Source organism: Cavia porcellus, unplaced genomic scaffold (assembly GCF_034190915.1).
Source record: "Cavia porcellus strain 051 isolate PalLab524CR breed Dunkin Hartley unplaced genomic scaffold, mCavPor4.1 scaffold_20, whole genome shotgun sequence".
Classification (NCBI taxonomy): Eukaryota; Metazoa; Chordata; class Mammalia; order Rodentia; family Caviidae; genus Cavia; species Cavia porcellus.
The window spans coordinates 59620323-59908680 of NW_026947503.1; the positions used below are offsets into that span (position 1 = coordinate 59620323).

Below are 288358 nucleotides of genomic sequence, written 5' to 3' on the forward strand. Positions count from 1 at the left end.
CAGAGCGAGACCCCGTCACAAAACAGACCCTGCCACAAAAACGAAACAAATTTTTATTTTTTATTATTTATGCAGTGCTGAATATTGAACCCATAGCTTTCATACGAAGTCACATCTCCAGCCCTTTTCATTTTTATGTTTTACTTTGAGGCTGGGTCTCATTAAACTTGCCAGGCGGGGCTCTAATTTGTGATCCTCCTGCTTCAGCTTTTTGAATGCTAATGGGCGTGCGCTCCACAATCTCTAAGGGCGTTAAATCCTGGGAGACCCGGGACACGTGCGCTCGGGGTCCCAAACTCTGAATGCGGCTCTGTGCTCCGTAGGAAGGGGCGGAGCGGGGGGGCGGGGCCGGGAAAAGGCGCGCGGAAGACCCGGCCCGCGCTTTTTCTGCAGCCTTCACAGCAGTCCCCGTCCGGAGCTGCGCGCAGCATGCCAGTTGCCGGCTCCGATGCCGGCTCCGACCTTCTGCCGCCGACTGCAGCACAGGACCCGGGCCCGGAGCCCTTGGCGCCGCATGGGGAGCTGCAGTACCTGCGGCAGGTGGAGCACATTCTGCGTAGCGGCTTCCACAAGGAGGACCGCACCGGCACCGGCACGCTGTCTGTGTTCGGTATGCAGGCGCGCTACAGCCTACGAGGTGAGGGCCTCTGCCTGCACCCCGGACCGCCCGCCCAGCAGCGACCCTGCCAGCGCGCGCGGACCCGTGAGCACCCCACGGGATGGGAAACAGGGAGATTCTGGTCCCCGGCTGCTGTTCTGCTTCGCCAAGTTTTTTAAAAGGTGGAGCAAAAATAATATGAGCCAGCGCCGCCGGCCTGGGTAGGAAGTTGGGGTTCCTGAAGGTTTCCCGCCGGCCCGGAGTTGTTGCTCCTCCTCCTTCTCCTCCTCCGCTCTTTTTCCATACAGCAGAATACTGGCCGAGGGGGTCAGGTTAGGGGGAGCAAAGAGCTGGGGTAGGGGCGTAGGGTTTTGTCGCCCTGGGTCGAGCACCTGTTAATTGCTTTGGGTGGGGGGCAGGTCCTGCAAGGCCTTTGAGTCTTGGGTGACCCTGACCATTCTACGATGGAGCCACATCAATGCAAGTGTGGGACAGGGTTTGAGAGGGCACCTACTCTGGTAAAGCAGACTTATAGTGGTTTGGGGGACCCTCCACAGTGCCCCTGTACCAGAGACTCAAAACTTCACCCGGATCCCTTCCTGCCGGACCCTGAAGCAGCATAAAGCTCTGGTCTTCCACAATCCCATATGTTACAGAAAGAGGAGTTCATGAGCAGTAGCTGATAAAAAAAAAAATCTCTCTGAATACCAGCTATGAGTGATCAAAATATACGGTGAACATTTAAAAAAATTTATTACAGTAAAAGGCACATTGTCATGGATTCCCAGAATCCCCCCTCCTTGCTTCAAACACACATACCGTATTCTTGCTGCTTTCTGAAGCAGTTCTGGAGTCCTGGCTCCAGAGTGTGTCTAGGGAAAATGATCAGAAGTATGGTGAATGTGATGCTGCGGCCTGCCATGTGCCACCCAACAGAAAAGCAGGCTCTTAAAATCCACCCCCCAGGTTGTACTCATTCACCAGATCTGCCATTGTAGGAATCTGGCTCTGCCCTCAAGTCAAAAAGACCAGGAAATGTATCAGTTCAGGACACAGAGGCAGCCACCACAGCGCAGTTGAAGACTTCCAGGACTGCTTCAGAAAGTGGCAAGGGCTGTGGGAAGAGTGGTTGAAGTGAGGGGGAGGATTTTCAGGGGGATTCCTGGCAATGTCTCTTAAAAAATTTAAACATTCACTGGATTTTTCTTTTCAGTCATACCTTATATGCAGCCAATAACCTGGACTCCCTTGGTGCTGCATTAAGAGATAAGCTTTTACCAGTTTATTTCTCTGTCATTTGTTGCTCCCACGCCTTTTGTTCCTTAAGTGGTGTAAATGTCTTATTGCCTCCTGGTGCCTGTAAAATGAAGAATTTAAAGGTTCCCCTGGGTGGGGTGTGTCCTGGATTAGGCTGTATCCTGCATGTGAAGTGTTCAAACAGTAGTTTATGATAGACTATACTCATAGGTCCATTGGCTTTGCACACATTTGTCAACAGCTCTCTGTTCCTGTTTGCAGTGTGTACTAAGGAGTGAGGGTTCTCTGGCAGGATCGTGTGGAATTAGTTGTAGGAGCATTTGGGCTTTGTCTGGGGTTACAGTTTGGGGTGTTGTCATCTCCCCGGTGATGGATGCCACATTAGCTGGGCCCCCGAATGGCAGTGTGTCCAGGAGCACTAGGAGGCCCTCCAGTCTCAGAGCCTCCCCCCCACCAGCCCCACATGCCCTCTGAACAGGAGTTTGCTTTTCTCCTTGTTGTTCCTGTGGTCACCTCACAGCACTTTTCCTCCAGAGAAAGCAGAAGTTCTGTCTTCTTACCATTGAACTGTCTGGCAAACTTTTTCAGATCAATTTCCCCTGCTGACGACCAAGCGTGTGTTTTGGAAGGGTATTCTGGAGGAGCTGCTGTGGTTTATTAAGGTAAAGAAGCAACTGCCATCAGAAGTTGATGTTTCTTTCTTAGCATAGGCCAGTGCGAACCTTTAAAACGACAGATCATAGCTAGGAGGCTGAGGCAGGAGAATTGCAAGTTGGAGGCAAGCCACAAACCTGGGCAGTTTAGCGAGACTTTTTCCTCAAAGAATAAAATGTAGCTCAGTGTAAAGGCCCAGGGCCACGCACATACACATCATATACATGCATGAAAGTCAGATCCTCGGTCCTGTCACGCCTCAGCCTAAAGCCCTTAGCAGCTCCAGTTTTACTTGGGAGCCAGGGTTTTCATGGGGTTCCTTTTCTGGCTCTGGCCCTCCTGTTTTTTCTCCGCCTCACCCATCCTGGCTACCTTCTAACCTCTGGGGACACTGGGACATTCCCACCTCTAAAACTTTCTTCCCCAATCCTTCCTTTTACACCCTAACCCTAATCCTAACCGCTTAACATGCTTTTTCTTTTTTTGTTTTTTTGAGACAGTCTTGCTGTATGTAGTTTAGGCTGGAATTGAACTCACTATGTACCCTAGGCTGGACTCAACTCATGGCCTCCTGCCTCAGCCCCATAAATGCTGGGATTATAGGTATGCACCACTATGCTGGCTCAGCTTTTCTGGACCTCCCAGTCATGGACTGACTTCCCCCACGGAAACGTCCAGTGTGTGATGCCAGCCTTGCCCTTCCCCATGAGCAGGGGGAAGGCAGACAGATAAGTAAAATGTCCCACAAGCACCACGTGGGCAGGCTCCTCCTGGCTAAGGTCCCGGTCCAGGGTGGGGCAGGTTCTGCTCAGTGCTGGCCGAGGGTGCCCAAAGAGGCAGACTTTGTCCCGGGCTACGTGAGACAGAAGTTGGATCCCTGCTGTGGAGCTTTTGGAGCACTTTAAAAGCAAACCCAAGACGTCTGATTGTTTTAGGAAGGGCTGGAGTTCGGAGCGCCCATCTTCCCCTGTGTGTGTTCTGGGATGTTCTATGTTCGCCTCTCAACTGGCACGGAGTGCCTGGCCTGGGATCATCACCAGGAGTTTCTGGAGAGGACATTCTTTTTGTTTTATTATTTTGATGGCACTAGAGAATGAGGCCAGGGCTTTTGCTCATGTTGTCAGTGTGGGCATCATTAAGCCAGCAAGAGCTCTGTCTAAGTGGATGGAAATGCGGCTTTTAAAGCAGTATGCAAGGGGCTGGGGAGGACTGCTCCATGTTCAGGGCCAGCCTGGATACTAGTGAGACCTTTGAAAAAAAGAAAGCTAGGTGTGGTAGTGTACATCGGTAATCCCAGCATTTGGGAGGCTGAAGCAGAAGTATCTCCATGAGTTCAAGGGCACCTTGAGTTATACAGCAAGACCTTGTGTCCAATCAAACAAAACAACCCTCAGAACTTCCAGGTGAAGGGGAAATATTTTAAAGATTTGGAGGTGTTTCAAACATTTAGTTGAGGGGAATAGAAGAATGGATGTGAGAGGCGATTCCAAAGAAGAGTTTGGACGATCCTCTAGGGCTCTAGAAGCTTGGGCTGGAATCAGTCAGCTCCAAGACAGGACAGACTCCACAAGGACAGTGTCAGATCCCCGTGCTCCAGCATGTCATTTGGGGGAGAGACTCGAGTCAGCAGAGGCTCTGGGGGACCATGACCCAAATGGCTCAGAATTTACTCAGTTCAGTTGGCTGTGGTGGCACACACATGTAATCCCAGCACTGTCGAAGACTGAGACAGCCCAGGTCAGTTCAAGGTCAGCCTACGCAATTAAGACCCCATCTTAAAATACGGAATAAAAAGAGCTGGGATATAATTTAGTGTAAAGGTCCTGGGTTCAGAAAAACCCAGTATGGTAAAAGGAAAAAACTTTACTCAGTTCCCACTGTACTCCCATTTTTTCCAGGGATCTACAAATGCCAAAGAACTGTCATCCAAGGGCGTGAAAATTTGGGATGCCAATGGGTCTCGAGACTTCCTGGACAGCCTGGGGTTTTCTAGCCGCCAGGAAGGGGACCTGGGCCCCATTTATGGCTTCCAGTGGAGGCATTTTGGGGCTGAGTACAAAGATATGGACTCAGGTGAGGAGACAACCAAACAGCCATGTCCCTGATGCTCCGAGTACCCTCCCTTCCTACCCTGAGTTTGATTCATTTGGGGGTGGTGGCTACGAAGTCCTGGGAGCTGTTGGAGAACTTTGACCCCGGGGAGCTGGGAGCTTCTACCTGCGTTACTAGCAGGTGGCTGTAGGCTTGTTGTCCGTGTTGGAGGAAGTAGGTCTGTGGGAAAAGCCACCCAGGTGGGTCTTGTGGTGGCTTTGCTCTCCTTTTTTAGGGCTGGACCAGCCAGGCATGATGGTGCACACCTGTTGTCCCAGTACTCTGGAGGCTGAGGCAGGACAATCACTAAAAGTTCAAGAGTGAGACCAGCCTGGGCTATGTAATGAGTTTAAGCATCAGCCTGAATACATCGTAGGACAGAACCAAACAAACAAACCAGACTGGACCACTAGCCAGTGGTCACCCTCTCCTTGCTGTGCTGGCACGGAAGAGGGAGGCACATCCCATTGCAGGATGCCCACCTTTCTCCACGCTGTTGGTGGCACCACTGAGTCACAGAGCCCAGCCCTGGCCTTTGGTGCTCATCTCACCCCTCTAAAGAGGACAGTGTCACAACTCAGCTGTACTCACTGTGGGGGCTGGGCCTGTGCTGCCAGCCTGAAGTTGCAACAGTGCGGCCACAGTGTCTTTCTGATGTTGGCAACTTTAAGGACCCCCGCCACAGTAGGAGTGGAAACTAGAACCTCATTACTTATTTTGACACAGTGTCCTGCTGAGATGCCCAGGCTAGACTGGAACTTGTCCTCCTCCCCTCTCAGCCTCCAGAATCAAGCAGATTTTAAGTGCTACAGAGACCAAGAATGGGCAGATTTGTAGAGGCACAAAGCGGGATGGGGGTAGTCAGAGGCTGGAGGGAGGAGGGAATGGGAAATTCAGGTCTAGCCAGGTGTACAGTTTTAGTTTGGGATGATGAAAATTCTGGAAATGACTAGTGTGGTGGTTGCACAAAAGGAATGCAATTAATGTGAGTTGCACACTTAAAAGTGGTTAGTGGAGTACATGGAACATTATGTGTACCTTATCACAATAAAAACTGCAGTGAGTCAGGCATGACGGTACATGCCTGCAATCCCAGCATTCTAGGAGGCTGTTGCAAGAGGATTGGCAATTCAGGCCCAGCCTGGGAAACCTAACAACTTAGCAAGACCCTGTTTCAGAATAAGAAAAGGCTGTGGATGTGGCTCAGTTCTAAAGCCCTGAGTGTGGACCCAGCCTTCTGCATGTAAGTAGCCTGTCAGTTGCCTGCGCTTGCTGTCCTAGGGCCTCTTCCTGAGGATGTGGCTGCTCCCCGGCCCATGGTGCCTTGCATCCCACCTGGAAGTCAGCTATTTCTTGTTGCTTAATAGGAAAATGACGGCCTTACTTTAGAGCCGTCTCAATGCTAGCTGTTGTATTCCAGCAGACGAGTTTGACAATGTTGTTTTTAAATGTCCAGAGACCTAGCTCCATGGAAAAGCACTTGCCTAGCATGCACAAGGCCCTGGATTCCATCCCTTGCACTGGGGGAAATTTTCATTATTTTAGAATAATTACACATTCACAGGAAATTGCAAAAAAAGAGGAAAGACACTTGAGTGGCTTTGGGACTTTGTCACGAGATGCTATGGTTTGTGTAATGTCCCCTCTGTTGATCTTGCAGATTACTCAGGTCAAGGAGTTGACCAGCTGCAGAAAGTGATTGACACCATCAAAACCAACCCTGATGACAGAAGAATTATCATGTGTGCCTGGAACCCGAAAGGTAGGGCGCCTCCCCTCCATACAATCAACACCAGGGAAGCAGCGTGCAGTTGGGCTGCCTGGGCACCACACACTTAGCTTCTTTTTTAAGCCAGGCATAATCTTGCACTGCCATAAGCCCAGCACTCAGGAGGCTGAGGCAGGAGTATGATTGTGAGTTTGAAGCCAGCCTGGGATACATGGTATAAGTTCATGGCCGGCCTGGACTATTTAGCAAGAACCTATCATATCAAAAAGATTTAACATTTTAATTTGGGCAGGTGAAGTTTCAAGTCATCTCTTCCTATTATTGATATTTTTCTTTCTTTTTTTGATGGTATTAGAGATGGAACCCAAGGGGTCTCTGCCACTGAGCTACATCCTCAGCTCTTTTTATTTTTTAGCTACATCTTTGCTAAGTTGTCTAGGCTGGGCTTGAATTTGGGATCCTCCTGTCTCAGGATCCCTCAGTGCTGGGATTACAGGCATGGATCATCATGCTCAGTTTATTCTTAACAATTATTGTAAAAATGAAACCCTACCAAGGGCAGTATCTTAGTTACTTTTCTCATTGCTGATACTCAAAGTTAAAGGGGGAAAAGTTTACTTAGCTCACAGTTTGTGGAGGTTTCAGTCCACAATGGGCTGGCTCCCCAGTGGGGTGGCATGGCAGAACGGCATCACAGAGGAGGGACAGCTCATGACAGGCAGAAGGTTGCAAAGCAATAAGAGATGGCCACAGCACTTTCTGTCCCTTGTACTTACTCAGGCTGCTTAGGGGACGGAGCACTCACACCATCAGTCCTTATGCCCTCAATCCTAGAATCACACACTCTAGATCCAACCACCTCTGAAAAAACCCCACCTAGGACCATGTGAGGCTTTGGGGTGACATCTAGACACAGCCATAATGGGTAGTAAGTACCAGACTGGGAAATATGCATCAGTAATAGAGATTGTAACATATGGGTGTGCCTGGGATGCCAACTTCTGTGAATGTAACAGTTCCTCCTCTTTTTGGTGCCACAAATACTCAGTTTCAGCTTGGATGGAGGAGCATCACTTCGGCTGTCGGGTACATCCCTGGAAATCTTAGGCTGAAGGCTGAGGACCAGTCCCGTCGGCTCTGGGACTATGCTGTGGGGTGGGAGAGGGGCTGGCCTGACATAGGATGTGAGTGCCTGCATCGATGCAGCTGGTGCCTCCCTATGTCATCCCTGCCTCTCGGGTGGCCTCTGGATCCCATCAGCCTTGCTCACAGCTGCGCCTTTGTGCCCCTGCCCCGCTGCCTCCCCAGATCTTCCTCTGATGGCGCTGCCTCCCTGTCACACCCTCTGCCAGTTCTACGTGGTGAACGGGGAATTGTCCTGTCAGCTGTACCAGCGCTCTGGGGACATGGGCCTGGGCGTGCCCTTCAACATTGCCAGCTACGCCCTGCTCACCTACATGATTGCGCACGTCACGGGCCTGCAGGTGGGCTGCGAGGGGAGCGAGGTGGCTGCTGGTTCTTGAAGCCTCACATATTAGTAAACTTGGCTCCGGGGCTGGGGATTTAGCTCAGCGGCATAAGCACCTGCCTTGCAAGCAGGCGGTCGTGAGTTCGATCCCCGGTACCGATAAAAATGAAAAAGACAAAAAAAAAAAAAAAAAAATTACAAAATCTACAACAGTAAACTTGGCTTCAAAACTATACCGGTTAAATCTTCTTTTGTTCTTGGAAATGTCTTGGGATATGTTTATATACTACATGATGTGCTTTAAAGGAACCGAAACTAAAGCTGGGTGTGGTATAATCTGTAATCCCAGCACCTGGGAGGCAGAGGCAGGAGGATCACAGTGAATCTGAGGCCAGCCTGGGCTCCACAGTGAGTTCAAGGCCAGTTTGAACTGCATAGCGAGACCCTGCCTCAAAAAGGAGTTGAAACTAATATCATTGTTCCACCTCCCATGTTGTTTATTTAGCCAGGTGACTTTGTGCATACACTGGGAGACGCACACATTTACCTGAATCACATTGAGCCGCTGAAAACTCAGGTGAGGATTACATCTCTTCTCCTTTTCTGAGCTTGGGACCTTCTGTTGGGGGAAAGGCTGACTTGGGCAACATCTCTTTTGTCACAGTCACTCTGCATATGAGTGCAAGGTGACATCTCAGTTTCCATTTAGGGAAGGGTAATGGGCAGCTGGGCTGGGACAAAGCCACCACCTGCCTCAGCAACCACAGGTACTGAACATGATAGGTGCTGTAAGGTACAAAGCACCAGTACCAGAAAGAAAGGATACCTTCAGGCCAGGAGATTTGGGATTTTCTTTGAATTAGCATTGTAACTTATATTTTAACTTGAAGGAGAAATGAAATGCAAATATTTTCCCTTAATTTTATGCTAATAGAACCTCAGCAGCTTGTCTGTCCAAATCCTTACAACCCATGATGAGTTGACATGGCAGGAAAAATATGAGCAGCTGTGCTACACGAGCCCTGAGGAAAAAAGTTCAGCACCAAAACCCTTTGTGCCCCTTCCAGATTAGAGCTTGGCCTCTTGACTAGACCAGCTGCAGGTTTGCTAACAGTGGCCATCCTTTGTTCTCCTTTCCACCAGGAATAGATGGGCCAGGGATTATGAAATTTAGAAAGTCATACTGTGATGCTACTGTGAATTACAGAAAAGGAAAAAAGACTATGTCCAAGTCTTTAATAAACATGTCAAGAGTTACTATATAAAACTGTCAGGTGTAGTGATCTACATGTGTAACCCTAGCACTCAGGAAGCTGAGGCAGGAGGATTGCTGCAAATTAGTGGCCAGTGTGAACTGTATAGCAAGATCCTGTCTCAAAAAGAAAGAATTCGGGCCTGATGAGATAGCAGGCTCCTGATGCTATGTAGTCACAAACGCTCTTCACGCTTACCTTTGTAGGAAGACAAGGTGGTCACCTACCCTTGGAATAAGCAGGGGCAAGGTACTACTTGGCTCATAAAATACCCTGCTTGTTTTATGCAGGGGACAGAATTAATAAAATGACAGAATAATGGTTGGTTTTGTTTCTAGCTTCAACGAGAACCAAGACCTTTCCCAAAGCTCAAAATCGTTCGAAAAGTTGAGGCAATTGATGACTTCACAGCTGACGACTTCCGGCTGGAAGGGTACAATCCACATCCTGCCATTAAGATGGAAATGGCTGTGTAGAGTACTTTTCACGGTGCTATTGGGTCCTCCTGGGAAGATGGTGCTGTTGGAAGGACATGGCCCTGTTTAGAGCTTGAGCCTGGGTGTTTCTGTTTCTAAAGAAAAAAGGAAGTGGGTAAAAAAACTGTCATTATTGGCTAATTTTGGAAGATGCCATCCCTGGCAGACACAAGGTGCTTTTTTTTTTTTTTTTTTTTTGTATCAAAAGATCTTAATTTTAGTAATAAAAGTGCACGAAAATGCTAAGATCATAAGTAACAACAGTGAAAGTTTGTATATTAGCAAAAATGAGTATATGCACTTCAGTTGTATACAGCAAAGCTAATGTCATTAGTTGTATAAAGATTGTCTTCCCTCAGATCTAATCTGTCACCAGTCAGGATGGATAGTTTGCTTGTGAACATTTGCTGTTTCATTTGTTTTATATATTCCTCTAATAAAGGATTATTTTGCATTTATCTGTGTTTTCTCTGCCTTTTATCTGCTTAGTTCCTGCCTAAACAGTCACCTGAATGCTCCTACGGTCACATGTTGTGTTTTTTTTTGCGGGGGGGGTGCCAAGAATCAAACTCAGGACCTTGTACTTGCTAGGCGTACGCCTTTGCCACTGAGCTACCTCCCTGGCCCATGTGTATTATTTGGCTAGTATGAGAATGTTAGCTAACCTAACACTTTAATCACTAAAGTGCATTATTTCACCGTATTTTTCCAAGACTCATCTCATTCTAGAAGCATTTTATCATTAAATATAATGAGTATTTAGGCAGAGGTTTTGTGGAGTGAATTCTTAACTCTTTGACTAGTTAAGAAAAGGGATGTTAACCACTTCAGGTCTTAGCACTAGCTTGTTTCCCTTTGTTGCAAGTACCAGCAACCTATGGGATCCAGAACTATTTTTATTCGAATTTATGAGAAGTGTTACACAGAAGAAGGAATTGCTCTTAACAGACTACAATATATTGCTGATTGTCCCAGTAATTTAATATCCAGCTACCAGTCCTTGGTAGAAATCTTGTAAGAACATCTTCCTGGACTTTGGTCTGGTGAGTCAGAGTTTGTTGAGGGGTTAAATAGAATTTGTGTCAATTTGTTAAAAGGATCGATGATGAATCTGATTCCTAAAGTTATTAGGACTTTCATCTGATCTTGATTGGTAGAATGAGGTTTCTTTCTTCTGCTTTTAAAATTAGCTGAAAAGTTTTAAAGAAGAGGTGTAGGTAGTACCACTTAGGGAGTGGAGGTAGTATAGCTCAAGGCTAGTTTTCTTGAGCAGCAAGGAGCTTCCTCCAGACTTCGCCATCTGGATACTGGTGTTTCTTTACAGAATCCTCCTTCATTTCCGTTGAGTAGCCTGCATCCTAGAAAAAACAATAAATTGAGCATTTAACCTGGAACAAAGCCATGGCTCGTACATAGTCCTGGTTTATGTAAAAGGGGTATGTGTCCTGGCCCTGAATCAAAGCCAGCAGCTTCCTGATGCTGTTGGTTTCAAGCAGGAGCCTAAAGAGATGTCTTTCTATGGTCTGTTGGCCATTTCAGAACTTGGGCAGTGAAATGGTCAATTCATTAGAAAAAAACAGCTTGAAGCAACCTCCCACCTCCCCCACCCCTCCGTGAGCGGCTGTGAGCGTGGCAGGCTGTGGCAGCTCAAGACGGGAGCCACTGGCATTTACTGGGACCCGTGCCATGCTGGGACCTGGAGTGCTGGGAAACCAAGCAGCCCCTCCCCCACTGCCTGTTTTGTTGAACTTCAATATACATAAAAATATGGACAGCTATTTTGAAGATAAACAAGGGGGGCACGTGTGTCCAAGGCATCGGGGCCCGGTTCACCTGTGGAGGCATGTAGGAGGCCTGCTTGATGTACACAGGATACTTGAAGTGCTCATGTAGGTGATCCACGTATTCACACATCCTGGGGGAAGGGGCTGGAGTGAGGTGACAGTGCCCGAAGTCAGGTCATTCGTGAGCTGCTAACCACTAAAGCACAAGGGGAGCGTGTGCGACCCCAAGTGTTTTCATGAGAAGCTCTTGACCTCTGCCTTGGGTGCTGCTCATCTGGCAGCAGTGTGAACCATGAGGTCCGTCACAACTCAAGGTCCTGTGATTCCCCCAGAGGCATGGGTCAGACTCCAGCAATGTCAGGTCCTCTTGGTGCCTGGCTGGAAGTGAGATGAGACTGAATGGCCACATGAAGTTCCTTCAGGCACACAAGTGATGGGGGCTGCCGGCTGCGAGGGAGTCACATGGTTTCTGTGAGCTTAGGCACTGAGCCACTGGCTGCAGTGTGGCCTGTGAAGGATGGTGCAGAAGACACAGCCACAGGGGAGAGGGCATTTGGGCCTGGAAAGAAGGGCAGGAAATGTGTCCCACGCAGTGGGTGACAAAGCAGCGGGCTGCTGTATGACAGTGCATAGGGTTAGCGTCAGGCAGCTGTTTACCTGTAGGGAGGCCTTGGGGAGCAGCAAACCCTGCTGAGGCACCCGTGCTGGGGGATCCACCAAGGACACCTTGCAGTGCATGGTAAGGGGCCTCTCCCACCCTTAAAACCTGCAGCGCTTTGCACAGGGAGGGGGGGTCACAATTGCTGACTGTGAAGGTAGGAACTTTGGGTAACAACAGAGTGACCCAAGGCTCTTCATTCTAGACTCGGGGAAGAGAAGAATGATCTGGTCCCAACCTTCACTTTCCAGGGTGCACAGGCCTTTAGACTCAGATGAGCTTGACCTGTGGTGGCTCCAGGCTCAGGATTCCTTCTTTCCTATCTGATTTAGAGCATAATGTCACCTGGGCAGAGTAAAAGGCAGCGAGGGTCTCCTTACTACCAGCTGAAGGAAAAACCACTATGGCTAATCCTTTGGGTGCCCTGACGGCACCCATCTCGGGCCCAAATCTGGTATCTGCCTTTTCTGTGCATATCTGGCCCTTGCTGTGCATCTGTACTGAGCTTTCTGTACCAGTTTTCATTCCAGGAGACCAGAAGGCATGATAAACCAGGTGTGGCAGCACACGCCTGTAATCCCAGCTGAAGAAAGAGGATCACTGCAAGTTCAAGGCCAGCCTGGGCTACATAGCAAGTTCAAGGCTGCCTGAACCACAGAGGGAGACTGTCAAAAATCAAAACAAAATAAAAATAAAGAAAACAAACCTAATAAAGCCATATATGTAGAGGACCAAAAGGAAGACTGTCCCAGTGTAAAGTTCCTGGTATGCCGGGAAGATGGAACTACAGTGGTGGCAGACTAGCACCAAGAAGAGGCACTTCAGTAGAGAATGTACGTGTGAGAAACCGTGGCTTTAGGAAGGCACGAGATAAAGGCAGTCAAGGGAGGAGTTCTGAGTGCAAATTCACCCGCAGTGTACTGAGCAGGTGAGTCCAACACCCCAGCTCTGGAAGACACATTGGGCCCCTGTTCTTCCTGCAAACATTGCTGCTGCCACACTGTTCACCATGCAGCTGGCTTTCTTAGTAGGCCGTTGCCAGTGTGCGGTGTTCTGGATGTCTGATCGTGAAAGCAGGATATCTGGAGAGCAGCCGGGCTGATGGATGCTACCGAAACTGTGAGCACTTAAATTCGTACTGACCTGTTTTGAAGGCTTGTGGAGACAGATATGTAGTCAAATATAATCAAGTGCTGCACCAGCTCACAGAGGCCAACTCCACCAGCGTGGGGACACACAGGAACTAGGAGGAAGATGTTGCTCCTGGATACCAAGAGTAGTGGAGGGAGAGGCAGGGAAGCGAGACCTATGCTTTGCGAGTGCTGACAGGTGATTAAAGTCATGACTATTTAGGGACAAAATCCCATTATGAAAACCATTAAAAAAGACTCCTGGATGAAGCTGGGTGTGTGGCTCACGCCTGTAATCCCAGCACTTGGGAGGCTGAGACAGGAGGATTATTTTGAGATTGAGACCAGCCTGGGCTACAAAGTGAGCTCAAGGCCAGCTTGAACTGCATAGAGATCCTGTCTCAAAGGACTCCTGGATGAAAGTTAGGAAAAAAAAAATCAGCATGGCAGGTTACAGACTCAGTTGAGTGGCCAAGACCACAGGAAGTGGGGGACCCCAGTGGGAAGGCAGGCGGAGGAGGCCAGGCCCTTACTTCCAAATTTTTTGGCCATCAGTATCACCGAGAGGTTCTCATTGACACTTCCCAGTCTGCAGCTGTCAATCTGGAGAAACTGCAGGGCGTTCGCCTGGAGGAGTTGCTTAAACACCACTCTGTTGTGACACTGAAAGCAAGAAGACATCATCAGAAGAGTCTGCGCTGGCCTCTGGGATCCTTAGGCCTGGCGGTGCAACGATTCTGCACCATGATTCATCATCAGTGGCCTTGGGAAACCCTGGCCATATTTCTCCTTCGTTCTCAGAGCAGGAGGCTCCCTGACAGTGCCGGGGAGGGTGGGACCTTACACTCGCTTCTTGCAGATGTGACCATGTGAGGCAGGGACGGATCACGCCAGCTCTCTGCATTAAGGAGTAACTGTCATACGCCCCAGCAAGTGGGAGGTGACAGCACCGTGCAGGTGGTGGGTTGACAAAACAGAACCCGGCAGAGTGTATTGTTCTGGGAAAACAATCTGTTCTCTACTCTGCCAGGCTGGGGGGGGGGGGGGCTGCAGCAGGGTTTGGCAGTCACTTGGCCTTCTTTAACAAGCACCCTGCTGACCCAGTTTAGAAGTCAGCTGTCTTTGCTGTTGTGTGCCCTTGCAATTCCTTCACACTGCTGGCTTCTGAGGAGACGTTTTTTTGGGGGAAAAAAAAAATCATCTGAGCTATATACGTGGTAGAAAAAGCCATCAACTTTTTTTTTTTTTTTTGTCTTTTTCCTTTTTTATCGGTACCAGGGATCAAACTCACGACTGCCTGCTTGCAAGGCAGGCGCTTATGCCGCTGAGCTAAATCCCCAGCCCCAAGCCATCAACTTTTGATTCTGACTTCACACTAATGTACTACCGAGTTCTCAGATGGTAAAAGCTCCCTAGCTCAAGATGTAACCGGTGCTACAGCCTCATGTCCAACTGCGTCCCTCAGTGGCTGGTGGGCAGTGGTACCCAGGATGTGTCACTCACCTGTTCTCCTGTGGCCACTCCGATTCCTAAAGGGGCCAGGGCCTAGGAGAGAGGGTGACCTGCTGTGATCTTCCAGGTTCGGATCCACAGCACCTCATGTTTAAAAATGTTTACGGCTGCAGAAGGAAAGTCCCTGCTGCTGAGCCAAGGCAAGCAGGAGGAAGCCCAGGGACAAGGACGGGGGATCAGCGTCCACAGGGAACAAGGTCAGTGCTGTGCTTGCTGGCCCCTGCCGCAGCCTCCTTACGGCTCCTGCCCTGCCCACCTGGTTCCTGCTCAGGACACAGCAGGCCGCTTGGTGGCTCTTTGAGGACTCATTGTCAACCTCTGCTTACCACTTCTTGAAGTTCCCTTCTGTTCCCTTGTGTCTCTGACCCTTTCATCTATTATTCTAGAACCTTCTCATGCCTCTGTCACTTCCAAAACCCTTACCTGTGCCACTCTGTGGGAAACAGATCCACTGAGATGCTGGAACTTTTGCTTGGACTTGGTCCACTTGCCTGGCCCTGGAAAGCCATATCCCTCGCTGCCACCTGGGCTCCACTGGCCGTGACCCCCCAGTTGCCCACCTCGGGCTTCCTTGGTGACTGCCTCGGTTTCCTTCCATTTCCTAGGGACACACTTGGAGCCCTCGCTGCCTGTCAGGTACTGTGAAAACACTTGTGTGTAATTCCTGCTCACAGCCTGGCGGGAAAGGAGCTGTCAGCGTCTGCACTTCACAGACGGAGATGAGGAGTGCAGTGTACGGGCACCTCCCAGTCAGGTCACAGAGCTATTTGTCCCCAGGCTGACGCCAGAGCCGGAGGAGACTTCTGGGTCGCTGGCTTATGCCAACTTCTCAGTGAAGTAACTGCGGGCCAAGGTGTCCCTGACTCAGATCTGGATCCTCCCTGGGGTGGGATGTGTGGGCATGGACAGGGCACGCAGAGCCACCAGGGCCTGGCTTTCCTGACTACAGGAAGTCTCTGTTTCAGCCAAAGGTCTCAAATGTACCTTCTCGCACTAACACTTTATGCTTCCTGAAATTTCTAATTTGAATTTGGTTCTTTGTCTCAAAAGAGAAAAAGGAGACAGAAACTGAGGAGGGAAGGGGAAGAGAGGCTATTTGATTAAGGCAGTATTTCCAGCACTCACTGGGTACCAAGTTTCCTCCTCCAGCCTTAGCCCTGCCTCAGTTTCCTCTGCCCACTCTTCACCATCTACAGCCCCTATCTCAATGCACTGGACAATGGTGTCCTCTCATCTAGGGTCCTGCAGTGGCTACCTCTGTGGGGCAGCACCCTTGGAGCCACGATGGCACCTCCCCCTCCTGTGCTCTGCACGGAACTGTTCCCTCTGCCCCGCAGAGAGCAGCTGACCCCATAGCTGGCCTTGGCTCATTGGTCCCTTCCTTCCTTCACTATGCAGGCAAAACCAAGGTGACTCTCCAGGTGGGCAGAGGTTGGCTCAGTACCCAGAGTCGTCTTCTGCAGGTTCTGTTACCCCAGGAACCTTAAGGAGCAAGGGTGAGCGGGCCCAAGGGAGGAGTCTTGTTGACCTATGACTTCTGTCTCTCACACCCACTGCAATGATTTCTCAGAAGGTTTGGCTTCTGTTTCTCTCTCTTGCTCTGTATGTGTGTGTTTTTGAAGCAGGATTTCACCATGTAGTTCAGAGTGGCTTTGAACTCTATGTAATCCAGGCTAGTCTCACTTAAGGAGAGCCTCCTGCCTCAGCCAACAGCATCCTGCCACCAGGCTCCCCTCTCAGCTTCTGTTTCAGTAAAAGTGGCTGTGGTTGTCCCATGGCTCCTGCCCACATTCCCTCAGCTGTAGAATGGTGTTCTTTATAATCAGCTCAGGCCTCCCCTCCCCAGGCCATGAGGCCACCTTCCACTGTCCCCATCCCCAAGTCCCCGTCCACCACGAGCTTTCTTCTACTGCAGTTGGCACTCAGTGGCCCAGGTCTTGCTCCCACCCATCTCTGTCTTATGTCTCAGTTTTTCCCTTCCAGAGAGGCCTAGCTGGGTGAGGAGGGTGTTCCTGAAGCAAAGGCTTGTGGGGCGTGTCTGACCTACAGTCTATCCTACACTGATCTGCCGGGACAGCTGGAGAAGAACCAGCCTGGAGCCTCTGACCTCGCACCCCAGGGAGGAAAAGGTTCAGAGACACAGAAGGGGCAGCAGAAGACACAGGCTGGCTGGGCCTATGCCAAGGGAGCAACGGGGCAGCAACTCCGTGGGCAGAAGCAAGCAGTCTGAACTTGAGGACGGCCACACTGAGCCATCCTTGAATTTCATAACCAGCTTTCTGCCCTGATTGCAGTACACTCATGGCTTCTTATGGAGCTTGCTCTGGGCCAAGGGTCACAACCCTAGGAGTTACAGTCTGGTACAAATTACAAATTAACTGAGTGACATTGTGACTTTGTACATCAGGACTGTAAGCCAAGGCAATAGGAGCCTCCCTGCCCACGAGAGGTTCCTCACATGTTCTGATGTATCAGCTTCTTCTACAACCCAAAAGGGAGGGAGGCAACTCCAGAGAGTATGAATTTGTCCCAAGGGCTCATGGGAAATAGACAGCTTTACTTTATCTCTGGAAAGCCTGGCTCTGCCAGTGGCTAAGCAAATCCTCTTTAGTGTCATCTGGAGGAATCTGCACTGTTTCATTCTGGGTGAGTAACTACAGCTGCACCTCAACTGACAATGGAGTTATATCCTGATAAACTGCTACCCAGACAGGATCATAAGCAGAGAACGCACTTAACATGTGATCCACCAAACATCATGGCTGAGCCACACAGGACCCTGCAAGACTAAGTCTTGGTTGTTCCCTAAAATATGAACTAGGGCCAGGGATATAGATCAATGGCACAGCACCTGTCTGGCTAGCCTAAAGTCCTGAGTTCAATTTCTGGTACAACAAACAAAACAAAACAATAAAACATGAATTATGCTTTCTACAATTTGCATATCAACAAGGTACGCTCATAAAATAGGAAAATTCTACATTGAACCGTCATAAATCAGAGGCCATCTATATTCAAATATCAGCCACATTTCTATACTTAAAAGCATGGGGACCATGTCTGTTAAACTAGAGTCTGGTAACCTTGCAGCTTTCAGTGACTCACTTCATCTACAGCAGGCAGTGGTGCAGTGGACCTGGGACATCAGGTTTGCAGCCCCCCGCCTGTCCCCTATTGCAATGGCTGCAGCTGCACCAGCAGGAAATGTGAAAGGCAGCAAGTGCAGAAATGCTGGGGTCTGTTGTGACCACTCTGAAAAACTAAACCCGAAAGTCACCAGCCCGGGTGGCACAAGCAGTGGTCTTCCTACCTTGGCGATGGCAGCGTGCCCCAGGATGTCATCAGGAGACGTGGGCTCCTCGATCCACAGCGGCTTGAACTCGGCCAGCTTTGACATCCACGCCACTGCCTCAGGCACATCCCAGCGCTGGTTGGCATCCATCATCTGCAGGGAGAGCCCCTTCCTGGTGAGGGTGAGCCCCAGCTGACTCTGACACCCAGCGCGCAGCCTTAATGGAAGCTGCTCCCCAGAAACCTGTGTCTCATGGCATCAGCTCTGTTTGTTGGGACCTTTTTGGGGGTACCAGGATTTGAACTCAGGGCCTTGCATTTGCCAGGCAGGTACTTGTGCTGCCAAGCTATATCCCTAGCCCAGTTGGGACCATTTTATCACACACTGAGTCTCACGTAGTTAACACTGAGTTTGGCTCACATTAATGAACAGCTATTGTTAATGAAGCCCGTGTTCCCCTGGCCACCGGATGGGTTTTGTCTCATTTAATGCTCACAAGAACTCCATGAGGAAGACGGAGTTAGACCATTTCACAGATAGGAAAGAGACACCCAGAGATGTAACTTGCTCAGGCCAGGGGAGAGCTCAAGTCCAGGTCCATGACCTGGCTCTCTGCCTGCTGCTACCTGGCCCAACAGTCAGGCACTGGGTGAGGGTGTCTCCCCTCCCCTCGATCATCAACCTTGCAACGCCTGATGGGACAGATGAGGAAATGGGAGGTTATGGGAAGTGCTAAATGGTAAGAGTTCCCCAGAACTCTGAGAACCGCAAGATGGGACGCTTGGAACAAAGTTTTACCAGTTATCTGAGAGAGAATGACTTCATGAAACAAAAGCAGCGTTAACTCATGTATCAATTATGGGACTTTGGTCCTACATCAAGACTCCAATCTTGAATTTTCATTTATGAAGGAGCCTCAAAAGCTTTATGAATACATCTGATTGCAACTTTTTGAACCTGGGACCTTGGCACAGAGCTACATCCTCAGTCTTTTTAAAATTTTTTTCTTTTAATTTTAAGACAGAGTCTTGCTTAGTTGCTAAGTTGCCCGGGTTAGACTTGAATTTGTAATCCTCCTGCCTCATCCTCCCAGCATGCTGGGATTATAGGTTTGCACCACCACACACGCTGCTTTTTTTTGGAAAATATTTGACACTTAATAAGAACCATCTCACAAAAATACAGATCAGGATCAGGAACAGCTGATCCTTATGTTTATCTCAGTCGGAGTTTCAATACTTCAGCAGGATCTCCCTGAAAGGCATGGCCTGAAGAAGAGCCCGCAGATTGATGATTGACACGCCAGGGCGCCAATGGGAGACCTGCATGAGAAAACAGGACCCCTCCTCCATCCCAATCGAATTTAACTAGTTCTGCAGAATTAAAAAAACTCAAAAGTATTAGACACTATGTGTTGGTGTTTTGTTTCCTTTTACAGTCACCGACTGCAAGACCACAGAGCCATACTGTATCTGACAAGATTTTTAAGACCCCTGAGGTTCTTCAGATATCTGAAATGAGGTGTGCTCTGGGCCTGGACAAAGACATGCCAGGTCGCCTTTTCTCTGTGGTGTGCGACGGTGTTTACCAAAGTCCTGTCGGGTCCAATCAGGTCTCTGATGAGGCGGCATCTGCGCATGTCGTCCTGGAGGTCAGCACCGACCTTCACTTTGAACCTAGAAGCACATTTGGTCAGCTCATTTAGCTCGGTCCTCAGACTGGGCAGTAATTCACGGGCCACATTTCCTGTGACCTTCCCTCCCAGCTCTTTCCCAGTCAATGTCAGCCGCGTCCCTAGATCATAACCTGCAGGTCTCAGCTCCACTCTGCAGGGACCGTGACTCTCAGTCACTGCGGCCCGCAGGTGAGGAGCCCAGGGAGGTCAGATGTTCAGTACCAGGACCCAGGCCTTTGTGGTCTCATGGAGAGGAATTAGCAGCATGGACGGTAAATAGGCAAAACCGAAGGGGACGGTGGCATGACAGGGATGCCGAGTCCCATGCTGCACTCTCAATGAAAAGAGGCTCATTTATAAGTCATCTCTCTGTTTTACAGCCTGGCACCCGAAGAGCCTGTCTTAAGCGAGCCCCTAGGGAGGAAGGCCATAGGACATGGGTCCCTTGGGTGCAGGGGCCCGAGGCCAGGAGCAGACCTGGTCACATTCCAAGGAAAGCAGAGGGCAGCTGAGGCCCCTGCTGAGGTCTCTTCCCACTACACATGCGTGGAAAGGAGCTGCCCACTCTGGCTTCATGTCTAGCTGTGCTCTGAGCTGTGGCCACCATAGAGGCTCCTGGGGACCTGCCCTCAGCGGAGAGTCCCTGGCCTGAGCGCGGCACGTTGCATGACTATACACTCAGCGTCAATCATGTAGGAAGGGTAACTGACAAACAGGCTGGATATTTACATTAATAATTTATTACAGGGGCTGGGGATTTAGCTCAGCGGCATAAGCACCTGCCTTGCAAGCAGACAGTCGTGAGTTCGATCCCTGATACCGATAAAAACGAAAAAGACCCCCCCAAAATTTTTTTTATTACAGTAAAAAGGCACACTGCTCTGATTCTCAAAATACTCCCACTGGCCTCAACACACATTCCATTGTTCTTTCTATTGTCTGAAACCGTTCAGGAAGTCCTCTTTCATCAGTGTCCTTACTTGGCTGCCTCATTGTCCCAAATCAATTCAAAACATTGCCTTTTCCTGGTCGTTGGGTTTAGCCGGCAGCAGATTCAGGGAATGCGCTGGGTGAGGCCATGTCAAGATGCTTTTTTCGCCCCACCTTTCTGCACTGCATTTTTTTTAAACCTCCGTGCCAGACTCCTTCTGGCTTTTTTTTTTTTTTTTTTTTTTTCCTTCTGGCTTTTTGAGTCCCTGGTTTCCTGCTGCTAAGCAGGCTGGGAGAGTCATGACAGGGTGACTTACCTGGTCCAGCCGTCCTTCAGGGCCGCGGCGCAGAGCTGTGGGGGAAGGGAGGACCTGTCACTGCATTCACAGTTTACATAACACACTGCTCTCTGATTTGGGTTCCACGAACATTATGAACACTGCGTAAACCAAAGAAACAACCACGTGTTGTTGAGATCAGGGGGAGAAACAGCCTGGCCAGCACAGCTTCGCTCTTTCTTGCAGGGTGGCTCCTCACCCTCTCTCTGGAAACCATCCCTTTCACTGTCACAACATTTCCGAAGGGAAGGAGTATGGAGCGTGAGCCTCTCCGTGTCTGTTTTGTTTTGAATCAGGTCTCACTGGCCTTCAACTCACTATGTAGCCCAGGCTGGCCTTGAACTTGCAGTGATCCTTGAAAGGCTTTTGGCCCAGACCGGAACCAGGAAGCCCCTCTCTCCCCGCCCCTAGGAATTTACCTGTGACGCCGGCTTCCCGCCCCTGGGAATTTGCCTATGGCGCCAAACCTAGGACCAATGGGCTACCCGTGCATCCCTGATGCCCTCTTAGGTTCCACCCCAAACCGAGGCTACTTACATACCCCCACGCCACGTGTCCGCTAGGGGGATCGCCGGACTCCAGTGGGGGGTGTGGGGGGTGGGGAGTGCCGGTCATCTCTCTCCGTGTTCTCAGAATAAAGGCCGCTTTTTGCTTTATACTTCTCATCTTTTGGAAATAATCCTATCAATCCTCCTTCCTCAGCTTCCTGAGTATTGGGATTACAGACATGTGGGGCCACGCCTGGCAGTGTCTGTTTTTTGGGGTTTTGTTGTTGTTGTTTTGGTAATGGGACCTTGTGCTTGCCGGGCAGGTGCTATACTACTGAGCCATATCCCCAGCATCCCGTGTCCCTGTTTTTAAACTTAGCATTTTCTGGGGCACCCAGAGAACTGGTGGATATAAGAGTAGCCAGCAGTAGCCAGCGTCTGTGGCTTCATCTCTGTCTCTCTCTACTCTATATAAAACACTATGATGAGAAGGAGTAATAAATGAGCCATGCTGGCTGCCATGTGCTTTCCAGAGAGGCAGAAGGACTGAAGGTTGATTGCCAATGGTTAACAATGTCATCAACCTGTGTACTTACAGACACCCTGTAAAATTCCACAAAGACTCGGTCCAGAGAGCTCTAGGACTGGTGAATGTGTCGGGATACCCAGTGTCCAGAGAAGGGACGGAGGTTCCAATCACCCCTGTGCGGTGCTGCCTGAGTTGTCACCTTGACAGCACCCAGTACCATAAGTCAGGGTTTCCCTGAGCTCTGTGAGCCACTCTGGCCCAGGGTCAGACTCAAGGGAGCCCCGAGGGGAGCTGTGCTCCAGCCAGTGGCTCAGAAACTCAAGTGCCAGCATGGATGCATGAGACCGGCATCTGAAGGGGGGCTGACTTGGGAGGTGAGTCCTCACCCTACGGCCTGATGCTAATTCCCAGCAGACCTCACTCAGAGCTGAATGAATCTGCAGGATGCCCACTGGTGTCCCTGGAGCCTACACATTGTGTCAGAAGTGACCCATGATCCTCATGCTGTGAGCCTGGGCGGAAAATCAGTCTGCTGTCCCCCCTTTAGCCTGTCTGCAAAACCCCGGTACACAGCCCACCTGCTTCAGCAAGTCATCCGGGTATCCGAGCCAGGCACACGACGTGGTGTAGGCAGGATAACCATGTGTCAGTATTTGTTCTTCTGGAAAAGACAGGACTTGATTTTCTTGCAGTGGGGCGGGTGGTGGGCGTGGTGCAGTTTGAGAAAGAGTCTCGCTATGTAGTTCAGGTCAGCCTTAAACTCACGATGTAGCCCAGGCTGGCCTCAAACTCGAGGTGATCCTCCTGCCTCAGCCTCCCGAGTGCTAGGATTATAGATCTATACCGCCATGTCCAGGAACACTCAACATGTTGTGCTTTCCAGGAACTTTGCCATTGGAACAGCCTATAGCTAAGTCGATGCCCGTAGACCCTCCAGTTGTTCCCCTGGGTGCCTCTCACATGCACACACCACTGGCCCAGGCCCCTAGAGGTGTAACAGTGACCAGGATACCCACTGAGGGCCCCACAGTGCAACCCTAGAGCCCAGCTTCCTGGGAGCAGTGGCTGAAATGACCCTGCAGCCCAGATGTCCCCTGGTGGCCAAGACCCACACATCCAGCTGACAGTGTAGCTAGCTGCTTGGTGCAAAGCATCCCAAAGGACAGGTCACATCTAGGGAGCAGGGGCACCTGCAAGTGGACAACTAAGGTGGAAGGAAATTGCTTCCCAACCCACCTCTTTCTTTTTTACCAACTTGGCCTTTCTGCAGTATTTCTGAAAAACAAACAACAAAGACTGTCCTCACTTGTTTATCCAGCAGAGCTGACAGCTGCCGGGTGCACCCTCACCCAGGGTGGTGCCCAAGGTTCCTGGTCCCACCGCCCAGCAAGCCTCACCCAGGGCATCCTCCTCGGTCAGGGCATCTGTGATGTACCGGAAGTCGATGCAGGATAACAGCGTCCTGGGGTCCTGGCAGCAGGACAGGAGGGGCAAGGCCAGATCAATATGCAGGCAGATTGTGGGTCTAAGGGGCTGCTTCTGCTGACCCACGGGGATCGTGCGGGCTTTTGGGACTTGAGTGAAATTGTCTGGACCTGTCGTCTCTTGGCATGGAGTCCTCTGAGGCTCACTGCTGGCCCTGACAAGTGCTAAGTTCCCTTCCCTGTCTTCTGCTCCCTGTCCCCTTCCATATTTTTTACCCAGCTCTCAGGCTGGAGGACTTTGCAACATCAATAGTGGAACAAAACAAACAAACAGTGACACCTGGCTTCCTTCTCCACATCTGTCCTGCCCTTGAGGTGACCTTCAGTGACCCCTCAGAGGCTGGGAGTGGTCCTGGAGCAGCTGAGCACAGAGGACAGGTCACCAGGTCAGCCCAGGCCATCCCCATACCACCCCAGCTGTATCTAGGAGCAGATGCGACAGACCCCTGTCTTCTGTCCCAGAGGATGAACAAGCCCGCCTAACCCAATGTCCTGGAGGCCTCTGCTGCTGTGGTTTCTCCTTGTTTTGGTGCCATATAATAGGGCCTGTGTGTGGACAGCAGATGTCACACAGGGGCAGTGGCCGCTCACAGGGCGCAGGGCTGATGTCTTACGAGTAATATCGCTTTTTTGAGTTTAGGAAGTTCCTTTTCCATTGGGTTTTTGATTCTGTGAGGTTCACAGGGGTTCTGACCATCCTTGGCAGGCAGTGGAGGCTGAGAATTTGCATCTCCGTCTTGTGCAGCAGGGCGGGACCTGAGCTCACCTCCCACCACACCCCCAGCCTTGCTGGGCACCGCTATTATAACTGCCTTTTGCAGGGATTTGCTTTATCATTTGTGATTAACAGACAGTCTTGAATATTACTGATTCTCCAAAGGCAAATATCCCAGGAAATCTATCTCATTAGAAGCAGCTATAAACCAGGCATAGTGTCACACACCAGTAATCCTAGCATTCAGGAGGCTGAGGCAGGAGGATCACTGTGAGTTAAGGCCAGCCTGAGCTGTGCAGTGAGAAGCTGTCTCAACAAACAAAAACAAAAACAAACAGAAAGAAAGCAGTTGTAATGCAAAAGGATCTACTTACCATGTCCACAAGTAGCTTCCACAGAGGCTGGAATTAAAAAAAAAATATTTAAAAATCATATACATAAAGCACTCATTTTTGTTCTGCTAGTAAATTTGTTAGTGGTAAATTCTTGCCGTCAGAACCACCCACTTGTGCCTCCTGACACTTTACCTTTGGGTCCCCCCTTTTCCCTTTCAGCCCTTCCTAATCCACTCCTGCAACTTCCTAAGCAGCGCCAAGATCTCTAGGAGAGAAAGGAGCCCAGCCTCTGCATTCTTCTGCTCGAGGAGTTGCACTGCACTAGTCTTTGGTCTTCAGAGCGCTGCCCATGGTGACAGTCACGCGTCGCTGGGGGGCTCAGAGTCACAGGCGGGCTTCTGGCTGAGTTACCTTTCCCTCCTGCTTTGCCCACAGGTCCCACACCGCATTCAGAATCGCCGCTGTGGCGAGGTGCACCGCGCCTTTCTCCGGACCAATCTGGCAGGGTACAAAGAGCAACAGCACTTCTCAGACCGACAGACACTGAGGTCTCCCAGCCGGGGAAGCACCTCAGGAACTGAAAGGCAGCAAAAGCAACACATCTAAAGGTCAACTTTTTTTTTTAAGTTTCCTAACCTGGGGGGGGCCTGGAGATTTAACTTAGTGGCATAAGCCCTGCCTGCCAAACATGAGGTCCTGAGTTCAATCCCTAGTACCTACCCCCAAAATAAATTTAAAAAAAATAACGTTTATTATTAGAACATTATAATAATGTTTATATAAAATAATTTATATAAAAATAAATGTTTGTTAGAAAAGCCAAAAAACTCAAACTTGTTCCCTGATTCTCCTCTTTCTTTTTTTTTTTTTTTTTTAATTTATTTTTATGTTTTGGTACTGGGGATCAAACTTACGACCATGAGCTTACAAGGTGGGTGCCTATGCTGCTGAGCTAAATCCCTGGCCCCCTGTCTTTATTTCTGGATTATATGAGAGCAAAGTTGCAGACAGCACTTTTTTTATCCATAAATACTTTTGTGTGTAGTTGCTAAAAAAAAAAAATTAAAAAAATAAAAACAAGGACATCCTCCTACATAACTGTAGCACCATGATCCTATTCTCAGAGGACCTAATATTGATGGAACACTATTATCTAAAACATGGTCCATCATCAGTCCTGATAATGAACTTGTGGTTGTTAAGCTTAACTGTGCACATGGCCAGGCTGGAGGCCAGCTAGGGGATTAGGGAAGCAAACTTTCTCTGAGTCGGCTGAGCCATGGAGTGCGCCCTTGGTACTATGTCTGGTCCCAGGACGCTTCCTCTCCTATGCTGTTTCCCTGCTCTGCTTCCCAGCTGCCATGAGTGAAGCGGCTTTGCTCAGTCCTGCCCTTCTGCCATGATGTTCCTCCCTTGGAGCCGACAATGGATGAATCCTGTGAAACCACAAGCCAAGTAACTGCTCTGTCCTCTGGGCTGTGGACGCTGGGCACTGGGGCAGCAGCGGGGAGCTGACTCACACAGTAGTGTGTCCCGGTCCCTCTCCAAACTACAAAACACATGCTGCATTTGGTCATCAGGTCTCTTCAGCGTCTTTCAATCTGAATCCCTTTTCTTTTTTTCTAAGCACATTGACATTTTTAAAGAGTATGGGCCAGATGACTTCTCGAGCATCCTCATTATGGGCTGGCCTGGAGATCCTTCATCATTAGATCAATTAAATACTGTGTAAATGATGATGCTATTTTATTATTAGGGTTACTAAATCGCAATGCTTGGGTAAATTAGTGTCCATTTCTCTATTGTGAAGTTACCATCTTCCTTTTCTAAATAAATGATAACTATCATCCCCAGAGTTTTGCGTTCACTGATGACTCGTGTCTGTTTGCTGCAGTTATGATGGCTGCATGATGGCAACTCCTTGGCATCAGCATTCATCTTGTATTCACTACCTTGTACCTACTGCAGTGCTGAGCTCTCCCTTGTTATGATCTCTGTGGGCTCCTGGGCTCATCCAGTATGCTTTGGTAAACCAGTACTATCACATTTATTCCGATGGTTCACTTGCCCTGGATGTGGCCAGTGGGAGCCTCTTTCAAGGAAAGCTGAGCTTATAGGAGCAAGTCAAAAATAAAACCCAAGGCAATATGGACAGTGCATTCCTTTGTGCCCCTCTCTATGCATGGACGGGACACTGCACAGTGAGGAAAGGGCAAACCAGGCATCAGGAGACGAGACAGAGCTGGGATTCTGGATTTCTCTGGCCGTTAGAACCGGTCCTCTGACCTGCACTTGAGCCGCTCTGCAGCAGGGTTCACATGGCGGCCCACACAGAAAGGCACCATGGTCCGCGCTGCCAAATTCTGCGCTTAGGTTTCTCCCCTCAATGTCCTCCTCCCATGATAGCCATGCTAGTCACATTCTCCTTCCCCAAAAGGTTTCCGTTCAGCTCTTTATTCTCGGGCACTTTCTCCCAGTCCAGGGAAAGGGCAGGGAGGCACAGGAGAGCTGAAAGCTCTCGGCTCCAAACACCTCTGGATTCACTCCTTGCTGAAAGGAACTGATGGCCTCAAGAGGGCAATTAGCTGAGGGGCTCCAGGGCTAGTTTATCTGAGTGAAAGGTTTTACTTTAAAATTACAAACCCATCTCCAAGCTCACACAGGACATCTCAGACCTCAGTAATGCCGTGTGCAAAAGCTCCTTATAAAATAGCACCCTTACCCATCTGAGCTGTCCGTCGCTGGTGAGCTGCCGGTAGAAGCCTCGGAAGTTGCCAACAATGTCCTTGAGGTCCCTGTGAAGCACGTGGTGGGCGAGAGCATTCACAGCACAGACAACTATTAGAGAAGGATACAATTCTTGATGTTTTAATATGTAGTCAACAAACCAAGACTACAGTTCCAGTACTCAGGGGGCTGAGGTAGGAGGATTGCCAGGAGCTTGAGATGAGCATGGGCTACACAGTGAGTTCAAGACCAGCCTAAGCTACATAGTGAGACCATATCTTAGAAACAAAAGAAGAAAAAAAAGACATGAAAGCACACAAATTAATTTTTATGAAACAAAAAGTTTAGTTTCCAAGGTATATGCTTTGTCCAGTTGCCCGAGTCACTCTCTGCGCTTGCCATAGTTAACAGGTCACAAGTAGACCAGCTGCAGGTCAGTATGCAGAGCTACACTTCCCGAATAGAGCGCATACATTTGAACTGGTTATCATGTGAACCACAGATCATGAGTTTAAATAAGATTCCCAAATTATTTTCCTCTTTACTTTGTAAAGTGTTTGGATAATCAGGTTCAAAGTTAAACCTTACCAGTTCAAAGTTTTTAGGAAATAATATTCTGACCTACAGATTTTTAAAAATGGTCATTTCATTATTGACAAGTACAGAAAATGCCTTGAATTTACAATATCACACAGTATTAAAGAGGAAAGGAAGCAAGGTGTGTCATTCTAATCAGGAGGCTGAGGCAGAAGGATCACTGTGAGTTTGAGGTCAGCCTGGGCTACATACTAAGTTCAGGACCAACTTGAAAAGAAAAACATAAAGAAAAAAATACAATGAATTTCCCTTTAGCATACACTTATGAAATGTTAAAGTACATGAAAACAGTCTTCATTAACACTGAGCTTCTTGCCAGGCATGGTGGTGCAAGCCTATAATCCCCATACTTGGAGGCTGAGGCATGAAGATCACAGTGAGTTGAGGCCAGCCTACGTAGTGAGCTCAGAACCAATTTGAATTACACAGTGAGGTCCTGTCTTAAACAACAACAACCACAAAACAAACACAAAACCCCACTGCACTTCTTACTACTGAATTATTATGACCTGACAGCTACTTTTCATATAAGTAGTCGGAAGGCTAACTGGTCAGCACTACTGTCCATTATTATTTTTGGTGCTTTGAAAGACTTCATTGCATTATTTAAAATGAAGAGGGGTGGGATACGATGGAGTTCTGTGGCTGCCCAGTCTCAAACTGTACCAGAAAGACTCTTTTAGTCTTTGCTTATTCCAGAAAACATTAGCATACAGGTAAATGACCAAATAATCAAATTGAATCAACAACTTAGCCCCAGGGCATTTATTTATTACAAAGTATTTTGATAAACATGTTGATAGCTAATAGGGCACAGCTTTGCTGTCCATCAGATGCCAGGAGGAAAATGTTCTGAAGTAGTACCTTGGGCTCTTGGGCAACCTGGGCTTGTGCTTGTGGACAGGAGTAGGATTCGAGGCTGAACCAGCCATTCTGGGTGCTCTCGGGCTTTTGTTGATGGGCTGCATCTCACTGTGTAGTTCAGGCTGACCTTGAACTTGCAGCAATCCTCCTGCCTCAGCCTGCCAAGTGATAGGACTATAAGCGTGCGCCACCATGCCCAGCCTCACTCCCTAGAACTGTGAAGATGGTATCCTCTTCCTTCCATAATGGCTGATGCTCTTGGATTTTAAAAAATCTAAAGATTAAGGCAGTGACACATGGCAGGGATATTACAGGATCTGCACCAAACCCTGGCCCCATGGGTTTAAACTGCTGCTGTGTCTTAGTGACTTTGTTGCTGAGACAAAACCGTCTGTGACATGAATCTTTAAAAGCTACCTTTTTCAGTCTGTTTAAAATGCCTTCCCTTTTCCTATCTTTTCCTTAACACACAAAGTAAAAGAGGGAAAGTTTTATTTAGCTCAGTTTATAGAGGCTTTGGTCCGTAGTCGGCTGGCTCCGAGGCAGGGAGCTTGGCAGAAGGGCATTGCAGAGGAGAAGCAGTCCATGGTGCCCACAGGGTAACAATAGCAACAAGGGGCCTTAATAGCACCTTCTGGTGCCTTTTATCTCACCCAGGCTACTTAGGCAGGGAACAATCACACCCTTAAATCTTAGTGCCCTTGAGCCTAGATTGCACCAGGAATGAATCCCAGCATCACACACGAGATCCAGCCCCACCTAGGACCCCATGAGGCTCTGGGGGACAACTAAACACGAGCCACAGCATGCTGCAGATCACTGACTAAAGCAGCCTATGGTTTGCATTACAGTAGCAAATGCATCTATCAAAAGCTGAGGGTGACTTCATCTTTTCCAGCCTAAAGGATGAAGAAGCCACATTGCTATTATTCATCTGTCATATGCGGATTTTCCTTGCTCAACACAAAGACTCTGCAGGGAGTTAACTAAAATCTGCTGCTTTTGATAGAAATCTGGGTTGTGGTGATCTAACCCCAGGGCAGAGAAATTCAGATCTGCATGTTCCATGGGATAAGTGGGAATTCAACTGGAAAACCTTGGCCCTTAAAAGATGGCTTCTTGCTGACTAAACCACGGGTGTTCTCCTGGGACCTTAATTCTCTAGGACTCCAGCCCTGGAAGGACACTCAGTGACACTGTGTGTGTGTGGTGTGTGCGTGTGTGTATGGTACTAGGGGTTGAACCCAGGGCCTTTACGCTGAGCTATATCGTAAGCCTTTAAAATGTTTTGTCTTTTGAGATGGAATCTTGTTAATTTGCTAATTTGTTAAGGTGTCTAGGCTGGGCTAGAACTTGAAATCCTCGTCTCAGCCTCTTGGAGCTTGGATTACGGTGTGTACAAAACCACCCAGCTGTGACATGAATCTTTAAAAGCTACCTATTTTGGTCTATTTAAAACGTCTTCTCTTTTTATATCTGTACCTTAACAAAACAAACACTAGCTTGGTCTCCACTGGGCACACGACTGTACATTTTCCAAACCCACAGGATGTGCAACACTGAGCCTACATGAACCTGATGCAACAGCCGGGGTACATCAGCTTCGGAGAGGAACCAGTGCTCTGCGGGCATGTGTGGCATGGTGAGCACACGGCTCCACACTGCCCCGAGCACAGTACACAGCTCTGTATCTGTCACTGTGGGAGACTGAGGCAAGAGGACCTGCGTCTAAGCCCAGCTTGGGCAACAGTGATTCGTGAAGACCCTGACTCAGAAACTGTTTAAAAAGGCTGTGTAGCTCAGTGTGAACTCCTGGATTCAGCTGAGAGAGAGAGACAGATAGACAGACAGACAGGGTGGGGACATGGAAAGAAAGAAAAAGTAAGAAGGAAGGGAAGAAAGAATAATTAAGTAAATTCAATAAAGATATCGTCTAAAGGAAAAACAATCAACAAAAAACATCGGTCTACTCTATACATTTGAAAACATCTTCCACTCTCTACTCTCTGCCCTAAAAGACTGGTCAGGTAACTTGAGAAAGACCTGGATAAGTGGTGATATGAACTGTGTGTGTGTGTGTGTGTGTGTGTGTGTGTGTGTACACATGTGTGTGTAAGGTACTAGAGTTGAACCCAGAGCCTTTATGTTGAGCTATATCCTAAGCCTTTAAAATTTTTTGTATTTTGAGGCAGAATCTTGTTAATGTGTTATCTTCTTGTCTCAGCCTCCTGGAGTACTTGGATTCGTTGTGTACACCCACTGACCACTAAACAGTGTCTGGCTTGGAGGATCTGGGGCTTTGCCCATCCTGAGGCACTGACCTTCCAGCCCCCCACCATGCTTTACTAACTTTGTCTCTGTTTCTTATTTTATCCTTTGCTGTACCCCTCATACAAGTAGTTGGGAATCCTGGCCAGGTCCCCAATAAGATAAGAAGGAAGGACCCTCTCTCTGGACAAGTTGGAGGCGCTTTTTAAAGCGCCTTACACTGCACTATGGTCCTGTCTCTGTAATAAGTTTCAGTGCTCCTCTGTCTGTTCTGCTGTCTTCTGTGTCTTTCCCTCCACTAAGTTCTGCAGTGCCCAGCACAGCCTGATACTCAGCCATCCTCCAGGGAGGTCTGCAGACCACTGAGGCAGGAGGTGGCTGATCTGCCTGCCCAGGAGGAGCTAAGACTGCAGCCACGATGGCAGCAGCTGTTGGAAGACTTGCAAGCCTCTTTTGTTGTTCATTCTTTTTCTCTTTCTCTCTCTCTCTCTGTCTCTCTCTCTCTCCCTCCCTCCCCCGCTCTAACACACAACACACACACACACACATCTTTCATCTGCTGGACAATATTAAATCTTTCAGTAGGGCAAGACTTCTACCTACTGCTATCGAGCAGGCTAACAATGCAAATCTCCAGGACAGAGGCGTGACACTGTCACACAGGTAGACACCTGTGTTCCCCTTCCTGATCCCCACTCTCCAGCCTGCCACACTGGCTTCTGGCCCTGCACACCATGAATCTGACACCATGCAGGCTGACTTTGTTCTTCTTCAGTGTGGACAATGGGGTGGTATGTGCACAAACAAGGCGTGTTTAACTGTTTTAGAGATGGTGTGTTTTGGAGTCAGATTCTGCCACTCCTGAGTTGCTGTCTAAGCCTCAGTCTCCCTGTCTGTAAAGAATGGGGGGGGGGGTTTGACGTCACCACTGAGCTCTTGTCCAGCTCTGAGGGATGTTTTACTATGTCTACTGTCTTGGTGTAGGAAAGTGGGACAGGGGGACGATGATGTGTACACGGACCCCAGGGATCTGCTCAGCCTGCTGACTTGAGAACTGAGCAGCCTCACTGCACGCACAGTGAGCCTGGTGTGGTGAGACCACAGCTGCGTCCTCTTGCTCCCCATGGTCACCTGCCTGCATCACGTGCTCCAGGTTCCATGTCAGTCAAGAGTTAAAGCAGTGGCAGACACTCTGGTAGTTACCATCTGACACAAAAAAATGCGTGGATTCCAGCAGGCTATAAATGCACTCACTTTGTAATTTCTCCCCACAAAATAAATAACAAACCATCTGTACTGTTTACTCCCCTCAATCAGTAAATACAAAGAAAGGGCAGATCAGGACTGGCTTCTAAGTGAAAAGGAAGCATCCAGGAACCTCAAGAAAATGCTCAACTCACCCACTTCAGTGCCCTTTCCCAGGGTGAAGGTGAGCCCGCAGCCCCGGAGCCCGTCCTCTGCGTCGGTCTCCAGGACAACGTAGGCTACCGAGTAGTCAGGGTCCGTGTGCTGCGGGAGAGGAGTCCCCCCAAAATGCAAACATGAGAGACGCAAAAATAAATGCGAGAAGAATACACAAGAATAGAAAATGCAACATGGGACACCGAACAGGACTCCCAGCTCAGGGACAGCTGAGGAGCCTAAAGGAAACCAAGAGCTTTGAAAGGGCCAGCAGGTGCAAGGTGCATACATGTATATATACATATATGATGCAAGCAAGTGTGTGCATGCTGGGGTTGACCCCAGGACCTCACACATGCTAAGCACACACTCTGCCACTGAGCTCCACCCCCATCCCCAAATGTAGACATTTTTATTTAATTTTTTGGTGTTTTTGAGATAGGGTCTTGTATAGTTCAGGGTGGCCTGAACTACATGGGGATCCTCCTGCCTCATCCTTCTGAGTGCCTAGATGATAGGAGTGTGCCGCCCTGCTTAGCAATGCAGACGTCTTTATTGCTAGTGTGTAACTAGTATTCAGCTCAATTTTAAAGCCAGGAATTTTTAACTGCAGCTCTCTGGACAGAGTTCCATTCACAAGCAGCTTCAAATTGAGCAAGCCAATGCTTTAGAAAGCTGTTAAATAAAACTGAGCTTCACCATGGCAATTTACAACAGGGCTAACAAGACAACAGTGCTAGTTCAGAGACCCCAAGGGGGAATGAAGATGTAATGCTGTAGACGGCCCTTTTTCTCTAGGTGATTTTAGATTTTTACCATCAAATAGCATTTGTTTTGTTTTGGGGGTTGCTTTGTTTAGCTACTGAGGATTGAACTAAAGGCTTCATGCATGCAAGGGAAGTACTTATCACCGAGCTACACCCTTAGCCTTTAATTTAGAGCGGGTTTCGCTAAGTGGTCCAAGCTGACTTGGCTTCAAACTTTTTTTTTTGGCTTCAAACTTTTGATCCTCCTGCCTCAGCCTCCTGAGCTGGGATTACAGGTTCAGTACTGCCATGCCTGGCTTCAAACAGTATTTTGGTATTTATTATTTAACTGTTAGGAAACTCAGCAAGGCTGAATAATATGGGGGAAACTTTTCATAGAGTGGGAAGAAAAGAGTTGAGACTCAAAGCCAGGAGAGAATAAACTAAGAGAACACAGGGTTCTGCACCAAAGCACGGTCAGTTATAAACACTCGGAGGTTCAGGGGTGAAAGAGCAAAGAGGAAGCAGAACCTGGGGGAAGTGTCTTGCGGAGCACAGAGCATTTGGCTGGGCAGAGGCTGGTGGAGACAGCTCTGCAAGGGAGCAATCAACCCCAGCTCCGTGGGCAGGGCCAGAGGTGGTGGGGCGCAGGCTGGGAGGTGAAGGCGGCCAGACACAACAGGCAGCACGAGGGCAGCGAGCAGCACCCTGGGCAGCCGGGCAGAATGGAGGCGGCGACCACTAAAGAGTTCTGCACAGGCCTAGGAGGATCGTTGTCATTGTTATTAGTGGTATACACACACACACACACACACACACACACACACACACACATATATATATGTATTTTTTTTTTTCAGTCCTAAGGATTGAACCCAGGACCTTTGCTCTTTGCTCCAAACTACATCCTCAGCCCTGTTTTTTGTTTTTTTCTTTTTGAGACCAGCTCTTGCCAGGTAACTAAATTGTCTAGGTTAGGCTCCAAATTATGATTTTCCTGCCTCAACCAGTTATATAATATTTTAGAGGACAAGGCACATTATTCAAAGAATTTCACCTTACACCAGCAGTGGTGGCACACATCTGTAATCCCAGCACTTGGGAGGCTGAGGCAGGAGGATTGATGTGAGTTTGAGGCCAGTCTGGGCTACAAAGTGAGTTCAAGACCAGCCTGAATTATATAATGAGACACTGTCTCAAAACAAAACATAAAGTCAAACAAACCAACCCCAAAGAGAGTTTCGCATTATTTCATTTAACTGTCGCTTCAATATTATAAAGTAGTGCTAGGTTCCCATTTAAGCGAGTTTGAAAGACGGTTAGTAACTTGCCCAAGGTCCTAGCCTGGGAGTAATGCAGGCAGAATGTCAGTCCCTGTGTTCAGCTGGCGTTGGGTGTGAGGCGGGGAAGGAGGGGTGCATGATAGAGGGAAGCCCAAGTTTTGTGTCAAAGCCCGCTGTGGCAGGTAGTGTAGGCTGCTGTGTCGCTGAGCTGCACATCAGAGACCGCGCGTGTGGCCGAGGGGGACACAGCTATGCCTGCCTAAGGAGGTCACTGCTGAGAGACACGGTCACCAGCACTCTTAATGGTGCCTGGTGTAGCCTCAGCCCCTGGGGGAGACGGAAATGAGGTCAGGCAGCGGGCTCAGTCCTCTGGCTGCACCAGGCTTGGTGGTGAGATGAAATCCACGGGGAGCTTTCTACAGTGGGGAGCACAGGAAGGATCCGGGAGGGAAGACTCTCAGGCCAGGTACCAGCTAAGGCTGGTTCTCAACCACAGCTCATCCTCAAGCCTGGTCCCCCATGACAATACTATGGTGCCCTGGGGTTTGTAAGAGGTGGTTAGGCCGTGGAGGGTACTTCCTCCTGAGTGGATTCCTGTCTCTTTGGAGGACTAGGTTAGCTCTCCTGAGATGAGATGAGTTCTTGTAAGAATGGGTAGCTGGAGAGTCAGCCAGACACCTGCTCTGGGTCTCCCTGCCAGGTCCTCCCTGCATCTGGTTCTGTGCCCCCTCATCCTGTGTTTTGCTGCCATCCTGTGACACAACACCAAGCCCTTATCAGAGCCTGAGCAGGGGCCAGGGCCAAGTTCCAGAACTGTGAGCTAAGTAAACCACTTTTCTTTATAAATTACCTGGCACTGGGTATTTTTTAACAGTAACGCATGTCAGACAGGCAGGAATAGTGGCAGTGAAAGCAGTGAGGGGACGGCTAAGGGAAAGGCTGGCTTGTGGCAAGGGCTGCTGCCAACCTAGTTTGGCACAATCACTGCTCCTGGAGTGGAACTGAAGGACAAAGCTAGAGAGACTCTGTGAATTAAAGACCAATTGGCAGTTTCCAGGTTAGAAGGGAAGGAAGCAATGGAAAGATGAAACCTGACCTCCCCTCCCTGGTAAGCGGCAGTGGTGTGGCAGACTGCGGCCCTTCACGGGGAGAACCACCTGTGTCTTCTGAGATCCGTGCCGTGTTGGAACCTATGAAGCTGGGAAACCAAGCAACCAGCTGCCTCTCTGCTAAGCAACAGTGAACCCACTGGTGCATGGTCTAGAGTCAAACATCCCACTTCCCCTACCCCTTTGACCTGTGCTCCCCCCCATTAGCAAATGGGAACCAGAAATCTAAGCAATCCTGGGAGGTTGACCATAGCAAATAAGGGGGATTTTCTTCTACCATTTCTTTGAAGGCAAATATTTTTATTACTGTTTTGCTCTTTTCTGATTAATGGTACTGCTCTATTCAATATTCTGTTTTGATAAGTTCTATAATGTTCTGTATTTCATTTTATTTTGATATACATGATTGAAAGAACAACTATTGCAAAGATAACAAAATATACTGTGATACCTATTACTGTTATCCCGGTAACCTGCTGTGAGGTTCTGTACCAATTTCACTGTACGATCTTAGTTGGCTTTATTCTGTCTTGTAATGTTGTATTTTACTACTTTCAAAATTGAAAGAAAAAAAAAAAAAGAAGAAGTTAATCTCAGAACAAAGGGCATTCTTTTGAGATGCCTGTTTTTAGAAAGTTCAGGCTGACAAAGAGCAAAGAAACCTAGTGAGCATGTTTGCCATCCACACAGCTCAGGAAGTAAAAATATCCCGGTGAATTAGAATTAGCGTCCCTGACCGCAGTCCCATTCCTCTCTACAGGGCTGATGGCCTCCTTTCCAGGACATTTCCACGTGAGTGGATCAGGGGGCGCTGTGAGGGGCCAGTGGTCGGGAGCTGGGCAGTCCCTGTACAGGGCTCCTGTGTCTCAACCAGCGAACGATAGACAGTTGGCCCGGAGGCAGGAAAAAGTCCCTCTAATATTCTCAACAAGCATGAAAGGCCTCCGGCATCGGTAGGAGTCAAAATTCGAGCCATCCTTTATTTTAGTCTTTTAAGTATTCCGGGGTCCAACTCACGACCTCACGCTTGCCAGGAGGGGCTGAGCTATATCCCTGGCCTTTACTGCAGCTCTTAAGGCTGACCTGTGCAGGCGACTTGGCACTCACAAACGCTTGCTAGGCGTGTTCCTAGGTACCAGGATCTCCCCTGAGCACAGTTATTAGGTGTTTGGTTTCCCAGCTCGACTGTGCCACTTCTATTTCCCAGATGGGCCAGAAGCTGGGCCTTCTCCAAGTCACACAGCAGAGAGCAACAGAGACAGGACAAGCCACCTCCACTCTCCAACTCCCAGCTCAGGGCTTCCTGGTCTCCCTCGCTGCTGACTCCGTGTTCTTGGTGGAGAGAGCCGGTGGTATGTTTCGGGGGCCCCTTGGGGAAGCCCAACAGAACCCCTGTTAGTGTTGCACTTTAAGTATGCATTTTGACCTCTGCCAGGAAAACGTGCACGGTAAAAGCGAAACCAAGACATTCTAAAGGTTCGCACCGAGAAGAAAAGCCCATCGTGGGACAGGCGGGGTGGGACAGGCGGGGCCAAGGTCTCCTGCTGATTTCACCCCTGGGACACAGGAAGCTTCTTCCCTCGCGGCTCCCACTTGACAGGAACCACGAGGGCAAAGCTTTCCGCATCCTCGCAGGCCGGCCTGCTGCGGGACAAGCTGGATGACAACCTCACTTACCATGGCGTCGGAGCCGTGGCCCCCGAGCGACGTAGGGAAGCGCACATCGTGCACCAACAGCCGGGAGACCCTGCCGTGCACCATGCTGCCCGCAATCTACCGCCCCCGGGCTGCCTGGACCCGCCAGCGCCACTGGGCGAGGCATCGTCTCAGCGCTGGAAGCAGATTGGCCGCGCCAGTGGGCGGTGGCGGAGGGGTGCGGCATCGCTGCAGCGACAGATACTGATTGGTTGTGCCACAGGGGGCGGAGGGCCGTGAATCTGGATTGGGCCCGAGAGAACTGGCCTACGTTGCCGGCCAGAAGCGCCTGGCCTTCTCGGTCGCGGGTTCGCACGGGTTTGTACTGAGGGTTCACTCGGGTCGCATCGGCCTTGAGTTCAGTCCTGCTCCCGGCTAAACTGGCGATGTGAGGTGACAAGCACGAGGCCGCGCCCTAAAAGCAGGAGTCAGGACAGATCCGGGACGCTGGCTTGCTGCCCGCTATTACCATGCTCCCAGAACAGTGGGCTAGGAAAGTCCACTTAGGGCTTGGCCCAGTGTCTTGGTCGAGTGACCCAGCAGTCTGGGAGGCTGAGGGATGAGGATCTCAAGTTCCAGCAGTGCCTGAGAACCTTAGCGACCCAGACCCTCCATCCAAAAACAAAAGAGCTGAGGCTACAGCACACTGTCAAAGCCCTGAGCTCCATCAGAAACTCAGGAAAACCCAACCAACTCAACCCACAGAAGCAGCTCACCACACAGCCTCGCAGTGCTGGAAACCATATCTGCCCAAGGCATGCAGGTCATGTGAATTCTACTGACCAAAAAACGGGGATTCAGAGGTGCAGTGACTTGCTTGTGGCACTGTCTTGGCTGCAAACTTGGGCTTCTGCAGAAACGAGTCTTACTTTCAGAATTACGGGATCCCCCTGAAAACACGGTGGTGAGAACATGGTGAGAAGATCTCTTCCCCCACACCCAGGCCAAAAGTATGTATTCCTTTTTGCATATCCATGTCGTCACTCCATTTTGGAGGCTCACTGAAAGGCGGTGTGCTGTAGTTTGTACCTCATTTACTTGAGACTGAATCTAAGGCATCTGCATTGAACTACATCCTAGGCCTTTTTGTGACAGGGTCTAAAACTCCAAAACACCAGGCTGGGTTTGAACTTGAAATCCTCTTGCCTCAGCCTCCCAAAGCACTGGGACTGCAGGTGTGCACCACCATGACCAGCAGGGGATGTTTTCAGGGACACTCAACATGAGCATGAATACATGAGTACGGCCCTCAGTTTGATGAAGTCCCTTGCCTGAAGGCAGGGGTGGCCAGCAGGCAGGGCACAGCCTGGGTGATAACAGAGAGAAGAGGGAGGAGTGAGCATCAAGGGCAGCAGATTGTGCTAAAAATCATCTTGGAACAAAGAATTCGAGGAGCACACGGTAGAGAACAAAGCTCCTAACAACCCTCTGAGCCAAGCAAGGATTATGCATTGTTTTACTGAAGAAAGATCCAGGGGGTGAAGTGTATTAGTTGGAAATGTATTAGTAAACTCCAGGGTGACCACTTATAAAAACCGGGCAAGTCTAACTTGTATGCTAAGAAAGGAGAGAAAAGACAGTCCTAAATCCTCAAGTTACAAACACAAAAGGCAGGCAAATGAAAACAAAGAACAAAACAAAGAACAAGAAATCAAGCAGAAAGCAGTAGCAGATGTGGTAGATGCTGCTCTCTCAATAATCCCACTGAATGTCATGGTCTGAATGCACCAACTCAAAGAAATGCCCGAGTTGATCATACAATAAGATCCAGCACTATGCTGCCTATACTCAAGTAAATGATGACGCTATGGTGCCTGTAACAAGCTCCAATGATGGAACTTAATTACGAGGGCGACAGTATGAAGAGATGGGATTAGGCAGCGATTACATCCTCAGGGTTCTGTCCTCATGAATGGGATCAGTAGCCTTCCAAAGGCTACTGATGGAAGCAACAGCACTGACCCAGTTCTCCATGAAGCCACAGGGTTCGAGGAGCCATCTTGGAAAGAGACCAGGGTCCTCTCCAGATTCCCACAGGGCTAGTGCTTGATCTTGAACTTCCTGTCTTCCAGAACTGAGGAAATAAATTTCCGTTCTTTGTAAATTATTGCAGTTCACAACCGTGGCATGGTGCAAAGGATGACAGACTACTTGGAGTCAATGTCCAATTCAAACCCTTAAGGCCCAGAGGGCCGCCTTACCTCAGACCCCTCAGTGTGAGTCTCAGGAAATAGCCCCAAATGGAAAGCTCCAGTGGCTTTTTACTGAGGGCCAGGAAGCAAGGGCAAGGACAAAAGGAGGAGGTCTGTGCAAATTCATGCAGGGAAGCTAGGGGGAGCACAGGAGAAGGTCCCTGTGGACTGTTACATGACTGACCCTAGGGCGGAGAGGGCAGAGCATTCATTCCTTAAGGCAGTGTGCTTTGATCCTACTGGGCCTGTGGCGTTGCAGATCATCTTCTAATCTATAACCGCGTATTCACATTCTGGGAGGTTTTGGGTGTGGCTCTGGAAGTCCCCTACCTCTGCATTTCCATTACATATGGATCTCTGGCCCATGGGGGATGGTGCAGAGGGCTCTCCTTGAAAAGAAGAGCAACTGTCTCCATTTTGGATAAACCTGGCCCCATCTCCACGTACTGCTATGCACAGAACTGTTAGGCTATTTCTTTGTCCCTTCAACTGGCTTTAAGCAATGTAAATGGGGCTGGCTGAAGAGCTGATGGGTAATCTCTGAAGCATAGTCAATGTTACCCCCACCCACTGACTCCCCAAATACGTGACTGAACTGGCAGGAAAGACAGCTGTGCTCCACACTACCTGAGGGACATCAGAACTGAAGCACTGACCCAAATCTCTGGACACTGGCTCAGCTGTGTTATGCAGATTGCTCTCTCTACATTCCTTGCCCTCTGCATATCTCAGAGGTGACCTCAGACCTCCTACTTCGCCCAGCTCACTGCAGTCACAGTGACCCGACCCCAGACACCCTCACTGATCCCGATTCACTCCCCTCATAGAGAATTAATAAAGCTCAGGCTGGGCTCTGGGTGTGGCATTTGTTCCGGTGACCATCATCTTGGCTGGATGTAGGACCTCTTGGCTTCCCACAACTTGTATATATATGTCTTTAGTGTCTTTCTTCTTGCCTTGGGTTGCAACGGAAGTGGTAGATTGGAATTAAATCACTAACATTCCAGTAACTTCTCCACAGGATTACAAATATAAACCTGCCTGGACCTCAACAAGGACGGGAAAGGGTTCTCTACACTGGCCAACACCCTCCACAATAAATTATCCAGTCTATGATGTTATAGCAGCACAAACTGACTGTGACAGACAACGACTCCTAACACAAATCAAAAGAAAGCAGGAATAGCTATATTGCTTTCAAATAGTGCAGACTGCAAAGCAAAAAAAGTTATCAGTAATAAAGAAGGGTAGTACATAACAATAAAGGGGTTGATTTTCCAAGAAACAGATGGGTCAACATGTGTATGTGCCTAACAAAACATCAAAATAAATAAGGCAAAAACAACACAATAGGTAAAAATTAGATGAATTCAATTTGTGACCAGAGACTTCAGCACTCCTCTATGAGAAATGGCCTGACTCTATGGGGAGAACATGAGTAAAGACACACAGAACTCAGTATCACAGTCAATTAACTGGGTACAATCAGTTATTGATAGGTTATTTTGCCCAAAACTAGCAGAATATACATTCGTCTCAAGTTCACATGGAATATACACCAAAACAGACTACATCCTGGGGGCATAAAGCATACCTTAACAAATTTAAAAGAATAGAAAGCATAGTATGTCTCTTCTTCAATTATAATGGAACTAATGAACAATCAATAACATAATGACGACTAGAAAAACTCCCCTCCCTCCAAAAATAGAACTTTTTTTGGTGGTGGTATTGGTGAGCTGTGGGCAAGGCCTTGCACATGTCTGGCAAATCTTCTGCCACTTAACTGCATCCTCAGTTAAGTGGCTAAACACTTCTAAATAACACTCAAGTCAAAAAAGAAATCTCAAGAAAACTTCTAAAATACTTTGAATTAATTGAAAATTTGTAGGATACAGTGAAAGCAGTGCCTAAGAGGGAAGTTTATAGCCTTTGAATGGATGTGAAAAGAAAAGATTTTAACATCAAATATCTAAGCTTCAAGCTTAGGTAATAAGAAAATGAAAGGCAAATTAAATTCAAAGGGAGCAGATGAAAAGAAAACAAAAAGCAAAGAAACTTGAAATCGAAGCCAAGAAATCAAAAGGGAAAATCAATGAAAACAAAAGCTGCTTTTAAAATCTAGTTCTTTGGTGGTGGTAGTGGTGGGAAATCAGTGAAATTGATAACTCTATAACCAGGCTAAGAAAAAAGAACACGCATTACTAAGATTAGCAGTAAAAAAGGGAATTATCACTTCAGCCCTTATGGACATTAACCTAAATAACATGAACACATTCCTTCAAGAACATGAACTGTCGAAACACACAATCTGATTATGCCTGAAACTGAGTCCATAACAACCTTGGCTGAGCATGGCAGCTCATGCCTGTAATCCTAGCACTTGAGAGGCTGAAGCAGGAGGATCACTGCAAGTTTGAGACCAGCCTGGGCCACAAAGTGAGCTCAAGGTCAGCCTAAACTGCATAGCAAGACCCCGTCTCGAAAAGACAAAAAACAAAACAAAACAAAACACCCAAACAAAACAACAAAAAAACCAAACAAAACTATTCTCACTTCAGAATGTACAGGCCCAATGGTTTCACTGGTGAATTTTACCAAATATTTAAGAAAGAAATGGTAATAATTCTCTATACTTGTAAGACAGAAACAGCAAATACTTCTTAACGTATCTTATGCGGCAAGTACAGTATCATCCTACACTAAAAACAAAGACATCACAGGAGACTATAGATTAGTATCTGTCTTGAGCACAGATGCAGAATGCCTCAACAAAATATTAATAAACTGAACCTAACAAAGTACTAAAATAGCTATACATCCCAACACAGTGGGCTTTATTCCAGGTATACAAGGCTGGTTCAACAGTAGAAATTAATCATTGTAATCTGTCACATCAATAGGCTACAGAAAAATCACATAATACCAACACTTTTTTTGGGATAAAACCCAACACCCATTCATGATAAAAACTCAGTCAAGCAGGCATTAGAGGTTGTACTGACCACTTTCCCATCACTGGGACAAAATACCTGACACCTGCAGCATACAGGAGAGGTTTACTGGGCTCAGAATTCAGATGGTTCAGTTCCAGGTCAGCTGGCTCCAAGGAAGAAACAGCATGATGGAAGGGCCTGGTACAGACAGCTGCTCAAACCAGGGCAGCCAGGAAGCAGAGAGCAAAAAGAATGGGAGACAAAAATGCACCTTTCTGGGTCCTGCCCCTAGTGACCCACCTCTTCCATCAGGCCCTCACCTAATGAGAGTATACTCCTTTGGACCCAGTCGGTTCCAACAGCTCCACCTCTGAACACGTGAGACATCTGGGGAACATTTTAGATCTAAACCATAAGAGGGGTGAACTGTCATGGCTTGGTAAGGAGTATTTCCAGCTAGTATTATTTATCACACAGAATTTTTACCTCTAAGATCAGAAGCAAGGCAAAGATGTTTCCTCTCATTACTGCTTTTCAACATTGTGTTGTAAACCCTGGTTAGTGGCTTAAAACAGGAAAAGGAAGTCATAGGCATACACATTGGGAAAAAAGGCTTTGTTCACTGATGGCATGTTCTATGTAGCAAAATCCATGTCAACAAAAATTCCTTAAATAAGTGATAACAAATTTGCTGAATACAAAAAGTGATCACTTTCCTATGTAAACTTATTTTTTCTGCTGTTTTTAAGCCAGGGTCTGACTATGCAGTTCAGGCTCATCTTGAGTTCACAGCAATCCTCCTACCACAGCCTCCTGAGTGTTGGGATTACAGGTGTGCACCAACACTCCTGGCTTACAGTAAAAATATGAACTGCAAGTAATTTGCTCTGGGAGTGTTCCACAAGATGACCAAACATGTTAAATAAATTTTAACATCATAAATGAGCAACATCTTGCAATACAAGTAGTACATGACACCAAGTGTCACAAGCTCACAACTGAGCCAATGGTTCTTCTCTCTGCCTGCCTGCCATGCACCAATGCTCAGTCTCAGGCTGTGGTGTTAGGCAGAAATCAGTGATTTTTTCAGAATGCTGGGAGGCACCACTACTAGCCCAAGTGTAGTCTTTGTCCCTTCAAAACACATAGACAGTCATTTGCTTTTGCATACAAGAGGACACTTAGGAATGCTTTGCTTCATTCTAGATCCTGCTACCTGCAGCTACAGATCCATTCTTCTGCCTTATTGAAAGGTTCAGTCAAAACAGTGTATGACAGAGTTTATTAACATCCAGGCATGGATATACAACAGCCTCCATGCAGAAAAGCAAGGCACTTAAGGAGATGAATACAGTGGAAGTTAGGAAGGAAATCATTGAGAAGTACCAAATATGTGAGTGGCCAAAATTACATGATTTTATAAGAAACCTGCATTCACCAATTACAGTGTTAAAAAGGAAGAAATAAGGTGGTTAGATGCAGTAAAAGTAGTCACAAGAGTATCAAAGCAGCGGCCACAGTTCTAGAATGTACAAAAGTTGCTTCTGGTTTGGGTTATGAGCAGGTGTAACTGAGAATGTTATCTGCAGGAAGGCAAAGGCCTTGTACACTGACCTCAGAAAGTAAACCGCCAAGGACATCAACAGAAAACAAAGGCGGCATCCAGGCAAGCAGGAGACGGTTGGACAACTTAAGAGAAGTGGCGTACAGTGTTGTGAGGCACAGAGAGGCTGTGTACTTGGATGCTGAGGACCTGAGGTGTTTACCAAGCTCCAGAAGCTCATAGCTCCAAGTATCACCTACCAGAGCAAGTTTTTAACTGTGACAAGATGGATTTTCTTGGGCAAAGAGGCCAAAGAGGACTACGTTAGAGAACGCAATGCCCAGCCACAAGCCCACAGAAGACCATCTCACCTTGCTTGGTGTTAATGCAAGCAGCAGTTTCAAAGTCAAGTCCCAGATTTTGTATCATTCTGAGAACCACCGGCTTTCAAGAAATGCCAGGTGCAGAAGAGTGTTTTGTGGAGGTGCAACACCAAGGCAAGGCCTGGGTCACTCATATCTCGTTCACTGAGTGGCTCAGTGAGGTCGCTGGACCTGCGGCTTAGAAATACCTTTCAGAAAAGAACTCGCTGCTTGAAAACTTGCTAGCTATATAAAGTTCCTGCTCGGCCTCCAGGTTTTGAGGATGGAGGAGCCCGAGTTTATTAAAATCATGTGCTTCCCAACACTTCAATTTTTTTTTTTTTTTTGGTCTTTTTCGTTTTTCCTGGTACCAGGGATCGAATTCACAACTGCCTGCTTGCAAGGCAGGCGCTTATGCCGCTGAGCTAAATCCCCAGCCCCAACATCTCTTCAATTTGATCAGCAAGTCGTTCTAAACTTTAAAAGCTTTATACTATAGTTTTATTTCAGTGATGCTTTGAGGTGACCAAAGGAACAAGTTTTATCTTCTAAAAGTTTTGGAAAAATCATTTTCATACCATGAACTGCTACAGGACCATCGATAAAGCCTGCCATGACTTTATCCCAGAGAGAACCCCCAAGGAACCCACAACTCCTGCATGGCAAAAATTATGGCCTGACATGACTTAGAAAGCCTTGCTCATGAACAGGAGTCACCAGGTGCTGATGCAACTGTCCTTGGGGAAGACCATGGGACTGAGGTTGGGTGAGGAAAACACCCAAGGGCTGGTAGAAGAACATGGCCAGGATCTAACTGCTGATGAATTGATGGATCTGCACTGCAAACAATAGTGGGGGAGGTCAGGGAGATCCAGCTGCAGGGGAGGAGAAAAAGGCAGAGGAACCCTTCACTTCATAGTAAACTAGAGAGATACCTAAAATGTCGGACATCGTGCGAAATTCTGTAGAAAAGCATTACATGGATAAGGCTGAAGCGGTGCACAAGAGCAATGAATCTATTTAGCGTCTGCACAATGTCATATTTTCATGAAACCCTCAAAAGGAGGTGAAGGCAAGGGCTGAATGGGCTCCTTAATAAGGCTGCATGAAATGAAAGACTCCACCGAGCTAACAGACAACAGCAATTCCGTTAGTGACAGCAACTGCCTCCTACACAATAACCCTCCTCTGGTCTCCCTCACACCAGTCATGAAAGTTTTCACAGGTAGGTACAGGTAACTTATTTACTTTTATTTATATCTTTGTATTTTGTTATTTTATATTACAGTACCATAAGCATTTGTATATAAGCATTTTGGGGTTGTGGAATGATCATTTGAGTTTCCGCTACTTCACATGGGGAAATTCATTTTGTTATACGAACGTTTTGGATTAGAAGCATGTCTCCAGAATGAATTATGCTCATAAATGAAGGTTTTACCATATTACAAATGAACACATGGAATGTGAAATTAAAAGCAGACTATTATTTACATTAAGACCTCAACAAAGGAAATATGGGATATCTTTACTTCCCTAAAAATCCTCTGTGCTCCTGGCAGCCACTGATCTCTTTTCCCTTTCCCAGGAGATTATACAGTTGGACATACAATATGAATTTTCAAGCTGAGTTCTTGTACAACTTAAAGCTCCCTCCATGTTTGTCACAGCCTAGTATCTCACTACTATTTATCTGCTTACTGACTGCTCCCAAGGCCTCGTGCAGGTGAACTGCACGCTGCCACTGAGCCACACTCCCAGCCTGCCCGCCCCTCACTGCTCTACACTATGAAGTCTAAGTGAAGGCACGCAAAGATGGGATGGCAAGACTGACCCGGAAGATCCCAATGCTCACCAAATTACTTTACAGGCGAAACGCAATCCCAACCAAGAAAAATACAAAGATAAAGGCTATGCATCACTAAGAATTTTCCAACATACCAAGATAAAAAAAAAAAAAAAAAAAAAAAAAAAAAAAAAGCTAAAGGGCACTAGCCAATTACAGTGCATTAGCAAAAAGAAAAAAAAAGAGAAAAAAGAAATTGTATTATGTTGATGGCAGAAATGACAACTGGACAAACATGCATCATAATAAAAGAAACTCAATGGGCACAGGAGAATGCACTCATACTGCTCCCGAAGCAGAAGCAGAAGATTCCAAGCATGAGGCTGTCCTGGGCACCAGTGAGTGTTAAGGTAAAGGGAAACAAAACAAAACAAAGATAAAGAACTCAAACCAGTGGGGTGGGACTGGATTAAACAATGCGTGGTGCTGGGAAATTTTACTAGATGGACCTTAAAAGTTATACTTCAAGGGCTGGGGATTTAGCTCAGCAGCATAAGCACCTGCCTTGCAAAATGCACAGTTGTGAGTTCAATCCCCGGTACCATAAAAAAAAAGTTATACTTCAAATACAAGTGCTTTCTAGACATGAAAAGGAATACTATAAAAATACTCAATAAATGTTTACTAAAGGAAACGTTTGTTGCCTAAACGTTATTTGCTTCTAACAGTTTTAGATGCTAAGACTGTAAAAGGTAATTAACACAACTACAATATTGAAAATCACAAATACTTTTGATTGGCCATTTAAAATTTAACAGTAGTTTGATTCTCTTAAACCTGTAGTACAACACACAGAGACATGGTTCACACATGATGCATTTTTAGGAAACTGACTTCCTTATATTCCAAAGAAGCCACCTACTTTATGTCATTCATGTGGGTCCATTGGGGACAGCTGACCTCGAGTCACTTTCTTTTCTTTATGTGATGCGTTGACTGCATCTGCTAGTATAATTTTTTTTAAATGAAGTACTTGTAAAATAATGTGTCACCTAGCTGACACAGAAAACTAATCACAATTTGTTCAGAGAACAAATTTATCAATAATAAATTTAATAAAGAATCCAACTCTGCTCAAGAGTTACATGTAATTAAATTTTCCAATGGAAGGATAAATTTAGAATATATCAATTTTTTAAAAAAGTAATGAGAAATAAATGAATAGCAACTGAAAAGATAAACAGATACATTCAAATGAGAAATTTTATTTCAATTATCCACAAAACAATATAGTACTTTATAAAAATAGTAAGTTTTAGGCTATCATTGTTCATTAAAAAAGTGTTTGTGCTAGAAGGCTGTCTTTACCAACTTCCATTTTTGGTAAGGGTTAAGTTCCACATTAAGAACTGAAGATGAAATGCTTCAAATATACAAAATGCTTTATTTTTCTTGGCTATTTAAAAATACATAACAATTAAAAATGAATACACATTAAGTTAGTGCTTTATTCTTACTATACAATTGTGTTTAGAAGGAACTGCTCCATTCAGTTAAAATCTAATGAACACCATCAATTTTCCTGGCTTTTTTTCTGATTAGAATTAGTAAATGAACGTAATTTTGCTACCCCCTTGAAGATGCTTAGAAAAATTACAAAATCATAGTGCACATAAAGCCCTTTAAAAACTCTTGTCACAGGTTGTCTGTGTTAGGATAAATCATGACGGCACTCTTCTTCAGAAAGCCCTCTTGGTCAAGGGCCAGTCAAGGGCCTCAATACTAAACAGGTTATGTAAACAGAGGAAACAACCGTAATTTCTAGTACCAGTATTTTTGCCAACTTGCATGAAGTTCACTTGTCACATTTTAAAATGGCCTGAATTTGAAAATATACACCATGGCACAGAATTTTTAATTTCATGATTAACTCAGATGAGTTAAAAATTATATGCTGAAAATACAGGAACCTTACATAATGCTTTAAAGTGTGATTACACAACTGTTCCTAAAAACACAAACACTAGACTTTTATTTATCAAATTCAATTTTTCTTTGCCAGACTCTTAAATCAGTAAAGCTGTTATTCAAATTTACACTCCGGAATTTCTTTCTGCATTAGCTGAAAAAATTAGCTTTATACTGTATGTTTCACTTTATACTTCGAATGGTCAAAAACTGCTGTGTGTTTGAACTACTATTATTATTCTGAGTAAGTTTTCCTCCCCAAATCAACTATACTCCTAAAGGGAAAAATAACAACCATTAAGTATATTTTAAAAGGGAATGACAATTCAAACATGGGTTTGAAAATAGGAGTTCTAAAAAGATTTGCGTAATAGCTGATTATCACTGGAATTAGTGTGAAGCCTTAACTTCACTATTTTGAGGATATAACACTCATTTAGTGTGTATGTTAAGGGAAGTTAGTTTTACAGACATATATTGTAATTTTTAAAGTTTCAGAAAACAACTAAGTGAGAAGCTTTGAGTGCCAGCAAAGCCATTTATCCCTCCATGACATCAACATTAAACATTATATTCCATCCCTCTACTTGTAAAATTTTCACACTTTCTTTTAAATATGTTTTTCCACTCTCTTAGTCTATATTCAAAACAAGCAAAGTGCATTCCAGTCCCTGATCTAGTGATATTTTCTGTCTGTGGCACCCGTTACCATAAGAACACAACAGCAACACCTCACAGTACCAAGTCTATTTTTAAAAGACGGACTGCTTAAATGCTGGGTCTTACTTTTCATGCCATCTAAAGATTAAAAGTCTTTCCCCTTGGATTGGACAGTACAGTTTCAATTATATACTGCCTTTTAAGAAAATCAATATGATCTTATAAAAGATTAACTCACTTTTCAAGTTACCTTCATTATTCTAAACTGAACTACTCAGAAAATGACAGTAGTGAAAAATTTCTTTTTCTACTTTCCAGTTCCAAGAATATGAGTATAAACATAGTGCATTATACTTTCAAACACCACTGGTGTGGTCTAATAGTCAAGTTTTAAATCCTGCTTAAAATCCTTTTTGTTTTTATTTCGCTTTTGAAAAGCCTGGCCCATTTCCACACAAAAGGAAGTGTATGTTAAGATTGCAGATTGACTGTTTCACACGGGAAAAAAAACCTTCTGAGAGTAACTAATGCAAGATTTAAAAAAAAAAAAAAACTGGAATGGGATTATTTGGTCCTATGAGTTCCTTTAAATTTTATTAATGGTGTAACTTTTTAACTCCGAAGTTTTGTCTACATTAATAAATATTTCTCTTAAAATTATGAGAAAATTTTTATTACAGAAATCTGAGTTTGGGAAAGAAAGGAAATGATTTAAAACAGTAGCCTTGCTGCTCTTCTCTACTAGTATCTTAGCTCTCCTTTCTTTGGACCCTGAAATAAATTGGAAAATTCATCATTGGTATTTTAACACTTGGAGAAAAAAAAGTGGTTTTGTGCAACCATACCTGGAATTCCAGTTTACCATTAAAAACATGCAGAGTGAAGAAGACTTCCTTCTTTTGATTCCTGTACACGAGGAACTCTACACAAGTTCTTTAACTTTTGGCAGATCTGTGCATAGAAAATAGGCTATCTGGATTATAAGTTTTCTCCTGGCTGGTACTGTGGCTCTGTAGCAGTGAAGTAGTCTTCCAAGAAGGACTGAATATATTCAAACGTTGGTCTTTCATCAGGGTCCTTCTTCCAGCAAAGGTTCATCAATTCATGGAGTGATTCTGGGCAGCCCTGAGGGCAGGGCATCCTGTATCCCCGCTCCACCTGTTCCAGCACCTCGCGGTTTACCATACCTGACACACAAGAGTCAAACATCAAACAACACTCACAAGAACAGAACAAAGCCCCCAATCTCTAAGTGACTAGAGGCATGTAGTTTACTTAGTGAAAATCCCTCTGAACAAAAAGACAAATTTTAATTATCAGAGCACACAAGAGAAACTTAGAAAATCTTACTCTATTTAACATGTCAAATTTTCATTCTACCTTAGCTTTTTAACACAAGTATCTTCAGAAGCCAACCCATGTCATTAAGAATTCAAGCTGCCATTCTGAGGCACTGGTACTCTCTGATGTTACCACGCAGCAACAACCACACTTGGGCTAACAAGGAACCATGGGCAAGGCGGTTTCTGCAGGAACTTGCCAGCAGGATTCAGGGGAAGAACTGTAGTCCTGGCTTTGCCACAAACACTGACTGTGTAATGTTATACTGAGTCACTTCCTTAGAACAGATTCCTTACCTCTTATCACTAGTTGGCTTCTTCACGCCACAATCTACACAGCTCCCTTCTTTCACTGCTTGTAACTTCCACCACTGTCAGCTCACCTGTGTTGTCCCAGGCCAGCAAAAAGACCTCTTTCCCCAAATTCCTCTCCTCACTGCTCTTTCTCCCCACTTCCCACCTCACCTTTCCTGCCTGTTCACAAGTCAGGATGGCCCTCCCACCTCCTGCCATCAGACATGAGAAGTCTCATACACCATGATTCCCTTAAAGTAATGTAATGGCACTAAGTACTTACTTCTAATATTTCTCAGGAAAAAATGATTCATCAAAACATTTAAAGAAAATATATTAAAGGTAACAGAAATTTGGGGCCTAACACTGAAAAGGAAGTTTTCTCTTTTTCTGTTTTTTTGGTACTGGGGATTGAACTCATGACCTTGCACTTGCCAGGCAGGCGTTTATGCCACTGAGCTAAATGGAAAGGAAGTTTTCTGAGAGTTTCATCCAAGTTGGTAGCATCATCTTTGTATTTACAAAAATACAACCAGGGGATTTAGCTCAGTGGCAAAAGTGCCTGCCTGGCAGTGCGAAGTCCTGAGTTTAATCCCTGGTATAAAAAACAACAGCAACAAAAACCAAATTGTTAGTGGTAACCAGAAAAGGAGCCAGGTACTCATTTAAACTTACTAAAATTAGAGAATTTTTTCTTCTTCACTCTTATGTTTTTGTTCTTTTATTTTATGCCTCTTTATTATTTTAACAGATTGTTAGAATTATTCAATCTAGGTTAAATCTGAATAAACCACCAATAAACCATGTTTTTCTGGTGCATGGAATTGAACCCAGGGCCTACATACACCCAGCCCTAGTTATCAATAGACTTTCATTCAAAACTTGAGTCTTTTGAATTTTCTGATCATCACAACTACTGAATGATTTTATGCCAACAACTAGGAAAGTTAATATACGGCCAAAATGGCCCCCTGGCAGGGATACTCTCAGTCTTCAGGAAGGGAACCATTTCTTGTCAGGAGCTTCTGAATGAGACACTACTCCCTGAGCACAGCAGGAAGGTGGCTCTCTCCTGCACTGCTCAGGAGACAGGAAAATTCTAATTCAAAGATTATCAATTCTTAAAATTAATGGGAAATATTTAGCACCCTGTCAATAAATTTAAATAGCTCATACCTGACCGCATTTGCCCAGGGACGTTACTGTCCTAAACTGAGACTAGCAAAGAGATGCCGTGGCTTTGCAATGGACAGCGCCTGCTGCGGGCCAGTGGGCAACATGAGCCCCACTGTCAGACAGCAGTGCTTCTGGAGTCCCTCTTCTCAGGCAAATACTTGACTTCCAGTTTATAGGTCATTCACATTGTCATTCTCATCTGAGCATTTAGATTATCCCAAACTTTTGTATTTGTAGCTATGTAGTTAGTTGCATATTCATTCTGGACCTTTACACTGATCATAAAACTGGTTATCTTATCATTACGGAATGTTCCTTTTTGTTTCTAATAGTACTTCTTGCCTTAAAGTCTACTTTTAATAGGCTGTTTTGGTTAGGACTTGCATAGTGTATCTTTTCTCAACCTTAAATTTTAGTCATTTTGTAAACCCTGTCCTTTTTGTGTCACAGTGTCACAAAATCTGTGTAATTAAAATCCAGTCTTGTCTTTAAATTTGAATATTTACTGAACGTATTACATGCAATCTGGGATGTAAGTGGGTTTAACTCTACCATCCTATTATTATACTTGGTTATCATTTGTCCCACAGTTTTTTCTCTTGCTTTTCATCTGAGTAGGCAAGTATTTTTCATTATTTACTTTTCCTCTGGGTGGGTGTGGGTGTGGGTGTGGGTGTGAAATCTAAGGGCTCACGTATGCTAGGCCATCGCTCTCCTGAGCCACCACTCAGTTGCTCTCCTAGTTTTCTACTTACCACGTCAGGGGTTGCACTGAGATACAGTCCAGTGTTCTTCTTTGGCTTATTACATTTTTCAAATGATTACTTTTATGCTTTCCAAACAATGGAAAAAACTTACAACAGCTTACCTCTTACTCCACCCTCCCCTGTCCTTGTGTTACTGTCACAGAATTTACTTTTATAAGCATCACAAACTCAGCAAGACATTCTTATTGTTGTTTTAAATAAGCAGTTTTCTTCCCATTACTTTAAAGACTTAATTTCATGCTTTTCTGGCTCCCATATGCTGGGGAAATGTTAGCTAAATGTTATTCTCAATGGACGACCATGAAATGCTTACTTGAAGTTTATAGACTATTTATTCTGCTTGAAGTTCACAAACTTTACTAAATCTGTGCAATGTCCCCCACCCTATCAGATTGAGGTTTTTGCCTGTTTTTCTTTATTTTTTGGTACCGGGAATCTAACTCACGACCTCACGATTGCCAGGCAGGCTGCCTATTGGTTTTTCAAACACAGCTGTTTCACTTCCTTTCTTCTCTCCTTCTGGGACTGCAGTTACAAAGTACAAACTAGACCTTTTCACCATGGCCCAGTTACCGCAGACATTCTGTTCCATTCTGTTGTGGCTGCTGTTGTCTTGGTGCTGGGGATTGATCTCAGCTCCGCCACTGAGTTACATCCCTACCCCCTTATCACTCTGAGATAAGAGTCTCTGTTGCCCAGGCCGCCTCAAACCTTGATCCTCTGGCCCTCAGGCTCCTGAGGAGTGGGATTACAAGCGTGTGCCTCACACCCTGTTTACACACATTTTATCTACATAATGATTTGGGTATTTTCTATTAAAGTGCCCTTGGGTGCACTAGTCATGTCTTCCAGGGCCATCTGGTTTGTTCATATTTCATGCTCACAGCGCTAACATTTCCATTTTTTTTATAAATTCAAGATCTGTTGGAATTCTTCAATATTTTTTATCATGTTGCCAGTCTTTCTTTCCCGTTTTTAAAATAACAAACCCCAACATTGTAAAGGTATAATTCTTCCCTTAAAGTACACAATTTGGTGGTTTTAATATATTCAGCTACATAACATCACAGGCCAACTGTGAGACACTGTCATCACCCTCCAAACCTGCATTTGTCATTGGTCACCTCATTTCCATCAGATCCTTACTGCACACAATCTGGATTTGCCTTTTTTCCAAATCATATAAACAGAATCCTACAATGTGTGCCGCCTGTGCGGCTTCCTTCAGTTGAAACAGTGTTTTCCAGACTTTTTTCCCACTGTAAATATTGCTAATTTGAAGGCTTTTGCTAACTTCAAGATCAGGGTCTGGATCTTCACTTCTCCCCCCACCCTCAACTGCTGAGGCATTTTATCTGTATGTTTTACATCCCTAGAAAAAGAATCCTAGGATTTTCTCTCCTGTGTGTTTTCGTGGTGCTTCTTCGTGGTCCATGATGTCAGCCGAGGTGGTCAATACAATGAAACCAAACTGACGGGATGGGAGCAGATTATCCTGCCATGCTTCCAGGTCTTCAACTTGCACATCAAACCTGGGCCGATCACACTACGCTTGTTTAACCTGCCTGTGAGGTTCAAAATTTTTCTGGCCCTGTGATCATCAAAGATTTCAAATGCACCAGTGTAAGCATGCTTCCTCATCATGGTTAGAAAGCATGGCCTAATAAGTGCTGGCATTGTCTCTCTTCAGCACTGTTGATGCTCTTGAACGCATCAGCCAGGTTGTAAACACACACCATTACAGCACTACAAAAGATGGTGGAAAGAGCTTGACCTCAAATACCTAATCATCAGTCATTTCTTCTTTTTCTCATATGTTTAGTAACTTTCTTTTCTCCTGAACATTTTGAATCATACATTGTGGATTATCCGAATTGCTATCTTTTTCTAAAGGATGTTAGTTTTTATTTACCAATAAATTTACTGCCAATTTACTACCTGGACCTTGAAGGCCCGGCTTTGGGTTCTGTTCAGCTCTGCCCATCCTTCTAGAGCGAGCGCATGCACCGACATTTGTCCACCTGAGCTGGACAGCGACTCCCCACAGCGGCAGAACCCCCGAGTCCTGCTGGGCTCTCCAGAAGCCTAGAAGCTTCTCAAGCCTGTCCCTGTGTATGGATGTGCAACTTCAGGAGTGGATCACAGACCTATGGGGAATTTAGCTTTTTACCGTGACTTCTTCCTCTCGGCACCCCGTCCTCCATACCCTGGGCACCTGGTCCGTCTCTTTTGCTCAGTAAGCCTGATACTTCCTATTGGGGTTTCTTCCCTGTGCCCTTTCAAAAAATGCCTTTAGGAGAAAGATGACATAATGCAGGACTCATTTTATGTGCTTGCCTGTTTAAGGACTGGGTCTTGGCTGCTATGCAACATTTGTGTCAACATATTTTGTCTAACTTCCGTAATTATTTGTAGTGAGGCAGCAAGTTGGGAGTACTAGTCACTCCATCGTGGCCCCATCCAAAAGTTCTCTCTGGTTGTAAATTCGAAGTGAAACTACATCATATCCAGCTATGTGCGTAGGTATCATGTAGGCACAGCTAGATTTATCTACCACTATCATTTTGCCAAACAATAGTGGTGAAAGGAGAGAAAAGCAGAGGACAAATGTAAACACAGAGGTGTTATGTACTACTTCACCATGAGGTTTCTCTTCACCATGAAGAGAGTGGGGGGCAGGCAAAGGTAGTAGAGTCAAAGGATTAAGATCTAGGGAGAGTGAAGAAACTGCTAGGGTTTGGGTAGAATGAGCTGAAGACAGGAGGTAGTGGTAACAGTGTGGATGTATGAAACAGCAACTACGACGCGTGTAGTTACTGGCAAGGGGACGGTTTTGAGGCACAAGTGATGGCAAGTTCACAGATGAGAAGAGTTCAAGCAACAAGAGACCCAAGACTCACTGGCGGTGTGGTGAGATGACAGTGAGTTCAAACAGGAGTGGGGTCTAGCTGGAAAGGGGAGGGGGAGTCACAACTAAGTGACAGCTTGGGCAGTGAGAATCACTATGTAAACAGGCTGGAGGGACGTGCATAGTGACTTGTGCTGGTGTTAGATTTACAGCTCGAGGTGTCAGGAGGAGGGGTAAGCTAGAAAATGTGCACATACCTAAGATTAGCACAGCAGCTTTTCAACAAGACTGGGTTTCATGTGCTTTCAGTCTCCTCAACGAGGTATCAGACTAAAATAATGCTCAGTTATGGCTCAATCTCAAGTAAGCTACCTTGCCCTAGAAGTAAGTAGGCAAGCTATCTACCTATTTTTTTAAAGAAGGAAACATATTGTTCTCAAATAGTCCATGGAAGAAAACGGGGCAAATATGTATTTACGAAAATGCACCAGCCACACTTGTAGAAAGGGACAATTACTGTACCCCCTGGGGATGGGAAGATAGATATGCTTCTATTGGAGAGTAGAGAACAAATAAAAGGGCTGTTTAGAGAAAGTCCTGGGGTGGAAGCAGAGAGCAATATGTGCATGCCTCCTGTGCTCGCCCCACCTTGAGGACTGGGCTCTTATTCAAGAGTAAGCAGCGGACCTGGAGACAGAAGAAATAAAGGCCCCACCACACAGTGCTGCTCCCAATACAACCACTCAGTCATTGACAGGACACCTGAGAGCTCACGAGAAGGCGGCTTACCTGGATAGGGCACTCTCCCCTTTGTTACAAGTTCTGTCTGTAGAATTCCAAAGGACCATACATCAGACTTTATTGTAAATCGACCATAAAGTGCTGCCTCAGGAGCTGTCCATTTGATTGGAAATTTTGCACCTAAGACAATATTGGCAATTTTAAATTACTGTTTTTTAAAAACTGATTTGTGTAAATTATGAGCAGGGCTAACTTTCTGTCAATATTCCTATTGTATGTGTCATTGGTGTCCAATTCTTCAAATATACATAGCACATGAGAAAAATTTTTAATTTTTAAAAGTTATACTAAAATAAATCACATTAGAGCCAGGTGTTATGGTGCACACCTATAATCTCAGCCCTTGGGAGGCTGACACAGGAGGATCTCTGGGAGTTCAAAACAGACCTGGGCTACACGATCAGTTCAAGTCCAACCTGAACTGCACAGCAAGACCCTGTCTCAAAAACAAAATAAAACGAAAATGAAAAAGAAAGTTGGTACGGGGAATAGAAAAATCTTTCAAGAAAACATAAGTAGGAGTTTTGGTATGGAAGCACATGTTTGTAATCACAATTTCTTAGAAGTTTGACGTAGGAGGATCACAAATTCAAGCCCAGCCTGGGCTGAGGCCCCATCTCAAATCTGTTTTTAAAAAAAGGCTGGGGATGTAGCTCAGCATTAGAGCCCTATGTAGCATGTATAAAGCCAGTACCACAAAATAAAATTTTAAGGAAAGAAAGAAAGGATGGAAGGAAAGAAGGAAGGGAGGAATAGACACTTTTAACCCAAAAAGACTATTTATAAAATATAGATTATAAAATCCATCACTTTTAAGTAGTCAGGCACTCAGTAGCTGTAGCTGTGAATGATGATGACATACTTTGTTGAGGTCTAATGATTAACTGATTTTCAATCATATTCCTTTTTTTGTATTACGGTGTATCTCTTTGGAAATTTTTATTGTTAGCAATTTTAAAAGCCCATGTTAATTTATTTGAATAATAAGTGTAAGCGTGCTAAGCACAGGCATTATGCTATCATTACAGGCACATAAAAACATGACTTCCAAAAGTTCATATGCTTATGCTAGTAAGGCTGAAAGTGTCGCGTATATTTGAAGCTGCCTACATGTGCATGCAAGTGTAATGTGCTACCAACTGGAATCCATTAGGTACTCCAACAAACAGAGGATCAATCTTCACTAGCACAATCATAAAACATTTCATTGAAAGAGTAACAGCTACACTAAGCTTTAAGCAAATGGTTAAGATTTTATAAGTAAGGATTATAGAAGATATTTCAATTAGAGGTAACTGCATGAAGGTACAGAGGTTAAAAAGAAGGTGTGGTTACATCAGAGTTTCTCAACTTGCCAATACTGACCACTTAGGACTGATAATTCTTTGTGGTGAGGGTCTAGCCGGCTGTTGTAGGACATTTAGCAGTATCCCTGGCCTCAACTCAGGAGGTGCCAGCAGTAGCTCGGGCTTTGTGATAATCAAAAATGTCTCTAGATACTGCCAGATGTCTGTTAGGGGTAAGGAAAGATACTGTCCTTATTGAGAGCCTCTAAGGCAACAGTTCACGAACTAATCATGTATAAAAAGGTTATTACTTGTTATAATTTGTCATTCAAAGAATACCTAGTCAAGTTCTTTTTTTTTTTTTTTGTGCTGGGGATCAAACTCACGACCTCAGGCTTGCCAGGCAGGTGATTACTGAGTTAAATCCCCAGTTCCCCTAGTCAAATTCTTCTTCACAGGAAGTAATTAAGAAAGTCACACAGTCATAGTATATATTCTGTAAGTTTTATATAATAAAATCAGTGTTTCCATGACTCTTGTGAGGGGACCTAGAACCATTCTTATTTTATAAAAACCTGTATTTTCAGAAATGTTAAATAAGAAAAAAACAGAACATTAGATTATAAGCATTTATATAAAAAGTAATTTTACCTTGTCTTGCAGTGTATTCATTGTCTTCAATTAATCTTGCTAAACCAAAATCTGCTATTTTGCACACAAGGTTTTCTCCTACAAGAATATTAGCAGCCCGAAGATCTCGGTGGATATAGTTCATTCTTTCAATATATGCCATACCATCGGCAATCTTGGGAAGGAAAACAAGTATTATGAAAGAAGCAGGGAGAAGCCATTATACCTTTCAAAAGAAGACAGCAACAAGCATAGTCTAGAAGGAAACACTAACAAAGAAGCAGGCTACACTCGACCACAAATCTGACATACCTCCAGCATCATACACAAAAAACTCTTGACACACACTCCGAGGGCCAACCTTTTCAGCCAACCCGCATATCTAGCTACTGCTAGCAATGTAACCTAATGTCTTATTGTCTTCTTGCTTCAGTTAGAGTAAGAGGTAAGTCACATAGTTATTTCGAACCTCTGGACACAAGCCTGTCAAGGTCCAAATCAGGAACAATCTAAGATGAGCTGGTGCTAAGAGTACTGACCACAAATGGAAGATGGTGTACTACAGCTTGGAGGGATTGGACTGAGTCCTACAGTTCCAGCATTGGCTCTGCTACTGGTGCTATGTGAATTCTAGGTATATCTGATCTTCAGACAGTATATTATCTGTAATATTAGGAGTTCACACTGGATTATTTCCAAAATTCTTTCCTGTTCTAAAATTTCATTATTTTGCTATGTAAAATATTCTACTAATAGTATTCTGCATTTTAAATGTGTACTTAAATTCAAACTGACTGATACATGTATATGCAAGTACCTGAGCAGCCATGTCGACCAGCTGTGGAAGCTTCAAATACTTTCCATCTCCTTCTTTGAGGAAATCTAGTAAGCTTCCTGTAAGGTCACAAGACATTCATAAAGTAAGCAATCTTGCATTAAGACTGAAACAAATACTCCAGTGTCAAAACAAATCACCCTACCATGATACAAAATTTCTCAGTTTTTCATTTTTAAATTTTTTGCAGTTCTGAAATTTCTGAAAAATTATGTTAAATATTCTACAAGAGTTCCTTAAACTGAAAATCTAGAAAGTTCTCTAGACAACATTCAAAGAAGAAAAATGTAGTCTTTCCCTTTCCTAAGAGAAATGGAGTTATCCAGATTGGAGTCATTCTTTCCTTGCTTTGATCACGATTCTAATTTTGATACACAAAGTACTTACATGTTTTTAAGTCTACTTGAATCAAGAACTTACTCAGAATACCGTGGGGTGGCTACGATTAACTATAAACACCTAAGTGAGCTGCAGTGGCAGTGCTGGCCTGACCAATGGCTCTCAATTTTAGAAGGTACCATGAACTGTGAACACAGTAAAGCGAGAGCCTCAGAAGGACAAGTCTGGTTGTTTTTTTCTCTGTAACTGTTTAAAAACATACCATGGACTTGAATGTATCAAGAGAAAACAAATCAATCCAAATTAAGGGACATTTTATAAAACAAATTGGACTGCTTTTTTAAAAAACAACCCTGTATGAGACTCCCCTTCCTGCACCCCAGCAAAAAAAAAGGCTAAAGAACAGTTCCAGATTAGATGAAGCTAAAGAAAAGTGACAACACAATGTAACACAAGACCAGAGACTAGATACTGCACCAGGCCAATGTAGCTGGTGGTCTGGTCAAGAGACAGGGAAACCGAATTCCAGGTGAGGAAAACAATGATCATGGGTGGGCTGGGGTGCAGCTCTGAGGTAGAGCACATGTTAAGTATGAATGAGGCCTTGGGTCTGACCTCCAGACTCACAAAAATATTCATATGTGCATACAAATATATACACATAACACCAATTAATCAGTCACAGAAACCAGAAGCAACAAGAAAATCTATCTGGTGAGCGCAGCTGGATTGATGCTGGATTACATGAAGCAATGACTTTGCATGGCTATTCTGTAACGAATTAGTAAGTAACTGAATACCAAAATGGGGGAATTCCTGAGTTTTAAAGTAGAAAAGTTTCTATTTTGTATTCTAACTCTCCAACTGAAAATAATTCTAATCCAATGATTGATAACAAAGAATCTGACCATGCCTCCCAATTAAACAATCCTTTCTTTTTTGATGTGGTACTAGGGATTGAACCTAAAAAGTACTCAGCTATGGCTTCTAATGCTTTTTATTTTTATTTATTTTTGAGACCTTGAACTTACTATGTAGCCCTGGCTGGCTTTGAATCTATGGCAATCCTCCTGTCTCACCTTCCTGACGGGTGGGATTATATGACACCCAGCATAATGTTCTTTATTGTCAGACAAGCTTTTAATAAATTGCCCTAGCAGGCCTCAACCTTGCAGTCTTCCTGCCTGCCTCCACTATATTTCTCCGGCTATCAGTATCTTGACTTAAACTCCTCCCTGTCCCTGATCATTCAATGCACTCTCTAAAACGACACTCTTGGCATGACTGCAGCAGAAACTCCCTCCAATGACTGCCACACACTCTGATGCTTAGAGTTCTTTTAGTTCTCAACCAACAGGCTGCATCACTTAGTTCTAGTTCTTTTGGAGGGAAAAATTTTTCCTACAGCAAATATGTTGCTGGTTACTACTAGCCACCACTAGACGAAACTACGCCACTGGCCAAGGTAGACTAGCAGAGACGGTGATGTGTGTGACCTGTGACTTCAGTCTGATTCAAACCAATTAAAATGGTAAATTAAAAAACATTCAATTCAGAATGGGTTACACTGGGTACATATTCTGACTCATCAGCTCCTCTTCTGAAGCACCATTAGCCTAGGATGGGGGCACAGAATTGGTCTTCCCTTCCTTTATCCTGGCCTTCTACTCTTTACTGAAGATCCCACTCAGCAATCTGGGTTTGGGAGAATGGCAGTGGAAAACAAGTTTTGAAGAGTCCTGAGCACAGTGACTAGATTTATAGCAAAATGCGATTAAGACTAATTCCCTTTACTTCTTTACTTTAGTCCTGAGGACATACATGTCTTTCTGGTTTTATCATTTCGATTCAATTTGTACATTTGCTATTTTATTTTTCAATATCCCTGGCTATTCTATTTCCTTTGGTCAAATCTACTTCCCAAATCAACTGAGCCTACCTACTTTACCTCGGAAGCTTCACAAACTCAGCAGCTGCAGCAGGAGCCCATCACTACCCATCAGTGTCAATTTCCTCCTTTCAAATGCTGACTAAATCTTTATTAGCGCCATGCAGTAAAAATCCACATTCATAAAAACTGAAAGGAAGATCTTGCTTCTTAAAACAGCTAACCAACTTGAGTACCTCAAGAGACGCTAACACACATATACCTTTGGACATGAACTCAGTGACGATGTAAATGGGCTCTTCAGAAACAACAGCGTAGAGTGGAACAAGTTTATCATGTCTCAGCTTTTTCATTATCTGTGCTTCTTGAAGAAAAGCTTCTGGCATCATTGTCCCTGGCTTTAGTGTTTTGATTGCTACTTTTGTGGTTCCATTCCAGGTTCCTACAGAGACAAACAATTTCTATCTGTATTGTGAAATTTTTCAGACTAAACTTCAATGAACAGCAGTTAATATTTTATTATAAATTGTGGCACTTTAATCTTAGGACAAAAAACCCATCCTCTTTCTCCAAAAAGGTCAGGCTTCTTGGAGAAAGAGGATGGGTTTTTTGTCCTAAGATTAAAGTGCCACAATTTATAATAAAATATTAACTGCTGTTCATTGAAGTTTAGTCTGAGCAAAAAGGTCAGGCTTCTGGGGCTGGGGATTTAGCTCAGCGGCATAAGCACCTGCCTTGCAAGCAGGCGGTCGTGAGTTTGATCCCTGGTACCGAGAAAAATGAAAAAGACAAAAAAAAAAAAAAAAAAAAAAAAAAAAAAAAAAGGTCAGGCTTCTTACCCATCCATACTTCACCGAAGCATCCTTGTCCTAATTTAACCTCTAGTCGCAGAGATTCCCGAGGGATTTCCCAAGCATCTTTTGCCAGACCTTGAGTCTGGGGTTTCACAGTTGGACACACAGTTGTTAACTTGTGGCACAAACCATCAGCATGTTCTAAATAAATGAATAAACTGTACTGTAAAATAAACTCCTTACAAAAATTAAAGTACATATATAACACATTGTTTTTAAAAGCTTCTTAAATTATAGAAAACCAAAAACACAATGTCCTACCAATTTAACTGTAAAAATATAAATATAGCCAAGTGTGGTGGTGCACACCTATAATTCCAGCACAGGGGAGGCTGAGACAGGAGGATGGCCTTGAATTCGAGGCCAGCGTGGACTAACTACATAGTGGGTTCAAGGTCGCTTGAAGTACATACTGAGACCCTGTCTCAAAGAAAAAACAAAACAGTACACACAATAAGAGCCAGGTGTGATGGCACAAACATATAATTCTAGTGCTCTGGGAGTCTAAGGCAGGAAGATCATAAATTCAAGCCCAGTATGGGCAATGTACTGAGACACAGTCTCAAAAATAAAAAAAGAGAGGGGCCAGGGATTTAGGTCAGTGGCCTAAGTGCCTGCCTGGCAAGAGCAAGGTCATAAGTTCAATCCTCGGTACCAAAATAAATAAATAAATAAAGAGGGCTGGGGAAGCATCTCAGCATGAAGGCCCTGGGTTCAATCTCTAGTACCACAGACACACACACACAAAAAGCACAACATTTTGTTTAAGACATTTTTATGTTATGTATTGAATGCTTATGTTCTGGCATTAATTCAGCATTTTACAAATATCTCAAACAAGTTAAGTAATAGGATTTGGGTTCTGGTCAGCTGGTGTACAAAATTCTCTTTTGTATACTGGGATTATTTAATTTTAAGGAAATGCTCTAATTGTTATTCCTAATATTAACCACTAATTTGCAAGACACTGAAAATTAAGGCAGACTTTCATTTAGGGGACTGAATTTTAAATAAGAGAGACACAAAGGGAGGGAGCCCCAGATTCATAATGGCCTGACTTGTGCATTCTTGGGGGCAAGTGCCCTCCCATTCCCATCAAGCCACCACACAAACTCACAACCTAACAAAGGGCAACGACAAAGATGCCCGCTTGGAACATGTGGCCTCAGTGTCAAGATTGCTGGCTGACTTGGTACACTGTTACAGCTAACTGTCAATGAAGAAGAAAGCACCATGAAAATCTGTCCTCCTCTAATACTGATTATTTAAAGATTTTTTACAAATGTATTTATACATTAAATTGGTAAAGAGAAATTTTGAGATATAAGACTCCAATACTGAATACTTTTCAAAAGTCCTTTAGAGATAAGAATGTCCATAGTTGCTATAGGTTAATTTTCAAGGATAACAAAATGTACTGTCAGACCAAATTCCATCTGGTTTATTATTCTGTTCTGCTTTTTTGTTTTGGAGACAGGGTCTCATTTAGTCCAGGCTGACCTTGAGCTTTGATTGATCTTCCTGCCTTAGCCTCCCCAGTGCTGGGATTACAGAAGTAATCCTCAATGCTGGGATTACACTTGGCTTTTTGATTTTTGTTAGATTTTCCCATTGGGTTTATATTTTAGGGACTCCTATGAGATCCAGTACCTATTTTTTGAGGAAGATTAGTTAAGAGGTCATCTCACAAAGCTTTTTATTAGTAAGTGCTTAGAATTTACTAAGTGTTCATAAATAAAAATTTGCTCTTATGTTTTTTAATTCACTTTCACATTCTGTATTTATATGGCATGAAATGGAACTTCAATGTAAATACTATGCGAGTAAACTCTTAAGGATTCTAATGGCTGAATTTAGCACACTGCCCCATAACTCAATTCAGATACTAGTAAGTCTGATCCTGATTATAAAACTAGACACCAGGTGTGGTGTGACACACCTATAATCCCAGAATTTGGGAGGCTAAAACAAAGAGTTTGAGGTCAGCCTAAACTGCACAGTGAGATCCTACACCAAAAAACAAAACTGAGACAATATTTGGCACATGCTAAAGTTACAAATTTTGTCCTCACAAAACAGAGAGAGAATTTTCTGGAAATATTTACCCACCTGTGTAGTGTTTTACCAGTTTCTGCAGTGTATCGAATTGTGCTCTGGTTGTGATGTAGTATCCACCATTGTCAAGTTTCCTAATTTTGTAGTGTTTCACATTGTCGCCCCTTACTTCATCCCAATCACGGATAGAGAGGGAGTAAGCACCTGGGGGAAAGGGACACTTTTACTCTACCTTTCTCAAAATACTGCCCCAGGAAATTTTATACTTGTGTCCACATATTAACATCATACCTTTAGTAGTTTCACTTTCTCTTACTAAGAATATGCCTTGTTGATTCCCAGGATTCAGAAGTAATCGTTCAGCATCTTTTCTCCCCATTTTGCCAAAATACCATCTGGAAAAAAATCGATGATGTTTTGAACTAAGAAGCCATGAATCAGAAGACTTACACAGAAGTATCAATAAAAATGGAGTGGGGTAGGGTGGATAATAAAGATTAGCTACAGAAGGGCTGGGGATTGAGCTCAGTGGCATAAGTGCCTGCCTGGCAAGCATGAGGTCCTGAGTTCAATCCCTGGTAGTGCAAAAAAGAATAGCTACAGAGTATGACTTAAAATTTAGTAAGATATAGATTCTTGTTTGTTAAAAAGGAGCATTACAAATTTCATGTTTAGAATGTGCTCTGACAGCATTTCCATGTCCTGACTGTTCAGCAGGTCTCTTGTGCTACTCTGAGTCACAGGCACAGTCAATGGAGAAGGAAAGATAGCAAATAATGGATGCTTTCTGTCAAGGACAGAAGGAAATAGTAAAACTACAGTAACAAGAAAAGAGGCTGTTCTTTGGTAACAGTGTGATCCCGTGTTATCCTCATGTTCAGTAAGATACAAGTGTATCAAACCCATATTATTAGAAACTCTAATTTGCAGGGCTTTGACTTAATAAAGCCTAGTGAATAAAAATGAATCTCTTCTGGGAAAGAGTTCATAGAATACTAGGGAAGACCATAAAAGAACAAAACAAACAACAACGAATGTCCTGGTAGAAGTTATTCAGACAAATTACATATTCTTAATAAAGGAGAACAAATACTGCACTGTTAGAGTAGCTAAATTAATTGGATGTAAAATGAATGTCACTAGCAGTGATCTTTTAATTCTTTAAAAGCTGCAAAAACAGCCCCTAGAACCCCATAACCTCTGCAACCAGGCTTCTTAGCTGGCAGCATTCTGTTTTGGCATTTTCTTTCTCCACTTCCTGTTTGTGTGTTGTGTGCAAACACGCACGTTTCTTCTGCAACTGAAAGCTGCCGACACTGGGTCACGTCCTTGAAGAACTCAGCGTGTGTTCCCAGAAGACAAGGGCACATCCCTCCAGAAACAGGTCACAAGGGCCAACCTGAGATCTAAGTGAGGTAACTTTCTGAAGTGAGCATTTACAAAATATGAAAAGGGTTAATGAAGTTTGTAAGAATGCGTGGAAAGATGGAGGAGAAAGACTAGGCATAACAGCGTGATTAATGCAGACTCAGGATACTGCTTTAAGCAGATACTATTACATTAATTATTAATTCTCAAGTAAAGTCTATTAATGATACATTAACTGTATTAAGACTGGTAATTGTGTGCATATAAATTTGTGGCTAAGCAGAATGTGCATTAAGACATTTCTAAAGTCAAAAAATTAATAAAACATGGACTGTCAGCATACTCTTCTGCCTGAATGGAATCTGCAGGCGCCACGTAATTGCTGGGGATGTAACCGTTCTTTCCTGTGGCGATCGACCGCGCTTCCCACCAGTCTCCTTCCCTGCAACACAGAGCAACAGTCACTAAGACACCGCAGCATGTCATACGGTCTGCTTGTTTGAAGCAAATGAGAGATACTACTTCCATTTTTATTTATATATACATTTGATTAGAATTAAACTCAACAGTAACATTTCAAAACAAAATTTTACATGAAGCAAAAACACAATTGCACACTTCAAACAAACAACACCAACCCTCAAATGCCACACACTTGAATTTTAGTTGTAACATAATTTTTACATAATTCTTTCAACCTAGGACAATCAACTATAGTGAATAATCTGAGAGATAAATCTTTCAAATTATTCAGTTTTGACTGAGTTTTTAACAGCCTGATAGAATTTACATAGCGTAAAATTCCACTCAAGGTGTACAAAGAGCAGCTCTCAGGACACTCACAGCCGCACAGCAGCTTTCAGGCTGTTCTCACCCCTACAGGACCTCTCTGCTCCGCAGCAGTCACCCTAGCCTGTCTCCCCCATCAGCAACTCCACTGTGCTGTCCACAGTGCATTTCACATGAAGGGAACCATTTACCTGGCCTTCTGTGACTGGTTTCTTTCACTTAGCATTATTTTTTCAAGGTTCATCTAAATTGTAGCGTATATCAGTAGTTCATTCTTTTTTTGTTGCTAAATGCCTCTTTTTAACAGTACATGAAGCTGTAATTTTTTTAGTTGTGTTTAGGGAAAAAAAAACATAGTAACACTCCTATAGGCAAGCAATAACAAAATTTGAATTTTTAGAAATGGCGTATTTATAAAAATGATAATCAAAAACATCTTAGTAAGACCAAAATTCAATTACAACTCAAAATACAAGAAAAACATGTGGTTTGTAATATGTATATCCTGACTTTCCCAAAGGTAAAGTAAAAATAACAAATACTTTTAGTGTCTAACACAGACAGACGTATACATATATTATCTCAATTGAAATTTCATAATCTGCTCTCTAAAAAGTGAAATGGGAAATTCATAAACTGAGATACTGGGCTGTGCATTCCTAGTACGTCCTAATAGTACTTTCAGAGATACAAATAGAAGACACTGTATTTGGTCTTACACTAAGCATCCACTAACTCATCCAAACTGAAAGCCTAGGAAGAGACAAAGCCGGGTGTGGTGGCGCACACCTGTAATCCCAGCATTCTGGAGGTGGAGGCAGGAGGATCTTTGTGAGGTCAAGACCAGCCTGGGATATGAAGTGAGCTCAAGGTCAGCCTGAACTGTATAATGAGACCCTGTTTCAAAAAGACTAAATAAATAAATAAATAAAATTACCTAGTTAAGTGACAGAATTTACAATACAGTATGCAGAAAAGAGGTAGAAAGACATCCTTAAATCAAGGAATTCATAGTGTACAGCCAGGTTTTGCAAGCTGCAGGCATCCAGTCTGGACTTAGTAACCTCTGCAGCATGGTTAATAAGATGCTTAACCCAGTTTCTACCCACTAGATACAATAGCAGCATCCTGACTGACAACCAAAAGTACCTCTGTATACAACTCTGACAAACATCTCCTGGATGGTTCTGTCCCAGACTGAGAAGCACTGGACCAAAAAATAACAAAGCAAAGCATAGTGGTACACTCATGTAATCCTAGCTCTCTGGGAGGCCGAGGCAGGAAGATTCAAAGTTCAAACTGAGCCCCAGAAATTTAGCAGGACCCTGTCTCAACGCAAAAAAATAAAAAAGGTCTTAGGATGTAGCTCAGTGTGACAGTCATGGGTTCAATCCAAAGTACCACAATAAACAAACAAAATGACAAGCCAAATGACAAATTACAACCTTTATTTCTTCAATCAATCAATCAATCAATCAATCAAGCCAAGCAATAAATTACAAATTAAATTTCGGTGACAGTTATGACTGACCTGTGAAAACCTAGAGAAACACTGTAGCAGGGCACGGGACTAAGCCAGGCAAGGGAGGGATATAAGGAAATAATCACCAAGGAAGTGCACTGCACAGCATTCTGAGGACAGCAGGGATGCAAGACAAAATAAGGAAAAGACGGCTGGGAAGTGCTCGGGGGTTGAGCACTTGCCTAGCATTCATGAGGCCCTGGGTTTGATCCCTAGCACAAAAAAAAAAAAAAAAAAAAAGAAAGGGAGATAGGACAACAGAAAAAAAGAAAATAATGGATATGAAGGTGCAGAGAGGGCGAAAAACTCCAGTGGACTGAGAAAACTGCAAGAGTGTATGGCTGGGTGGCACAGTAAGAAGCACGCGGCAAATTCTCAATCTTTATGATTATTACTGTTGTCCTTCTTTTACCTTATGGCAACTAGTAGTTACTGAAAGGCTCCAGAGCAGAGAGACTCAACCCTATTCTACATCTAGGGGTGCTAATAGTAACAGAAGGAACAAGACAGAGGCAAACAGGCCTGGAAGCAAGGCGCCTGAAAGTTGTAAGTGGCTGTGAGGCTTGCTAATGAAATTATGGGATGTTTCTTCCACGACGTATTTTCTATGGTGGGCCAATAAGGGTCACATAAGGCAACTAAATGTGGTCAGTATGGGAATGCAATGGATTCTTAACCAACTTTCTCTCTCTCTTTTTAGATGAAAGGAAATGTTTATTTATGGTCTTGGGGATTGAAGCCAGGGTATCTGGCACTTAGCTATACTCCCAGGTCCTTTTTCTTCTAATTTTGAGTTATGGTTTCCAAGTTGCCAGCTTGGGCTAAACTTACAATCCTGCCTCGGCCTCCGTGAATGCTGACACTACAGATGTGCACCAGTATGCCCAGCTGGTAAAAGAATCTTTAAATCACTTGGCACTCACACAAGAATACCGAATTCTCTTCATTGGATTTTGCATGTACCCTCTCTAAGAACTCTTCATTCTTCAGTCTCCACTCTTCACGGTCAAACCATGGCAGCACAATTTGTACAAGTGGGAAGTTCTGCCTGCAGCAGTGGTCTTGCACTAGGTATCTCAGGAAGTGAAAGACACCACCCAACCCGGGGATAGAGACTCAAGCCCCACCACTCTCCTCTTCACGACAGCAGTTAGCTCAGTGGTTTCAAAGTAAAGAAAAAGTTTCTGTCTTCCTCTCATAAAATACCACACTTACGTATTGTTAATGATTTGAAATCTCTCGCCCTTCTTAAATGAAAGGTCTTCTGTAGTTCTAGCTTCATAATCATATAAGGCCACAAATATAGTAACACCACCTAGCACAAGAAAAAAAAGACTAAGGTTAAGTTATACAGATAAAATATAAAAGACAAAGTACTATTGCAAGCAAAAGAGCTAGAGCTTCCTAGTCTTCAGCATGTCTTTATAAGCTGGAACTTAGGGCAGCTGGAGTTTGTCTCTTGTGTAGATCAACAGTACACAATGACTATACCACTTGTGAAGAGCCGGCCCATGTACCTAACAGACCATTTCTTTCTCTTCCCCTTCCCTTCCTCTATCTCTTTCCATTTGAGAAAGATCTTTTATCTCCCTACTTCCTATTATCTGTCTTACATTTATAATGTGGGCTTCTCTTATAAGAGAAACCATGCAATATGTAAGTTTATGTGGCTGATTTATTTCACTTAACATTGTGGTCTTGAGGTACATCCATTGTCTTACAAATGACTCATGCCCATTCTTTATGGAAGAGTAGTACTTCACTGAGGTAAATACCACCTTGTCTTTTTCCTTCTACCTGCTGATAGACAGGCTGCTTAGAAGATTTAGCTATTATGGGTTGTGCTGTTATAAACATGGGTGTGCATATATTGCTGTGGTATGGCATCTCTAATTCTTAAGGAATGATACCTAGAAGGGGAATAGCTAAATCAAACGGAATTTCTATCTTTAATTTTTTCAGGAATCTCTATACTCCATAGTGGCTGCCTAGCAACATAATCCTACCAACAATGTAGAAAGGATGTCTTTTCCCAAGGCTTACCAGCATTTCTTTTTCTTTTTTTTTTTTTTTTTTTTTTTGAGACAAGGTTTCATTGTACATTTCAAGCTGGCCCTTGAACTCACTTTGTTGAGTGAACTCGAACTCACAGGAATCCTCCTGCCTCAGCCTCGGAGGGCTGGTATTACAGGTATGCGCCACCAGGCTGGGCTTCTGCATTTGTTTCTTGACAAATCACTGTTTCTGGGATGAGACAGATTTTCAAGTGTTCTTATTTACGTTTCTCTAGTAGCCAGTGTTGCAGAAATTTTTTTGTTTGTTATTTTCCGGAGACAGAGTCTCACTATTCATTGCAGTCCAGCCTTGAACTTCCTGCTTCGCCTGGGCTGGCTTCAAACTTGAGGCAATTCTCCTAACTCAGCCTCCCGGTGCTCAGACTACAGGCAAATGTTAACACGCCCCGTTTGAATATTTCTTCATGTATTTATTGGCCATTTGTACTTCTCTGAGTGTCCATTTGATTTACTTGCCCCCCCCCTTTTGGAAACAACTTAAAAACTGTTATCCATTTAAAAAAAAAAAAAAAAAAGAGGTAGACTAGAAAAAAAAATCCAGCTCAAAAGAAAACACTTTAGTCATGACAATAACTGAATAGTGCTGCTATGAACACACATGTTCAAGTTTTGTTTACGAGTTTAACAATGGTTAACACACTGTGTATTGTTATCTTCAAAGAAGTTGCTCAGATTACAAGACACGGGCATGAAAAATGATTAAACAATGACAGCACAAACTGTTCTTTTTGATGAACTAATAGAAATTAGTAGGATAATTATCATACACATATATGTATATAAATGTGTATGTATATATATATAAGTTATATATATATATAAATAATCCTTTCTCTTTCTATTTTTCTCTTTTCCCTTATCCCAGTTATTCTTTCTTTTTGAGTAGTTTCTTCCTCTTTCACTTTAACAATATGTTTCAGACTTTTTGGTCCAGATCTTATTTACTCTTTCAGTTTTTTACACTAAGGAGACAATATGATGTTTATACACGCAAGTCTGATTTATTTCACTTATGAGTACGGTCTCAAGTTGCATCATTTCCCTATAAAAGTCTCCAGTGCATCCTTCCTTATATTTGAGTTGCACTCCTTTTATAAAAATACATCCTTTTTATATTCATTCCATGGTTGATAGGCATTTGGGTTGTTTCCAAGATTTAGCTATTAAAAATTGTGCTAATATAAACATGGGTGTAAACACAAAACTGTGGTACAACATTTTGAATTCTTGGAAAATATCCAGAAGGGGAATAACTGGGTTGAATGGGACTACCAATCCTAATTCTGAGGAATCTCCACACTGATTTACATAGTGATGGTACACTTGCCCATTTTCTTGAGTCTTTTATTCTGAGGTATCTTTTTATTTTTCATCTTCTGAGTTCTTTATATAGTCTATTATCCTTTAAGAGGTGTCAAATGTTTTCCCCATTCTGTGGTTTGTATCTTCACTCCTGATTTTCTTGCCATACAAAACCTTTTAAATTTGATGATTCCCTTTGTTGATTCCATATTTTCTGCATTATCAAGATTCTGTCAGAAAGTCTTAGCTTACAACTATGCCTTCAAGAGCTGTACCTATTTATCTTCCAGCAGATTAAGCATTTGTTTTAGCATTTAGATCTCTAATTGTTATTTTAGTAGTCCGGCCTTCTGCCTGTGGACGGCCAGTTTCCCAGTGCCTTTTACTAAAGAGGCTGTCTCACCTCCAGTGCATGTTTTTTGGGCCTTGGTCAAAGATCAAATAGCTGAATGTGCTCAGGTTGCTTCTGCTTCCTTTATTCTGTTCCACTGATCCATGTTGTCTGTTTCTGTGCCAGTACCATACTCTTTTTTTATAGCTGTGTAATAGAACTTCAAATCCAAGACTGATGGCTCTTGCTTTGCTCTTGTTACCCAAGACTGCTTTTGCTATTCTAGGTCATTAAGATCTCTAAGTCCTTTCAACAAACCACTGTACTGTAAAAATTCTAAAATTCTATAGACTCAGAGAAATAATTTAATTTTGACTTTTGAAGCAACATCTCTGCCTTAAAAAGTTAAATTTCAAATTAATTCTTTGGAGGAGGACTAATAAACACGATACTGACACTGATCTTAACTTTTTACACTTGAAGAATGTACATTTCTGTCTACTATCATTACAGCTATCTAGGATTTTAGTAAATTTATTTTGTATATTTAGAAATAAAAGACCGTATCTGTCTTCATATAAAAGAGTCTGGCTGGTATGAATTAATAATATTTTCCAAAAATAACTCATAGTTAGCAATATCTACAGAAGCTTAAGGGATGAACACACTGAACAACCAAACTATTCTGTGCAAATGAAAGATATAACAGATGTATACAATGCATAAAATTTTAGTGTTTAAAATTATTCGAAGAAAGTATTTTGGTTAAAAAACTCACAATATATTATTTTTTAAAGAAACACTATTTGTCATACACAACACATTTTTAAAACAAGGATACATTATGCAATTGCTAAATCACACCAGAACATACTTAGTGCCTTACTTTTTTGCGGCAAGAAAACAAACTCTTAAGGATTTGATACACTGTTATTAACTACAGTCACCAGGATTTTTTTTCTTTGCTTTCTCGTTTTAGGCATCCCTTTTTTTTACTTTTATTAATTATTATATAAATAAAGACTAAACAAAACAGAAAATAGGTAGAAATAATACATACGTCAGAGAAAAAAACAGTAAGAAATCACTAGTTGATGTTTACATTATTGTCGTTTTACAAATAGTTTTTCAAGATACAAAAGTGGAACATATAAAGTGGGAATTCAAACAGCGAGACTGCAAACAGTTCTGTTCAACTGTCCAACAAAAACTTAGTAACATGGTTGTCAATCCTATACATTTAAACATACGCGCAATTACCCATATCTTCATTTATGTTTAGATTAAACAAACTAAAGCAGGTTAAAATCACTCTAAACAAAGAATACTGCTGGATTTCACATCGTGACACTCCGGGATCAGCACTGGGTAATATAGTCTTTTTTTTTTTTAATTTAATTTAAAGAAAGACTAAGTCATGAGTTCAATCCCCAGTACCGATAAAAAGGAAAAAGACAAAAAAAAAAAAAAAAAAAAGAAAGACTAAACAAAACAGAAAGTGGGTAGAAATAATACATAATTTCAAAGAAAAAAGTAAACAGTAAGAAATCACTAGTTGATGATTACAGATTGTCTTCTTACAAATAGTTATTCAAGTTATTTGTCTTCTTACAAATAGTTATTCAAGATACTAAAGTGGGGCATATAAAATGGGGATTCAAACAGAGATTGCGACCATGTCTATTCAACTATCCAACAAAAACTTGGAAATATGGTTATCTATCCTATACATTTAAACATACATGCAGTTATCCATATCTTCAATTATGTTGAGATTGAACAAACCCAAGCAGTCTAATATCACTCTGAACAAAGAATAATACTATTGCTGGGTTTCACATTATGACACTCCAGGACCAGCACTGGATATTTTAGTGTCTCTATTTCTTCAAAGTATCTGTTCATTTCATCATGTGTCATAAGATCAGTTCTCACAAACTGTTTATAGATTCTACACATGCATGAGTCTTAACATATATTTCCATACTTTCTATATTAGAGGGAGAAACAAAACAAAGCAAGACAAAACAAAACATACTCCTATAAACACATGAAACGAAAAAAAAAAACATATAAGACCATTGTACAAAGAGTTCTACCATGGTTCCTGTGTTGTCTCTTATTATCTTCAATAGAATTGGCTATATCATCAGACACAGTATAATTAAATATATCAGTACATAATAGCATTAATAAAAACACAACTTTGTATACAGTATAGAACTTCAAAATCAGGCAGTTAGCACAAACCAGAGTGTGTATCGTAGAGCTTGTCATTTTCAGTGTAGTTGCCTGTACTCTCAGACTTGATACGAACAATCATATCACTTTTGAATAAAATCTGTCGATTGCAGACCAAACTGCAATCAAACAAACCAGATTTAACTAAGATCAGGCATGATAAAACAGTATAAGTCATACAGGGCTCCAGATTAAGATAATAAGAAATTAAAGATGATTACTGTGCTATATCCTGATGTTTTGGGGATAGCTGTCTGTGCGCTCAAATCTAATGCAAGTAGACAAACTGGGACAGAATAAAATCTATTGGGAAAAAAATAGAATAAAATCTGCAGAGTGGTGGGAGTAATGTGGGTTTTAAATCCTGATACACTATTAACAATATCTTCTGCCATCTTTTTTAAGACTTTCCCTCCCCTTTCACTTCCCCAGGGTACACTGTGCATTTTGGGGTCTGACCAAGACCTTTGGTTTTAAATGGGGAGGGGGGGGTGCAACCTGCTATTTATCTAAGTGGTTCCGAATCTTCTGTTTCCTGGACTTGATCTCTAATTGTATTCCTTTACCTATTAAAGCCTGTCTTTCCAACCTATCCACAAATACTGGTGTAGTTGCCCCTATTACTCTCTGGTTCTCTGTCACATAGAGCATTGCTTTCTCATATTTGATTTTCAGCCCATGTACTATTTTTCATGTTAATTATATTTCCTATAAATAGCATCTTAGTGGACCCTACCTCTTGATCTACTCCATGTGTGGTTTTTTTAAATTTAGTGTATCAAAGTCATCTATATTAGATTATAACCAACCTTCTCTGCCTCATTTCTATTATGCTCTTTTTTTGCCATCAGTTGTCTGCTTATCTTCTTCATTCTGTTTTCTGCTCCATTCATTGAGGCCTCTCTGCCACTGTTCCTGGAATCCTAGTACTTTTCTCTCCCTCTAGAATGCCCTGTAGTATTCTCTGTAGACTTGGGTTGGTGGTTGTGAATTTCCCAAGTTCCTCTTTGTCTTGGAAGCATCTTGTTTCTCCATTAATTTCTAGAGACAGTTTAGCAGGATATGTCAATCTGGGATGGAGGTTATTTTCTTGCAGGGCTTGGAATATTTCGCTCTAGGCTCTTCTTGACTTGATGGTTTGTGTCGAGAAGTCTGCCGTTATTCTGATGGCCTTCGTTTATAGGTTATCTGTTTCTTGTCTCTAACAGCTTTTAATATTCTGTTCTTATACTGAATTTCTGGGATCTTGATTATTATATGCCTGGGTGTAGCTCTGTTTTGGTTGTAGGTGGCTGGAGTTCTGTATGCCTCATATATCAGAATATCATTTCCTTTCCCTATGTTTGGGAAGTTTTCCTTAATTATTTCTGTGAATAGCTTTTGTAGTTCCTTTGTTTGTACCCCTGCTTCTTCATTCACATTCTTTATTCTCAAGTTATAGATCCTCTTGTCTTCTAGCCTTTCTATTGTTACTGCTTGTTTCCTTGTCATTTTAAAAAAGTTTTCCCTTTCCTAATCCCACACTGCAAAACTGTCCTCCAGTTTGGATAATCTATCCTTAGTTTCTTTCAAGCTGATTTGCCATGTTTCCTAGTTTTTAATTTCGTGGTAATCTCTTTAAATCTGCTTCTTGTATTCTATTTTTTTTTTTTTATGTTCTTCATCAAATGGTTCTCTCCTTTGAGTTCCTCCCTTCTTCTGTCTGCTTGAGGGGTACTTAGCATCTCTTTTATTAATCTTCTTGATAGTATTATTTCCAAAAGATGAAAAGTATTTCCAAAAGATAAGAAGTATAAAACAAAAAGCAGCCTTTATTCTGAGAACACGGAAAGAGATGACCAGCACCCTCTACTGCTGGAGTCCTGCGATCTCTCCGTGGAACACGTGGAGCAAGGCACATAAGTAGCCTGGTTTGGGGTGGAACCTAAAGGGGGCATTAGTGATGTACAGGTAGCCCATTGGTCCTAGTTTGGCACCATAGGTAAATTCCCAGGGGCGGGAAGATGGTGTCACAGGTAAATTCCTAAGGGCGGGGGAGATAGGGAGCTTCCTGGTTCTGGTTGAGGCTTTCCTGGCTACAGAGTCCTGTCTGGGCCAAAACCCTTTCAATTCTTATATCTTGCTTTACTAGGCTAAATATTCCCTTTTGAACTCGTCTATGAGGTCCTGAAGATATCTCTTTATGTCCACTGGTGCTGTGTCCGATATTGCGTGTTTGCTGTTCTCATTTTCCTTTGTATTTACCTCTCCTAGGTCAATGATCTCAGGGTTGGGACCTGGGGACTTTTTGTTGTTGCTTCCTCTTCCCATCTTTTTTGCTTCTTCCAGGAAGCCCCAGTTTCTTTCTTTCTTGGTTATAATTCTTCTGAAGCACATTGGCTACATAACCCTTCCCATTGCAGTGTTGCACTGTGTTAGTGAGTTGCAGACAGGGACAGTATATGCTGGCCCCTCCCTGCCGGGTCAGTCAAGCTGCTGTGGCCTGCACTGTATTACTTTGCACCACCTCCCCTCTGGGTCAGTCAAACTTCTGAGGCTTCACTGGGTTACTGTGTGCCACCGCCATAGTAACTTGATTTAGGTAACTTATAGGGTCTCAGCCAGGTCACATGACCCAGGCCTAGCTCACTCCACAATCCCGTTTGGGAAGGGAACAACTGACTGAAGTCACTGCTGTCCCTTGTTCTTGCCAGTCCTGCCTGGTCCCAGAATGTTGTCTGCTGGAGCCTCCCCTATTTATGGAATAGCTCCACTCCCATCACTCACCACAGGTCGATATAAGCAGTCTGCCAACTCAGCTCTCCATTTGGCTCGCTGACCCCCAATCTCAATGTAACTGCACCTTCAGTGAGTCTAAGTGGCAGGACCTCGGATGGTTGGTAAGTCGCCCGCTGCGGCGGGAACACTGAACCTTTAGCTGTTCCAATAGTAGCACCAGGACTGTATGTTTGGTTGGTTCTTCTCACCTTAATTTCTTCTTGGGACGAGACAATTCATCTCCCTCTGTTTGGGGCTCCCCACTCTGTATTATGTTGAATTCTAAGTTGATTATCTCAGGGAGCCTCTGTAGCCAGTTGTTATCTATCCGCCATCTTTGCTCCTTGGCCCAGTCACCAGGTTTTATAATAGGTCTTTTGACCTTAATTCTTCCCAATTCTATAAACTCTGACCAATCCTTCTACTTTTTGTGTACACATTGATAGGGCTCAAACCTAGAGTCTTGCGTATGCTAGACAAGTATTCATGGCTGAGTATGTTGCCAGCTCTGATGAACAATTCTTTTTTTTTTTTTTTTTTTTTTGCGGTACTGGGGATTGAACTCACAACCTTGCATTTGCTAGGCAGGCACTTATGCCACTGAGCTAAATCCCCACCCCCCCCCCTTTTTTTGACGAACAATTCTTAATTTGAGTATGTACCTGGTATATTCAACATAGTTCCACTGACTTGCTAGATCAATTACTAGTTTACTTACATTCATCAGTATTTTTAAGGAACAACAGGAAAGTCAGGCAGTAAAACCATAGGCTGTTAAGTACAAACACAAACATAGAAAGCAGTGTGAAGCCTGCTGTCTCCAAAGTAACAGGAAGCCAAAGGGACAATCACATATATTAGCTCACTCATTTGACTTCTCTTCTGAACTTTAGTCATCTACCAACTATCTTGCCTCTTTGACATCTTCGTGAATATCTAATTTACATTTAGAATTTATTATGTACAAAATGAGGTTCTTCATCTCTTCCTTCTAACCTATACTGACCTGGTCATCTCTGAGCAATGGCAGCGCTCTCTAGTCGGGTACTCAAGTCAAATCTATGAGTACTACCAGTTTTATGTGGATTTCTCTACTTTCCGTTTTCAGTGCTGCCCTCCTAATCCCACTCCATATCATGTTTCACTGGGACTGCTGGGAATATTCAGAATTCTAGTTTTCTAACCTGATTCTATGTTGCTTTGCTACCATCTATTCTCCATATACCTGCTTGAGGGGGTGCTGTCTTTTTTTTTTTTTTTTTTTTTTTGGTACCAGGAATTGAACTCTGGACCTTGCACTTGACAGGCAAGTGTTTCTGCTACAGAGCTATATCCTGGGCCTTGTTTTTCTTTTAAAGTTTGGTTTGGTGGGGGTTCTTTTTGTTGTTGTTTTTACTGGTACCGGGGATCGAACTCACAACTGTGCCCTTGCAAGGCAGGCACTAATGCCACCGAGCTAAATCCCCAGCCCCTTGTTGTTTCATTCTTATTTTATTTGAGACAGGGTCTCGCTATGTAGTTCAGGCCAGTCTGGAACTTATATGTACTCCCAGCTGGTCTTTAACTCACCACAATTCTCCTGCCTCAGCCTCTCAAGTGCTGGATTATAGGCATCAGCCACCACACTTGATTTTTTGTTTTTTTTTAAGTGCCAACTCCACTTGCAATGCTGGCACAACTGTCTTTCCAAGATGAGAGGCTGAGGCGGGAGGACTGGAAATTTGAGGAAAATTGGGCAACTAAGTAAGACCCTATCTCAAAATAAGTTCTGTTATTCCCTCTCCCTTGAAAATGTTTCCCCTTGGGCAACATACAGGTCATTCTCATCAATCAAGTATCAGTTTAAATGATTTCTTCTTGAGCTGGCTTTCCCTGTTCAACTACAGGGCCTTCCTCTCCGGTCTTACTTGTTTGTTCTTTCACAGCGTCTGAGAACCACTGATAGCCCTGCTGAGCTGTCCACTGATGGGTTATGTCCAGTCCTCTATGCAATGTAAACTCCATCCAGGTAGAAACCTTGTTTGTCATGAGTACCTCTTTAGAGCTGGGCACACTGACATTCCATTTTTGCTGAGTCAGCAAATGAACATTGGAGAATGAACTATTTCATGTAAGTCAACTACTTTAAAGTGTGTCTTTTAAGTATCAGCATTTATTTTAAACACTTTGAATACTTTTCCAAACATACAGTCCTAAAAATAATCGAACTTTTGTTAATGACTGAAAATAGTATTGTGGCCATTGATAGCTAATATATTTAGAGTCAGGAGAACAAAAATGGAACTAGGCTGACTCATGTCCATAACTCCCCAAATGTTGCTTAACAGATCAGCATATGCCGGGTAGTCCTCTGGCCACTGTTACAGGCCCATAGATGAGAAGACCAAGAAGACAAATTTAGAGCCCAAAAGAGAGTTCTCTTTTGCCCTTCCTGGCTGGTTATAAGGACATAAGTCACTCTGTTAGAGGCCAGCAGCTGTGAATGCCGGAAGATAAAGTGGACACTCCACAGGCTGCAGGAGGGAGATGAAACAAACATGAGTCCTTACTGACATCACGGAACTCTCTCATCAGGGACCCTGCAATTCATTCTTCTTAAGGCCAGCTGTGTTTTATAACTTCAAGGGAAAAGCATCCTGATGGGGAACCTCAGACAAAAAAAGCTCATTTTCAATCTTCTTAAAGCTTTTTAATCTACTTTTTAAAAAAGTATTCTGTCTCCATGAAAGACTGTCAACTATCACATCCTGTTATTCTTTGAAAAGATAATAATCATGTAACATGAGAAGTTCTGGAAAAGAACAAATCTGAGCTTTCCTGCTTACTGTAACTCTGAAAAAAGAATCATTTAAATTCCTATGGCTCAGAATCTTTTGTTAAAATCAGTAGTATAAAAAAGTCACTAGTATTTGTCAGGCATCGTGGTGTGTGCTTATAATCCCAGCACTCAGGAGGCTGAGGCAGGAGGACTGCATCATCATTACTACACTGCCATATATTAAGTAACTACTGTATTACTTTAACATTGTATAGTACTTTACAATACTGAGAAACTCTTAAATTCCTTCAAGGAGAGATGTATGTTTTTAATCTTTATAGTCCCAGTGCTGCTACACAATAATGATCAACAATTACTTGAATAACAAATTGATGAACTAATTAGTGGTATACTACCACCATCAGATTATAATCAAATTGGTAATTGGCTCTGAGTGGTCTGAGGAATACCAAAAAAGACCAGTACCTAACATTGGTCTAGCCTAAAAAAAAAAATGAGTCTTGGAGCAATCAACACCGCCACATTCTGGCTTGGTGTTGAGTACCAAAAAGCCCAATGATTACTGGTACAAAATTTTCACATAAAAATACAGAGTACAAATTAAACAAAGTTCAAAACAATCAAGTACTGAAGCGTGACTGTCTATATCAAGACTTTAATTCTTTCATGTGTTTTCTGAAAAGCCCTTCAGTAAGATATTAATCTCAACAGCAGCAGATGTGCTGCCCAAGTCTCATTCTCTAACAGCATCACCGTCCATCTGGCTCTCACCTGTTAAACTAGCAGGGTATGAACTTGGCACCACTGAGAATGAAGACGATGCTCCCCCAAAAGGAGTCACCCCTGAGGATCCCCCGAAGGGTGTGATGGAGAGACTGCTGAAGTTCGCAGAGGAGCCCTTCACTGAAGACGATGGCGTCACTGCAGGGTGTTCTGCCCCATACTGGCTGACACCAGCACTGATCGGTTCTGGGGTGTTCTCAGTTCTGTATTTAATGGCTGGACTTTTGTCTTCCTTACTTTTAATGCAGCCCATTATCAAATCTAGAGACAATAAAGCAGATATTTGGAGAATTAGTTAACATCCTACTTAAAAATATGACTGGGAAGGGACAACAGCCCCTAAAAAAAGTAGCAAAACAAAACCAGACAGCTGGAAACAGTATCTCTTCCCCTAATTTTTCTCATTATGATTCCGCCACACCATATTCTAATCACAACAGTCTTCAACTAACTCAAGTAGTCCAACTGTAATATGCCACAGCTGGGAAAAGCAAGGCTTTTAAAGTCAGTAAGGTCTAAAGGTGAATATTGGCTTCCGACTTAACAGCAGATTTTAGGTATGTTGCTTCACTTCACTACACACTATTACTGTACTTGAAAAAGGAGTTACCTGCTTCATATGGTTTAGGATTAACTTCCATACAGATTCTAGACAGTCTGGCACATAATGCTGTGTTTTTTCTACGTATACGAGCATTATAATGCAATAGAAATGTAATCCAAGTAACAAGTGTAAGCCACACATATTAAGCTTTGTAGTAGTCAATTAGAAAATACAAAGGAACAGGTAAACTGACTTTAATTACTTCAGCATGTAATCAACATAAGCATTTTCAACAAGATTTTTATATATATTTTTTTGTACTAAGTCATGGAAATCCAGTGTGTCTTTCACACATGTGGAACATTTTAACTTGGACCAGCCCAACACTTCAATAGCTGATGTAGTTGGTGGCTACCATTCAAGTCAACAGATACCTAATTCTTTTTCTTTCTACATCAATAGGCAAAGCAATCACCAACAGAGTGAAAAGACAACCTACAGAGTGGGAAAAAAATCTTACCCTGTTGTTTTTCAGACAGAGGATTAGTTATCTACAACATACAAAACATTGAAAAACAATCAGACTCCCCCAAATTTAAGGACACAATCCAAAAATGGACATGCAAAATGAACAGAAACTTCTCAAAAGTACATATGGCAAATAAACACATGAAAAAATGTTCAACATCACTGATCATTCGGGAGAGGCCAATTAAAATAACGCTGAGATTCCATCTCACACCAGAAAGATTATCAAGAAATCAACCAATAAAAAACTCTGGAGGGGCTGTGGAGAAAAAGGAAACTTTCTTACTGTTGGTGGGAGTATAGACTGGTGCAACACTATGGAATTCAATGTACAGACTCCACCAAATTTAAAAAAAAAAAAAAGGACTATAAGTTCCATTTGATCCATCTCTTCCCCTTCTTGATATCTTCCCAAAAGAATTAAAAGCATCATATCACAGTGATGTATGCACACCCATGTTTATAGAAGCACAGCTTGTAATAGCTAAATCTTGAAACCAACTCAAATGCCCATCCACTGACCAACTGATAAAGATACTTTTTTTTCAATGGAGTACCACTCACTCATAGAGAAGGATAAACTTGAGACAGGTATAGATAGCTAAATGAATGGACCTTGAGACCATACTCTTAAGTGAAATAAATCAGACAAACATGCAAAAATACTGTAGTCTCACTGGTGCGAGAAACTGGAAGTGTAAGTAAGAACCAAAATGAGATATTGTGAAATAGGAAATAATATTCAAAAGGAAAGAACTGGTGGAGGCAGAAGGAGAAAAAAAGCATAAATTGGAAACAAAGCTATGCAAATAAGGAGAAGAGAAGCTGAAGAGGGAAGAGAAATGGAAAAAAGAGGAACTGATATATATCAAGTACAGGTACAAATTCCTTATGATGAATGTGATCATTATGTATATCTAAACTGTAACAATTCAATTGTTTTAAAAAAAGGACATTGATAAGTCAGTTTATGAAATACAAAATAAAAAAGACATATCCTTAATGCATACCAAACTTTACCCTAACCTATCTTTCCAACTTCTTCAACATTATATCCTACTATTTTCTCACAAGCATTTTAAGCTTGCGTGCGCGCGTGCACACACACACACACACACACACACACAACCATTTTCCGAGTAGGTACATATTCCCTAAGCATTCCTGTTTTTGTAGGGTTTTCATCTTCCTAAAATTGCCCCTGTCCAAAATATTCTCCATATGTCTACCTGTTAAAATCCTATCCATTTAATGATGGTCATTATACATGTTATTTATAACTCTGGCTGTCTCTATAATTAGTAAAATTATCTCTTTTTAAAAAAACCTGGTACACACAAATATAAACACTGGATGGGTGGTGGCACATGCCTATAATCCCAACTACTGCGATGGCTACACAATTCGAAGGCTAGTGTGGGCAACAGAGTGAAACTTTATGTACTTCAGGGTGTGAGCAAGCTTGAGACCCTGGATTCAATTCCAGCATAGGGGACGGGAAGGAAAGTAGTATTAATTGGGTACCATGTAATGTTTTGACACATGTATTCACACTGTGTAATACGCAGATCACATTATGTCTGCAAATATTTTTTTTTCTGAGACAGGGTCTTGCCATGCAGTTCAGACTGGTCTTGAGCTTGGAATGATCTTCCTACCTCAGCCTCCTGAGTGCTGGGATTATAGGTATGAGGCACCATGCCCAGCCATAAATGTTTATGATGAGGTAAAAAAAAACCTTTTTTCTTTAAAATCACCAATGTAGTTTTGGGGAGACTTCTGTATGCACCTCTGACTTTTAAAAGTTTTTTCCAATACTGACTTATGACTTAGCTTTTTTTTTTTGTTTCTGTCATGAATTAATAGGGAATAGGTTTAGCATCACTGATCACTCAAGAGATGAAAATTAAAACAATGCTGAGATTCTACCTTACTCCAGAAAGAATGGCTATTATCAAGAAATCAACCAATAAGGGCTGGGGATTTAGCTCAGCGGCATAAGCGCCTGCCTTAAAAGCAGGCAGTCGAGAGTTCCATCACAGGTACTGATAAAAAGGAAAAAGACAAAAAAAAAAAAAAAAAAAAAAGAAATCAACCAATAAAAAATTCTTTTATTTATTGGTGCTTTACACAATTTATTAACTGCAATGGACTTCCATTTTACTTTGATACATCTTTTCCCCATGGTGATTTACAGAGCTTTAAGCTAACATAGGTACTCCATGAGTATATGGCCATTTGGGTACACAACTACACAATACCACAGCAGTATCTTTTAGCAAGAAAAACACTGAAGAGTAAAGACCCAACACAGTTAACTAGGTAGGATAAAATCTGCTTGAAGTATTTGTTTCTGAGGTAAAGGCACCACATCTGTTCAATTAAGAAAACCACCTTTACAACACAGGACGATTTTTTATTTTTAAGAAGGCCCTAGAACACTTAGCTGTCAATGAGATACGGAATGGCAGGACTCCCTCCCCAGATTAGGCCATGAATTCATAGGCAATGGGTTCCACAACTCAGGCCCCTTCCCACTGATGCTCACAAAGTGCGCTTCTCTGGGCGAGGCTGGCTGGTGCCTCAGTTGAACCCAGGTACTTCTTCTCTTGGTTTCCTTCTTTTTCTGATCATTTGGAAAAATCTTTTTTTTTTCTTTTTCGTTTTTATCAGTACCAGGGATCAAACTCACGACCGCACACTTGCAATGGAAAAGTCTTTTAAAACATACACAGAAGTAGAAATCTTAAAAGAAAAGACTAACAGATATGGGAAATAGGGAAAGTATCTTTGTATCTGACTTGTGTTCTTTTTTTGCTTTCAATATACACGTAAATGTACAGATATGAAAGTTTGTTGGCATCCTTAATGTAGAAAACTTTTATACAAGCAAATAAAATCTCCTTCAGGAAAATAGGAAACCAAAAGGTCATTCACAAAGAAATATGAAAGCCAATTACCATGTGAAAATAAAGTACACCAAACTTCTTAGTCTTTCAGTAAACGCAAATTAAAACAAGATACTTTTATTTGTTTATCAGATTGGAAAATTCTGACTCAATGCTCAAGGTTTAGGAGTGAATTTTAACCATTAATAAATATCCATAAAACATTAAAACTTCAAAAACTATAAAAATACCAGTACAAGGAATTAGCAAACTATGCAGCCTAAATATTAAGAACATATTAACAATTACATAAACTAGTTTTAGGAAAAAAAACCGTTATACAAGTGAGCAAAATTATGAGGAAAAAGTCAACAACTGTTTTAACTGATTTTCAATTGCACAGTGGGTGGGGAAGTATCACATCAATTCAAGACAAAACACTGTAATTAACATACCCTGTTTTCTTAGTCCCTCCTCTTCATTCTCTTCTCACTCTGAAACCATCCTGTATCCCCAGCTCCAAGTTCTCTCCATTGGAAGGCACTCCTTCCCCTGCCTTATCAAGTCTTCCACTACTACTCCTAACCTGTCCTCCAGTTCTTTCTCTTAATCCAAAATTTTTGAGCCAACCCCTCACACCCACCACTTACCCCTTCCAATAGCCCAGGACAGATCCTCCTTTTCAATCCTTTCTCTCAAAAGACCAATAACACACAAAAACAATCATTGCCACCCATCCTGTTCAGAAACATTATTAAAAAATATAGGATGTGACTTACAATTTTAAGTGAACTTCAGGTACAAATAGGAGTTAAGCAGATTTTTATGGGTTGCCTTAGAAACATCTTTTTATAGAAAATATATAGGAAAGTCTCTTCCAAGTTCCAAACTACTAACAGATACGTATTTATTAACAATGTATGTTACTGGATCCTGTAAAAACTGAGTATGGCAAGAAATGGTTTCTTTTCTTTAAAAAGATCACAAGTTATTATAGTAACCCACTTTGATTTCCTATTAACTTGATTTGAAACCCTGCATTGCTCTCACCATCTTGTTTTGACTGATTTTCCTCTATTCTGTTATGCTTGATAGTACCAAGTTCGAAAGTCTAGGCAACAACTATGAAGACAGTAAGATTCATTATGACGCTCATTCTGGTTGACTATTATCTTCTTTTGAAGTCCTCTAATGTCTCCAATGTTTTGATTTTATTGGTCTTATTCTTTACTGTTTTGTTCAATTTTATTGTAACTGATGATATAGGCAATTCTTTTTAAGATAACAAGAGGCATTATGGTAACCATTGTTGATCACCTTGTATTTTGTTTTTACATTATGTATTCTGTCCATCCTTTTGATTTGACTAACTGTCCTGTTATGTCACATTTGGTTTTCTTCAAAAAAAAAAAAAAAGTAATAAGAACTGTGGGAGTAATAAAACCCAAAATGTGTAATAGTCATTGTACAAAAGAAAGGAAAAGAAAGTGCTAGTGTATAAGATAGATAACTGTATTACTGAATTTTGTTGGATCATTGAACAAAACTGCTTGCAGTTTCACTGTTTGAAAGTCCCCTCTATATGCTTTAATTTTGTAACTTGAATAACTATTTCTAAGATGACAATATGTAATTAACTAAAAATAAATAAATAAATAAATAAATGAAATAAAAAGATCACAAATAAGTAAGTATAAGAAACTTCCCCCACCTCTCATGTTTGGTATGGAAGCCAGGGCCATGATACATGTTAGGCAAGTATTCTGAGGATCACTCTGGCCTTAAGTGTAAGAAACAAACACAACATTGAAAAATGTGAAATCTGCCAAAGAGGGAAAAAATGCCAGAGTGGAGGCAAGTACAAAATGCCTTAGGAATACACCAGAAGTTATCAGTTCAATCTTGAGTTCTTTGGAATGAAAGTTTTGCAAAAGAAGTGGTGTGCGACCTGGCCCTTTAAGAGCTGGACATTTCCAAGAAGACAAAACAGGATTCCAGGATGCACAAGGAGTGTGTAGATGGCTCAAATGTACGGGGGAAAAAAGCATGGTGTGCTCAGGGAACAGAAAACTCTTCTGTGGCCGGACTACACAGAGGTATCTGTAAGCATGACAGGATGGGCAGCTACAAGTAGAGAGAACTGATATAAGGATTACCTGGTACATGACAACTTTATCTATAGAGGATTAAGAAGGATAAATGGAGTCCACATACCTGTTCAAGACCAGGTTGGGCAGCATAGCAAGCCTGTTTCAAACTAAGTAAAACATAACAAACAAAATATTACCAAGAATTTTTTGAAAAGGTCATTAGCAAGAGAAGATACGAATATGACTATTATCAGTAAGGCACTTTAGAAAGAAGAAGCAATAATGGACCAATGTGTTCATTCCAGATGTTCACTTTAGATGTGGGTAAAACAAGTCACTAAGTCTAATAAAGAATTCATAACATGCCTAAAGCTCAAAAAAAAAAGGTAGGAACTAGGGAAAGATTAAACAAAAATATATTCAGGTTAACTAAATCTTTTAGAGATCATAAAACTCAACCAAGGTACAGATCTGAAGGGAAGTGAAGACCGGATACAATGCTGGATGACACCAACACACAAGAAATGCACAGGAAAAGCAATTAGCAACAATTAAAGCTGGGAATACTTCCATCCTAGAAAGGGCAGTTATCAACTAAAGAGAAACTTCCAACTGCATCCTATGGCATGTATTTTCTTAAGAGAAAACAGTAATAATAAAAAATGTTAACATGTTAAATATGAGTAATAGATACAATTATTTTCACTTAAAGGTTTGCTGTTGCTTGCTTCTTTGTTTTTGAGACACGGACTCACTATGTAGTGCAGGCTGGCCTTGAACTTACAGTGATCATCCTGCCTCAGTTTCCAGAGTGCTAGGATTACAGGCATGCACCACCATGCCTGGCAATTTAAAGTAATTTCTAATTAAACAAACCTTCAATAATAAATAGGATAGTACACAGAAATAAAGGGACAGATTTTCAGGAAGAAAATGGCTAATAATGTGAAAGACCAAAATAAAGTGACATTTAAATGAATTTTAAAAGGCCAGCTGATTAGTAATTAGGAGCCTACTGGTACCTTGTTTATTTAGCAGTGCTGGGAACCTAATCATCCCCAGCTTTATTTTCCTTTTTCTTTTGAAATAAAGCCTTTCTAAATTGCTCAATCTGGGGTGATCCCCTTGCTTGTCTTCCAGAGTGCTGGGATTACAGGCATGCGTCATTATGCCTGGATCCACTGGTGACTTTAGCAAAAACACTTCTTTCTTCATTTTTCCCCCAGAATTCAAGGCCTCATGCATGTCAGGTAAGTTTCCCATCAGCCCAGCAAGAACATTTCTTAACAACATGAAGATAAAGGATACACTGCAGTAATATAAATAAATTAATGATTAGGCCATGAAAACAGAGGATTCTGGGGATGTAAGATTGGTAACACACACTATCAATATACCTTACCTAATTTGTCTAGTTTATTATCTACCTCCATCATAGCCTTAGTGTATAATCTAATGCAACAGACAGCGCCACTTTGCCCTTCATTGATAAAAGAACCCTCATTTGACTTACTCATCTTTTATCTGCCAAATCCTTTGTTAGGCTTGGCACCTGTTTAAAACTAGGTATCAATGCATCACTTAAGTACTCAGGACCTCTTATTTTCTTGACAATTTGCTGATTGAGCCATGAGCATAGGCTTCTAGGAAGTTTTCCTCACTTTCAGAAATAGAAATATAATAAATGTTTCAGTTTTTCCGTATCTACGACACTAAATCTGGTGTAGCCATGCAGAGACCACCGACTACCTACCAGAGGGAAGAGCAGAAAGGTAAGGAAACATGGGGCCTAGATGATGTTCAAGTACTAAACAACCCTAAAATATTTGAGCTCCAGAAACTTCATTCTATGACATAACAAATATCTACTGTATACGCCAGTTTTGGTTTGATTCTCTGTTACCTGCAGTTGAAAGAATCTTTGTAATGTATTGCTTGTGAGCCATGCATGGTGGTACACAACTATGATCCCAGGTACTTAGTGAAGGGGGCCCAAATCACTTGATAGTCCTTAATGTATTAAATCTCTTTACAACTAATCAGGGTTTAATAGCATAACACAAAACGATTCTAAACTTTCCTCAGAGTGTTTACATAAACATAAAATATCCTTAAAAGTTACATTTATACCTCTATCTACATTTTTAAATGAACTACTGTAAAACTATACAACCAACAATAAAATCACAATATAGATTATTTTGATCATCCCCCAAAATTCCTGATGTACCTTTTCCAGGCAATCCTCTTTCCCAGTCTTAGGCAACCAATGATCTGTTTTTTTTCTAACTTAAGATTTATTGTGATGGGGGCTGGGGATTTAGCTCAGCAGGCAGTCATGAGTTCGATCCCTGGTGCCGATAAAAAGGAAAAAGACAAAAAAAAAAAAAAAGATTTATTGTGACTTAAAAATTACAAGAATAGAATCATATCACTGTAGTTTCCTGTATCTTTTTTCCCATTAAACACCATCTAAAGTAATTCCAAATTGTTGCATATTTCAGTAGCTACGTAATTTGTATTGGCGTGAAGAATTTTATCATATGGCTATAACAATATTCTCTTTTTGATGGGATTTTGAGATGTTCCTGTTTGGGCTATTATAAATAAAGCTGCTATAAACAATCCAACAAGTCTTTAGGTGGATGGACATGTATCATTCTTTCCATTCCCTGAATGGTTACCTAGCACTGGAACTGCTAGGTGTTCACCAGAGGAACAGATTTAATAAAAGATACACACACACACACACACACACAGATATATCCATATAAAGATATAGGGATATATATACATATATCCACATAAAGATATAGGGATTTACAAGGTTACAATGGCCACCTGCAGAATCAGGTGTGCAAAAGGGCTGATTGCATGTTGGAGATTTAAAGGATCCAGTCAAAAGTAAAAGGTCTGGGGCTCACCGCAGAGTCCTGTGGGAGGAAGCCTAGAGATGGATGTCAAAAGGTGATGGCAAAGACCAAAGCCCCTCTGAAGCAACAACAGAAGAAGACTTCCTGTTTCTTTCCCTTTTTATTCCTCCCAGGCTACAAGCCTATTGGTGTCACTCCTACTCAGCATGAGTCTTTCCTCTTTAGTAAGTCTATCATCTAGACATGCCCTGAACGCTGCTAAACCAATCAACTGGGCTCTTTTTAATCAAATTGACAGCCCTGTTAACTATCACACTTGGTGTTTAAAGTTAAGCATACTTTTATTGCAAAAAGCTGTTAGTTTTCCACATTGGCTATACCATTTTGTAGCTCCACCAATAATGAATGTGAATTTCAACTGCTTCACATCCTCAAAAAATCCATCAGATGTATGCATGGTTATAGATAGAATCCAAATATTCTTTACATTTCACTCTAGGAAGCTTTGGCAATTGATATAAAAAAAAAGCAGACAACATAAAATGTATCAGGCTGAGCTGGTGCTTTATTTACAAGTATATCTTTACTACAGGAATGCTGTAAAAATCATAAAAATGGCAAAATAACACTGATAGAAATAAAGGCCAGGAGTTGACTAAATGCCAAAGTCTTTACCACTAATTTGTCAAAATCTATAAAAAACAACTAACAGCAAACCCATCTTCTGAGGTATATTATTTTTATATTTAGAGTAGGTTTAGAGGCAGCCTACATAAAAATGCCTGTTACTAGGATACCACAAGGACTATCTTATATCTGTAATGCTTCTAAACCTCTCTCATTTAACAAATTAGAATATTTCCAGATGTGGTACACACATCTGTAACTCAGGAGGTTGAGGCAGGAGGATCACTGGGAGTTTGAGGCCAGCCTAAACTGCATAGTGAGATCCTGTCTCTAAAACAAAAACAAAAGGAAACAAAACAAAACAAAAAGGAGTGTAATTTATGTAAGTAAAGTTCACCCTTATTAATAAGCCTTCATGTTCTGACAAGTGCATACAGCCACAGCAAACTGCCACATCATGGCAATGAAGAGCAGTTCCACAACCCCTAGCATTCCTCCATGCCCTCTGTAGCTGACCGCTCCTCCCAGGCCCAGGAAACCCCCAATCTGTCTTCTGTTCTTTCAGCTGTGCCTTTCCCAATACCACTCCAATGGGATCACACAGTATGCTGTGCAACTTTTTAATTTTCCTTTACCTTCCCTGAGGTATATGCCTCTGTATCAATGTTCATGTCTTTTTACCACTGAGTACATATACAATTTGTTTACTCACTCTCCAGTGGAGGAACATCTGAGTTGTATTTGAGAGCCACAAATACAGCTGTCACAACTATACACCTATAGGTTTTCTATGAATGCATGCTTTGATTTCGGTTAAGTAAATACCCAGGGGTAAAAACTGCTGGATTATATGGAGCCAGACTTCATGAGAAACTACAAGCCTTCTTGAAAGAAGCTTTAACTTCATTCTCACTATCAAAATGAAAACTCCAATTGCCTCATGTTCTTAACTCTTGCTATTATCAGTTTTTTAAAAGTCATCCTTACAGGCACAATGAGACCTCTTTGTAGTTTTAATTTACAATTCCTAATGAGTAAGTGCCTGACACTGAATATGTTTTCATGTGCTTATTTGTTTCTTAGTTATTCATTTATATTTTAGTGAAGTCTGTTCAAGTCAATTCTTTAGTAGGGAACTCTTCTTCTATGTTCTGGAAACAATATTTACTATTATCAATCAGGCATAGTGGTTCACATCTGTAATCACAGTGCTCCGGAGGCTGTTACATAGTGAGTTCAAGGCCATCCTAAACTACACAGTGAGACTCCGTGACCACTCCACCACTCAAAAAGAGTACAACTATTATATAATAATGTATTTTTATATATTCTGTAATCATGTTCTTTGTCTCATACATATATCATTAAGAATTTAAAATTTGATGATTGGTCTGGTCTGAGAATTCTTCACCAGAAGACTTCATGTTTTTATCTAGAAATATGAACTCTTACCTCAGGCCTACTGGCTCACTTAAAGCGAAATTTCCTAAATGCTGTAAAGCCAATATCTGGTTCTCTTAACTAGAATTTGTTGAAAAATTAACCATAACTCACTGAATTTGGTACCTTTGTCAAAAATTACCCTTATATGTTTGGGTCTATTTCTGTATTTGTTTCATGTCTATGTTACTGCCTTTATTATTATAACTCTACCGTAAGTCTTTTTTAGTTACTTTTCTCATTGCTGAAACAAAATATCTGATTCCCAAAGTTAAAGCAGGAAGGTTTATTGAGCTCCTGGTGTGCAGAGGTTTCAGTCCACAATGAGCTGGATCCAAGGTAGGGTGGCTTGGCAAGAGGTATCCCATAGCACCTACAAAGTAGCAAAAGCAACAAGGGAAGGAGAGGCAAGCCTCCTTCTGCTGCTTAAATCATATGCAGGCTACCCACCCTAGGGTGGGTGTAGCACTCATACCCTTCATCCTTGCCAGACCCATGCCAAACCAATCTGTTGTAGTCAGGGGTTGTGCAGAGAACAATCAGAATCAGGACATGGAGTTTATAATATTATTTTTATAATGGTCACCGAGAGTTAACACAAGAAAATGTAGGAAATCTATCTGCAACACCAAAGACATAGAATATTTAGGCAAGGCCTAAATCCCACAGCAATGTCCCACATGAGTCCAGAGGAAAACCCAGAGCTCATGACAATGCCTCCCAGGAGTCTAACTGGAGATCCAGAGCCCACAAGAAGGACTCACACCAGTCTCTTTTACAGATCTGTGCCGGGAAGGCCCAAAGGTCAGCGGTGGAAGCCAGAAAGTCCATCGGGGTGAAGGAGCTGTGCTAGTGGGATGAGGGTTCTACACTGGAGCCAGGAAGTCACACTCACAACAAAGACCAGGGCTGTCCTGAAAAGCACCATAGCCATCCTCAGCAACACGGAGGCCCGAGCTCCTCAGACAACAAGCACAATCAGGCACATGCCAGGAAGCCAGTGTGATGAGTTCATCCTGGAGACCAAACAGCACATGTCTTCCCCTCCGAAGCCAGGAAGCAATGCTCGATGTGAGGACCAAAGCTTCTCCAGGAGAACCAACAGCTCAAACAGCAACTCATAGGAGAACCCACAATGCCTCAACGTAACAATGCCTTAATGCCTTCTCCTTCTCCACCTCTTTATTTATGCTGGCAACTTTCCTCAGGTGGAGAATCTATGCTCAGTGCCATGCTGATGTAACCCAGGTGGCATTAAGTTGACCGCCAGTTCTTAATCCACAACACAATCTGTGGACTGATTTACTAATCACACACCCTGTAGCCTAGCACCACTCTCTCTAGATATAGCCTACCTCTGTCGTGTCACTGCAAAAGCAGCCAAATGCAATACACAAACATATTAAGTAGGTCAGGGTTGAAATAAAATAATCTCCAAAAATAGATGGTGGACCAGATTTGGCTGACAAAGGTCACAGTCTGAAAACCATGCTCTGGCATCTTTGTATTTCCACACAAATTTTAGAATTAGTCTCTCCCAAAACGCCTGCTGGGACTTTGACTGGGACTACACTAAATCTATAGATCAATTTAGGGAGAACTGATATCTTAAGAATGTGAACCTCTTGATCCATGAATATATTATTACATTTATTAGAGTCTTACAAATTTCTCAGCAATTTTTTGTAATTTTCAGTGTATAGGTATTGTCAAATTTTTGTTAAGGTATTGCCCAATTTTTATTTTGGTTATCACCAGGCATCTCATGGGCTTTTATACAATTATAAATCGTATTACTTTAGTTCTATTTCTAATTGTTCAACCCATATTCAGACACATATACTGTGTAGTAACATCTGTATGCTAACTTTATTATAGTGACTCTGCTAAACTTATTGGTTTTACTAGCTAAAAAGGTCCCACAGAATTTTCTACATTTAAGACCATGTGTACAAATAAATAAACAGCTTCACCTTTCCCAATGTATGCACTTCTCCCCCACTGCTTTAATACACTGGGAAGCACCTCCAGTACAATGCTGCATAGCAAGCAGCTTTGCCTGGCTCCTGACCTGAAAAGGAAAGCTCCAGTCTATCACCTGCAGCAGGTCCCTCCCCTGTCTTGGAGGATTTTGCTAGTAACCATCCTCCTCAAGCTGAGAAAATTCCCTTCTAATTCTTTGTTTGCTGAGAAATTTAATCACAAATAAGGGTGCTGAACTTCATTATAAGTTTTCCTTCCTGTTCTAGATGATCATATAAATCTTATTTAACTAATATGATGAAATTATAGTAATTGATTTTTCAGTATTAAATCAAACCTAGAACCGCTGCATTCCCTGTTTGATTATAGTATCCAATGGGTTTTATAGGTTTCTGAGAGCTATTATTTGCCTGTCAAATATTTTTATGCCTGGGATCAAGAGACACGCTGTTCTTTAGTAATTTCTGTGTTTTGGGGAATCGAGGCAATGTTAGACTCATGCTGGGAAGAGTTCTTTCTTTTTTTTTTAAATTAAAAGAATCTGGGGGGCTGGGGATTTAGCTCAGCGGCATAAGCGCCTGCCTTCCAAGAGTGTAGTCGTGAGTTCAATCCTCAGTACCAATTTAAAAACAAAACAAAACAATCTGGGGCTCAGGATTTAGCTCAGCGGCACAAGCGACTGCCTTGCAAGTGTGCGGTCGTGAGTTTGATTCCTGGTCAAAGAATTTTGGCCTAGACAAGACACTGTAGCCGGTAAAGCCAAGGAGCTCCCATCTCCCCCGCCCCTAGGAATTTACCTATGGTGCCAAACAAAGACCAATGGGCTACCTGTGCATCCCTAATGCCCTCTTAGATTCCACCCCAAACCGAGGCTACTTATGTGCTTCACTCCACGTGTTCCATGGAGAGATCACCAACCCCAGGGTGGAGATGCTGCACCCCACGGGATTCAGGCCTGTCTCTCCCCGCATTCTCAAAACAATGGTCATTTATATTTCATACTTCTTATCTTTTCAGCCGCCCCTGGTCCCCCACAATTCTATCACCTGGTACCGATAAAAAAGAAAAAGACAAAAATAAATAAATAAATAAAAGAATCTTAGGTTGTTACTACTTCCTCCTTAAATGTCCAAAAGAATTCACCAGTGAAGCTATTTGGGCCCAGAAGTTTCAATTACATATCCAATCTCTTTAATACACAGATTTATTCATATTCTTAATTTTTTCTTGTATCACTTTGGAAAAATAACTTTCAAGGACTTGCCTAATTCATCCAAGCTATTAAATTAGTATCAACATGTTTTCTATACAATTCTATACAATAACCTACTTTAGGCTCACCTTTTCTTTCCCTAGCAAGACCCTTGGCCTGTTGGGGATTTCCAATTATGTCATATCCTCTAGGATCAACAGGGGCTTCCTCTCTCGGTATAAAAAGCTCAAAAACAACCCTGCCACAGGACCCCTGCAGTCTGTCAACTCACATTAGCCAAGCACCCTCTGGCTTTCACTCTATAAATTCAGCAAAACACCATAGAGAGCACTGTTCTTATTTTTAGCATTATTATTGTATCCTTCTGCTAGAACTTTGCCCTGCAAGTTCCAGCTGCTTCAGCCTCCCTCAATTCTCCCTGGTAATTATCTCTTCTCTTCTTGTTTAAGATCACTCTTCTCTGGAGTGTTTAAGTGACCAAAGAGTCACCAGGTTTGCTTGCTTTCTTTCAGGGACCATAGTCCTGCTCTCCTGTTGTCCAATGTGTACAAATTTGTTTCAATTTATTTTGTCCAGATTTTGGGGGGCGGGGGGGAGGCATGGCCACTTAAAATGTTCTTAGAAATCAAAACCTAGAAAAATACTTTATTCCTTAATTCCTAAAACAAATTTTGACTTTATGTATCAAAGATTTATTCCAATACTATAATGATCATCTTCAAATAAATTTAACATTTTAGCTGGGTGTGGTAGAGCACATTGTAATCCCCAGCACTTTTAGAAGCAGGATGATTACAAGTTTGAGCCCAGTAGGGACAACTTAGCAAAACTGTTTGGAAATGAAATATAAGGGCTGAAGATATAGCTTAGTGCAAAAGCCCTGGGTTAAATCTCTAAAACAAACAGGAAAAACATTAAGATTTTAAGTATTTCATTATAACCTAGTAAAGTGCTCTGTAGCATTTTTCTTTTATATAATTTCAAGAAAGAAAACATTTTTAAAAGCATGTCTTTATGTATCTGCTTAGCAAATGTAAATTTTATACTCAGTTAGACTTTTTGGGGTGGAAAAAGTAGCTTATATAAATGTGGCAGTAGATAAGAGGAAACAATACCATAAAAAATCTGTAGCTATAGGGCAGCAGTCTGATCATACAGATTAATCTCCGAAGTGGTTCAAGTCTGACTGCAAGTCTTGACATAGACAATCACTGCTCTAGTGTCAGACGCTCCTTGCTTCCCTACTATAATGTGGACTCATCTCTATCCTGTATTTTCAAGGGGTTTGGGGGTATGTGTATATGTGCAAATGTACAGGCAACGCGTGTTGGTAAGACCTGGTCACAGGGCCTCCGCACTGCTAGTTAAATACTCTACTACTGGGTTATATCTCCAAGCCTTGCATTTCTGATGGTTTTAGCCAACTACTTCACTCTACTGACACAGTCATTCTCTACTGACACCTTGTAACTTTTACTTAAAATTCTTATACATTTGTGGGATACTCTAGATTCTCCAATATTCTAGTCACTGCCTGCTTTGCTCATTTCTGACCCTGCACTTGAAGAATGAGCAAGATTAAAAGCTGAATACTATTAAATTGCTTAACCTATGACAAGTTATGGCCTGGCTAACAGCTCACCCTATAGTCTCCTTAAGAGGCTGTGGATGATGACTACTCTGTTCAGTGTAATCTCTCCTTTGTATGTCTCCTAAACTAACTGTGACTGGTGAGTAGTAACACCTCAAATTCCAAACCAGCTTCCACATTAGATTCCTTTTGTTTAACAGAGATGAAGTCAGAGATCTGGAAGATTAATGTCTAATGCTGACCCAACTCCACAAAGTCATTTGCCTTTACCAGCAAGAAGAGCTGGGCCAGCTCCGGGAGGGGCTCTGCCTTGCTGTCTCATCACACCTGAACTGCTGTATTCTCAGATCACAGGCAAGCAAGGGCGGGTTGGAATAACAGCACCTTGATGATGGGCAAAGTCTCAGGGGAACAGAAATAAAATGGCCCTTCCTGTTTCTTACAGGCTGCCTTGTCACCCTCCAGAAGAAGGTAAATCACGATACTCAAAAGGATGAGTCTTGGTAGGGCATGGCAGTACATGCCTAAAATCCCAGCACTCAGGAGACTGAGGCAGAAGGATCACTGCGAGTTTGAGGCCAGCTTGGCTATATAAAAAGATCCTGTCTCAAAATTAAAAAAAAAAAAAAAAAATCAAAGGGCTGGGGATTTGGCTCAGTGATATAAGAACCTGCCTGGCAAGCGCGAGGTCGTGAGTTCAATCCCCCCAAAAAAACCAATCTTTGGGCTGGGCGTTTACTCAGCAGCATAAGCACAAGGTCGTGAGTTCGATCCCTGCTACGAAAAAAATCAATCAATCAGTTACTCACTGTCCTGTTTCAAAATCCTGTAGGTTAGTAAAGATAGCAATAAGAAATGCTACCTAGGATTTAAAATCTTCAGGCTTTTGAGTCTCTGGCCTTTTAAAGCTATAAAATACAACTTTCCACTTCTTCCTACTTATCCTTCTTTTCTGAGGGGGGTGGTAACTTGGGATGAACCCGGGTCCTTCACACTGAGCTACATACCCATCTCATTTTTATTTTGAGATAGGATCTCACTAACAAAGATCCACTTGGACATTAACTATGAAAACCAGGAGGCGAACACTGCTTAGCAGAGAGCAAAACACGCAAAAGTACATATACAAAAGAACAGAGCAGGGTCCTATTTGGTACTGAGGTTCTAGATATTAAACCCAACGCCTCTGCACTGAGCTATATTCACAGCCCTTTTTATGTTTTGAGACAGGGTCTTTCTAAATTGCCTAATCTGGGCTCAACCTTGTGTTTTTCACGTCTCCAGTTGTGCTGGGATTACAGGTGTGTGCCAACCACACCTGAGTTTTTAAAACCCTAAGCAGTCAGAGCTGAAGTACAATTTAAGAGTAAGAAGGGATTCAGACATGGTCACACACAACTAATACCAGTACCCTGGGAGGTGGAGGCAAGAGGATCACAAGTTCAAGCCCAGTGTAGGCAATGTGGTGAGATCCTAACTCAACGTAAAAATGAGATGAGGATGTAGTGAAGTGCGAAGGACCTGAGTTCACTCTAAGTTACACCCCCCAAAAAGAGTGAGGGGGGAAAGATGAGTCCAGAATAGACAGCAACAGTAAAGAATCTATCCAATAAGGACCTTTTATTTATTTTCTAAAACAAACTGCAATGACTATTCGCTTAATTTTTGTCAAATGAATAAATCACTGAATTTAACTTGATTTATTTCTATTTGGTTGTATAGAAATAAATACCTAATATTTATACACCCTCAGAGTCAGTACAGCAAAAGATCCAGAAATGTTTTCAGGTAAATATTTCCTAACATATCAACTGATTAAAATGTTTCTACTTTATATTAGGTTATCATATATTAAAATTTTGTATAGTATATGAGAACCTGCTTTATGATAGTATGTTTAGTAAAGCTGGAACAAATTTAAAATAAATTTGTAATGCATCTGGCTCAATCATTAGTAAATACTATATTACTGTATTATACAATAAAATATTTTAAAACCAATATTGTATACCCACAGAACTTCATGTTACCAGAGGCTTTAAATACTATCTAATTGGACCCCATAGGAAATGTAGTGTGTTACCAGGAGGAGCAGGGGTGACTCCCACCTTATGCTTGGTTAAAGAGGGGTGGCTGAATGGGAGCAAAACCAAGAGCTGGGTCCTCTGCCCTGTAACCTACATTCTTTCTGCCACCCACACAACCTCTGGGGAAGCATCTATGACATTTCTATTCATTGATAAGTTATTAAATAGTGGCCCTTTAAAAAATGCAGCAAACATGTTAACATTGTTGGCAGCCAGTTTCACTGTTTAACAGACATGATCTTTTTTTTTTTTAAATCAGGTATCAAACTCATGACCTCCTGCTTGCCAGGCAGGTGCTTTCCTGCTAAGCTATATTTCTGGCTCCTACCAAAGACAAATCTACTAACTTTGAAAACTGCCTCCCATCTTCACCATCACCACAGCTGCATTATTAGCAAGAGTAATTAAAAAGCTTGAAACAATTTAACACATTCTTAAATTTTAAATAGAATTCAGGCATACATCATTTAACAAGCTAACCAGTTATGACATTATGTACTGTATCCACTTGGGGGGGGGCTAATTTGGTACTTTGCCCATATGGCTTCAATTTACAATGGTTTTAAATCTCAAAAAATCATAAAGAAATTATAGATTTAATTTCATAAGATAAAAAATGAACAATCTTCCCAGATCAAAGAGCTCCACAGGCCATAAGCACACACCATAATTTTTCTTTCACTTTAAAATCCTTTCCTTTTAACATCAAGCACAAAGTGTAGGCAGGACCACAAAGAACAGAAAACACAAGCGGACAGGAGGAAGCAGCAGATTCCTAAAGGGCGTGCACTTCAGTCTTGTAAAAGCAAACAAAGAGCTTAATTTTCCAAGAGTCATCAGAGACCAGAAAATGTGAGCAATGGAAAACTGAGCTTGCAGGGCTAATGGCAGCAATTTTCGACCATCTTTTCTTTTTTGAACTTTAGTTATACAAACAATTGACCTTAAAGAAAAAGTAAACCAACTCATTCTAAACCTTGGAGCCTCACGAGGGTATACTTAGCGAAGTCTGTCAAAGAATCTGCTCCGAGAAGGGCATTACATAAAGAATACACAAAGAGGCCATGTTGGAACTTAGGACTCTGGGAAGCCAAGCCAGCACCTCCCCTCCCTGGAAAGCCGCGGTAGTGTGGCCCACTGCAGCACTTCCAGGGGGAGATCCAGCAGGGTCTCCTGAGATCCACACCATGTTGGAACTGAGGATGCTGTGAAAACAAATGACCGCTTTGGTTTTCTGAGATAGGGTCTCATTGCTTAGCAATAGTGAACCTACTGCTACATGGCCTAGAGTCAAATATCCCACTTCCCCTATCCTCCCCGCCCCCCATTAGCAAATGGGAACCAGAAATCTGAGCATCTTCTGGGAGGTGGACCATAGCAAGTAAGGGGGACTTTCTTCTACCATTTCTTTGAAGGCAAATATTTTTATTACTGTTTTGCTTTTTTCTGATTAATAGTACCTCTCTATTCAATATTCTGTTTTGGTAAGTTCTATAGTGTTCTATATTTCACCTCATTTTGATATACGGGATTGAAAGAACAACTATTATAAAGATAACAAAATATACTGTGATACCTATTACTGTTATCCCAGTAACCTGCTGTGAAGTTCTGTACCAATTTCACTGTACGATCTTAGTTGGCTTTATTCTGACTTGTTCTGTTGTATACTTTCAAAATAAAAAAAAAAATACACAAAGAATTGTGAGGAATCTTGAACCCCTACCCTGTGGCTTGTAGTAACGAGAAAAAAAAAAAAAAAAAAAACACCTTAAGGGCTGAGGATGTAGCTCAGAGACAGAGCCCTTGCACAGTACCAACGAGCTGCTAGGCTGTCCCCTCACTACAAAGCAAACCAACTCACAAATAACTGTAAAGCCTTATGATTTAAAAATTCTAATTAAGTTCAACTGAAATATATTTGAATGTAAAAGCTAGTTACACTTTAAACATTTAAACAGCCGGTTGGAAGGAAGATACTCTCGAAGTATTTATTATTATTAAGCATCATTTACTCCTCATTCAGCTAGCCTTTTAAGTTATATTTATCTTAATTTTTAATCAACTCAGATTTTCATGCTTTATCTCCTATCTTTCGTCAAGATTTCCTATGAGTAAACTTTGGTGAACAATGACTTTACAATGTACAACTTACTTTTAGGATCCTCTTAATCAAATACTCCAATGCTGCATGGACTCTTATTGGTGTGGAATTATTTATATAACAACATTTATCTTTCTTCTGCTTTTTTATCTAAGAAAACTAAAAGCAAAAGAAACTGAATGTAGCTTATGAAACTAACCTGAAGTTTAATTTTTCTGCAATTCCTTTGATACTTTACTTCCATTCTTCCATTGTAGCAATACCTTGAGTTTCAATGTGTTCCACTCAACAGAATAAAAAAACACAAATGTTTGATATAAAAATCACATGCACACAACTATAAACATGAAACGAAGGCAGCAAACCTGGGAAGAAAACTTTTGGTGATGAAGCAACAAATGAGGAACAGCCTGGTGTGTCTCAGAAACCAAAGTTGGTCACACGGTGAGCCGGCTGTGGCTGAAAGCCAAGCAGGTGACACAGGAAGTCAATCACTCACAGCCTTAGGACCTGGATCTTTCTGATCTTTTAGTGCAGGTCTTGGACTTTGTTAAACCATCACAAACCCAAGGTAACACAGCGAGTAATAGGGTAATAAGGAAGTTATTAAAAATGAGTTGACTGGTGCCAGAACTTAATTGTAACTTTCTTTTCCAGTTATTAAGCTTTATTTTATATAGAGTAAAAGTAATTTTAGATATACAGAGTTGAAACCAATTGCCTAAAATACTGCCCTATATTCTGGTTTCTCTTCAGATTGCATAAATCTCTTTTGCCTTTTACTAAAACACTGCCCTCAGTTCTCCACTTTGTTACCTAATATCCTTTATGAAGCATGATGCACATTACTTTAATTTTGTCAGTTTGATACAAAGTTTTTAAATGTTTGCTTAAATTTTTAATATTTTTATTTTTATTTTTAATTTCTATTAAGAAAATTTTGTCCTGTCATCAGTACATTTTTTTTTTTTTAAAAACTATGGGTTTGGCACACATTAAGTACTTAATAAATAATGCTCAATTTTCTTAGTTTTTTTCATTCAAAACCAATGTTAATATAATTTTATTGCTACTAACTGGGTAAAAAGATATATAAAGTACCAATTCTGCTGTTTAAAATAGGCTTGTCTTTTCTTCTAAAAATAAGTTTACAGAGTAATGATAATGACACAGTGGAAGAGCAAATATAAGCAATAATTTTCTAACAATTATTTTGGAAAAATATCCCCTTACTTTTTAAATAAAAGGAAAATGTCTTCCAGATCATCTAAAGTATCAAAGTGTATTAGAGGCCTACAGGCACTATTTCCCAAGAACCTCAAGACTGAAGAAAAAAAAGGCCAGTTCTCATTTTGTCTAAGTATGCATTCTCTACAGAATACTCTTTTATCTGGTACAGCTCAACTAGGTACCTGTTAGAGTAACTTTCAGGAATCTCAAATTTAACACGTCAAAAATGGGACCTCCCATAATCTACTCTTCTTTCTCTGTGACCCATATCTCCAGTGGTAAGCTCAGTGATTACATCCACCCCACTGCCTCAGAAACCTGAGAGTCATCTTAAACTCCTATTTCTACTAGATCCTATACCAGTGACAACAAATAGCCACCATGGCACACAAGTCAGGTTTGCCACTACTACCCTATATAGTACTTCCCATCAGTCACCAAGATCTGAGGATCTACTCTGTAATCTATAAAAATTCTTCACTTCTCTCCCAACTACAATTTTCCTTAGTTTTGCTGTTTACTGTCTAGGTCAATGGTGGCAATCCTATAGCATGGATTCTGTGCATGTTATCATCACTGAAAGCTCTAAAAGGTTCACCATCATGGGTCTGATTTGCAAAAACCTCCTTAACTGTCCTCCATATCTCTAGGGTTAGTAATCTTTTCTCACTGTAACATGAAATATGTTTTTATTTTCTAAAAACAAAATCTGATTACAAACCCGAATTGGCTTGACTCTCCTCCTTTTCCTCTCCCAACACGCAAGAGAAGGCCCTGCTCAGTACCTTATCTCTGTTGGATCTTTCTACTCTTCTTGCGTTTTAAGCTCTCAGCACTTGGAATTTCTTTAGATTCTCAAATGCGCCATACTGTTTTTATTCCTGTCTGGCACAATCTACCATCATCTTTATGCTTAGTTTAAGACTTCCTGGTCTTAAGTCTTACCTTTAATATTCACAGAATACTCCTTGATCTCTCACGTCATTTTACAGCATATTTTACTCCTTCCCCTGTAGCGTTTACCGCACTCAATTGTCAATGTCTCAATCCTTCTCTAAATTATAAACTTTAAGATGGCAAACATATTTCGTCTTTCTTACAGCTTAGTCCAGTGTTTTGCTTATAACTAATACCCAATAAAATACTTCAAGAACAGATGAACAAGAACTGATTTTAGAATTATACCTACATTTCAATATTGGTTTCACTGCTTATTAACTATAGTGATCCTTGATTAAATTACTTAACCTCTCCTAAACCAGTTTCCTCATTTTCTTCAGAGAAGCAACCAGAATATATCCTTAACAAAAACAGGCATTTACTTTGGTTAAGATTTCTGTCTCCCTAAGGATACAATCTTGCAAAGAGGCCTAAACTAAAATGGGAACCTTAATAAAGGGTGCAGGAATACTTCATGGAGTTCAAGGTTATAAAGGAAAACTAGAACCAGGAAGTTGTCTGAAAATTCAGTTTTCTCTTTCTTCTAGTCCCTCTCTATCACACTGTTCCCTTTCACCATCTCTTCTCCACTCTACAACCTCCAAGTTTCTATCTCTTTTGCCTCTGCCATTCTATTCATCTGCTTCATTCTGTTCTCTATAGCGAAATGGCTTTTTTGCAGCTCTTTACTTCACATAATAAAACAGACTGTCAACATTTGGGAGATTATGGCAGGACTGGGAGTCCAAGGCTACCCTGGGCTACATAGTGAGACCCTGTTTCAAAAAAACCAAACCAAACCCTACCTCCCAAATCCCAAACATGACTGTCAATAGTCCCAGAATTACAATCTTAAAATCTTACAACTAGACTAAGTGGCTCTAAGCATTACTTCCAAATTCCTCAAGGTCTGTGGTTCTTCTGAGTCAGTCTTCTCAAGTAAGAAGTGGGACTGCTGCTTGAACATGACAGATCCCATTTTTAACCATGACACAGTAAAATGGTACTAGGAAGTAAGGCTGTCTGGACAACCAGAATACTTAAAAAAAGCCAATAATTACATCTATTCAGTAAAAGCTACTAACATTTCAAGAAAAGTATTTTAGTTAAAGTGAACTAGCTACAGCAAGAATATATTAGTAGTCGTAAGTTTCAAGTTACACTTCTGTGAGAAGAGAAATCACATTTTCCTGTGAAGCAGACTGTCATGCTGATAGGTAAGAGCCTCAGTCAGAAGACAAACTTGCCACGAGCCAGCCAGGGCACAGGCTGAAAAACTGGAAGAGCATTCCCCGCCCCTACACTGATTGGGAGGACTCAGGTGAGATGACAAGCACCTGAGAGGAAAGGAACAGCTTGTGGCTGACTCCACAAGCCTGGGCTGCTGGTTTGGGCATCTATTTGGAGGATGGCAGTGTGCACTGTGTCAACTGTGGGGGATTTCCTCCTGTTTTTGAAATAAAAATGTTTTGTTCCATTTTACTATTTTGTTTTATGCCTGAGACTGGTAACCTGAGCAACTATTTTGAAGATAAAAATGTGCAGGATTGTTTTGTTCTGTTCTAATTTACTGTTTTGTTTTATTTAATGCTGTTTTGATTGGTTTTATTCTATTTTGTTTGATTTTGCTATGTCTGATGGTATGGACAACTACTGTGAAGATAGCATGATACGACAGCCATTGTTGATTTCCTATTATCCTGTTCTGAAGTTCTATACCACTTTTACTCCTTTGTTTTGTTGGGTTTTATTCTCTTTAAAATAAAAAAAGGTAACACTTTTGTGATGTTATATTTTATATGAATGGAAAACTATGCTAATATACAACATATAAAGATTTTTCCTCTAACTTTCTAAACTTCTAATTTCAATAGGCAAGATTGTTAAGTACAAACATTATCTTTTACAAACATTTTTTAAAGAAAAAGGATTTAGGGATACTCTTTAAAGATTTTATAAAAATATACACAAAATAACATGCTTAAAATGCAAGTAAAATTACTTTTAAAAAATATACAACAAACAATAAAAATCACACAGCACACTTTGGCTAAGGATGCAGAAAAAGCTGGGGAAAGATCTCTGAAGTACATTTTAAAATTTAAACCAGCTGGATGTGGTGGCACATATCTGTAATCCCAGCACTGTGATGGAAGGTGGTGGCAGAAGGCTCCCAAATTCAAGCTCAACCTGAGCAGTTTAACAGTTAACTTAGACTGTCTCAAAATAAAATTTAAAATAAAAAAAAGGACAGGGATGTAACTCAGTGCAAGTGCCCTTGTTTCAGTCCTCAGTACCACAAAACAAAATAAACTTCACATAAGTACACTCTAAAGGGCTGGGATGGCCTGCCTGGCAAGCACAAGGTCATGAGTTTAATCCCTAGTGCAAAAAAAAAAAAAAAAAAAAAAAAAAAAGGTACACTCTAAATATCTCCCTAAATCTTAACTCTACATTGAAAAGAAAATCCTTCAGAGAGTGGACAAGAGAGAAAAATCATCACATAAGCTTTTACATCACTCCAACAAAAAACATGGATGTAATGTTGTAACACAATTGAATATGAAGCTCAATTTAGTTGAACTGGAAAAATCAAGAGTGAACTCATAGCATATCTGCCTCTCCTATTACCCTCTAATAGATTTTTCTAAGTGTCTATTAGTATCACAGTCTAGTTTTTCACCTGGTCTTAATATTTGTAACTTACAATTAACACTAAAAGTTACTTAGCTTCTTCTTTTGAGGATAATACAAAGATCCCTTTTCCTACATTAAACAAAACAGGCACAGTATTAGTGGAATCTCCCAAGTTTAACAGGTTTTTAAAATGCCATTGGGGGCTGAGGATTTAGTTCAGTGGCATAAGCACCTGCCTTGCAAGCAAGCAGTCGTGAGTTCGATCCCTGGTACCGATAAAAACAAAAAAGACAAAAAAAAAAAAAAGCCATTTTAAGATATAACTTGTCATACATATGGCCAAAACTTTTTTTTTTTTTTGGTCTTTTGAGACAAGGTCTTACTATGTAATTCAGGCTAGCGTTGAGCTCACTTTGTAACCCAGGCTGGTCTCAAATAATCCCTCTGGCTTCAACCTCCGAGTGCTGTGCCACTATGCCTAGATAACTTTTCTATAATTCTAAATGTCCACAGAACATTTACTAAATAAATGTTCAGTTTCTTGAATCAAGTATTTTTGTTTATTCATTGCATATTTCCTACATGTCCACCACATTAAAACTGAAATACGTAAGTAAATGCATTGGATGCACTAACTTATAAAATACACACAATGGCCACTGGAGATATGTGCTATTATTATCCCTGTTTTATGGATAAGGAAACTGGGGCCCAAGTGGTTAAGTAGGTCTGGGTTCTATGTCACAAAACCAGCAACAGAACAAGAAGCTGAAAGTGGACTCAGTGTCCATTAGTTTTCTAGTTTTCCTTAGTTGCTGCTACAACTAGCTACTACAACTTGGTGGCCTAAAACAATACAAGCATATCCACTGAAAAGTTCCCAAGTCTTCAGGGTGTTAATGGGCTAAAATCAAAGTGTCAGCAGGGCTGCATTTCCTGAGAGAATCCGTTTTCTTGTCCTTCCCAGGTTCCAGGCACTGCCTGAATTCCTTGGCTCTCTAACATCTTCCTCCATCTTTGAGACAGCAACACTGGTCCTTTCTTTGTCTCTTGGGAATTAAACTCAGGCCATCTACCACTGGGCTATATCTGCCTGTTTATTCTTTGGAGAGAAGTTCTTGATAAACTGCCCAGGCTGCTCTGAAATAATGGGCCTACAGCTCTGTTCCACAGCATCTTGAGTCCTCTTCACTTTTTTTTTTTTTGGGGGGGGTCTTTTTAATACATGGTCTACCTATGCATTTCAGGCTGGCCTTGAACTCTTTGTAGCCCAGGCTGGTCTTGAACTTTCAACAATCCTCCTGCCTCAGCCTCTGAAGTGCTGAGATCACAGCCATGCGCCACCACATCTGGCTCCTCTTCATATTTAAAAACCATTTTCATTATACTGGGCCCTGAATACTCTATCACCTGCAATGCTTTGAATGTCCCCACCAAAACTCATATTGAAATTTAATTCCCACTGTGAGCAGTTAAGAGTAGGATGGACCAGGTGAGATCTTTTAGAGGTGAGTAGATAATGAAGGGTCATGAATGGATTAAGGATTAATGGGCTACAGGCTTATCTGGAGACTGAGTCTCAAGAAGCCAACTGGGAGGGACTTCTAGGAAGATGGCATAGTGATAATCAGCACAGAAACGACCTCTCTGAAGTGTGATGTCCACATGTTGAAATATAGTAACATGAGGAAGAGAAGGAGAAAAGTGGGTCCCTGAGACCCAGCAAAGACCTAATGGAAAAACTGAAGTTCATGGGGGGAAGCAAAGAGACAGAATTCAACACAGAAGAAGGGGGTACACAGCCTTTCTCCCTAATCCATGATTAGCTATGTGGGAAGGATGGCTCCAAATTGCAGCTGCACAGTGACTGCTGGCGAACCTAGAGGCCTCCATGGAGAAACTCAACAGTGGAACCCAGCAGCGAATGCAGCAGACTGCAGTGGCTAGTGGGTGGTCCCACAGGAAAGAACCGCTGGCTGGTCAGTCACCATACTGGAGAGGGGCCAACTGAACTTGGGACTCAGAGCAACCCGGGACTGGTTCCATCTAGCAGCTTCCAGTATCTAGCAGAATGTGGTGGAACCAAATTCAAGTTGAGGAGATCAAGGAGCCCAACTGAGACAGCAAGGAGCCAAGTTCAAGCCCACAGGAGGGATAAAGTACAATACAAAAAGAAATGCTTAACATCCATTATACACGAAGAGTTCCTAAAATTCTATAAAGAAAAAGCAACCCAACAACAAAACTGACAAAGGTTACTGGTAAACAGTTCACCGCTCAGAAAAACGTACAGACAGTGGCCATCAACTGAAAAAAGAAATTAAAGTAACTTAAGGGGTTGAGCACAATAACCATGTGCCTGTGGTCCTAAGTACTTGGGAGGCTGAGAGAGAGAGTAGGACTGACTAAGCCCAGGAGTTCAAAGCCCAACTGGGTAGCTCAGCCAGACACTGGCTCAAAATAAAACAACAAAAATAATCCTTAAGGCATTTTTATTCACATAACTTAAAAAAAAAAAAAAACAAAAACCCAGCTGGATGTGTGGCTCACGCCTATAATCCCAGCACTCGGGAGGCTGAGGCAGGAGGATCATTGCAAGTTCTTCGAGACCGGCCTGGGCTACAAAGTGAGCTCAAGGTCAGCCTGAACTGCACAGTGAGACCCTGTCTCAAAACGACAAAAAAAAAAAAAAAAAAAAAAAACCAAAATATTCACATATACTATAAGTAAATATGTATACTGCTAATACTAGTTTGATCTTCCTTTTAAAAAAAGTGAAGACAGCCTCTGCATACTCAGCTATGGGGAGAGAACCAGAAGAGGACTCACCTCTGCCTGCCACCACCAGAAGGCCCTTTCCTCCACACACCCAGCACTGGCCAAAGGAGACCCACAGATCCACCTCTGCCTGCTGTGTGCTGCCACCAAAAGGCCATGTCCTACAGGCGGCCGGTATGGGCAGAGAGAACAAGCAGAGCCACCTTTACCTTCAAGGAGCTGCCACTGGAAGGCTCCTTTCTGCAGGTAGCCAACAGGAGCAGAGACACACAGCCAGGTAAGCCCTGTGCATCTGTAAGGCATCATTTTGGTCGTTGGTTCCCTCAGACAGCCATCATCCACCAGCAGATTCAGACCAGTGTAGAGACACAGGCCGAGAGAAGCAGCCCCACCTACATGTACCCCTGATTGTCAGCGAGACCCAGTATAGCTGCATAGCTCTGGAGAAACCCACTCCACACCCTGCTATCTCCCTGTAAATCTGGAATTAAAGGAATCCAGGTGCCTGTCCCATCCCCCTACACTACCCAGGGGCAGCCAACATGGGAAGTCCCTGGGAACCCACAACCAGCTTATTGGGAGAAACCCAGGGGAATGTCAAGATGAAGAAGCAAAAGGCAATCTCAGACCTCTAGCTCACACAGATTAAGTCTGGGAGATACAGTCATGGAAGAAAACGGAAATCACACACCTGAAATCTTGGAGAGGATAGCAACTGAAGTAAGGAAACAACTTCATAAGATTGTAAAAGCAGTCAAATCAGAAATGTCTCAGGTAAAAAAAGAAATCATAAACATACTGAAAGAATTGTTCAGCAGGTCTAAAGAAGACAGAGACAGTAAAGAGCATAGGAAAATGATGGAAACCTTGAATGAATGTAGAAAGGAATTACAATACATGAAATTAAAAATTCAATCAAAAGCTGGCAAAACTGCTTGAAAGAGACTGAAGATAGACTTTCAATCCTTGAAGACAGGATTGCAGCTAGTGATAGTGAAAGGAAAGATTTCTTAAAAATAACACAGAATCAGGAAATAACTCAATGGCTGCAAGATGATGCAAAGAAGCATAATTTAAGAGTGATAGGTATCAATGAAGAAGCAGGGGTCAACACAAATGAAATTAAAAGGATATTCACAAAAGTAATAGAAGAAAACTTTCCAAACATGGGAAATGGATCTGGCATGCAGATAACTGAGGCATGTAGGACTCCAACTAGCCACAACCGAAGTAAATCTACACCCAGACATATAATAATCAAAAGCCCAGAAATTCAGCACAAGAACAGAATCTTAAAAGCTGTTAGAGAAAAAAAAAAATATTACCTATAAAGGCAAACCAATCAGAATCATGGCAGGCTTGTCAACACAAACCATCAAATCAGGAAGAGTTTGGAGTGAAGTGTTTCAAACCCTGAAAGAAAACAACTTCCAACCCAGAATGATCTACCCAAAAAAACTACCTTTCAAAACTGATGGAAAAATAAGATGCTTCTATAATAAAGAACAACTGAAGGAATTCATGACCACCAAACCAACCCTACAGAGTGCTCAAGAATATTCTAGAGAGAGATAAAAATGACCAGTGGTTCCAGGAACAGCAGCAGAGGAAGACTGGAAATTGAATGAAAGGGAAAAGTGGAGGGCCAACAATAGGATAGCAGGGTAGAGACAAACCGAAGTATGCTAGCTGTAACCATTAATGTAGATAGCCTCAGGTCAGCAATAAAAAGAAACACAGGGAGAGTGAATCAAGAAACAAGATCCAGTGATATACGGTATACAAGAAACACAACTAACTGGAAAGGAAATTCATAGATTGAAAAATCAAAGGCAAGAAAACAATTGTTCCATGTGATAGACCAAAAAAAAAAAAAAAAAGTAACTTGCCCATCAACTGCAGAATGGATAAGAAAGATGCGGTATTTTCATGCGGTGGAAAGCTACCCAGCTATAAAGCAGAGTAATTTCAAGGCTCCTATAGGTAAATGGACCCAAATTGAGATCATGTTCATGGCCAAAACAGTTCGAACTCACACGCGCGAACCCTAGCATAAGAAACAGGAGTTAATTGGATCCAAAAGCAAAATAGTTAATGTCAGAGCATCAGGGAGGAAATGCCTGGGAGGGAAAGGTGGAAACTACTGTCAATTTCTTTTTGTCTTATCTTGAACTCTTGCATTATTTACACAATTGTTAGGTTTGGCTTTGTATTGTCTTGTTAGATTTTATGCTTTCAAATGCTATTTTGAATATAATGGGATATTTTATGGTAATCATGGTTTCCTATTATATTGCTCTGAAGTCTTATAATGCTTTCATTCATTGGTTGGATTGGCTTTATTCTGTTTTGATTTTATTATGTGTGATGGTATGAACAGCTATTTTGAAGAAAACAACACATTATGGCAGCTATTGCTGATTTACTATCATCTTGTTGTGAAGTTCTACCATGCTTTTGTTCTTCTGTTTTGATTGATTCTATCCTTTGTATTTTATTATGTGTGGTGGTATAAACAAATTTTTTAAGGAAAATAAGATATTACAGTAGCCATTGTTCATTTCCTGTTATTTGGTTTGAAGTCCTGTAATGCTTTCATTCTTTTGAATGGTTTTATACTATTTGGTTGTGTTTGTTATTATTGTGTGTGAAGATATGCTCAACTATTTCAAAGAAAAGAGACATTATGGTAGCTACTTATAGTAGTATGGTAGTAACTATGATATCTAGTTGTCCTGTTGTGAAGTGCTGTGTTGCTTGCATTGTTCTGTTCTGATGTGCTTTGTTTCGTTCTCTTTTGTTTTATTCTCTTTAAAAAAAAGTTTTAAAAAGTGAAGACATAAAAACAGATTTAAGCTGTTAAACTCCCAGCTCTCAGTATCATAGAAGAAAAGATAAAGCAATTCATATCATGTTATCAGAAGACTTAATTCTTGGCAGGGAAAACAATGCAAGAGTAGGGATGAACATGATACCCTGGTAGCCCAGAGCAAATGCAGATTCCGCTTTATAGCCTGGGATTCTAATTTCCTTTTTGTTGTTTATTTTTAACTGACAAATAACATTTGTGCTTATTTAGGGGCTACAGTATTGTAATTCTATACATGCTCACAGTGTGCACAGTGAGCTCACAGTGCTCACAGTGAAGTCAGAGTAACTGGTCACTCATTTTTCTTTGTCTAAAGAAGTTGAGGCAGTGGGTGGGAAGTTCCAACAGAAGACCTCTCTACTGCCTCGATTTCCCAGGAAGGTAATGTGGAAGAAGCGCCAGCTCAGAATAACCCAACCTGGGATGTGGAAGTTAAGGCCAGGCTCTGAAGACAGGGATATGGGAGGGGACATCACCTCACAGCTTTCTCCTTTCTCCCACCCCAACCTGCCCACACCTCCACCACGCCATACGGCTGTCCTGCCTCCAATCTCCCTCCTCTCACAGCTGCAGGACTCAGAGGCCTCTGAGACCACACTCCCACTCAAGGAAACTCAGAACACTGAGAACACGTGCTCAGCTTCCTTCAGCTAAGAGCTGAAAACTAGAATCATAGCAAGGGCATGTGGGCCCTTTGATCCCAAGACGGGTGTGGTCAGAACAGTTTCTAAACTGTGGACTTCTGTGAGATGCATAACTTTCAACAGGAATGTTTCATAGAGTAAATACTGAAGCAGGTTTGCACCAACTATGACAAGGATGCTTGGAACCCTAAAGTAGAGCAGTGTCATGGCTTATGTCTAGATGTCCCCCCAAAAGCCTCATATACTCATAGATGGAACTTTTCAGAGGTGCCTGGATCTAGGGTATGCGACACAGGGATTAGGAGTGTGTGATTACTAAATTAGTCCATTAATTGGTTTGGCGTGGTTTTAGGTATGGATAACGGGCTAGCCCACCCTGGGTATAGATGGCATCATCCAAAGGGTGGGCAGCCTAAAGAAAATAAAAGAGAAAGTAAGTTGCTACCACCTTGCTGCTTTCTGCCTGCTATGAACTGTTTCTCCTTTGATGCCCCTCTATCATATCACGCTGCCTTGGGAGCCAGTCAATATGCACTGAAACCTCTACCAACTGTCAGCCAAAATAAACTTTTCTTCCAAAAGAGTAGAGATTTAAAAAAGAATCACAGAACTTTACTGTTAGAAGGAAACATGTCAGACCTCACCACTCATCTGACACAGGAAAATACCACTGACAGCCAGTTATTCAGCATTTACTGACTCCAAACTAACTACAAAAATTATAAAAGCTTCCAAATGTTTTATAAATGACAAACATCTGTTTAATAAATAGTTCTAGAATTCTATCAGGTTATCAAATCCAACTTTCAATGTACTATTAAAATTTGTCCCTTAAAGAGCCATTTAATTTTTGTTTTGTCAATCTCTCTCCACAATTTCTCTACAACTAACAAGGCCCTGGAAATATCAAAAATGTCTTTCAGAACCTTGAGAAAATTCCTCTGGACCTAGAAACTTGAAATCATTTAAAGCTAGATGCCCCCATTACTATCTCTTATCTATTTTCTCATCCTTTGTCTCAGCTTCTCATTCAAAGAGTAACCTCGTTACAGAAGTTAGAAGATAAAAACAAGACATACAGTATTAGGTGCTCTCTGTTGCCTATTATTTCATCTTTAAATTGTAGATCTATGACTTTTACCCTAGTGATGAATTTATCTCTAAAAATCACTTTTACATACTGTATTAGTTTCTCCTCCTTCATTCTAGACTTATTTGTCCTCATTGCCCTTCTACTTGACCTATTTAGTAGAGTTCCTTCTGATTTGTAGTCTATTTGTAAAAACAAGAAAAAATAATTAAGGGACAGTTAGATGGGCCAAGAGGATGTGGTAAGGAAGCCAATGAGGTGACACAGGTGTTACACAAGAGTAACTTCCATCTGCCACTATTTCCACCAATTTTTTGACATGACTAACTGGTATCTTTTCTCAATCAACAGAAGCACTATGTAAACCCAGACTCAATCCCAATTCTATTCTGTACTCCCTCTCCCATCAGAATTCTTTCAAAGCTCTTCCCTATAAAAAGTTTGGTACATTTTTAGACATTTCATTCTTTCAGGTAACACACTGCCCAAGAGAATCTTAAACAGAGGAAGATTAGGAAGCTTTTTCTCTCTTTCTGCTTTTCTCATAATTCCTAGTCTAGAGCAGTGGTAGTGAATTGATGGTACTTGTGTTACTTGTGTTTTTCTTTTAAGACAAAATATGCTAACATAGAGTTGATTTTTTTCTAAACTAAAACCTCAGTATTCTCCAGGCGTGTTGGCAGATACTTAGTGTATAATCCCAGCACTTCAGAGGCTGGGGGCAGAAGGATTACCACAAATCTAGCTTGCTACACACAGTGCGTTTAAGGTTAATATGCACTACCAAGTGAAGCCTGCTCTCTCAAAAGAAAGCCAAACAAAACAAAAAGAAAAACACCTCAGGATTCAGGCTGAATTCCAGTGTGGGTCCTTTGTAATAATTAAGTGAATTTTGGATTGTAGTCTGGCACTCCATCTTTAAAGGGAAGGTTCACCATATCTGGCCTAGAGCATACACTGTAAATTTCAGAATTATTTCCCCTTATTTAAAACTTCTTTCTAGAATCTGTACTGTATCACCGGCTTCTTTCTCCATTGGTCCTAATTAAATTTAAAACAGCAAATAGAATCTGCCATTCCCGTGAATTGGCAGAAGGCACGCTGGGCCTGGGAGGAGTAATAAGAAGCCAATTAGCCCTTCCTGTGAGCCAACTCCTGCCAACAATGCCCACCCACCCCCACAAGCTACCTGATTTGGAGGACAGGCCAAGCTGATAGCAACTGAGGTACAAAAACCACTTAATGCTTGTATTGTTTGACTTTGCATGCCTAAGGCCCATAACAGACTATGCACCTTTTTTTTTTTTTTAACCAAGCATCTATTAAGAGGATAACAATATGCAGTATAGCAAATATGGACGATTTCCATTTGTTTTGTTTTTGAAATACAATATTGTTCTCAATGTTTTGTTTTGTTCTGTTTTATTATTTTGTTTTATTCAATGTTCTGTTTTGACTGGTTTTATTCTGTTGTTTTGTCTAATTCTATTATGTCTGATAATATGGGCAGCAATTTTGAAGATAACAAGAGGCATTACAGTAACCAATGTTGATTTCCTATTAACCTGTTTTGAAATCCTGTGTCACTTTTACTATTCTGTTTTGATTGGCTTTATTCTCTTTAAAATACACTTTCATTTTTTTGTTTTGACTGACTTTACTCTGTTCTGTTTTATTTGACCTTATTAGGTCTGATAGTATGGACAACTATTTTGAAGAAAACAAGAGGAATTATGGTAGCCATTGTTGATTCCCTACTATCTTGTTAAGTCCTATATCGCTTTTATTGTTCTTTTCTGATTAGCTTTTTCTGTTTTGTTTGGTTTGGTTTATTCTCTTTAAAATAAAAAAAGTGAATATCTTTATAGACTCCTTTACCACCTAAGATACAAAATTAGACTGACCAAATGCTCTGCTTTAAAAAAAAAGCAAACTCCCAGAAGGTGACAAGATACATAAAGTCCTCCATTGTAACTAGTATTTCTATACCAATACTGAAGCCTGAATTAAAGTTTCAGGCAGGCATGCTGGCACATACCTAAAATCCTAGCACTCTTGAGAGACTGAGGCAGGAATATCACAAGTTCCAGCCCAGCCTGAGAAACTTAGCAACTGAGTGAGACTGCCACAAATTTAAAATAAAAAGGGCTGAAAATGTAGCTCAGTGTAAAGGCCCTGGGTTTAATTCCTGTACCACAAAAACAAGTGAACAAACAAAACAAAAAACAGTCCATATTTTTCAAGTAAACATTAGCCATGTTTATATAATCAGTGTATTTCCATACAGATTTCTAACTTGTTTAATTAGTGGATTATTGCCTGTCCTCTCCTGTGGCAAAGCTGGCTACCTGTCCACCAAAAATTCATTTTCTTCTCCTATGGTGTCAAATTGTAAATAGTAACCAGGTGCCCTGTCCAGATCTATTTTTTCTGGCTCTCTTTACAACCAGACTCATGTATATGACTGGTTTATATGCATGTAACATAAGAACTGATGTGTGCAAGAGTTTTTAAGTATATCTGCTAGACATACATTTATAGAACAAGACATAGTGTTACAAAAATAAATGGATAACTATCTTGAAGGACATTTAAATATTATTCTTTAAACTTTCATGAGTCACTGCCACATCAAACCTCAGCTTCTCCATCGGACTCAACTAGAATGCTTATTTGAGTTTATTCAGAGTATTAATGCCACTGATTCAGCATTGAGCCTGCCACTTCAGAAAGGCTTGAGTTAAAAAACATCAGTATGAGTTTAGTGAGGAGCTAATATGTCTACAGCAAACAGACACTACCAAATGACTGCTGCTACATTCAATACTATTTCCTATGGTCACTGTCTGAGATGCTCTGATAATTTCAGCAGCCAAAAGAAAAGAGCTCTACCCTCATACAGCTTATAGTGTCAGGAATCCCAGTCATTTAGAGTTGGTACAATAACAACAGTATAAATCCCATCTTCCAAAGTTTATGCAAAAACTGACTAAACATGGTCAATAATGAACTGCTGAGGAGATGATGGACTGCTGGAGTGAGGAATGAAGGAGTTCTACTATAGATGTTCTCCAAGGGACACTGGAAAACAATGCTCTGATTTATTAGGAAGGACAAAGGGTACATTCTTAAGTGGTATAACTGAAGAAATAAATGGAAATCAAAGAACAAGATGTCAAAGGTGATAAAGGAAATCACTGTCAACTCAACAACTTGACACTGTGGCAAATGAATAGGTAGCAAACAAAATGTCCATTTGCAGCTTTAGATGAAAAGCTCCCAAATAGTGCAAATTCATGTAACAATAAGATTTCTAGAACAAATCAATATAAAAGACACCAAGAAGAAAACCAATGAGCTGGGGGGGGGGTGCATACCTATAATCCTAGCACTTGGAAGCTGAGGCAGTTCAAAGCCAGTCTGAACTATACAGGCACACAGTTTCAAAAAACAAAACAAACAAACAAACAAAAAAAAAAACAAAGCAAAGCAAAACAAACACAAAACAAAAACAAAGTACTAACAGAATGAACCAGCATGGAAGAACCCTATCATTTCCTCCAAATGCAGCCTTGAATGGATGGTGAGTCTGCACCTGAGGAAATCACTATCCTGCTGACAGTGCCTCTTTCTGAAGCATGTGTCTGAAATGTGACAGCAAACCATTAGGTAATAAGGTCTTCTATTTCTACTACTCATATAGGAATAGAGATGTAATTAGTAAGACGTAGATTTGAGTACAAATTATATACACATACATGTTTTGGATGTAGTTTATTATTTTCTATTATAAATCCAAAGTTACAAAAGAGTACCATTTGCTCAAGCTTAGTATAATAACCCATCTTTTTCTGCTAATGACTAAAACTAGCATTTGATCTTAGTATCTAGCTCCTATCAATTAGGAAACATACACCACATATCTACTTCCACTGAAAGAACATTCTGGGAGCTGGGGATTTAGCTCAGCGGCATAAGCACCTGCCTTGCAAGCAGGCGGTCGTGAGTTCGATCCTTGGTACCGATAAAAAGTTAAAGTTAAAAAAAAAAAAAAAGAAAGAACATTCTGTTGCCAATTCAGAAGTACAATTTAACAGAGAATAACCACGTTAAGAAATCCTCTTTCCATCACTGGTTCTTACGTCTACAGAAAAGATTTCTAGACTAAAATCCCAGTTTTGTCCAGTCACAAATTATGTGATCTTATTAAATTACATATATATGCTGATCCTCAGTTCCTTCATCTAGAAAATACTTATCTTCTTCACTTTTTCTATGTGCTTTAGAAACATTATGTCAAGTATTCAAATTAAACTGCTAACACATGTTAAAGTATCATTTTGCACCACACCTGTCTAAGAACAGGCTTAGTTCTTATCCAGTGCCTAAAGAGGAATGAGTGGTTAGTAAACAGAAAACAATGATGAAGGGAGTTATAAACTCCATATATGCTGCTCCCCATGTTCCCAAGCCTTTTTTTTTTTTTTCCCTTTTTTCTATTGTGGATTAATTCTCAATCTTTGGACATTCTTGCTGTCCTATAACATTAAATTAAGAGGCAAGTATCACAGGGTTGTCCACGCTGAGTTAACTAGGGAAACTTCTATACTTCAAGTTAGCTTAACAACAAGGCCTTCTTGGGAGAGTTCTAGCCCTCTAACATGGAACTCATCAGAGTGATTTTTAAACAGTGAAGGGCCAAGACAGAGGGAAGGAGAGGGAGTGGCCAGACGATAGGCCAATGGTAGTGAACCTATGGCACACATGGTTTGGTTTTGTTTTTTTAAACAAGGTCAGAGTACATGCTTGCAACTGAAAGGGCCCCCCCCCCCACCACCTTCAGCTCCGCCGCCAGGCTGCACGAGGATGTAAGGAGCACATGCAGTGCCCAAGTCCTGGGTGCCCACACAATGCTCTGCATTCTGTAAAAACAATGATACTGGTCGTCTGGCCAGCTGCCCCAGAGCCATCTTGGTGCTCCAGAGGGGCCTAGGCCACAAGTTGGACCTAACTGAATCACCAACTGTATGACCACAAGGATTATTTTTCATAAAGGGAAAAAGACTCTTTCACTGCTACAAACCCAGGCAACCGACTATAGCTCAAAAAGCAGCACAGGAACGCTATTCCTTCCTCACAGGTGAGCCCACTGGCCTTAGCCACACAGAAGACCCACCCTTTCCCATGTTGTTATTACTGTGGCGTTGTTATTTTTTGAGACAGGGTCTCACTATGCAGGTCAGGCTGGCCTCGAACTCCAGCAATCCTCCTGCCTCAGCCTCCTGAGTGCTAGGATTATAGGAATGCTCCACCACACCTGGCCTTATTTGCTTAAAATAAGCAAATGTTAAATGTTAAATGTTAAGAAAATGTTAAAGTAGGAGTTCCTTTTTCTAAAGTCTCAGTATTCAGGTTTAACTGCAGGACTTACACTGTGCCATAAGAGTGAGTTTCCGTTGCAATTTGGGCACGCTGTTCTAAAAGGTTTGCCATCATTGCTTCAGGCTCATTTGCCTCATAATTACAGCATTGGTAGGATTTATAAGCCAAATATTTATTTGAAGAGTATAGACTTTTTTTTTTTTATGGTTATAAAACTCATTTCATTTTATTTAGATATGAAAATTTTGAGGATCCAATGGGAACAATTGATAAATTCCATTACGGTACTCACTATTCAAATTCTGCGGGTGTCATGCACTATCTTATCCGTGTGGAGCCATTCACCACCCTTCACATCCAGCTGCAGAGTGGAAGGTATGTTTGGAAGGAAGTAAGCTGTTTTCTTCCAGTGTATGTTAATGTTGAAGATTGTGTGCCTTGACATCCTCTCCTGTGTAACAGCCGCATCACATCATCGTCATCTCCTCCTCTTCCCTATCCCTCTCTGCTCCCCCTTTGCTTCTCCTCTTCCTCCTCCTCCTCTCTATATCTTCCCTCCTTCTCTCCCTGCCTCCTCTGTTTCCTCCTCCTTCCCTCCTTCCCTCTAGAGTATAGACTTTTAAAAACTGAAAATCACAACACATTTTATCACTGAAATATTGTTATAATTGTTTGTTTTCATAATTCTAAAGAACTCCCTAGAAGTCTAACCAGAAAGAGTTACATTTACAGAAGAGATTTTTTTTTTTCCGGACAAATAATTTTTCATTTTCAAAACCCTTATTAACAAACTTTGAAAATATAGTCTATTTATAATTTTAGTTTCTTTTTTTGGAAAATCTATTTTGCAAACCTTCAAACACACTCTTTTCAAATGCCCATGCTTGCTGGGCTCTAAATGTTAACTGCATGGCATAAAGGACATATTCAGAGCTAGCAGCCTACACTGTCAATTTTTAAAAAGTTTTAGTAACTATTTTGCTGATACAATGTGACAACGTTCTCATCCAAATAACAGTCATGATCACCTAATAACTGATATCACAACTACAGTACATGCGTCAAGGAGATAATTAAGGCACTATTTTTCTAATATTATTTTAACAAATAGTACATTTTTAAAACCCCTTGCATTTAGTTTTGTCTTTATATAATAAAACTACTATGAAAGTGTTGTGAAACCTCAATTTTTGAGTCACAAACATCTGTAAAGAATGAATGTCTAGAAATCAAGTCTTTCTGCCTATAGAACTGAATCAGTACACTGAAGGTTAAATTGAGCCAGGTGTCGTGGTGTACCCCAGCAATCCCAGCACCTGGGAGGCTGAGGCACGGGGATCACCTTTAGTTCAAGAATGGTGTGAACTATCTAAATTAATTAAAATAAATTTTAAAAATAAAATAAATCTGGTGCAAAAGCACATTAAAATCTCAGAGGTATCACACACTCAATGCCACCCAAAACCAAAATTATTGTAATGGATTAGATAAGAAGCTATCTACCCATTTAGAATATTTTAACAGTTTCATAATCATTGCCAATTTTATGTGAATTCTTAGAGAGCAAAAATCATCTTTATAATATCAAAATTAGCATTTTGGGGGGTTACTTAAGGTCAAAAATATTTACTTAATGAAGGGAATAACTGCTTGAGAAAGTTCAAGGCTAAATTCATGAATCTTTTTTTTTTTTTTAACTCACTCTACATTTATTTATTTAGTGCATTTTGAGATAGGTTTTCACTATGCAGTTGAGGCTAGCCTTGGTCTCATTTTGTAGCCCAGGCTGACCTGGAACCTGTAGTGATCCTCTTGCCTCGGTCTCTTGAGAGCTGGGATTACAGGTGTGCACAACCTTTTTTTTTTTTACACTATAATGTTTACTCAACTGGTATCTAATTTTAGTGCAAATTCTACACAAAAACATTTTCTTAAATTTTATCAGTTAAAAAAAAAAACTTTAACTGTAGCAAAAGCACACATTATATAAGGCTGAAATGCTATTAGAAATCATCTGGCCTAACCACCAGTAGTTTTAAGGGGCCTAGGAAGTAGAGCGAACTGACCAAAGATATATAACCAGTCACTGTTAGAAGTGAAATAAAAATCTGTGTGGTCTTCTTTCCTTGTTATACCACATTTTCTTCTGCTCCTTTCCATGTGCCTGTTATTATTTCTAAAGCATCCTTATATGTAAAAGACTCATCACATTAGAACAGAAGTTAAAATTCATAAACTTGCCAAGAAACAATTACAAATATTAATAATATACAAAAGTCACCAACTTTTTCCACCTTACTTCAACTTCTACTTAATGTTCAGAAACAAGGTTGTACTAAAAATCAGAGAACTGTGCCATGTGGTGGCACAGGTTTGTAATCTCAGCATTCAGATCTGAGTAGGATAGCCACAAATTCCAGCCTGGGCTACTCAGGGAGTGTTCAAGGTCAGCCTGAAGTACACATCAAGACCCTGTCTAAAAAATAAAGTAAATTAAAAAACAATTATTCAGTTGAAGAAAACCCAGAGTCTACATATTGCTAGAAAGAAACAGAAGCTGGGAACCAGACAATCTTCAAGTTTCACCATTCAGGTCTTTCCTCCCAGCACTTCCTGTCCCCACCCCCACCCCCAGAACCCACCCTACCTACTGTACTGTATCCTATGAGCTGTGCATTCTTTTACACACATTGCAGCAAACGAAAACTTCCCTTTCTTTTGCTGTAGGTGAATACAAACACAAGTTAAAATACTGTCATCGTTAACATGATAGAATACCAAATGTATTTCAGAAAAATCTCAACTTTTTAAGAAGTAGTTTGGGGGGATGGGGATTTAGCTCAGCGGCATAAGCGCCTGCTTTGCAAGCAGGCAGTCGTGAGTTCGATCCCCAGTACTGATAAAAAGGAAAAAAGACAAAAAAAAAAAAAAAAAAGTAGTTTGGACTTTCTATATTCACTAAAATAATAAGAAAAAATTCTTTAAAATAAACTTTTGCTACAGACTAAGTTCAACTACAGAGTTTCTAACTACTGTTACAAATAACAAAATAACCTTTAAATTCACAGTTGCCAAGACTTTTAAATACTTTATAAAGTCATCTCAGAACAAAACTAGAGCAAAACTGAGAAATTTATTTAATTTAAATCTGAACAAAAGCATTAAACTAATTTTATAAAATTCTGGTAAAGGTATTCTGGTAAAATATTTGTTGTATATAAAAAGTCATAGTTATAAAGTCATATACTCAAAATCACATTTCTATATACAATTCAAAATTTATTTAGTCTTTACTAGTCTAGGGGCTATTCTTAAGCATTAATATAAAAAATTCCTTGCCACAGTACAAAGGGTAACAATCAGTCATGGAAAGAACCAATTATCACACAAGGAGAAAAGTGCTTTGTCACACAAGGGTTTTGTGGAAGTGCAAAGGAAGAGGTAACCACACTAGTGTCTAGCAAAGTACACAGCCCATGACAATGCATACTTGATAGTGTTCAAGTATAAAGTCTTCCTGTACCTCTTCCTTCCTTTGAGTTCACAAGGCTAGAGCCTGCTAACTCCCATCCCAAATTAGCCAAGCCCTGAACCACCAGTAAAGCCAGGATTAGCAAAAGGAATTGTCTAGATTTTCAGTAGATAGCAATGCTCAAAGAGAAGATAAGATACTGAGCTATTTACTTGGCATATTTACAAACTGAGCAACATTTCGAAAGAAACAATTTGCCTGGGGCGTCTTCCAAACTGGGGCAGTCATATACTTTATTTGTTGATGTTCATCTTTCTAAAACACCATGAATAAGCAAAGAAAATCTAGGGTTCCTACTTAAGAAATTCCGTCAGCAAATTGGGATATATCATGGGCAGCTAGTTCTAGAAATAATTTCTCTGGAGGGTTTTCTATCTCCTGGGAGAAAGGAAGTCCAAAGAAACAGCATTTCAACAGAGCAGTCACTCTCCAAATGTACTAGTTATTCTAAGAATCCTAGTTAAACCTGAATCAGGTACATACATGGTATACTGCATGCTTTAAAGAACCTTCAGTTTCCTAGAGTATTGTACATTAGAGCAGGAAAACTGAAGGTCACTGCTACCCAGGATTAGGAAGCAGGAGAGGAGTTGAGCAAGGCACAGAGGCTTGTAATTCAGTCCAACCGTATTGGTACATTAATGCATTACTCTATAATTATAGGATTCTCCATCTTTCCTGGAGTAGGCTTCACGATCTTAAAAGCAAACCCAGTCCAGGTATTACTGCCATCAGGTCTCCCAGTTCTAAGACAACAGTATGCTGCTACTGCAGCTAACGATTCCTTGGCATCCAGACACGTTCGAACAACACTTACAGCAGCACCAGCTCTTCTCTTTCAGCCTCTGCATTACTATAGCACTTTTTGCTAAATCTGCCTCTGAGTTTAGACAGGAGCTGGGTGGTTCCTAATCACCCAGCAGCTGCAGCTGAGCAATATTCAGCCTAATTGTGGCATCAGAGCAGCTGAAAGGAAGAGAAAATACATACCCTATGACACCAGTGTATGTACACTGCACATACGCACCACCACACACAGTACCAACGAAACGCTCTATCAGGATACCTTAACAGGAACAGATGATTTCTGTTGAAATTGAGCAGGGGTTGCTCACTAGAGGATCAGTTATTTGTATTATAAACCTGTTTAAATGTGAACTGAAGGTGACCTAAGCCATGTAAGGGTCCTTGAACAATGGCTTACTCAACTTCCTGTAAATATTCACACAACAAAACCAAAATCACAAACGTCACCTTTCTAACTTGACAAAGTTCCTGCGATGTAAAATTTTGCACAGATGTGATTTCTTCTTCAACTCTTATGTTACAACAATGCAAAGTAACAGCAACTAAAACAGCAAGCCTAATTCAAGTAGAGGCAATCATTCTCTGTATTTCTGCAACCCAAACACCATCTTATCATTTGTTTCTTTTTGAAACAAAATCATACTTTTCTTTCAGCTGCAGGAAAACTTACTTTAAACTGAGAATTTCATGACATCCTTTTGAATATCAAAACTAAGACTGAATTACAGTCTTAGCAAAATGAAAATGGATAAAAATTTAAGTTTGATGCCATAAAGCTTTGAGATTTGGGCTGGGGATTTCGCTCAGCGGCATAAGCACCTGCCTTGCAAGCAGGCAGTCATGAGTTCAACCCCTGGTACCGATTTAAAAAAAAAAGCTTTGAGATTTATCACATTAATTTTCTGAAACAGGTGATCGAGTGGACAGTATTCATTCAATTAACATTTTGATTACCTGTTATTAGACACATCATTTGAAATCAGTAAAACCTAGTACCTTTCCTCAAAATATTAAGATAATGTCCTAAGGAAAGAACTTTATTACGAATGTTTTTTCAAAATGCTGTTTGTTGCTCACTTAGAGCATGCAACATTTTCAAGGCTTTTACAGTCTTGCTGTTCCATGGCGATTACTGACTCTAGTCCTGTTTGCAAGGAGGGGCCAGGGACTAAAAGACTTCTTTTTTAAAAAAAGTTTCATGTAAAATAAAATACAGATATATGAAAGCACACAAAACAAATAGAAGTTTAGTGTATTATACTAAGTTTATTGAAGTTTAGTGTATTATACTAAGGCTAAAACCACTATACAACCACCACCAGGTTAAAACAATTTTGTACTGCAGACTCCAAATCCCAATCACAGCCTCTTCCCTTATCTTTACTTTTATTGAAACCAGTTCTTTTCTGTTTTTTAAAAAATATAGCTTTATCACCCAAGTTTTATTCTTAGACACCAAGCGTAGTGCTGTTTTTCAAAAATGTGTTTATTATTAGCCTTTCATATAACACTAGTAAAACTAATAAATTATGCCCACACTGAACTCATGACTCACTAGACTGGGAACTAAATATGCTTATAAAGTAAAAGTACTCAAAGTTATAAACTACTGCCTAAAATAATGCAAATGTGAATGATGAATAAACAAGTCTTATACTATGGGTTTGTAATATTCCATTTATACTGGGACAGTGCTATTCTTTTAGAATATTTATTCTTTTATAATTACAAACATGGAAGAGACTATTTTTTCAACTTGAAAATGTCGTGAACTAAAATATATACATATATATAATATTTATTACCATATATTAATATCATACTTTGACCATAAGACAAATTCCACCTATCCCTGGAAGATACGTCAAGCCTGTAATTTCACTTTCAGCTGAACAGAAAGGAGTCAATTTTGTGGTTTATGAAGTCAGCAAAAACTAACTGCAAAATTAAAGCTATTATAACATTTTGGTGGTTACAGCAGAGTACATATTTTAAGAGGCCTTTTATCTTTTATCCTGAAATCGTGAATATAAACAGTCTTGTACTTAAGATTTAAAGGCATTTTCCCAATTTTAGCACACTCTAAACTGCCTAATAGTATTTAAATTTTTGTTGAACATGAGGCAGTGTCCAAAAATTAAGATACAATTAAAAGCCAACGAGGAAGGGGTCTCACATATTTGAGAAGGGAAAAAAATTGCCTTAGTGAAACTTTCTTATAGTACAACGTATGACTACCATATGTGATTCACTCAAAATCCATGGCTTCTAACTCAAGCCACTTTTTATTATCTGTCCATGCAAAATGTTTCCTGTTCACTGTGCCGCAAACATCAGGCTAGTGAAGACAATAAATTTAAAGTCTACTTTGCCTTAAATGCAGAGTCACACGTAGGCATGTAATAGTATTTTTCTTGGCATGTAATTTAACTTTAAAAACTTGGCAGGATGGCTTAACCATATTCAGAATTATCAAGATCCTTTCGGCGCTGCAATCCTACAGTTACAATGCACCAACACACTGACGATGGTGTCACACAAATGCGAAATCGTCCAGTGAGAACACCAGTTGGACATGAACAGGCGACGAAAGGCACGGATGGAAAGCTGTGGTTCTACTAGACTTCCTATTTACTTTAACAACGGATCAATCATCACACCTGGTGTTATCTAATGCCTGCTTTCATCTATCATGAAAAAAAAGTAATTCAACCCAATCCAGACTCCCAAAAATAAAAACTAAAACAGTCTCTACTGTACCACACTTCCCAAGTACTTCCTAAAACCACTCTACCCCGTGCCCAACACAGCGAAAGCTGGAAGCAATTAGCAAGGAGAAAAACACACTCGGAAACAAAATTTTCTTTAATGCATGTGGACAGGGACCCGGCTCCGGGTCACTACACCGTCCAAGCGGACACAGACGCGTGTTTCCCAACCCCCAACCCAAAACAAAGGGAAACTTTAAAACATGTTACAGTTTTCAATCAAAAGCAGAGCAGTCACGGGTCCCCACTCCCCACCGCCACTGGCCGCTCTCCGGGGAGCACCGCTGCCACCGGCGCCCGGCGACACGCACGCGTCCAGCTTCGGGGACAGCCGGACCGCACCCCTCAACCCTGCCCCGGTCAGCGGCGAAGACGCCAGCCGCCTGGCTATCGGGAGCCGCGCTCTCGAACACCCGCCGAGCCGGAGCCGGAGCCGGAGCCGGAGCCGGAGCCGGAGCCGGGCAGGGAACTGGCCGAGGGGCGCGCAGGTAGCGCGGGCGGCAGCCACGCCCGCCGGGAGCCGAGCCGAGCGGGCCGGACCGGGCTGGGCCGGGCAGGGCAGGGGGAGGGGAAAGTTTCTCCGCAACTTCCCGACGCCCAGCCGGGGTCGCGGGCGCCTCGGCACGCAGCGGCGCCGGGGCCTAGCGCTGCCGGGCCGGGACAGAAGCCGGGGCCGGGGTCCCAGGCGGCTGGGGGCCAGGATCGGGTCCTTACCTGCGCTCCGGCCGCGCTCGCCGGAGTCGCAGCGGCCGCAGCTCCAGTGACGGGAGGCGGCGGCGGCGGGCTGAGGCGACGCCCGCGGGGCCCGGTCTGTCCCCCACCTTCGGGTCGGGGGCGCCGGGCGGGCAGGCGGCAGCGACAGCGGCGGCGGGCCGGCCCGGGACGCGTTCCTGGCGGAGGCTGAGGAGGAGGAGGAGAAGGAGGAGGAGGAGGAGGAGGAGGGAGTTCCCGGGCTCCCCACCCCTGGCCTCGCGCGCCCGGGCGCCCGCTCTCCCCGCCCCCTCCGGGCCCGCCCCTCTGCTCGGGCGCGCGGGCGGGGGCTGCGCTACCTGCGCGCGCCCGTCCGGCTCACCGGAACTCCAGCGGCCTCAGCGCCTTCCGGCGTCGGGTCTCCTGCGGGGCCGCCCTGGCCTTGAGGCGCGGGTTCGGGGCGCGTCTCGGACTGATCACGACTGCCGACCCAACATGGCGGCAGGGTGCGGGGTGGGGGCTGGCGAGGGGCGCGTCTGGGGTCCCGCCCCCCGCGGGCCGAGCTGCTGGGCTTTGTTTTCGCGGGGGAGGACGGGGTCGAACCTCGCGGGCTCCCCTGCACCTTTTCGTGCGCCCTTTCCGCACCCTCGCTCGGCCCGGCGCTCCGCTCGCACCGCCTCGCCGTCACCAGAGCTCGCGGCCCCGGGCCCCGACTCGGGGCCCCGGCCCGGCGCTTCCTGTTGACCGTGGGTTGAGCCAGCCTTGCCGGGAGGGAACCCGAGCCCAGTGCTGTGGGCCCGCGCCTGATGGGCTTTGGCTTCCCTGGGACGGCGCATTGTTTGTTACTCGATCCCGGCGACACCCCAGGCGCCGAACAGGGGTGAGTGCTCCCAGGGCGCTCGCTTGACAGAGGTGGAAACTGAGGCCGGGACCTGGAGGGCCGCAGCTCCCGCAGGGTCCTGCCGGTCCGCACCTGCGCGCCTTCTGATAGGGCTTGCGGAAGAGTGAGGCTCGACGGGACCAACTGGAGCTCTGCTGCTAGCCGCCGGGTTTCCTCTTTTGTGCTTCCTGTTTGATGGGGTTATCAGAATTTTTATGTGGGACTTTTGGTTTCCTTTGTGGTTTTTAGTGAAATTTGGCATCATCTTCAACAAATGTAAAATAGCACAATCATCCATGTCAGGATTCCGCTTTTCTAAGAACTTGAGGAAGTGCATACAAGGGTTTGCAAAGATGGTCTTCATTCAGCCCGCTCTGGTTCACTATCAGTTCAGTCTGGCCTTGAATTCACTTTGTACCCCAGGCTGGCCTCGAACTTGCAGCAAGCTTCCTGCTTCAGCCTCAGTGCTGGGATTACAGGTGTGCACCACCATACCTGGTTTAATGATTTATTTTCACTTATTCCACTTATTTCCAAAGGATGTGTATTTTAAAACATTCTTTTTTAAAAAATCAATCTACAAAGTTTCATTGAGTTCGGTAATAGAAATTACTTTTAACTGAAAATACGTTTTTGTTAAATGAATGAGTAAAGAAACTTGCTGTGTGTCCCTCCTGCACAGCAGGGAGATCTGGTACCTTGTGTGTGTTCGGGTAATAGGAGATAGCCTTCAAATCCTTGGGGAAGTTTGCTTGATTAAAAAAAAAAGGAAAGGTTTAAGCAATCTATGAGCTCTGCCAGGAACTTAGAAAAGTGAAACGTTTTCATTTCAGTTTAGTAATGTTTAAAGTTACTTGACTGGAAGTTGAGCTAGTGTCCACTGCATCCCCCTGGAACCTGCAGTTCTATCAGGAAATGTTTTTGTGGGATGAACTTTCCCTACTTGCAACCAGGGAGTGATCAGCTGCTGTTGCTTCCATGGCTGGGGCTGAAATGGTGCTTTTTTCTCCCTGGTAACCGAGGAAAGCCTATGACCCCACTCCCATCCACAGCCCCCCACCCCATGCTCTGTACCGCATGTCATAGGCACCACCTTGGCTTCCTTAGTTACTTTTATGGTGGCTGAGATAAATACCCAGTGCCCAAAGTTAAAGGCAGAAAGTTTATTTAGCTCATGGTTTGTAGCGGTTTCAGTCCACCGTGACTGACGTGGAGGTAAGATGGCTTTGCAGAGGAGGACAGTAAAGCAGCAAGGGGCAGACAAGCCTCTTTCTGTGCTTGTGCTGTATCCAGTCTACTGGGATTAGGGCAGTGCCAGTCCAATCAGTGGACTGTTAAGTAATCACCTAACACCTTTTGTGCTAGCATTGTACCTTGACTCTAGATTCAGCCACTTCTGAATAAAGCTATGACCACATGAGGCTTTGGAGGGGACAGCTAGACACATGTCACAGCATTGTCCCTTCCAATCCACCAGGCCAGTATTGGGCCCAGCTAGAAGCATATGAGCCTCACTAGGCAAAGATCTGGAGGATTAGCCCAAAAGATGGATTTCTCCTGGTGCTCAGTGAAATAGAGAAGTAATTCATCACTTTCTTGATGGTCGGTGTCTTTATGGCCTCTAGGGTTACATGGGTTATGGTTTTTACTTCCCGTCAACTGGGCAAGAGTTGCCTAATAACCAGATCAATAGTCATATAAAGATATGCACTGTGGTGAACAGATGTCGATGAAAGATCTTAAGATTAACAGAAGTCACAACTGGCAATCTTAAGGTGAACTTCAATAAATCTACCCTGTCTTCTTGTTTTCCTGTGTTGCTTTCTCTACCCTTTCTTTAACTGTTGCTGCCTGCTATAAAGTCATGGGCTTTCTCACTGTGCCTCCTTAGCTCCAGGATTACTTCTAGCAATCAGTTTTATTTCCATTTGGCCCTAGTCCCATTGTGTACTCTAAAATTCCTACCCTCAACTCTGCCTCCTGGTATCCACTCTGCCTGTTCCTAGACAGCCTTCCCACAACTCCAAACTTTCCTGTTCCAAATTAGATCTTTGCTGTCTGACAGCAGTTTCTAAACTGGATGGGCACTTTGTGTCCTGTCACATGACCTCTGCTGACCAAAGTACAGCAAGTACAAGATGCCTTTTGAAGGTATCTGTTTAATTTTTCTTTCTTAATTTTCCTTTCTGATATTAACCCTCCCTGAACACCCACAGTATAGGTCTTCAATCTGAGTTCCTGCACTGGTGGTCTCAGGCTTTATTTTGGAATTTTGAGTATTGAGGGAGTGACATACAGGTGATTCAGATTAGTCATGGTAGACTTGAGAGGCCAGTGTCAGAAAGTGAGTGTCCAGGAGTGTCAGAGTAGGGGACAAGTGTCCAGTACCAGTGATAGTTGCATCCTAAACAGGACTGAAACTCTGCCATATCTTTCTTGTTTCCTGTCTGAGCCTGCTCCTCTGAGCTTCCATTGATTCTCTGAACTTCTGCTAATAAATCAGTGCTTAAAATAAACAAAGATCATTTTTGTTCTTTGCAGCTAAGGAACACGACTTAGTCTCTGCCCCTTACTTGCACTGTGACAGTCAAGTGAGGTCCTGGAAAGGAAAAATCTGCTACATGCAGGTGAGGGTAGAGGTGCTAAGAGAACTTGTTTTCACAGAGAAGGATCAAGCAGATGGAAGATAGAGTGGACATTGTAGGACTCTGGTCGTGAAACACGTGGCTTGTGTCACGTGTAAGACACAAAACCTAGGTGAGAGCTGACAGTCATAGGCTATAGGTGGCAGTCATGGTGTTTAAAATCATGGCATAGGAACACTTTCTCCCAGAGTATTAACTCCACCTGCGGAATCCTTATCAACACAGTTCAGCAGTCACCCAAGACTGCAGTTAGATTATGCTGAAAACATTTGATATGTCTGCTCTATAGACTGACAGTTTCTTCCTATGATCCATATTTGCAGTTCCTAAGCCATTACGAGCACTTGGCTTACCCTTTTCTGACATACGAAGCTGAGTCCAGTCATAATACGTGTCTCTGACACTGAATTGAAACACTATTAAAATCCCTGCCAGATTGCTGCTTCCTGGAAATCTTTACAAATGGGTTATGAAAAATAGAGCATAACTTTGCTTGAAGGCAAGAAGTTAAAGTTAGAATGTTTACCTGCATTGATCATTTAGAAAAGAAACTGTAAAGCAGTCTCCTTTGTTTAAAGTTACCTGATACTAGGTCACAAAATATAGAAGATTGACATTAAGGAACTTTTTATTTTCAGATGTTTTTACAGCAGGGCACTAAGGTTGGGGTTATAAAAAGTGTGTTTAGAATGTATCTATGTTTTTAAAACCTTGTTTTAATATCCTTTCCAAAGCTAAACCTACTTTTGTTTGTTGCAATTTTTAACTTTACAGATCATTACTTTTCATATCTTCGTCTAACCAGACTTTAAAATCTGACTCACTTGATCTTATTCTTTGCTATAAACTACAATGTATTTAATCTTTAAGCAAAATATGTTTACTCTCCTTTGACTTGTATGTGAATAAATAGGGCTTTTGATTACTTGAAATTGCTGCTTGTGTCAGTTAGTGTTCACTGGAGAAACATTTAATGTAAGAGATAGACTGGTTGACAGACTGAAGGACATAGAAGGTAGGCTTACGATGATCACCTGCAGCATCAGGTGTAGAACAGTGCAAAAGGCCTGTGTGTGCACTTGGAGGTCTGAAAGCTCCAAAATTCAAAGGCTTGGAGCTCACTGCAGAGTCCTGTGCAAGCCCATTTCTGGAAGTCGAAGCGTTTGTGCTGGAAGGCTACAGTCTGCAAGGCTGAAGATGTACAGGGTCACCCACACCTTTATTCCTGAAGGTTCTGAGCCTTCTGTCATCCTGCCTGGATTGGGTTGGTGTTGTTTCCCCTTGTGAAGTAATAGTCTCATTTCTCCTTGACAGTGTGAATCAGTCAACCCCTCAAAACATCATAGCTTCCATTGTATCTTGTGTACTCTGAATCCTGCAGAACCCAGAATGACCATGGGGAAGTCTAAGCTTCCAGTTCGATGGTGTCTAGTAATCCCTGAAATATCTAATCATTTCCTTACTCCCGATGTATCCCTGGTAAAGACCTTGGGCCCCTTTCAGGAAAGATGGGAGAGATGGACAGTATGTATTTTTGGTAGTGCATCAGGGTCTCCCTGAAGGTTACCCAGCCACCTACACCTTCATTCAGGAGAGTTTGGGTTTGTAACCTGGCTCAAATCTAGGAATTGTTTTGAGGGGTGCTGATTCTGTTATAGTACTATGCTCTGAGGTAGGTTTCTGTTCATTTGCTTTTCAATTTTTCTTATTATATAAATCTAGCAAAAAGCTAACAGCCATCGCCATTAGTCTGCAGGGATCAGACTGTTCTGATCATGGCCCTGCTTCCGTTGTCCATCACAGAAGTATGTGTGCCTTGCCTTTGGCAGCTGAACGCTGCCACTGGAGGTGCCATTCCAGGATTTTCCGACTGCCTCTAAATTTTCCAGCTGAATGACTTGGTCCCCTCTGAATTCTGGCATACAGAGAAGAGCAATGATAGGGCTCTTCAGGGGTGCTAGTGCTTCCTTCACGAATCTGTTTCTTAAAGTATTAGCGAAGATCATCTCAGTTTGGACATTTAGGTTTAACATGACAAATCCAGCCCAGCATTCCCTGAGCTGTGGAATCCCTTCATCAACAGAGGGCCAGGTGCAGGAGAACACACCTGTAATCCCAGCTCTCAGGAGGCTGAGGCAGGAGGATCACAGTGAGTTTGAGGCAGCTTGGGTTACATACTAAATTCAAGGCCAGCCGGAATTACATAGTGAAGCTCTGTTTCCATAAAAAAAGACAGAAAAAAAAAATAAGCCAAGGGAATATCAGGCATTTCTAACACGTTCATGTGGGTCACCTTTTGATTCATACTTCTATTAACCATACTTCTATTAATAAAGTATTAACACTTTTTTTGGTACCAGGGATCAAACTCACAACCATGTGCTTGCAAGGCAGGTGCTCATGCTGCTGAGGTAGATCACTGACCCTTTAAAACTTTTTAAACTCCACAAGCTGCAACATTAGATTCAGAATCTGTAGTTCTTGGATCCAGATTGGCAAACAGCCTGATTCAGGTGTATGTTTTTACTATCATTAATACATACCCATAAAATTCACTTTACACTTGTGCCTCAGGCCTCTGGCTATAAGAACTAGAAAATTCAAGAAGTCCACAGGGAGTACCGTGGACCTCCTCATGGGTCACACTGTGTACCTCACTTTTAGGAGTCTTCCGGGATTTGATCCTGGTTATAGGTTTAGAGGCAACAAGTGAGTGCTGGAGTGAGTCCTGGGAAATGGCATCCTTATCAGGCGTGCTGACTGCATCAGGCAACACAGAACAGCTTTCTCGGGTAAAAGGGAGAGACCAACACCACAGAGGGCAGGGCAATCTCTTCCTCTGGTAAAATAATCTCATTTTAGGGTTTAGGAGCCCAGCATTTCCAGCTCATCGGGATCCTCCCAAACAGCTCCAGCCAGCTCCTGAGACCCCACTCCTTTCTGATCAGTGCCCTAGCTTTTAAAAACTTCAGACACTTTTTGAGACTGAGCTTTAAACTTAACCTGCATTTCAACCAATCAAATTATGAGAGCCCGTGTTTGGGTTTTGCAGTCTCAGGCCCCTGGTTAAAGGCAAGAAGATTCTGTTCAATCCATACTTAGAAACTTTTAGATTATATGTGTCTGGTGATGGAACTTTAAATCTTTGAGCTCTATATTTTCTTCTCTTTTTTGAGACAGAGTTTCACTATGTAATTCAGGCTGGCGTCAAATTCATGGCAATCCTCCTGCCTCAGTCTCCTGAGTGCTGGGATCACAGGCGAGGGTCACCACAGTTGCTCTCCTTATTTTTCTTTGTTGCTTTGTCTTTATGCCTAGACAACTTTAGGTGTTTTATTCACGTTTGGAGCTTCTGAGCTTCCTTTACCAATCTGTTAGATATACAAGCAATCAGCCAGCATCATATTTCCCACTTTGCCAAAAATATTCAAAAGTATTGTATATTGAGCCACTAAATTCCTTGCATCTCACAAGTGTTAAGTTAGGAAAACCAAATGGATGTACACAGTGTGTTATATCACAGACCATTGTCAGAGGGAGAGACCATGTCAGCTTAAGGTCTCATAAAATGAGAGCCAACCTGTAATGTTTACAATGTTTAAGTTTTATTGGTCTTGTTCTCTACTGTTTTGTTCAACTTTATAATATCTAATGAGATAGACAATTCTTTTTAAGGAAACAAGAGGCATTATGGTAACCATTGTTGATAACCTTGTACTCTGTTTTTATATCATGTACTATGTCTATCCTTGGTTTTGACTGACAGCTTTGTTTTGCCATATTTGACCTTATTCTCTTCCAAAAAAAAAAAAAAGTAAGAAGAACTAAGGAGTCATAAAACCTGAAATGTGTAAATTTTATTGTAAAAAAGAGAGGGGAAAAAAAAGTGCTCTAAAGGATACAACTGCAAGTGTGTTTAGGGGTGTTAAATATTAATGTTTTTGGTTGGATCATTGAACACAACTGTTTGCAGTCTCTCTGTTTGAATGTTCACTTTGTATGCTTTGATACTGTGACTTGAGCAACTATCTCTAAGATGATAATATGTAATCTATTAACTGGTGATTTCTTACTGGTTTTTTTTTTTTTTTTTTTTTTTTGTAGTTCTGTATTACTTGTACCCTTGCACCGCTTTGTTTTGTTTTGTTTTTTCTCTTTTTCCTTTTAAATAAAATTAAAAAAAAAATTAGAGCCAACCCTAGAAATCACTAAAGCCATTAAAATTCATCCTTACAATTCTGTTTCTCTAGAGCCACCCCACTCTCAGTAACAAATCCCTACTAGTGTTCCCTAGAAGAACAGATTTACTATTTAAAAAATATATAATGGCCAGACATGGTTGCTGACATCTGTAGTGCCAGCATTGGGAGGCTGAGGCAGGAATGTTGCATGTTTGAGGCCAGCCTGAGCTACATAGCAAGATGCTGTCTCAAAAACAAAAGTATATGTATATCTATATTTATGCAAGGTGGGCTTACAATGGTTGCTTACAGAGTCAAGTGTGAAAGAGTGCAAAAGGGCTGTCTGCACACTGGAAATCCAAAAATCAAAGATTTGGGGCTCCCCTCAGGGTCCTGTGCAAGTGAGAAAGCCTAAGGGTGTGTGTCGGAAGCCTGGAGATGATGTCCAAAGGTGATAGCAAAGACTGGAGCCTTTCTGAAGCAACAGAGGTAAGACTTCCTTCTTCTTTCTTTCCTTTTTTATTCCTCCCAAGCTACAATGCTATTGGTTTGTGTCAACCCCACTCATCATCTAGATACACCCAGAACCCCACTAAACCAATCATCTGGGTGCTTCTTATTCAAATTGACAGCCCAGTTAAATATCACATTACTTAATCTTTCTCATTTCTGAGGAATCATATATAAGAAATATTTAACATAAGAACCATACTTTGGTGAAAAGGGTTTTAGATGATGTGAATGAATGAGTTGGTCAGATAGGCAATGCAGACACTGGAATTGATAAAACACCAGCAGGAACAACAAAAGCAATAGCTATTTTTTATTGAACCTTCACCACATACATGTATTTACCTATGTCCCTCATTGATCCTCATCCTAACCCAGAGATTGGTGGCAATGTCCTTATTGCCTGATGGGTGGTCAGGTCTAGAGGAGATCAGCCACATACAATTGATAAGAGAAGGTACTCCCAAATCTGCTCTATTGAAAGCCACTGTGATCACAGGAAAGGCATTCTTTTATCTTCTCCTCTCCCAGAAATTATTTTTAAATGTTAATAATTATTTCCCCAAATTCTGGAATAATAAAAATGGGCACATTGCCTTTATAATTAACATGTAACTAAGAAATATGAGATTCTATGAAGTCATAGAAAATTATATTACACTCTTCTATTCCCAAGAAAGGACTGAGATACTCTTAGATGTATGAGAGCAACATTAAAAGAATAAATTCAATTCTGAAAAATAACACAGAAATTAGTATTTTGCAACTATCTGGTCAGATTTCCATTGTTACTACCCTAAAATCATTATTTTAAAAGAACCAAATGTTTGGGAAGTGACTATGTGTACAACCTAAATAATTATCTTACGAAATAAATTAAGGTTACTATTATGACTTGGGTCTAGATGTCCCCTCAAAGCCTCATGTAGTCATGGGGATGGGCTTTTCAGTGGTATCTGCACCTAGATACCACTGTGGTGGTGTGTGGTGCTGGGGTCAAGGAGGTGTGATTAGTAAATCATTCCACTGATCAGTTTGGCATGGTTCTGGCTAGGATTAAGGGCCCAAGCTCTATACCTGCCCTGGGGCAGATAACCTGCATACAATGTAAGGGACAGAATGAGGGCTACTGTGTTCATCCCTGCCTGTTGCTGAGGAAGTCTTCTCCTCTGTGACCCCCTCTGCAAAGCCAACCTGCCTTGGAGCCAGCCAACTATGGACTGAATCCTTTACAAACTGCTAGGCAAATACAGCTTTCCTGATTTAACTTTGAGTGTCAGGTATTTTGTTTCAGCAATGAGAAAAACAATTAGGACAATTATGTTTAATCTGCCCAGCCTAGGTAACTGTAGTTAAGCCTTTTAGGATAACGCAAACTCAAGGGATAAGAACCTATTTCACTTAATAATATCACAACATGAGATGGAACTTTAAAATATTTTAAAAATCAGCTTATTCATTCATAAGACATGTATAGAATATCTTCTTATAAATTGTGTTTTTGATCTATATTTTAAAAACATAATGCTATTAACTTGGAGAAATGGAGATAAATAACAGAATGTATACTGAAATCCAATGAGGGTAAATATTTTAAAATATTTAAAAGACTTTATTAGAACCTTTCTTCTAGAGAAAAAGAAATTAATATGCTATACATTTTTACATTAAAATTTCTCTTGAAAATTTTCTTTAGAGATTAATAAAATCACTCTTTATACCTAATTTGGTTAAACTCATTTTTTTTTTCTAAGAGAACAAGCCACTGTTTTAAGATGTTTTTCTAGATTTTTTGTTTGTTTATTTGTTTTTGAGACAGGGCCTCACTATGTACTTTGTAGTTTGGGCTGGCCTTGAACTCACTTGTGTAGCCTCCCTTGACTGGCCTTGAGCTTGTGGTGATCCTCCTTCCTCAGCCTCTGGAATTCTGGGATTATAGGCATGCACTGCCATGCCCAGCTTTTTTCTAGCTTTATACCCTTTATTATAATTTTAATTTGTTTATAATAAATTAACCTATAATAATTTCAAATTATGTGAGCCCTGAGTTCTGATGATGAATTTACATATATATATATCTTTATAAATGTTCAAAATTATGTTTACTAAAGAATCAACCACCATGTGCGGAAAATTCAAAGTGTATATAATGAATCTCACAGTTTAGAGAATGCTATTTAAATACATGAAAGATGACTCACTGTGAAGTAGATATTTCTCTTTTGGTGGCATGATAATTTTGGCATCAAATACAAAATTGGTATGCATACTCACTTTGAAAATTAATTCCAACAAGTTAAAATAGAAGCAAAGCAAGAGACTAAGGAATGGATGTTTTGAAAACCACAGATTGGAAGTTTGGTTTATGTGTGGTAGTGACTTTTAAATTTTAAACACTTGTTCAGGAAAGCATTTAGGTTTTTTTTTAAAACCTTGTAGGGGGGGCTGGGGATTTAGCTCAGCGGCATAAGTGCCTGCCTTGCAAGCAGGCAGTCGTGAGTTCGATCCCCGGTACCGATAAAAAGGAAAAAGACAAAAAAAAAAAAAAAAAAAAAAAAAAAAAACAAAAAAAAAACCTTGTAGGGACCTAATGTCTACTTGAGGATTCTATTTGAAAACCTTGACATAGGGAAAATAATCTCCCCTTTTACAGAAGTCTCCAGAATAAATAATTCCTTTAAGCTTTTCTGCAACTTCACATATTCTCTCTAAAAACGACCAGGTCTGTTTTCTTTGAAGTGATGCACTGTGTATCTGAAGAATAAAGCATTTCCAGAGTTTGCCCTCAGCAATATGAAAAAAAAAATTCTGGAGGACATAGACATTTATATGAACTCTTCAGAGAGCTGATAACACAATGAAAAATACAGGCAAATATTTGATAAATCTTATTATTTAGGCATACAACACCAAATTTTATTTACCTTTAACCTGGCCCTGAAATCATTTTGTAGCCCAAGCTGGCCTCAGACTAGCAGTAATCCTCCTGCCTCAGCCTCCCAAGTGGTGGGATTACAGGTGTGGATCACCACAACTGATGTGTGGATTTCTTTCAAGGGAGTAATAAAAATACTTTGAAATTTGTGTTGATGGTTACACAGCTTTGTGAACATATCAGAAAAATACTCAACTACATACTTTAAAGGGTGAGTTTCACTGTACATAAATTTACATCTCAATTAAAAACACTCTAATCCCAAAATTTATGCCTGTTTGTAGTTATATAATCTAATTTAAACAAGTAAATTCTTCAGTGTTTCAGAACTTGAATTTTTTCCCCCCATAAAGAAAGAATTATATTAGACCTCTGGTTTTCATTCTCTTTCTCTTGTTATTTTTTTGGAGATAGAGTCTAACTACGTAGTTCCAGCTGGTTTTGAACTTGCCAGGTATTCCAGGCTGGCCTTTACCTCATAGCAATCCTCCCGCCTAGCCTCTGGAGTGCTGATATTAGAGGGATGCACCATGACCCTTGGCTCACTTCCTTTTTACAGACAAGGACAATGAGGGAAACAGAAGCTCATAACTATGACAAGAAATGTCTTACAAGTGGTCGAGCTGAAAATCAAGCGTGTATAGTTTAATTCTAGATCCATTCTATGTAGAGCTACACCATTCTATGTAAAACTCCAACAAATTTTTGAAAAGTTTTAAATTGATCTTCTATCATTTAGCCCTTTTCCATTTCCAAAATATGAGCTTTTAGTAGTGGATATCATTTTTTAAAAAAGTATGCCATTTACTGAAAATAAACCACATTAGAGAAAGCAGTATTAAAGGAGCCAGGAGAGGTGTGTCATAAAAATCAGCTCTTAGGGGCTGGGGAATTAGCTCAGCAGCATAAGCGCCTGCCTTACAAGCAGGCAGTCATGAGTTCGATCCCCGGTACGGATTAAAAAAAAAAAAAAATCAGCTCTTAGTGGCCTCTGTGAAGAACAAGGTTTCAGGTGAGCAGCAGAAACTTCAATTAAAATAATTTAATTTCAGCCTGATGAGGATGGTGGTGCACAACTGTAATCCCAGCATTCAGGAGCTTGAGGCAGGAGGATCACTGAGAGCTCAGAATCAACCTGGTGTACACAGGGAGTCCAAGGACAGGCTGAAATACATAGCAAGATCCTATATCAGGGAAAAAAACCCCAAATAATAATAGTAGTAGTAGCCGGGGGTGGTGGCTCACGCCTGTAATCCCAGCACTCGGGAGGCTGAGGCAGGAGGATCATTGCGAGTTTGAGACCAGCCTAGGCTATAAAGTGAGTTCAAGGCCAGCCTGAACTGCACAGCGAGACCCTGTCTCAAAGAGACAAATTAATAATAATAATAATGATAATAGTAGTACTAGTACTAGTAATTACATATATAGATACATCTATCTATATCTATGTATATTTAGGTACTGGAAACTCAGAACCTTGTGGATTGCCAGGCCAGCCCTGTGCCATGAGCTATGCTGCTGGCCTAATAATAATAATTTTTAAAGAGATGTCTCTGTATTAAAGAATTCTTTAATACAGAAAAAAAAAACCCGTATAGTTCTTTTATTTCATTCTATTTCTTCTGGCTGAGGGGTGTAGCTCAGTGCTGCAGGGTATTTTTAGCAGCCTGGGTTTAATCCCCAGGACCAAAAACAAACAAACAAAAATTAAAGAAAGAAATTCAGCTGTATCTGGCCATGAGCAAATGTATCCAGTGTTCTCCTCAGCCCAGAACTGTCCCATTTAGCCTCCAAGTGAGGGGCATGCACGGGAGATGAGAAACGGAATTTAGCTGAATGGTTGAAGGCAGTGCAGTTAAAACCAAACTAAGACAAAGAAGAACCAATGCCAAATTCTGTCTCCTGGTTTCCCCATGGTAGTTCCACTCACTGGCACACCCGTGTGCAGCATCCTAACAACAAACCCAACAGTGTTGATGCCTGTTGTAGTCAGAGATTGTGAGAAAAACAATTACAGTCAGGACACAGAATTTATAATATTATTTTGTGGTGGTTACCCAGACAGAGTTAAACACAAAAAGTGCAGGAAATCTGTGACCTGGGATATTCAGCCGAGGGCCTGGATCCCACAGTAATGTTCTGCATGAGTTCAGATGAAAACCTAGAGCCCATGACAATGCCTCCCACGAGTCCAATGGGAGGTCAGGAGCCCACGACAAGGATTCAAGCAAGTCTCTTTTACGGATCTGTGGTCAGCAGTGGAAGCTAGAAAGGTTATGCCAGCAGGTTGAAGGAGCTGTGGTGTAGGTTGAGGATTCTACACTGGAGTTGAGAAGTCACACTCACAGTAAAGATCAGGGCTGTCCTGAAAAGCACCACAGCCATCTTCAGCGACACGGAGCTCCTGAGCTCCTCTGATGATAAGCACAGTCAGGTACATGCCAGGAAGCCAGCGTGATGAGTTCATCTTGGAGACCAAGCGGCACACGTCTTCCCCTCTGGAGCCAGGAAGCAATGCTCTGTTTAAGGACTAGAGCTCCCCCAAAGTGAACCACAGCCACCTTCACCAATAAGGTCCCGGGCTCCTCCAATGACAACGGTCGAACTCTCATTGGGGAAGCTAGTCATGACGAGCTCGTCCAAGAGAACCAAGAGGACTCAAACAGCAGCAATGAGAGAAACCCACAATGCCTCGCTCTTCTCCACGTCTCTATGTATGCTGCAAATTTCCTCAGGTAGCCAACTACACTCAGCAGCACCATGCTGATTTAATTCAGCTGGTGCCAAGCTGACCGCATAACAATGCCTTACCTGCTTCTCAAGGAGCTTCCAAGCTCCTGCTAATCAAAATTAGAAGCTGTCATTTCTTGACTGTTCTCAGCAAGCATTTTTCTGCTCATTCTCATTCATTCATGCACTCATCATTGTGCCACTGGGGTTGGATCCCAGAGATCCTCTAGCCGAACTACTGAGCTATGTAGTCTTGTTATTCTGAGTCAGGGCTGGCCTCGCCTTGCCATCTCCTGCCTCAGCCTCCCAGATTCCTCCAGTTACCAAGATCGCGGGTATGTGACACTGTCCAGAGTGACTTGCTTTTTTTTTCAAATCCATTCTATTTCAAGGAGAAAAAGAAAAAGAAAGAAAAAACCCCACTAAAACTAAATTTCTTTCTTTTTTTGTCTTTTTCCTTTTTTTTTTATCGGTAGCGGAGATCGAACTCATGACTGCCTGCTTGCAAGGTAGGTGCTTATGCTGCTGAGCTAAATCCCCAGCCCCTAAAACTAAATTTCAAAATGCTTTTATCCAATAATGAATTTAAATTAATCTTTACCAAGATCTGCCAGGTTACCCCTGGATTTTTTTTTTTTTTTTTTACTATGACTACACTGAAATTCAGTTAAAAAAAATTAGACTGATGTTAAAAGATCCAGCTTGATTAGGGTGAGTTTTTCTGAGATGAGCCTGGCAGTCTCTGTCTTCCTGGCCCAGTGTACCTCTGCACCTTGTATGTGTATGTTGATACATTTTCCATTGTTTCAATTATTTGAAATAAATGTAAGGTTATTTACCCAGACGACCTCCATTCCTTAGCGTTCGTCAATTTGATATTTTGCTGTTAGAGAAGGCTGCGAAAATTCTAACTGCTGGGATTTCTGTTCTGTTCTGTTCTGCTGTTCTTTTCTTTGGTTTAACTTTATACTCAATAGTTACAAACAAGTGCTTCACATTAGCTGCTTTTCTTAAATTTTTTTTAAAAAATGCTTTTCCCATTGCTGGGAGTTGATCAAGGCAGGTTCACCTCCGCGAAGTTCAGGCTTCACTGCTAAGCTGCACCCTCCCAACTTACCTCCTTCTTAAGGCTGCATTATGAATTGTTCCACCTCAGTCCATCTGCTAAGCCTAGTGGGCAGGAACAATGTAACTATTCAGACAGAATTTTGCAAATTCACCATGGAATTTAAGGAGAAATGGAGCCCCCGGCTGAGGATTTAAAAAAAACTATAATCCTATACTTGGAGCAAGTGTTCACCACAAAGAATGTGAATGATGCGCAGAAAAAGCATTTGTACCAAACCTAAAAGGAGAGAGAAACTTCTGACTTGCAAAACCTGCTTCAGTAAAATCAGATTACAAATTTCTTTGAGGTATAGGAAGGACACATTTCACAGCTTTTAGCCAAACAGGAATTATGCAAAACCAGCATGGAGAATCTACTGTGACTAGTTGCATGTGAGCTTTGGGGTCTTTTATTTATTTTTGTAAGGCAAGAACCATTCATTTCACAATCAACAAGGCCAGGCAAATTACTTGAATTTTACGTCCTTATAACACATTAATTCCCAGCGACAATCCAATGAATTCAATTATTAATGAAATAAGAATTCCTTGAGAAATATCCTGTTTATGCCCAATATTTTTTTCTATTTATGCCAACCAAAAAGCAAAATTCTTTTTTTTTTTTTTTGAGACAGGGTCTCACTATGTAGTCCAGGTTGGCCTCGAGCTCACTGTGAAGCCTAAGCTGGCCTCAAACGCCTGGTGTTCCTCCTGCCTCAGCCTCCTTGGTGCTGCAATTATAAGCGTGTGCCACCATGACCAGCCCAAAAAGCAAAATTCTACTTTAAGAATTCTCTCTCTCTTTCTTTTTCTCATTTTTTTCTTTCTCTCTATTTTTGAGGCAAAGTTCTTTTTTTTTTTTTTTTTTTTTTTTTTGTCTTTTTCCTTTTTATCAGTACCGGGGATTGAACTCACGAAGGCAGGCACTTATGCCGCTGAGCTAAATCCCCAGCCCCTATTTTTGAGGGAAAGTCTTACTATGTAGCCCAGGCTGGTCTTGGAACTCATGGCGATCCTCTTGCTTCAGCCTCCTGAGTGCTGGGATTACAGGTATGTGTCACCATGCCCAGCTAATTTATGAATTTTCAAAGCGAAGAAACATACTTAGGACTTCTAATGAACATATGCCTGCCATTATGAAGAGTCAGATTTGTAATACATTTCTCCATTGCATTTATAAATTAAAAGGTTCCCAGCCCTGTATTTTTTCTTCTAGGGTTCACTTACCATATAACAATGCATTTTAGCTACAAGGAATGCATGACCTTGGCATTTTTAAATTAGAATGTAATTCTTGATTATAGATTAGAATCCTTACATAAAGTACTTTAGATACTTTTTTTTTTTGGACCAGGGATCGAACTCATGACCTCACACTTGCCAAGCAGACGCAGATGCCACTAAGCTAAATCCCTGGCCCTAGATACTTTTCATGAACAGGTTTTATTCTCAATAGTAGATATTAATTAGTTTTGTTACAACAACATAAGGAAATCATTATAGTTTTAATCAACTTGATCTTTTTTCTACTTTGCAACTATTGCACATAGTATTTCCATTATCGAGTATTTACCGTGTAACTTGTGAAATAGTGGAACAATGGGATAAGGTTTGTGTCTCTCAGACCTTGTCAACAGCAGAAAATTCTGAATTAGAATCAGAAATGGCTTAGTAACAGAATATTATATACAAAGTATATGAGTAATAGCTAATTTTTATAAATGTAAATGAAAGGCATAGAAAATATAAAGTCTTTAGGATTTAAAGTAAGGGCAGATTTATACACAGAGGCAATTGAGAGCTTCCTGAAGGCAGTGGACTCAAACGTGGTGGTGCAAGCCTATCATCCCAGCACTCTGGGAGGCTAAGGCAGGAGGATCATCAATTGCAAGTCAAATCTCAGGCTGGGCAATTTAATCTCAAAATACAAAAATAAAAAAGAGCAGATGTAGATCAGTGTGAAGGCCCTTGGTTCAATCCTCAGTACAACAAAACCAAACCAAAAAACAATTCCAGAGAGGAAGAGGAAAGCATGGCAGAATGGGAGTCCTAAGTGAGCATGCCAAAAACAGTGCTCCAGGGAGGAGTGAAGGGTTTGAGTAGGTGATATTCTACCGTACTTCCGTTTGGAATGTGGGTCTATCTCTCTCCAATGCCTTTGGAGCTCACCTGGCTGATATTTCAGAGTGGGGACTTTATCTTATCCACTCTGATACCTTCAGTGCCTAACCCGGTATTTTCAGTTTTGGCCGGTGTTTGTTGAAGAAATGAATGAATGACCCCTGATATATGAAATAAATTAGTCAAGTTTAAACTGCCAGCAGGTGACAGAGTCATGACTGGAAAAGTCCATTTTTTTGGGGGGGGCAGGAAGTGTGAAATATTAGCGTCACGATTTCTCCATTTTACTTGGCTTTTTGGAAAATTTCTTGGGTGCACCTTAAGAAGAAGAAATAGAATCCATATGTATGCATATACACAGGCATATAAAAAATTGCTTTATGAGACGTTCCATGTGCAGGGAATGACCAAGCAGGACCAGTGCTTCAGCTCCGGACTCCAGCCAGGACTCTGAAGCTCAGCCTTGTTCTATTTGCACCTCCCAAGGCCTGGGAGACAGCTCCCCGACCACGTCCCCCTCACCCCACCCCACTCCCACCGAGCAGACCGACCTGCTTTACTGTTTGCTGACTCAAATGCTCATCTTACCCAGAAGGCCCCAGTGACACATCCATAGTAACAAACAGCACTTGACAAACGTCTGAGCATCAGTCTGTTGGCCCAGTCACCTAGGCTGGCCTCGAGTTCTATTCTTTTTGGAGAGGGGAGGATACTTGAACTCAGGACCTTGCACTTGCCAGGCAGTGGGTTAGGTCACTGAGCTACATCCCGGCCCCTGGCCTCGAATTCGTGGGGATCCTCCTGTCTCTGCCGCGGCGCCTTGGTGCTTGGGTACACAACTGTATTTTTAATGTGTGGGACAAAGTTTTAGAATGGTTTTTCTCCTACACATGTGTTAACAATTTAAAATGAAACATTGGGAGAAATTAGAAGTAAAATATTTTTACTTCCTTCATACTTGTTAATGATGTGGTCTTATTGATCATCCATGCCAAAGCAGTTTTCTGACCTGATCAGCTGTGCCTTGCCTTCCCAGAGTCTCTAACCCTCAGTGGCCAAAGCCTGACAACAACGAACACCTCACGCTTGCAATTTCTTTGTGTCTTTTTTGTGGTACCAGGGATTGAACCCAGGGACTTCACACTGAGAAAACCCCCAGCTCTTTTAAGACTTAGTTAATTAATTAGTTTGTTTCTTATATTTTGAGACAGGGTCTTGCGAAGTCACTAAGTTACCTGGGCTGGGCTACAAATCATTTTAAAACTTTGTCACATTTGATCCTGACCACAATCCTCTAGATGTCGCCACCTCCATTTTACAGGTGAGGAAATAAGAGTGACAGATCCAAAGCAGTATGCCAGCCTCCGGATGGGGTGTCAGATCTATGGACAAGAAACCTTTAAACTTCGGCCTGGGGTGTAGCTGCAGCTTAGAGCACTTAGTGCGCATGCGCAAGGACCAAGGCACACGGGTGGGAGAGGGGCGACACAGGACTTCATTTTCTTAATTTGTTTTTTCTGCGACCCAGGACTTTAAACTCAGTATTTTTTTCCTTTATTCCTACAGCCCTGCCAGCATTTGCTTTTGGTTAATCTCTTAATAATAGCGATTCTTTCTGGAATCTAAGTGTTGTTTTAATTTGCAACCCTTGAATGACCAGTGATGTTTAACATTTTTTCGTATATTTATTTGCTGTTTGCACTTTTTCACCTGAGAGGTGTGTATTCACTGGAACAAAAGTAGCCTCTTCAGTAAATGGTGGGAAAAACTGGCTCTGCACACGCTGAAGACTAAAACAAGATTCATGTCCAGCACCATGCACTAAACTAAATTTGGAATGAATCAAAGATCTAAATAGTAAACAGAAACACTAACTTTGCTGTAAGGTAGAATAGGTAGAACTCTTGCAGACACTGATGTAGGCAAAGACTTTATGAACAAAACCTGGTTGCACAGGAAATATCACACAGGATCAACAACTGGGATCTCATCTTATTAAAAAGCTTTGCAGAGCAAAACAAAAAAACAAAAAATCACTAACAGAGTGAAGAGACAGCCCGCCGAGTAGGAAAACATTTCTGCCAAGCTGTTTCTCTGACAAGGAACTATCTAGAATACAAAAAGACTCCTTCTCCAAAATTTAAAGACTGAATCCAAAATGGGCAAATGAATACACACTTTTTTTGGTTTTTTGAGACAAGATCTTGCTGTAGAGTTCAGGCTGGCCTTGAACTCATTATGTAACCCAGGCTAGGCTTAAACTCACGGCAATCCTCCTTCCTCAGCCTCCTGAATGCTGGAGTTACAGGTGTGCACAGCACGTCTGGCTTGAAGCTATCATCCTCCCAGCACGTAAAGGTCTCTCACATGACGCAGCTCTCCAGGCTGATGGTACAGGTTCTTGAGCTCACTGTGTGATTTTCTCCTGTAAGTGTGACCCCTTAGTCTCTGCGACTATTCGTCCTCACTCATCACCTTCACTGGGTTAAGAGGTACCCAGCAGATGAGTCCAGCGCACTCCTGGGTGTGTCTTGGTGGCCTTGGGTACCGATTCTGGCCCCTAGCCTGCCCCGCTCTGGCACTGTCCCCTGCCTGGCGGCTTCCCCACCACCATGAACTCGCAGCTTTGCTCCGCCATGCCCTTCGCCACGAGGTCTTTGCATGGAGCCAGCTGACCTGGACTGAAAGCCTGTGCTAAATTAAGCCTCTCCTCCTTTAGGTCATGGGTGTCTGGTGTTGTGTCTCAGTGATGGAAAGCTGACCAATACAGTCTCTAAAGGAGAGTTAATTCCAGCCCGTTTCCAGCTTTTTAAAATTTTATTTTATTTTTTTACTTTGAGACAGAATATTGCTAAGTTGCCCAGGCTCCCTTTAAGCTTGTGATCCTCCTGCCTCAGCCTCCGGCATAGCTAGGAGCTATAGACAGGAGCCTCCGCACCAGGCCCTTTCCTTACTTCTCTTCCGCTTCCTTTTACAGCACCTGAAATAATGCCGTGGATGCTGAAGGTTCTTTGTTTACTCTTGAGTGAAGAATGCATCGCTGGGAACAGACCTGAAAACTCCTGGAACAGCAAGCTGGCAGCACTGTGCTCGAACACGTAGGAGCCACATCACTGGGACACCAGAAATGACAAGGCTGTGTCACCGCTGGGGCAAAGCAGCCAGGAATAAGGGCTCAGGCGGCAGGAATCAGGCCAGCAGCGATGATGTCATCAGACAACAATACAGGAAGATGGCTTTGGCAGAGGCCTTTGAAGAAAAAAATTAGAAAGAGGAGAAAAAGGAGACAGGAAAGGGAAGTCCGCCGGGAGCTCGGCAGGACATTTGGCTCGGGTGGGGAACTTCCTGCAGCAGCTGGATGTTTGGAACATTTGGTCACCCCCGTCACGTCACGAGGACACCGCAGAAGCTCCAGCTTTCTCCACAGCCCAGGTTAGGAGGCTGCAGATTCCACAGCCCGGCACTGCCTGCGGACGGGAATCCCTGAGGAACTTGGCCTGGGTGGGAGAGGACCGCTTCTCTTACCCTGAGGACAGTCCCACGCATTCCAGGAAAGTGCTTCTGTGTGTGCAGGGCGCCCGCCTGTAATCCCAGCACTCGGAAGGCTGAAGTGGGAGGACTGCCATGCGCTTGAGGCCAGCCTGAGCTACACAGTGAGACCCTGTCTCATAAAACCAAACCAAACCAAGCCAGTGTAAGCTGCCCTCATGGTACTGATGGTGCTCTGGAGAAATAAGCCATTGTATTCGACCCCACCGCGAGCATTTTACAGCATTTCCCTTTCCCTTTTCATTTCACTAGTCCAAGAAACGAATTGTTTAAAAGTTCTTGTAGCCAGGGATGATGGTATATGCCTAAAATACCAGCACTTGGAGGCTGAGGCAGGAGAATCACAAGTTCCAGCCCAGCCGAGATACACAATTAGACCCTGTCTCAAATCTCCTCTCAAAAGGTTATTTTAATTTTTCACTATATTTCTGAAAGTCTTTGCTATAATTCTATTACAATTCTATTCTAATAATATTAACCTTCGTATAGCAATTAGGCTTTACCTGTTTTTCTTTTAATGAGATGTGTACTCATTATGCAATGCAGCCTGTTATTGAGCTCACTATACAGTCTGGCCTGGAACTGGCTGCGAACCTCCTGCCTCAGCCTCCCGAAGTGCTGGGATTATAAAGGTAGGCTCCCACTGGTCTTGGTCGTTCTGGTTTTGGTTTGAATTTGACCGCGAGGGGCCGTGGACTTTGACTCTGACGCCTCCGGACTGGCATTGCGGCTCGGGCTGGGTGCCTGACCCATCTGGGCCCCCGAGTCCAGTTTGGAGAGGGAGCCGCGGTCTCGCAGCGCGGCTTGCCTGGACGCGAAACGGATAGCAGCACCTGGGAGGTTTGCTGGCGCCACCTTGTGGTCAAAGCGAATTCCGCAGTCAGCAGCTTTCCGGACCCTGCAAGTCAGGCGTCTTTTATTGTCTATGTGGGGCGGGGAAGCTGTGGAAAGGCGGGCGGCCCTCTGCAGCCTCAGGGTGCTCTCTCGGAATCATCTGGGGATGAGCTGGATTTGGTGCGGTGCGCACCATCTCATCATGACAACCACGTCATGCATGTCCATAATTTATGGACGCTCGGCCCGCAGCCTAAACCAACTTTGGAATCGGTTTGCTTCGGCTAGACTTTTTCTTTTTCTTTTATGCTTGAAATAAAATGGATTTTGTGGGGGGAAGGCAAAAAGAAAGGAAAAAAAAAGAAGGAAAAAAAGTGAACTTTTCCTTTGCCGGAAATGTGACCTTGACAATGACTTTGTCTCGGCTTCCAAGCCCGCAGGGCACAAAGCTGCCCGGGTGATCATCAGAGATGAACTCAGGTCCTTCTGTAGCCGGCCGCCCTCTGTCCTGATTAGGAACATGGCAGAGCCAGCTACGTGGTTCCGAAGAGTTCTTGGGACCGTAGCTAGTATTTTAGTCAGTGACCTCAGGGAAAGAAGGAAATAAAAGGCCTTGGGGCAGAGGTCAGATGGACTTTTGCTGTCCTTGTGCGGACCTTACAGGCATCATGGAATGGACACAAGGCCCCTGGCCCCTCGCTGCACACACTCAGCTCTCTGGATTTGGCCGCCACACTTCCTTTTTTGGAAGAACTGCACAGTGAGATTTTACCCTCCAAAGAGTTAGCTTCAAAAACTGCTCAGAAGAGCTCAGATTCCTGTATACTGTGGGTCTTTTTGGAGACAGGTTATGCTATGTAGTTTAGGGTGGCCTTGAGCTGTGTAGTGCAGGCTGGCCTGGAACTCACAGTGATCCTCCTGCCTCAGCCTCCAGAGTGCTGGGTTTTACAGGTGTGCATCACCATGTCCAGTTTGGATGACTGTTTCCATGGAGACATTGGTGACATCACTGAGTACCCATCATCCCCCAGAATACCTGCCCTGGAGCATCTCTGAATCTCGACCTCCAGACCTCAGCCTGGGGGTCCTAGCAGATGGCTGAGAGTGCCGGTTTCCAGCTCCATCCCACGCTGCTCCTCTGGCTGGAGCCCACACTGAGTTTCTCTCCATGTCCTAACAGCCACACTCCTGTGCCGAATTTCTTCCGGTAGCTCAGTTCACAGAGGCTTCTTCTCTTTCTTCTCCAGCCTCAGCTTCTCCTTAGAGAAACTTCCCTGATTCGTCTGTCCTTCCTCCTGGATCACAGCTACAATTAGTCTGCCTCTACTTACCTACTTCCCAAAACAAACCCCAAAGCACCCAAAATGAAACCCCACAACAAATGAACAACCAAAAAGACCCCACTAAAATAAAAAAACAACTTCCCCAAAACAAACAAACTCACCTGATGACAAAGCTGGAGCCGGTGAAGCCAGGGGAGGCTGCCTCCTGCTGTGTTTTAATGGCAGGAAGGTGCAGTGGTTCCTGGGAACTCAGCTGGAGATACCTTCAGGACCTATGTTTTCTCTCTACTGGAGAATGACTTTTGCAAAACATCCTCATCACATGGAGATTTCTCAAAAAACTAGAAGTAGAAATTCCATTTGACCTAGCTCTAGGTATTGCTCCGAAAGGGTTAAAGACAATGTATTGCAGTGATCCTTGCACACCCATGTTCACAGAAGCACTGCTCACAATAGCTCAGTCTTAGAAGCAGTTCCTATATATGTCCATTATCAGATGAATGGATGCGAAAATGTGGCATTTATACACGATGGAGCACTACTCTGTCATAAAGAAGGATACACTTGGATCATTTGAAGGATTGTAAGTAAATTAAATTAGGCATGCCAGCTTAAATATCACATCATTTCTTTTCTAGGAGAACTCCAAAATACAGAGAAAGATAAAAGACAGATAATTGAAGTAGGGAGCTGGATCTCTTGCAAAAGGGAAGGGGACCCGGAGATGGAGGCAGGGGGGAGGCAGGAGGGGTAAGTGCCAAAGTGTGTTACAGACAGGGACCAGCTCTCCATGGAAGGGTCAACTCAAACTAATAAAAATAAAAGTAAAAAAAAAAAACCCAACTCGGGCCCGGGATTTAGCTCAGCAGCATAAGCGCCTGCCTGGCAAGCACGAGGTCATGAGTTTAATCCCTGGTACCACAAAAAAACTAAACAAAAAAAACCCCCTATTCCCATTGGTGTCAAGCAGCCCCTCCGGGTCCCTGCGCTCACCACTGCCCGCTGAGGCTGACTCTTACTCTGCCCTCTCTCCCCCTCACTCTCCCGAGGTGGCTCACTGCCCAGGCAGGCCCTGAGCCTCCGTCCTGGGGCCTCAGTGACACAGGGTTGTGTTGCTGTGGTCGCTTCCCCTCAGGCTCCCTGGATGCAGGCACATTCTTCCCAGGCCCAGGCTGCCTGGGGAACTCATTTCCTGCTGACCGCACTTCCAGCTTCTGCCAGGTGACAGGAAGGAAGCCAGCGGGGAGCTGACGAGCTTCTATGCTTCCTCCTGGGCCCTCCTATCTGTGTCCACAGGGACAGCCCAGAAAAACAAACCAAACCAACCACCAGGGCTCAGGTTCCAGGGGCTACTTTGTTTGTCTTTCTGGTGCAGCAGGCATGGTGGTGGCAGGTGTGGCCTGCGACCCTGCCTGACCTGCACTGGGCCTGATTGCTTTCAGTCCCTGTGTCCGGCCAGCTGGCTTGTCCTCCTTTCACAGGGCCTGGCTGTCGCGGCTCTGCATCCGGAGCCTCCGCTCTCTGGGACAAGTGCCCTCTCTCACTGGATACCTTGGTTTAGGGGCTTGGCCACCAGGGCCAGAAATTTTCTGTCCCAGGAAGCCTGGTTTGGAGGAAAGACTTTTCCTAGAGAAATGTGTGCCTGAACCAAATGAAACCTCCCTGGCCAAAGGACTCTGCTCCTGTGCTGACCATTGTGAAAGAAATGGGCAGTTTCAAAATGCCATTCTTTACTGATTTCATTTTGAGGTAGACATTGTGGGCCAAGGTAAACAATTATTAAAAGTATGCTTTAGTCTATGTCCGGGTCACTCTCCTCAGTGCTGGATACAGTGTGGGGCACCCGTAATTTAAAGGAGGAAGGGTTATCCTGGCTTACAGGTTTTAGAGGTGCAGTCCCTGGACCTTAGGCTGCAGGGCGGAGGGGCCGGGGCAGGAGAGCTGCTGACAGCATACAGACAGGAAGCTCAGAGAGTACCAGAAGCAGGGCTCAGGTCATGCCCTCGGAGCTGCCTCTTCTGGCTAGACGCCACCTCCAAAATCCAGTCAGTCACCTTCCAAAGGTCCCACCGTGAGTGCATGAGGCCCTTGGGGGGTGTCTAGATAGAAACCATCATGACACATATTTAATGTATACATCTTGTATCATGGAACACACACTACTTTGGGATGGGTATAGTTCCAAGGTAGAGCGTGTCTCAAGCCTTACCCTTGACCCCAGCACCAAACTAGCTAAAAATATATTTTGCCCCTCATGTTATTTCTTTCCAAAGTGCATCTGTGTATCCTTAACTCCAACAGATAAGTAAAGATGATAAAGATGTTGAAGAGCCGAGGCCACTGTACACACCTATCATCCCAGGTATGTGGGAGGCTGAGGCAGGAGAATAGCTTGAACCCTGCAGTCTGAGGCCAGGCCAGGCAGCATAGGAAGACACTGTCTTGAAGAAGAATGTTCTGTTTACTCACTGACTGATCCTTCCCAAACAGGGTCTTGACTAAGCTTGAAACAACCCTGCTGTGCCAATACGAACACCCAAGCTGGATGAGTGTGTGTGTGTGTGGGGGGGGTGTCGGGTGTTGATGTAGGAACTGGAAAAGATAAGAACAAAATCCTTCTTCAGGTAAAATTTTTTTTTTCTAAGCGAGTTTTTTTTAAAAAACAGAAATTGTGTTCTTTATTTTTTTTTCAGAACAGAACAATTTAAGCAACACAGTATTTCACCACAAGACAACCCGATATAACAGAAGCTACCACAATGTCTCTTTCTTTGAAATAGTTGAGCATACCTTCACATACAATAGTATCAAACATAACAAAAGAGTATAAAACTATTCAAGAGAATGAAAGTATTACAGGGCATTCAGAACCAAATAACAGAAAATGAACAATGGCTACTATATTATCTCATTGTCCATAACAAATTTGTTTATGCTATCACAGATAATAAAATCAAGCCAGATACAACATGATAGAACCAGTGTAAACAGAAGAACAAAAGCATGGTAGGACTTCAAAGCAAGATGATATTAAATCAACACTGGCTCTTATAATGTCTTGTTTTCTTCAAAGTAGCTGGTCATACCATCATTCTTCAGGTGAAAAGCAAAAATTCAAATTAGCGCATGAAAGGAGACTGACTAGAGAGAGTGGGGGAGACGGACACTGGTATAGTGGAGAACTATGCAGCCATTAAAATGATGTTGTGAAGGGTTGCTAACAACTTTGGGGATGTAGTTCAGTGTGAAGAGTGCTTGCTTACCATGTGGGAAGCTAGGTTGATCTTATACCACATAAAAGATGTTCACGATATATTAAAATAATACAGTAAATTATGCAATTTAACTTTAAAGTTATATAGTATACAATATGTTAATATGTAACTATATGAAATTTAAAAGCATATTTAAAAACAAGGTAAAATTTAAGTTTAGAATGGTATTAAATATTGCTGTTTTTGGCTTTCATTCTTTTTTTTTTTTTTTCCTGGTACCAGGGATTGAACTCAAGACCTTGAGCTTGCTGGGCAGGTGCTTATACCATTGAGCTAAATCCCTGGCCCTCTTTTAATTAATATTTAACAACCAACTAAACCTAATGATGGTACATGCTAACAAAGAAAATTCTACATTTTTTTTGAGGCAGGGCCTTGCTATATAGTTCAGGCTGGCCTTGAATTCCTCCTGCCTCAGCCTCCTGATTGCTGGGAGTATAATCTGTTTAGTCGTATTAAATGTTTATCTTTATCTATTACTTTATCTATTAAATAGGTAAAACTACTACATACAAGGGATGAATAACAAGTAGAAAGACAACCAGGAATCCTCTGACCATCAAAGGAACTGCCAAGGTCAAGCCCTTTCACCTAGAATTCCACACAGGTCACAGACAAGGTTGCTCCTGCTTTCTTGCCATCCTGACTAGGCCTGGCAGAAAACAGGTCCAGCTTCTCTCTGTCCCTCCTGGGAAGAGAAGTGACTCACTTGGGATCCCTGACCATCCACAGAGGCAGGCTCTCCTTCCTCCTTCACTTCCTGCTTTGAGGTGGCCTGGTCAGTGTTCCTGTCAGACCCAGAGGCTATATGGCCAGAGGCTCCTAGGAGCTGGAACCAGCCTGGGCCAGGTGTGATTCTCACATGACTGTGGCACTGGGGAGGGGCTGGCCTTGCCATATGGGCCACAGTTCATCTATTCTTGCATTTGCAGGCAGGTAAGTCTCAAGACAGGCTCTTGCTATCAATTCCAGGCTGACCTTGAACTCACGGTGATCCTCCTGCCTCAGCCTCCTCAGGGCGGGAATTACATGCAAGCCATGTGCCCAGCTACCCAGGCGGATATTTATGGGGAAGGCAGATGCACCTTGTCCCACTCCAGCTTTCCACACCTTCTGCTAAGGGTTCACGGGGCTGCTGGATGAGCCACGCAGGTACCCGAAGCCAGGCGCCTTGTGAGAGAGCCCTGCCTACACCAGGCCAGCGTTGGAGTCACCCAGGCAGACAGGCTTTGCCAAAGCCCGTTTCCTTTGTGAGACCTAGGAAATAGCCTGGGGCTACTTCCTGAGCATGCAACAGCTGAAATTCGGTTTGTCTGACTCTGGACTACACGTTAAACCTTTTTAGGCAATAGAGTTCCTTCCGTGTATTAGGGTACAATTTTATGAAGCACAAAAACTGGTGCTGGGAAATGAATTTAGCCCCTTCACCCTGAGCTATATCCCCAGCCCTTTTTGTTTTGTTTGCTTTGTCTTTTTGAGACAGGACCTTGCTGGCAGCTTGGGCTGTCCCTGAACTCACGCTTTGTAGCCCAGGCTGGCCTTGAATTTGCAGCAATCCTCCTGCCTCTGCTTCCCCAAGGCTAGGATTACAGGTGTGGGCCTGATTTTTAAATTTATTCTTTGATTTTGAGACAAGGTCTTGCTCTTGTCCAGGTGGGACTCCAATTCCGCCACAGCCTCCTGAAGTCCTGGGATTAAGGGAACACTGTTTTTTTTTTTTTTGTTTTTTTGTTTTTTTGAGGAGATTCAGAGCTGGATTTTGAGATAAAAAAATTAGGTCCTGGTAGCATCTCTGAGGAAGTAGGATGCTTTGTCTCTGGGAAGAATACAGATTAGGCTCCTAAAATTTCCCATCACTTTCAACCCTGCTTTTTGCACGCCTGAGATGCAAACCATATGTATTTTTTTCCATTCAACAACACCAAAGATGGGAATTTTAATCACTTGTCATTATGAACTGACTGCAGTTCAGCACTTGCCAGGAGCTTGCAGTGACATAGGGTATCTGGAAAGAGAGAGAGAGAGAGAGGAAGAGAGGGAGAGATGGAGAGGGAAGGGAGAGGAAGAGAGAGAGAGAGAGAGAGAGAGAGAGAGAGAGAGAGAGAGAGAGTTTGAGAGTTATAGTTATGTAGCCTTTTAGGGTCTCTAAATTATCTGGCTGTGTTTTTACTAGGCGATCAGAAAATAATGTCTTGACTTGGTCTGCGCGTAGTCACGGTTCCCTTAGAAACAGCTTTACAAGAGGGACCCAAACAAGAAACAACGACACCGCCACCCATCGTTCGGCTAATTAGCTAAGAGCCTGTGTCACTCGCCCTCTGCCGGTGGCCGGCGGCTGTCTTGCAGGAATGGCGGGGGGCTGCTGCTCCCCGCGGGGAGCCTGCGCTCAGGGCTGTGTGTGGCTGTGGCTGTGGCTGTGGCTGTGGCTGTGTGTGGCTGTGGCTGTGGCTGTGGCTGTGGCTGTGGGTGGACCAGCTGTCTCTTCCAGACGCAGCAGGCTGCTTTTCGTAGCCAAGGCCACACACACGCAGGCTTTTGTTCTTGTTACCACAGTCAGCTGCGCGGTTCATCGCGTTTGCACATCCCTGGAAACGCTGAGGCGGAGTCCGGTTCCTTTCCTGTGGGAGAATCCCTGTGCCCTGCGCGGCTCGGAAGGGAGACCCTCGCTTGTGTCTTTGCTTCTGCTGTTTCTAGCAGAAAGCTCACGGCCCAGTGAGTCTCAGCTGTGTAGAGTAATTCACTGCAGTGCTAAGCGTACTTGCTATTTTTTGGACCCCTCAGCCAAGGCCTTCACAGGGAGCTACAGCCTCAGCCCGTTACAATTGCCTTCTTTTGTAAGTCCCTAAGTAGATCAGGTGAGGCTCCTACTTGAGATCTTCCTGGCTCAGCTTCCCAAAGTGCTGGGGCTATAGGCCGGTGCCACCATACCCAGCTTTCATACAGTTCTTTAAACATTTTTAATAGTACATCTTAGATATACATAATCGTAACACTCATCATAGGGAATTTGTACCTGGACAAAACATATCTTGCTTCCCTTTTTTCCTGTCCCCCTGCCCTCCCTTACACCGCTCTTCCCCTCCTTATTCACAAAAGCTTTGTTTCCATTTTTCTTCTAATCTCCTTTTTCCTGAACCCCTCCTTCCTTTCTCCTTCCCCTCCTTGTTCCCTCTCCCATTTGAATATTTTCTTCCCATTTCCCATTGTCTACTATAAATTTTGGTCCTTATTTGTACTTTTAGGGTCTCCTACCAGAGAAGCAATGCAGTTGTTAAACATGGGTGTCTATCTCAAATTAGACTCATGTTTAAAAAAAAATGGGTGTCTAATTTTTTTTTTTTCGTTTTTATCGGTACCAGGGATTGAACTCACGACTGCCTGCTTGCAAGGCAGGCGCTTATGCCGCTGAGCTAAATCTTCAGCCCCTAATTTATTTCACTTAGAGAGTATGGTCTCAAGGTGCATCCATTTACCAAGAAATGTGTCAAGCTTACCATTGAGTAGTATTCTATTGTGTATTTAAAAAAATCTTTATTCCTTATTTGATGAACATTCAGGGTATTTCCAATATTTAGCTATTACAAACTGTGCCACCCTAAACACGGGTACACACATACCACTGTGGTGAGATGCACTTAATTCTTAGCGGAAGATACCACAAAGGGGAATGGCAGGGTCATGTGGGACCTCTAGTCCTAGTTTTTTGAGGAATCTCCACGCTGATTTCAACAGTGGTTTTACAGTCTGAACTCCCACCAACAGTGGAAAAGAATTCCTTTTCTCTCAAAGCCCGGCCAGCATTAGTTATTGGTTGACTTCTTGATAATTACCTCTCTTTTCGGCATGAGGTGGAATCTCAGCAGTTTTAATTTGTATCTTTTTTTTTTTTTTTTTTTTTTGTCTTTTTCATTTTTATCGGTACCGGGGATCGAACTCACGACCGCCTGCTTGCAAGGCAGGTGCTTATGCCGCTGAGCTAAATCCCCAGCCCCTAATTTGTATGTTTTGAACGGTAAGTGTTGAACACTGTTCATAGTTCAACACTATGAAAAATGTTCAGATGTTGAACATTTTTCATATATTTACTTTTATTTATATTTCTGCATCTGAGAAGTGTCTGTCCATTTCAGATGCCCATTATTGGACTGGGTCTTTAAATCTTGGGGAGAGTGTCCTGATTTTTTTTGTGTTCTTTATGTAGTCTAGATATTAGTCCTTTGCGAGGGACAGCTGGCAAATTTTTTTCCCACCCTCTTAGTGATTTTTTTTTTGCTGTGCAAAAGCTTTTTTAATAATATGAGATCCAAGTTGTTGATTATTATGTGATATTTCCTGTGCAATGAGGGTTTTGCTTGTTAGTCTTTGCCTACCCCTATGTTTTCAAGAGTTCTACCTATTCTACCTAATAGAGTTTCTGTTTGTCTTAGTTACTTTTCTAATTGCTGAGATAAAATACCTAACACTCACAAGTTAAGGGAGGAAAGATTTGTTAAACTCACAATTTGTGGAGGTTTCTGTCCATAATTGGCTGGCTCTAAGGCAAGGAGGCCTGGCAGACCAGGCATCACAGAGGAGAAACTGTTCATAGTAGGCAGCAGGGAGCAAAGCAATAGGGGTAAACCACACTCTTTTTAATCCCTTACATTTTATTCAGGTGACATAGGGTGGGTAGCAATCTTAATGTCCTTGATCCTCGCATTGCATCATAAATTGATCCCAGAGTCACATACTCTATAGCCAGCCACCCCTGAAAAAGCTCCATCTATGATTGTCTGAGGCTTTGGGAGCCGTGGAAACACAAGGAATAGCTTGGTTTTAATATTTGGATCCCTGATCCATTTCAATTTTAGTCTAGCATGGTGAAAGATACAGGTCTTTCATTTTCCAGTCTTAATCTTTGGCATGTGGAAAGCCAGTTTATCTGACACCGTTTATTAAAGAAGCTGTCTTTTTTTTAGTAACTGTGTTTGGCTCCTTTGTCAAAGATAAAGTGGCTGAGTATGTTTGGAGTTGTTTCTGCATCTTCTAATCTAATCTGTTTCATTAGTCCGCAGGTCTGTTTTTTTTTTTTTTTTTTGCCAGTGCCATTATGTTTTTATCACAGTAGCTTTACAGTATAATTTCAAGTCAGGGATTGTGAGGCCCCCTGTCTTGCCTTTGTTTCACATGAATTTTAGCATTGTTTCGTCTAATTCTATGAGACATACTGTGGGTATTTTGATTTGGTTTGCGTTAAGCCTGTAGAGCAGTTTCATAAGTATGCCTATCTTCACTGTTTTGGCTGTTCCTGCCTAAGAACAAAGGATGTCTTTTCATTTTCTGATATCCTCTTCAATCTCCTTTTTCAGAGTACTGTAGTTTTCAAAATAATGGTCTTTTACTTCTTTTGTTGGGTTGACTCCTAGATATTTCACTTTTTTGGTGCTATTATGAAGTGTGTTATTATACAAATTTCTTTCTTGGTGAATTTGTTATTTATGTACAGGAATGCTATTGATTTTTGAGTGTTGAGTTTATATCCTGATATGCTACTGAATTTGAATATTAGATCTAAAAGTCTTTGGAAGGAGTTTTTGGGGTCTTTTATGTAGAGTATTTATTATGTCATTGGCAAATAATGATAATTTAGTTTCTTTCTTTCCTATCCTTATTTATCTTATTTCTTTCTCTTGTCTAATTATTCTAGCTAGTTTCCAGAATGATATTGAATAAAAATGGTGATAGTGGACATCCTTGCTTTGTTCCTGATTTTAGAGTGAAAGCACTCAGTTTTTGTTCATGTGGTGTGATGCTGGCTGTTTCTTTGTCCTGGAGAGTTTTTATCAGATTGAGATAAAGACCACTGTTCCAGTCTTCTGTAGGGTTTTAGCATGAATGGATGTTGGGCTTTGTCACATGTTTTTTATGCCTCCATTGAGATGATCATATGTTTTTTGTCCTTGGCTTTTTAAATATGGTGTTTTACATTTATTAATTTGTATATGTTGAACCATCTTGTACTCCTGGGATGAATCCTATTTGGTCATGACATACATAATCTTGATGGTTTTCTGAGTTCCATTTGCCAGTATTTTATTGAAGATTTTTGCATCTATGCCATTAGAGGTATTGGTCTGTAGTTCTCTCTCTTTTTTTGGCTTCTCTTTTGGCTTCTTCTCTGGTTTTAGTGTCAGGGTAATCTTTCTTTCAGAGATGAATTTGGGAATATTGTTTTCCTTTCAGTTTCATTAAAGAATTTGAGAAGTAGCACCATAGGTCTTCTCTAAATTTCTTGTAGAATTCAGCAATGAATCTGTCAGGACCTGGTCATTTCTTTGTTAGTAGGTTTTTAATTACATCTTCAATTCCATTGACTGATACTAGGTTCTTTAGGATTTTTGTGTTCTCTTGAGTCAGCCTTGGTAATTCCATGTATCTAGGAATCTGTCCATTTCTTTTACACTTTTCATTTTATTAGAATACAAGTTTTCAAAGTACGTTAGATGATCTTCTGGATTTGTGTTATAATTTCTGTTGTAATTCCATCCTTTTCTTTTTTTGAGATTGGGTCTCGCTATGTAGCTCCTGCTGGCCTTGAGCTCACTTTGTAGCCCAGGCTGGTCTTGAACTCCAAGAATCCTCCCACCTCAGCCTCTTGAGTGCCGGGATTACAGGCGTGAGCCACCACGCCCGGCTATCCTTTTCATTCTTAATTGTGTGGATTTGAGTCTTTTCTTTCCTTTTTTGGATAAGGTTGGATAAAGGTTTGGCAATTTTATTTAATATTTCAAAAAACCCACTCTTGAGACTTTCGTAGGTAAATGGATGCAACCTGAAACCATACTTACAAGTGAAATAAATCAGACTCACGTGTGTAAACATCATGTTGCCTCCCTAATATGAGAAGCTGAAAGAGTAAATAAGATCCAAAATGTACAATAGATTTTGTGAATTTGGAAGAAACTGCTCAAAAGGAAAGAGATACTGGGATGGGAGAAAACAGAAAATAAGGAAAGAAAAGGAAAAAAAATATGTACAAGATAGTTATACTACTAATTTCTCTTAGTTCATTGGAAAGTTTGTGATTATATTGTTTGATTAATTTTTTATACCTATACCTTGTAATCTGAGCAACTACTTTGAAGATAACAATATGCAATTTATTAACATTGTTACTTTCCTATTATCTTGTTTTGAAATTTTGTATCATTGTTTTTATTGATTTTTCTCTTAAAAACAAGCTCTTTTTTTTTTTTTTTTGGTATAGGGATTAAACTCATGACCTCACACTTGCCAGGCAGGTGCTTATGCCACTGAGCTAAATCTCTAGCCCTCAATAGCCAACTCAAATTTTTTTTTTTTTTTTTTTTTTTTTTTTGGTCTTTTTGAGACAGGGTCTCTATGCAGTTCAGGCAGGCCTTGAGCTCACTTTTTAGTCCAGGCTGGTCTCGAACTCACAACGATCCTCCTGCCTCAGCCTCCTGAGTGCTGGGATTACAAGAGTGAGCCACCACACCCGGCTAATAGCCAACTCTTTAATTCATTGATTCTTGGCACTGTTTTCTTAGTCTCCACTGAATTAATTTCTGCTCTTATCTTTATAACTTCCTCCCTCATGTAAGCTTTGGGTTTGACTTTTTATTCTTTTTTAGAAGCCTGAGGTTTAACATTAGGTTGTTAATTTGAACTCATTTTGTTTTTCTGATGTAAGAACTCGCTGCTATAAATTTCTGTTGTAGGACTGCTTTCATTGTGTCCCATAAGTTCTGGTATGTTGTATTGATATTATTGTTTAATTACGGAAAGTGTGTAATTTCTTTTTAAATTTCATCTGTGACACATTAGTTTTTCAGGAGGATGTTATTTGATTTCCATATGTTTATGAAGTTTTTGTGGTTTATTTTGCCATTGCTTCTAATTTCATTGCACTATGATCTGATAATATGCATGAGATAATTTGAATTCCTTTGCATTTACTGAAGCATATTTTACAAGCTAGTTTGTGGTCTATTTTTGAAACATCCTGTGTGCAGCTTAGAAGAACGCTGTGGGGTGGAACACTCTAGACATCTACTAAGTTCATTTGTTCAAAAATATGGCTCAGTTCTGATGTTTCTTTATTGATTTTTTTTGTTTATTTGATCTATCTATTTGTGATGATGGGTATTGATGTTCTCTATTTCAATGATGTTAGTGCTTATTTGACCACTCATGCCCATTAATACTTTGTTTTATGTATTTGGGTGTACTGATATTTGGTGCATATATATTTATGATTATCTTTTTCTCTTGGCATGTTCCTTTTACAAAGATGTAGGAACTTTCTTTGTCTCAGTTTTGGCTTGAAATTCTTTGACTTGAAATCACTTTGTCTGCAAATAGAATAGCCACCTGTGGTTTTTTTTCTAGATCCTGTTGCACAGATCCTTGTTTTCTAATCTTTGACTTTCAGTGTATGACCTCCTTTTTAAATTCAATGTGTTTCTCGAGTGCAGCGTATTGTTGGATCTTGCTTCTTGGTCCATTATGCCAGTCTATTTCTTTTGAGTGGTGAGTTGAGACTATTAATAATGATGATTATAAGTGATATGCATTGACATATCCTTGTCATATTTTCCTGTTGTTTGTTCTTTTTTTTTTTTTTTTTACCCCTCTGTTTAATTACTTGTCTTGATGGTGGATCCATTCTGTTAAAGTTCATGAAGTTATAATCCTTGTTATTTCTTTCTAGAATGTCCTTCAGAATATTTTGGAGTGCTGGCTTGGTGGTCATGAATTTCTTCATGTGTTCTTTGTCATGGAAGTATCTTATTTCTTCATCAATTTTGAAAGATGGTTTTGTGGAGTACATCAATCTGGGTTGGAAGTTGTTACCTTTTAGGACTTGCAATACTTCACTCAAAGCTCACCTTGAGTGAGGGTTTGTGTTGAGACATCTACTGTGATTCTGATGGACGTTGTTTTATAGGCGATTTGTTTCTTTTCACTAACAGCTTTTAATATTTTGTTCTTGTGTTGAATTTCTGGAATACTGACTATCATATTCCTTGCCACAGATTTTTTTCTTTTTTAAAAAAACTGGGCGTAAACTGGGTGTGGTAGCTCACACCTGTAATCCCAGCACTCGGGAGGCTGAGGTGGGAGGATGGTTGTGAGTTTGAGACCAGCCTGGGTTACGCTCAAGGCCAGCCTGAACTGCACACTGAGACCCCATCTCAAAAAAGACAAAACAAAACAAAACAAAACAAAAAAATAAAACTGGGTTTATACTTTGTTCTTTTTATGACTTTTTATTCTATTAGTACATATTTGTAGTATATAATATTTACCTTATGGTATACAAGTACTTAATCTATCATGATTCTTTTTATTTCCCTTTTCACTCATCCCCATCCCTCTGTACTAGATCCCTTTTCCCCATTTTCATTATTATTTATCACTGTTATTTAGTTTGTTATTCACAATGGTTAATTTTCCATATTTTCTTAAGGAATAAAATAGAGGTTTGGGATTATTGGTATCATCCATTTGAGTCTTCCCATTAGCTCCTGGGATGGCCATCCTTTCCCACCACGACTAATCTAAGACTAAGGTAGAAAATAACACTCCAGGGCAAGATCCTCCCCAACATAAGATCAAATCCGCCCTCTTGAGTCATCCCAAGATTATAGTTGCCCACTGGGTCACAGGCCTCTGAGTCTTCCACCAATTTTGAATCTTTTGAATCTAGCCCACCTGTCAGCATCTACACCCAATAAACAGTGGTTGTCTTGGAGTGTTGTTCTTTTGGATGGACTTCCCAGTCACTCATCATGTATTACTAAATTTATACCTGTTTCTTATTTTACCCGCTCACCATACCCTTAACACTGGCAATCAGGGCTCTTGGCCAAGTCCCTGATAGCTTGTTTTTGCCACATAGAATGATTAGTTTCATTGTGAGTGGTTGGTGTGTAAACATGACATATTTTAAGTCTTTTTTCATTCCCTTCTCCTCTGCCTTCCTCCACCCTTGGTCTCTTGGTTCCCTTCCTGTTTGCAAAACATCTGTCTTCCTGTTTCCTTTTATCAGTCTTTTATTTGTCTCTTTATTTGTACTTTGGATTATTCAAACGAGAGAAACAAAATGGTATTTAAGCTTGAGTCTGATTTGCTTCTATTTTGTATAAGTACTATATTTTCTGTATCCACTTGTTTGTTGATAAACATAAAATCTGCTTCCAAGATTTGGGCATTATGAATTGTGCTGCTATAAACACTGATATACATGTACTGTTTGTTTTTTTTTTGTCTTTTTCATTTTTATTGGTACCAGGGATCGAACTCACGACCGCCTGCTTGCAAGGCAGGGGCTTATGCCGCTGAGCTAAATCCCCAGCCCCCGTGTACTGTTGGAATATGGGAAGATACTTTGAAGAAAAACAGCTGGGTCAAATGAAACTTCTGTTTTTCAGTTTTTGAGACGTTTTAACGATTCCCATAGTGGTCGTACTACTGGACACTCCTGCCCACATGTAGAGTGGTTCCTTTTTCACTACAGTCACCTCAGCAGTTATTATTGATTTCTTTACAATTACCATCCTGGTACAAGATGAATCTTAGTGTTGTCTTAATATGGCCAGAAGATGTTGAACATCTTTTCCTGTGTTTCTTGGACATTTGTACTTCTTTTTTTTTTATCAGTACCAGAGATCAAACCCACGACTGCCTGCTTGCAAGGCAGGCACTTATGTCGCTGAGCTAAATCCCCAGCCCCTGTACTTCAGAGAAGTGTGCATAGTCATTTCAGTTCCCCATTTCTTGGTTGGGTATTTTATTTTGGGTGGTCTAATTTGGAGGGAGTTCTTTATGTTCTAAATATTAGTTTTGTTTTTTGCTTTTTTTTTAATTTAAAAAAGCAAAACAGAATAAAGGATAGAAATGATACAGAATTTCAAAAAAGTAGAAAATTAACACTAATTAATATATTGTATGTTGTTATCTTAGAAATAGTTATTCAGGTTACAAGCCCTAGGCACAAAAAATTCTCAAACAACCAAAAATGAAAGTGCAAACTGTTCTTTGGGATGAACTAACAGACACTAGGAGTATAGCTGTCTGTCTCACGTATGTAAACATACATACTCTATATGTATACCTATGTACATATGAACTTTTCCCTTCTTCTGTCTCTTCTTTCCTTACCCCAGTTGTTTTTTCCTTTTGAGTATATTGTTTCTCTTTCTTTCTTTTTTTTTTTTTTTTGTCTTTTTCCTTTTCCTTTCTATCGGTACCGGGGATCGAACTCACAACTGCCTGCTTGCAAGGCAGGCGCTTATGCCGCTGAGCTAAACCCCCAGCCCCCTATTGTTTCTCTTTCATGGTCACAATATGTATTTTAAATTTTGGATCTTTCATTTTTTTTTAATACTAGGAAGACAATCCAATGCTTGCATGGTCTCAAGTTGCCTCCATTTACCTATAAAAGCCCCAACATTATCCTTCTTTATAGCCAAGTAATAATCCACTGTGTAAAAACACCACATCCTTTTTATGCATTCCGCAGTTGATGGGCATTTGAGTTGTTTCCAAGATTTAGCTATTACAAATTGGGTGCGGATGTATCTTTGTAGCAGGAAGTAACAGGAAGTAGCTGCGTAACGACCTTAACTATCTTTTATATATGTATATTTTTCCCTTTCCCAATCTTCCTTTCTCCCATTGCAGATCATCCCTTCTCTGGAACTTTTTCTTCCCAAGTCACTGTATCCATTGTACACTTTTTTTTTTTTTAATTTTAAAGAGAAGAAAAGGAAAACAGAAAATCAAGATGCAAACAAGCCTCAAAAACATCAAAACAAATTGACAGCAGCTACAACAACAAAGCAATAGCTCTGCGGGTTTCCAAGACCAGATGACAGGAATTTAACAGTGGCTGTCTACTGCATATTGTTAGCTTCAAAATAATCGCTCAGGTTACAAGAAACAGGAATAAAACAAGACAGCAAAATGGAAGAAAACACTGGATTTCAAAAACAAGGCAGAAGGAAATCCCCACAGCTGCCACAATGTACACTGCCATCCTCCAAATGGAAGCCCAGACCGCCAGCTCCAGGTCTGCGCAGTCAGTCAGACAACTTAAGGATCAAGCTGTCTCTTTCACCTCAGTTGGCGTCTTACCCGGAGTCCTCTGAATCAGGCAGTTGCTTACCGTGGCAGAGCTCGGTCTGCTCCTCTGGTTTCCCAGCCCACCCACTGGCTGATTCACAGGAGGGGGTGCCTGTCCTCTTGCTGGGGAGTCTCCTCCCTATCCCCATGGTGGAGCCCAGTTCACGGGAGGGCGTGCTTGTCTTCTTGCTGAATACTCTCCGGATATTAGTCTTTTCCTGAAGAATAGCTGGAAATGTTTTTCTCGTTCTGCAGGTTGTCTCTTTACTCTGTTGGTTGTTTCCTTTGCTGTAGTCCCATTTTTGATTCTTGCTGTTATTTCTTGTGCAATTGGAGTTCTGTTCAGAAAGTCCTTGCCTATGACTTCAAGAGTTTTCCCTATTTTAGCTTCCAGTAGGTTATTTTTCTTTAATGTTTAGATCTTTGATCCATTTTCATTTTAGTTTAGAACATGGTGAAAGATATAGGTCAACTTTCAATCTTCTGTATACAAATGGCCAGTTTTCCCAACATTATTTTTTAGAGGCTATCTTTCCTCTAACATGTTTTTGGCCCCCTTTGTCAAAGACCAAATAGTTGAATGAGTCTGGGGTTGCTTCTGAATCCTCTACTCTATTCCGTTGATCCATACATCTGCTTTTGTGCCACTATCATGACATTTTTAAAAATCACAGTAGGTTTGTCCTATAAATTGAAGTCAGGTACTGTGATATCTCCTGCTTTGCTCTTTTGCAAAGAGCACTGCTCTTTGAGATTGCTTTGATATTCTGGGTTTCTTTTTGTTCTATATGAATTTTTGGATTATTTTCTCTAGTTATGTGAGGAATGCTGTTGGTATTTTTCATAGATTTTTTTTTCTGATCATGTTAATTGGAGTTCTATAGCGCTCACTTATCTGTATGTCAAATTCTTTTTCCCTTCTTTGGAAATTTTCTTCCATTACTCTGTGAACAGGATTTTTATGTTTTTTCTGGCTCCTGCTTTTTCATTGACTCTAATCAATCTTATGGTGTTGTTCTTTGCACAATCAAGCAGCAGTGGTATAGATTTCCTGTGATCCCTTGATATTTTGAAGATAGTTTTCTTTTCATGATGACTAACTACAACCCCTTCTTCTATATCTGATATCCTGTCCTTACATTGTCTCATTCTGCTGCATATTCTTTCAATGAAATTTTTCATCTCCTGAAAATATCCATTTGAATTTATTTCATGGATTCTATTTCTTTATTTTGGGTATTTGTTTTCCATCATTTTCCTAAGGCCTCTATGTTTTCTAATCTATATCTGCTCTAGAGCCACGAAGCATTCATTATGGTCACCACCTCTGTAGTCACCTGAGAAATTATTTCTGATATGACTTTTTCTACAGCCTCATCCATCTGCTTTCTTGCTTCTTCTGTTCCACTTTAGAGGGTCCAGGTGGTGGCTTTTGAGTTGCTTTCCCTCACTGCCCCCTGGGTTGCCTTTGGTGAGCTGGAAGTTGGGTTGCATCTTGTTTAAATGTCTTCTCATTTTCACCTTTTAAGTTTAATTTCTGTGTGGATGCTTGTAAATTGCTTATGTCAGGTAGCTTTATTGCTAATGTTAAGAGCTCTTAGGAAATGACTGCTTCTCAGAGATTCCTTCCAGCTCTAGCTGGATTTTGGATTTTGAGTGTGTTGCAAGATTCTTCCTCTTCAATGTATTGGTTATGACAAGTTGCTGCCTGTTTGGTTTAGCTGTTTGTTCCTTGGCACTAGCCTGTAGCATGTTTATGACCCTCCAGCTATCTCTGCCTTGGTATACTATGGAAGAACCACTTCCATAACTATGATTAGCACAGTTATGTCACTTTGGCTAAAGTAGTACAATCAGTGATATCAATAGCATCAAACACAGCCTAGAAAATGACAATCTTAGGTAGCTATTACTTTGCCACCTTTAACCGTATGAAGTAGATATAACAAAATCTAAAACAAACTACAAAATTGTGCATAGTAAATATGCCACCAATATGATTATTTTATCCTCAGAGGGGAAAAATTTAAAATGGATTAGGGGGAAAATAGAAAAATAAAAGAAGAGGAGGAGATTAGAAACAAGGCTACTGGACAAAGGAAGATTAAATGAACTTTGGGAAACTGGTGGAAAAAATAGGAGAAAAAGAGAAGGAAGAAATAAAACCAAGAATAGAACAGAACAGAACAGAACAAAACAGCAACCACACAAATATGGAAACAATATTCATACTCATATAAAGACAAAAGCAAACAATCAAGAAGCAAACAATCAAGAAAAACAGAACAAAGCCAAACAAAACAAAAAAATAAAGGGGAAAGATATCCACTCCAGGGTGGGGGTCTGCTGTCACTGGTGCAGTGAGCAGACAGAGCCCAGATCTGTGTCAGTCCCAGAAAGTTAGATTTATGGAGGGATAGTGTATAATCCAGCAAGCCTGCGCTTGTAGTTCTACTGAAGTTCAGACTGGTTTCTGACTGTGAACCCGGAATCTGATTCATTCATCCTGCAACTCTCCATGTATCTCCTGCTAGTTTGAACTCAGTTCCTTGACCTCTTGCAGGCGTGAACTCAGCTCCACCTCACCGTGACACTGGGAGCTGCTGGAAGGAGCCACCCACAGCTCCTCTGAGTTCCAAGATCAGTTGGCCCCTCTCCAACATGGTGACCAGCCTATCATACTCTCCTTGAGTATGATGTCTGAACCTGAGTAATTCACCAACTGCTAAAGTCTGCTCCATCCACCGTTCCATTCCACAGGTGCATTTCTCTGTGGAGGCCTCTGGGGTTGCCATAGTTACCGTGCATCTGCAGGTTCCAGCTTCCTCTCCCAAGCAGTGAGTCAATGCTCAAGGAAAAAGTGCCACTTACTACCTCTTCCTTCTATGTTGAGGTCTCTCTCTTTGCTCTACCAGTGGGCTTCAATTCTTGATTCAGGTCATTGCTGGATCCCAGAAATCCACTTGCCTTCTTTTCTTCCTCACGTTACTATATTCCAGCATCTAGACACCAAATCTCAGAGAGATTGTTTATCTACTGTTCACCACTCTGTCATCATCCCAGAAATCTTTTTTTTTGGTGCTGGGGATCGAACTCATGACCAGGCTGGCAAGTGCTTAAGCCACTGAGCTAAATCCCCAGCCCCTATCCCAGACATCTTATACAGTTGTTTAAAATATTAGATTCTCAATTTCAATGATCACCTTGACTTTTAGTATTTTATAAATTTAAAATATATCCTTCCTTTTATTTTTTCCTGTAGTATGCATGGAATTAATGTAAGAATAATTATTAATTTCAAAGATTAAAAATACCTGTACAATGAATAGATCTGATTTTATCATCTCAATAAAACAATCATTTTAAAAAATAACTAATAGTAGGACAATCAGACAATATAGGATTCTTATGTAAATGTTCACCCGAGTAAGAACAAATCTTTAGGCCTAAACTCCAGTTCCTCAAAATATAGGACACAGAGAAACAAGTTAAGCAATGTCACAAAGAGATCAAGTCAAATCTGGAGTGTGGGAGATTATGTAATGCGATTGATCAGATCTCTCAAGATCTAATTTTTGGAGTTGGGTACATAGTTCAGTGGTAGAGCATTTGTATTTTTATTCCCAGTATTGCAAAAAAAAAAAAAAAAAAAAAAAAAAAGGAAAAAAACAAACCAAAAGGAGCAAACAAGCCACCCCCCCCATTTTCATGACAATAATTGGAATGAACGTGTATTGCATTAAAGGAGGTAGGAAGACTTACAGCAGCTGGGGTACTGGGCAGTGCAGCCACTTCCGAAAACAGTTAACAAGTTAAAAGTAAAACTCCCAGGTGCTCCAACAATTCCATTTCCTGGGTGTCTATCCAAGAGAAATACGTGTTCACACCAGGACCTGCACGTTAGGGTTCGGTGTTTATGGCAGTCACAAACTGGTAACAACGCAGATGCCCATCATCTGGTGAGTGAATAATAACACGAGATCATCCAGACCATTACTAGTACTTAGCCAGGAAAGGAACAAGTGACAGACGTCTGTCCTGATGGGATCAGTCTCTAGATATAATGCTAAATGGGAGAAGCCTGGAGTCAGATGCAAAGCCTACATAGTGCATGATTCTGCTTGCATGCAAACATCAGGAAAAGGTGAATCTGTAAGGACAGGGGGCCGACGAGCAGTTGGGAGGGGCTGGGCTGGAACTGGAGATTCATACTTATGAGTGTGGGGAGCTGTATAGGGTGATTGAAATGTTTTCACAGTGGATTGTCGGGGACGGGGCGGGGTATAGCTCAGAGGCACAGTGGCTGCCTGGCAAGTCATGAGTTTGATTTCTAGTGCCATTAAAAAGAATCTGACATTATCAAAGTGGATTGTGGGATGGTTGCATGACTACAAATTTACTAACATAGTGTACAAATTTGTCCACTACTAATGAGTGAATTTGATAACATAATTATACTTCAGGACAACTGAGTCTAGACACAGCATGGCCGCAGTGCTCTGTTGGGGGCCGGGCTATGTAAGGGTTGGTGGGCGGCCGAGAGGCTGACCACTGTGCTTCTAGGGCAGAATAACATCCGCTGAGGACAACGGGAAGAAATTGGTCCCCTTCACCTGGTACAGGCCTCCGGCTATGTGCAGGGATGGCTGCCCCTTACCTCTTCTGAAGTTACCTTTGCTCCTTAGTTTTCAAATTCTCTTTCAACGTGTCACAAGTGGCTCATGACCACACCCCACTGTGCTTCTTGTTGGCAAATAAAAATGAGGTGACTGTGGAGACTGGTGACAGATAATCCTCTTCCTGGTCCCCTTGGATCTCGAGCTTTTGTCCTGTCTTTGTTTTGTCCTTGTCACCCCTTGACAGGTATGCAAGGGTCTGACCACCCCTCTGCAGCGCTTCCCGCCTGCCCCTTCTGGAACCGGTGCTGAGAACTGGGGGCTCACCTACTCTCATGTCTGGCTTTGAGTTTGCCCCGCAAGAAGAGCTGGGATGAGGATGTGAGTGCATTGGAGTGGCAGATAGGAATTAATTTGCTGGGATTCCAATAATGTATCAATGGGATTACAAATATAACTTTCTAGATTATGAGGTGGATTGGGAAAAGATTACAATATTTGGATTACTATATACAGTATTTGGATTAAAATAGTCAATACTTGGGTGTCAGTGGCCATCAGTCCAAGGTTAATGGCAAATGGATGCTGTGGTTCCTATTTCTATTTTTGTTCACTTCTCTGTCTCATGAAGGTTTCTGTAAAATGGTGTGTATCACATTGCTACTTTAAATTCCAGTCTGGCCCCTGTTATTCTTTTTTATTGGAATCAGTGGGGGAAAAATGCAGTTTAAATAGCTGAGATGTTTATTTAAAGTGAAAGATGTGCCAGCTGTAGTGGTGCAGGCCTGTGATCTCAGCACTCGGGAGGCTGAGACAGGAGGATTGTTGCAAGTTCAAGGTCAGTCTTGGCTACATAGTGAGTCCAAGTGCAGCCTGAACTGCATAGTGAGACCCTGTCTTAAAACAAAATGAAACGAAACAAAACAAAACAAAATAAAACAAAACAAATCCGACCTCCCCCCAAAAAACCGACAAAAAAATAAAGCGAAAGGTGAAGACGGAGGTTGCAGCTCTAGTCCCAGATGGCTTTGTAATAGATGGTTCTTAGATTTAGATGAATTGTAATCTTTGAATTAGAGAATTTCCTGTAATAAGGTCGAAGTGGTTCATGGTTTAAATAAAATAAAACGAAATAAAAGGTCACCAACCTGCAACGCAGTGGTTTCGGCAGCAAGAAAGTCCTTCCAAATGACCACTAGGTGGCGGTGTTGCACCATATTGCCGGACGGCGCTCACAGCGCAGGGAACTGATTCTGCGGAGAGAACTTGGATCCCTGATGTTTTCCCCAGGAGCAATTAGATTGTTGGAGAAAAAAGGGTCTGTGGATAGCCAGCATGCAGATTTTTTTGTTAAGCTTTTGTTCCGATGTAATTGGTTATGCCAACAAACCATTTACATTGGATACCTCCAATCTAAGATCGCTTCTATTCTATCAGCCTGTGATTACCGAGGGTTTGTTTTGTTTTGGGGCTGGGCATGGAGCCTGGACCTTGTGTGTGAGAAGCATGTGCCTCATAATCAAGCCACACCTCCAACTCCGATTACCTTGTTCCATGCCTTGCAAAATGATAAAAGGTAGAAGCTCCTGAAAGCCATTTAAATTGATTTCAATTTCTTAACTTAATAATATTATATATATGTGAACAAAGCTGCTATTTAATGTCAGATGTGATTTTCATTCCTGGGATTCCAAGATACAGAACAGAAACTTTAACATTTTAGTCATAGGGATAATGGGATTGTCCACAGTGATACCATCTGGGTGCGTGGTCTTTGCTCTGGCAGCTGCTTCAGGAACTCCTGACCTTTGATTTGAAACATTTAAAATCACATTAGAAGTTTTGGGTCACAAGTCTGACATTAAGGAATTACATAAAAGTTGTCCTTTGAACATGTATTTTATATCTTATGAGGATATGGATATTCCTCTTCAATGGACTTGTTCACAGTTTCTTTTAAATAATTTATTTGGGGAGGAAAAAGAGGCAAAGGGATAGAAAAAAATTAAAATGTGTATGCATGACTTCCATGATGAATGGAACCATTATGTACTGGGAACATATACTGATGGAAACAAACACTGAAAAAAGAAAGGTGCGAATAATATTTTACTTATGGAGACAACTACTGATAGGCTCTGTTTTCAAGATGATGTTTTTCTGGCTAGACAATTAGTCGGGCAATAGTAGCAAGAATGTGTGGAGACGTGAGTCTGTGTGTAAACACAGAAATAGAGCGCTGAAGGTCACTGAGCATGTCACCCTGCCGAAGGAAAGCTGAAAGTTAGAATCAGCACACATGACGGTTTCAAGGAAGATGAATCTTTAACAAGAAAAGAGAAAAAAGTATTGCATTTCCTTGTCACATATATTTGCTCCTTTAAAAACCTGGAAATGTGTAATGTGTTTTCAACGTAGTGATCACAGTTGCTGTAGAGAAGCTACAGAGATAAATGCTAGGGTAGTATTTTTTCTTAGTTTTCAAGTTCTATACAAGGTGGTACCTAAGTCAGTTTTAAGTATTGCTAGACTTACCATTGTCTGTGAAATTCAATTCCCGTGGGGGAGAATTGGGACCCTTTATTAGAACTGCATGGTTGCCCCTAGAATCAAAATTTTAAAAAGTAACAGCTTGTATTAATAATACAGATCACTTCAGGGTCATGGTAACTTTTGCTTGTACGAAAAATAAATGCACTGAACTCTGTCATTCACACTGTGAACAAAACAATGGAGGACTTAGAGAGCCAGTGATTCATAGTTATTTTTGTTGGGATGAAAAACCATCTCTTAAGAAGGACCAGAGTCAGTGAATAAATGCTCCTGTCATGAATGACACAGCTGAATGGGGGAGGAAAAAAACTCCCCCCCCTTTTTTTTACAAGGACAGTATTGATGCAACTGAGGTATTACATTTGCAAAATCCCTCTCATTGCTGATGAATAACTTTAATGGTGGCCCTTTGTTTAAGATACATATTGTTCCAACACTAACTCCTCTTTCTTCTCCCCAAATACAATATTTGAAGTCTGATGTCATTCCTGAGAAACATTTTCTGTATTACTTCTACAACTTGTGCCCCTTAGAGTGCCAGATTCAATTTTAGCAACCAGAATGTACCGTGACAGCCCCCCCCCCTGCTTTTTTGTATATCTGTTTTCCAGATGTACAATGAAATCTTTAGGCATTTAGTTAGGTACCTATCAGGTTGCAAAGCTCTGCTAGAAATAAAGAAGGAGAGGCAGTACAAGGGTATTTGTACTTATGAGGAATTTGCTGTGAGAGCCATAGAGCGCACTTAATTTTAGTACTCACAATACTTAGAACTTGTATTGTGGGCTAATTCCTCTAGCTTGCTGTTATTTTCTCCTAGCTTTACTGAGGTATAACTGACAAACCATATGGTATAAGGTGTACAGTGTGATGATTTGATACACACAGATCTTATGAAGTGATTGCTGCAGTCAAATTGGTTAACATATCCACCAACTCTCCTAGTGCCTCAGTTACTTTTCTTGTTGCCGAGATGAAATACCTGACATCCAACATGAAAGGAGGGAAGGTTTATTGTAGTTCATTGTAGAGGTTTTAGTTCATAGTTGGCTGGCACCAAGATAGGGAAGTATGGCAGAGAGACTGTCTCCTATATTTCATCCAGGGTACCCACCCTTGGGGCAGGTATCACTCACACTCTTAACCCTGGCATCTCACTGTGAATCAATCCCAGCATCACACACTTTAGATCCAGCCTCCTCTGGAAAGCCCCACCTGAATGCGTGAGGCTTTGGGGGTCATCCAGACCCAAGGCATCACACCTAGTTAGCATTCTTGTTTTGCATTGTGGTGGGCATAGAGAATATTTAAGGTCTAAGATAAGATCTAAGGTTTAAGACATAACACACACTGACAACCATCATCATTAACCATCTCCAGACCTATTTCATCATCTTCCTAAATAGAAGCTCTCTCCCTATTAAAGAATGGCTCCTCATTTCGGTGTACTCAGCCCTCCAGCCTCTGTTCTCCATGCTGTCGGTCTGGCTCTGTCTATGCTAGATATCTAAGTGGAAGTATATAATATTTGTCCTTCTGCATCTAGCCTATTTCACTTGGCATCGTCACATTTTCAAGGATCCAAGTTCTGATAGCTTGTATCAAAATTCCACTCATTTTTTATGGTTGCCTATATTCTTTAGCATGTATAGATTACATTTTATCAATTTATCTGTCAATAGGCAATGGAATTGTTTATGTTTTTGCCTATTTTGAATAACGCTGCTATGATCACTAGTGTACATTATCTGAGATGTGGTTTTATAATACCTTTAGAGACAGTTTTAATCTATATTTCCTCCTATTATTCTTCTCTTTGGGAAATTTTCCCTAGATATTTCTGCATATTTGCTTTTCTAGTAAATCTTAAAATAGTTTACCTGGTTCCCTTTCTCTAATCTCAAATGCTTTTGGAATTTATTTTGCATCATATTAGACTCATTCACTAACTGGCAGAATTGATAGTAATGATATTTAGATTATTCATTTAAATATTGTGATAGCCTACATCAAACCTTTTATTCAGGTTTAAATACTTATGCACTCCACAGCATTTTGAGCTTGTTAGTGTAGGTCCTCTGCGTTCTTTGTTAAGGTATGCTACAATTTTATGGTTATTGTTAATGGAAATATTTTTCATTTTATTTTGTACTGCTTATTGTTGATACATAGGAAAGTCATTACTTCTTGAATATTAATTTTGTTATCAACTAAATAATTTAATGATGTTTCTATGACAAATTCTAAACTGTCAACATTTTAAATTGATAGTGTGTTTAGGATTGTCCCTACATATGTTGCTTTTGTATTTACTCTATGTGTTTAATGGGAAGAAAATTTGCTTAGAAACAGTAAACCATTGCTCCAGTCCATTTATAAAGAACAGCAGCATTTATCACAGAGGCACATGAAGGGTACAAGGAGGTCCAAGGATGAGAAGAAAAGAACCTATGGGGAGTAGCGGTCTCAGGAGAAAGAGGAGCCCTACAGAAATGCAGCTGCAAAGAGATTTCTATGAGGGGACATCTGACGGCCAGTGATATCTAGTTGCTGTTGTTGTTTTTGATTTTTTGAGATCAAGTCTTGCTGTGTAACCCAGGCTGGCTTTGAACTCATTGGAGTCCTCCTGCCTCAGCCTCCTGAGTGCTAGGATTATAGGCATGTGCCATCTCACCTGGCAGTACTATCTGGTTTTAAATCGTGAGTTGATTCCTGTTCTGTGCCCTATTGTAAGCTGTTCTAAAATACCGTGTTAGTAGGGAATTTGAGGACAGTAAGTTTACTAGGACAGGGAATAGCTGCCAGTGAAAAGATAGTGCCTGAGAGGAGGGAACAGGGCTCACACCAGGCGGGGAACAGGGACAGCTGGGTGCCAGGCAGCGGAAGGGAGGGGAGCGAGAACCCTCGCTGTGGGCACTTTCGGAAGGTATGGAGAGTCAGGCTAAGCCCTCCCAGGAGGGACCAGGAAAACTAAAAGACAGCTACTAGGAAAGAGGGACACGAATCTTTTGCAAAAGGGGAGGGGACTGAGAGGTGCAGAGAGGACGGGCAGGGAGTGGAAACAGTTCAGAGGTGCGGTGACCACGCACCAGCTCCCCACGAAGAAAGTAACCATCGTGTACCGCAAACACGGACTGAAGAAAATAAACAGCATTGGCGAGTTTGAAGAGCTTCAGCAGGCTTTGGAGCAGAGGGATGGTTCCTCACGGTTGGGAATTAGCTGTGCGCTGATCGGCAGAGGATCCTGGAGGGTCCTGGAGCTCCAACACCCTGCGCCCTGTGAAGGAGGCTGTGGGATTTTGAGTGATGGGTGTGGACTGGGACTTGCTAGTTTGTATTTGAGAAATCTGTCCTCAGTAAGACGATTTCTCCTGAGAGGCTGGTGTAGGGTTTTCCTTGGCGCAGCAGAGAAGCAAGAGCAGCCAAAGAAAGAAGGAAAAAGGCCTTTATTGCAGGTACCAGAAGGCTGTAGCACACTGCGAGGGCCCTTCCAGGCGCAGAAGTGGCGGGCTTTTATTGGGTTTGACAGGGGGTGGAGCTTGCAGGGGGCATAATGACGTATTGACATCTGATTGGAGGAATGTTGGCTCGCTGTGCACACGAGGAGAAGGAAATTTGCTTTGGGGCTGGTGAGAAGAAAACGGGTTAGTAGTCTGGGAACCTGCTGTTGCTCCGAGTCTGTTGCCAGATTGGGCAGGTGCCACGTGATCTTGGCAGAACTCCACATGGGTGGAATCCATCAGCAGGGACAAGAGAGACACAGGAGGCCAAGGCAGGGCGACTCAGGCATGTCACTGTACTGTCCGGAATAAGGCTCGTCCAGTCTGTGTATGCAGGAGCCTCAAGTTTGCAAAGCTAGAAACATGTTTAATCGATGACCTCTGCCAGTTTTTCTAATCCCTTGGTGAACTTCTGTAATGTGCAGCTGTTGTGTGTGAGGAGTTCTTTGGGGGATAAAGGAAACAGGATTCTTTCCATGTTGCATTGTTCCAACAGGAAGCAAGTGGAATGGGAAATCTGAGACCAGGAGAAGCATCAGCTCCCCCACCAGGAGTTCTCCAAAGTACGGAGAAGGGCTGCGGACACCACCACGGACAGAGGCTCAAGGTAGGTATTTTGGAAAATAATTTCCATGGGAAGGCCGCAGGAGCTGGGAACATCCAGTGTCAGGTCTTTGGGTTATGAAGGTAGAGATTTAAATTTGGATGCTTTGAAAACTTTAAGGTGGCCCGTGCCTGTGTTCACAGCACTTGGGAGGCTGAGTTAAGAGGATCGCTGCAGGTTCAAGGCCAACCCAGGCTACCCAGTGTGTAGGAGTTCAAGGCAAGCCTAGACTATAGGCAAGACCCTGCCTCCAAAAAATAAAAATAAAAAAAAGCTTCAAGGAGTAAGCCAACAGTTGTCCTATAAAAGTGAGCCCGTTTACAAAGTGATATTTAGGACTTTTAAAGGTCATGGATTTAGATTCAGGGAATCTAAGAAAAATGATCTCTCAGTAAAAATGTATATATTGTATTTTATATATCACTTCAGAAATTAGCTAGAAACTGTAGCCCAAATCCAGATACTGGTCCAAGAACCTTGGATGAAATTTCTCCAGCTTAGAAATCAGAGTTAAAGAAATGAGCATGGTATGTTCTCTTTAGATTGGCCATGGCAAACCTGGTCCAATTATGCATCTTTAATATGACTACATGTTATCTGAGATAACTACTTTTTCTTTAATCAGCTATATGGACTGAGTCCTTATCCACAACTGAAGTACAAAACCAGGTCTGTTTAAAATTATATAAATAAGTCTTACTGCTTTTATTTTATTTGGAGGAAAAAGAAAAACAGAAAAAAGGACAGAAATAATACAGAATAAAAACAAACTGTTAAGAAATCACTAGTTCATAAATTACATGTTATGTTAGAAGTAGTTGTTCAAGTTACAAAACCAAAGCATAAAAAGTAGACAATCAAACACTGACAGTACAAACCATTCTGTTTGATGAACTAGCAAAAACTTGGTAGTATGGGTACCTATCTTGCATACTTAAACATACATACAGTTACATCCTTTAGAGCACTTTCTTTCCCTTTCATTATTACAATATTTATCATATGTTTTGGATCTTATTATTCTTTCAGTTTTTAAATTTTTATACAAGGAGACAATATGATACTCATAAATGTGAGTCTGATTTATTTCAACGTCTTATTGTTAACACCATGAAAGTTTTTAGTTATTTGTGATTAAGGACTTCTGATTTCTCTCCATGACCAGTCAAATTAAGAACTTACTTCACACCACTGTTTCTCGTTAAAAGTGTGGGTTATTGTGAAGTTTGGAATTCAATTCCCAGTAACAAAACAAAACAAAACAGAAAGTGAATTACACCAAACAATTTAGTTCATCGTACTTCTGAGAAAAATGGAAGAAGTGCTATTATTGAAAGGAAGATTTAAAAAAAAAAATCTTCAAATGATCAAAAGGTTTTCTGTATTGTTCAAAGGAGAAATAAAAATCACATAATGGTATAATAAAAGGCTGCTTGACATTTTTCTAAAAATCTTTTTAAGAAGTAACTTGATAATTTAATGTTGGCTAATCCCTGCTGTAGGACCATGAATTAGAGGTAATTTCACTGGTAAAATGATACCTAGAAGGAATAAAGTGAAGCAGTCTACACGGGTCACAAGATACATTTTCAGAGTTTCTCTATGCATTTCTTAAATATCAGAAGAAGGTGGTGCATAGTAAAGAAATTGTCTTCTTCCTCCAAGTTCCTGAGCTAGAGATTTTTAAACCTTGGAGTGTATAATAAGAGCATCTATTATTCATTATGAGCCCCTTAGACCAAGCCTGTGTTTATGCTAATGGGGTGACTCATGTTGGGACCCTAGATATGTTTGAGGATGGGAGCTGACCAGGCTGGAAAGATCAGACATATGATTGGTAGGCTGAAGTTTTGAGCCAGATGGTTTCAGTCTAACTGGCATCAAAGACTGGGCTGGAGATCAAATTCAGCCATGTAGCCAGAGATTCAATTAAGCATTCCTGTATAATGAAAACTCAATAAAAACTCTGGACCCTGAAGCTTCAATGATTACCTGGAGATTAACATGCCCTGACTCCACAGGGAGAGGACAGGGAGAGGACCTGGGAATCCCACATTTGGAACTCTCTCAGATCTCACCGTACAGGTCTCTTCCTTTGGGTAGGCCAGATTTGTATTCTTCATAGTAAAAGCCTAGACAAAACTATAGTGCTTCCCTCCATCCTGTGTATTGTTTTGTCAAATTGTCAGGGTACACGAGAGGAATCCTCAGGTTTTTAGCAAGCTGGACAAAAGTATGGGTGGTCTGGGAATTCTGGCATTCGTAACTAGTGTCACTGTGGGGGGGGCATTTTTAGGGGACATTGCACCCCCTCCCTTGACACCTGTGCTTACTCTGGGTGGTGAACCTCGCAAACTGCATTGTAGGAACCCACAAGGGAGGTGAGAAGAACGTGCCTTGGGTCGGAGACCCTGGACCTGGCCACACTGACAGCCACCTGCCATGTTCACAGTGTCCTTTGGTTAGGTCAAAGATAGGACACGGAGTAACTTCATTGTGAAGTTTTATCTGGTCACGTGGTTCTGAGATCCATTATCCATTTCGTTTTTTCTAGCAAGTTAAAGATTTAGTATATTTTGTTAAGTAATTTTGTAATGACTCAGTATCTATAATTGGTAGCAAGTTTATGTCCAATGAACACTGAATGTTCTGTATAATACGAAGAGGTCTCTATAGAAATTTTGAAAGGAGATTGATGAAGAGATTGATGAAGCATATATTTAAAAAAATATCATGTGATGGTTCTTGACGAAATTGTCACAGATCTTTTGCTGTTTACCTGTTATTTCCTTGATATTTGTCAGTAGTTCTTGTAACACAAAGTTTTCCCTGTAAATACATTGAGGTTCTAACAAAAATAAAACAAAAAAGTCTTGCAGAACTCTCATGACTTAAGTATTTGAGGGTTTGTACAGGAAAATAAATATCTGCTCAATTTCAACCCCAAAATAAAGAACTGGAGGACAATTATACTAAAAGCACTTGTAGGTATATTTCCTCCCTATAACGAATGGGAATGATGGAACTGTTTTCTTAAATCCTGGGTCCCTCATGTTGGACAAGAAGTTGTCACAAGGATTCCCACACAGAATATGAGCTTAGTGTACTTGGGGAGTACAGAGTGCTTGCAGAACCTCGGGGACCATGGCACAAAAAGTCTCCTGGTTGCCACAAGGGCTAAACCAGCCTCGACAAACACACAAGGTGAGTGAAGTTTGCCTTCCATACCATTCCAAGACCTGGTCTCCACTCCAAGCTACATCTCCCTCTCTCAGGTAACCAGGCAGACCTGAGCCTTCCCAAGTGCAGAGCGGGTGCCCCCTGTCCCGTTCCAAAGGGGCTCTCAGTTGTCATTTTGCCCAGGTCGGACACACTCACTGTTCTCAGTTGGTCCTCACTGACTGTAAAGCATTCTCCTGTGCCGAGCCGGCTTCCTGAGCCCACAGCAGGATGACAATGCTTTCTCTTTCCTTCCCTGCTGCATTTCCTCAAATCCCACCATCAGCCCAACTCCTTAGGGTTTAAATGTCTTTATTCTCTAATAGATCACTATTAAAATATGCCTTGAAACTCTAGCAAAGTCAGTTGAAGGGGTAGAAATAGAATAGAGGATAAAGGGTGGGGTTGGGTGGCGTAGGGTCTCAGAAAAACTCTGGAAGGAGAAGCCAAAGGCTGCCTTGTCAGATGGAATTAACTCCTATATAAAATTCTTATTTATTTGATGGGTGTGGTGATACATGCCTGTAATCCCAGCACTCTGGAGGCCAATTTGGGTTACATAGTGAGTTCAAGGCCAACCTGTCTCAAAACAATTTTTGCACGGTTAATCCCAAACTTCCTCTTCTTTCTTAAAATGTGCAAAACTCTCTCACAGCAGCTTCAGTCCTCCCACTCTGTTTCTTTGCTCCCTTTTCTAACTACTGGTTTTGTCCAGTGTTTCACATTAGACTGTCTCCTTTTCCATTACTCTGAACTGCACAGTAAGGATCAGGAATCAAGAGAGAAAAGAAAAGGTATTTAAATACTCAATACTCACACAGCAATCCTTTGCATATTTATTTCTCTTGCATTTAGCTGGTGTAGAGGGTGTGACATATTTTGGGTTTTGATTTTAAGAAAGAAGTGCCTTTTTCCCTCTCAGAACTGGGGTTGAGATACTGAACTAGGTCTTCTGGGCTTTAACTTTCAAACCTCCTGCCTCAGTCTCCAAGTGTGCAAGGATTACAGGTGAGTGTCATCACACCCGGCTCAGAGTTTGGTTGTTTTGGGTTGTGACCAGGCAATCTTTGAAAGTTTTGCTGTGTAGGAGCTCTCCAGTCCAGGCGGCTTGTCCTCTTATGGATGAAGCAGAACTACATAGCAGGTGTGATGTGTGTGTGTGTTTGTGTGGGAAGACGCTGGGGGTGGTGGCAGATTGGTCTAAGAGCTCACCCAGTTCCAAATTCATAGGTTTTTAAATTGTCATGAATAAGTGATGGTTTTATTAAGATTATCTTTCCATTTAATCTACAAAGGAATTAGTAAATTTATTGGTACAATTTAGATATACATATTGATCATATTCATCATAAGGAATTTGTTCCTGTACTGATATATCTTGGTTCCTCTTTTTTCCCCATTTTTCTTTCCCCTCCCTTCAACTTGCTTCCTTTCCTTATTTTTGTTTCCATTTTATCCTTCTGTTCTCATTTTTCTCTTGTACTGTGGTTTATGTTGTGATTGTGGCAAAGGAGACTTTAACATTTTGCTTAACTGGGTTAGGAAACCAATGCTTTGGGGATAACAAGGGTCACCCACTTTTGACTTTCATGGTAATCTCATGAGTCTGCTACGGGGAGCCCAGAAAAGAAGTTTCTGAGGATTAAGTACCTTGTCCGAGAGCAATTAGAGAGGAGGGGAGGGACTGGCATGCAAATAGAGCCCATCAGACCTAAAACCCAAAGAAATCACTCTACAACATGCACCACTGTCCACTGGGACAGGGATGGCTTTTCCGTTAGAGCAGTGTAACTGTAGTGACATGAGAGGCAGAATCATATTTCCTTTAGTTTTTATTCCAAACCTTCCATCCACTACATTAGTGGCCCTTTGTTATTTCTGGTGAGGGATTTACAACCAAAATATAAGCAAGCTGTGTGGGGAGTGTAGCTCAGGGGCAGAGTACTTGCCTAGCATGCGTGAGGCCCAGTACTGCAAACAGCACAACAACAACAACAACAACAACAACAACAACAACAAAAATCAAAACGAAAAGAATAATTTTTGTTAAAACGAAAAGGTCTTGATCCACATGTGATGGTGCGTGCCTGTAATCCTGGCATGCTGGGGCAGAAGAAGCAGGTTGCAGGTTTGAGCCCAGCCTGGACAACTTAGCAGGATCCTGTCTTACAAAAAAAGAGTCTGGGCTGTAGCTTTCTGTAAAGGCCCAAGGCCCTGAGTTCAACTTCCAGTACCACAAACCAAACTGAGCCAAACCCAACCAAACCTTCCCAGTAAGGCCTGGGAGACACTCAGCTCTGCCTTCTTCTATCACAATGACAGACACCTATGGGTGCGGGAGTCTAGGTTGGAAGTGTGAGGGAGCACGGGGTCATAGACCCAGAGCATATGTCCCCCAGGCTCTCATGATGGGCCTGCTCAGGACTGCTCCTGCTCAGGAGCAGAAGTGGCCCTTAGGCATGCTGATGGAAAACTGTCATGGGCGGTTTGAAAACCACAGCTGGAATGGGCATTGGGCACTATAGATGCAGCCAGATGAGGAACATCTGGGTGGAGCCTGAAGAAGGTCTAGAACCTTCAGCCCACATACCGCCCTGCTGACACAAGGTGTTTATTCCTAAGGCCCTGGGCAGGTATACCTGGGGGAAGGAGGAACGGGGTGCCTGGGTTTACTAAATTCCTTAGTCAAAAGACTAAAACCATGGATGACTGAGTAGTCATTGATTTGATTGAGTTTGTCACAAAATTATTACATTAAGCTTGTTGTGATTAGGCAATAATAAAAGCTCAAGACAGAAATTAAATACAGTTATAGGAAAATAAAAATGTAGTTTTGCCTGTATGAGCCATACAAATCCATTCCTCTCTAAGCGATGACACAAAACAAATCAGAGTGTTTCCCACCCGCCCACACGTTTCTCCAGTTTCCCATTGATGGCTCTTATCCCACACAGGCTGAATTCCCAGGTTCTCCCAGAGAGCTGTCTCAGAGTTAGGGGGCAGGTGCTCTGGGCGCTCGGAGGATGTAGGATGTTAGTTATTACTGTAATATCTGTTCAGTTAAATAAAAGCTCTTTGAATTTGTATATTGAAAAGTTTCAGATGGTTCCTATTTATTTTAGCTTTGTTTCTTTTGCAGTAAAAGCTTTCTGCTTAATTATTAATTTGACTGTCATTCCTGGCAAATCTTGGTTATAAATACGTGTTTTCAAAACATCCACAAACCACCAAGGATATTTTTTTAGTGGTAGAACTGTTATATATGACATTGCTGTCTCTGTAAGTAGCATTTAATCATGAATAAAACTATTCAGGTAAATTAAATTTAAATGGCAGTTTCTTCATGATTTTGGAGCAAAGACTACAGTTTAGACAAAACTTATGACATCTTACTGCAATTTGATGACCACAGGAATTATGCTGTTTGCCAGTTATAACTGTGTTTGTTTGTTTTCTACCATAATAAATACCTGTGATGCCCAATTTATAAACAGAATAGGGTTATTTTGGCTCACGGTTTCAGAGGTTTCAGTCCATGGCTGATTTGTTCTCTTACATTTGGACACACGATAGAGCAAAGCCTCTCACTTTGTTGCCGGGAATCAAAAGAGAAAAAGAGAGTCTTGTCAAATTAATCAGTGTAATAAGATGGCCTGTGAGATGGTTAATGTTTTCTTCTCTTTTCCCAAGTCCTGTTGATCCAGTAGAAGAATATATATTTCTATGAAGAGCCAAAACAAAAAAGAGCAAATAATGTGTCCACTATACTTATACATTTTTTAGAAGACTTCATTTGAAGAGAAGTAGTTGGTGCCTGCATTTTACATGTCATTTGGTCATTTCCCAAATATACTTCTATTTCACATATAGATAATTAAATTTTGGGGATATTGAAGATGATTTGGGTTTATATTGCTAGAGCTACTTCTTGGGAGTTGAAAAGAACCATTTTATGAAAGTGTTCACACCTAGGATGGCAAATAAACTTCTTTGAAGTGACAATGTTGGGTTTCACATGTTTTCAATGCTATATGAAGGACGGTTCCTGCCCTGAGTTTGGGCTCAGGAAGAAAGACTGTCGTGATTAATCCCTATGTCTTCCCCAGGACGCTGAGGGGAGTGTATATGAGCCTCACACTCATTAGTGTCTGGAAGCCTTTTGTTAATTTATCTGTTGATTTGTTTACCTTCTGCCCCCCCACCTTTTGGAGGTAAACATCACAAGGGAGTGGCCCTCGTCTATTTTCTGTATGGGTCTGTCTTTAGAAATGAGAACACAGTATAGGTTCATAAGATACTCAAAAGTATTCATTGAGTATAATTTCTACTCGACCTATGGTGATTTTAACGTTATTTAAATAAGAACCAGTACCTTGAAAGCTCACATGCTCAGGGTTGGCTAAATAAATCTTAATAAATATTGATTAAATGAGCTAAAATGCATAAAGTCACAATACAGTTTGAAGTGCTCAATCAATAATACTTGAAGCTAGAGTTGCTAGCATTCTCTTCATTGGGGTGGGATCAGTCACTAAGCACCCATCATATACCAAGCCCCTCGGTCAGTGCTAGGGACACACAAGTGAGTGAAATAAACACCTCGGCTTCCGCAGCTCAAGTTTTTATTTAAGAGGATCGGAGAGGGAAATGCATGCTGCAGTCCAGTGTGACAAGTGTGTGAACAGGGTTACCTTTACAGTGATTGCAAAAATGGTACAAAAGAAGGAATGATCAAACTTTACTAAAGTTATGGCAAATCGGTCTCAAGGAAGCTTTCATAGGTACACAGACACAGGAGGCATGAAGAGTGCCTTCTGCTGAGGAAGTGGTATTTGAAAAAAGCCAAAAGATATGTAACTACCTGTTGGAGTGTGCAATTCCAGTGATCAGAGAGTGCCTGGTTAGTAGGCAGGGAAGGGATCCCTAGTGGAGAGGAGTGACGCCTGGATCTTTGCTGTTCCATGCGGCAGCTGCTGGCTCTACCTGGCTGGTGAGCGCTTGAAGTAAGGATCCATTCATCTGAGATGTTCTGTGAGTGTGAAGTTACACACTGGGTTTTGAAGAGTTCTTGGGTGAAAATGTAAACTAGTACATTAATAAGTTTTTTCATATTTTATTTAGATGGAAAAGGAAGGTTGCCCCAGATAGCATGTGGGACTTGGCTCTGCTGTGAAACAGCCCTGGCTTTTTCTCAGCAGCAGATCCATTTCCAGGACATTCTCTCCAGCTTTGGAGTGGTAGGAAGGGAGGGAGTAGGGTGCTGGGAGCCTGGGCTGCATTTTGCGATGATCGATGGCAGCGATGGTGAACCTTTTAGAACTTTCAGTGATACAAACAGGCCACTGTGGCATGGGTGCTGTGCTTTTCTGGGGATTTGTGTAGGGAGGGAAGGTGGAAAGGCAGGTTGGTACTCTCTGCCACATGAGCTCTCTTTTTAGTCCCAGGATGAGAATTTCTGCTGCTGAATGTAGTAGTCAGGTCCTGAATGGGTCTCAGGGACAAGTCGAGTGGGCAGCATAAGGACTGATGGGGTCTTGGATTCCAGGAACCAGCTGCAGGTGACTTTCGAGGCAGGTGAGTCTGATGTCAGCCAGGCTTGGGCTCATTGCCCTGTGGGGCTTGTGCCTATGCAACTGAAATGAATCAGATTTCAGGAAACATTTTTTTTCTTACCTGTTTCTCCTTCAAATTCAAGTCTGTTATCAAATAATGTGGCTTCTGTTACAGATCATCTATGTTCATGGTCACATCGTGCACATCTAACAATTACAGATGGGCTTCCAGGTTTTTCTGGATTTTAAAAATACAATCATTTTAATAATTCTTAATCTTTAATATATGTTTCCCTTTATAACAATGTATTATTGCTCTACCTAAGTTTTGTTTTTGCTCTAGCTAATTTTGAGTGGAATATGAATGCACTTAACAAGTAGAAATAAAGATTTTTAGTAATATATGTTACAGTTAAGTGTGCAGATCTTAGGCAGACAGCTTGATAATTTTTCACCTCTGTATACATCTATGCACCCTTTGTCCAGATTAAGGCACAGTACAGCTGCAGGGAGCTCAGTCCCTCACCTGCAGAGGTCATCTGTCTACCTCTGTCACCACAGGACACTAACAGCATGATTTTAACAACTTGGTAGGTTCTTCTGATTCTGGCCACCTCTGTGTTTTTATGTCTGAGTAGCCTGACTTTCAAAAAGGTGATAGCTGTCACACAATCTTTTGTTTAGGACACAGTCTTGTATTCATGACTATAAGACCCGAAATGATCTGCTATGCACTATGAGGGCAGTGTTGCCGAGGGTGTATGTACTGTGTGTGTGTGTGTGTGTGTGTGTGTGTGTGTGTGTGTGCGTGCATGCTATTTGCAACAGGAGGATATGTCTGTTTCTTTATTCTCCATTGTGGGATGGAAAGAGAAGAGAAGAACATAGGTAAAATCTGTGTTGGGACAGTGTAAATTCTGCAGGCCAACCTCATTTCAGTAAGCATGGTGATTTAAAAAAAATTTTTTTGACCTTGGATCTTGCTAGTCCAGGTTGGTCTTGAACTTAGTATATAGCTCAGGCTGGCCTTGAACTTGCAGTGATCCTCCTGCTTCAGGTCCATGTGCTGGGATTACACAGTATGCCACCACATCCATCTTAAGCACAATGATTTTTATCACCATTGGCACAGCTGCAGGCCTCCAGGCCACCTGCTGGTGTGAGAAACAGCACAGCTGCCCTTGAGTGTTGTAATCCCCCCAAAAAACAAGGCTCATGAGATGAAAAATGGGGCAAGACAATATCCTTTTTAAAAGAAGTGCTTTTATTTTAGCTGGCCCAGTGACACAGTGCAGATGGAATTTGCAAACCTGTGCAACTGAGTTAGAATTTTGACTGATTTTTATAGTTCATTTATGATTAGCTCATTGATCATTAAGTACATAGTGATGAGAAACAGAAACAAGGTGGGCCTTTGTTCCCCTTTGCTTGAGGTCAGAGCATTTCACAGTGGGTGGTTAGCCAACTCATAGCCCTTGGCCTGCCAATTCCAGGAACATTTGTCTCTCATAAAGGGAACAACAGCATCATTTGTCTCTTACAAGGGGAACAAAAGTTGACACAGCAAACAGGTTACTGGGGTGAAGGGGGGAACGATGCATACAGAACTCCTAGTCCTTTTTTTATTTTTTCAGGCAGGGTCTCATTAATTTGCTCAGAACTTGTGATCTTCCTGCTTCAGCCTCCTAGTAGTAGCTGGAAAAGCATGCACCATCAATACCAGCTGGAGGGTTTACAGGTCTTACGCTCCAGTATTCCCCTGTATGATGCCTCTAGCTGACAAACACTTACTGATGCCTTCAAGTTGACTTGGCTTCTGATGTGTCACGGGGCTGTGGCTACAGTTGCACACACGCAGTGCTAAAATTTGGTACTGCTGCTGTATGAACATAGCACTGCTGAGTTTAGATACTGACATAATTCTGGGTACCTTATCTCAAGGGGTGGAATGTCTGTTTCACATTTTGGAGTGGGGAGCGTGTTCCTAAGCATAAACTTTGCCCAGCACTAGATTCTTTTAAAAGAGAAAAAGTAGAATGGTCTCCAGCTCTCTCTAGGGAGAAGGAGAGGAAAGGTTGGTAGAGGAAAGGTGAATGGTCCTGCCTTCAGGATGTGGCTGGACTTTTTCTCTCTTTTTCCAGTGATGTCCTTGATGAATGTAGAGCGTACATTTTTTGGTGGTAGTGAACTGAAGACCTTCTTACTGAGCTATACCCCAAGTCCTTTTTTTAAAAAATTATTTATTTATTTATTTTTGGCACCAAGGTCAAACTCATGACCACACATTTGCCAGGCAGGTGCTTATGCCACTGAGCTAAATCTCTCCCACCCCAGTCTATTTAAAACAAACAAACATTTATGACACAAGGTCTCTCTAAGACACCAAGTTAAATGGGCTTACTCAAACTTGCAATCCTCCTGCTTTAGTCTCTAGAAAACTAGAATTACTGTCAAGATCTTCCATCTGAAAGGTTTTGTGGTCTGCTTTTGTTCCCTGACTATGACTCTGAGTCATGCTGTTTTCCTAAATGAATTTTATTACGCAGCAAAATGTTCACCTACTTAAGATAGCCTTATCCACTGGAAGTCTGTTGCTTGAATCTCCAGGGGACAGCTGTCATATACTGTTGCCCTAGAGTATATCAACCACAAAACCAGCACTACAGAGATCATTCTGCCTGCACACTAGACACTGAGTTGGTGCTATAGTTTGTTGTCTTAATACACAGAGAGAAGCATCATAAGATTTTAGAGCTCATAAAAAGCAATAGTGTCTACAATCACTACAATGTAGAGCAATAGTCTCTATAGTCAGAGATTATACCCTGTAGCCTCTTCTGTTCAGTTGTCTATTTCAGCTGTGGTTTTACCAGATCCAGTTGTATTTATGCACCATGCTTCCTTTTTACACTGCTTCCCAGTGTTTTAAGATTGAATTCTATGTAGTGACCTTGTGAGGAAAGCCAGCATTTTTCTCTTTAAAGATGAAAAGTGATGACAGAATGGAACTTGGGAGCACGTGCACAAAGCAGAACCTTGTTTCTTTATGATGAGCTCTCTAAAACCAGACAGCTTGGGGGCACTGGGAAGAGGCCTTGAGGTATTTCTCAGCACCCCTTGGGAATTACTTGCATCTTTGTTTTGGAAAGTGTAATAGTTAATCTTGTTGTCAATTTGAATAAGAAGCGCTCAGCTGATTGGCATAGCAAGACTCTGGGCATGTCTAGATGATGGACTTACTGAAGAGACAAGACTCAGGCTGAGTGTGGGTGACACCAACCAATAGGCTTGTAGCCTGGGAGGAATAAAAAGGGAAAGAAACAGGAAGTCTTCTTCTGCTGCTTTGGAGAAGCTCTAGTCTTTGATGTCACCTTTTGACAGCCATCTCTAGGCTTCCTCACACAGGACTCTGCAGTGAGCTCCAGGCCTTGAACTTTTGACTAGAGCCTTTGATTCTCCAGTGCCCAGGTGGAGCCTTTTGCATTTTTCTAGACTTGACTCTGCAGGCTGCCATTGTAAGCCTACCTTGTAAATCCTATTAGCTATCATCTATCTATCTGTCTGTCTTCTATCTATGTATCTATATTATATACTCATATTAAATCTGTTCCTCTAATGAGCACTGACTGATACAGAGAGGGAGGGACTGCAGTAGTTTCCTTGGGCAGCTGGTTAACTATGACCAATTGGGTAGCTCAGAACAGAGATTTACTGTCTCACAGTTCCTGAGGTTAAGATTCTGAAATCAAGGTGTGGACTGGGTGGTGCTCTTTCTGGAACCTAGAGGGTTCCAGCTCCTGATGGCCTCCCATGTTCTTTGGTATGGGGCAGCATTAACTTTGATACATAATCTTTCTGTGCCTGTCTGTGTTCATATTCAAGTTTCTTCTTTTTATATAGACATCAGTTATGGTGGATCAAGGCCCACTTTGTGTCTTCTTGATTATGTCTACGAAGAGCCTCTTTTCTTTTCTTTTTTTCGAGACAAGGTCTCAATGTAGTGCAGGCTGCCTAGGCTGGCCTCAAACCAGCAGCACTCCTCTTGCCTCAGCCTCCCGAGTGGTGGGATTACAGGCGTGAGCCACCATGTCTGGTGTCCAAGCTGAAGGTGAGGACTGGATCTCCTCTGAAGAACCAGCAAGCAGTCCCTCCTCAGGTGCCTTTCACTGTATGCAGGCTGCTCCCCTGGGGTGGGTGCAGCACTCACCATCTGCCTCCCTCTTGCACAGGCTGAAGATGTTATAAACTAAGAACCCTGGTCCCCTGCTGAATCACTCAGTTAAACTTCTGACCTTCTCAGATTGCCACAATGAACAGTATCCTACAATGGTGATGGCTTGGCCTCTACGCCCCAGGATGGAGAGCTGCTGAATCCCTTAGTTAAGCTTTGAGACTTCTCAAGTTGGCACAATGTACAAACCATAGCAGTCACATTTGGAGGCGCTGGGTCATAGGATGTCAGTCTGTCTTCACACACACAGGTCAGCCCATGTGGCCTCGAATAAAATATCTAGCATCACAGCTGACCCCTTGCTAAATGTCTCCAGCTCTGACATTAATAACCGTCAGGAATGACACAGAAAGATGTACTTTATGGAGGTGAAAGGGGTCCAGGAGACATAATCACATATCTGGACCTTAAAACATGGCAACAGAATTGGCTCATAAAGGAATCATATCCTGAAAGAAACCCATAAGCTACACGACCCATCTCAGAATAATATAAAACAAGCTACACTTGAAGATACAGCTCAACCCCATTCAACATCAATTTGATTCAACATGAATTTGATTCAACACATTCAATTAATTTTATCAGTAATAACTTGCACACTGGATGATTCAATATATTTACAGTGGAAATGGCCACTGTCGGTGGCAGTGTTGCTCGGTTCTCCTTTTGCTGTCTCTCCTCCATCCCCAAAGGTCTTTTAGTACGTCGATTCAGTTCTCTGCCTCCTCTTCCTGACCAGCTTAGTTTTAACTTTCCTTCTAAGTGGGGGTCAAAGCTCAGCATAAGGAGAAGAATCTCAGCTCTGTATAAAACAAAAGAACCTTTAACAAAGTACACTTCTACAGGAAATATAATAAATATAAGTATAATAAAAGCCATTCATTGGACATGCATTTAAAGATTAAAAATAATTTTTTATTATGAAAACATTTATTTAAAAAGCTTTAAGAAAAAACCAAAAAAATATAAGAAAACAAACACAACTCAGGTTTTCCTCCATAATTCTAAGACTAGCAATAAGTGTTTTACTGTTTTTGGTTTGTACCTTTCTGGATGCATGGGCATACATGTTTTATTTTTAAACAAATGGTATTACTGTCCCTTGCTTTCTGTCTTTTTAATAACATATTATAAACATCTCATATCATTAAAGGCTTTTCTATAGCATCATTTTATTTCATCATTCAACCATAGAAATTATGATTCAAATTTAGTGAATTCTCTGTAATGGGGCATTTTACAGTTGTTCTGTATTATAACCGGTGTTGCTATGAATAGGGTTGTAGTTAATCTTTGGACAGATTCATGTTTGCTTATTTCCTGAGCATAAACTCGTAGAAGTAAAATCAGTGGGTTAAATTTATGCATAATTGACAAACTGCTCCCTGGACAAGTTGGATCATATACTTCTGCCAGCAGTGCTTGAGGGCGCGTTTCCTAGTATGTTTGACGATGCAGCATAGTAGATTATAATAAATTATTCCTATTTGTTAAATTAAAAAATAATGTTTTTGCCCTTCTCTAGCATGCATGAGGTCCTGGACTCCATCCCTAGCACAGGAACAAAAACTATGTATCTATCTATGTCTATAAATATATACATACAGTCTGCCAAAAAATGTATACATACTTAAGAAAACAAAAACATATAAATATTTTAATACTAAATTTATTGACACATCATGAGATTAATACAAGTTGCCTTTGGCATCTGCAGTCACAAGAGGTGCTTAAAGTGGTGGCCCTGAGCTTCCAGACATTTATTAGTACAGTAAACTACTGCTTGGGTGGCCTTGGTCATTGAGAGTGCTGTAATGCATTTTCACCTTCTCTACGGGCAGGCAGTACTGTGGGTTTTCGGTAACATTTCACATCCCCTAGGGTCCTCCATTTGAGGGTAACACCATCTACTGAGCAAACATCAAACTATTTTTCTTTTCCTAAAGTGCATATATATTGTTTTGGGTGGACTCTATATAGATCTATATCTATATATCTATGCTAATTTATACTTGTGTGATAATTCATGCTACCTCTAGTGAATCAAAGGAATAAATTTAAAATACATAAATATAAAGAAACAAACACTATTCTGTAATTTCCAACAAAAGAGAAGGATACTAGCAAAATTGCCTGTCCACTTGGAAAATGGAAAATTTCTCTTAAAGACAGTTTTGCAAATTTATTAGCTATTCATGTCTCTAAATGTTATAGGTTACTTGTTTATGTCTCTTAATGTTATGTCTCAAATTTATGTGTGGTTGTGATTTCTTTATGGATAAGTACTCTTTATACTTTGAAAACTGAATTCTTTGTGCTAATATTTCCCCCCATGTTTACATGAATGTCATTTAAATTTATTTGTGGATTTTGTTTCTTTTTTTGCTACATTGCTGAGGCTGGCTTTCAACTCCTGCTGCCTGAGTGATCTTCCTGGTTCAGCCTCCCAAGTAGCTGGGACTATAGATATGGCTAAAATACTTGGCTTGAGAATTTTCTTTTAACACAGAGAAGTTTAAAAAAAAGTTTTAGTCAACTTATCAATCTCTTCCTTTATGCTTTAGTTTTGGTTACAAATCTTAAAATTTCCTTTGTAATTCTAGAATTATTTATATTTTTCTAGTATCTGTGTGATTTTTAAAATTTATCTCTTTAGAAGGAAAAAAAGTGCTCTAAAAGATACAACAGCAAGTGTGTTTAGGGGTGTTAAACAGCTGACCATATTAATGTTTTGGGTTGGATCATTGAACACAACTGTTTGCAGACTCACTGTTTGAATGTCCACTTTGTATGCTTTGATACTGTGACTTGAGCAACTATCTCTAAGATAATAATATGTAATCTATTAACTGGTGATTTCTTACTTTTTTTTTTTTGTAGTTCTGTATTACTTGTACCCTTATACCGCTTTGTTTTGTTTTGTTTTTTCTTTTTCCTTTTAAATACAATTAAAAAAATTTATCTTTTTAATCCACTGGAGTGCATTCAGTGCTGTAGAATATGAAGCAGCAATGTACTATTTGTCTCTCAGTGGAAGGACAGTCAGTTATTCTACTCTTCACTGGAAATTAGACACAAGTATTTAATTCTTTATATTTATATACTTTGGGACATTTATTCCTTTGATCTGTTATTTCATAAACATCACCTTATTTTAATTGCTGCAACTTTATCCACTTAAAAACCTATAAGTGGAGCTTATTCATTTCTTATCTCTTTTAAAATATTACTGGAAATGATACTTACCTGTACTTGTAAACTTCATTTACAAAAATGAAAATGTAGGGGACAAGCAAAAACATTCTTAGAACTGGGGCCTTAAAGCTGATGTTCTGTTAGATAATTATGTGCCTTTAAAAAAAAAACTGTGCTTGTTCTCCTCTTATGAAGAATGGTGATTCTATAGCAATAACAGGGATGTCAAAGGCTGGAGCCAGCGCGCTGAATTTGGCAGTGGTTGGTCCTGGGTGTGAGAGCTGAGTTTTTCATCTGTTAACTGTGGGCTGTGACCAAGTTAATCAGCCTCCACAGCAGCCCTCGCTGGAGCCAAGCGGAAGCGCAAGCCCTGGGGAGCTGGGCCCCGGGAGGCAGTGGGCATCACCACGTACGGAGCCCCAGTCCTTGCTACCAGCCCTGGCTGTGGCCGGAGAAAGCTGGAGGTCCAGAATTCAAGAGCTTCACCCTCACGGCCTGGGATGGAAGAGGAGAGAAGGAAAATGATTCCATGGAAGAGCGGGGCGTGAACACTGGGCGGGGAGGAGGGAGGAGACTTCACCTGGCACCAGAAGAAGGAGTGGACTGGGCTTCTAGGGCCAGGCTGGCCTGGGGAGCGCTGCAAAGGTGGGATGACCTCAGCCCAAGCAGCAGCAGTGACTGGAAGTGTCCAGAGGCCTGGATGCCCCGAGGATCCCCTGGAAGCTCCTAGGTCCTCAGGAAGCCTGGCAGGGCCCCAGTGGTGGTGGCAGCATGGTGTGGTGACCCACAGAGCCAGCATGTCAGACAGAGGCCTGAACCACCCGATCTTTACTGGGCAGGGCTTCAGCACCCTGCTGAGCTCGTATGACACCTACCAGTGGCAGCGCGGATGTGCCACTATTGCTGCCCAGCCTCACCCTGGCACCTCTGTGACCTGCGGCGACGAGGACCTAAGCACTGTGCCCTTGGACCTCCACAGCTGTTCACAGTGGCCCTCTCTGTGCTGCTGCTTGGCTGTCACTGCCACCTGCACATTCAGATGCCAGCCTCTGTACCTGTGTCCTGCTTGGCTGCGTTCTGCCTGTATGGTCCTCAACCTGGCCCTGTTCTCCTTGCTGGCCCTCACCTCTGCTCTCACTGTCCATGTCGTGGGCAACCTCTCCGACATGATGGGTAACCTCTTCTTGTCCCAGCTCCTGTTTGGCAGCCACTTCAATGCCCTGGGCTCCATGGGCATTGTACCTTCCCATTCAGGAATATTCCTTTACCACAAGTGCAGGTTCATAGCCTCCTGGGCTGGCCTGTGGGGGCAGCAGGAGACCTAGCTGGCAAGGGTCTCTACGAACTGGGGGAGTTCACGAGTCCCACCTGGCACAGCCTTCGGCCTGAATCCAACCTTGGCCAACGGCTGTGGGGACAGTGGAGAGCAGGCACCTGCTCCTGGGGCCGAGGGAGACAGGCTCCTGCTGAAAGGGCTGCTTAGGAGGCTGGAGCAGGGACTTCCAGAGAGACTGGCCTCCCTCGCTGCCCATTTCACCTTGTCACAGTCCCAGTTTATCCATCAGTAAAAGTAACAACGTTAATACCATACCTATCTCACAGGGTAAGAGAGGATTAAATGAAAAAATGTTGGCTAATGCAGAGAATATCACTGGTATCAGAGAAAGAGTTTTACAAATGTTGATTTCTCTTCCTTCCTACTACTCACCAAGAATCTATTATTGTAAAACATTTTTATATACATCATCTTACCTGACTCACAAAGTCTTGACTCACTGGCAATCATATGTTTTCTGTGGCACTGAATTACATGATGATTTAATAAGGTACGATGATGATATAATGCACATTAAATGATGAACTTAAAGTATTGAATTTTTTTATACTTAAACACATCACTGAAACTTTTGCTGAATTCTCAAGTATGAAGTCATTTCAAGTCACTTGGCATAGCCATTTTTTTGACCTCTTGAATAGTTTGGTATATGTCAATGACAATACATGGTATACTATTAATGTTTATTTTATTTTATGTTTAAAAGATTTTTAGTACCAGGAATCAAACTCATGACCTTGTGCTTGCCAGGCAGGCACCATGCCACTGAACTAAATTCCCAGTGCTTGTACATTTTAAAAGAGGCATACCTCTTCTGTAAAATAAAACCCATAACTATGTGATGTTTAGTCTAAGGTAGCTTCAACTATGCTAATTGCATTTGATTTCCATTACATTAAACATGATTTTTTAATTGGAAAATCAATAAGAAACTGATTATAAGTAGTAATTTATATTTATAACAATTCTGAAGATAATAACTATGTAAACCAGTATAACATACTGTCTTGGTTACTTTTCTCTCATTGTTGAGACAAAATATCCAACACTCAAAATGAAAGAAGGAAAGGTTATTTAGCTCACAGCTTGTGGAGGTTTTCAGTCCATAATCTGTTGGGTCCAAGGCAGGATGGATCATGGCAGAGGGGAACACTTCATGGCAGCAAAAGCAATAATAGCAAAATAGGAGGATTATACACAGAACATGCTTTCTGTCACTTCTATTGTATGTAGACTCCCACCCTAGGTGTGTGTAGCACTTACACCCATAATACCGGCATTGGACCATGAATTAGTCACAAAGTTTAGAAGCTTTTTCCATGACTGGATGAGGTTTGGGGAATATCCAGACACAAATGATAACACATACTATCCAATAAAACTCTTGGGAGTCATTGAGAGTTAAGTCTGAATTCAGGTAAGTTATTGACTTCTTTGACCATTGGGATTTTTTTTTTCTTTTTCTTTTTTCGTCTTTTTGAAATACGGTTTCACTATGCAGTGCAGGCTGGCCTTGAACTCACTTTGTAGCCCAGGTTGGTCTCAAACTTGCAATGATTTTCCTGTCTCAGCCTCTTGAGTGCTGGGATTACAGGTGTGCCCAGGGCTGACTGACCCTCAGTTTTTAACTGTAAAATGGAAGTAATATTAATGTCTGCAAAGAAGTTTGTTGTGAGTGGGAAGAACCTCAGTTCAAACACTTAACATGATAAGTTTTTCTCTCAACAGTTATTGTTTTTGCTGTTATAAACTGGGCAGTAGCAACATTATGTGTGGCTCCTTTGGAAGGAAAGATTCAAAATAATTTAGAGAAATAATAATTAAAAACTTAAGTAGTAACTCATAACAAATATAATTGTATTCCCTATAGATAATAGGTTTAGAGGAAATTATGCTTGTGTATATTTAGAGAAAGAAGATTACTTTAAAAGTATGGGATGAGGACACAGCTTATGGCAGAATTCTTGCCTAACATATTAGAGGTCCTAGGTTTGATCTGTAGCACTGGGGTTTTGGGTGGAGAAGCAATAGTAATAGGAGTAATGAAAAACAGAATGATTACAAACACAGTCTGAGCCCAGAGGGCAGAATTTTGGGAAAATATGAATTCATGAAGCAAGATCTTCACATAAAAGCAAGGTCTACACATAAAACCCTTTTTATTTTACACACAGATTCCTCTTTCAACATTTCCAGAAGCTACCTCAAAAACTCATTAGGAGCTAGGACTTCCTGGATATTCTCCAAGCTTTTCCTCCCGCATTTAAGCCCCCAGGGAGCAGAGGCTCTAGACTGAAATGAGAGGACTTGTTCTGGAAATCTTGGTAGAACTGGCCGGGTGACAGGCAGTGAAGTCTGGAGTATACATTTTGTTCACAAGTCCCTTTGAAGAATTAGGCCTTAGAAGAGTCATATGTATGTGATACTTGAAATTACCCCAACTCCAGCACAGTTTAGATTCTGTGTTTATTTATTGACTGCCTGTTTTGTATCTTAAAACCACCCCGAAAATTCCTTGGCCTGTGAATATGCAGTTCTGTTCTCGGCTCAGACAAAGTGGCTTTGCTTGTGTGGTTTGGAAAGGTTTCCACTTCTGCTTGTTTTCAGAGTGATGAGGCACTGCCTCTGAAGGTCAGAGAAGTCATGACACATTGTGGGTTCGCTCATCGCTGCTGCCTTCATGGTGAGTTCAGAAGAATATGATGCAGTCAGTCCAGTCAGCTATGGGCATGATGTCCTGCGGCAGAACATCTGGGTTTCCCTACAGGTGTAATTGGTATGAAGTGAGTCATTAGTCATCACATTTTCTGGAAGAGTCAGAAGAGAATGAGTTTAGAGTGAAACTGAATACAGTGTTATAATTCATTTTTGTTGTTCAGAGATTAGGATAATACTCTGCAGCAACCTTGCTCACCAAAAAGGCTCAGCTGAGCTGGCTTCTTGTGCTAAGAACTGAAGAGAATCAGAATGCATGCTTTTTCCAGTCTTATTTAGTATTATTTATACTAGGAATGTTTGAAGGGGCTTTATACAAGTTTTTTTTTTTTCTTTATGAGATCAGGTCTTAGGTGTAGCCCAGGCTAGCCTCAAACTCATGGTAACCCTCTTGCCTACCCAGTGCTGGGGTTATAGGCATGTGTTACAGCACCAAAATAATCTTTTTTAAAAAAAAATATGGCTAAAAAAGTCTGATGGGGTCAGACATGGAGACAGTGGTGGTGAAAGACAAGGTGGATCCCTAAATAGCCAAGAAAGGGGACACTGACAGAAGGAAAGTCATGGGAGTCTCCTTATCTGAGAGTTCTATCTTATTGATCTTACAAGTCAAAGATCACATCACTCACCACTGATATGCAAGGCAGGCACAGGATGCATTCTCACTAACAGTGTAACTTTCCTGTTTGAACCAATCTGGAGATGGTTCAAAGAGCAGGCTCCTGGCAGGGGCAACACAATACACATACTATATGGTATTTGCTAGCCTTGCGAAGCCACCTGTAAATTCTGACTCTCCATAAATATTCTAGATGGATTTCTCCTGTCTGAACACAAATATATACTTCTCTCAAAGCTAATGGTTTCTTTGAATCAAGTGTTTCATCCAAGACCCAAGAGTTTAATATCAGAAAGGCACTTGTGTTGGGAAAAACAATTCAAGGAAGCGTTATTTTGATTTTTGGCTAGTATTCGCCATTTCCCGTCAAAAATTGTTTTCCCATCTGAAAGACTAATGGGATAAAAGGAGCTGAGGCATTAGGGACTTGAAAGTCAAGGGTTTTCATCATTTCCAACACATATTTCTGACAGCCTCTTCCTGGTAGGTCAGGGTTTAGCCCCAGGAGGCTTTTCTCTCTGACTCAGGGGGACCTGGGTGGACCTTCCGCTCAGGTGTCCCCAGTTCCTCTTTTCTAATTGAGCATGATGTCAGCTAACAACATTATTTGCTTTGGAAAGAAATTTTGCCAGCCTGGAAAGACCTCTTGCAAAGGTTGAGGGGGAAGGACTGGGTGTGTTGGAAAGAAGAGTTGAAATTCTTGTTTGTTATCTGGAAATAGAAAGTTCTAAGCCACACACTTGCACATTTAAAAAAAAATTACCTATAGGCGACCGATCTGGAGGTCACTACAGAAGGGTGTAAGAATCCCTTTGGGAGAGAAACTAGGCAAGAATAAAATCAATTTAGAAGGCTCTTTCTGCTTGGTGTTTTAGATGCTGGTTCCTGGGTCCTGACCCAGGCGCCACCTGCTCTTTAAGCCAGGTTGTCCGATTGTTTTCCTAATTAACAAGCATGGCTGTGGTTTCCTATGGAGTCCTGGTTCCTCTCCTCCCCGAAGCTGCTAGTGTGTGCAGGTTGCATGCCAGTCTCATGCTTGGCCTTTTGTGTGGACAGGTTGCCTCCTCTTCATCATGCTGGGGATCCCTAGACCCAACCACTCTCCTTGCCCCACTAGACTGGGGCCTCCCTGAGATAAGAAAGCAAATTAGTCTCTTGGAGAGGGACTATCTGTGTGTGGAGTTGTGGGGTTTGAGACTTCGCTCTCCAGACAAAAGCAAGCAGAAAGGGTCTGCAGTGTGGTGGTCATTCAGTGGTTTGCTGAGGCAAGGGTGGAGGGAGCCCCAGAGTCCCCCAGTTCTTAGATCCGTAGGCCAATGCTCAGCTCCTAGCGCCTCCTCCCCTCCAGCATCTGCCTCTCCTGGACCCGGGACTCTCAGCTTCAGGCCAGAATTTACAAGAATGAGAAAAGCCTGACTGGAGCCTGTTGGTGACAATAAGGAAACTTATGTGATGATCCCTTCAGAGTTGAGTCCCAGAGTAGCTGTGGGTGGGTCTGGGCTGATCTTCAGGTTGGGTAAGGAGTAGATAGTAGGTCTTGAAGTGCTGGAGCTCAGGGATCGAGAGTCTCCAGTTCTCTTAGTCTTTCATTCTAGTGAGCGGGGTCTGATTTGGGAGACTTGAGATTTTGGGGTGCTGAGAATACCAAGTCCAAGAAGCACAGTCTTTGTTAGCCAGCGAAACAGTCCCCGCTCCTCGGACCCTTGGAACCACCAGCTTACTCCTTTGGCAGTCACTAGGGTTTGTGCTTTTCCCTCTCACAGGCCGTGAAGTCAACAAACTCCCCACATGGTGGCTCCCTTTACTAAAGTTGAGTGGTGAATTCGCAAGGAGTCTTGGAAATTTTCAAATATTTCTCCAGAATGGACTCTGGAATTCATGTGGGAGGAAAGAGGATTTTAACGGGATTCACCTTTGACGTGAAGTGAGACAGAACACAGGAAAGCCACAGCAGGTCTTAGCTGTGGGCACCTGAGTGAGAAAGGCATCGCTGCGTGATGATCTAGTTCTGTTCCCCAGAGGTTCTCTGTGTGTGAGCAGAGGACCTGCACACACTGCAACTGAGATCCACTGACACACACAGCAGAGACAAGGAGGTACATCCCATGTCAACGTGGCTTGAAGCATACGGAAGGGAGGCACTTAAGCATGGGTTGGAGGAAGCTAAGAAGTGGCAGGTGGTTTTTGGGTGATTCATGGAACAAGCAAAACTTCACCTTCTTGGAGGAAGCATTTCATCTCAAAGAGTGGGAACAGCACTGAGAATGAGAAGGGGCTTGGAAAAAGTATTCGGAACTAACACTGCTTATTTAAATATTAGATTCAAATCATAGTAACTGGAAATACTCTCAGTTAACTGACACTCCTTCTATTTTGTGTAAGAGCCAATAATTAAAATGCATATTAATGGCTATTGATGTGTCTATTTCCTTTTAAAAAGAAATAGAGCCAAGATCATTTTCTGGAGCATACATTTATGACTCTTTTTGAATTACCTGGGGACTTGTAAGGTTCAGGGTGGATGGTCTTCCCCCATTACATTCCCTTTCCCATGTCATTTTCAATTAAAATAACTTAACATTCCCAAGGGAGGGATTTCCATTAGAAACCCTTAGCAAAGGAACTTGTACTGGGAATCCTGCTTTCTCAAGTCTGCCTGTATTTTCCCCAAACAGAATTTAACTTGTAAAAGGAAGTGCAAAACGCTTATTTCTCACCCCCCAAATTCTTAAAATTTCAGTTCTTGTGGGAAACATGATGTCACAGTTTCAGTTTTTAAAATCAGTGAAAGGAACAGAAAGTGTGAAGCTGTACAAACAGGAAATCCAGAGATCCAAGTACCAAGTCTAACCAGAGACATGGAATGCTGTTCTCAGCATTAGGGCGTTCACAGGCGACGAGGGAGGGACATGTGAACAGCAAGGTGCGTTAGACAGTGAATTGTGGTCTTAGCAAACCTTCAGATTGAGGGGCTGTGTGAAAATTAGCCCAGCGACAATTTTCAGTGCTTGCACCATCAGCGGCCAAGCAGTTCAGCACCAGGAGCCTGGACAGCTCCACAGGCCCGCGCTCTTGGAACCAGCCTTGGTTTAATCTCCTCCTAGCCAGACTATAAACCACTGCCAGACTCATTAGAGATTTACTGAAAGGCTTCCAAGACTTCCCTTTAAAAACAAAACGACTTCCACATTTAACTGTCCATCTGAAAGAACATACGCAAGAAATTAGGAGATCTAAATTAAATTTATTAATAGGAGAGCTTGATGGTGCTTCATTCCAGGGACCAGAGCTTTCATTGGTAAGGCTTGATTAAAAAAAAAAAATAGGAAAAAGAAACAGTATGGAGATAGCTAAAAACATGACTTTTACCACCTTAGAAATTCTACAAATTCTTTACCCATCCTTGAGGAATGGGTAAAACTGAAAAACCATCAAAATAATTAGACTTCTTAACAATTGGATTGTATGAGTGAAAGGTGTTTATGAGAAGGCGATGACTCCGGATCTTATCATCCTAGAGGACAGAATAGTTAATACATTCCTTGAGGGACTTGGATGCTGACGTCTTTTTTTCTGATACCCGATCATTACGTGACTGAAAAAAAAAAGGGAAGTCATTTCATGAATAAAAATCGGAGCGCAACAGTGCAACAAAATATTCTGTACTTCAAGGCGAGACGCAGGCAGATGTTGACAAAGACGCCGCCGCTCCTACAACCATGTTCAGATACAATTTTTGCTAACTGCATATATAAACACGAGCAGAAGGCCGGGCCTCTCTGTAAGCACCGGCAGCACCAGAAGAAGCTGCATCTTCCGACGCAGCCAGAAGGACCTCAGAACAGAGCCGGAGCTGCGGAGTCTCGCAGCTGCCTGGCCGGGCTGCCCCAGAAGCCGCAGCGCTCAGCCGCCCTCTCCTCTCCCCTCCTCACCCTCTCCTTTCACTTTCTGTCTTTTTCTTAATCGCTTGCTTTTTTTCTCCCCGCGGACTTACAGCCACTGGGCTCCCCCTCCCCTTGGCGAGTCGCCTCCTCTCTCTTTCTGTTCCTTCTCCATCTTCCTCACCCCCTTCCTCGTCTCCACGTCGCGCTTCCTTCCAGTTCCGAGCTTCTGCAAACTTTTGAGCACAATCCTAAAGCCTCAGCAAACAAGTCCTCCGGCTCCGCCTGCTGCTCCCGCTCGCCCTGCGGCTTCCCTTCAGATCCCGAAGCCAGATGGTGAAGCCTCTCGGCTTCTGACTCCGGCGCAGAAACTTGAAAGAGCCCTTTGCCCGCCGTCCTACTTGGCAGCGGATCCCCTCCTAGCAGCGGTAAGAGTTGAATACGAAGGGGGAAAAATCTCACCAAAGCAAAGACTCCCTGGACTGCTGCTCTCTTCCCTTCTTTGGCATCGGCATAGGGGTGAGAATTAGCTTTCTTCCCCCGTGCCAGGTCTGGCTAGTTACTGGGCGCTGGGTGGATGCGTGTGTGTGTGTGTGTGTGTGTGTATATATATATATATATATATATATATATATATATATTTTTTTTTTTTTTTTTTTTCCTCCCTGACTCAAGCAAGCGAGAAGTGGCAGGGCGCGCGCCGGCTGACGCCAAGTGTGTTGCACGCAACAGCCGAGCTCCGCTCCCTCCTCCGGTCCCGAGAGTTTCTTGGGGTAGGAAGCTGGAAGGCCAGGGGCTTTCTCACGGCTTTGCCCTCTTTTCTGTCCTGCGCAGAATGACCATGTGCAGCGGAGCGAGATTGGCCCTGCTGGTCTACGGGATAATAATGCACAGCAGCGTTTACTGCTCACCTGCAGCCGCCGGACTCCGGTTCCCTGGGATCAGGTAGGTTCTGGGTGCCTGGGATGAGCTGAGGTTCCCTTCGCCGGATACCTCCTCACGGTCGCCCTCCTGCCGTTCCCCGGACACAGGTTACTAAGCGCCACTCTCTCTGCGCCTCTAGTGCGCCTCTCCCAGTCTTGGCTGCTCTAGGGCCCGGGGTAGCTAAGCAGGGGCGGAGTAGGCTCGCCAAATCTCGGGGCCACTCTCTGAGTGAGCCCCAAGCAGCCGGGGCCCGGGGAGAGAGAGCGAGCCTCCAACCTTTGGCGAAACCTCCCCTCCCCCAGCCGGGCCCCAGGAAGGGGGCAGGCTGAGCCCCCAGTGGCGACGCTTTGACCAGTTCTCAGGACGAGTTCAGAGAACTTCATTCAGCTCCTAGAGACAGGCTGGGCGCAGAGCGGGTGGCTCCCTGGGACTTTGCTTTGTTACAGCTTATTCTGGGCTATTGGGGCGGGGTCTCTCTCTCCTCCGCCCTTCCTCTTCACCTCATTCGCATTCCTTCCCCAGAAGAGCTTTTTTCCAAGCGATCCGGTTCCAACTGCATTTTTGCGTCCCGGACTGCCTTGGGGAGGAGAAGTGTAGGCCGGCTACGATTAAGGAAAAGACTCGGGAGAAGGAAGCACAAGAATGAGACTGCACAAGAAGGGAGGGGAAAAGATGAGTGCGAGAGAGGAGGAAGGGAAAGCAGGCAGGCAGGCGGGACCCAGAGGACAGCGGTGCCCGTCTCAGGACCGAGAAACCCTGGCTTTTCCTTAGCCTCCGGTTCCTAAGGGGTCGGCGCGGTGGGGTTTCCCAGCGCAGCCCCAGAACCCCCGCCGGGGTGCCGGACAGTGGAGGTGCACAAGGCAGCCCGTGGCGCTGGCTTGGAGTGCGCAGCACCAAGTAAAGGGGCTCCTCCGAGCCGCGCCCAATAAAGATAGCCTCCGAAAGACCGCCACAATGGGGAGACTAACTTCTATTTGGATTTCAGCATCTGGGTATAGGGTAGGACGGAAAGTGGCTGAACTATCTGGGTTGGGGCACCAAGGCCAGGGCAGAGGCCCGAACCCGACCGAGGGAGGAATGAGTTTGGGGCAGGTTGAAAGATGCGCTGGCCTCGCTCTGGCCTCTCCAGGGATGCAGGGCAGACAAGGGGAGTACGAAGCACCACGCGAGCCTGCCCATAGCATGCCACTTGTGCTGGCCGCATTCTGAGTCTCTCCGATGGGGCTTTGTGTTTTAACGCACTCCTCTCCGTCCTGTGCAAGGGTGCTTTGGACAGTAGGTACGGTGATCTATTTACTCAGTAGACTTAAAAGCCCTCCCATTTCCTCCTCGGTGTTTTCAAAGTTCCGCGTGCCTGGCACTTTCCCGGGGCGAGAGGCACTGGAGCGCTCAGGCACACCACAGAAATGAGCTGCCACCGAACCTGCTAAGTTTAGGGGCATCTATTATTCATGTTCCTGCCAGATCCTCTCCCGCCCAAAATAGAAGCTGGAGGTTCTCTGTGACCTATATCTGCGCAGGGAAGGGCTCCCCAGGGCTCCCGGGCTCGGGCGCGGAGCTGGCCGCAGGCCCCCCCCCCCATCCTCCCCTGCCGGTCCAGACCTCCTCTGGGTCTTGGCACGAGTCTGCGTCTCTTCTCCTGGAACCTTTCCCGTGCGCACCCGCCCGCTGCTACGTGAGAAGGCTTGCAAGCCGGGGAGTGTGTGTGTGGGGTCAAGTGTGCTTGGTCTGCAGGGGTTCCTCCGTTTCCCAGAACACGTGGAGGCTGCGATTCTGCAGGCAATCTTTCTACCCCACTACAGGGGTGGGCGACCAGCTTGAGGAGTGGGAATCTCTGCTCCCACCCCATCCTGAAAGAAAAGTTTTTCGAGAGGGAGCCTTCGTGGAGAAAGTGCATCTGTGTGAGTCCCGTTCTTTGGGTCGTCTCAGAAGTGGGGAGGGACTCGGGAGTGACCATTCCTTCTGGCTACCCCGCAGACCGGAGGACGAGGCGTACGACGAGGACGGAAACCCGCTGCAGGACTTCTACGACTCGGACCCGCCGGGCGCAGGGAGCCCCGCCTCCGCGCTGCGGGACGCCTACGCGCTCTACTACCCAGCTGAGCGCAGGTACAGCTGCCCGGGAACCGCGGGGTGGGAGGGCAGGATGACCCGTCACCGAGAAAGTCCTCGAGCCTCTGTTTTCCTTGGCCCGATCTTGAGAGCGACAAAAAAATTAGTAGCGGGCGGATGGGGAAGACCTGGTGGCTGCGTGGGGACCTGAAGGTCGGCGGCCCGGGAGTGTCAAGGAACGTACGCGCGGGCAGGTCCGGAGCCTGACCTCCTCCCGGGCCATCTCCGGAGGCCAGGACTGGCTCTGGACTAGGACCTTCGTTCTCCGGAACTGCCCAGCACTTCTCAAGTCCTGAGCCCCTAAGCTGTGCCGTCACCTTGCGGGACGCGGAGGGCCGCGCGCTCCCAGCAGGGGTCTCGGGCCGCCCCTTGGTGGCGATGGGGTGCGAGGTCGTGACCCTGGGTGCACGCGCACTTTGCCTCCCTGTTTAGAGACGTCGCCCGCGGGATCCTTAACCAAGCGTACCGCAGAGTGCTGGATCAGCTGTCGGCCAGGAAGTACCTGCAGTCCCTCGTGGCCAACGGCGTGGGGTAAGAGTAAGCGAAAGAGTTAACGGTGCGTGACGGCGCGCGGGGCGGCTCCTACGTCCTGCGTGCACGTGGCCAGGGTGTGGCCGCGTCCGGGGTCTCGGGGTGCTGCCGGCGGCCGTGGCCACTTGGGCGGAGATTTTGAAGGGTTGCTTTAGATCTGGAGGGAAGCTCGGAGGGCCCGAGACCCGGTGAGAGGGAAAGGGGAGGAAACCGGGGATTTTGATCTTTCTGAATTATAAGAAAAGAATCTTCATTCTCCAGCCATTCATAACCTGCACGGTTCGCGGGAGGATTTGCTATCGTTTCCTCTAAACTTGATGTTTTTTGTGGGGATGAGGGAGGGCGTTGGAGTTACTATAAATTCCAATCGAAGTAAACAAAACACGAAATCTGGATTCTTAAGGAAACCAACGTTTTTTTTTTTTTTTTTTTTTTTTTTTTTTTTTGCTCACGCTAGGACAGACCCAGAGTTTGGAGTGTGTGAAACCTGTCTCAGCAGAAGGCAGCGTTTCAATAAAGTCCATGGGGAAACAGATTGCATTTTCGCAATGAATAATGCATGCGTTGAAAAATATTGCCCGTAGACTGTCGACTCACATTATTATCACATTTTCCAACTTGGCATGTGGAAGGAGTGCTGGTGTCGGGCCAGGCATTGCAGGGTCGAGCTAAGCGCCAGGGCAGCTGCAGGCGTGGCATTTAGGACCCTCCTGGTATTTGCTTTTCAGGTCGGGGGAGGCGGGTGGCGAGAGGAGCAGTGAAGACAGTTTATTGCAAGGCACCGATGGTCAGATCTTATAAGGCGGTGTTTGGAGAAAGGCTGAAATTCCGCGTCTGTTTTTCAGATCTCGTCCTGGGCGCTCTAGTGCCAGGAAATCCTGGGTGGCAGGGAGAATCGAGGGGTTTCCATCTCAGCCCTGCCCCTGGCGCGGGAAAGCGGCCCTGGGCGCAGCGCGAGCCAGGTCCCCTCCCCGAAGGCACTGGTGAGGTGCCTGCGCCCCAGCGCCTTGCTGGAGTCTCCCTCCAGGTCACCCTGTTATCCACTCCTTTTCTTGCAGTGGGGACGTAGGCGGCGGCGCGGAGGAGGAAGACGACGAAGACTCGGAGCCGCTCTCCAAGCGCCACTCGGACGGAATCTTCACGGACAGCTACAGCCGCTACCGGAAACAAATGGCTGTCAAGAAATACTTGGCGGCAGTCCTGGGGAAAAGGTATAAACAAAGGGTTAAAAACAAAGGACGCCGAATAGCTTTTTTGTAGCAATGAGTTACCAGCTTCCCTGTGTATACAACCCTGACACAATGAAAAGTCGTTTTCCAAACTGACCAAACCAGTCATCGCTCGTGTGTTCTATCCAAACATGTATTTATGTATGAAGTAAAGCCATTAAATGAATATTTTGATAATAATAATTGTTTTTTCTTTTTACAAAGCACTAGAGAATGCACAGATATACTTTGTGGACCAATTATTGATACTATCTTATAAACATAGATTAAGAGTATATATATAAGTATAATAGAGAGCAGTTCATACAGAGCGTGCACAAGGATTGAAAATTCGCCTGAGCTGTTTATGTTTTTATATAAAGTAAATAGAAAAAATAGACAATCATTGTTTTGAATATTAGTCCTATTTTTGTAAACTGGAATTAAAAGGATAGTATTTTTATCCGCAACAGGGCTGAAGATGTTAATATTGACCATTTGCTACTGTACATACACAATGACGCCCTGCTGGGGGAGGTTCTGAGGAGTGGTTTGCAGAATCGCTGAGGGGCTTCTCTCCTAGTGAGCCTCTGGGGCTGGCCCTTCAGTCCCTGCCTCCCTCCATCCGGTGGGCACCGTCCTGCGGGCTGGGTGGCAATCCCAATACTTTTGCTTTCTTTGATTCTACTTTTTATGTAATTTGTCTCTCTTCAGACTCTCAGCCCAGAAGGAAATTCTAATAAAACAACAGCTCAATTCAAATTGTGCTTCTCCCCAGAATTCATGCCACTCCCTGGGGGAGGAGTTGAGGAATTGTACAGAGGAGGGAGGCTTGGATAGGAAGCTCTCTTTCCTGTACTTCCAGATTCACCAGGGACTGTACTATCCCAAGGTTAGGGCAATTGGAACAAAATGAAAGAAATGGAGTTTTATTGGAAGAGGCAGAGCAGAGGCAGAAGAGGAGGACCCTGGAGAGGGACGGTTTGAGCAGCCCCCACCTCCCAGTCCGGCTGTCTGGGGGCAAGTCCAGTGCACTGCAGTCCAGTCCGCTGCCTGTCTGACTTGGGATGCTGGGTATTGGAAATGGATGCAAAGTACAATGTGTTTTTCTCAGTGCTGTCCACGCTTCTCATCTTGTGAAGTGGCCAGGATCCTCCCCTTTGAGCCCTGCTTTGTAAAAAGCCACCGTTTTCCTTCCTGGTTTTTCTGGAGACCCCTCCTTCCTATCCTCCTGCGCTGTTTAAGGACTGTTTACCATTTTATTTTCATTTGCTTCTTTTAAACTTGTGAATGCTTTTCACTTTTGGTTGTTTGATGCAAGCAGCTACTGTAAAGCTTAGGAACTCCTGTGTAGCTACCAGTGAGTAATTATGCACTAAATACGAACTTTCTGTTTCTTGTTTATTGAGTTTGTAGGTAAAATGTATTTTTCTACATTCTGGCTTATTGCTTAGTAAAATTTATTTCATAAAATCAATCTTTGTCATAATAGAATGTGTAGTTGTCACATGTTGCTCAGTTTTACTGATAAACCATTGAAACCTCATCTTCTCATGTATGAGTACTATCTTATATCTGTGACCAAGAGCAAGGTAAGCAGCTCACACAACCCACCCTTGTATCTTTCCTTGGCTAAAGAAAGCATGTCTGTTTCCTGTCAATTTCTTCAACATATAGAATAATCTCTATAAACAAAGAACCTTCACCCAGCAACCAGATCAAGCAGCAACAGACAAACCAACCAGTTTCCCAAATTTCAGAACACAAATTTTTGTGGGGGGGGGGAGAGAAAAAATTTAAGTATCTCATGTATAAAAGTTTAAAAGACCTTTCTTTTTTCTTTATGGATTTGATCAGTATGAAATCGTACATGAAAGAAAACAGAATTGTATTTGCATTCCCAGATGGGGATGGATGCTGCCAGAGATCACATTGCGAATGGTGAAATAAAGAGGCATTTGCTCTGGGCCTGAGTCCTGGCCGCAGGATCAATCTTTCTTTAATTCTGCAGTCTCCTCAGGCAATGTGACCCGGGATGCGGTTTGCAGCTTTAGTGCCTTTCTTCGCCTTTTAAATCGCCACGAATCACAGATGGCTATTTAGTGGCCCTACAATGCTGCAGCACATTGGCTTGCATTTTAGTCTTAATTATTTGTCTCTTGGATAATGGGCAGAGTTTTCTGTATTTGTGTCAGCTGTCAGTGGTGAAATATGGCTCTAGTTAACCTTTTATTTATGAAGTCTAATCTAGTGTGCCCGTGGCTAGCTGCAATCATTTTACAGTGATCACCCAGTTTAATCTTTTGTATACTTTTTAGAAATGCCAAGAGCCTTACTACCAGGAGCAGAGTTATGATATAGTGATAATTTAGGTAGATGTTAGTCTTGAAGCTCTTATTTTGTGTGCAACTGATTATAAAAACATCTTAACCAAGTATTATGACACACATGATATCTATAACTAGGACTTTGATAACTGTTATATAAAGTGTGTAAAATTTGTATGAATAAATTTTTGTAAACAATGCAACTTGGTCTAATGTTTGGACAAAAAAGATATCCAAGAAATAACTACTTTAAAATCTGAAAGTATTATATTTCTTTAGCAATCCTGAGATATTTCATGTCTGGAATATATATCTAAGCATCCATGTATTTTCATAAGCTGTACTCTAATATCTGCTTGATGGGTTACTGGATTCAACTAAAAATTTAAAGTGGTCACTCATAGGGAGATGCCAAACAGATATAAAGCCCATAAACAGACATGGGTGTCATTTATATGACACACTGTTTACATCAATTTCCAACTCCCTAGTGTATAGAGGTACATTGCTCAGTATGTAGAAAATTACTAGATGACAGACACTACTGGATAATTAATTACACTTCTGAAATAGCTCTTTGACGTTGTTCTTGTAACTGTATGCTAAATGGGTCTGGATAAAATTTTATATAAAATGATTTAAACAATCAATTTTGGAGCTTTTAAATGTGTTAGAGATATGCAAAGGTATCTCTGACTAAAATGTTTTGGATAGAAGGAGCAAAAGCAAGATTAAGAGTTAACTAGACACTTTAAAAGAAAATGTACTTTGATTCTTAGGACAAAATATGAAAAATAATTTGCATATTTTATGCTTTATTAGTTCATATTAAACTTTAAAGCAAAATCTCCATATAAAATTCCCATAGATTCCCTAGTTGGTGTGTTTTTGGAGCTCTTGACTATTTCTGGGTTAAAAAAATGTATTAAAAATCACTTAGAAGTCATACCAGTGAATTTGAAGTGCCAGTTTTCATCCTAAAACACGAATGTATTCATGTAATAAATCAATAAATGTTGTAGTAGTATTAAAGGGTCAGCAAGGAGTCAAAAGTTGTTTTTAGAACTTAGTTCAGCCTCTGAAGCCCAGAATCGTGGAGTGAGAGCCCACAATCTAGAAATCTTATTTGAAGTTAAAAAATGAATACTGTCGCCAGTGGAGTGCTAACATGGTAAATGGAGACATGAAGAATTTATTTAGTTGAAGACTAAGGGTTTGTCGAGATTAAGGATAAGTCCCAGACTTGGCTGACATCAAGGGAAGCTCATATACGTAGCAACTTGCTTTGCTTTCTTATGTGGTATAACACCAATCATGGCTTTTCATAGGAAGACTTCATATAGTTGGGAGCCAAAGAAGCCATACTAAATGCCTTACTGATACTTGGGCTGGGAAGACGCTGGTCTGTACATACATGAATTTATCAAACCCTTGAAATGGGACACACCTGGAAGGAAGGTAGCATTTTTTTTTTCTAGCAAATGCATTTCTGGGAGAACTTAGTGTTGTAAAATATAGGGCTCTGTCAGAACCAATGAATCTGCGTTTTCAACCAAAATGCTCCATTAACGTGCACCGAAGATTGAGACCATGTAGATTTAGCATTTGGTAATACATAGCTATCTTGGGCTGGATATTTTTTCACATTAAACAGGTGGACATGCTCCCCGAAAACAATAATAAATACACCAATAAGCCATATTCTCCCAAAATGGACATTAGGCTCTTGGAAAATTGTGGTATTTTGTAAGTCACTAAGGCCTTTATTAGTACTAACATTGTGGTTAGCCCTCTGTGTTAAAGACACTTCTGGGAGGAGAGTGATCCTCTGAGTGCAAAAAATTTAATCACATGACGAAGAAATCAAAGCTGTGATAGACAACCAGTGCAGCTAGCTGGTATTAATTCTGGGGATCCAAAAGTGAGCTGCTAAGTGCATCATACCCTAGTTTGGTTTAATGGATTCTCCCCAATTTCAAAGTGTTTACCAGGTGATTTCACTAGAACACTCTGATGGCCTCGAACTAGGTCTTACTGTTGATACCAACACACGGTTAGAAACCAAAGCCTGCTGGCCTTCTTCTCTGTCCTTGACCTTTTTGAAGAAAGGAGATGCTTGCCTCCCTTACTGCTGCTCCTGGCCTCTTATACTGGTTTGGAACTGGTCATCCTGGATTTGGTCATTGTCTCTTCAACCTGGTGGTTTTATCTCTTCCCTAGTCTCCTGTCCCTCTGATGAGATGTTCCAGAATAGTCCTGTTGTCACAGGGCTCGGTGTTCTTTGGTTGTCAGTCTCTGTTGTCCCAGAAGATCCTTGTTCTCTAGAAGCACAGGTTCCTATCAGGCTTTGATATGCAAATACTTCTTTTCTCTGTCCAGTGATCCCACTGTCCTCAGACCTGGAATGTCTTCTGTGCCTATCATATAATATCCTGTCAGGTCCAACAATTTAAGCCATTTTTTCTGGGAGTCTCCCTCAGCCTCTCAGCATCACTGAGACATTCCCTCAGTGATGTTCACTTCCCTCCCATCTGCCCCTGCACTGTTTCCCTGGGACCCTTACTTTTTGCATTGCCACTTCTGATCATTAATCCCACACTATTCTGCCCCGTGCCTTAGCAGCTTTATAAGTGCATGGCCGGTTCCTAGCTAGATGACCTCTTGGAGGGCATGGATGATATGTTACCCTCTTCATGTCACTTCTGGAAACATAAGCAACATCTGTCTGTCTGCTGTGTGTGTGTGTGTGTGTGAGATACATATGTGGTATTGGAGTAGGAACTCAGGACTTTTGCATTAGCTACACCCTGGCCCTTTTAATTTTTATTGTAATTTTGAGACAGTCACAAAGTTGCCTAGGCTGTGCTGGCATTCTGCCTCAGCCTCCCCAGAGTGCTGGGTTCACAGTTGTGCTACCTTGCCTGGCAGGTGTACCTTTCCTGAATAAATAAATTAACCAGAAGACTTGCAGAATTCACGATGATATTTCCTTCATGTTCTAATAGGATAGCTGCAAAACACATATAGGAAGTGGAACTGGCTTGTTAATTAGATGCTCATCATGAATGCAACTCCAGCTCCCTTTAGGAAAAGCTGCTATGTAGAAAAGAAAGGCAAATTAATTAAATATGTTTCTGCCGTAGGATAAAGTGAACTTTAATTGTTCAGGTAAGCAAAGCTTGCATAGGCTCAGGTCACACAGGCCTTTATTTTTTTCATTCTGATGAAGAGAAGGAGGTTCATATTTTCAAACTAAACAGAATTCATTGCATCAAGACAGTAATCATACATTTTCAAGAATAAAGGGGAGGGACATAGCGAGACACAGCCTGGGACTGGATTGACCTCCAAGTGATAACAGAGTGGTTAGCGACGCTGCTGAGGAGACTTCTCCCATCCACTGAGGTGTAATTTGAATAGACAAGAAAAAGGACATAACAGAGGGGTACTATTTAAAACAACCCTAGAACAGTAGTAGGTGATGTCGTGTAGTCCAAGCTAGTTTTTTCTTTAGCTATGCCTTTGTACATTATAGAATCCTAATTTGGGATGGACCATTACCTATAAATCACAAAATAATTCATGTGTATTTGTGGACATTTCTCTTTCTCTTAATTACTCTCATTTTCCTCCTGCTACTCTCACTTTCCTCCTGCAGGGAATGGATTTTGTGGGGATTCTTAATCGTCTTTTTTTTTTTTGTTTTTGTACCCAGGATTGAACCCAGGGCCTTTGCACTGAGCTACATCCCCAGCCATTTTATTTTTAAATTTTTAGACAGAGTCTCATTAAATTGCCACACTGTCTAGACTGGACTTGAATTTGTGATCTTTCTGCCTCAGCCTACCAGAGTTCTGGGATTACGGGTATGTGCCACCAGGCCAGGCTATTTCTAGATATAACTAATCAAGATAATTGAATCCTCTGATCCTCGTTCATAAGATCATGGTATGTGATCTGTTTTAGGATAGTGGGATTAGAGAAGATATTTTTTTTCCTAGATCCAAGAAGAATGTTTATTTCTCTCTTTCTAAACAATGTGGTATGTGATGCAGCACACTGTCTATATAAAAAACTAGCTTCATGTGGAACCAGTATTACAGAAGATGAAGCAGTGACAGGACAATTAAGGTCCCCGACAGCAGTGTGGAGCCCTTGAATCAAACCAAAGCCAAAACGGCCAGTGGACTTTTCCCGTTAGGCTGATAAATGCCCTTACTGCCTAAGCTAGTTTTGTTTTGTTGTAGTTAGGACCCGTGTGCACATAGTAATTCCCATGGTTTATGATCATCAGAACACCGCAGAGTGTTCCAAAGTCTCCCCAGCCTCTGCTAAGATTTTACCCTGACCTTTCATTATTTACGAAATGCACCTAGCAGTGATCGCTAGTAACTCTTTTTAGCTAGAGGAAGAGCTAGCTTTTGAGGTGGCCTCATTGTCCTCAGCTGTCCCCTCTGTTACATCTTGTTTTGAAATTCTGTACTCTGACGACAAACTCCAGTCCTATCCCTGCTGCCCCTCCCTGGATACCTAAGAAACTTGTGTTAAAACTCTAGTTAGTTATTGTTACTCTCCTGTTATCTTGTTTTGAAATTGTTTTATTTTTTCTTCTTTTTATATAAAAAACAACCCAAAAGACAAATCAGTGGGGGCTCTAGCCCCCTGTCTCCCTGTCCTCCAGGGCCCCAGGCCTGCCATGCCTTTGTTCCTCCTCTGTCCCTTCTTGTGTCAGTTGGGTGACCCTCCGTGTTTGCCTCCCTCACTGTCACACTCCTGGAGCTTGGATCAGGAGAGTACTTTGTCCTGGCTATTGAGGGGCACTGGGAAATGGATGTGTTGTGGTTCTGCACCACTATCAGTGATGAGCATCTGTGTGTCCCTTCTAAAAGGCTCTTATTTCCATCTTTTGTATGTGTTTGCTTCAAGCTTTAGAAGCCCAGTGTGTCCTGCCTTTTGGATTTTGAAAACCGAACCAAACCAAATCAAACATCCCGGGTGTTTTCACCTCATCCTACACATATGCATTTTGTTTTAAACTTCAAATTTCCATCTCAATTTCTGGTTATGTTTCCTCTTGTTATTGGAGTTTGTTTGTATTCAGTTGTGTCATACTTACCAAATCCAGTATCTTCAGAGTTCCATCGTATATCATTTTCCCTGCTTTTCAAAATTAGTATACGTCTGTGAAACAATTGTTACGTTAGGTTTGGGGAATTGGTACCTGGGTATAGCATGTTTTGACCACTGTGCATTTCTTTCTTCCTTTCTTCCCTCCTTCCTCATCTACCTCCAATGTTATCTTCAAAAATTCAGTTTTCAAAAAATTTTCTACCATCTCTTCTTTATTTTATTTATTAGGCTTCTTTTATAAGCCATATGATATGTAACATTATGTGTCTGGCTTATTTTACTTAACATGGTGGTCTCCAGTTCCATTCATTCTCCTGAAAATGATGCGGGCTTATTCTTGTTTTTGTGGCTCCTTTTATATTCTGAATACTGACTTCCCTCCAGGTTTCTTTCAGGTATCCCACAGAGTGTTTTGTGATTTTCACCTAGTCTTTAAGGTGATGATATTGATGTTTCTCAGCGGCTGGAAATGCCTGGTGCAGAACATGATGTTCATCAGCTCAAACTCGAGTCTGCCTTTTTTTCTCTTCCATAGTCATTGCTGTATTGATGACTCGCTACAGGTTTGTAACTGTTAGTGACAACTTTGTCCAGTAGTTGTGATGGCCTTGCAGATTTGGAAGGTGGTTCTATTTGCAGTCTCTTTAATCTCTTGTTAATGTCTGTCCTGCAGCACTTTACAAGACGGATGTTTTCTAGCCCCCAAAATGTTCCTCTTCACTGCACTTCTACCTTGGGTGATCTTGTTTAACCTGTACGATGGTCTGATGACTTTCAACGCTGTAGTCCTTGAATTCCTGATTGATGCAGTCACCTGGAGGTCCTGTGGGCATCCTAAACTCAGTGCTCCCAAATGAAATCATTATTTATCCTGATATTGGGCCATCATCCCAATCTCGGCTACTGGGCCACCCCAGTAGGCTTATCTAATCCACATTATGTCAGAGTATTCTCCCGTCCCTTTATCCATGAATGTAAGCCATCACTTAGTCTTATGAATTTTTTCATTCCCATTTCTGCACAACTCCACATTCACACAACCTTTTTGGCTCTATTTGTAATACTGGCTCAACATTTAGGCTCTAATTACCCCATCCTACTCAGTCTCTTCTGCCTTCATACTGATTAGTCCAAATAAGATGCTGGTCATGTTTCCTCTGTGTACTGGCTTGGAAAAAAAAGTGTTATGTCTTCTGGCCCATTGGATGGGTTCCAAAGCCGTTAGCATGTTTTTGTTGTTTTTTTAGGATGTCTAATGATTTCCTTTTAACCTACTTCTCTGTTCTCATCTACCGCCCTATCTGTGGCTCATCTCTGCAGAAATGAGCCACATTTCTTTCTTTCCCAGTGAATCGTTACTACACTTAAAGGAAGGACTAGCTTTGTTTTGCTTTCCTGCTGCATTTCTTCATACTGTCATTGACTATTTACCTGCATGTGTGTCATTTGCTGTCAGGATTAGGACCAAAATTATTCAGCTTCTTAGTGTGAGGACCTACAATTTCTGGCACATAATGGGTGCTCAATCAGTGAAAGGAAATTAAATCCACGATATTGGTGAATGTGTATTTCCCACACAGATAGTAGGAAAGAATGTCATTTAAGGGTTAGCCTAAAGGATTTTGAATAGATACAAGGGAAGAATTGGGTGGTAACAAACATCTGCTGGATAATCGAGTTAAAAGTTTGTGTGCTGAGGTTATCTGACAATTAAAGAATTATTTTCCTTTTCTGTTTCTGATCTAAGTAGGTGGTAAATTGTATGGTGTCAGAAGACAGGCAGAAATAGTAATACGGAACATGCTCATAGTAGGTGCTCATGAAGAGTTCTAGATTGACTGAATGAATTTGTTTTCCAAGAAACTGTAGGCCATTAACAAAAAGCCCAAATTCTTTAGGGTTTTATTAGGACTCCAAGTATATTTGACCCTTACTGACTTTGGTGTTCCAAAATTTAAGCTTTCATGAAAAGTTAAAAAAAGCAGGCATTCAAATAATAGACAAATAGGAGGCTTTCTTGAATGGTTGAGAATTTTCTATCTCACTGGTAGGTATGAATGTCCTTGGTTGATCCCCTGCTAAGATCTCTTCTGGATGTTCCATGCTGAGAGTAAATAGTGTTGGTCTGAAAAAGTCAGCCTGGTTATTTCCTGTCATAGACTTTCCGGCACGTGGAAGCCAGATGCTTGGTCTGGAGTGAGCTGAGAAATAAATAATGCTCTTAGAAGCATTAATGAGCAGGAATCTATCTTGGGATTGTGATTTTGCAGGGGGTGCATTTTGGTCACATAACTTTTATAATTATGTAAGGAACTGATGATCCTTGTGCAGATTCCATCTTCTGTTCATGAGATTATTGTGCTTCAGTTAGAGAGAGGAAAGGAGAGGAGAAGAAATGATAACCCAAACTAGTTGAATGTGCTGATAGCCAGGCTGATGGCTGGCAGAAGGGCTGAAGGATATTGGAAGAAAGATACTGAAATGGCCACAAGGGTCCCAGATTTTGCATGAATTGAGTATGCATTCTCTCGGTTATCATCAGAAATGGAGACAGGATCCTGCCTTTTTCTGAGATCTTTGTGTTGTAGTAAGAAACTTTCTAGGTTGTTATTGTTCTTTTATTCAAAAAGGTTAAATATCTTAACAAGCAAATTATATCCCTAATATTACTATGAAAGCCATCCTACCTTAGGAGGGAAAAGTAAACAAATTAAGATGTTATCTATTATACCTTGATATAATTTTAGTTACTCTTATCTCTAATTTAAACTATGTTTTTTTTCATATAATTTTTCTAAATACTACAGACCACCTGATTGCCTAATTGTTGTAAAGACACTTGGGTCTCTGAAAGTATCTCTTCCTTCTGGTTCTTTTAGATAATTCTGAAGAAATATAGAGGAATGAGCTGGAGGCTTGGTGAATATGTGCATTGGTTATCTATCTGTTCTAGAATTTACCATTAGGGTGCTGAGTATAGAGGATCCTTTGGTAGCACAGGGTAGCATCAGAGGACCTTGGGAGGACAGTGATGAACATGGTTCCCCAGTCCTCAGTAGGAGATGTGAGTGGGAGAGTAGCCATGGGAATTGGCCTTCCCAGGGCAAGGTGCTGTCAGGTAGACAGAAGCCGGAACTAACAGATTTCCAATCTCTTTTTACCTCCATCTGTGACATCCTAAACCCCCACCTTCGTTACTTCATGGGGTTACAAAAATGTCCCATAGCAAGGTGCCTGTGTGTGACATCCTGGCTTCTTTGGTTATCTTATAACCTTTGCTCCAAGGTGTGCAGATTACTGGTGGGACACCACCACTTTGCAGTCACACAGAGTGATCTGGTGAGTGGACAGATGCAATCAGCTCTACATAATGTGTGGGGCTCGCAGCAAAATGAAAATGAGGGACCTTTTTTTCTCTCAAAATTATTAGATTTCAATATGGCAGCAGGAGAGTGGGCCTCTTCTGAGCACGGTACAGCTCACACACCCACAAAGCCAAACCCGGGCGTGTTCATCACAGTATGCCTGGCCTGAGCCTGCACCGGAACCCCATCTTATTTGTTCATGTGTCCTATTCTCATCATGTGTATGTGCGTGATTTTCGTTCTTTGCTAGTGCATATTAGAATATTGGGTTTCACTGCGACACTTTCATTCCTTCCTATCGTGTACTTTGATCATCTTCATTCCTCCATTATCTTCTTCTTGCTTTGTGTTTTCCCTGATTCCCTTCTTCTGTGCTAACCATCTCTCTTCCCTCATTTTGACTTTTTTTTGGCTTCCATATGTTAGAAAAAACATGGGATTCTTGTCTGAGTCCCTCCAGATGATGATCTCCGGTTCTGCCCTTTTTCCTGCAAGGGATTTGACTTTGTTCTTCTTCTTTATGGCAGAATTATTACAGCACTGGGCATAAATGCACATTTCCCTTATCTGTTCATCTGTTGGCGGGAGGCTCTGGATGCTTCTGTAATTTGGCTGTTGTGAATAGTGCTGTAGCAGATGTGGGTATACAGCACCCCTACCCTATGTCAAGCTTGATTCTTCTGAGCATATACCCAAAAGACGTATAGTGAAACTTCAAATTTAGTTTTTTTGGGAACCACCATATTGATTTCCACTGTGGCTGTGCTAATTTGCATTCCCACTGACATTCACATAATTTTTATTGTCACTGCAATTTGACATTGCATTAGAGGAAAATAGGGTATTTAACTTTCTACCCCAACCTCTGCCACTTCCCCTTCCTCATAGTTCCTGGCATCCGCCATCCTCCTTTCTGACTTGGTGAAGTTGACTACTCTGGGTATCTCACAGAGGTGGCATCTGTGGGATTTACTCTTCTTGGACTGGCTTACTTCCCTTAGCATAGCGTTCTCAAGGTTCATCCATTTTTCTATGACCAAATAATAGCCCATTGCATCTTCCTTATCCATTCATCCATTGATGAGTTCATCAGTGACTGATTATTTTCATATCCTGGTTACTATGAAGAGTACTGCACTGAACATGGGAGTACACGAATCTCTTATCCTCGTGTGTGTGTGTGTGTGTGTGTGTGTGTGTGTGTGTGTGTGTTGTGTTTTTGAGACAGAGTCTTGCTACACCATTCAGGCTGGCTTTGAGCTCACTTTGTAGCCCAGGCTGGTCTTGAACTCTCAATTCTTGACTCTCTTGGCTCAGCCTCCCAAGTGCTGGCATTACAGACATGTGCCACCATGTCCAGCTCTTACTGTGTTTTAACAGACTTATATATCCTCTAGATTGGAAGATCCTTTCAAAAATAGATTTCAAATATTAACTCAATTGGATAAACTAATTTTACTGGCTTTATAGGCTACGTTCTATTGAAATGTCCACATTAGGTTACCCAGCTGGCAATGTGGGTATCAGACCAATATTTCAGAGGAGTAAAGTCAGTGCAGAAGCAGGAGAGATGGCCTGGGGCCCTTTGCTGGACACTGGGTAGGGCAGTGGTCCATGGTGCACTACCCAGCTCTGCACAGGGCTGTACCTTATCAGCAGAGTGAGGAAAACTATGAGTGTGGAGAGAATACTTTGAAACAGAATATATATTTGCCAGTGGGGCCTCAGCCCTCCAGGTGGAGAGGACAGGACATCTCTACTGAGTGCTCAGTCTTTAGTGCCAGGCTAGCAATGCTTCTGGCAGCATCAGCAGCTCTTTGCTGACTCTGGAATCTGCTTTCTTGTTTGCCTAACTCTCAGCTGCTGGGGTTCTGGAACATTTCTGGGCTTTTACTTAACACAGTCTTGTTTTTGCTTCAGGGAGAAGAAAGGGAAAAGTTAGGTGGCAGCAGATTCTCTTGTCAAGGAGCAGAGCTTGGTTGAATGGGCACACGAAAAGGGGGAAAACAAACAGGAAACCGCTAAGGTCTTGCCAGTCCTGCCATGCTCACTTTTGTGAACTTCTCCAGGTGCCTCTGGCTCTTTCCATTTCGCTTGCTCTGCTTGCAGAACCCTTGAGCTGGTGAATGAGGACAGTGTCTTCCTTTCTATAACAAATCTGTGTGTAAATCCTCTTAGGCTATACTTCTATACTTCTATGCTTACAAGTATAGAAGCCTCACTGGTACCTGTGTGCACTGGGAATCTCTTGTTACTCGGTAAGGTGCTGGATCAGACATTTCTTTTGTCTCAGCTTCTGTGACTCTCCAGACATGGGTGATAGTGGGAGCTGGCTGCTCCTATCTTGTTTTAGACTCATCAACTTCCACAGATCTCTGTTCTCTGGTGGTACTATTCAGAGAGGGTCAGCACGAGGTCTTGCAGAATCACTCAACGTGGGCCACTAGAGGAGACCAGGGAAGGGGCAGCAGACCGAGTGCATGCTGAACGCCGGCAACTTGGGGCTGCTAGGTATCAGTGAGACGTTGGCATGAACATGACCCTAGCTTTCACTGGGTGACCTTCTTTCAGGAGCTAGGAAGCCTGCTTTTTATTGTTCTGCTCCTTGGAGTATTACATGCTGGGTAGCATGTTGTGGTCTTCATGTCTTAAGGTGAATGTGGTAAGATTGGAAAGGGATCGTGGATGAGCAGTGGAATTGATTAAAGACCTGAGCAAAAGTCTTATGTCTGAGGAGATGTCAAAGATGCCTTGGCTGTTTTAATGAAGAAAAAAACTTGAAGGGGTTTTTAGTAGGCTTTAAAACATTAAATACTTTATTTAAATGGCACTGATTATCTCTTTGTGAGCAGATCTAAGACAGCTGATAGAAAAATATTTAAATTAGGCCCAAGAGAGCACTTTCTCCCCCCTTCCCCTGGTACTGGGGATTGAATCCAGGGCCTCTCACATGCTAGGCAAGTGCTCTCACCCCTGAGCTACAGTCCCAGCCCTTTTTTATTTTTTATTTTGAAACAAGCTCTTCCTTGGTTACCCAGGCTGGGATCAAACTTGCAGTCCTCCTGCTTTAGCCTCCCAAGGATGTAGCTGATATTACAGACACGCACCTCTGTACCCAACTGGGTGCAGTTTTGAAATAGAAGAGATGCCTGAGCCCAGGGGTGGCTGTCAGCAGGAACTGAGCTGCTTTTCATATGGATGCATTGCGGCGACCACATGGATGGCAGTATTGAGGTATGGGCTCATAACCAGGGCCAGGTCTATGCTGCTGACCTTGTCCAGAGCTTCTGTTCTCTAATCCTAAATCTTTGAATTCCAATGGGGTGTGAGCCATGCACTCTCCTGGCTTAGGGAGGCTGGGATACTTCCCTTACCTGTCTTAACGTTTGCCTTCACCTTAAGTTTCCCCTTCAGCCATCTGCTCCATGTTTCTGGGTGCACCAGCTCCCCACTGGCCAGTGCTAGGTGCTGTGGGTCAGTTCTGGCCACAGTACACAGAGACCCACGGGTGGGCATAACCATGGCCTGTGTTCACAGAAGGCCCAGAAAAATGTGGCCCAGCCGCTGGTGGCCTGATATGCATAGGCAGAAACCTGTGGTGAAAGACTTGGAGTCTGAAGACCTTGGTTTGCATTCCACTGTTCTGTTGCTGAGTGATCCTGGGAGAGCCACTTAACTCTGTAGAATCTCGTACTCTTTGCCTATAAATGAGAATGAAAATAACAGTACCTATTTCCCTGGGAACTTGTGAGCTCTAATGAGATGACAGAATTCTCTGCAAAGTGTAAATTCCCGTGCAGCGGTCAGTTTTGACCACAGGTCAGTTAGCCTTTAGCTCACACCTGCCTGGCCTCTCGTGTCCCTGCCCTTTCGCCTGCTGCTTGCCCTTGGTGCCCAGGACCCTTGGCTACTTGCTGGCTTCTAACTTCCTCCTTCCAAGCAAGCCTCGGCTTTTGCTCAGTCTCCGGGGGCAGCCCCCCTTCTCATTCCTTCAGGATCCTGATCGTAATTAGATGGCAGTCAGTGGGCAGTGATGGGTTAATCAGATGAACTCACCTCTCCATCTCTCTCTATACTATTTCAGATTTGAAATGGGCAACCTTTGCCAGATAACACAGTATCCTGGTGCAGGTGAAACAGACGAGCTCATTGAGAAGACTCTTGAAGACAAGAGACTGCTGGTGATGGCTGGACCCTCAGGCTTCTCTGGGAGCCCATGGAGGGAATTTCTGGGCGACAGACCTGACTGCAGACAGCAGCTGCCTGCATTGGCTCACTGTCTGAGGGGAAGCCAGGGCGTGAGTGAGGGCAGGTCTTCCTGTCTTCCTCTCCACACACACACACACACACACACACACACACACACACACACACACGCGACCTCTCTCTGCACAGTCAACTCACAGAGGTCAGGCTGGGGGCAAGTCAGAGGGCTAAATTCTGGACATTTGTCAGTAAAATGATGCTCTCTCTTAAAATAGCTCAAGGATGTTTCTGTGCAAGGTGCTTTCTGGGCATATTTGCATATATATGTGGATAAATATGCAATCTATCTCTAGGCAGAAGGTACATCTTGAGCTGCAGTATGTACATAAACACACATTCAAGCACATGCCCCAATAGAAGTCATGAAACAAAAATGGTGGAAGTCACATCAGTTACAATATTTATGTCCTGAGGACGGCTAAACTTAGCTACCACATCTAATTTGCAGTGACGTCTTTCTTTAACAAGTTTTATAAGAGGGATGATTTAAGTCAAGGAGGGCAGTGACTCATTCACATGGTGCCCAGTGCCTGAGCTAAGTTTAGAACACAAGGCTGCTGGGATCTTCTGGGCTTAGATTTTTACTGTTAAGTCATTTTGCTCCTCTATGCTGGTTTTTTTTTTTTTTTTTTAATCTTTCACTTAGGTAAAACCAGGAACTCATAATGCAATAGTAAAGTTCTCATTTTCCTTATTTAATTACTTCACTTCATTTAGCTCTTGGTTTGGGGCTGTATTTTGGGATTCCATTCAAATAGTTTGGGTTTACTTTGGCTGTCTTGGAATTTATGGTATGAGGCCTTACCAAGTTGAGTTTTACCTTTAAATTATGAAAAAGAGTAAAGGCCTTCAGCAGTTAGATCCAGAAATGGAGCAAAGAGTAGGAAGAGTAGGAAATTCTTTTGCCCCAAAGGGAGGAGGAGTAAATGATCTTAATAATATGTTGTTCCACATTCATTCACAAAGCATTCGTTTACCACTAGGCTGGGCAGGTCCTGAGCCTATCGGGAAAAGAAAATCACCCTCCAGGGGCTCATGTTTTTTCTGGGAGGAAGATGGAAACGCACCAAGGTAATTAGGAGGCAGGGAGAGAGATGCAGTGGGAAAGATGAGGTAATAAATGACTGGGAACATGGAGGAGGAACTGATCAAGTCAGAGAGCTGGAGAGGTGGAAGTCTGGGCCCCCAGCGAGGCACCCACCTGGGGCATTGGCCTGAGGGCAATGCCTGAGTGCATGTGGGTGGCGGCCGGCTGGCATTTTAGTAGTTGGGGCTGTTGAAATGCAGAGAGAGTTTGGGTGGATGTTGAAGGAGGATGTCTGGAGACCACGATCCTTTAAGATTCTTCAAGTTCCTCTGAGTTTCTGGAGGTTTTCCAAGGACAGGGTTGGAGAGGCCTTGGGTTCCTGTGTGTTAATGACCTGCACCCCTTCTCACTCCGAGCTGCCAGTCTCTCCTTGCACTGTGGGATTATCTAAGGGTACGCTAGAAAACCTTACTGGCCAGACTGCGCTGCACCAGTCAACCTAACATCTGGGTGGAGGGGCCCTGGAAATCAGCATAGTCACAGGTCCTGGGGTGCACAGCCAGGAGTGAGCCTCAAGGGTGGCACACAGAGTGGTCCCTGGAGCAGTAGCATCAGCATCCCCTGGAAACTCATCAGAAATGCAAACAAGAAGCCCTGCGGAGACCCCTGGAAGCAATGTGAGACCTACTGAGTCACAGGTTCACAGTAGTGGCAGGGCCCAGTCATTCATGTTATAAGCAGCTGCCCAGATGAGTGTGCTGAGATTTGAGAGCTGTGGTCGGAGGAGACCTTGTTTTAGGAACTCCACCTCCTTCTGGAGCAGCAACAGGACCTTTGCTGCTTGCCTGAGGCTGTGTTGCCCGACCTCTCTTGGCCCCAGAAAGACTCTCTTCTCCCTGGCTCCCAGGCTAGGTCAGGACCAATAGTCCCTCCCTTTTTCTCCTGCTTGGATTGGGATGTTCGAAAGGACTTTGATGGAGGGAAAACAAGACAGGGAATCAATGACATTCTCCAAACATAAAAACTATGGATTGTTTAGAACATGGATATATAGAAGTTAACTGAACTCCTTTGTGATTCATTCACTTAATAAGCATACAGTGAACATCAGAGACACAAAAATAAATTGGAAACATCTCTTAACATGAAAGGCCTCAGGGTTTTAGGGCAAAACAGTTATAAACAGAGGTATGTGATGAAACGTGAGAGATGCCATTGTGGAAATCTGCCCCTCGTGAGACTTCACAGAAGTGAGGCTGGGTTGTATGGGACCCAAAACTTGTAAATTTTTTACTGAAAGAAAAGAATACAAAGTTATGACATTAGCCTCCTGGCATAGATGCCTGTGTTACCCCAGTTCAGTTCCCTGCCCTATTCTTGGAAATCTAGTGACTGGCACTTAGTAGGGACTTGGAATTATCTGTTGGAAGAAAGAATGAATCAGGATAAAGAAGAGGCACAAACCAATTTTGGCCCTATCCAGCCCAAGCAGCCTTCAAGGACAGTGGCTTGGGCTTGACATTGGTCCCATGGAAGGCCTGGAGTGATTTCTTTCTTCCAGAGGTCACTCTTATCTTTGAGACTTGGACTGTCTAGTGGATACCATTACCTTGTTCTCTGGTTCACCCCTAAAGCCTGGACCTTTGGGTGACAAGCTCTACCCTATTCTGGATTTAAGAGCCCCACTCTGAGTATTAGGTTTGTATTTGGATGTCAGGGGTTATGACTTTCGTTCATCTGGGAGCTTTTTGCTTTGGCCTTTGAACAGTTTCCCGAGCTCTTGATCTGTTTCTCAGGGTCATGTTAAATTTAGCTATGCTTATTTATAAATTGAGCTAGGTTTACTTATAATAGTTGGCTATCTCAGTTGGGTAAGGTCGGGTATAATCTGGCTTGACATTCGTGTTCACTGCGTGACACTCCTTGGTTGAGTCTGTCTTTTCTTGACCACAGAAGATGCAGGTCTGCATCTTCCCTTCTTAGCAGACAGCCTCCCACACCTGCTGCTCACTCTCTGCTTGCTTCTTCAGCTTTTAGTTTCAGAGATGTATCAGTTTAGACCTTACTTTCTTTGCCATGATGCATGGCATGACTTTCCTTGCCTCTCTCTCTCTCTCTCTCTCTCTCTCTCTCTCTCTCTCTCTCTCTTTCTGTAGCCCAGGCTAGCTTCTACCTCACTGGGATCTTCTTGCCTTAGCCTCTTGTGTAACTGGGACCACAAGCACGTGCCACCATGCCTGGCCTGACCTCCATGTTTGCTGAGTGCCTCTGCTGTGTGATTCTTCCGAGCATCCCTCCCAGCAGCAGCTCTGTGTGATTTCCAGACCCCTCATCCACACCTCTGCTCCCTCAGTCTTTCGAATGTGTCACCGTAGCCCGCAGAGATCTCATATCTACTGTTTCATCTTGTAGTCTTTGGGGTTTCTAGATGCTTAGCTTCATTGTTTAAGATTCATTCATTCTGTCCCACCTTAGGTCTTTCTTTACTTTTGGACATTAATGATTCCATTAAAAAAAAAACAAAACAACCCTGTTGCATTCTAAGGTGCCCATAATGTGTAGCTGCTGTGTTTGGGTGAGGTTACATGGGAGGAATCAGTTAGGAAAAATTTATCAGATACATTAAAGTATGTTGTAATTTAATAGAAAGTAGAAAAACAGCGGGGTGTGGTGGCAAATACCTCAAATACCAGATCGCTGGGAGCCTGAGGCAGGAGGACAGAAAGTTTGAGTGCATCCAGGAGAATTTAGTGATTTAATGAGACCCTGTTTTCAAATAAAAAAATAAAAAAAAATGCCTGGGGATACAGCTCAGTGTGCAGGCCCTGGGTTCAACTTCCACCGGTAAATAGTATCAAAATGTTCATATTTGCACACAGGTGTCTTTATGATGATTTTATAGGTATAGATGTACTGCATTATAAACTATTAAAGTATCTTCCTAAATTGCTTTTAAAGGAGTATATGAGCATATATTCCCACTATCAGCTTTAAATCTCACTCCTTGAAAATGTTTTGGCAACCTATAAAACAAACCATTATTCTAATTTAAATATATCCATATATTTGAAAACAACCCAGTTTAGAAATTTTATTTATAATTTGTTTATCTATTTAGTTGAGGCAGGGTCTCCTTGTCCAGTTCAGGTGAGCCTTAGACTTACTTTGCAGCCCAGGCTGGCCTCTAACTTGCAGCGATTCTTCTGCCTCAGCCTTCTCTGTGCTGGGATTATAGGCATGTGCCACTATGCCCGGCCCAATGGAGAAATTTTGAATTATAAAAGCAATCTCTATATGTGTATATTTACACATACCTACACACACATAGAAAGCATGTATACGCATGCATATCCACCAATCCATCCATCTGCATGCATGCTTCCATCTTTCCATTATGGAAAAACTGGAAATGTATAAAATAAAAAGAAAAAAATTGGGCTAAACTATCATTAAGTTGTAAATGCCATGATCATAATATAAAGATTTTGTGTCTAAGGCCTTATGAACAGAGTCATGAGAAAGGGGGTGGCTCTTGAAATCATCTCCAAAGCAAACTAAGTTTTTATTCAGTAAAACCCTAGGTACACTTCAGTCTAATTGCAAGTCTCCCCGGCAGTGAGGACACTTTTGCTGTGTGTCTCCAAGTTGTATCTACGTGTCTACAAACAGTTCTCCTAGGAAGAAATCCATCGAATGTTTCGACAATGGCCTCTGCACTGCTTTGTTTAGTTGTGTTTTGCTTCACTTGGGATCAAGCAACAATGGCAGGTCCGATGGCTGATTCAGAAGTGGTTTTACCCAGCAGGTGCATTTTGTCCCCAAATGTATCCCTGTGTGTACACTTGTCCTCCCTAATGGTCCCCCACCTTTCCTGCAGGAGGACAAAATGCCCATAGCTGTTCTTCAGTCTCAGAGAAGACTAAAGCTGCGTGTTTCTTGCTAAGACTGGGTCATTTGTCACCCAAGTTTTTCTAAGCCTTCTTTTAAATCAAGAGCTCCATCCGGGAGAACATGGCGGACAAATAACAGCAGCCACGGAGGCTCTCTGAGATTACCAGCTTAGAATCCAGGAGCGGTGCCGCGTGAGGAGTCCCACGCGAGGAGAGATGTACCCTGCCGACCCAGGAACAAAGTAAGCTGAGAGAAACCACCTGTAAATGCAATCCTTATGCTATAACAGGAACAGATAAAATCTCAGTGCGGAAGCTGGATCCCATGCCATTGGAAGCTGCGATTTGAATTTCCCGCTGCTGATACTGCGTCCCAATTCGCACGGCACGGAGAGAGACGCGCCAAAGCTCTGAGAGCAGGAATTGGCCCAAACGGCATTGAGAGCGGGACTGGCTCAACCTGCAGTAAGTGAAATGGGGACCCTTTCATAGACTAGGAGGCTCCAACAGAGGACATTCTGGGAACGGGCAGACTAGCCGGAACAGGGCCCTGCAGTGACTTCAGTCGCATATTCCCCTCTCAAGTGGGAGTGGTGGGGAGCACTTGGCCTGGTGACTCCGCGGACCAAGATCCTGTAGGCTAGCCCAAATCAGGTCCCTGTGCCTGGTGGTGCACCCTAGCAGTGAAGCATTCAGTAGGTTGACCTGGAGGGGCCGGCCCAGCAGAGGCTGCCCAGGTCTGTGTCTCCCTAGTACACTGCAGTGGGCGGGAACACCTAGCTGGTGGATTCAAACAAACTGCCACAGACAAAGAGAAAAAAAAAAAAAACAACAAAAAAAACCTGAGCCTCCTACATACGCTTGTATGGAAGGAACAAAAGTATGGGAAAAGGGAGCAACAAGAAAGGCTCCTTAGTCCCCAGTCTGAGAACACTGATCCAGGAAAGGTAAAAGCAAAAGAGAATGAAGACAGAAAGCATGCAATATCAGACACGGCACCTATAGACATAAAGCGGTATCTCCAGAGCCTCATAGAGGAGTTCAAAAATGAAGTATTTAATGAAATAAAGCAAGAAATAAGTAGAATAGTTACAGAAATGCTAACCACCGCCCAAGAAAAAACAGATGGTGGAATGGAAGAACCAAAAAAAGGGGGAGAATTGTTTGATGGAGAAAATAGAGAAAACATAAAATACATGAAACAGGTTCAAAGAGATTACCAGGAAACTAAAAACTCTACTGAAAGCTGGCATAACATCTTGAAAGAAACTAAGGATAGATTATCACAACTGGAGGACAGATTTGTAAGGCAGGAGCATGAAATGAAAAACTTCTTAAAAATAGCAAGAAAACAAACAGCAATAATACAAAGACTAGAAGATGACAAGAGGATCTATAACTTAAGAACATAAAAGAAGAAGTAGGGACACAAACAAATGAACTACAAAAGCTATTCACAGAAATAATCCAGGAGAATTTCCCTAATTTAGCAAAAGGTAAAGATACTCAGATGTATGAGGCATACAGGACCCCAGCCACCTACAACCCAAACAGAGCTACACCCAGGCATATAATAATCAAAATTCCAGAAATCCAATATAAGAACAGAATATTAAAAGCCATCAGAGACAAGAAACAGATCACTTACAAGGGAACACTCATCAGAATTACAGCAGACTTCTCGGCACAAACCATCAAATCACGAAGAGCGTGGGGGGAAATAATTCAAGCTTTGAAAGATAATAACCTCCAGCCAAGATTGATATATCCTACACAACTGTCCCTAGAAATTGATGGAAAAACAAGGTGCTTCCAGGATAAAGAGGAATTAGGGGAATTTGCAACCACCAATTCAACTCTACAGAGATTACTGCAGGATATTCCAAAAATGAAAAATACCAAGATTCCAGAAACAGTGGCAGAGTGGCCACAATGAATGGAGCAGAAAGTGAAATTAAGAGGACAAACTGACAACTAGAGACAGAAAAAGAGCTCAACAGAAATGAGGCAGTGAAGGTTGGATTGTAGGAACAGCCATTTTGGAGAAAACAAGACATCATAATAGCTAGTGCTGATTTAATATCATCTTGTTTTGAAGTCCCATCAAGCTTTTGTTCTTCTGTCTCCATCGGTTTTAATGTGTTGTATCTTATTGGATTTTATTATATGTGATAATATAAACAAAAACTTTTATAGACAAGGAGATTATACAGAAACCATTGTTCATTTTCTGTTAGTTTATTCTAAATACCCTGTAATACTGTCATTCTCTTGAATGGCTTTACATTGTCTTGATATGTTTGATGCTACAGTATACGAAGTTATACCCAAAGATTTTAAGGGAAGAGACACTATGGTAACTACTATTATGTCGAGATTATCTTGTGGTGAAACACTATTTTGCTTAAATGCCTGTATTTTGACCTGTACTGTTTTGTTGTTATGCCCTCTTTTTTATCTCAATCTCCTTTTTCATTTTTATCCTTTTAATTAAGGGAAAAATAAATAAAAAATAGCAGGATATATTACAGTAACCCACTTTGATTTCCTATTATCTTGATTTGAAACTCTGTATTGCTCTCACCATCTTGTTTTGACTGATTTTCCTCTATTCTGTTATGCTTGATAGTACCAAGTTTGAAAGTCTAGGCAACAACTATGAAGACAATAAGATCCATTGTGACGCCCATTCTGGTTGACTATTATCTTCTTTTGAAGTCCTCTAATGTCTCCAATATTTTGGTTTTATTGGTCTTATTCTTTACTGTTTTGTTCAATTTTATTATAACTGATGATATAGGCAATTCTTTTTAAGATAACAAGAGGCATTATGGTAACCATTGTTGATCACCTTGTATTTTGTTTTTACATTATGTATTATGTCCATCCTTTTGATTTGACTGACTCTGTCCTGGTATGTCACATTTGGTTTTACTTTCTTCAAAAAAAAAGTAATAAGAACTGTGGGAGTAACAAAACCCAAAATGTGTAATTGTCATTGTACAAAAGTAAGGAAAAGAAAGTTCTCTAAAAGATATTAACTGCATATATATTTAAGTGTATAAGATAGATAACCATATTACTGAGTTTTGTTGGATTATTGAACAAAACTGTTTGCAGTCTCACTGTTTGAAAGTCCCCTCTAAATGCTTTAATTTTGTAACTTGAATAACTATTTCTAAGATGACAATATGTAATTAACTAGTGATTTCCTACTGTTTATTTTTTCTGAAATTCTGTATAACTTGTACCCTTTTTCTGTTTTTTTTTCTTTTTTCTCCTTAAAAAAAAAAAAAAAAAAAGAGCTCGGTCAATTAACACTATGCTATCTTAGGCTGATTTCCCAGAAACAGACCTGTGTGAAAGCAATGGGTGGATTAGGAAACATCCTCTCCTTGGGTATCAGGAAGTGTGACTTGGGAGGGGAAGAGACCGAGTAGCTCTTGGGGTGCAACGAGGCTCCACAATGGGGAGCACTTGCAGTTGTCTCCAAGCCTGTCATTTTGCCCTGTGTCTGTTAGTCTCGGGGTCATGGCTGCTCCCTGCAGCCCCTCATAGATTTATGACAGCCCACCCTGGTAGCAAAGCAGGCTCAGCATGCTAGAGGCCAGGCCACCAAGAAGTAGACACAAGTGCCTGCTCCTGGGGATGAAAGTGCATGAGGAGGGCTGGGGACACAGCTCAGCGGCACAGTGCCTGACTGGCAAGTGCAAAGTCCTGAGTTCGATTCCTGGTGCAAAACAGAACAAAAACGTGCACAATGAGTGTGCTAAGGGAGAAGGGATTGGTGGGCAACTAGGCACGTGGGACAGGACAGTCCTTGCTGTATCTGCTGTGGCCTCGTGGGAGGAGAAGCAAGGAAGTGAGTGTTTGCACTCAGTGGAGCTGACGCCCCGTGGCGCCAGCTCCGCAGTCTCTGGAGGCCACCACTGCTCACTGCCATCCCAGGCAGCACCTGGGAGCATTTCCGGGTGTGGGAGGGAAGCAATGAATGTGGACATTGAAACGCACATTATGTTATGAGCCAGGTTTGGCTAAGTGAAACTTATTGAGTTTTAAGTAGCTTGTTCTAGGTCATTCAATTAGGTCAGCACAGAGCCAGAACTTCACGGTGGACTGAGAACCAGTTCTTGGTCTTAGTCACCTGCAAAGTGGGTCCTTAGTACATCCTCAGGCCTGTGCATACAGGCTCTGTCTTTCTCCCAAGACCCTGTAGGAGGGAATTTTTAATAAGGATGAGGACAGAATTCTTTAGGCCACCATTTCTCTAACAGCACTTTGCGCGGCTCATGATTACATGCATTTTCGTTTATTTCTCAGAGCTCTGAATTGCCTCGGTGTGGAGCCACAGGAGGGCCAAGGCCAAGCTGTTCCTTCATGCGGATCAGTGTGTGGTGAGTCAGTGAGGGGGCTGCTCCCCAGCCGCCTTCCAGGACAGCCTGGCCCGTAGGAAGCGGCTTCTCTTTTCACCTGCGTGGATGGAAGATGAGTGTTCCAAATAAAGGACACGCTTAGCTTCAGTTTTCCCAGAGAAAGTGGGGACAATGGAACCTACTTCAAAGAGATATTGGTGTGACTCACTGTGAGAATCACATAGAGGGTCTCGTACATTACAGGATGTAAAAAGATGTTGAGTGGAATCAAGTGGAACAGCACAGCCACCATGAGGGAGGCTGAGAAGGGGACTTGGTTATTTAACTTTTGATTTATAATCAGGCACTATAAAGCCTCTATAAAGGGTGTCTATGGACTGGGTAGCTTCGAGTGAGTGTCTCAAAGTTTCACGGGCAGGAAGCAGTGTGGCAGTGTAAGAGGTGATGAAGCCTTAGGACAGTGACGGTGAACCTTTTAGAGCTTTCAATGATAATAAACAGTTGGCTGCAGCATGTATGCCATAGGTTTGCCACCACTGCCTTGGAGACAAGGCCTCCTGCAAGGAAGTTAGCTCATGGAGGAATCATACTTAGACAAGATCAGCGCCGTGCTAGTGGGTTACTCAGGCTGGCTCCCTTGAAAGTGGGTTTTTATAAAGTGAGAACCCTACATACACGGCCCCTTTCCCACACGCTCATTTTCCTTCCTGCTCTTCTGCCATGTTGTAATGTAGCCAAGGAGGCCCTCACCAGACATAAGACAGAGAGCCACTTGGTTTTGCACAGTCAACCTCCAAAACTGTGAGCTAAATAACCCCTCTTTTCTTTATAAAGTACTCAGCCTCCTGTGTTTTATTATAGTGACAGGATTTCAAGAAAACAAAGCACTAATACAGGGTTCTTAGCTTTGTTTCCCATACTAAAGGCGTCTTGACTGTGGGCCATGCCTAAATGAGCTGAGCACGTGTTCAGGTTTGGCTCCAAGACCCTTGTATTCTAGTCACCGCAGAGAAGTGACAGAGTGATCCCTGTGAGCTCAGCCTGTTGCCACCCATCAGGTAAAGAGCTGCATTGAAAGTGCTGTCCCTTAGCCACATGACTCAGCTCCTGGAGGGAACTGGTTTCCCAAAGGCACTTCCATTAACCACTTACTACACTTCGCAGGCAGTCACGCTGGAAACCCCAGGTGATCGGTGGGACCTATGTCTTAAGTAGGCTGGAGCATATTTGTTTCCCTACTCATTGTGTCCATTCAGAGCAGATGCTTGTTGCCATGGCAACAGAAACAAGAGCCAGTAAGAGTTTTTGAGTGCCCTGCATGCTTTTGTACAAGGAGAAGGGTGAGGTTGAACAGAAATGTGGACTTAAAATGAAATATCATTTTCACCTCTGTCTTTCCACAGAGGGCAGATGTCATGATTGTGCCTGAATCTATTTTCTAAAAGTAAGCATATTCAGTCACTGTATTTGAAGATTAAAGGAAAGAGAGCATGAGAGCGAGAGAGAGAGAGAGAGAGAGAGAGAGAGAGAGAGAGAGAGAGAGAGAGAGAAAGAGAGAAAGAGAGAAGCTGAGAGAAAAAAAAGGGCTCTCTTCTTTCTCTCTTGCTCCTCTCCAAACTGTTTCAGCCAGTGATTTGCCTCTTGGGAGTATTTTACTTATTTCTGTCTTGGGTCAGGGGCACTAACCAATACATATTACCAGTTTTGAGATAATTTGTAATTTTCCCCTACCTTGCTGGCTATATTTTACATCAGATTCCTTTTATTAAAACATACAGATTTGATTGAAATAAACTGGCAAACAAAGAGAAGTCGATTTGGTCTGGAGTTTAGTGAAGAGTGAGCTTGTCTTAGTCTGTTGGACTCAAATGCCTTCTCATAATCTCCATGATTCGGGGCCAAAACATCCTGATTCCAAGAGAGTCCTTCACTCCAAAGAACCTTTCCTTTCCTCTGTGTGTGCGCATCTGTCTCCCAAAGTCATTGTATCACTCAGCTTTCCTGCTGCTGGCCTGGGACACCCAGCACCTACTTAAGGAGAGGAAGTTCACTTTGACTCGTGGTCACTGAAGATCTAGTCCATGGTGGCTGGCTCCAAGGCAGGAGCATCCTAGTGGAAGCACGTGATGCAGCGAGGTTGCTTAGTTCATTGTGGTCGAGAAGCAGAAGAGGGGAACAGTGCCAGACAGGAAGGAGTGAGGTACCAGACATAGACCCCACCAGGTGACCCACTTGCACACACCCAGGAGTGTGCTTCACTGGTCTGTTAGGCATTTCTTAAGTCAATCAAGTTGATGTATCAGGACTAGTGGGCATAATGGCTGGTTGTCTCAATGGCCAATAGAATAAACATTTGCCACTAGAAACCTGAGGCTGAGGCTTGAGGGCCAGATAGGGCTGGGCCCGGATAAGGAGGATGGCTTCTTCCTAGCTGTGGAATCTTGGACAACTTACTGAACTTCTTGAAGCCTGTTTCATCATCTGTAAAAAAAAATAACATGCCACCTTAAATTTGAATATTGGATGAAATAATGCATGCAGATTACTTGGTGCTATACCCAGCCCACGCTCAATAAAACTTCATTGTTATCTATTGATGGGATTACCATAAATTAACTTTGTCAGCCTATGTAGGTTGTCTGAGTACCTATTCATCTGGAACAACACCCTCTATTGGTAGAGTTTGAGAACATAAAATTCAAATGCTTCCATGGGCAGATTCTCTCTTGTAGTACATAATATATTTGAATATTTGAATTGCAAAGAAAGAATCTGAAGAAAGCACACTGCCTAATATTTGGGAATCCAGGGGAATAAATATAGAGTTTCCTATCCAAAGGTCTATGTCAAGCAACCGAGCTGTAACTTTCACGCTACTCATGTTCTTGGCAGCTTTGAGTACAGTTGAGTACAGGGACTCCTTGGTAGTATGTGGTGGCCCAGGGTGAGTAGTCCCCTCCTCCTAGCCCCAGCTCTGTCCTGCTCATTCTTGTGTGGACTTCTCTCCCAGCTGTGCACACCATCCCAGGCTTGTGGTGAGCATACTGCTGCGTGCTGCACCTTATGGAGGAGAGAACTTGGAAAGCTGTGCTGCATAGATCCCAGAGGCAGCCAGGGTATTTGTCCTGCACTCTAGGTGGAGATCCCAGAGGCAGCTAGGGAGTCTTAGAGGTCTCAGGTACTCAGGGGTGTGGTCTTGGGTGTGCACATCCTGTTGCCCTGCAGATGTCCCCCCCCCCCCCCAGGGGAAGATGTGGCAATGAGGCAAACCTAGCATGGGGCTTTAGGGTAAAGTTCCTCTTGCCTGGGTCTAAGGGAGGTACGGTACTGCTGCTGAGAAAGAGAAGTTGGTAACTTAAGCATTTAGAAATTCCTGCAGGAGCTTAATAAAAGGCTGATTAAAATATATTAATAGTCAGGAATTAGCAGATATGTCTAGCAATGCATTACTCTAATTATATCCTGGTAGCAGAATTATTCTTGTAGTGTCACTATCATGATGCTTGCTTACAGTTTAACAAAGCACATTTAGAATCAATACCATATGCCACCCAATTGACTAAAAGACACCATTTGTATTTTTTGCAGTCTAAAATCTGAGTCACAGATTTTCACAGTTCATTCAATCATGGGGCAAATATTTATTGGTACCTACCAGGGGTTGCACTAGGGCCTGTCTCTCGAGTTCTGCCACCTCAGCATGGCTACACTGGGGGCCACGCTTCCAACACATGCACTCTTGCGGACACACACATGTCCTGTCCAAATCGTGACAGGCCTGGCCAAGGACATTTGAGCCACTGCTACCATCTCTCCCCAGGGTTGAAGAAATGGGGACACAGTAGTAACCCTGCAGGCAGAGCTTAGTGCTTGGTTCTAAGACACTGCTTAACAAAAGTCAGAACAAAAGTCGGTTGGGTATCGTAATCCTATACTCTGCTAGAGACTTGGTCGTTAAAGTTTAGCTTTCTACTAACAATGGCACCTGGCCACCAACAATCTGATGCTCTTAAATCTAGTTCTTGTTTTGTTTTTACCTTGTAGCTGTGTATAAACATGGGAAGCAATGTAAATTGAAAGAAAGAAAGAAAGAAAAAAAAAGAAGGAAAGGAGAAAGAATCTTTAAAAAGTAAATGTGTAGAGGTTGGGAAGACTGGGGAACACACTTTTTTAGAGATCATGGCAATGTATTCTAGTCAAGTTAGAATTCTCTCACCATGTACTTGCATGTCAGTTTCTGGGTAGCATTTTGTATGACATTTGAAGTACTTACCTGTATAAACGCATGCCTACACATATTGAACTCTTGTTAATCTAAAATAAAAAGTAAAATAGAGAAAAAGCCCATGAAGATCAAACCACCAGCTGTCAAGGTGAGACTGTAAAGCTGTCGTCTGTAAAGCATCTCACGGACGCTCTGAGGCTGGGACGGCCGAGCTCATACCGAGCTACAGACAGCAGCCGCCTGCTTGGGGAAGGTAGCAGCATCCCTTCTTCCCCTGCAGCACTGGAATTTTAAAATATCTCCAGGCACCCAGGCTGAAGTGCATCTTCCATCTAGTAAGACCACCTCTGGGTAAGTGAGACGACCCTGGAGGAACAGTCTGAGAGGCAGTGCTCTCTCTGTGATGGCTTGGTGGGAGGAAGGTAGACGGGTTCTGGGGAGAAGTGCAGCTCAGGAAGCATCTGAGGTCAGGTTCTAGGAAAGCCAGGACCACCCAAGGGAGAAAAGGAAGGAGGAATCATGGAGGAGAGCACTCAAAGATTTCCCTTCTCCAACCGAATGATTTGAAGGGGGTACAGTCATGTAATGCTTTCCTCCTGGAAGAGGAAGCATCTGAATTAAATGGAGGACAAATATAAGCCAGGCAATATGGTGCCTGTAACCCCAGCACTCCAGGAGGCTGAGACAGGAGTCCGAGTTCGAGCCCAGGCTGGGCAGTTTAGTGACTTAGTGAGAACCTCTCTCAAAATGAAAAACAAAAACAAAAAACCAAAATAAGGGCTGGGGATGCAGCTCAATGTAAAGGCTCTGGGTTCAGTCTAGGGTACCTGGGGTCGGGGAAGAGACAGATGATGGTATTTATTGTCTGAATCAGACAATTCTGTATGTGTACATTAAAAAGAGAAAAATAGAACCCCAGAACTAGGCCCTTTCTGGGAGGAGGATGCCCCAGTTGCATTTCGACAAAGTACTAACAGCAAGCAGAACAAGAAACGATCCCCTGCCTATAGCCAAGGCTTCTTGGCAGAAGGAGTCACCCTGGTCCTGGGACTCTTGACCTCGACCTTGTCCTTGACTGCTGCTTCTCATCTCCTGGAGTCAGAGCAGATCAAGGTGCACAGGCTCTGTCTGGGGCCACTGTAATTAGGGTCAAGATCCCAGGCCACTTAGGCTAGCCACAGTTTTATTTGCTGGAAATAGTTTGTCTATTGTCTAAATATCTGGATTATGGCTGTAACTTCTTATTGGAGTCCTGATCGTTCTGTGCCAGACTATTATTTTATTGCTGGTCACTAGAACTGAAAGACATTTGCGTGTCCGGGAAGCTATTTCCTACATTTTCTAGCCCAAGGATTAACAAGGTGGCCCAAATCTCTGGCACTGACTCTGTGTTCCTGGAGTGAGCCAACCCGCATCCCCAGTGGGTCCTGCACGTGTTCAGGTACTGGCTGATGAACTCCCTGATAGCTGCAAAGCCTTCAGATGCCAAGTTACCTGTGGAGAGGGAATGGTTCCTAGGCGGAGATCCCATCCTCAAATGCCCATTCTGTAATGAGCCAGGAGGGCCAAGTGTCTCTACTAACTTGCTATTCAGAGAGTGACTTCCAGGAACTGCTAGAAAGTTGGAGCCTTGAAGAGGCCTTCAAACTCTGGCAAAAGAATTTTCTAGCTTCCCCAAACTATTTTTGTGCATAAGAACCCTGGACTGAAGGTTTTTATAAGCGCTCAATTGCAGCAATTTGCAGCAAGATGGCATGAGTGGCAGAGGCCTCAGCAGAAAGGCGCTGTGACGCTGGTGAGTGGGAGGAGTCTCTCCCCATCCCCGGGCATCTACTTTCTTTGGTGGGTGGTGATTGTTGTGTGGCACCGTCCCGCGGACAGAGTGGGCCGGGTAATGATGCCATCGCGCGAGGCCTGGCAATTAGCGAGCAGTCAGCAGGTGTTCACTCAGCATCCATCCTTCCCCTCTGCACCCGCGGGCTGCAGCGCAGTGCGAAAGGGACCTCGTGAATGTGGGAACTGCGTCCTGGATTCGAACCATCGAACGTTCCAACAATGAAACAAGTTTTTAATGTAATAAAGCATATGTCTGGGAAGGTATGCAAATCATAGGGACAGTTTGGTGAATTGTCATCTGATATTCAGGGCCATTCAGCCAGTACTGAGATGAAGAAATGGCCAGTGCCCTGACGCTTTTTTCTTCTGCCTTCTTGAAAGCTGGTGCTATCTGACTTCCAACAAAAGGTGATTGTGTCTGTTTTTGAATTTAAGATGAGTGGAATCACTCAGCATATTCTCATTTCCCTGGGTTGGCATTATGTTTGTGAGTTTCTTTTTGTGTTTTTGAGACAAAGTCTCCCTATGTTGTTCATGCTTACTTTGATCTCACAGAGATCCCCCTGCCTCAGCCTCCCCAGTGCTGGGATTACATACACCATCATGCCAAGTACCTTCTGAATTTTATCAGGGGTACAGAAGTCTCAGCCCTATTTGTTTTATTCAGAGCCACTTAGTAGCTCATGCCCTTGGGCAAGTTACTTCAGCTTTCTGAATCTCAGTTTCCTCATCTGCAAAGTGGTGAGAGAAATATTTACTTTGAATGTTTTTTTTTACTGAGAATACACCAAAGACGTAATGCAGAACAATCTAGTTCCAGGCACCTGGAGTGCTTGCTAGGTGTCTGCCCCCCTAGTAAATTCTGAGTGAATGGGTGATCCTTTCCTTTATGTGTAGATGACAGCAGTGTTCCTGTGCAGTGTATATTAATTAGTCCTCTCAGTTCCTGGGATTAGGTGTTTGGACATCTTTGGGTTACTTTAGCATATATAAACTGCACAAACCACCAAATACGTAGCATTCTTTGAGCCTATCCTATGAGCATAGTCTCGCTTCAGCCTTGATGTTGAACGTGTAACTGTGTGGTTGTATTTAAAACATACCTGTAAATGCATGCAGATACTGATTCTAGCTTGGAGGCAGTTACAGTATTGACAGATCTGGCTCACTGGTCAGCCCGCTGGGTCTTCATCTTTAACTCAGAAGCCTGTTTCACCACATGTGTTTGCTGCCCTGCCAAGGGATATGATCGTGCTCCTCTCCCACAAGGAGCCCCCACCCTGCGGACGTGAGTCTTGCCTGGTGGTGGGGGTCAGGGAGTAAGAGAGTGTTGAGACAGCACCCAAGACTGTGGAAATAACCTCTGTAGCAAGTAAAATGTGTACATCTGTCCCTCTGCATCTGGGGAAGCCCCGTGGATACCCAAATCCATGAATTCTCCAATCTCTCAGATAAAATGGTATATTTGTATATAATCTTACAAGCCTCTTGTATACTTTAAATCATTTCCAGATTTCTTAGAATATGTAACACTATGCAAATAATCATATACCACTTTAATTAGGGACTGATGATAAAAAGTCCATAAATGTTCAGTTCAAGTGCAAATTTTTTGGGGAATATTTTCTCTGAGACTGGTTGAATTTGTGTATCTGGAACCTATAGATATAATGGGCTGGCCACACACACACACACACACATTATACAACTGCTTAGAAGAAAGAGGATTTGGATTCTCTATTTCATCTGAAATCTCCTTTATGGAATTTGTGTAAGTCCAGCTACAGTTCTGGGCTTCAGCACCCTCCCTGTACACTGGAGACAAAGATGTTGTGAGGACACACAGGTAAAATGTGGGGTGCTTAACGAACCCAGAGGGGAGGAGTCAGAAAGTTCCGTGTCTCTTAAAAAAAATCCTGTAAGAATGCATTGGAGGCCGGAAGCATCAAATTCAGACTTTAGGTCTAATCCTAAGAATGATCAAACTGGGGGAAAGGAAGGAAGGGAAAACAAAACAAAACAAAACAAAAGAATAAAAAGAAAAAAATGGAAATACAGCCTTTTAAATAAGGAAGGGAAGGGGGTTAAAATAAGGGGAAGAGGACTAGGGAAAAAAGAATCGAGATGTATTATGAACAGGTGCAAATTCCCTATGATGAATGTGATGTCCCAGTAAAATTAATTTTAAAAAGAATGATCGAGTCAATAGTAGACTTACTTGGTAAAGCTAGAAACATTTCCGAACTTTAGCAGTGAGCAGCAAAGATCGCTCTGCCTTGCTTTTTCTCCCAGGTGCTGGTGGTTTAAGTGAAAGCTGTCATGTGGAGCCTGGTCATGGGCTGCCACCGCCAGTGCAGTCTCTGGAGGGAGAAGAAGCAAGCGCACTGGTGAGTTAGGTGAATGCAGCAAGTGTGTTTCCAAGGCAAGGTAAACAACCCCGCCAAGTCCTTCGTGAATACCGTGAATACCATGGTTTGTGAGTTTGCTCCCCAGGCCTCTCCTTGCCTGCTGGGCTCTGTACCCAGGTGTGGAAAGGACGCTTTCAGAGTCGAGCACCTAGAGGCTCCTCCACCTTTCTCTCCCTCCCTCCCTCCGAATACAGTTTAGTGTGCTTTTGCAGCGGATCAGTATTAATTACTATTGCTGCTTGGCAAATCACTCCAGATTTAGTGGCTTATATGGACCCACAGTTGTGATCTTCCGGTCTAACATGGCTTGGGCTGTTTCCACCTGGAGGCACTGTGTCCTGCTCTGGTTGTGGGCAGGATTCAGTCTCCCGTGTCTGCAGAGTTGGGGTCCCCATAGGCTGCTGCTGTGCCTGCACATGGCTCTTTCCATGCGTGACCTGGTGGTTTACATTTCCATGGCCAATAGGAGGTGTTTGCTGTTGCTTTGATTCTCTGTGATATAAAAAGACTCACCTGCTGAGGTCTGACCCACCCAGAATGAACCTCTGTAAGTCAATTGATTAGGAATTTAATGACATCTGCAGAATCCCCTCACAGAAACACATAAGTGGTATGTGTCCCAGAGGGAGAGAGTCTTGGCACTGTCTTAGAAGTTTGCATATCATAGGGGTTGCTTTTACCCACAACTAATCTCTCTCTTTCTCTCTCTGTGTGTCTCTCTCTCTCCTTTTTGAGATAGGGTCTTGCTATGTAGCCCAGGCTGGCCTTGAATTCATGGTGATTCTCCTGGCTCAGCTCCTAAGTGTTGGGATTACAGGTGTGTGCCACCATGTGCAACACTGATGACTTTCAGAGAGGGCTCTGACCTTAGCAGTTGTGCATGTGACCTCCTTGGCCTCAGATGATGGGACCTGCTCTGGAGATCACAGGAGATCTATACAGGTGTTTGTGTTCTGGGGTTAGTCATGTCTACAAACTCACACCTGTGAGTTTAAAAAAACACTCTTTTTTTAATCCTCTGTGATGCACTTAAATGAACATTTAGCCTTTTAATTTCATAGTGAATGTTGGAGGAAGTTTTGTGAGCTGGTTTTATATTTATTTACTTATATTTTTAAAAATTTTATTTATTTATTTATTTTTGGTACTGGGGATTGAACTCACGACTTTGCACCTGCCAAGCAGGTGCTGTGCTACTGAGCTAAATCCCTGGCCCTAGTTTGTATTTAAAAGCAGCAGTTTACTGACAAATGGGGCCTCATTCACATGGAGGGTTAACACTGTTTGTCCAACAGGGACCTCACTCCTAGAAGATGATTCCAAGAAAATCTGGCCCATCTTTAGAAGGAGCCCCAAATTCTTTCAGTACATAGCTGAAGCTCAGTCTATGGTCTCTTTCAATCTCCCCCAAAAGTCCTGTTGATGGAAATCTTTTGTCATCTAAAGGGATCAGCTGGCTGGATTTTATAAAGTCCTGACTTCCCTACTGACTTGCTTTGCATCATTGGGCAAATTTCTTCTTTCTTTGGCTCTTTTCTGTGTTTATAAAATAATAATAATAATAATTTCACTGCTTATTCTGAGAATTAAATGAGATAATATAAATAAGTGGCTTTCCCCATCAGTAATAGCTAGTATTATTGGTTCACTCAGTAATTTCCCTCCTCCCCCACTTCCCTTTGTGGGATTGAACCCAAGGCCTTTGCAGTGAACCATGCCCTAGGCCTTTGTAAATTTTTATTTTGAGACAAATTCTTGGTAAGTCCCTAAATTGCCCAGGCTGGGTTTAAATTTGTGATCCTTCTGCCTCAGCCACCCAGAATCCTTTGATTATCAGATTTGCACCACCATGCCTGGTTTAGTGAAACTTTACACTGTGTGATGCACTATCGGAAGTTGGAAGTCTGAGAACGTTTTCTGTTTTATTGGCGGTGTCACATAGGAAGTGTTGACGTTTGTGACATTAGGTTGTTTTTTGATGCTGGTCCAAAGAGTTTATTTATCTTCTATTTCTTATCAAGCATAGATGTGTCCACTCTGTTGCCAGCTGTGCTAAAGGTAAAGTCTTGAATGCTCTGGATGGTCTGGGGCCGCGGGGTGGACCTAGTGTTTGTCTTTGGAGTCACCAACTTCCTGCAGTCACGCATGGCCGGCAGAGGAAGATACCCTGGCAAAGGTGTGTTCCTGCAGTTAGATCTCGACCAGGGCTTTCTCTGAAGCACAATAGGCACACGTTTAAATTGATAACATTGCTCTGATATCAAAGGGATCTCCCTCTGGAGAAACGTAGAAAAGGAAGCCTGCTGTTCTTTTCATCCTGATAGCTAGCTTTGAGGATCATTTCAAAGAACCTACATTCTTTCCTGGCAGAATTTCAGCTGCAGCCGAGAGCTGCTGTTTGAAGGGGGACGAGGTTGGTGCCCCGCCACGGCTGGGGAAGCCGCACCGGCCTGGGGGGTGTGTGAAGTCCCCAGAGTCCACTGCACTTTATATGAACTCAGTCACGTCCTGATAACTAGGCCATGATTTTTCACTTTTGTGAAATTCTGCACACAAAAACTTTGTGTATTTCTATGCACCTGGTCTGTCCTAGGATATCTCTTGACACTTGGAAGAGGTACAGATGGCCAGGGAATACCTGCAGGCATGAAGAGAGATTCCATTCACATCGTGGGCCTTTTGAGCAATGCAAGTTAAACAACATTGAGATTTTAATCAAGAGATTAAATAACAAATGCTGGCAAGTCTGTGGGAGAAAAAGGACCCTTCTACAGTGTTAGTGGGAATGTAAATTAGTCCTGCACTAGCACTACAGAAATCAGTGTGGAGATTCCTCAAAAAATGAAAACTAGAAATTGTATTTCACTCAGCTGTTTCCCTTGTATCTTCCTAGAAAAGTTCAGTGCATCATTTAGAGTGATCCATGCACAATCATGTATATAGAAGCACAATTCACAATAGCTAAATTTTGTAAGTGTCCTGTTAGTGGGTAAATGAGTAAAGAAAATGTGATGTTTATATACAATGAAATACTATTTTGCCATAAAGAAGGATAAACTTGAGTCATTTGTTGGAAAATTGATGTAACTTGAGACAATAATGTAAAATGAAATTTGACACATAGACTTACTATTGCATGTTTTTTCTTACATGAGAAACCAAAAATGTAGAATTTTTTTGATATCAGGAATTAAACTCAAAAAAATCAAAAATAAAAGGTAGCAGATAGGAGACAGAGAGATAGAACTTTTGCAAGAGGGAAGAGGGATTAAGAGATACAAGTGGGGAGGAATGGGTAAGGGGTTAAAAAGAGGAATTAAGATGAGTTATGTACGTGGTTCAACCTCTCAGGAGAAATGTGATCATTATGTACTGCAGTTATAGACTAATAATAAAAAAGAATGAAGGAAAGGAAAAACAGGGAGGTGCAGAAGGGACTTGGTACATTTCCTGCTCATGTGTACTTGATCCGTAGGAGTCGCACTTTATTACTGACCCCACCAAGATGCTCAGACTCGATGATTCACTAGGACAATGTGAGGCCTGCGGACAGTTGGACTTCCTTGATGATTTACTATAGGAAAAGACACAAGGCAAGATCAGCAAAGGGAAAAGATACATGAGGAGGTCTTGGCAAACCAGGAACAAGCTTTCAAGGGTCGCCTCTTCCCGCAGTCTTGTAGGATGAACCTTAAATCCTCCAGCAGAGTTGTGATGACACATGTGAAAGAGACTCAGCATCCAGGGTCTTCTTGGAGGCTGGTTAGGTAGCAGCCTCTGCTTGGTACATACCGAAATTCAACTCGAGGAGGAGTGCTGGAGTCCACCATAAACCATGGTTTTTGAACAGATAGCTTAGGTTATACCAGTTCTGGGAATGGGGAGTTTCCTGGACCCCAGCCAAGGACCAACATGATAAACAGGGATTTCAAAAGCTGGCAGTCAGGCCTGCACAGTTAACTGTTTTTGGCGTGGTGTTGTGTAGGCTGAAACCTCTGCAAAGTGAAGCAGAGGTTCTGTTGACTAGCTTTCCCAGTTCTCTGTGGTGGCCACGCGTATCAAGAAGACTGACTTCTTTGCCTAACCACACCTCTTACAGATATAAGTGAGGACCTCTCTGTTCAGGCAGGGTGACTTTCCACGCGCGTGGAGTTGGAGTTCTGGGTTGAGTGTTCCATCAATAGGCTGGTGGCTCTCCTCTCATGAACTCAATGTGCAGATGAATCACATGTGACTTACAAAGACACCATTCTTGCTCCCCACAAGTACAGAGGCCACTTATTAGTGATTAAAGGTAGTTTCTTTCAATACTTTGGATTTAACACAGACAGTACTCAACTATATCCTCAACCATTTTTATTTTTGAGTCAAGGTCTCATAAATTACCTGACTGGCCTCAGACATGCAATTCTCCTGCCCCAGGCTTTTCAATAGCTGGGCTTGTAGGCATGCCCCGCTCCACCTGGCTTAGTGCTACTCTTTATTGTCTACAAAGACCCACCATGTTTTATTGTAAACCAACACCATCCACCTTGTTAGTAGTGATGGGAATGTTTGTATTCTGCACCATCCAATATGGTAGCTACTAGCCACATGTGGCTGCTGGTTATTTGAAATTTGGCTAGTGCGAATGAAGAGTTGCATTTTTCATTTTATAAATTTAATTAACTTATCTTAAATAGCCACATGTGGCTAGTAGTGTCTGCTCAGTTCCACAGTGTCAGTTTTGTGCTTCAGTGACCTACAGGATAAAATGTGATCATTCAGGTGCTCCTCCACAAAGTTTTTTAGGTTCCCCAAATCCTGCTTCACTCTACTGGCTCCCACCACTTCTCCCCATAGTCCAGGCTCCCATTTTGAAGTCCCCACATTCAAAGCGAGGCTTGACTATGTATCAGTGCTAGGATATTAATTAAAAGGGACAGCAGGCTTCTTACAATAGATGGTGTTTCAGCGGTACAGATCAGGTGGGACTTCGGAGCTTCCAGTCACAGACTGGTAAAACAAGTCCCTTGTTACAGATTTATCTTTGAAACCACATTAGAGAAAACAGTAGTTGCACTACACTGACATGTACCTTGTCACAGGTGTTGTAGTTTGGCTTCCTTTGGAAGCGGACTGAGATGGAGCTGGGTGCCAGGGCCTTATCGGGACTGCACTGGGAGAAGGCAGCAAAGCAGGCCTGAGTGGGAGGGCTGATGCAGTAAGGGCCTCTGCTGTCCACATCGAGCCTCTGTACTTTCACTGCAGCCAGCCAGGGGAGACTGCGGGCTTTTTGTCATCACAGTCCAGGGCATGGCCTGTAGACGGTCACAGCTGTGAGTTCTCCGTGGACCCTCCTCCAGGCAGCTGGGGAAAGAAGATGACAGCATTGACTGCCAGGAGATTTAGTGAGACAGGAAGATCATCATGAATTTGAGCCCAGTTTAGGCAAACTTAGTGGGACATTATTTTAAAATCAAAAAAGAGCTGGAGAGATAACTCAGTGTGTAGGCCCCCTGGTATCCAGTACCTGGCCAGTCTCTGACCCCTCAAAAGATTTAGGTTCATGTGGAAAGAAAGTTGCCTTCTTTCCTTAAGCCTTAGTGATAATGTAAGAGACATAAGCTTTGGAGTTGGTTAAGTCCAATGCTCTTTGACTCGGGCAGGTTACTTGTTTTGTAAGGATTGCTATGAAAGCGTATTTGTATATATTGTAGCCAAGGATTTCAAGGAGAACAATGACATACAGGTCACTGAATTTATAATATTATTTTATAATGGTCACCCAGAGTTAAATACAAGAAAGTTCAGGAAATCTGTCTACAACACTAAAGACCTAGAAAATCCAGCTGAGGGCTGGATCCCACAGCAATGTCCTACATGAGTCCAGCTGAAGGCCTAGAGCCCATGATAATGACTCATGCAAGTCTATTTATGGATCTTTGCTGGAAAGGTCCAGAGGTCAATGTTGGAAGCTAGAAAGTCTATGCCAGCGGGATGAAGGATCTGTGTCTGTAAATTGAGGGTTCTACACTGGACCTGATAGATGATGCTCAAAATAAGGACCAAGGCTCACCTGAAAAGTACCACAGCCATCCTCAGCAACAGTGAGGTCCCAAGCTCCTCCAACGACAAGAAGGGCTGAGCACATATCAGGAAGCCAGCATGACAAGCTTCTCCAGAGATCAAACAGCACACATCTTCCTCTTCAGAGCCAGGAAGCAATGCTCAGTCTAAGGACCAGAGCTCCCCCAAAGTGAACTACAGCCACTCTCAGTGACAAGGCCCTGAGTTCCACTGATAACAGCCAAGTTCATATCAGGGAAGAAACTCCACAAGCTCCTCCAGGAGAACCAACAGCTCCATACAACACAGGAAAACCCACAACGCTATGCTCTTTCTCTGCATGTCTCTGTTTATGCTGTCAACTTTCCTCAAGTGGGCCATCTACACCCAGCACCATGCTGATTTAATTCAGCAGGTGTTAAGTTGACCACCAATTTTTAATGCTATGTGGAAAGCACTTAGCTCAGGCCTGACGTTTGGTGAGCGCTCAATAAACCATCACCATTGTTATGGTTCTAGGAATTTTACAAGCATTTCCTGCTGAGATCCCAGTAGAGTCAAGCTGGCAGTTTTGGCAGTAGAGGATGAAAATGCAGTGGCCCCCACTGCTGACTGTAGGGGGACTTGTGAGCCTCCCCTGTTTTCTCAGGAGGAAAGGCCCAGGTTTGCAATTAGCTAACTGGGAAAATCCAGTCCGTAAGAACAAGGGCTTGTTGTTCCTGGATGCAGCAAGCAGAGCTCTTGATCTGAGGAAGGTACTAGAAGGGTGCACACTTATGTTTAGGCTAACAGTGTTGCCCTGAGAGGTTTTTTGAGATGCATTCTCTGCCGGACACCCCCGCCCCCCATTCATAATCACAACTGCTTCTACAAGCCTGAGCATTTACATCATGAACATGAACCTCGGCTACTTTCAAGCTCCACAAATATTAACTAATTATTCTATTTCATAAAAGAAGAGGGGTTAGCTGGGTATAGTGGCTAACGCCTGTTAATCCCAGCACTTTGGAGGACTGTTGTGAGTTTGAGACCAGCCTGGGCTACAAAGTGAGCTCAAGGCCAGCCTGAACTGCATAGTGAGACTCTCTCTCTCTCTCTCTCTCTCTCTCTCTCTCTCTCTCTTTCTGTCTCTGTCTCTCACATACACACAAACACACACAGAAAAGAAGGTGTTTTTTTTTGGTTCATTTTTGGCAGCCTGAATCTCTAGTCTCAACGATGGGTTAATCACAAGGCCAAGGGGTTCCAAACCGGATTTCTGGATGCAGGAAGAGAGAGCTGTCAAACACAGTCCACTGGCCACTCACAGACTTTGGGGGAAGAGATCAAGAAGTCACCAAGAAGCGAGCCTTCTCTGTGAATTGGCACCATGCCCGGGCTGCTGAGGAGGGAGCCAGATGCCAGCCCCTTTGGGTGTGAGGGCTGGGAAACAAGAGCCACTCCCCCTCCCAACCATAAGTGACCAGCTGATCTGGAGAAACACAGGCTGAGATGGTAAGTATTGAGGTAAAATACAATTTAATGCTTGTAATGTTTAGTGTTTCACTGACTCTGCAGGCCTAAAGCTGGAAATCTGATCGTCTATTCAGAGGATAATAATACGCAATGTAGCATCTATGGGCATCTCCTTCTGAAGGTGGTAGCCATTGTTAATTTCCTGTTATCTTGTTTTGAAGTCCTGTAACATTTTCATTTTTTTATTGGGTTGGGTTTCTGTTTGTTTTGTTTAATTTTATTGTATCCAATGGTATATATAGGCAGCTATTTCAAAGATAACAAGATATATTATGGTAGCCATCTTGCATTTACTCTTGTTTTGAAGTCCTTTATTTTATTAATTGTTTTGTTTTTATTGGTTCTGTTCTGGTCTGTTTTGTTTGATTTTTTACTATGTCTCAAGGTATCTGCAGCTGTTTTGAAGACAACAAGAGGCATCTGGTAACCATTGTTGACTTTATACTGTTTTGAAGTCCTGTATCACTTACATTGGTTTGTTTAGATTGGCTTTTTCTGTTTTATTTTGCTCTGTTTTGTTCTCTTTAAAACAAAAAGCAAACCCAACCTGCTTCAGGGGACCCCGAATTGCAGGATTCTTGTCCTTGCTTTTGTCACATTTTTAGACCCCTTCTTCTGCTTACCTGGCAAGAGAGGGGATAGTAGTAGGGACCCCAGCATCTTAAACTTGGATCTCCTGTGCCAGTAGATTTTAGAAAGAAAAATTGGTTTCCTAGCTGAGGGCATATCAAAGCCACTAGATGTGTCGTCATCATTTTATAATAAACAAGAGCATTTTAACAGAATGAGGTTAAAAATCCTTGGTACATGTGCCCCTGACGTGAGCACAAGAAGACAGCCTCGGGATAAAGGACCCTTGGAACTGAGCTCTTTCTGCTTCCTCGAAACCTGTGTAGTGATATTTTCTCTTTTTTCCCCCAACAAGTTTGGATCTCCTCCTGAATGGGTTTCATCTGTGGGCGAGGAAGGGACTAACATTTCCTAGAGGTTCCTCATCCACCTGGCCCTGGGGAGCACAGGATGGGCTGTTTTATTCATCACTATGCCTTATGCTTGATGAAGTGCTAAGCACGTATGTGGGGTGCAGGGCTTGCTGAATGATTATCTGGCTGTGACAGCACGGCTGGGGCTCTGCTCTGTGAGATTCACTCTGTACATCAGGAAGTCCCGGTAGACGCCTTTTTGGTTCCCTTCTATTGAACAAAAACTGAAAACAGTGATTGAAAAGGAATAGTAGAGTGCTATGGGTTCTTTTCTTTCTTTTCGGGATGATTCAACTTTTGGGGGTCATGATGGCTTCTGCAGAGTTGCAATATTTATCTTAATAAAGATGCTGATTCTTTATGGGTTAAGCCTGCTTGCCAGGAGCCCCGGCAAGGAAGAGGCCCTTGGAGACTGAGCTACTCATTTAAAAACTAAGTGCTTGGGGCACAGGGAAGCTTGCTATGATTTTTATTTTGAGGTCTAGAGATCAACATTAAACACTGTAGTTTTTTACCTAGAAAGGATTTTTAAAAGGATCTATTTTATCATACACTTTTTATTGTTATTTTAAAGCATCCTATGGTCACTATCTGTAATTGCATTTAAAGGTCTGATAAATCTTTAATGAATAATACAACATCCTCCACTAGCTTATACATATTTCAAAGCCAGTTAAATCCCAGGAGCTGGCAGCAGGCAAAGGGTGGAACACACATTATGTGTCTTTCCACATCCCTACTCCACCCCCTTTCTTTAGGGAAAAGCTTCTTTTTGTCATGATCAGCCAGAGGTGAGGAATAAAGGAGAGAGATTTTCATGAAGAACAGAGGCTTTGTGTGAAATTTCTTCATCTGTCTGATAGGGCAGGGCTTTGAAAATGATTGCAGATTGGATCAGATGTGGGTTTGGAGTTTGAAGGCTGCTGAGGTAGGCCCACATTTGCCTGAGTTATGGTCAGTGTTTAGCTGGAGAAGAATTCTTAAGACCACATTAATCGTGTAGGACTGCCTGCTCTCTAAAACAATAGCCATGGTCCATACCCCGAGTGGGCTTACAGAGGGCTTACTTTTCAATTAGGAGATGTTGTATGACTCAAAGGATTTTTTTCTATTAAATTTTCATCACATTCTTTCTAGCTCAAACATGGCCAGAACATAATGATACTATTATCTGGCATTAGAAAAGTTAATGCAGTATTGTGACATCTTCAGTGTTTCATGCAGGGGTAGTATTTACCGAGACATTGAGAGTGTTTTTAAAAATGTGCTCTATCAATTTTGGAGCTATTTCTTTAAGCCCAGCCTGTTCTGGGCCACCCTACCCCTGGGGCAGTCTGAGTGGACACGCGATGACCCGATGACTCCTGTGTGGCTTGGAGTTAAACTCCTCTTGGATGCATTTTCCCAAGTTGAGGTGAGAACCGACCTCTCCTGAGGTCATCAGGGACCTGGTCTGTGAGGGAGGAGCTGGGACTCTGCCACTGGACCTGATCCCTCCTGGCCTGACTCACTTCCCGCCTGTCTTCCCCTAGTCTCAGGGCTTTGAGTCTGCAAACTGGGGTGTTTCTGGTGTGTGCGTGTGCGTGTGATTCAGGGTAGCAGGGGAGCCCTTCGGTTCACTTCCCAGGGTTGACTGCGCTGTTTAACTTACTGTGTGACATTACTCGGCTGCCCTGAGCGCAGGACTATATGGATTGATCACGTTATTCAGTGGGTGTTTACATTTAAAAATTGTTACATAGAAGATACATTACTGTGTCAAAACCCTCCCTGCACTTTGAACATGCTTATCAAGTCATCCTTGCTACTTTATGAAGTACTTCTGGGAGTTGCCTTTCATGACTTTCAAGATGTGATAAAAACACAGTGAACAATGCTGACCAGTGCCATCAATGGGTGAAAGGCAGACTTGTGAAGATGTGATGGTGTCCTCTCCCTCTTAGTCACCTGATCTGGTGTCTGGTGTTCCCAAGCCAAAATGACTGCAAAAGGTAAACATTTTAGGAGGATTCAGGGTATCAAGGCATCCATGATAGCACAACTGAAGACACCCATGAAAGAGCACTTCCAGAACTGCTTCAGAAGGTGGCAAGACTAATGCCATAAGTGTGTTTGAAGAAAGGGAAAATGGTTTGAGGGTGACAAATGGCAATATGTTTTTCACTGTAACAAATTAAATTTTAAACATTTAAATACCCTGGAGTTATTTCCACTTGACCACATCTATGCTCACTATTTCAGGACCTCTACCTGGAAATGGATTTCTTGATTGTTCAAGTCAACTTGGTATTTTGAGTCACTAGGAGTTTAATAGACTGAATGACTTAAGTGAGGAAAGATAGCTATTTGGTCTTTATGCTGAGTGTTATGCTGGGTGTTGTCTTTTGACATAAAGTCATTTATATAATAACATGCTTTTGCATGTAATAAGCAATAATTTCTTATTTTGTTAGCAAATAGAATATAGGCCAGGCATTTCTAATTTGAAAATCTGAAATCCACAATTTTCCAAAGTCCAAAACCTCTTGATTCCAACATGATACCACTAGTGGAAAAATCCACTAGTAATAAGTTGTGGTCCAAACACAGGTGTACTAAATGTGTATAAAATTACCCTCAGGCTACAGATATGAGGTATGTATGAAACACAAATGAATTTCGTGTTTAGACTTAGGTTTTGCCTGTAAGATGTCACATTATTGTGTATGCAACTATGCAAACATTTCAAAATCCCAAAAAATCAGAAATCTGAAGCTCTTTTAGTTACAAGTCTTTTGGATAGTGGATACTCAACCTGTAATAGTTGCTTACTTTGGGCTGATCCTTTGTGCTAAATGTTGTACAACTCATTTCTAGTAATTTATTATAGTAATTCATTTAATGCTCTTTGTAGGTCTACTTTTACCCCCATCTCACAGATGAGAGTAGGGTTGGGGAGACTTTGAAGCAAGACAACAGGTCAGGGTTTCCTCACCACAGTAGCTCCCCAAAATCTGTGCGAGCCAGGCAGGGTGAATGGCCATGCTCCATGCTGTCTGCTGGGATTGAGTCTTGAGATGAGAGGCTATGACCTCTCAGAGTGCAAAAGATTACACATCAGAGCTGAAGCTCCAACCGCAAAACATTAACTACTACCTCAAATTGCGTGATGCAGATTACCCTGTCTGCCTATCCTCCTCTCTGCATATTTCAGGCCTCCTGCCCAGCCCAGATCACAGCACTCACATGCGCCCCAGCGTTTTCACAGTCACTCATCCTCAAGTCACTCCCTTCTTCATGAATTAATAAAATACAGGTTTTGTCCTTGGTCGAGCCTTTGCTCCAGCTAACCGTCACCCTAACTGGACTTAGGACCCCTTGGCTCCCCACAACCATGAATATGTCTTAGTGTCCTTATTCTCACTGTGGGTTGCACTGAAAGTAGTAGGCTGCAATTAACTCCCTAGAATTCCCAGAACTTTTCCTTGGGATTACAAATATAAACTTCTCAGACCATGATGAGGACCAGGAAGGGCTTCCTGTAATGGTGTAGGCTTTCAGCCATTCGGTGTCAGCTGAACCTGGAGTGCATTTCCCCTGAGCTTGTGTGAGAGACTTTTAAACATGCAGCTAAATTGCATCACCCATTCCCTGGGTTTTCCACTGTTTAACCTCCACAAGGCTCTGAAATGTTATGGGTATGTGTAGTTGAATGGCTTGATACTGACTCAGTCCTCTCATTAGATCTGTGCCTTCCAAAACATTTCATTTTGAATCACATTTTTGTATTATGACCTAGTATATACATATATACATACATATGGTGTGGTTTGGATAAATGGTTCGCGAGTCTCTGCATTGAAGTCATGGTCCTCATGGTGATGCTACTCACCTCATGAGAGGTTGTGGGACCTTTTGGTAGCATAGCCTAGTATGGAGTCTCAAGGTCACTAAGGACGTGCCCTTGATGAGGATTGGGATGTGAGCAGTTTGCTCTGCTACTCACCATTGCCATGACGTGCTGCCCTGCTATAGGCCAAAGCAACAGGGCCAATTGATCATGGACTAGGACCCGCAAGATAGTGAGCCCAGGTAAACCTTTTCTTCTTATAAGTTGTTTGTCTTAGGCATTTTGTTATAGTAATGGAAAGCTGACTAACACACATACTTATAGTTAAAAGATGACACTTTATATGGAATATGTTCTGATATTGTTCTGTTTTGTTCTATTTTCTTCTTGTTCTATTTTACTAAAAACAGACCTTTTGACATGAGCAAAATTTCATTTCTCACTAATGGATCAGAGCCCGTATTTTTGCAAAGCAATCCTTTAGCTGGATAACTTTTGCCATTTTTCAGAAGTTCTCTGCCCAGAGTTATACATTTTGTTATCCTTGTTGAGGATTTTTGAAATTGTGAAGAATAGCTGAAGACCAGTGTGAGAGGGCTATGAAGAGGTGGTGTTCTGTCTCTGAAAGAGTCAAGACTCTTCATCTGGCTTATTTTGGAGCACTAAGAACTGTAGAATCCCAACAGAGTGATATCTAACAGGGTACAAAAATCTAACCAGCTGGTGACCAAGCGGTTGGAAACCTGATGCACTTGGGGAAAGAGTTCTTGAAGAATATTCAAGGATGAAAATCATCGTGGAGTTTTAATAGTTCCTGCAGCACCCTGAGGAGAACTCAAGTGGCTTGTGAAATTGGCCAAACAGGCTCAGCTGCTGAGAAGGGCCGCAGTCCCTGACTTGCTTAACCTTGTGGTGTCCTGGGCCACATGCCACTAGCAAACATGATAACAAAGAGGAATCAAAATAAGCTACAGAAAAATACAACAATTGGGCATGATCGATCTCTTTTGCCATTATCAGATACTGTGTTGTTTTGTCTATTTGCTTTCAGTTCCCTGTTTGGGTATAATTACAGGAAAGGGCTCCCACACTAGCAGGTAATGTTATCTAGTGTCACACACAGCCTCGATACTTGCTCACTGCCTTGTGTAGATTGCTTCCTTGAGTCCTCACAAAAATCCAGTAAGTAGGTGATTATTTTCTTCATTTTACCAGTCTGAGCACAGAAGCCAAGAACTTCCCAGTGGTTTCAGAGTGAATATGCGGTGGACACAGATGGAGCCAAACATCTGAATGTGACGTTGTTACTGCAGTCTGAATCTCAGATGGCTCTGCTGTCTTCACTGCTCTTGGGGTGTGAGATTCACAGGGAGGGTGCAGAGCTCAGTGTGGAGCTCTTTTGTCTTTCAATCTGTGTGTGCCATCTTCTCTTCATGAGGCGAGATTGGCAAAACAGATTTAAAAAAAATTATTGTGGCAAACAATGCATTGCCATGAATCCCTCTCTAAAGACTTCCCCTCTCTCAAATACACTTGCCCCTGCTATGCATGCATCAGTTCTGGAAGTTCTTTTTCATGATTGTCTTTACTTGCACTGTCATTGCTGCCTTAAAGTCCTGAATTGATTCAGAAGTTTCCTTTTCATGGTCATTTTGTCTTGGGGGGAAGATCTAGAAGTTGCATGGTACCAGGTCTTGTGAATAAGGTGGGTGAGGACCCAGCACTGTGTTTTTATGAGCCTGCCTTTATGTAAGGTGGCACTTGGCAATCATTCACCACATTTTTCATGATTTCTTACAAAGACACTCAGGAAAGAAGACCTTCAGAACTCCTTCAGAAACTGGCAAGATGATGGGACAAATGTGTTAAGAGACAGGAAAGATGTTGAGGGATTCATAGCAATATATCTTTCAGCATAATAAATTTTAAAAAATGTAAACACTCACAGTATATTGTGATTATACCTTGTATGTGGGTGTCTATCATCCTGTTAGTGAAATTCCTATGCCTTATCTTTCCTGAGTCTCGTTTTAAGAAGAGTTGAATACTGCTGGATGCTCATACTCCAGAGATTGGCACTTCATCCTCTGATGGACTATCAGGTGTGTAGGAAGGAGATTGGAGAGCTTATGTAACACTCAGGGTGGGAAGATCTTGGAGGAGTATGCGTGATGGCTGGCAATGGGATCTGACACAGCACAGGGACAACAGCTGTGGGTGATTGTGAGCATCCTCCAGGAGGGCTGGGTGGCCAGGAGAAGAAGAGCCCAGCCCTGGCCTGAGATTCCAGGACTTGATTTCCATTTCTAAGACACCTTGCACAGTTGGGGCAGGGGAAGGGAAAAGGACAGAAGAACTAAGCATTGAGGAGCTGGGCAGGAATTAGCCTAAGCCTAGAGACAAGGGCTGAGCGGATCTGGGAATGGAAAAGGTGGGTTGTCATTACACTAGTAATAAGGACACAACTGGCTCTACAGAGGAGCATTTGTACTGGATAAAATGTATCAGGAGGCAAGGTGAAATATTAAAAATGAAAATCTTACAAAAGAAAAAATATCCACTAGTTTCTGGCTTTGGTTATTGTTAAAAGGAATAACAGTATCCTGGAAGGGTCTGGAAAATAAGTACACATGCACGTGTGTGTGTGTGTGTGTGTGTGTGTGTGTGTGTGTACGGCAGTGTGAGGAACTGGAAGACTATTAGGAAGCTTTCCTCTGCCTGACAGCCTCCAAACCCTTGGGAAGCAGAAGCACAAACAATAACTGTGATTTAACAGTCACTGACTAGATTTAATTACTCTTAAGAGATTTAAAGTTATTCAACTTATTTGGCTGTTTGGTATTTTATTGGTAGCCTAAGGCAAATGACTGCAAACTCCAGAAAACTCTTCGAAAGGGAGACATCTGGTTGGGACCGTTTTTACTCTATGCCTGGCTTGTTGGGGGCTACCCCATCAGCTTGTTTAGAAAACTTTTTTCTAAACTCTCACTATTTTTTAAATATATATATATATACATATACGTACACATATGTTGTTTCTTTCAGCTTCTCACTCTAGTGAGACAACACAATGTTTACAAATGTGTGTCTCATTTATTTCACTTATGATCATGTTCTCAAGTTGCATCCAAACTCTCCAGTTTATCCTTCTTCATGGCTGAGTATACTCCATTGTATTCCACATCTTTTTTAATCCACTTCTCAGTCTGATGGGCATTTAGGTTGTTTCCAAGATCTGACTACTACAAATTGTGCTGCTATAAGCATAGGTGTACTTATATTGCTGTTGTATGATGTTTTTAACTCCTTTGGGAAGATACCCAGAAGGGGAATAGCTGGGCTGAATGGGATATCTAGTCTTAGTTTTTTGGGAAATCTCCACACTGATTTCCACAGTGGTTGCACCAGTCTACATTCCCACCAACCATGGAGAAGAGTTCCTTTTTCCCTACAGCCCCACCAACATTTGTTATTGATAATAACCATTTTTCTGTAGTGAGATGGAATCTCAATGTTGTTTTAATTTGCAGCTCTTGAATGACCAGTGATGTTGAACATTTTTTCACATATTTATTTGCTGTTTGTATTTTTTCATTTGAGAAGTGTGTATTCATCTCAGATGCCCAGTTTTGGATTGGATCTTTAAATCTGAGAGAACTGATTTTTTGAATTCTTAATATATTCTCAATAGTAATCCTTTGAGGTGTGGCTGGCAAACATTTTCTCCCACACTGTGGGTTGTCTCTTTATTCTATTGGTGATTTCTCTTGCTGTGCGAAAGTTTTTCAATAGGATGAGATCCCAATTGTTGATTCTTTGTGGTAGTTCCTGTGCCATCTGGGTTTTGTTCATATAGTCTTTACCTACACCAGTACCTTCAAGAGTTTCACCTACTCTATCTTCCAACAGATTTAATGTTTCTGTTTTAATATTAAGATCTTCGATCCATTCCTATTTTAGCTTAGTGCATGGTGAAAGATATGGATTCAGTGTTAAGGTTTGGCATGTGCAGAGCCAGTTTTCTTAGCACCATTTATTAAAGAGGCTTTCTTCTAGTAAATGTGTTTGGTACCTTTGTCAAAGATTAGGTGGCTTAGTGTGTCTGAAGTTGTTTTTGCATCTTATAATCTGTTCCACTGATTTTCAGATCTGGATTTTTTTTCCAGTACCATGCTGTTTTAATCATAGTATCTTTATTGTATAATTTCAACTCAGGGATTGTGACTTCTCCTGTCTTGTCTCCATTACCCAGGATTGCCTTAGCTATTCTAGGTATCTTCTGTTTCCAGATGACTTTTAGAACCTTTTTCTCTAATTTTGTGAGGTATGCTATTGTAATTTTCTTTGGGATTGCATTGAATCTTTATAACAGTTTTGAAAATATGGTCATTTTACTATATTGGTTTTTCCAGCCCAAGAGCATGGAATATCTCTCCATTTTCTAATATCCTCTTCAATATCCTTTTTCAGAGTACTGTAGTTTTCAATGCAGAGGTTTTTTTACATCCTTTGTTAGATTGATTCCTAGGTATTTCATTTTTTTGTATGTTATTATGAAAGGTGTTGTTTCCTTATTTCTCTCTCAATAAGTTTGTTATTCATGTACAGGAATGCTATTGATTTTTAAGTGTTGAGTTTGATCCAGCTATGTTACTAACTTTACTTATACTAATGTTTTGGTGGAATTTTTGGGGTTTTCTGTATAGAGTATCATGTCATCTGCAAGTAATGATAGCTTAACTTCTTCCTTTTCTATCTTTATCCTTTGATTTCTTTTTCTTATCTAAATCTCCAGCTAAAGTTTCCAGGACTGTGCTGAATAAGAGTAGAGACAGTGGACACCTTTGTCTTGCTCCTGATTTTAGAGAGATAGTTTTCAATTTTTGTCATTTAGTATCATATTGGTACCTTTGTTTTATTGGTTTGTCGTAGATGGCTTTTATCAGATTAAGATAAAGACCAACTATTCCAATTTTCTGTAGAGTTGTTATCATGAATGGGTGCTGGACTTTGTTAGAAGTTTTTGCTGCATCTATTGAGATCATACGATTTTTGTCTTTCATTGGTAGTATGATGTATTACATTTATGGATTTATGTATGTTGAACCATCCCTGAATCCCTAGGATGAATTCCACTTGATCATGCTGTATAATCTTGAAGATTCACTGAATTCTGTTTGCCAGTATCTTATTAAGGATTTTTGAATCTGTGTTCATTAGGGAAATTGGCCTGTAATTCTCTTTTTTAGTTGGATCATTCTCTGGTTTTGGTGTCAGGGTAATGTTTGCTTCCGGGAATGAATTTGTGAGTATTTCTTCCCTTTCAATTTCGTTGAAGGGTTTGAGAAGTAGTGGTGTTAGGTCTTCTCTAAATTTCTTGTAGAATTCAGGGGTGAATCTATCAGGGCCTAGGCTTTTCTTTGTTAATAGATTTTTTAATTGGTTGATATTGGTTTATTAAGATTAGCATTGATTTCATTAGTTGATATTGGTGTATTTAGGATTATCATTGATTTCATTGGTTGATATTGGTTTATTTAGGATTTTTATATCTTCTTGATTCAGCTTTAGTAACATATATATCTAGGAATGCCACTTCTTCTGTGTTTTCTATCTTATTAAGATACAAGTTTTCAAGGTGTCATGGTTTATGTCTGTGTCCCCCAGGCCTCATGAGTTTGCATTGTGTATTTGTGATTGGTTCATTGTCTAGTGCTTGGATTGATTATGTCAGTGTTACACCCGCACAGGGGTGGAGCCAGGATGTGATGTAATGGCAGGAAGAAGGTGTGTCTTGCTCTTTGCTGGTTCTTGCTTGCTGTTTGCAGCCACCATGAGCTGCGGCCCAGCCATGCCCTCCTGCCTTGGAGCCAACTGAGTGTGGACTGAAACCTCCAAAAACTGTAAGAAATAAACCTTTCCTTTCCCAACTTGGGCTTCAGGTATTTTGTCTCAGCAACAAGTAAAAAAGTAACTAAGACACAAGGTATAGATGATCTTCTGGATGTCTGCAGGGTCTGTTGTGATTTCACCCTTTCATTCCTAATTGTATGGATTTGAGTCTGTTTTTCCTTTTTTTGGATAAGATTGGATAAGAGTTTGTCAATTTTATTTACTCTTTCAAATAACCAACTCTTTGATTCACTGATTCTTTGTATTTTTTTAAGTCTCCAGTGAGTTAATTTCCACTGTGATCTTTATAATTTCCTCCCTTAAATGAGCTTTTGGCCTAGTCTGCTCTTCTTTTTCTCAGTTTGAGGTTCACCATTAAGTTGTTTATATGTCCTTCCTCTGATTTCCTGATATGGGTATTTACTGCTATTAATTTCCCTCTTAAGACTGCTTTCATTGTGTCCCATCAGTTCTGGTATGTTGTACTGTCATTGTCATTCAACTGTAAAAGCTGTTTAATTTTCTTAATTTCATCTGTGACCCATTGGCTGTTCAGCAGGGTGCTATTTATTTTTTATAATTTTATTTTGAAAGTATCATCTGTGACCCATTGGCTGTTCAGCAGGATGCTATTTATTTTTTATAATTTTATTTTGAAAGTAGTAAAAATATAACAGGACAAGACAGAACAAAGCCAATCTAGATAATGCAGTGAAATTGGTACAGGATTTCACAGTAGGATACTAGGATGGTAGTAATAGGTACTATGGTGTATCTTATTATGTTCACAATAGTTGTCCAGTCAATTAGGTATAGCAAAATCAAACCAAAAATAGGACATTCTAAAACCAATTGAGGGTATTTAATAGAGCAAAAGAAACATAACAAAACAAAACAGTGAAAACAACCTTTGCCTTCAAACAGAAGATAGAAGGAAATCCCCCATATTTGCTATATTGCATATGGTCATTCTTCTAAGAGATGCTGAGACATCTATCCCCAGTAGCTATGTGGGGAGGCTGAGGGTATTTGATTCTCAGTCCATGTGCCCATAGGCTCACAGGAGCCACTGGTTCTCTTCCTGGCCCACACCAGGGGTGCTTACCAAGAGGGCAGAAGAATAAGCTGCCTAAATCTCACCATGGCCAGATCTCAGGAGCACTGGTTCTCCTCCTGGCCCACGCTGGGAGTGCTTTGGTTCTATTTAATTTCCATGTGTTTATGAAGTTCTTGTGGTTTCTTTTTCTGTGGATTTCCAATTTCATTGCACTGTGGTCTAACAGTATGCATGAGATAATTTCAATTTCTTTGCATTTACTTAAGCATGATCAGTTAGCCAGTATATGGTCTATTTTGGAGAATGTCCTGTGTGCAGCTGAGAAGACTGTACATTATGATGTTGTGGGATGGGACACTTTATAGACATCTACTAAACCCATTTGCTCAGAAGTTTCATTTAGTTCTAATATTTCATGATTGATTTTTTATCTAGTTGATCTGTCTTTTGTGAGAGTGGCATATTGAGTTCTACCAATACAATTGTATTAAGGCTTATTTGATTTTTCATGTCTGTTAGTAGTTGTTTTATATAGTTGAGTGCTATGGTATTTGTTGCATATATATTTATGATTGTTATGTATTCCTCTTGGATTGCCCCCTTTATAAGGATGTAGTGACCTTCTTTATCTCTCTTAACAAGTTGAGTTGGAATCCACTTTGTCCACAAATGGAATAGCTATTCCTACTTTTTTCTGGGTTCCTGTCAAACAGAGTGTTATTCTCCATTCTTTGACTTTCAGTGTGTAAATTTCTTTTTGAATTAAATGTGTTTCTTGTATGGAGCATATTGTTGGATCTTGTTTCTTGATCTGTTCTGCCAGTCTGTGCCTTTTGATTGGTGAATTGATACCACTAATACTGATGGTTATAACTGATATGTATTGACTTATTGAGTCATGTTATTTTCCTCTTGTTGGTTCCCTTCTTTTTTCCTTCCTCTGTTGTTTGCTTCGCCTGGTGGATTCCTTTTTTTGTGGTTCATGTAGTCTTTATTATATCTTTCTAGAATGTCCTTCAGAACATTTTGGAGAGACAGTTTAGTGGTCATAACTTTCCTCAAATGTTCTTTGTCATGGAAGTATCTTACTTCCCCAATTTTGAAAGAGTGTGGCGTGGAACATCAATCTGGGTTGAAAGTTATTTACCTTTAGAATTTGGAGTACTTTACTTCAAGTTCTCCTTGACTTGAGAGTTTGTGTTGAGAATTTTTTTTAAATTTATTTTTTATTTTAAAGAGGGTAAAATCTGAACAAAACAGATCATAAAGAAACAATTTTTAAGAAAAACAGATTTCAAAGTGAGACCACTGAAGATCTTCACTGTCCATCGTATTGTCTCTTGTTTTCTTCCAAATAGTTGTCCACATTTTCACACACAGTGAATACATACTGAACAATATAGTACTAAACTGATCAGAACAGGATGGTGGAGGCATTTTAGGTAACTTCAAGACCACACAATAGGGGAGTCAATAATGGCTGCCATATGTTTCTTGTTCTCTTCAAAATAGCTGTCCATATCTTTACATATGTTAAAATTAAACAAAAGAGACTAGACTAATATCACTCTGAACAGTGTATAATAGTATTGCTAGATTTTATATCATAATGCTATAGAATTAGCACTAGGTATCAGCGTCTCTTCTTCTTCAGAGTATCTGTTTATTATGTTGTGCATTATATAATCTGTTCTTGTAAACTGTTTAGAAATTCTCCACATGTGTGAATCTCTACATACATACCTATCCTTTCTGTATTATAGGGAATACCAGATCAAAACAAGACAACAAAACAAATTCCTAGAAAAATATGAAAAGAAAAAGACATAAAACCACAATACTAGGTAATCTACATTAGTTACTATGCTGTCTCTGGTTATTTTCAATAGAATTGTATACATCATCAGAAATAATATAATTGAATGTAGCATTACATAGCAATTTTAATAAAAACACAACATTGGAGACATTGTAGGACTTCAAAAGCAGTTAATAATCAAACAAGAATGGATACCTTATTGCATCTTGTCATCTTTAGACTAGTTGCCTCTACTCTTAGACTTGATACTATCAAGCATACCAAATTCGAATAAAATCAGTCAAGACAAAACAGCAGTCTAACAAGCCAGACTAGTAAAACAATGTAAGTAATACAGGGCTTCAGTTTAAGTTAATAGAAAATTAAGGATATTTACCATAGTGTATCCTGCTATTTTTGGGATAGCTGTCTGTGCCCTCAAATCTAGTATGAGTAGACAGACTGGAATAGAATAAAATCAAACTAAACAGAGTGATAAGACTAATGTGGCTTTTAAATCCTGATACATTGTTAACAATGTCCTCTGCTTTCCTTTTTTTAGACAATTCCTCCCCTTTCTATTTCTCAGGCTGCTTTGTATATTTTGGGTCCCAATAACTCCTTTAGTTTTTAGATTAGGGGGGCAGCCTGTTACCTATCTAAATGGTGCTGAACCTTTTTACCCCGGAGCTTGATCTTGAGTTTTTTTTACCTACTAAAGCCTCAAGGTTTTCCTCCCTTATAGCTGAGTAGTTCTCCACTGCACAAAAGTGTCATTACTTTCCAACCTATCTGCAGCTGCTGGATGAGCTGTCCCTATTTCTCTCTGGTTCCCTGTCACATAAAGCATCATTTTCTCACCTTTGACTTTCAGTTTATTAACCCTCTTCCAGGCTGAGTATATTTCCTATTCAGAGCATCTTGATGGATATATCTCCTGATCTACTCTGCCTGTGTTTCTTTTTGTTAGGGTATCAAGGCTATCTATAACTAGAGATTATAGCCCACCTTTTTGACTCATCTCTGCTATTCTATTTTTCTGCTATTATTTGTCCACTTTTCTCCTTCATTCCACTGTCTGCCCTGTTCATTGAAGCTTCTCTGCCACTGTTACTGGAATCCTGGTACTTTTTTCTATTTCTCTGTAGAATATCTTCAGTATTTTTTGTAGGGTTGGATTGGTGGTGACGAACTCCCACAGTTCCTCTTTGTCATGGAAACATCTTGTTTCTCCCTTAATTTTGAGAGAGAGTTTTTCAGGGTACATCAATCTGGGTTGGAGGTTATTTTCTTTCAGGGTTTGGACTATTTCACTTCAAGCTCTTCTTGATTTGATAGTTTGCGCTGAGAAATCTGTCATGATTTTGATGTATGTTCCTAGGTAATTTGTTTCTTTTCTCTGCTTTTAATATTCTGTTCTTGTGGTGAATTTCTGGGATCTTGATTATGATATATCTGGGTGTAGATCTGTTTTGGTTGCAGTTGGCTGGAGTTCTTTATGCCTCATTTATCTGATTATCATTTCCTTTTCCTATGCTTGGGAAGTTTTCCTTAATTATTTCTGTGAATAGCCTTTGTAATTCATTTGTGTTTACTCCTGCTTCTTTGCTCACATTTTTTATTCTTTTTTGTCTTTTTCCTTTTTATCGGTACTGGGGATCGAACTCACTACTGCCTGCTTGCAAGGCAGGCGCTTATGCCGCTGAGCTAAATCCCCAGCCCCACGTTTTGTATTCTTAAGTGAAGACCCTCTTGTTGTCTTCTAGCCTTTGTATTGTTACTTCCTGGTTCCTTGTTATTTTTAAGAGGTCTTTTCTTTCACAATCACACATTGCAAATCTATCTTCAAATTTTGAAAGTCTAACTTTAGTTTCTGTCAAGGCATTTTGCCAGTTTTCAATGGAGTTTTTAATTTCCTGGTATTCTCTTTGGATCTGTTTCATGTATTCTAGATTTTGTTTACATTCTTCATCAAAGGTTTCTCTTCCTTTTTTGGGTTCCTCCATTCTTCCATCTGTGTCTTCTTGAGAGGGGCTTAGCATTTCTTTTATTAATCTTTTTATATCTTGCCTCACTTGGTTTAGAATTTCAGTTTTAAGTTTGTCTATGAGGTCACAAAGGTATTTCTTTATGTCCACTGATGCTGTGGCCGATATTGCATGATTGCTGCCCTGGATCTCTTCTGTATTTACCCCTCCTGCACTCATCTTCCCAGGATCAGCAGCTGGAGGCTTTTTCTTGCTTCTTTCTCTTGTCATGTTTCTGGTTTCTTTCAGATAGGTGTGTGGTGGAGGTCTCAGGCCCTCTCTGTATTGCTTACAGTTTTTCTGAAGTGTGCTGGCTGGGGTTTTGCTGCCTTCTCCAGTTTACTGTATCTGAGGTGCACACAGTGACAATGCAGGCTAGCCCCACTTCTCTGAGCCAGTCAACTGGCGAGTGCCTTCAAAACGTTAGTCTGTGCTGTGCGGACATCATGACAGTTTCATCCCTGGCTATTGGGTCCTGACCAGGGGCATGACTCAGCCCAATCAGGTCCCACCAGTCCTCTCTGGGCCAGGGGTGGCTGACTGATACCACTGTGGTTCTGGATTAAGGCCCTTCCTGCCCAGCCCCAATATGTCCTCCAGCTGGCCCCACCTGCTGAGGGACCCAATTTCCAGCACTCACTGTGAGTTAATGCAGTTCTCCACCTTGGCTCCACTTTATGCTATGCCATGTTCTCCCGCTAAGGGACCCGGACTCAACAACTCCCAATTTTGGTGACCATGGCTTCAGTGTGACCGAATCTTCTGACTCCTTGCCCAGCACAGTGCAGGACCAGTCCCAGTGAGTGTGTCTGGTTCCAGCCTTTCATCCATATTTTTCCTTTCTTTCTTTCTTTTTCTTTTTCCTCAGTTTCTTCCTGGGTTGGGAGAATCCCTCTCCTTTCATCTGGTCTTCTCAATGGTGTTAAATTCTAGTGTCTGTGTTGTTTTTCTCAGACAAGCTCTCTGCCCTGCTACCTATCAAGTGGCCATCTTCAGATCTGTGTTGAGCTGTGTTGAGAAGTTTATGATGGGTTTTCCTTTCTAGGTGATTTGTTTCTTTTATCAAATAGCTTTTAAAAAATTTTATTTAAAGAGAAAAACAAAAAGAAAGGGTACAAGTAATACAGAATTTCAAAAAAGTAAACAGTACAAAATCACTAGTTAATAGATTACATATTGTCACCTTAGAAATAGTTGTTCAAATTACAAAATTAAAGCATACAAAGTGGACCTTCAAACAGTGAGACTGCAAACAGTTCTGTTTAATGATCCAACAGAAACTTAGTAATATGGTTATCTATTTTACACACTTAAATGTACATGCAGTTATATCCTTTAGAGTACTTTCTTTTCCTCTCTTTTTTACAATAACAATAACACATTTTGAGTTTTATTACTCCCACAGTTCTTATTACTTTTTTTTGAAGAGAATAAAACCAAATGTAACAACACAAAACAAAACAGAGTCAGTCAAAACAAAAGGATGGACATAGTACATGATGTAAAAACAGAATACAAGATGATCAATAATGGTTACCATAATGCCTCATGCTATCTTAAAAAGAATTGCCTATATCATCAGGTATAATAAAATTGAACAAAGCAGTACAGAACAAAACCAATAAAACTGAAACATTGGAGACATCACAGGATTTTAAAAGAAGATAATAGTCAAACCAGAATGGGCATTATAGTGAATCTTATTGTCTTCAAAGTAGTTACCTATACCCTCAAACTTGATACTATCAAGCAAAATAGAATAGAGTAAAATCAGTCAAAACAAGATGGTGACAGCAATACAGGGCTTCAAATCAAGCTAATAGGAAATCAAAATGGTTACTGTAATATGTCCTGTTATTTTTTATTTCTTCTTTAATTAAAAAAGGAAATAAATAAATAAATAAAAAGGAGATTGAGATAAAAGAGGACATAACAAAACAACAGCACAGGTCAGAACAAAAAAATTTAAGCAACATAGTGTTTTGCCACAAGATAACCGACATAACAGTAGTTACCATAGTGTCTCTTTCCTTGAAATATTTGAGTATAACTTCATATACTATAGCACCAAACATATCAAGACAGTGTAAAAACATTCAAGAGAATGAAAGTATTACAAGGTATTTAGAACCAAATAACAGAAAATGAACAATGGTTTCTATATTATCTCCTTGTCTATAAAAAATTTTGTTTGTACTATCACATATAATAAAATCCAATAAGATATAGCATGATAAAACCGGTGGAGACAGAAGAACAAAAGCTTGATGAGACTTCAAAACAAGATGATATTAAATCAGCACTAGCTATTATGATGTCTTGTTTTCTTCGAAATAGCTGTTCATACCATCACAGACAATAAAATCAAACAACCCAGAATAAAACCATTCCAATTAATGAATGAAAACATTATAAGGCTTCAAAGCAATATAAGGGGGAATCATGATTACCACACACTTTTATGTATTCCTTTTATTTCTTACACTAAGGAAACCATTCAGTATTTATACATGTGAGTTTGACTTATTTCACTTAAGAGTATGGTCTCAAGCTGTGCCCATTTATTTATAAATATCTCAATGTGCTCATTGTTTATACCTGAGTAGTACTCCATTGTATAAAAATACCACAACTTTTAAATCCATTCTTAAGATGATGGACACTTAGGTTGTTTCCAGGATCTGGCTATTACAAATTGTGCTGCTATAAACATGGATGCACATATATCACTGTGGTATGATGCTTTCAGTTCTTCAGGGAATATGCCTAGAAGTGGGATAGCTGGAACAAATGGGACTTCCAATCCCAGCTTTCTGAGAAATCTCCAGACTGACCTCCACAATGGTTGCACCAGTCTACCCTCCCACCAACAGTGCAGGTCAGTTCCTTTTCCCCCACAGCCTCTCCAGCATTTATTGCTGTTGGTTTTCTTGATCCTGGCCATTCTTTCAGGAGTGAGATGGAATTTCAGTGTGGTTTTAATTTGCATTTCTCTAATGACTAATGATGATGAACATTTTTTCATGTACTTATTTGCCATTGGTATTTCTTCATCTGAGAATTGTGTATTCATCTCAGATGCCCATTTTTGGACTGGGTCTTTGAATTTTGGGGATCTGATTTTTAAAAATTCTTTATATGTTTTAGACAGAAGTCCTTTGTCTGAGTGACAGTTCACTAAGATTTTTTCCCAGTTTGTGGGTTTTCTTTTCACTATGCTGGAGATTTCTTTTGACATACAGAAACTTTTTAATAAGAGGTGATCCCAGTTATTGATTCTGGGAAGTATTTCCTGTGTGGTTTGAGTCCTATTCATGAATTCTCTACCTACCCTTATGTCTTCAAGGTTTTTTCCCAATTTGTCTTCCAATAGATTCAGTTTTTCTGTTTTAATATTGAGATCTTTGATCTGTTTAGATTTTAATTTACTACATGGTGATAGGCATGGGTCTAGTTTTAGTTTTTGATATATGGAAAGCCAGTTTTTCCAGCACCATTTATTAAAGAGACTGTCATTCTTCCAGTGAATATGTTTGGCCCTTTATCAAAAATAAGGTGGTTGAGTGTGTTTGTAGTTGTGGTTGTATCTTCTAATCTATTCCATTGATCTTTAGCTCTGTTTGATTCCAGTACCATGTTGATTGTACTACAGTTGCTTTGTAGCGTAACTTCAAGTCAAGGATTGTGATACTTCCTGCCTTGCTTTTGATGCTTAGAACTGTCTTTGCTATTATAGGTCTCTCCTCACTCCAGATGAATTTTAGGAGTGATTTCTCTAGATCTATGAGGTATGTTGATAGTACTTTTTATTGGGATTGCATTGAATCTGTATAACAGTTTTGGGAGAACGGCCATTTTCACAATATTTATTTGTCCTATCCATGAGCAAGGGATGTCTTTCACTTTCTGAAATCCTCTTCAGTTTCTTTTTTCAGTGTATTATAATTTTCCCTGTATAATTTTCACTTCTTTCATGAGAGTTATTCCTAAATATTTCATTTTTTTGGTTGCTAGTGTGAAGAGTATGGCTTCTCTTATTTCTCTGTCTGCGATTTTGTTGTTAGTGTGTATAGGAATGCTATTGATTTTTGAGTATTGATTTTGTATCCAGCTACATCGATGAATTTATTCATTATATAGAGTCTTTTAGTGGAGTTTTGGGGGTCTTCAATGTAGAGTATCATGTCATCTGCAAAAGAGATAACTTCTTTTCTTATTTTTGCCCCTTTTATTTCTCTCTTTTGTCTAATTGCTCTGGCTAGTATTTCCAGTACTATATTAAATAGGAGCAGTGATAAGGGACATCCTTGTCTTATGCCTGATTTTAAAGTAAAGGCCTTCAATTTTTGGCCATTTAGTATATTGGCTGTTGGTTTGTCATAGATGGCCTTTATTATAATGAGGTAAAGACCATCTATTTCAATTTTCTATAAGGTTCTTATCATAAATGAATGTTGGACCTTATCCAAAGCTTTTTCTGCATCTATAGAAATGATCATGTGATCCTTATTTTTGGTTTTATTGATATGGTGGATTACATTTATTGATTTACATATGTTGAACCATCCCTGCCCTCCTGGGATGAATCCTACTTGGTCATGGTGTATAATCTTCTTGATGATTTGCTGTATCCTATTTGCCAATATTTTATTAAGGATTTTTGCATTTGTGTTCATTAGGAAGATTGGTCGATAGTTCTGTTTTTTAGGTGAGTTTTTCTCAGGTCTTGGCACTAGAGTAATATTTGATTCCAGGAATGACTTAGGAAGGATTGCTTCCCTTTCAATTTCATTGAAGAGTTTGAAGAGTGTCAGCATTAAGTCTTATTTGTACTTCTTGTGGAATTCTGCAGTGAATCCATCTGGGCCTGGGCTCTTCTTTGTAGGTAAGGACTTAATTACATTTTCAATTTCATTAATAGAAATTGGGTTATTCAGCAGTTTTACATCTTCTTGATATACCAATGCTACTTTATATGTTTCTAGGAATCTGTCTATTTTTTCTGTTGTTATCAAACCTATGAGAGTAGAGATTTTCGAAATAGGTGTTGATGATCTGTATTTCTACAGAGCCTGCAGTGATTTTGCCTTTTTTATTTTTTATTGCATGAATTTGAGCTTTTTCTTCCCTTTTTAAAATAAAGTTATCTAGGGGGTTATCAATTTTATTTATTCTTTCAAAGAATCATCTCTTTGACTCATTGATTCTTTGGATTGTTTTCTTAGGCTCTATTGCATTAATTTCTGCTCTGATCTTTATAATTTCCTCTCTTCTTTTGGCTTTAGGCTTGACTTGCTCTTCTTTTTATACATGTTTGAGGTGTAACATCAGGTTATTTATTTGTATTCATTCTGTTTTCCTGATGTGGGAACTCAGTGCAATAAATTTTCCTCTGAGGACAGCTTTCATTGCATCCTATAGATTCTGGTAAGTGGCATTTGTATTTTTGTTTGCTTGTATGTATTATTTAATTTCTTCTTTAATTTCCTCTATGACCCACTGATTGCTCGAGTGTATTATTCAATTTCCATGTGTTTGTGGGTTTTTTGTAGTTTCTTTTATCATTAATTTCTAGTTTCATGATGCTATGATCCAATAACATACAAGGGATAATTTCAACTCTTTTGCATTTATTTAAATGTTCTGTGAGCTAGTATATGGTCTATTTTAGAGAATGACCCATGTACTGATGAGAAGAATGTGTATTCTGATGTTGTTGGATGGAACACTGTATATGTCTATCAAGTCCATTTGTTCACATGTGTGATTCAGTTCTGTTATTTCTTTGCTGATTTTCTGTCTGGTTGATCTGTGCCTTGGTGTCAATGGTGTGTTAAAGTTTCCTGTTATCATTGTGTTACTGCTAAATTGGTTTTTAATTTCTGTTAATATTTGTTTTATTTATTTATTTTTTTTGTCTTTTTCCTTTTTATCGGTACCGGGGATCGAACTCACGACCACCTGCTTACAAGGCAGGTGCTTATGCCGCTGAGCTAACTCCCCAGCCCCTAATATTTGTTTTATATTACTGTGTGCTCTGGAATTTGGTTCATATATATTTAAGATTGTTACCTCTTCCTCTTGATGTTTTCCCCTTACCAGTAGGTAATGACCTTCTTTATCTGTTCTGTTCGTTATTGTTTGAAGTTCTCATTTTCTGCAAACAGAATAGCTACCCCCACTTTTTTTTGGTTCCTGTTCTATGAAATATTGTTTTCCATTCTTTGACTTTCAGTCTGTGAGTATCCTTTTGGGTTAGATGGGTTTCTTGTAGACAGCATATGGTTGGATTTTGTTTCTTGATCCATTCTGCTAGTCTGTTTCTTTTAATTGGTGCATTGAGACTACATTAATGATTATAACCGTTATATGTTGGTTTATTGTTGACATATTATCTTTCTGTTGTTGCATCTTTATCTTTCTGTTCTGTTTAATTGTCTGCTTTGCCTAGTGGTTTTTCCTAAGTGTATCTATACTGTCTTTCAACATTCTTTGCAGGGTTGGTTTGGTGATCATGAAGTTCTTCAGCTGTTCTTTGTTATGGAAGTATCTTATTTCTGCATCCATTTTGAAGAACACTTTTTCAGGGTACGTCATTCTAGGTTGGAAATCATTTTCCTTTAGGATCTGAAATACTTCACCCCATGCTCTTCTTGACTTTATTGTTTGTGTTGAGAAGTCTGCTATGATTCTGATAGGTTTTCCTTTATAGGTGATTTGTCTTTTGTCTTTGACAGCCTTTAATATTCTATTGTTTTGTTGGATTTCTGGGATGTTGATTATTATATGTCTGGTTGTAGTTTTATTTTGGTTACGGCTATTTGGAGTTCTATATGCTTCACTGATCCTGATATCAGTTTCCAATCTCAAGCTTAGGAAATTTTCTGCTATTACTTCCCTAAATATACTCTTGACATCCTTTATGTTGTCCTCTTCTTTTTTGTTTATTTCTATAAATCTTATGTTGTTTTTCTTTGCATCATCTTGCAGCTGTTGAATTATTTCCTGATTTCTTGTTATTTTTAAAAGATCTTTCCTTTCCTGTTCACTAGCTGCAATCTTGTCTTTGAGGTCTGAAGTTGTATCTTCACTTTCATTGAGGCAGTTTTATAACTTTGAATGGAATTTTTGATTTCCTGTATATTTCTTTCCATTTGCTTTATGTATTCTGTTTGTTTATTATATTGCTCATCCAGGGAGTCTACCTTTTTGTTTTGTTCCTCCAATTTTTAAACTGTGTCTTCTTTAGATATATCCAGTATCTCTTTCATTACTTTTATCATTTCTTCTTTTACCTGGGAGATTATCTGTAATTTGAATTTCTTTAAAGCTTCCCGGAGTTGCTTCTTTATTTCAGTTGTGATTATGTCCAATATTCCAGGTGTATGGTATATATTTTCTTCTAAGTACATAGCTCCTAAGGTTTCTTGGGATGGGCTGGAGGTTTGAGATTGTAATTTGGTCTTTTGTTTTGTCATTTTCCTATATTCCTGTGTTTCAAGTGTTATTCCAAGGCTTCCCCAGGGCCTGTTGGATATCCTCTTCTATGTCCTCAGCTCCTGGGGCTCTGGCCACCTAGTTCTCCAGATTTAGAGAGGGTCACTGGGGGTGGGGCAGGCCTGCTCAAGAGCTGCTGAGCTGGTCAGTGCAACAGGAAGCCATGAAGTTTCCTGTCTGGGGCCGAGCAAGTCTCCCAAAGTAGCTGGGCTTGGGGTATGTTGCAGGGACACTCACCCCAGGCTTCCCAGCCTCTGGAATTAATGGTGGCAGCAGGCCTAGCACTCTCTCTAATAGCTTTTAATGTTCTACTATGATGAATTTCTGGTGTGGCTGGCTTTGCCCCTTCCAGGGGGAGAATCACCAGTGTCTCCTGAGATCTGTGCCATGTTGGACACTGGGAAACCAAGCAAGCAGCTCCTCTCTCTGGTAAGTGGCTGCATTGTGGCAGACTACAGCCTCTCCGGGGGAGAACCACCAGTGTCTTCTGAGATCCACACCATGTTGGAACTTACGAAGCTGGGCAACCAAGCAACCAGCCTGCCTCCCTGCTAAGCAATAGTGAACCTACTGATGCACGGGCCTACAATCAAACATACCACTTCCCCTACTCCCCTTCCCCTGTCCCCCTGGTTAGCAAATGGGAGCCAGAAATCTGAGCATATCTTTGAATGTTGACCATAGCAAATAAGGGGATTTCCTTCTACTATCTCTTTGAAGGCAAATATTTTTATTACTGTTTTGCTCTATTCTGATTAATGGTACTGCTCTATTCAATATTCTGTTTTGATAAGTTCTATAATGTTCTGTATTTCATTTCATTTTGATATACATGATTGAAAGAACAACTATTTGCAAAGATAACAAAATATATTGTGATACCTATTACTGTTATCCTGGTAACCTGTTCTGTACCAATTTCACTGTACAATCTTAGTTGGCTTTATTCTGTCTTGATCTGTTGTATTTTACTATTTTGAAAATAAAATTAAAAACAAATAAATAAATAAAACCAAATAAATATATGACCAAAAAATGGATTAAGGAGAAAATAGAGGAGTGGAAGAAGAGGAAGAGATTAGAAGTAAGGATGGAGGACAAAGGGGGATCATGCCAACTTTGGGGAACTGGTGCAAAAGACTGAAGGAAAAGAGAAATGAAAGAGATAAAAGCAAGAACAGAACAGAACCACACCTACAAAGAGGCTAGGAACCACATTCACACTCATAAAAACAATGAAGGAGAAAGAGAGAGAGAAAAAAAAAAAGAAAAGGAAGAAAAACAAATAGTTCACTTCCAGGATTCTCTCTGGTTGCACTAGTAGACACCCTGTGGATTTAGAGCCCTGAATCTTGCTGATCTATTTCAGCAAGCGAGTAGTGGCTTTTTGATGAGGGAGTGGATAATCTCAGCAGGTTTGTCCTGAGACCAAACTCATGGGGCTTGTTGCCACCTGAGCAATTTCTGTGAGTCTGAGCCTAGCTGGGATCTGTTAGGTGGAGGCAGCAGCAGTTATGGTTCTGAGCTCAGCCAGCCCATCTTTAATTGCTCTCTATCATGGAAGGACTACTTCCAGCCAGTGCAGTCTTCCACATCTGCTACTCCTCTCCACGGCCACATCTTTCCGCAGAAGCCTCTGGGGTCACCAGCTGTCATTGTCACCATGACCAGGGGTCTGCGGTTTGAATTGCTACTCTCATGCAGTGAATCCTGTCTCAGGGAGAAGGTGCTGCTGGCTACTACCTTCTTCTTCACTAAAGTTTTTCTCTTCACTCTCTGTGGGTTTCAGTTCGCAGTTTAGATTCTTCCTGGGTTAGTGGACCCAATTATTCTTGTTTTCCTCATGATGTTTAAGCATCTGGATGGCACCTCTCAGAGAGATTATGGTCTCTGCTGCTTACCACTCTGCCATGTTGGTCCTAAAGTCTGTTGTTTAGAAATCTTGCAAGAATCAAACACTTGCATTGTGAAGAAGATACCATTGATAGTACTTCTCACTTGTTGTTTTATTTTTTTCCCAGGAAGATAGCAGCAACACAGAGAAAACTCTTTTAATTTGAACAGGAGCATTTCCATATTTGGTGAATGATTATATTCTGAAGGCTTAGAAAGTGAGTGTGAGTTTTATTTCCAACTCTTTGTGACATAACCTTTTCTAAAATGCTTTTCTATTATGTGTAAAATAAAACAATTAATCTCCACCCATGTTATGAAAATCAGCTGCAAAATGCCTGATGTACATTTGTAGTTTGTTTTGGAGAAACATAAAATATTATCATTGTGTGGAATTGATAAACCTTAGTATATAAAGTGTGCATTTGTAGGGCACTAGATAAATAGATCTGAAATAGACAAACTTGTATTATAATATATTCTGATACAGTTTTTCTGGATCATGAAAGTGTCTCTCAAAAGAAAACTTAAAGAATGAAGACCAGAATAAATATTTATATATAACATTTAAATTTTTCTTAAATCTTGTTGGTACTTAAAACTCTAAGCCAAAGAACTTAGGTCACTGTAAACCAAGCAACCAGCTTGCCTCCGTGGTAAGCGGCTGAGGCCTGGCAAGCTGCAGCCACCCCAGGGTGAGAACCACCAGCATCTCCTGAGATCCGAGCCGTGTTGGAACTTAGGGTGCTGGGAAACCAAGCAACCAGCTCACCTCCCTGGTAAGAGGCTGCGAGCCTACTGGTGCATGGGCTGAGAATCAAACTTCCCATCTCCCTACCCCACTAGCAAATGGGAGCCAGAGATCTGAGCATCTCTTTGAGGTTGACCATATGCAATATAACAAATAAGGGGGATTTCCTTCTACCATTTCTTTGAAGGCAAATTTTCATCACTGTTTTGCTCTGTTCTAGTTAATGGTATTGCTCTGTTCAATATTGTTTTGATAAATTCTATAATGTTCTGTATTTTGTTTGATTTTGCTATCCTTGATTGAAATCACAACTATTGTGAAGATAACGAGATATACTATGATACCTGTTACTGTCATCCTGGTAACCTGCTGTGAAGTTCTGTACCAGTATCACTACACTGTCTCACTTGGCTTTGTTCTGTTATATTTTACTACCTTCATAATAATAAAAAGTTAAAAAAACCGTATGGAAAAAAATCTAAGCCAATGCTTTCAAAACTTTATTTGTAATTTATTTTTATTGTTTTTAAATGACATATTACATGGGAAATTAAAAGGTAACTAGTGGATATTATGTTGGGTGCTCAAATAAGTTAAGGAAATGCTAAATTGAAAAAATAAAATGAAATGGTTCTTTCTGTGCATTGTGTTCCTTCAAAAGCGGGAAGTAGTTGGCAGCATTACTAAGCTTGTTTATCCAGGGAATGCACTTTAGAAAAAGTTGTGATGGGCCAGAATCAAATTCAGATGAGCTTATATTTGAAATGACTGCTCAGCTGATTTCTTAAGTGTCCTTGGTAAGGTAAGTAATACTAAGATTAAATTATTTTGTTACTTTTGTGCTCTTGTCAAGCTAAGAGTATTTAAAAATAATACTTTAAAATCCTCTCTGGGAGATTTTATATCTTCCCTATTACATAAATATGTAACTGACCATATAATTCACAATTCTGTTCAGGAATATTCTACTCACACACACATGTGCATTTGTATACATATATGAGTGGAGTATAATCCTTATTTTGAGTTATTTTCTCTCTATGTCTAAATTCATCCTTCCTTTGCAATGTGTTTATTAATAGAAATGTGAGATAGGTGATTTTAGGAGAAGAAGCAATATAAATATTATTAATGGTGCTTCATAAATTTTTCAGTTTATCAAGGTATTTTACCTATAAAATGTTTAATAAATCACTTCAGATCTCTTGAAATTAAAAGAAAATTTGCTAAAAAAATCATGATATTTGAGTTATTTTTCAAAAACTTTTCAAAGAATACTAGAGTCCTCCTAAAATATCCTATCAATAGGTGATGTCTACATTTGGCAAGCATTATCACATTTGTGGCTGGAGACGGATGTTTGAACTTGGCTTCTTGGAGACTTGTTAAGTACTAACCCAAGGCATTAGAAAATAACACCAACCTAACCACATAGTCACTCAGTACTTAACTGTATTCTGAGTAGAAATGTTGATTTTGCTGATTGGTTTTTTAATTTTTTAAACAGTATGAGAATTTGGGAATGTATGGACTGGCCAGATACTTTCATCTGCATCCTGTGGGTCAGGGCTGGGAGTGGCACTGGTAAAGCACTTGCCTGAACATGTGAGGCCCTGGGTTTGGTCCATAGCACTATACAAAAGTGTCCTTTTTCCATTTTACACACCACAGAGACCACATGCAGTTTACTTAAGAATCTCCAGATGCTGGTGACTGTCTTTCTTGTCTCTCATTGCTGAGACAAAATACCTGATACCCAAAATTAGGGAAGGAAAAGTTTATTTAGCTTACAGTTTGTGGAAGTTTCAGTTTATAATCAGCTGGCTCCAAGGCAGGGTGGCACATGGCAGAAGAGCAACATCTCCTGGTGGCAGAAGACAGCAAAAGCAGAAAGAGCAAAAGGGAGGGTAGAGCAAGCCTTTTGCCTTCTCTTATGTTATATCCGCGCTATTATATGTGGATGTTGCACTCATATCCATAATCCCCACCTTGGACCATACATGAATCAATAACAAAGTCTGGAAGCCTAACACCATGATTACATGAGGCTTTGGGGGGACATCTAGACATAAACTATAACAGTGACAGAGGAAGGTAAGGACCCTATGCATGGGCAGCCATTATAAAGATCAAAGTCCTGAACCAGTAATAAAAATAAAAATAAAAATCATTTTGGTTTAAAAGCATGATTGGTTTCCATCATATTTTTTGGAGATGTTTTATATTTGGCTTTAATACTAGATATGATATTTGGAGAGAAATCATTTAATATTTATCTCTTTGGCTAAACAGTTCAAAAGGTTTCCAGAAATAACTTTGTTTAGTCATGGACTCTTCCTGGGGTGAACGATAGTGGCTCTTCTGCAGATCATTTCTCTCCATATGCCTGGAAATTAAATGACAGCAGCATAAAATGGACCAAAAGAAAATGTTCTCCCCAGAAGACTCCAGCCCTGGCTCCTGGAGTCACTTGTCCAAGTGTCCCCATGGTCTCCATCACTGTGTCTTCCTGGCACTCATCATAAAACTCCAGAGGAAAATGTTTTCTTGTCAGTTCCTTCCCTGGGAGAAATTTGAAATGTTGATCACTTTCTCATTAGAGAATCAGTGCTCATTTGAAAGGAAGCACTTTCTCATCCTACTCAAAGCAATCTCTAAGCAACCCAAGAGACTAAAGTGACACACTCTTCAGATGGAGCTGTGTGTGGTCCCTGGTGCCCTGAGAAGACATGATGGACAGAAAGAATGACAGGAAGCCCTATTAGCAGCAGATAATGGGGACAGGGCCATATAGCAGCAGTACCCTGGTCCTCTAGCAAAGAAAACAAAACAATACCTGTTTTCCTTTTTTGTTTGTTTTTGAGACAGTGTCTTACTATGTAGTTCTAGCTGGCCTTGCACTCATTATGCAGCCCAGGCTGGCCTTGAATGTCCAGCAATCCTACTGCCTCAGCCTCCTGGATGTTAGGATTACAGGTGTGTGCCACCAGTCCTAGCGTAAAGGGTAAATTTAGTAGCACCAAAATTAGGGCAGTGACAATTCAAACTGTAGCCTCCAGGGGTTACTGCTAAATTTTTACAGTTTCTTAACTCAGCATTGAGCTAAATGCACTCTCAATTGAGGATGCCCCTTATAAGTTATTATTTAAAGTAAATGCAAGAATGGGATTTGTCACCCTGAGTGTCTCTGTCACTCTTGTAATCTAACTGTTCCGAGGCCAAATCATCAGAAGAAATAACAAGAATCAACTTTTGTTGAACACTTAGAATATGTCAGATATTACCAGTGTTATCTTTACTTGTATTGTCTAACACAACCTTCACAACAATGGGGTCTGTATGATCATTCCCATTTTATTGATAAAGAAACAGAGGCACAGAGAAATAACATGTTTATGGCCCCACAACTGTAAGTGTGTGGTAGGCATGATTTTTAAATGTGGTTAGTCTGGATCGAGAGTCTACGCTCACAGTGTCTTCTTAAATGAGTTAAGAGTGCTTGTGGGTACTAAGGGAACACTCTGTAGCTCTTACGGTTCGTTTCTCAGTACCAAACTTAGTCATTCTTTATATTAGTTGTCTTTTGGTGCTTGGAAAAAATACATGACATATATAACTGAAAGGAGAAAAGGTTTACTTTGGCTTGCAGTTTGTGAGCTTTTAGCCCAAGACTGGCTGGTTCCAAGGAGGAAGCATCATGGCAGAAGGGTCTGGGGAAGGAAAGCTGCTCAGCTCATGGAGGCCAGGAAGGAGAGGGTGGAGGAAGACCCTGGAGAAAAGGGAAGAGGCCAGGGACCTGGTGTTTCTTCCAATGCATGCTGCAGTGACCCGTCTATCTCTAGCTAGGCCCCACCTCCTAATAACACATTCAGTTGTAAACTCATCAACGGTCTAATCCACTGCGAAGATTAGTACCCCTACAGTCTAATCCTCCCCAAAAGCCCCATCTCTGAATGTGCGAGCCTTTTGGGGGACATTGTTGATGCAAACCATAGTACTCTCCCACACCAGCTTCCTTACCACCAATATTAAAAAACACAGGCAGAGCCAGCCTGGCAATTGCAGGACCAGTGGTAGGTGTGGGAATGCCCAGAGGTTCTGACCTTCCAGCAGCCTGCAGTCAGGGCTGAAATATGGACAGTCCACTTGAAAGACAAACCTCCCTCTAGACAGTCTGTGCAGACCACTGCTCAGTGAAGACTACACACAATAGGGCTTTTATATTGGTTGTAGTCTTTAAAAAAAGTGACTGAAATATCTGGATTGGAGATGCATGAGATGATGCACAGCCTCATGATCTGTGAGTTTCTCAAGCATTGTGGCAATGTCTTAGTCACTCTGGGTGCCCACTTTGGGGCTAGCCTGTGCCAGAATGAGGACCGACCCTTGCTATGTGATTTACACCCTGGGCAAGTCAGCCACCCTGTCTGCCTTGTGCTCCAACAATCCTCCCCTGCCTGCTGTGTTAGTTATAAGAGTAACCAGGTCATAGCAGAGTTCTGAGCTCTTGGAGCTCAGAGTTTGAGGTGCTTGAGGAGTCTGAGAAGAGGAGAGAAGTGCTGGCTGGTTTAGCCAGCTTTATGCAGTAATCTCGTGGGCATTTAGAGAGGAGCACGCTGGTTAGGAATTTATTCCACGCTGCCGCGTGGTTTAATGGCGTGTGAGCTCTCCAGTGACACACTTCTCCACGGGGAGCCCTATGGGTGCAGCTGCGAACTCAGCTGGGTGTCCGGGGGCCCCAGAGATGTAAGCTGCTGGGATGAACCCAGATTTCAACTCCAAACATGCTGTCATAAGGCAGCTGCTGGTTCTTCACACTCATCCAGACTGAAAAGTTGGCTCACAAAAAATTCCTGATGATTTCCAACTGGTTCATATTCCCTTACATGTTCCCTTATACTCTGTTCTCTTAGGTTCCTGAGGGATCCATTTTTCTTTTTCTCACACTGTTGTGGTGCTGACACCCACCAGTTTCTACTGTCTGGGTCTCCTGCTACAGGTGTCCCTGGAAGCAAGGAGCCAGGATGAATGATGGGAAACAGACTCAGCACAGCATTCACCTTCCTGCTGCTGATTGGGAAGGTGGCAGGAGGAGGAGGAGGAGAAGGAGGAGGAGGAGGAGGAGGAGGAGGAGGAGGAGGAGGAGGAGGAGGAGGAGGAGGAGGGCTTTCTCTCTACAGCTGGAGCCCACTGGATGATCACTTTAGACCATGGACTTCAACCTCCCAGCACATCCCATTGCTCAAGTCCACCATGAGTCTGCAGCAGTCTCTCCCCGTATAATCCTGATATGAAGCAACTCAAAGGACCTTGACATTTACGGTTCTGTTGAGGCCTAGAGCCTGTTCTCCAACGTTTCCATTCTGTGCCTGGCAGACTTGTTCCCTTTCCTGCCTCCTCTGTGGTCTGGCTGACAGAGAGGAGATGAAGACACCCTTAGTTCATTGTCTGTTGCTATAACTAAATAACTGAACCTGAGTAATTTATAAAGAAAAAATTTATTTTGGCTCGCAGTGCTGGAGGCTGCAAAGGCTGTGTCTTATGAGAGCTTTGTGCATGCTCTGTTAGCATGGCACAAAAGTGGGAGGGAGGAAGGAGAGGTGACTCTTACTGTAGCTAAGCCATGCCCACATGGAAGGCACTAATTCATCCAGGAGAGCTTGGGCCTGAGGACTCAGCACCTTGTGCTGGGCCCTGCCTCCCAACTACCCCTGCTGGGTGCCATACTTCTCTGAGTTTCAGTGGGATCAAAGCATATTCAAACCACAGTAAGAGAGAGGGGATTGAGTCAGCTTTGAGACTTGGCTGGCAGGGCTGCTATTGCTGAGTAGTGTCCGAGCACGTCAGCTTCTGTCTTTTTCAAACAATTGTGGCACAATGCTCAAACGTGAGGGCCGGAGAGCCTGAGAAATAGGAGTTTGAATCCTATCTCTCCTTCTTAGCAGTATCTTTGTGCCTCAGTTTCCTTATGTCCCAAATGGGGATAGTAATCCAGTAAAACTTACTTAAGTGTTACATCTAGAGAGCTCAGGAAAGTGACTGGCACATAAGAGGCATCAGCATTACTGTCTGGTGGCGGTACTGCACCAAGACAACTTAGAAGCTGGGGCTGGTCCGAAGAGGTCTCCTAGCTCACCTGGGAGGTTCTGAGCAGGTGCCCCACCATGCAGGAGAAGAAAATAAATTGCTTCTGATGACTCACTCCAGCTGTTCCCTTTGGCCTCAGTTGGTCTCCGTCTTTGGCTTAGACCACTGTCTTCTACCCATGCATCTTGTTGCACACACGCTTGTGCTCACTGATGCCACTAGGTCACTTTCAGGAAGTGATGGGCTGCCAGAAGTGATGGATGACTTCCCAACACTGCCAAAGGCAGCTGTCTGTGGCATTGAAGTCTTGAAGCACTCAGAAGTGAAAAGGCCTTTCAATGACATTTGAAAGAGAAGCCTGTTTTGAGTCTGCAAATGGTAATCTCCCAGAGGGTGATGGGTATTGAGTAGGCAGCGTGTTTTGTAGTATCCAGGGATGCTGGGCTGAAGGCAGCCTGAACTGTGTCCATGCCCTCCTCATTGTCAGGCCGAATGGAAGCGCAAGAGCTGGAACCGGTGTGCTGACCTGGCTCCAGCCTGCCGGCGTGGATGGGGAGATGGGAGGTCTCCATTTCTTCTGCTGCCATCTAGGCTTGGAATTAACACCAGCCAGGAAGAATGGCTATCAGCAGGAAATCAAGCAACAAAATGTTATCTGGGCTACAGAAAGAAAGGAACCTTCTACGTTATTGGTGGGATATTAACTAGTACTCCCACTATGGAAATCAGTATGCAGATTCCTCAAAAAATGAAAACCAGAAATTCCATTTCACTCAGCTCTTCTCCTCCTAGGTATCTGCCCTGCAGAGAAAGACATCATGGTACAGTGATCCAGGTATACCCATGTTTATAGCTGCACAATTCATAACAGCTAGCTCTCAGAAGTGGCCTGTATGTCCATCAACAGATGAATAAATAAAGAAAATGTGATGTTTATATATAATAAAGCACTATTCTGCTATATAGAAGAATAATTCTGAGTCATTTATAGGAAAATATATGCATTTTGAAACCATAATGGTAAGTGAAACAAATCAGACACACCAGCTTAAATGTCACATGGTTTCTCTTATATTGGAAATCCAAAATATAAATGAAAACCAAAATAAAAGAGAGACAAACAGGGAAATATTTTGCTATTGAAAAGGGGACCCAAAGATGGGGGGAGGGTAAAAAGGAGAGGTGATATGAAAAGAATTAGAATGTGGTGTCTATGTGTACCAACTCCCCAAATGTGTGTATGTATTTGCACATGTACTGCAAATATGTACTCATAAAAAAGAATTGAATTATGTCTCCAGGCAAACAAACAAGTTAACATTATCCAGAGAAACCTTGCTAGGTTGGTAGTCTGTGGCACAAGTCACTATCGTGGGATCTTGGGTGGTTCTAGCACTTGTCAGTTGAAAGAGCAAGTTGAAACCAACTAAGTCAAATGTATAAATATTGGAATCACTTTTAACAATAATGCACATGTAAATAAGGTCAAATATTTTTCTTCCTGTGTCTGACTTATTTTACTTAGTATAATATCTTCCAAGTTTATCTATGTGGCAAAGGGTCACATCTTCTTAAAGGCAGTATAATAGTCCACACTGTATGTGTGTGATGTGATTGAAATATAAAATGAATAATTTAAAAGATTTTATTACACTTGGTTGGGTGTGGCAGTATGTGCCTGTAATCCCAGTACTTGGGAGACTGAGACAGGAGGATTCCTGTGCATTCGAGGCCAGCCTGGAGTACAAATGACTTTAAGGCCAGTGAATGGAACTGCATAGTGAAATTCTGTCTCAAAAAAAAAAAAAAAAAAAAAAAAAAAGAAAGATAGAAAGAAATTATTACACTAAAAGACACATTGTCATTAATTTCCCTCAAACTTCTCCCCCTGGCTTTGAACATACCTGTCTCATTGTTCTGGCCTCTTTCTGAAGCAGCTCTGGACATCTTCTGTGCAGGTCTGTACAAAGTGTGATGAAAATTACAGTGGCTGTTGGTGCTGCGTGCCCCCAGCAGACAGGCGGGTTCTGAAAACATTGCAGTGCGCCCTTGTCCGCTGCGCCCACTGGGGCTGGTACTGTGTGCTTTCTGGCTCTTCTGAAAGTAAAAACGACCAGGAAGGAGGAGCGTTTGGAATCAGTTCCAGACCCAGAGCAGCCCGCAGCACAACTGCAGGGGCAGGGTCAGGAGCCAGGACTTCAGAAGTGCTTCAGGAAGCGGCCAGAAGGCCGGACACAGGCCAGCATGAAGGGACACAGGGTTTTGAAGTGAGGGAAAACATTTCGAAGGGGATCAACAGCATTTCTTGTTTACTGTAATAAAGATGGAAACATTATTTTCCCATCTTGCTTATTGTGCTTACCCTTCAGTGAGCACCGGACTGTGGGTGTCCCTGTGCTGTGCTGATTCCATTTTCATGGGGCGGTAATATTTCTTTTTTGCCTGTAGACTGAGAAGGACACTGGGTCACACAGCAGTTCTGCTCTTCCTTTTGTTGGGAGCTCCGTGCTGCGTTCCATAAGGGCTGCGCCCATCTCCTGGGCTCCCGCCTCTGCCAGCCTCGCCAGCCTTGCGCCTCTCTGGCACCACACACCTGGTTTCCTGCTCCCCTGCCTCCTCCTCCTGCCCGGCCCCCTCTCCTGTGGCTCAGCTTCCTTTTCTTCCTCTGAGCTTTGCCCGGCGATCTCAGTTTCCTGAGATTTGGTTTGGTTTACAGCTTGTGTGTGCCTGTGACGTTTCTCTCTAGTTCTGACTTCCTCTGTGTGATCTAGATGTTGATAGATGAAACCATTCTGGACACAACCACGCTGGCGATGCCCGATGTTTTAATTTGAAGTTCCCCAAATTAAACTGTCAATCTTTCCCACTCCCCATGTCCCTCCCTGTCTGCTCTCATTTTCCACCCCTGTTACCCTGTTGCCCAGTTCATGTCCGTGGAGCTTCAGGTTTGCCAATTCTGCGTCTACTCCATGTATTCAGTCTGCTTCCACGTCCTCCAGAAGCCAGCAGCATCTCCTGTTATTATCATTGCGAGGGCCTCTCTCCTCCCCTCCCCTCCCCTCCCCTCCCCTCCCCTCTCCTCTCCTCCCCTCTCCTCTCCTCTTCTTTTCTTCTTTTCTCCTTCTCCCCACATCTACTTTTATAGTTCTCTGATTCAACACACTGTGGTCAGTGTAAATTATTAAAGGCAAAAACTTTGACCAAGTCATTATTTCCCATTGCTTTTGGGATAAAATACCAAATAAATACACAGCCGATGAGACCGTGTCCGATCTGGTTCCTGCCAATTCCTCCCTTCGCTTATGATGTTTCATTTTTCGAGTCTTGAGCGTGCCTTGAGCTTTCTCTGCTCTGAGGCTTCCCTTGTGCCATTCCTTTTGCCTGGCACTCTGTTCCCCCACTCGGGTGACTAATTCTTGTGTACACCTCAGGTCTCAGGAAGGAGGCTCCCACAGCACAGGTACCCTCAAAGCAGCCTCTGCTTTTCTATCCCACTGGCTCTGTTCCTAGATGCTTTCAGTGTTGATCTTAATTCCATCCCAGACAATGGAATTCACCTGCCAAGGGTGAGATCAGGCAGACCTGAAGGTTATTTCTAGCATCTGTGTGTATTCGGTTAAACAAACATTTATGGGATAAGCACCATGAGCCGGGCTTTCCGAGACCTTTTCTCACTGAATTCTTAGGAGAATTTCTTAGAGTGGATTTTATTATTCCATTTTCTTAGATGAGAAAACAAGGCCTGGGGAATTGAATAGCTCTAAGTTAGCTTTCTTTTTGTTCTGGCATGGTATTTGCATTTTTAAGATTGTGAATTCATATTTAAAAATGAACAGAGCTGAATGTTGACTTGTGCCGGGTTCTTTTCCTGTTGGAGGACTTAAACACACATTTTAAGGGCTTCTGTTCTTGAAGAGTAAGATGCTTGTGGCCCGAAGGCCCTGTGAATTGTCCAGAATGTAGCGGGGCCCTGTGTTTTGGAGGGGGAAGGTACATGATCACTCTGCAGCGAGGCAGGCAGAAACATGGTCCCGCCCTTCTAGACAGACATCTGTTCAAATATGAATTTCCTGTGTATTGAGGCTTCTGTTCTATTGAAGTAAAGGTCTCGATACGGCCGAACAAGTCAATCATTATAAACCTTGTTAGTGTGACAGCCCCCTGTGTATTGTTTAACTGGAAATGAAACACAAATACGCCAACCCCCTGCAGTATCCGCTTCATGGGGCATAAATCCACCATGCATCATGTCACTTGAAATTTGATGGCAATCTACCAATTGGTAAAAAGACTTCTTCCTCAGAGGACTATGCAGATGAGGCAGGCTCTGCACAAAGAAGCCAGAGGGACACAGCCTGTTCTTTGCTCCCCTCCCCCAGATCCCTTCCAGAGCGCATTCCCTAGGGTAATCTCTTAGTGGCAACTGGTGAATTATCCAAATACAAATGACCCATGCCCAGTTCCACATGCAGATCTGGCTTCAGATCTGCACTAAATAGGATTGAATTGTCCTCCTTGCTCTCTGCTATCCAAGCTGTGTTATTATTGCCTGCAGTGAAACCTCAGACCATCATTAAGCTGTTTTAATTGCTTTCCTTGGCTGGCTTTCGCCTCTAATCTAACCTCAGAGGTGAGGGATAATCTGCTCTTAGTTATGCTAAAGCAGAGATACTCATCTCACCACTGCCACCCTCCCCTCTCCCCAGTTTATCACACATCCCTGCCATGGAAAAGCTTGCTTTTTTCATTTGGGAAGAGCTGAGGCAGCCCAGCGATCTGCTGATAAGAGATCTGGACTGTGGTTACATCATTTTGCCCCCAATCGTATTTTCTTGGTTTGAGTTTTCAGGGACAGAGATTTTTTCTAGCCAGTTCTCCTGGGAAGATTTATTCAGAAACTGTTAGAGTTGGAAATCTGAAGGATGACGCCTTTCCAGTGGTCCTCAAGTGGATGGAATAATTCAAGACCAGCACCGGAACAAGCTGTCTGGGTGGTGGCCCAGGCTTGTCAGGTGTTGAGAAGCTGAGACAGGCAGGTTGGGGTCCTTTAGCTCAACAGGGGAGCAGGATGTTGGCTGTAAAGCTGGGTGGGATTGAGTGCTCTGGGGAAATGAGCGGGCCCATCACACAGAGCAGCAGAAGACGGGCAAAGGAGACAAGTGTTAGAAGTGGTGGCTGGATGATGGAGACCCACTTACGGTAAAATCATTGTCTTCCTTCCTGATTCTTCTGAAAGGATTTAAGGGGAGCTCTGAGTTTCTTAAATGCCAAATGTGGCCTCCAAGCTTGTCAATGACTTTCTTGAAAGCATGACCTTTTTTCTTTTGTCAGATATCACCTCCCCTTCAGCCCTAAACATAGTGCTGCCTCAGTTCAGGAACTTAATTATTTCTACAGTTCTGGTCATGAACTGAACTGGACGAGAAGCAAATCAAACCTAATGGTTAGGTTCAATGTTGACCTTATGGGAGAGTTCGATTCAGCTCTCACCCAATCTGGCTTGCAACCAGAAGCTTGGGGAGAATTAAGTTTGTGAACAGAGGCACCAAGGTACCTCTTTTTTGAGCAAAGGATACTTTATTAAATGTTGTAATACAGTTTATTCTTGTTTTTCCTTAAGGCTACATCTCTGTAAACTTCGAGGAGATAAAAGATGGAAAAACATATGCCATATAACATGATATTGAAAAACATATTCTTGTGATAAACTCTTGAAATCCAGGGAATGAGTGAAAACAATGACTCGTGTCAGGTTAGGTGTACCTTGTGAGTTAAAAACAGCAGGTTCTAGCTCTTGATGAAGGGGTAAAATGGGCTGTTTTTGGAAGGCAAATGATTGTTGTCCTAAAGAACATTTGGTTTTGCAGGAAAGCTGTTGATTTCTCAGGAAAAACAACTTACTTTCTCATTTTAGAATGAGGCAATTGCTCAAATATATTTTATATGACTCAGGAATAGTTTAACCTTTGTAGATTTCAAAACTAGTGTTTTATAGGAACACACACATGCTAAGTAAGTTTATAGGATTTCAGGCAGTATATAGATTTAATAATCTTTTCATTGTTTTGGGGACTAGAGAATGCATTGTTTCATGTTTGGTTTGGTTTTCACAGAGAAGGAAAAGAACAAAATTTAAAAATTTTTGTTTTGAGAGTGGAGCAGTCGCGATAAGCATTAACATGCAGTTGTTGCTTCCAGTGTTATTCCATTAAAAGTCTTCCTGAAGAGCACCGTGAGTGTGATTTTCCTTCCATATGTTCTAGAACAGTGATGTGGGACAGGTATACAGTCATCACTCTTACAGATAGAGGATACAAAAGAAAAGAAATGATTTCTGCCCTTAAGTCTATTCACCTTGAAGACTTGCGGGTGCATCTAAAGCATGTGCTCAGCATGTAAAGTCCTGGGTTTGACTCCCAACACTAAAAACCCAAACCCAAACTGAAACTAAAAAATGCTGGATAAGACAGTATATGGTTGTGAAGGGTGAAGATATGCTTATCAACGTTTATACAATTCATATATAATAACTAGAGCTACCATTTTCAAGTGATTCCTTTTATAGGAAACTTGACCAAACATGATATAGGATGTTACTATGTTTTCTGCAAATGAGGAAGCTGATACTGGGGAGGAGAGATCACATGACTGCCCCTGAATCCTCTGGCTAAGCAGTGACAGAATCCAGGCGGGAAACCTGGCTGAGTCTCCCTCCCGAGTTGACCTCCCGCCCACTGCTGGACCTCCACAGGCAGCAATTGGGTCTGGCTTGTTCACGACCTTACCATGGTGCCCTGCATGATGTTTGGCCCAGAGTAGACACTCAAGGATACTTCAACAGATCGACAGAGCACTGCTAAAGCACGCAAAATAAAAATTTCCTGTCTTAGAGCTGTAAACATGTCATTGCATTAAATTTGTTTTCTTTTTTTTTTTTTTAATTTTTATTTAAGGAGAAAAGAAAAGAAAGAAAAAAAAACAGTGAAGGGGTACAAGTTATACAGATTTACAGAATAAAAAAATGCGCAGTAGGAAATCACTAGTTAATGGATTACATATTGCCATCTTAGAAATAATTGTTCAAGTCACAAAATTAAAGCTTGTAGAGTGGACATTCCACCAATGATACTGCAAACAGTTCTGTTCAATGATCCAATAAAACTCTGTGATATCATTTTCTATCTTATACTTTTAAATATACATGCAGTTATATAGTTTAGAGCACTTTCTTTTCCTCTCTTTTGTACAGTGACTATTACACATTTTGGGTTTCATTGCTCCCACGGTTCTTGTTGCTTTTTTGGAAGAGAGTAAAACCAAATGTGACATAACAGAACAGAATCGGTCAAGTCAAAAGGGTGGACATAATAGATAATATAAAAACATAATACAAGGTGATCAACAATGGTTACCCTAATGCCTCCCGCTATTTCTAATAGAATTGCCTATATCATTAGTTGTAATACAATTGAACAAAACCGTAAAGAATAAAACTGACAAAACCAAAACATTGGAGACATTGTAGGTCTTCAAAAGTAGATAAAAGTCAACGAGAATGGGCGTTATAATGAATCTCATTATCTTCTCAGCTGATGCCTAAACTTTCGAACCTGATACTATCCAGCAAAACAGAATATAGGAACCTCAGTCAAAAACAAGATGGTGAGAGTAATACAGGGCTTCAAATCGAGATAATAGAAAGTCAAAGTGGGTTACTATATTATATCCTGCTATATTTTTCCCTGTAATTAAATGGGTAAAAATAAAAAAGTAAATAATGGAGTGGAGATTGAGAAAAAAAGAGGGCATAACAGCGAAACAGGGCAGATCAAAACATAACCATTTAAGCAGTATAGTGTTTCACCACCAGCTAATCCTGACCCAAAAATAGTTACCATATTGACTCCCTCCCTGAAGTCCTTGAGTACAACTTCATATACTGTAGCATTAAGTATATCAAAACAATGTAAATCCATTTAAGAGAATAACAGCATTATAGAGTATTTAGAATCGACTAACAGAAAATGAACAATGGTCTCTGTATAATCTCCTTGTCTTTAAAAGGTTTTTTCTTATACTATCGTACATAGTAAAATCCAATAAGATACAACCTGTTTAGACCATTGGAGACAGAAGAACAAAAGCTAGATGAGACTTCAAAACAAGATGGTACTAACTCAGCATTACCTATTAAGATGTCATTTTCTCCAAAAAAAGCTGTTCCTATCATCCAATCTTCTCTGTCTCATTTCTGTTGAGCTCTTTTTCTGTCAGTAGCTGTCAGTTTGTCTTCTTCGTTTTGGTCTCTGCTCTATTCGTTGTGGCCTCCCCGCCCCTATTTCTGGGTTCTTTGTATTTTTCTTTTTTTAGAATATCCTGCAATACTTTCTGTAGGGTTGGATTGGTGGTTGCAAATTCCCCCAGTTCCTCTTTATCTTGGAAGCACCTCGTTTTTCCATCAATTTCCAGGGACAGTTGTGCAGGATATCTCAATCTTGGCTGGAGATTATTATCTTTCAAAGCTTGAATTATTTCTCCCCATGCTCTTCGTGATTTGATGGTTTGTGAAGAGAAATCTGCTGTAATTTTGATGGGTCTTCCCTTGTAAGTGATCTGTTTCTTGTCTCTTATAGCTTTTAATATTCTGTTCTTGTATTGAATTTCTGGAATTTTTATTATTATATGCCTGGGTGTTTCTCTGTTAGGGTTGTAGGTAGCTGGGGTCCTGTATGCCTCATACATTTGAGTATCTTTACCTTTTGCTAAATTAGGAAAATTCTCCTGGATTATTTCTGTGAGTAGCTTTTGTAGTTCACTTGTTTGTGTCCCTACTTCTTCTTTTATGTTCTTAATCCTTGAGTTATGGCTCCTCTTATCATCTTCTTGTCTTTGTATTATTGCTGTGTGTTTCTTTGTTATTTTTAAGAAGTTTTTCATTTCATTCTCCCATGTTTCAAGTCTGCCCTCCAATTCAGATAGTCTGTCCTTAGTTTCTTTCAAGCTGTTATGCCAGTCTTGGGTATACTTCTTGATTTCTTGATAGTCCCTTTGCACCTGCTTCACATACTCAATGTTTTCTCTGTTTTCTCCATCTAGCAATTCTCCCCTCTTTTTCTGTTCTTCCACTCCACCATCTGCTTTTTCCTGGGTGGTGCTTAGCATTTCTCTAACTATTCTGCATACTTCTAGCTTCAGGTCATTGATAACTTCATTCCTGAATTGGTCTATGAGGCTCTCTAAATGGCGCTTAATGTATATTGGTACAGTGTCCACTATTGCCTGATTCTCAGGATTGGGGGTCGAGGAGCCTTTTTTGTTGCTTCCCTTCCCCATATTTTCTGTTCCTTATAAAATGTAATCTTACACAGGAGGCCCGGCTTCCCTGCCTGTCAGCTACAGCTTGATCGAATTGCGCTGGCTAGTTGTTCCAGCTCACCGCTGCGCCCCAGGGAGTTGCGGAGGAGGCAGCCTACGCGGAAGTTGGTCGCTCCTCCGGGCCACCGTCAGGCTCTGGGATCTGGGCTAGGCCAGCCTAGGGAGTCCGCGAGCAGCGTCCCTCCGGGCAGGCACCTTTCACCAATCCCGTCTGAGAGGGAAATGCGCGGCTGCAGCTGCCACCGCGCCCTGCTCTTACAGGACTGCCCGCGCCCAGAAAATCCTCCGCTGGAGTCAGACTGCGGTAGGGAGTCAGTTCCTCGCTCACCTCGCCACCAGTCAGCCTTCCTTCCTGCCCGTCGCGTTTCCGAGACCGTTCCCAGACGCCCGTTCCCAGAGCTCGGGGGTCGCGTCTCTCCTTGCTGAGCCGCTGTGGAGGTGGCCGGCCGCCGCGCGGCGGGAAATCCAAGCCGCGGTTTCCAATGGCGCGGAGTCGAGCCTCCACACCGAGATTTTTCTGTTCTTATTTTAGCGCCAGGACTGTATTCCAAGTTGGATTCTCTCAGCCCAGTTCGTTCCTGAGTCAGCAGAGCATATCTCTACTGGTTCGTATCTCCTTAGTCCGCATCATTCCTGGCCTCTGAGCCGAGCCTTTAGAGAGCGTTCAGTAGTTGCTGTTGTCTGTCCGCCATGTTCTCCAGAGTCCCAAATTTGTTTTCTTTGAAGTAGCCTTTGTATGGTTGGAGGGAGACTTTTTCCCTCCCTGGGGTGTATAGCTCTGCTTTCTTGTTTGCTCCTGTCTTTGTCAAGGTGCAAGGCCCCGTTTTGGGTTTAGGGAGAGTGGTATTGGGTGGGGATGGCTGGAACTCGCCCGCCTGTCAATGGCTTTGCAGCCAGTAGCTTGGCTGCTGTGGTGGCATGTGTGAGGGGACATTCCCTGGACAGCTGGCCCCTTCAGAAGCTCTAGCGTGGTGGGGGGCAGGCCTGCAGCTCTGATCCAGAGCTTGCCCTGCTTGTGCCTTGGTAAGCACAGGCTGGGAAATGCGACTTATTACCCCTCATTAGAAGATCACGTTAATTTACAGGCCTGAGAATGAAGTTATGTGCAGGCTGCACTTTTGAACTCATTACTGAAATACTAAATCACATCACAGTGCGGTCCGTGCAGCAGGTGTAGTGGTGACTTGAGCTCAGATGGAGTCTTGGGTATGAAATGTCAGTCTGGCGGCAATATTCCCTCTTCTTCTATTGTCGTTTCCTTCACCAATGTGGAACATCTGTTCATATTTGTTTATTGAGCCCTTGGGGCTCACTTATTCAAAGTCATGCTTAACTTCAAAAAATTGCCATTTTAAGGACAGTTTTCTGCCACCCTGCTAAAGACGAGTGGCATGTCGTGAAAAAGAGCAGGGGTGGGAAGGATCATTAGCCCTTTTCATTCGCTCCAGATGATTAGAGAATGCAAACTCCACTCACAAAGGGAAAACGATGTTGGCTCTTGCTTGGTGGTGGAGGTGCTCCCTGCTTAGCTGCTGGGCTCTCAGTATGCTTTTAAATCTGGCCTTCCGGAAGAGGAAATCAGGACCAGAAAACCACAAGCATGGCAAATGCTGCTGCTGCTGCTTGTGGAGGGTTAACAGGGTGTATGGGTAGTGACAACTCCTGCCACAGAAGACCACAGGGTGGGTGGTTTAAACAGCAGACATGGATTCTCTTTGGTTCTGAGGGCCAGAAGTTGGAGGTCAAAGTGCCAGCAAAGTTGGCCCCTTCTAAGGGCTGCGGGGGGCATCCTGTCCCACGCCTCCCTCCTAGCTGTGGTGATTTGCAGGTGAAGAATGTCTCTAGGGTCCCCTGGCTTGTACTTGCTGCATCCCAGACTCTCTTCCTCTCCAGCTGCCATTCCCCTGGGCTCCTGTCTGTGTTCCCTCTCTTTATCAGGACCCAGGCTGATTGGATTAGGGAGATCCCAGCGACCTCGGTTTAACTTGATCATCTGTAAAGAGCTTTCTCCAAAGGTCACATTTTGAGGGATGAGGTCACGATTCTGATACATCTTTTTTGAGGGGAACACAACTCAATGCAAGGATAGGGGAACATAAAAAATAAATATTTGGTTTGAAAAGAAAAAAATCTATACTAATTGTCTCCGCTCTTCCTAACTCTCCCCGGGTTGGGAGGTCTACAAATGTTGGAGTGAGATTCCTTCCACAGGCTTTGCTGGCATTATTCTGATGCCCTGGAAATGCAGTCTGGTTTTGCATTGTCACGCAAGGTGAGAATGAACATGGACCTCCTCGTCTCTTCTCTGCTGGGGCTGTAGGGGCTGGGGCTAGTTGCAGTGAGTCTGGCTGTTAACCAGCGGCATCTGACCAGCTGTGGCCAGGTGGATAACTGGAGTTTGTCAGCTATCACTGCTTTTTTTCTAAATAACTTCTGTAACAGCTGATGAACCCCAGTGCAGAATATGTGGTATGCATGCCTTTGCCTCACAGGGATGAGTTGGCCACTATCCACTGTGAATAAACTTTCACAGAAAGGGCTGGTGTTTATTGGACAACAGTGCCTCATGTGCAAAGATCTTCTTAGTGAGTGCTTTGCAAAGACGTGCTGTGGGCTTATTCACCAGGCATTTGTTGGCATTTGTTTGCCTATTATTGAGTGCCAGCTTACACAGGGCAATACCTGACATTGGTAAGTTGGCTACAGAATTGATAAGATGGTTTAATCTCAAGTGGTTTAGAAATTCCTTCTAGAGTACCTCTGATAAGGCTGCCTGGAGTTATCCTAGAGATAGATAGCTTACTACCTATCAGAAACTGATTTCCATCATGGACATGTCTCTTCTGAAGGTACAAAG

The 288358-nt window shown here is 42.2% G+C and overlaps 4 protein-coding genes, 1 long non-coding RNA gene, 1 other non-coding gene and 1 pseudogene across 23 annotated transcripts; 3 read left to right on the plus strand and 4 right to left on the minus strand.

The window, feature by feature from the left end:
* Positions 1-368: 368 nt before the first annotated feature.
* Positions 369-9984, plus strand: Tyms (thymidylate synthetase). The gene is made up of 7 exons (XM_003474118.4): positions 369-637; positions 2444-2517; positions 4408-4582; positions 6261-6362; positions 7638-7813; positions 8303-8374; positions 9389-9984. Exons 1-7 carry the CDS (start codon positions 430-432, stop codon positions 9524-9526), a joined length of 945 nt encoding a protein of 314 aa, XP_003474166.1. The 5' UTR covers positions 369-429; the 3' UTR covers positions 9527-9984.
* Positions 9985-10404: 420 nt separating this feature from the next.
* Positions 10405-40503, minus strand: Enosf1 (enolase superfamily member 1). 13 transcript variants are annotated; one of them, XR_010041509.1, is made up of 17 exons: positions 37069-38702; positions 32253-32361; positions 27119-27234; positions 24808-24894; positions 24436-24462; positions 23260-23332; positions 23099-23137; positions 22441-22523; positions 20825-20859; positions 19491-19578; positions 17921-18055; positions 14602-14643; positions 13632-13761; positions 13112-13211; positions 11563-11688; positions 11360-11441; positions 10790-10884 (listed from the first exon to the last, which is right to left on the minus strand). XR_010041509.1 is itself a non-coding variant. In XM_063231892.1 (16 exons), exons 1-16 carry the CDS (start codon positions 37150-37152, stop codon positions 10754-10756), a joined length of 1377 nt encoding a protein of 458 aa, XP_063087962.1. In that variant the 5' UTR covers positions 37153-40501; the 3' UTR covers positions 10405-10753. The 13 variants fall into 13 exon arrangements, 10 of the variants coding, with proteins under 10 accessions (XP_063087962.1, XP_063087961.1, XP_063087963.1 ...); XM_063231892.1 differs by lacking the exon at positions 13112-13211 and having other exon boundaries at positions 10405-10877; positions 22441-22520; positions 37069-40501; XM_063231891.1 differs by lacking the exon at positions 13112-13211 and having other exon boundaries at positions 10405-10877; positions 37069-38724.
* On the plus strand, positions 10972-11108 carry LOC111758096 (small nucleolar RNA SNORA2/SNORA34 family). The gene has a single exon (XR_002792329.1). It is a non-coding gene; the product is annotated as a small nucleolar RNA SNORA2/SNORA34 family (small nucleolar RNA).
* A 6647-nt stretch (positions 40504-47150) lies between the features above and the next one.
* Positions 47151-125448, minus strand: Yes1 (YES proto-oncogene 1, Src family tyrosine kinase). 4 transcript variants are annotated; one of them, XM_063231889.1, is made up of 12 exons: positions 125310-125448; positions 79582-79854; positions 68541-68640; positions 65358-65456; positions 63938-64041; positions 63701-63850; positions 61577-61732; positions 61000-61179; positions 58493-58569; positions 57697-57850; positions 55748-55879; positions 47151-49720 (listed from the first exon to the last, which is right to left on the minus strand). In XM_063231889.1, exons 2-12 carry the CDS (start codon positions 79844-79846, stop codon positions 49512-49514), a joined length of 1626 nt encoding a protein of 541 aa, XP_063087959.1. In that variant the 5' UTR covers positions 79847-79854; positions 125310-125448; the 3' UTR covers positions 47151-49511. The 4 variants fall into 4 exon arrangements, with proteins under 4 accessions (XP_063087959.1, XP_063087960.1, XP_063087958.1 ...); XM_063231890.1 differs by lacking the exon at positions 125310-125448 and adding an exon at positions 125287-125301; XM_063231888.1 differs by lacking the exon at positions 125310-125448 and adding an exon at positions 124952-125142.
* LOC100721352 (small ribosomal subunit protein uS8-like) lies at positions 49727-55739 on the minus strand (annotated as a pseudogene).
* A 73022-nt stretch (positions 125449-198470) lies between the features above and the next one.
* LOC134471822 (uncharacterized) lies at positions 198471-201547 on the minus strand. The gene is made up of 2 exons (XR_010041510.1): positions 200039-201547; positions 198471-198841 (listed from the first exon to the last, which is right to left on the minus strand). It is a non-coding gene; the product is annotated as an uncharacterized LOC134471822 (long non-coding RNA).
* Adcyap1 (adenylate cyclase activating polypeptide 1) lies at positions 198838-206432 on the plus strand. 3 transcript variants are annotated; one of them, XM_023566839.2, is made up of 5 exons: positions 198838-199646; positions 199962-200072; positions 202029-202160; positions 202596-202694; positions 203753-206432. In XM_023566839.2, the coding sequence occupies exons 2-5, from the start codon at positions 199963-199965 to the stop codon at positions 203952-203954; spliced, it is 543 nt and encodes a 180-aa protein (XP_023422607.1). In that variant the 5' UTR covers positions 198838-199646; position 199962; the 3' UTR covers positions 203955-206432. The 3 variants fall into 3 exon arrangements, with proteins under 3 accessions (XP_023422607.1, XP_003474169.1, XP_005005620.1); XM_003474121.5 differs by having other exon boundaries at positions 198838-199555; XM_005005563.4 differs by lacking the exon at positions 198838-199646 and having other exon boundaries at positions 199784-200072.
* The last annotated feature ends 81926 nt before the right edge of the window (positions 206433-288358 follow it).

Excerpts from the sequence above, each read along its gene's own strand:
- Tyms (XM_003474118.4), top strand. The coding sequence starts at position 430 with ATGCCAGTTGCCGGCTCCGATGCCGGCTCCGACCTTCTGCCGCCGACT. Across the intron at positions 638-2,443 it reads GGCGCGCTACAGCCTACGAG|ATCAATTTCCCCTGCTGACG; the intron begins GTGAGGGCCTCT and ends AAACTTTTTCAG. Across the intron at positions 6,363-7,637 it reads GTGTGCCTGGAACCCGAAAG|ATCTTCCTCTGATGGCGCTG; the intron begins GTAGGGCGCCTC and ends CTGCCTCCCCAG.
- Enosf1 (XM_063231891.1), bottom strand. The coding sequence starts at position 37,152 with ATGGTGCACGGCAGGGTCTCCCGGCTGTTGGTGCACGATGTGCGCTTC. Across the intron at positions 23,138-23,259 it reads GACCGAGGAGGATGCCCTGG|AAATACTGCAGAAAGGCCAA; the intron begins GTGAGGCTTGCT and ends TTTGTTTTTCAG. Across the intron at positions 22,524-23,098 it reads AGTTGGTAAAAAAGAAAGAG|AAGAACAAATACTGACACAT; the intron begins GTGGGTTGGGAA and ends TGTCTTTTCCAG.
- Yes1 (XM_063231889.1), bottom strand. The coding sequence starts at position 79,846 with ATGGGCTGCATTAAAAGTAAGGAAGACAAAAGTCCAGCCATTAAATAC. Across the intron at positions 61,180-61,576 it reads CTTCGGTGAAGTATGGATGG|GAACCTGGAATGGAACCACA; the intron begins GTAAGAAGCCTG and ends TTGTCTCTGTAG. Across the intron at positions 58,570-60,999 it reads CACTGAGTTCATGTCCAAAG|GAAGCTTACTAGATTTCCTC; the intron begins GTATATGTGTGT and ends GTGACCTTACAG.
- Adcyap1 (XM_023566839.2), top strand. The coding sequence starts at position 199,963 with ATGACCATGTGCAGCGGAGCGAGATTGGCCCTGCTGGTCTACGGGATA. Across the intron at positions 202,161-202,595 it reads TACTACCCAGCTGAGCGCAG|AGACGTCGCCCGCGGGATCC; the intron begins GTACAGCTGCCC and ends CTCCCTGTTTAG. Across the intron at positions 202,695-203,752 it reads CTCGTGGCCAACGGCGTGGG|TGGGGACGTAGGCGGCGGCG; the intron begins GTAAGAGTAAGC and ends CTTTTCTTGCAG.